We start from the raw sequence: 284,973 nt of genomic DNA on the forward strand, positions 1-284,973 counted from the left end.
TTTTGCCAAAAAAAAGAAAAAACGGGGAAGGGAAACTGTTTGAAAGTATGTCTACACCCTGAGTTGAACCTTGTAGAATTGGTTCACTCCTTGCAAGGATACCAATTCCTTAGTACAGGGAGTAATTGCTTACACCATGCACTAATGCTCTAATAGAAATAAATTCTATCCCACTGCTCTGCCACCAATTTGTCACATACCCGCTTCTCAGCTTGTGACTTGGGGTTGTGCCTGCAAGGGTTAATGTATCTCCTCTCAGTTCAGCCTTTAACCTCTGTCCTATGTTGCAATAAGAGCATAAGTCACACCCCGACACAGACCACGCACTCCCGCTTCATACACGGTGCCACCACTCACCGAACACACGGGTGATGAGTCCAGGGAATACTTTTACTATATGCCAATCACCAGGATCACACACTCTAAGGCTATGGATTCTTTAGAGTATACAAGGTTCAAACTTATTAAAGTTTTAAGCTTTAATAGAAAAGGTACAGTGCTTACAATAAAAGGATATAAAAATATGGAAATAAAATGACATGCAATTAGGCAAAACAATTATAAAAATAAAAGGGGGAAAACTTACAGAAATATTTAAAACCTTGCTGTCTGGTATTCTGTTCCCTGAGGGAGGGAGGAATATGAAATGGATCACATCAGCTTGGCTGCCCTCATTTGTGAACCACTTTCTTTGTGTCATGATCCCAGTGCAGGTTTTTGAGCTGCACGCCAGGGGTTAATGTCTGGAGCTCGGTGCAGGTTTTGACCTGCACACCTTGGGTTAATGATTGTGGCCTCTCTGGTTCTGGGAGAGCTTCTTAAACCCCTGGAAAGCTCCAATCCCTGTCAGTTATACTTTTGTCTTTGGCCTAGTGTGCTGACCTCTGTGTGCCTGTTCGTTGTTATAGCTTGTTTATATGATTCTGACCCAGTTCTGTTTCCCGCTGTGAGTTTGCCTGTTGATTTTGTACTGCGCTATCCTCTCTGTGTATGACTCATTGCCTGTGATCTGACTACTCTCTGCTCGCCCCTCTTGTACCTTGCAGCTATCTCTGTGTGTGACTCATTGGCTACGTCCTGACTATCCTCCCTGTCTATGCCCCCTGATAACTTTGTCTCGCAGTTACCCTGCTAGGAGTTATCTTGCAGCTCCTAGCTCGAGTTTAGGCCACGCCCCTAGCAGTCACGTGCTTCAGGTCCTGCGGCTCTGAAGTACGCATCTACTCGGCTGCTGCCCGCTCCACAGGTATCTTTGACCACAGTTCGCTTTACTCAGGACACGCGCACTGGCTCAGTGAGCAAGTTTAGTGCGGTGTTCCTGACACTTTGTGTATGGGCCTAATTTTTAGGGTTTAGCCTGCAGATCAGATTTCTAGAACAGCCTCTCATGTTAATATTCTAATTCCTGGTTTGTGACTGGACCATGGCTACTTTACCAATGAATACATTCTTTTTCTAAAGGTTCTTGTCTTAGCTTTTCTTTCCCATAGGAAATGGAAATTGTCAGGCTGCAAATAGGTGCCATTTGGCATCTGCCCTCAAGGCATCAGAGGTGTGAAATGTCCCAATTGTGTGTTTGCAGGAAGTCCCCCTGGTGTCAGAGACCAGGAAACTGCCTTTTCTCAGGATAACATATGCTATCACCTCTGTTAGACCTGCCACCTAAAGGGCCTGTCACACTAAGCGATAGCGCTAGCAATATCGCTATAACTTGTGACGTTATAGCGATATTGCTAGCGACATCGCTGTGTCTGATACCTACGACCTGCTCCCCCGCTGGTTATCGTTGATCGCGTGAGAACGTCCTGGACCGCTTCTCGTCAGCTTCCTGCGGCGCTTCCTGTGGAGAGACGAGCGTGGAGCCGGGCGGGAGGACGTCAGGATCGCCTAGTGTGACAGGTAAGTAGCGACCCCATCCCCAGCGATGTCGCTGGTGAGATCTGCCTGTGTGGCAGCTCACTAGCAACCACTTAGCGATGTACCAGCGATCCTGACTGCGTCATATCGCTGGTCGGGATCGCTGGTACATCGCTAAGTGTGACAGTACCTTTATCTACGACCCGCTCCCCCGCTGGTTATCGCTGATCGCGCGAGAACGTTCAGAACCGCTTCTCGTCGTCAGCTTCCTGCGGCTCTTCCTGTGGAGAGACGAGCGTGGAGCCAGGCGGCAGGACGCAGGATCGCCTAGTGTGACAGGTAAGTAGCGACCCCCGTCCCCAGCGATGTCGCTGGTGAGATCTGCCTGTGTGGCAGCTCACTAGCGACCACTTAGCGATGTACCAGCGATCCTGACCGCGTCATATCGCTGGTCGGGATCACTGGTAAATCGCTACGTGTGACAGTACCTTAAGGACAGATGCTAGTTAACTGCTGGCCATAAATTGCCTACAAATACATATTTCTACTACACAAAGTAATTGAGTTCTAACTAGAGTTGAGCGACTTTGGTCGGATCGGGTTTCGTGAAACCCGAATGAAACAAAATAAGTTTCAGATGAAACTCGTCCGACTAGAGCAAAAAAAGTCGGAGTTGCATTGGGGTCGGGTTTCGGACGAAACTCCGACTTTGTTTTGCTCTAGTCGGACGAGTTTCATCTGAAACTTATTTTGTTTCATTCAGGTTTCACGAAACCCGATCCGACCAAAGTCGCTCAACTCTAGCTCTAACTTCTGGAGAAGGTTATTAAGCCATTTTTCAAGCTTTGGGACTCCAGTGAGCCACAGTGAGAGCCATTATCCATAAATGGCAAAAACATGGAACAGTGGTGAACCTTCCCAGAAGTGGCTGGCCGACCAAAATTACCCCAAGAGTGTTGACGAGACAAAAGTTGAACTTTACGGAAGGTGTAAGTTTTTATTACATCTGGCATAGAACTAACATAGCATTTCAGAAAAGGAACATCATACTAACAGTAAAATGTGGTGGTAGGGTGATGGCCTGGGGATACTTTTTGTTTTGCTATTTCTGAAACTTGACTTGCTGTGATAAATGGAATCATGAATTCTGCTTTTTGCCAAAAATCCTGAAGGATGTCTGGCCATCAGTTTGTGACCACAAGCTGAGGCGCACTTTGATTATGCAGCAGGACAATGATCCAAAACACACCAGCAAATACTCCTCTGAATGGCTTAAGAAAAACAAAATTAAGACTTTGGAGTGGCCTTGTCAAAGTTCTGACCTTAATCCTATTGATATGCTTGGAAACCCTCCAATATGGCTGAATTACAATTTTGCTAACATAAGTGAGCAAAAATTCCTCACGTGTTGTAAAAGACTTATTGCCTGTTATCGCAAATGCTTGATTGCAGTTGTTGCTGCTAAGGGTGGCCCAACCATTTATTAGGTTTAGGGGGCAATCACTTTTTCCACACAGGGCCCTGTAGGTTTTGAGTTTTTTTTTCTCTTAATAAAGACGTTCATTTAAAAACTGCATTTTGTGTTTACTTGTGTTATCTTTGTCTAACATTTAAAAAAATTTTGTGAGCTGAAATATTTAAGTGTGACAAACATGCAAAAGAATACGAAATCAGGAAGGGGCAAACACTTATTCACACAACTGAATCTTATGTAATCCCTTCTGACCACTGAGATATCTCGGGCCTGTAAAAAGACCTAAGCGAATAGTATCAGTCAACAAGTGAAAATATAGCAGCTGTGCATTATAGCTGACACCCTACTGCATCAGTTATGATCGGTGTTGGGTACCAACAATGGTCGTTTAACCCCTTAGATTTTGCTGCCAATAGTGAGTACAGCATCAAGATTGCTGTGTGGGGGGCGCTTTTTAACCTCAATGGTTGAAATGGCCAAATAGCCTAAGAGTATGCCAGCTATGGTGATTTGATTAGATGGCAACATTTAAGTGGTGAAAATTACATTTTTCATTCCTGTTATGGCACTTTGCATTAATTCTTGAAAAGCACCGATAGGGTTAATAAACTACCTGACAGCAGTTTTAAATATGTTGAGCTGTGCTGTTTTTAAAATTGGAGAGACAAAAAGCGTAAATGGGGTCTTACCTGGTAACCAAGTGGTATGAAATATTAAAGGTGTGCTACCCTGATAGGGTTGTGACAGTCACAGCTCCTATAGAAGCATGTGAGGGTGGCACAATAGGACCACCAATGAGATATTTTGAAATAAATGAATACGATGGTTGAGTCCACTCTACCCAAGGGTCAAAGGTATTATCACACAAGAAGGTGAAGCATGAATGTGGTCTGTTAGCACGTGTCAAGGTTTTCAAACCTCTTCATCAGATCAAACAAAAACCTTGAAACGCGTTGATGTAAACTGCATTCATGCTTCACCTTCATGTGTGATCGTACCTCTGAACCACCCTAGTCCTCATTTATTGCAACATTTTTAAAATATTACTTGGTGACCTACGTAGTGGGACACTGCCCCCCCCCCCCAAGTCACTTCAAAACTGAATAGGTCCCTAACAAAATAAGTTCTGTAAACTTCCTTGAAAAAAATGTATAATTGTTGCTACACGTTAGCTTCTAACATCTTAAAAAAAATAAAAGAACCTTTTACAAATGCTTCTGATATAAAGGTGAGATGAGGGAAATGTTATTTATAATTTTGTATCTGTCCTGATTTAAGGGATAATCATTCAGAGTTTGAAAGTTACTAACTTTTTGACATTGTCAAATTTCTGATATTTTCATAAATAAATGCAAAACATTTACTTAAGTTTACAGTTAACATAGGTTACAATGTGTCGGGCCAAAACAATCTCAAAATCACTGGGCTGTTGAAACAATCCAGAGTTATTGCTACATCTAATGACATGTCAGATATGAAAAATTTGGCATGGTCACTAATGGGTTAACTTAATCTAACCACTTTTCTGACTAGATCTTCAATCACTGCACCACACTTCTTCTGGCCCTGCCACCTTGATTACTGAAACTAGATGTCAGCAGGGGCCGATGACTGGTGCAGGATGAGTGACCGCTGTGCTGCCCCCTTGATGACTATCCATTTCAGAACAATGACAAAGGCAGGGTGATAGAAGCACTGCTGTCAATCTGTGAATGAGGCAGTGTGGACTGAAAATGTGTGATGGTGTGTTAGGGTACCGTTACACTAAGCGACGCACCAGCGATCCAGACAACGATATGACCTGGTAAGGATCGCTGGTACGTCGTTAAATGGTCGCAAGTAACCTGTCAAACAGGCAGATCTACTCGATGACGCAGCAACGATCCGGCGATCCATATAACGACCTCGGCGGTCGTTGGGACCTTGTCACACAGCAGTGATTCTGACGACTCCCGCCTGCGTCCCTGAGTTCTGAGTCGCCGATGAGGTCGCTCGTTGCCGTCAAACACAGCGGTGCATGCTGGCCAGCGGGACACCAGTGATCAAAAAATGGCCCAAGACATTCGAGCACTATCAGCGACATCGCAGCGGGGGCTCGTTCGCTGCTATGTGTCACACGTAGCGAGATCGCTAGCGAGGTCGCTGTTGCGTCACAAAATCGGTGACATTTCAGCGATCTCGCTAACTATCTCATTATTTGAGACGGGGCCTTTAGAAGCTGCGCTTGCTTCTCATCACTGCTACTGCAGCGGAATGTCCTCAGGAGAAAGAAGAAAAAAAAAAAAAAAGCTATAAATGACCACAGCACCACCCCTTGATGAATCTTCAGCAAAGAGCAGAAAAGGAAGCAGTAGGAGTTACCGCAGCCGCAGTTCCTGGATAATCCATTTTAGAACACCCAGTGTATGCTGGGAGACACAAACAAATCACTGGCTGTAATAAACTGCAATAATCATTTTATAGGTGCTTCTCACAAAGTTGGAATCTCAAAAAGTTAATTTAGTTCAGTTCTTCAATACAAAAAGTGAAACTGATATTATAGAGTCATTACAAACCGTGATCCATTTGAAATGTTTATTTTTGTTAATGTTGATGGTTATGGCTTACAGACAATGAAAACCCAAAAGTCATTATCTCAGTAAATTAGAATAATTAACAAAAAACACCTGCAAAGGCTTCCTAAACATTTAAAAAGGTCCATTAGTCTGTTTCAGCAGGCTCCACAATCATGGGGAAGACTGTTGACCTGACAGATGTCCAGAAGGCAGTCATTGACACCCTCCACAAGAAAGATAAGCCACAAAATGTAATTGCTAAAGAAGCTGGCTGTTCACAGAGTGCTGTATCCAAGCATATTAATGGAAAGTTGAGTGGAAGCAAAAAGTGTGGTAGAAGAAGGTGCACAACCAACCGGGATAACCGCAGTCTTGAAAGAATTGATAAGAAAAGGCCATTCAAAAATTTTGGGGAGAATCACAAGGAGTGGACTGCGGCTGGAGTCATTGCTTCAAGAGCCACCACACAGACGTATCCAGCACATGGGCTACAAGTGTCGCATTCCTTGTGTCAAGTCACTCGTGACTAGTAGACGCCAGAAGCGGCTTAAGCTACTTTCACACTTGCGTTCTTTGGAGCTGCTGAGGAATGCGCACGGACGCCGCTAAGCTCCACCCACGGCCACGCCTACTGTCAGCTCCGCCTATGGGCGCATGACGCTGCATGCGGCCTGCGTACCCTATCTTTATCATTGGGCATGCAGGCCATGTGCAGGTATGCATTTGCCGGCGCATGCGTTTTGTATACGGTGCACCGAGCGCACCAGAATGCAACACGGTGCGTTTGGCGCAGGTCGGCGCACCGTCAGAAGGACACATGTGCCGGCAAATGCATACCTGCGCACGGCCTGCATACCCAATGCTAAAGATAGGGTACGCAGGCCGCATGCAGCGTCATGCGCTCATAGGCGGAGCTGACCGGAGGAGGTGCGACCTTGGGCGGAGCTTAGCGGCAGCCTGACGCAGCTCCAAGGAACGAAAGTGTGAAAGCCTTACCTGGGACAAGGAGAAAAAGAACTGGACTGTTGCGCTGTGGTCCAAGGTATTGATTTCAGATGAAAATAAATTTTGCATTTCATTTGGAAATCAAGGTCCCAGAGTCTGGAGGATGAGTGGAGAGGCACACAATCCAAGCTGCTTGAGGTCTAGTGTGAAGTTTCCACAATCAGTGATGGTTTGGGGAGCCATGTCATCTGCTGGTGTAGGTCCACTGTGTTTTATCAAGACCAAAGTCAGCGCAGCCGTCTACCTGTAAATTTTAGAGCACTTCATGCTTCCCTCTGCCGACAAGCTTTTTGGAGATTGAAATTTTTATCTCCAGCAGGACTTGGCCCCTGGCCACACTGCCAAAAGTACCAATACCTGGTGTAAAAACAACAGTATCACTGTGCTTGATTGGCCAGCAAACTCACCTGACCTTGACCCCATAGATAATCTATGTGGTATTGTAAAGAGGAAGATGAGAGACACCAGACCCAACAATGCAGATGAGCTGAAGACTATCAAAGCAACCTGGGCTTCCATAACACCTCAGCAGTGCCACAGGCTGACTGCCTCCATGCCACGCAGCATTGATGCAAAAGGAGCCCCGACCAAGTACTGAGTGCATTTACTGAACATACATTTCAGTAGACCAACATTTGGGATTTTAAAATCATTTTTCCAGCTGGTGTTATAAAGTATTCCAATTTACTGAGATAATGACTTTTGGGTTTTCATTGGCTGTAAGCCATAATCATCAGCATTAACAGAAATAAACACTTGAAATAGATCACTCTGTGTGTAATGACTCTATATAATAAATGAGTTTCACTTTTTGTATTGAACAAAAATTAACTTTGATATTCTAATTTTGTAGGACACACCTGTATATGGCACAGTATACTTAGAATTGCTCATTTTGCCTTTCTACCCAGCTAATTCTTTTTCTATTAGGTCTATGACATCAATGATTACAAACTGTAGAGCTGAGCCCTCCTAAGTTCTATGTAGAAACAGGAGGTCAATTTTCCATGTATGCGTCATCACTGTAAAAGTCCCTGGCAGGAGGTAGGGGCGGAGCAGCTGAGTCAAGAGTGGAAGAGGGGACTGATAAATGCAGTGACAAGAAACTTCCTATTTTTACATAGAGGAGAGAAAAGAGAAGAATTATCTGGGTAGGAGTGTAAAATGAGCAATTGTAAGTACACAGTGCTATATAATATGATGATTGCAATATATTAAGACGATAACAACTTTTTTAAAGTACAGCTGGGGAACAGTATGGAAGGGGTTAATTAGTCAATTGAATAGACACATGGTATGAGATTCACTGTTAGATTCAGACCACTCCTTAAAGGGCATTCCCTCAAGTTTCATAATGAATGTTTTTTCATTCATGGTGAAGAACATTTCCATATATGAACAAAAATATTGGACAGCTTGGTTTAAGTGACATTGGTCCTGTGTCCATATTCTTTAACCCCCTCATGACTGGTTGATTTTCTATGCTTGCCCTTTAAGGTTTTTCGTCCCCTTCTTCTAAGAGCTACTCCCCCCACCCTTCCCTCTATTAACATAGCCATACGAGGACTTGATTTTTACTGGATAAGTTGAAATTTTGAACTATACCATTCAGTCTACTATATAATGTACTGAAAATGGGGAAACAATCCAAGTAAGATGAAATGGGGGGTGCAAATGTTTTTCTGATTTTATGTTTCAACAATATTCATTTTGAAAATTAAAAGAGAAATTGTCAGTTTTCTGAGACTCGTAACTTTTCTCTCTTCTGTCTGTAAAGCTGCATGAGGGCTTGTTTTTTGTTTCACACTCCAAGCTGATATAACTACGCCCACATTTTATCGCTAAAAAAACCTTATTGCAATGCTGTGAAGAAAGTGTGGCAACCAAAATACTGCAATTTATTATTTTTTTTTTTTTCAGGGGTTTTTTTTTTTGGCTTTTAACAGTTTAAGTACTGTAATTTTTACACTTTGTTAGACATGAGGATATCTAATGTTTAATCTTTTCCTTATTTTTGATCTGGTTAAAATGTGTTAGGTTTTATATATAATATATACATTTGATATCTTCATGTCTGTAAAAGTGCAGACCCTATTTAAATAATTTTGTAGTTTGCTAAAAGCCGAAAAGAGGGATTTCTAAAGCTTAAAAAATGTTTAATATAATACACACACCTCTTTTTCCATCACCTGCCCAAGAACCTTGTCCAGTCGCTCATTTAATCACTTATTGCAAATACTGCCATAGACCAACTATGGGCTCGTCTTTAACGCCTTTCTGACATCAGACCTAATAATCCGTCCCTGTGCCCTTGGCCAAGTTGACCAGGGATGGATTATTACGTCATTTTGATCGCCCGCACACACTTTGGGGTGTGCGGGTGATCGCTGCTTTGTGTCAGCTGATTTTAACAGCTGACACCCGGCACTAAGTGCCAAGAACGGTCTCGCACCGCTCCCGGCACTTTAACCCCTGAAATGTTGCAATCGTACAAGATCACAGCATTCCGGGAGCCGGCAGAAGGCTTTTGGATCGAAGACCCCGCGGCATTATATGGGGTCTCAATCGCCATTGTGATCCGATATCGTCATGACTACATCCAGGTCACCAGAGTTAGGAAACTTGCTGATCATGCGCAGTGCATGATCAGCAACTTTCCCTGTCAGTCAGGGCTGCCAGTTTCTACATCATGGGAATGCTGCTGCATTCCCATGCTGTTGAAGCGATCAGCCTGCAAAAAATGATAGTCCCATAATGGGAAAAAGCAAAAAAAAAATTTAATTGTAAAAATATATTAAACAAATCAAAAATAATAAAGATATAGTATCTGTAAATAAATATTTGAATAAAAAAATATAAATACTACAAGTACACATTTGCTCTCGCCACGCATTAAATGACCCGACCTATAAAATTGTCCCACTAGTTAACCCCGTTCTGCCATATGACGTACTATCCCGTCCATGTGCCCTGGGACTTAATTCCCAACGACGGGATAGTACGTCATAGCGATCAGCTGATTATCACAGCTGACACCTGGCACTATGTGCTAGGGACAGTCACGGACCACTCCCGGCACATTAACCCCTTGCACACTGTGATCAAACATGTTCGCAGTGTACCGGGGACATGGAAGAATCGCACAGGAAGGGGGCTCCCTGCATGCTTCCCTTAGACTGTTGGAGCAGCGCGATGTGCTGGCGCTGCACCGAGGGTCTCCTTGCATCCGCCGAATCCAATATAGGCGCGGGGTCCTGCAGGGAGGCGGCTTCCTCAGTGCCTGCTGAGAGCATGTGCTGAGAAAGCCTCTGCAGCGCCCCTGTGTGGGACATTATTATAAAGTAAAAAAAAAGTGTAAAAATAATTAAAAAAAAAATTCTAAACAAATTTAAAAAACAAATCCCTAATAAATTCTTATTTTTAGTAAATAAAAACAATAAAAAAAACACATTTAGTATCACCGCGTCCGTAACGACCCACCCTATGAAACTGTCCCACTAGTTAACCCCTTAAAAAACTAGGCAAAAAAATGCTTTATCATATCGCCAAACAAAAAGTGCAATAACACGCGATCAAAAAGACGTGTATAAATAAACATGGTACCGCTGAAAACTTCATCTTGTCCCGCAAAAAACGAGCCACCATACAGCATCATCAGCAAAAAAATAAAAAAGTTATAGCTTGCAGAATAAAGCGATGCAAAATTTTTTTTTTATATAAAATTGTTTTTATTGCATAAAAGCTCCAAAACATAAAAAAAGACATAAATGAGGTAACTCTAGGCTCGGACTGGCCCACAGAGTAAGGCCGGGGTCACACTAACCGACGCAAAATACGGTCCGTAGTTTACATGCGTAATTCGGAGAAATGTCCCCTAAATAGTATGTCATCCGTAATCAAGGTGTGGTCGCGTATTTTGCGCATGTAAGCATCCGTATGGCATCCGTATGCTGAGATTTTGTTGCAGGCTTGAAAAATGGACATTTAACGGTTTTGAGGCCTGCAAAATATTTAAATCATTAGCCTACACCCTATTTATTGGCTCTGTAACAGGTGGCTGCCTCCATTCTGTCCATTTGTGACCTTGCCTTGACTAGGTGTGTTGGTGTTGTATGTGCAACTTTGCAGACAGTCTGAGTTTCAACACAACTGAGCAGGTTCTCTTCCACTGGCTTTTGTCACGCTGCTTTGGTCAGCCATAACCAGTGATAGTGGATCCGCGGTGGAGGAGACGCATGGGGGTCCATCCACTTTTGAGGCAACGACTCACAAGAGGTCATTTCCACCGGCTCTATTCTCTGCGGGATCATCCGAAAAAATGTTTCCAATACTGTCACATGAGCCTTGCAACATTTGATCTACTCTTGGAGACAGTGCGCCCTGGGATAACCTTTCAAGACACAAGGATGCGCAAACCTATATCTGCAGAGGAGCGACTTCTACTCACATTACGGTATGTACTACACAACCACATTCTCTATGTTCATGATGTGTTGCCCAAAGTATGTGTATTTTCTTATTTGGGCTAATTTTTTTGGCCTCATCTTAGTCCAAATATATTTAAACTTACAGACCAGAATGTTATGTGTAATATGTACTGAATATCACATAGTCATTATGCTAGAAAAAATGTGTGTTAGTAGATATGAAAAAAGAAAATGTTTGGTATGTATGTAGCTGTTGTTTTTCTCATTTTTGGATTCTAAATGTTACATTTCTGTTGTTCTTCAGCTTCCTGTCCACTGGCCTGTCTTATGCCGCCCTCCACCACGAGTTTCTCATTGGAAGATCTACCATTTCTGGCATAGTCAGGTCGATGTGTAGTGAAATCTGGTCAAGACCACATCAACTAATCATGCCCGATCCCAGGATGGAAGACAGGTTGAGGATCTCAAGGGACTTTGAGGAGGAATGCCAGTTTCCAAATTGTTCTGGGTACCCTTGATAGGAAACATGTCCGGGTGTGTAAGCCGCCGAACTCTGGCTCCCAATTCTTCAATTATAAGCAATACTTTTCTGTTGTATTGTTGGCTCTGGCCAACCCTCAATACAAGTTTATAATTGTCGACATTGGGGCCTATGGAAGGACGGGAGGCTCAAGAGTCTTCAATACTTCCATTATGGGTCGACGACTACGCCCCAACCAGTTGGATCTACCCCCACCACACCAGCTACCAGGCTCCACTCAAGAATGTCCCTTATGTCCTTGTGGCAGATGAGGCGTTTCAGTTAACGCGCAATGTAATGAGGTCATATCCCCGGCGCAACCTGGACCACCGGCGCAGAATTTTTAACTTGCGCCTATCACGTGCTCGGCGACTGGTGGAGTGTTCCTTTGGCATTCTTTGTGCCAAATGGCAGGTCCTCTAGTCTGCCATTCAGCTGAGTGAACAAAATGTGAATGAAGTTATAAAAGCATGTGTCATTCTTCATAACTTCACCAGGATACATGATTTTTCCTTCTCTGCTGGTGTTGTGCGTGGGCCGGACAATGTGCGTAGGGTGAGACCACATGTCAACCCTTAACGTAGACCACTCTCTAGTCTCAAAGTGCATGATATTTTCACAAATTATTTTATGTTACCTGAGGGGGAAACTTCTTGGCAAGAGCATGCTGTGCCTATGTTATAAACTTTAGCTTTTTGTCTGTGTAAATATATATATTTCAACCCCTTATGTTTCTCTCACTTTGTAATTGCCTTGGTAAGCGTATGTTAGTATGTCGTGAACTTTTTGCATAATTGAGACAGAGACGTAAAATTGTATTGACAAATTTTTACTTTTGCTATTTTTTTTTTTCAAACCATATTATTGCCATATGGTAAATGTGGCAATGGCCCAAAATTGCCTTTTTGCAGAATTTGAAAGTTAAAAACAACACATTTGCTGAACAAAAAAAAATAAAAAACAAAAAAATTAGGCAAAAACAATATTCCAACACTTCAAATGGTGGTAGGTCGGGGGAAGAGAAGGCGGAAGACCAGCCTGTGTTTGCTGCTGGCTATTTTGCCCAACTTGGCCATCGTCCGTTGTGGGGGCATACTGTTGCCCATGATGTGGGTAGTGTACTGCCTCCTGTGATTATGGTGGGTACTGGGCAGACTGATACTGGAGAGGGGCCTCCTGTTGGGGCTGGTAGGCCCGTGGTTCATACCCACCAAAATAGCCATGTCATCCCCAACCAGGTTGGGACCAGCCTCCCAACACTGGGTGAGAACAAGTGGCCATATTGGTGAGGTTGGCTAGAGGCAGACATATGTGGCTGCTGTGGGCAGGTTGGGTAGGGGGAGGAAGGGGGTGAGGTGTAGGCCCACGTGTTGGAGGATCCTCAGAGCCTGATTGAGCAAGCATGTGTGTGGGGGGTCTAAGGCGCATCAGATTCCTTGGGGAAAGCTGCCACCTCTCCAGATATTCAAATAACTCATATGGGGTGTGTGCTTGCATCAAGCAGGATCTGAAAGTATCCTCGAATACGTAGCCTCACCTCATGGGGAAGGGACCGAAGATAACGGGCCAGGCTGCGTGTGTACACCTCCTCCCCATCATTATTCACTCTAGCAAGATAGTTGAGTACCCCTGTGTCAACATTGGTACGGCTATCTTGGGCAGGGATCTGGCGCCTTCTTCTTCCTCGCCGGGCTGGTCCAGCAGGCTGTGGGGAGCCCTCTAGCTGGGCAGTTAGGCTGCTGCTGATGTTGCCCTGATCATCCTGTATGGCGGATGGTGCTGCAGCAGACTGTCCTGCTTGTGGATGTGGTCCTGGTGGTGGGGTTTGTGGTGCAGATCCACATGCAAGGGCAGGCGCAGGGTTATCAGAAGAAACTTGACCCATGCTTCTTGGAGGGGGAGAAGATTGGCCAGCCACCTCTTCCCCTACAGCCACAGGATCAATGACGGGCTCTGTATCTGAGCCAGTTTCCCTTTCCGTAAGGTTAGACGGAGTTCTGTTTTGAAATATAAAATAGCCAAAACAAAAAAAAAAATTAGTTTTGGCCCTGTAAAGTATCTGTGTAATGTGGTGTGAGGTATCTACTTATGGTCTCAGATGCAGAATTGGAGCGAGGAAGGAGAGGCGATGATAATACACATTTTCACTTTGTGTGGCCCACATCACCACTCCTGGCCCACCTGCTGACGTTCCCGCCTGTACTGGTCGCGGATGCTGCACCAGCGTCTCATCACATCTTCAACTGCAATGTGACAGGAAATATTCTAAATTTCACATATTTGCTACATAAAATTTGCAAAAAGTTGCATAGTCATGTGGCTTTTTAGGGTGTGCTTTCTATCCAGGGAGGCATATATAATTGGGGCATCAACACAGGGTCACAATAGCTCAGGAATCAAGTAACTACAATTTAATTGTTTGCCTAGGAGGATGAGGAGCTTGTGGACAGGGACCAATTATGTCAGGGCAAAACAATGGGTCAAATAAAAATCTACACAACTCAAGAGGCAAGAAGGCAAAGCACAGGAAGGGGTGGGGGGCCTTATTCCAAATGCCTTTTTTGATGTGAGGTAATTTTAAACCTTTTTTTGGTTGTACTTACTCATTTGCTGCTGCTCCTCATGTGGCCGATCACCAAAATCGTGAAACATCTGGCGACATATGCGCCTCCATGACGCCTCCTTTTTTGCCTGGTTTGCATAATGGGCATCACGTTGGTCCCAGATTTCCGGGCACTCCTGTACTAATACAATCAGCATCTCCACATTGAGGTAGTAGGGTGCCGTGATGCTATACTCCGTAGAGGCGTACTTCCTGGATGTCTGGAGCGTTTTGAGCTAATTAGCATGTCTAAGCTTCCTGATTATTGGTTGGCCCATTTCCTGTCACCTGCCAAAGACCTGCGTATTTCTCGCAAGTCACATCTGGTCCGTGTGTAATGCGTTGTTTTTGCGCACCCATAGACTTGCATTGGCGTACTACGGGCGTAGTACACTGACAATCGCAGCATGCTGCGATTGGCACGGACCTAAAATATGCGCGAGAAATATACGGCAGATGGGAGCTACCCCATAGAGAATCATTGGTCCGTGTGCAATGCGTGGTTTTTACGCCTCTCACTCGTCCGTATTTCTCGCTAGTGTGACCCCGGCCTAACAGCGGAATCCCCTGGAGGGCTCCTGTGCAGATTTGGGCCCCCAACCCCACTATATGGGCAGTACTTGGCATAATTCACTTGATTCACTCTGTACAGAAAAAAAGCAGCATCTCATCATTCATTAACCAAACTACCCAGTTTATTATTATATAGAGATAAAGGTAAATTTGTAAAGGAGGGTAAGTGTAATATTCGTATGCAGGTGAAAAGTGGGCCCCCCAAAGTCAATGTTACTGGTGGGCCCTTGGCACCCCAGTGCTACACTGAGTAACGCTATAATCGTAATGACCCGAAGAATAAAACTGCTTTATCAATTTTACCACACGCGGAACGGTGTAAACGCCTCCCCCCAAAAGAAATTAATTAAATGCTGGTTTTGTTCATTCTGTGTCCCAAAAATCAGAATAAAAAGCTATCAAAAAATGTCACGTGCCCAAAAATTGTACCATTAAAAACGTCAACTCATCCCACAAAAAATAAGACCTCACATGACTCGGTGTGTCAAAATATGGAAAAATTATAGCTCTCAAAATGTGGTGATGCAAAAACTTTTTACAATAAAAAGCATCTTTTAGCGTGTGACAGCTGCCAAACATAAAAACCAACCATCAATAGTAAATCAAACCCCCCCGTTATCACCCCCTTAGTTAGGGAAAAATAATAAAATTAACAAAAAAAAATGTATTTATTTCCATTTTCCCATTAGGGTTAGGGCTGAGATTAGGGTTAGGGGGGTGTTTTGGTTATAGTTGGAGTTAGAATTGGGGGGTTTCCACTGTTTAGGCACATCAGGGGCTTTCCAAACGCAACATGGCATCTGATCTCAATTCCAGCCAATTTTACATTGAAAAAGTCAAACGGTGCTCCTTCCCTTCCAAGCTCTGTCATGAGCCCAGACAGTGGTTTAACCCAAATATGGGTATCAGCGTACTCAGGACAAATTGCACAATAACTTTTGGGGTCCTGTTTCCCTTGGGAAAATAAAAATTGGGGGTGAAAAGATCATTTTTGTGGAAAAAATGATTTTTTTTTTAATTGTACGGCTGTACTTTATAAACTTCTGTGAAGCCCTTGGGGATTCAAAGTTCTCACAACACATCTAGATAAGTTCCTTGGGGGGTCTGGTTTCCAAAATGGGGTCACTTGTGGGGGGTTTCCACTGTTTAGGCACATCAGGGGCTCTCCAAACGTGACATGGTGTCCGATCTCAATTCCAGCCAATTTCGCGTTGAAAAAGTCAAACGGCGCTCCTTCCCTTCCGAGCTCTGCCATGCGCCGAAACAGTGGATCTCCCCCCACATATCAGGTATCAGTTTGCTCAGTACAAATTGCACAATAACTTTTGCAGTCCAATATCTCTTGTTACCCTTGGTAAAATAAAACAAATTGGACCTGAAGTAATTTTTTTGTGAAAAAAAGTTAAATGTTCATTTATTTTTTTTTAAACATTCAAAATATTCCTGTGAAGAACCTGAAGGGTTAATAAACTTCTTGAATGTGGTTTTGAGTACCGTCAGGGGTGCAGTTTTTAGAATGGTGTCACTTTTGGGTATTTTCTATCATATATTCCCCTGAAAGTGACTTCAAACATGATGTGGTCCCTAAAAAAAAAAAATGGTGTTGTAAAAATGAGAAATCGCTGGTCAACTTTTAACCCTTATAACTTCCTAACAAAAAAAATTTTAGTTCCAAAATTGTGCTGATAAGTAAACATGTGGGAAATGTTACTTAAGCTTTTTGTGTGCCGTATCTCTGTGATTTAAGGGCATGAAAATTCAAAGTTGGAAAATTGCGAAATTTTCGCCAAATTTCCAAGTTTTTTTTCACAAATAAACGCAAGTTATATGAATGAAATTTTACCACTAACATGAAGTACAATATGTCACGAGAAAACAATGTCAGAATCACCGGGATCCATGGAAGCGTTCCAGAGTTATTACCTCATAAAGGGACAGTGGTCAAAATTGTAAAAATTGGCCCGGTCATTAACGTGCAAACCACCCTTGGTGGTAAAGAGGTTAGTGAACAACATAAAAAACAAGGCAAAAAATGCTTTATCATCATACCACCGAACAAAAAGTGGAATAAAACACGATCAAAAAGACAGCTATAAATAACATGGTACCGCTGAAAACGTCAACCTGTACTGCAAAAAACGAGAGACCATACAGCTCCCTCAGCAGAAAAATAAAAAAGTTATAGCTCATAGAATAAAGTGATGCAAAATTATTTCGTCTGTAAAATAGTTTTTACTGTATAAAAGTGCCAAAACATAAAAAGACATAAATGAGGTATCGCTGACCCGAAGAATAGAGCTGCCTTATCAATTTTATCACACGCCAAACAGCATAACCCCCCCCCCCCCAAAAAAAAAAGTAAAAATCCTGAATTGCTGGATTTTGTTCTTTCGGCTTCCCAAAAATCGGAATAGAAAGCGATCAAAAAATGTCAAGTGCCCAAAAATGATTCCAATAAAAATGATAACTTGTCCCGCAAAAAAACAAGCCATCACATGACTCTGTGGACCAAAATATGGAAAAAAATTATAGCTCACAAAATGTGGTGATGTAAAAACTATTTTTTGCATTAAAAAGCATCTTTTAGTTTGTGGCAGCAGCCAAACATAAAAACTCGCTATAAATCTAGTATCACTATAATTGCTCTGACCCGAAGAATAAAGTCGCCTAATTACTTATACTACAAGAGGAACTGTGTAAAAAGAAAAAAAAAGACAATTCTTCACATGCTGTTGATTTTTTTTCATTCTCCCTCCCAAAGATCGCACTAAGGCTTGGCACACATTTAGCCTGCGCTGAGCGCTTACACCGGGATCTCCGTGTAAATCTCTGAAATACGTTATTCAGACGGAACCTCTGGCGAAAGTTTCCCTATAAGACCAGGGTCAAACTTGCGAGAAACTCGCACGCCAATACCCGGCACTGCCCCTGGCACGCGGGATCGGAGCGTTCAGCTGCATGTATTTCTATGCAGCTGAACGCTCCGATCCCGAGTGCCGGGTATTAACGTGCGAGACTCTGCGAGTCTCTCGCAAGTCTGACCCCGGCCCAATGAGGAAGATGGAAGCACTGTGTCTGACCTGTGATCTGGCGGTGTCCATCTTTTTAGGATTGAATAAAAGTGCCTTAGGCCACAGTTTTGTGCACTTCTGAAAAGGACACCGCTGAACAGAGGCCAAACGGAGTACAGAATAACTCTGCTGCCTCATTATAGTGAATGGAATCCTCGGCGGGTTTCATCTGAATCACCACTCAGTTGCTCTCAGCGTAGAGCACCAGATAAATGTGATCCAAAACGTGTAAAATGTTCCCAATAAAAGCATCAGTCCACAAAAAAGCAAGTCTCCACTCAGGTCTGTCATCTGTTAACGGAACTATAGGGGGCTTCCATGTTACTGGTAGTACAAAAGCTCTGGAAAAGAGAAATGGCTCCTCGCTTGCCAGAATAAATTCAGCAAATTCTCCGTGCTCAAATCCAAATGCCCCCTCCCTTCTGAGCCCCACACTGTACCTAAACCACATATTGCGCCCACGCTTGGCATTTCTGAGGCGACGAGAGCCCACCTAACTTATGGTGAATGCCTCCAGAAGCATGGGTTGGGCATAATGTACTGGTGACTACAACGTACTGGTCACTAAAATGGCAGTTTGCAATTTTCACTTTGCAATATTCATTGCTGCTTGTTTCTGCAAAATATCCATGGAGTCAAAATCGTCACTACATCTGTAGATAAATTCCCCAAGGGGTATGGTTTCCAGAATGTGGTAATTTGATGGGGGATTCTGCTCTTCTAGCAATTGGGGTCTCTGTATATGGAGTCCGCAAACTGTTCTAGGAAAATCTGTCAGCCGATAGTCATACGGGAAGGAACGGAGCGCTAAGTGGTATTGCGTAGCCACATATGAGATATTGCCACGTTCAGTAGAAATTGTGGAACAAACTTTGGTGCCATTTTTACCCACTTCTTATGTAAAAATGTAGAATCTGGGGCGAACACAAAATTTTGGTGGTAAAAATGAAATGTGCCTGAAAAATATTTCCCAATTACATGTAGGGTATTGACGCACTCAGGAAAAAATGGACCTCAGTTTCTTGAAAAAAAAAATTCCTATTAGTCCTTAGAAAAATTAAAACCTTGGGGCTAAAACATTTTAGTGGCAAAAATGTAATTTATTCTTTCTTCACTGCTCAGTGGTATAAAATTCTGTGAGGCACATGTGGTGTTAATATGATCACTGCACCCCTAGATGAACTCATTTGGGAGGGTAGTTTGTAAAATGAGTTCACACATAGGGGGTTACTGTTCTGGCACCTCAGGGGTTCTGCCATCATAACATGGCACCCTCAAACTATTCCAGCAAAATCTGAACTCTAATATGGCGCCTCTTCCCTTCTGAGCTTTGCACTGTGCCTCAAAAGTAGTATTCCCCCACATATGGGGTATCGGTGTACTCAGAAAAAAATTGCACTACAAACTGTATGTTGCAGTTTCTCCTGTTACCCTTATGAAAATGCAAAATGTGGGAATAAAATATTTTTGTAAGAAAAATGTAATTTTTATTATTTTCACGGCCTCAACGTTATTAGTAGGGTTGATCGAATAGCTTTGGATAATAGCTTATCCGAATAGCTATAGCGCTTAACGAATAGATGCATCAGGAACCTGGATACCTGGAGCGCTCCCGATGATCAGGTGTTTAGCACCGCAACTGTATGTGTCGTGGCTGTGTGACAGTGACAACACATGCATGGAGAGCCTGTCAGGCTTGTCATACATGTGTTGTGACAGTGAAACAGCCGCGACACATGCAGCTGCGGTGCCGAACAGCTGATCATCGGGAGCGCTCCAGGTATCCAGGTTCCTGATGCATCTATTTGGTAAGCGCTATAGCTATTCGGATAAGCTCTTATCCAAAGCTATTCGATCATCCCTAGTTATAAGCTTCTGTGAAGCAACTGAGGGTTCAATGTACTTACCACCATATAGATCAGTTCCCTGAGTTTCCAAAATGGTGTCACTCTGGGGGGATTTTCACTGTTTAGACACATCACAGGCTCTCCAAACGCGACATGGCATCCACCAATTGTTTCAACAAATTTTGTATTCAAAAAGTCAAATGGCGCTCCTTCCCTTCTGAGCGCTGTGCTTTTCTCCCTCACATAGGTTATCGGCATGGTCAAGAGAAATTACACAACAAATTTTGTGGTCCATTTTTGCCTGTAGCCCTTGTCCAAATAAAAAAAAAAATTGGATATGAAGTAAATATTTTGTGAAAAAAAGGTAAAATGTTAATTTATTTTTTTTCCATATTCCAAAAATTCTGGTGAAGCACCTGAAGGGTTAATAAACTTTGTGAATGTTGTTTTGAGCACCTTGAGGGGTACAGTTTTTAGAATGTTTTTAGAATTAACCCTTATAACTTCCTAACAAAAAAAATTGACAATGTAAAGTAGACATGTGGGAAATGTTACTTAAGTATTTTATGTGACATATCTCTGTTGCGATTTAACCCCTTAGTGACGGAGCCAATTTGCTACTTAATGACCGGGCCAATTTTTACAATTCTGACCACTGTCACTTTATGAGGTAATAACTCTAGAACGCTTCAATGGATCCTGATGATTATGAGACTGTTTTTTTGTGACATATTGTACTTCATGTTAGTGGTAAAATTTATTCAATATGACTTGCGTTTATTTATGAAAAAAAAACGGAAATATGGCAAAAAATTTTCAAATTTCACAATTTTTAAACTTTTAATTTTTATGCCCTTAAATCAGAGAGATATGTCACACAAAATTGTTAATAAATAACATTTCCCACATGTCTACTTTACATCAGCACAATTTTGGAAACAATTTTTTTTTTTATTTATTTAGGACGTTATAAGGGTTAAAAGTTGACCAGCAATTTCTCATTTTTACAGCACCATTTTATTTTTAGGGACCACATCACATTTTAAATCACTTTGAAGGGTCTATATGGCAGAAAATACCCAAAAGTGACACCATTCTGAAAACTGCACCCCTCAAGGTGCTCAAAACCACATTCAAGAAGTTAATTAACCCTGTACGTGCTTCATAGGAACTGAAACAATGTGGAAGGAAAAAATGAACATTTAACTTTTTTCACAAACATTTTAATTCAGAACCAAGTGTAAAAAGAGAAAGTGAACCACAAAATTTGTTGTACAATTTCTCCTGAATACGCCGATACTCCATATGTGGGGGTAAACCACTGTTTGGGCGCATGGCAGATCTTGGAAGGGAAGGAGCACCATTTGACTTCTTCAACGCAGAATTGGCTGGAATTGAGATCGGGCGCCATGTTGTTTGGAGAGTCCCTCATGTGCCTAAACAGTGGAAATCCCCCAATTCTAACTCCAACCCTAATCCCAACCCTAACCCTAAACACAACTCTAACCCCAACCCTAATCCCAACCCCAACACACCCCTAACTATAACCGTAACCACAAACTTCACCCTAATCCCAACCGTAATCCAAACCCTAACTCTAGCCCCCACCCTAACTTTAGCCCAACTCCAACCCTAATGGGAAAATGGAAATAAACACTTTTTTTTAAATTTTATTATTTTTACCTAAGGGGGTGATAAAGTGGGGTTTGATTTACTATTTTTTATATTTTGATCAATGCGATGGGGTCTATCACAATGATCAAAATGAACTAATAAGAAAAATTTGTCGCCGGGTGCTGCCCGTCAGATCTCAGCAGGCGCACTGCGCCCGCCATTTTTTTCTTACCGGAAGAAGATGTTGGCCGTGGGGGGAAGCAGGAGGATCCAGGGACACCGAGATGCGATCACATCAGAGGAGAGAGAAATTAAATGTTAAGTCAGACTTTTTTTTTTGCGGTAGCTGTTATACCATTAATAAAGGCGATTGCAACCCCGGGGTCGGTAAAAAACGACCCGAATCATGTTCTCTGGGGTCTCGGCTACCCCAGGCAGCCGAGACGCCGGAGAAATTCTTGGGCGCTATACACTTTTTCCTCAGATTAACAGCTGTGTTTATGTACCCTTAACTGCCGCCATTAAAAGGCGTATCGGCGGTCGTTTACAATTTTAGCCAAATTTCTTTATTTCACAAATGTATGTCATATCAAAGAAATTTTACTACTATCATGAAGTACAATATGTCATGAAGAAACATTTCAGAATCACCAGGATCCATTGAAGCGTTCCAGAGCTATAACCTCATAAAGGGACAGTGGTCAGAATTGTAAATATTGGCCTGGTCATTAACGTGAAAACCACCCTCGGGGGTAAAGGGGGATAACAAAAAGGATCAGTTCATATGACTATGTAAACGTAAAAAAATGACTCTTGGAAGAACGGGATTAAAAAAGTTTACCACCAGGATCTAAATTATTATTATGCATTGCTTATATAGTGCCATCATATTCTGTAGCGCTTTACAGTTTGCACACATTATCATCACTGTCCCCGATGGGGCTGTCTAAATTCCCTATCCGTATGTCTTTAGAGTGTGGGATGAAACAGGAGAACCCCTAGGAAACCCACACAAACACTGGGAGAACATACAAACTCCTTTCAAATGTTGGGATTTGTTTTTTTCTAAGTGGAATTTTGATGCAGGGTTTGTAAAAAGTGACCAACAGTGGTTTCGGCGCACTAAAAATAATTCATTTTTCATATACAAGTAAAAAAAAAATGGATGTGTGAAACCAGCTTAAAGGATAATGTGTTACATTTAAATCCTGGTTTATTTACAGTACAGAAATGTGAAAATGGCCAGATGCAACCTGCCACTACTCTATAGCTCACATATTGATGTTTTCTTCCAAGGGCCATTTGGATATTTATTCCATCCTTCGGGGGCCGTACAAACTCCGCCCACAAAGTACATCCTGACTCTGGCACTGGTTTCATGACTTAGTCTTTCATTGCATGCCCTTCAATGTTCAGTAGTGAACACTGTGTGTGTGCTAACAGAGCAAGAAGAAATTAATGAGCTTGTGGCAATCAAAATACAGCTCCCTGCCCAAGAATGCAGTCCCTGAGAATCTGCCCGGGGGCCTGATAAAATATCATCGAGGGCCGTAAATGGCCCCGGGGGCCTGAGGTTCCCCACCCCTGCTCTATGACGTGCTCTGAAAGTTGTGCATGTGTTTTTGATGCCATAATAAAGCTTTATTTACACAAGATGTGAATGAAGAAGTGGCCTTCAGTACTGGGGTTATAGTTTGCAGACGAATTTCTAGGATACAACACCAGAATTCACAATCCAAACTACATACGGGATTATTAAAGGCTCATACACTGCGGGACCCTACTTGGGTCCGTTCATGCAACGCTGCATGGTTATTCCCAGCTAATTAGGCTCCTGAATTAATTAAGCTAGGTTAGTCCAGTAATGGACAACCCCTTTAACCGGTTAATGAGTAGGCTTGAAACGGTCATCAGGCTGCATTCCCATGCTGTGCTCATGCGGAACCTTTTAAACTGGGAAAACTAGTACATTTGTGCAAAAGTTGTGTGACTTTTTAAAAAGTTGAATGAATTAACCAAAAAATACCTGGAACTTCAAAGCCTACACAAAATAACTAATATTTAAGAAAGAGAAAGCACACAGAAAATAGACTTTAAAAAAAAAAGGTGCAAATGAAAAACCACTAAAACTAGACAAGGGATACAAATGCAATACTGAATCGGGGCCATGGTGGAAAAGGGGAAACAAATGGAGCTAAATTTCAAGGTAAGAATCTGTATAGACCCTGCAAAACCGTCAAGAACAAATTACATGAATAAGGGACATAAATTTGCAATGTACGTGGATCGAAGAAGGCGTCCACATACACTGGAATCATTCATGCTGCCTTGGCTGTGAGCAAAGAGACCGTCCACAGCTTTGTTCAGAAAGGAAATAATAGGGCAGTTATTAGATAGTTTGTGACATTACATACATATACATCACCAGAAGGGAATCTAAACAAATAGGAAACGGGCGGAATACAAAAATAGATTTGTGATAAAATATAACTTTTTAATTCTATTCAGAACCATCTAGAGTTACTTTCTGAAATGTAAATGCACAATTCAGACGCATGAGATAATTGACTATTTGAAGACTGTAAGAAGAATTCATCATATCATAAATCCCTTATTGCTACTAAATTTATGGATAATCACTTAATACCTAATAAGCGTTTACCAAGTCATCAGCAGGCTATCTCCTTATCACTATTTGATTTTTTTCTTATTTGCCTGTCAATTATATCGTATAAGGTATCGAAACCTTTGCACTTTCGTTCCTAGAAGATGCCGTTTCCATTTGGTGAAAGAGCGTTGGACTTAAGGGGGTTTTACACATAGCGATATCGCTAGCAATATCGCTGTAACGTCACTGGTTTTGTGACATTATAGCGATATTGCTAGCGATATCGCTATGTGTGATACTTACCTCCGACCCGCTCCCCATCGCTGATCGCGCGGCTCCATTTCTCGTCGTCTGCTTCCTGCTGTGTGAGACGAGCGACGCTGGACGCGGGCGGGAGGACGTCAGGATCGCTGTGTGTGAATGGTAAGTATCGTGCGCTGCGTCGCTGCTGCATCGATGTGAGATCTTTCTGTGTGAAAGCTCACTAGCGATCATTTAGCGATGCACCAGCGATCCTGACCGGGTCGTATCGCTGGTCAGATCGCTGGTGCATCGCTAAATGTAAAAGGGCCTTTAGTCCAAGAAAATTGGGTAGATATTGTAAGGTAGCGCTGTCATTCAAGGTTGGAAACACTCGCTTGCAGCCAAATAATCACGTCCGGCACGGGTTTTCCATAAAACAATAATCCATGCGGTTTATTCAGGCATCATAAATCCACAGCAGCAACATAAAGTTGATATAAACAGCATAGCGTCCATGACAGAGCTCCACTCTGCTAAGCCTGTACTCACAGGTTATGCAATGTCCATTGCACAGGCTTTCTAGCCTCACAGATATCTCACCCTGTCAGGTTTACCTCATGGCTGCTTCCGCTCACTGCAGATGTTCATTCCCTCTCCCTGGGAACTGTCAGACGCTTGCAGCCATTACTCACAGCATTCACGTGCTGTCAGGCAGGAAGCCCCATCTCCCATCGGGACATTCCACAATGGACTAACTGGGTCCAAGCATTCACTCATGTGACCTACCCTGGCCACCTTATATGGTCTGTAGCTACGCCCACCGGGTCACATGGCTATGACCTTATCACAGGTCCTTCACACTCACATAGTCTTTTATTACCAGCATTTTCAGACACACCCCTGGGTGGATTTGTAGGTAGCTGATTCCACCCGTCTCTCCAGCTACCTGAAGACTTCCCTAAGACATTGACACGGAACCTCAGCAGTATCACTGTTGATGAACACATACACAAGTCTTCATCTCAAGGCCACCCACCTTGAGATACATTACAATCATTCAGCATCGTACTCATATCAGGACACTGGAAATGCTTATACGCCTGTCCTGGACCACCCACACAGCGCCCCCTAGCGGACACAGTGGTCAATACACCTGTTACACCCGGTCCCTGTCCTGGTCCGCTGCTGCCCTCCGTTCTGGGTACTCACCTCGAGCCTCACACGCTGTCCTTAGGCAGCAGCTGGCCTCCTCTGGATCTCATGCTGCTGCTCAGCATTCTGGTCTCCCTCCTTCCTCCACCTCCTGGCGTCCTGTGAGATCTGTAGCTAAGGCTATTAGGGCACGCCCGCCCGCTCTCCTGCCTTCTTAAAGGGGCGGCGTGCATTATTCAAAAAGTGCAAAATCCGAAAAGTTTGATTTTGGCGCGCACGGCGCACCGTCAAAAGTGCGCAGCGCAGGTCAAAGCGCAACTAGCGCACGGCCTGCGCACGATCTGCGCACCCTATGCTAAAGATAGGGTGCGCCGATCGCAGGCGCCGCTGTCCGCTAGTAGGCGGCGCTACAAGCAAGGGGCGGGCACGCTGGGCAGAGAGCTGGCTCGGGGGCGGAGCTACCCCCGGCCGTGCGTGCGCTGAAAAAGCGCTAATGTGAAACCGGCCTTACCTGTCTGCGCTGCGTCTGCAGTACCTGTGCATTTTCTAATGCTCTCTGTCTCCACAGAGTATCAGTATCCTGTGCTTCCTGGTTTTATCTGCAACTATCTGGGCTAAAGCCATCCCGTTCCGCCAACAGCTATCCGTGTCTGGTCTGAGTACTGTGTGAAGGTCACTGGAACCAACTCACCATCTACCTGGATCCAGGACCCGGCTCATTAGACTCTGCTGTAACTACTGTTATCCCTTTTGGTCCCGCTGGGACAGCTGCCATTTGTTCGGGGTCTAACTGGAGGTAGCACCTGTGTCCTCCGGGTATTCCATTCTGGCCCTGTCTGAGGGGCTTTACTACGGGTGCCCGGGGGTCACTAGTCACGCCCCCTTCAGAACCCCCCGGACCGTGGTCCCGAGGTTCCACTTTAAAAATAAAAACGAACGTGAACTTCACCATCTCTGCCTCCGTTTCCATTCGTTACACCACAATATATTGAGGGATATTGGTGGAGAAAGTAGTGGTGACGACACGTGGGAGTGTAATCTACTCCCTGCTATACATCAGCTTTGTTAGTATTGTAGAGACCGTAACGTCGGCGCTCTCGTGGCTCAACGAGCGCTCACTGCTACCATGTGGCTAGTGAGCAGTGATTTCTTTTTCAACAGTTGCACATTACTATACATCGGAGCGCGTAAGTGCTCACCACCTACATACTGGGAAGAAATTAATTATATTATCCACAGGACTATACAATTATGCATCTTTTTTAAAAGGTTCTGATATTGCAACAATTATAACCATGATATATTTCTAGAAGAGCTGGCTACATTCCTATTCCCAATAAAGATACTCTTTTCCTACCACCCATGACAGTACCACCTGTGAGTGGGAATACTCCCTTCAAGGACAGGAAACCTTCAGAATAAAAGGGCGGCACCTCTCCACCACATCAGTTGGTTTCCTGTCCTAGAGTTGTACAGGGGAATGAGTGCCATTGAAGACTTACCCTGGCCTGGCTGGTCGATCGAGGCAGTGGCTCCGTCTCTGCTGCGGACAGTGTAGGGGCCTTGGGCACGCCATATTGGGTCCAAGGGGACTTGACTGGCGTGTGGGCGCAGGTCTGTGAAAGCATGCCCTGATAACGAGCGCGCCTGTAATGTCAGGAGCAATCAGCTGTTGAGTGGACACTGGATAACGGCAACGTGTTGTACCCCCGTGTGCATGCAGCTCTGTGAAAGCACTCCCTGATGACGAGGCAGCGGTGACATTAGTAGCGCCAAAAGTGATGGATCCACTTCCAGGGTATGCTGGGGAGGGCGCCGAATTTGAATGACAGCACTATGTTGGTGGGGTATTGACTGATGGTTGAAAGCTGCAGTCAGTCCAGCAGAGGAGCAGCTAGGTGGCAGCCTGTGAAGACCCTCCTCAGTGTCATCAGGATGGACAAGTCCACAGCCTCCAAAGGAGATAATTCAGAAGAGATGATTCCTCCTGATAAACCTAAATGGCTCCTGAGTGGTGAGTGACCTCTGTGAATGTTCACCTTGTAATTCCTTGTAAGGGAAAACCTATGAAATGTGTGACAGCAAAGTTCGGGGAATGTTCACTGTATAAGGCAAGGTTATCAAATTTAGGGGGTCAATGACCATTCAAAACTGAATGGTCCTGGCCTTGTCAGACTGCAGCTGCTATGAAGCTTGAAGTAGGTAGAGCAACCAGCCTGGGAGTCTGGCTAGGAATCTCTGGTTACATTGATGCAAGGAGAGGTTATGTCAGTTGTCTCTATACAAAGAGTATCTGGAGGAGCAGCGAATCCTTCCTGTAAATGATAAAGTTCTCCCTCTCATATAAGGGAAGTGTTAAAGGGAATCTGTCACCCCTTTTTTTCGAATATGAGCTGCTGGCACGGACATCAGGGGCTTGTCTACAGCATTGTGAAATGCTGTAGATAAGCCCCCGATGTAACCTGAAAGAGAAGAAAAAAGAGTTAATTATACTCACCGGGGGCGGTCTGGGTCCGATGAGTGTCGCCGTCCGATCTGGCGCCTCCCATCTTCTAACGGTGACGTCTTCTTTGCTGCCTGTCGCGGCTCCTGCGCAGGCGCACTGCTCTGCCCTGTTGAGGGCAGAGCAGAGTCCTGCAGTGCTCAGGCGCCAGGAGAGGTCTGGCGCCTGCGCACTGCAGTATTCTGCTCTGCCCTCAGAGACCAATGCGCCTGCGCCGGAGCCACAACAGGAAGGAAAGAAGAGGGGCCTGATGTCTGTGCCAGCAGCTCATATTCGAAAAAAGGGGTGACAGATTCCCTTTAAACAAAAACCTAAAATGAAGGTTTTCATATCATAGCGCAAATATTCAGATTCCTCGGCTATATGAGTCAAGGCTCCTACAGTTGGCCATTTCAAAAGCATCACAATAGGTTATGTTACTTTTTGACAATATGGGAGCTCTACAAGGCCCCCATGATAGAGAGGCGGATAGTCTCCAGAAGAGAGCTTGGGAATCCTCTGTAGGTACTTTTTAAACCAGCCATTTCAGAAAGATGCACAGGTGCATCTCACAAAATTAGAATATCATCAAAAAGTTAATTTCAGTTCTTCAATACAAAAAGTGAATTGATCTATTTCAAGTGTTTATTTCTGTTAATGTTGATGATTATGGCTTACAGCCAATGAAAACCCAAAAGTCATTATCTCAGTAAATTAGAATACTTTATAACACCAGCTTGAAAAATTATTTTAAAATCCAAAATGTTGCTCTACTGAAATGTATGTTTAGTAAATTAGGGCTGGCGGAACGCACCAAATAATAAAAGATGGAAATAAGGTGGGTTCGCAGCCCGGGGTCCACCGTGCATGGGTGGTAAACTGCTGCTCAGTAATGGCGGACGCTATATGGCAGTATAATAGAAGAACACACGCGGGTTAGCATCACCCGGTGTGTACAGGGGCAGACACTGTTACCTCACAGAGCCACACTACCGCAGAACATAAATGCCGGAGCCTGTTAAAGCTCACAGAGCTCGGCAAGGTAAATGGTCACAGAACTCCGCCCCAAGGACACAGGGCCAGAGACCCTCTAGACCTACTAAGCGTTTGGCGTCGCAACTATGGATGCCCCTAATTGACGCTGGCGACCGTGGCGTACAGACCAAGCCACCACTTGGCGTTGATGCCAGTCTGACTCCTACTTGCACCTCAGCCTGCGCACTAGCAGGCTAGGCTACACAACACATGCGTACCAAGGGTAGAGGTTTCATAATGAGTCGTATGTCACTCTCCACAAGGAGAAACCTTACGCCTTAGACCTCAGTCCAGAGCCTCTCACCTAGCCAAATCAGTTCTCATACTTTGCACTGACGAGGGCCAATAGCCCGAAACACCGTGTCTGCAAATTGAGATTCTGATTTGGCTTTTATCCTAAGTCATATTACAAGACTCGTTAAAGGGTTGATTGTGACTTGTAGGATCGCTACTACCAATAGGTGGCACTGTAGAGTAAAAGTCCTCTTTCTCTCTGAAGAGGCAATTTGCATATCACCAGAGACATTCATACATGCATACATTATCTGCCGGCAGTAGTGTCTCTGTCCCGGCTCCGCCATTATCTGCCGGCAGCGGTGCCTCTGTCCCGGCTCCGCCATTATCTGCCGGCAGCGGTGCCTCTGTCCCGGCTCCGCCATTATCTGCCGGCAGCGGTGCCTCTGTCCCGGCTCCGCCATTATCTGCCGGCAGCGGTGCCTCTGTCCCGGCTCCGCCATTATCTGCCGGCAGCGGTGCCTCTGTCCCGGCTCCGCCATTATCTGCCGGCAGCGGTGCCTCTGTCCCGGCTCCGCCATTATCTGGCGGCAGCAGTGCCTCTGTCCCGGCCCCTCCATTATCTGGCGGCAGCAGTGCCTCTGTCCCGGCCCCTCCATTATCTGGCGGCAGCAGTGTCTCTGTCCCTCCTCCTCCATTATCTGGCGGCAGCAGTGTCTCTGTCCCTCCTCCTCCATTATCTGCCGGCAGCAGTGCCTCTGTCCCGGCTCCGCCATTATCTGCCGGCAGCAGTGCCTCTGTCCCGGCCCCTCCATTATCTGGCGGCAGCAGTGTCTCTGTCCCGGCCCCTCCATTATCTGGCGGCAGTAGTGTCTTTGTCCCGGCCCCTCCATTATCTGGCGGCAGCAGTGTCTCTGTCCCGGCCCCTCCATTATCTGGCGGCAGCAGTGTCTCTGTCCCTCCTCCTCCATTATCTGGCGGCAGCAGTGTCTCTGTCCCTCCTCCTCCATTATCTGGCGGCAGCAGTGTCTCTGTCCCTCCTCCTCCATTATCTGGCGGCAGCAGTGTCTCTGTCCCTCCTCCTCCATTATCTGGCGGCAGCAGTGTCTCTGTCCCTCCTCCTCCATTATCTGGCGGCAGCAGTGTCTCTGTCCCTCCTCCTCCATTATCTGCCGGCAGCAGTGCCTCTGTCCCGGCTCCGCCATTATCTGCCGGCAGCAGTGCCTCTGTCCCGGCCCCTCCATTATCTGGCGGCAGCAGTGTCTCTGTCCCGGCCCCTCCATTATCTGGCGGCAGTAGTGTCTCTGTCCCGGCCCCTCCATTATCTGGCGGCAGTAGTGTCTCTGTCCCGGCCCCTCCATTATCTGGCGGCAGCAGTGTCTCTGTCCCTCCTCCTCCATTATCTGGCGGCAGCAGTGTCTCTGTCCCTCCTCCTCCATTATCTGGCGGCAGCAGTGTCTCTGTCCCTCCTCCTCCATTATCTGGCGGCAGCAGTGTCTCTGTCCCTCCTCCTCCATTATCTGGCGGCAGCAGTGTCTCTGTCCCTCCTCCTCCATTATCTGGCGGCAGCAGTGTCTCTGTCCCTCCTCCTCCATTATCTGACGGCAGTAGTGTCTCTGTCCCAGCCTCTCCATTATCTGGCGGCAGTAGTGTCTCTGTCCCAGCCCCTCCATTATCTGGCGGCAGTAGTGTCTCTGTCCCAGCCCCTCCATTATCTGGCGGCAGCAGTGTCTCTGTCCCAGCCCCTCCATTATCTGGCGGCAGCAGTGTCTCTGTCCCAGCCCCTCCATTATCTGGCGGCAGCAGTGTCTCTGTCCCGGCCCCTCCATTATCTGGCGGCAGCAGTGTCTCTGTCCCGGCCCCTCCATTATCTGGCGGCAGCAGTGTCTCTATCCCTCCTCCTCCATTATCTGGCGGCAGCAGTGTCTCTATCCCTCCTCCTCCATTATCTGGCGGCAGCAGTGTCTCTATCCCTCCTCCTCCATTATCTGGCGGCAGCAGTGTCTCTATCCCTCCTCCTCCATTATCTGGCGGCAGCAGTGTCTCTATCCCTCCTCCTCCATTATCTGGCGGCAGCAGTGTCTCTATCCCTCCTCCTCCACTATCTGGCGGCAGCAGTGTCTCTATCCCTCCTCCTCCATTATCTGGCGGCAGCAGTGTCTCTATCCCTCCTCCTCCATTATCTGGCGGCAGCAGTGTCTCTATCCCTCCTCCTCCATTATCTGGCGGCAGCAGTGTCTCTATCCCTCCTCCTCCATTATCTGGCGGCAGCAGTGTCTCTATCCCTCCTCCTCCATTATATGGCGGCAGCAGTGTCTCTGTCCCTCCTCCATTATCTGGCGGCAGCAGTGTCTCTGTCCCGCCTCCTCCATTATCTAGCGGCAGCAGTGTCTCTGTCCCAGCCCCTCCATTATCTGGCGGCAGCAGTGTCTCTGTCCCAGCCCCTCCATTATCTGACGGCAGCAGTGTCTCTGTCCCTCCTCCTCCATTATCTGGCGGCAGCAGTGTCTCTGTCCCGGCCCCTCCATTATCTGGCGGCAGTAGTGTCTCTGTCCCGGCCCCTCCATTATCTGGCGGCAGCAGTGTCTCTATCCCTCCTCCTCCATTATCTGGCGGCAGCAGTGTCTCTATCCCTCCTCCTCCATTATCTGGCGGCAGTAGTGTCTCTGTCCCGGCCCCTCCATTATCTGGCGGCAGTAGTGTCTCTGTCCCTCCTCCTCCATTATCTGGCGGCAGCAGTGTCTCTGTCCCTCCTCCTCCATTATCTGGCGGCAGCAGTGTCTCTGTCCCTCCTCCTCCATTATCTGGCGGCAGCAGTGTCTCTGTCCCTCCTCCTCCATTATCTGGCGGCAGCAGTGTCTCTGTCCCAGCCCCTCCATTATCTGGCGGCAGCAGTGTCTCTGTCCCAGCCCCTCCATTATCTGGCGGCAGCAGTGTCTCTGTCCCTCCTCCTCCATTATCTGGCGGCAGCAGTGTCTCTGTCCCGGCCCCTCCATTATCTGGCGGCAGCAGTGTCTCTATCCCTCCTCCTCCATTATCTGGCGGCAGCAGTGTCTCCATCCCTCCTCCTCCATTATCTGGCGGCAGCAGTGTCTCTATCCCTCCTCCCCCATTATCTGGCGGCAGCAGTGTCTCTATCCCTCCTCCTCCATTATCTGGCGGCAGCAGTGTCTCTACCCCTCCTCCTCCATTATCTGGCGGCAGTAGTGTCTCTGTCCCTCCTCCTCCATTATCTGGCGGCAGCAGTGTCTCTGTCCCGGCCCCTCCATTATCTGGCGGCAGTAGTGTCTCTATCCCTCCTCCTCCATTATCTGGCGGCAGCAGTGTCTCTATCCCTCCTCCTCCATTATCTGGCGGCAGCAGTGTCTCTATCCCTCCTCCTCCATTATCTGGCGGCAGTAGTGTCTCTGTCCCGGCCCCTCCATTATCTGGCGGCAGCAGTGTCTCTATCCCTCCTCCTCCATTATCTGGCGGCAGCAGTGTCTCTATCCCTCCTCCTCCATTATCTGGCGGCAGCAGTGTCTCTGTCCCGGCCCCTCCATTATCTGGCGGCAGCAGTGTCTCTATCCCTCCTCCTCCATTATCTGGCGGCAGCAGTGTCTCTGTCCCTCCTCCTCCATTATCTGGCGGCAGTAGTGTCTCTGTCCCGGCCCCTCCATTATCTGGCGGCAGCAGTGTCTCTATCCCTCCTCCTCCATTATCTGGCGGCAGCAGTGTCTCTGTCCCTCCTCCTCCATTATCTGGCGGCAGCAGTGTCTCTATCCCTCCTCCTCCATTATCTGGCGGCAGCAGTGTCTCTGTCCCTCCTCCTCCATTATCTGGCGGCAGCAGTGTCTCTGTCCCTCCTCCTCCTCCATTATCTGGCGGCAGCAGTGTCTCTGTCCCTCCTCCTCCTCCATTATCTGGCGGCAGCAGTGTCTCTGTCCCTCCTCCTCCTCCATTATCTGGCGGCAGCAGTGTCTCTGTCCCTCCTCCTCCTCCATTATCTGGCGGCAGCAGTGTCTCTATCCCTCCTCCTCCATTATCTGGCGGCAGCAGTGTCTCTGTCCCGGCCCCTCCATTATCTGGCGGCAGCAGTGTCTCTGTCCCTCCTCCTCCATTATCTGGCGGCAGCAGTGTCTCTATCCCTCCTCCTCCATTATCTGGCGGCAGCAGTGTCTCTATCCCTCCTCCTCCATTATCTGGCGGCAGCAGTGTCTCTATCCCTCCTCCTCCATTATCTGGCGGCAGTAGTGTCTCTGTCCCGGCCCCTCCATTATCTGGCGGCAGCAGTGTCTCTATCCCTCCTCCTCCATTATCTGGCGGCAGCAGTGTCTCTGTCCCTCCTCCTCCTCCATTATCTGGCGGCAGCAGTGTCTCTGTCCCTCCTCCTCCTCCATTATCTGGCGGCAGCAGTGTCTCTGTCCCTCCTCCTCCTCCATTATCTGGCGGCAGCAGTGTCTCTGTCCCTCCTCCTCCTCCATTATCTGGCGGCAGCAGTGTCTCTGTCCCTCCTCCTCCTCCATTATCTGGCGGCAGCAGTGTCTCTGTCCCTCCTCCTCCTCCATTATCTGGCGGCAGCAGTGTCTCTGTCCCTCCTCCTCCATTATCTGGCGGCAGTAGTGTCTCTGTCCCGGCCCCTCCATTATCTGGCGGCAGCAGTGTCTCTATCCCTCCTCCTCCATTATCTGGCGGCAGCAGTGTCTCTGTCCCTCCTCCTCCTCCATTATCTGGCGGCAGCAGTGTCTCTGTCCCTCCTCCTCCTCCATTATCTGGCGGCAGCAGTGTCTCTGTCCCTCCTCCTCCTCCATTATCTGGCGGCAGCAGTGTCTCTGTCCCTCCTCCTCCTCCATTATCTGGCGGCAGCAGTGTCTCTGTCCCTCCTCCTCCTCCATTATCTGGCGGCAGCAGTGTCTCTGTCCCTCCTCCTCCTCCATTATCTGGCGGCAGCAGTGTCTCTGTCCCTCCTCCTCCTCCATTATCTGGCGGCAGCAGTGTCTCTGTCCCTCCTCCTCCTCCATTATCTGGCGGCAGCAGTGTCTCTGTCCCTCCTCCTCCTCCATTATCTGGCGGCAGCAGTGTCTCTGTCCCTCCTCCTCCATTATCTGGCGGCAGTAGTGTCTCTGTCCCGGCCCCTCCATTATCTGGCGGCAGCAGTGTCTCTATCCCTCCTCCTCCATTATCTGGCGGCAGCAGTGTCTCTGTCCCTCCTCCTCCTCCATTATCTGGCGGCAGCAGTGTCTCTGTCCCTCCTCCTCCTCCATTATCTGGCGGCAGCAGTGTCTCTGTCCCTCCTCCTCCTCCATTATCTGGCGGCAGCAGTGTCTCTATCCCTCCTCCTCCATTATCTGGCGGCAGCAGTGTCTCTGTCCCTCCTCCTCCTCCATTATCTGGCGGCAGCAGTGTCTCTGTCCCTCCTCCTCCTCCATTATCTGGCGGCAGCAGTGTCTCTGTCCCTCCTCCTCCTCCATTATCTGGCGGCAGCAGTGTCTCTATCCCAGCTCCTACATCAAGTCACAAAATAATGAGCAATTAAGAGCTGACGAAGCCGAGCAGGGAACGTCAAGGCCGGAAGTGACGTAGCGAAGAAAGCCCGCGTCCCATCGGAAGTGACGTCATTGTGAAAATGCTCTATCACCTCCCATTCTCTTGACGTCTCCACTTCCACGTATCTCTTGTGTGTGTGTCCCGGTGTGGTGTGCGGCTTCCCCGTGGGGAAGGAGGAGGATCGGGGTCATGGCGGTGGTGTCCGGAGCGGGGGGCGGTGGAGCTGTGGCTCCTGGTAATGTACGGGAGGGGGCCCGAGTAGCCGTGCTCTGCCTGCTCTGGTACTCGGTGAGCTCTGGCGGCAACGTGGTGAACAAGATCATCCTGAACGGCTTCCCGTACCCTGTGACTGTGTCCCTGTTCCACATCCTGGCGATCTGCTGCTTCCTCCCCCCGATGCTCCGTGCGTGGGGGGTCCCGCACACCCAGCTGCCCGCCCGCTACTATCGCTGGTACATTATTCCGCTGGCGTTCGGGAAGTACTTCGCCTCAGTGTCGGCGCATTTCAGCATCTGGAAAGTGCCCGTGTCCTACGCGCACACTGGTGAGTAGAGTGCCTGCTGCCCCTGATAGTACTGGCTGTGCGACCCTCTAGGACTGCATTACCGCTGCCCCTGCTAGTACTGCCCGTCCTGGCTGTGCGACCCTCTAGGACTGCATTACCGCTGCCCCTGCTAGTACTGCCCGTCCTGGCTGTGCGACCCTCTAGGACTGCATTACCGCTGCCCCTGCTAGTACTGCCCGTCCTGGCTGTGCGACCCTCTAGGACTGCATTACCTGTGCCCCTGATAGTACTGCCGGTCCTGGCTGTGCGACCCTCTAGGACTGCATTACCTGTGCCCCTGATAGTACTGCCCGTCCTGGCTGTGCGACCCTCTAGGACTGCATTACCTCTACCCCTGATAGTACTGCCCGTCCTGGCTGTGCGACCCTCTAGGACTGCATTACCTGTGCCCCTGATAGTACTGCCCGTCCTGGCTGTGCGACCCTCTAGGACTGCATTACCGCTGCCCCTGATAGTACTGCCCGTCCTGGCTGTGCGACCCTCTAGGACTGCATTACCTGTGCCCCTGATGGTACTGCCCGTCCTGGCTGTGCGACCCTCTAGGACTGCATTACCTCTACCCCTGATAGTACTGCCCGTCCTGGCTGTGCGACCCTCTAGGACTGCATTACCTGTGCCCCTGATAGTACTGCCCGTCCTGGCTGTGCGACCCTCTAGGACTGCATTACCGCTGCCCCTGATAGTACTGCCCGTCCTGGCTGTGCGACCCTCTAGGACTGCATTACCTGTGCCCCTGATGGTACTGCCCGTCCTGGCTGTGCGACCCTCTAGGACTGCATTACCGCTGCCCCTGATAGTACTGCCCGTCCTGGCTGTGCGACCCTCTAGGACTGCATTACCTGTGCCGCTGATAGCACTGCCCGTCCTGGCTGTGCGACCCTCTAGGACTGCATTACCTCTGCCCCTGATAGTACTGCCCGTCCTGGCTGTGCGACCCTCTAGGACTGCATTACCTCTGCCCTGATAGTACTGCCCGTCCTGGCTGTGCGACCCTCTAGGACTGCATTACCTGTGCCCCTGATGGTACTGCCCGTCCTGGCTGTGCGACCCTCTAGGACTGCATTACCGCTGCCCCTGATAGTACTGCCCGTCCTGGCTGTGCGACCCTCTAGGACTGCATTACCTGTGCCCCTGATAGTACTGCCTGTCCTGGCTGTGCGACCCTCTAGGACTGCATTACCGCTGCCCCTGATAGTACTGCCTGTCCTGGCTGTGCGACCCTCTAGGACTGCATTACCTGTGCCCCTGATAGTACTGCCTGTCCTGGCTGTGCGACCATCTAGGACTGCATTACCGCTGCCCCTGATAGTACTGCCTGTCCTGGCTGTGCGACCCTCTAGGACTGCATTACCGCTGCCCCTGATAGTACTGCCCGTCCTGGCTGTGCGACCCTCTAGGACTGCATTACCTCTGCCCCTGATAGTACTGCCCGTCCTGGCTGTGCGACCCTCTAGGACTGCATTACCTGTGCCCCTGATAGTACTGCCCATCCTGGCTGTGCGACCCTCTAGGACTGCATTACCTGTGCCCCTGATAGTACTGCCCGTCCTGGCTGTGCGACCCTCTAGGACTGCATTACCTGTGCCGCTGATAGTACTGCCTGTCCTGGCTGTGCGACCCTCTAGGACTGCATTACCGCTGCCCCTGATAGTACTGCCCGTCCTGGCTGTGCGACCCTCTAGGACTGCATTACCTGTGCCCCTGATAGTACTGCCTGTCCTGGCTGTGCGACCCTCTAGGACTGCATTACCTCTGCCCCTGATAGTACTGCCCGTCCTGGCTGTGCGACTCTCTAGGACTGCATTACCTCTGCCCCTGATAGTACTGCCCGTCCTGGCTGTGCGACCCTCTAGGACTGCATTACCTGTGCCCCTGATAGTACTGCCTGTCCTGGCTGTGCGACCCTCTAGGACTGCATTACCGCTGCCCCTGATAGTACTGCCCGTCCTGGCTGTGCGACCCTCTAGGACTGCATTACCTGTGCCCCTGATAGTACTGCCCGTCCTGGCTGTGCGACCCTCTAGGACTGCATTACCTGTGCCCCTGCTAGTACTGCCCGTCCTGGCTATGCGACCCTCTAGGACTGCATTACCGCTGCCCCTGCTAGTACTGCCCGTCCTGGCTGTGCGACCCTCTAGGACTGCATTACCGCTGCCCCTGATAGTACTGCCCGTCCTGGCTGTGCGACCCTCTAGGACTGCATTACCGCTGCCCCTGCTAGTACTGCCCGTCCTGGCTGTGCGACCCTCTAGGACTGCATTACCTGTGCCCCTGATAGTACTGCCTGTCCTGGCTGTGCGACCCTCTAGGACTGCATTACCGCTGCCCCTGATAGTACTGCCCGTCCTGGCTGTGCGACCCTCTAGGACTGCATTACCTCTGCCCCTGATAGTACTGCCCGTCCTGGCTGTGCGACCCTCTAGGACTGCATTACCGCTGCCCCTGCTAGTACTGCCCGTCCTGGCTGTGCGACCCTCTAGGACTGCATTACCTGTGCCCCTGATAGTACTGCCCGTCCTGGCTGTGCGACCCTCTAGGACTGCATTACCTGTGCCCCTGATAGTACTGCCCGTCCTGGCTGTGCCACCCTCTAGGACTGCATTACCTGTGCCGCTGATAGCACTGCCTGTCCTGGCTGTGCGACTCTCTAGGACTGCATTACCGCTGCCCCTGATAGTACTGCCCGTCCTGGCTGTGCGACCCTCTAGGACTGCATTACCTGTGCCCCTGATAGTACTGCCCGTCCTGGCTGTGCGACCCTCTAGGACTGCATTACCTGTGCCCCTGATAGTACTGCCCGTCCTGGCTGTGCCACCCTCTAGGACTGCATTACCTGTGCCGCTGATAGCACTGCCTGTCCTGGCTGTGCGACTCTCTAGGACTGCATTACCGCTGCCCCTGATAGTACTGCCCGTCCTGGCTGTGCGACTCTCTAGGACTGCATTACCGCTGCCCCTGATAGTACTGCCCGTCCTGGCTGTGCGACCCTCTAGGACTGCATTACCTCTGCCCCTGATAGTACTGCCCGTCCTGGCTGTGCGACCCTCTAGGACTGCATTGCCTGTGCCCCTGATAGTACTGCCCGTCCTGGCTGTGCGACCCTCTAGGACTGCATTGCCTGTGCCCCTGATAGTACTGCCCGTCCTGGCTGTGCGACCCTCTAGGACTGCATTACCTGTGCCCCTGATAGTACTGCCTGTCCTGGCTGTGCGACCCTCTAGGACTGCATTACCGCTGCCCCTGATAGTACTGCCCGTCCTGGCTGTGCGACCCTCTAGGACTGCATTACCTCTGCCCCTGATAGTACTGCCCGTCCTGGCTGTGCGACTCTCTAGGACTGCATTACCTCTGCCCCTGATAGTACTGCCCGTCCTGGCTGTGCGACTCTCTAGGACTGCATTACCTCTGCCCCTGATAGTACTGCCCGTCCTGGCTGTGCGACCCTCTAGGACTGCATTACCTGTGCCCCTGATAGTACTGCCTGTCCTGGCTGTGCGACCCTCTAGGACTGCATTACCTGTGCCCCTGATAGTACTGCCCGTCCTGGCTGTGCGACCCTCTAGGACTGCATTACCTGTGCCGCTGATAGTACTGCCTGTCCTGGCTGTGCGACCCTCTAGGACTGCATTACCTCTGCCCCTGATAGTACTGCCCGTCCTGGCTGTGCGACTCTCTAGGACTGCATTACCTCTGCCCCTGATAGTACTGCCCGTCCTGGCTGTGCGACCCTCTAGGACTGCATTACCTGTGCCCCTGATAGTACTGCCTGTCCTGGCTGTGCGACCCTCTAGGACTGCATTACCTGTGCCCCTGATAGTACTGCCCGTCCTGGCTGTGCGACCCTCTAGGACTGCATTACCTGTGCCGCTGATAGTACTGCCTGTCCTGGCTGTGCGACCCTCTAGGACTGCATTACCTCTGCCCCTGATAGTACTGCCCGTCCTGGCTGTGCGACCCTCTAGGACTGCATTACCGCTGCCCCTGATAGTACTGCCCCCGCGACCCTCTAGGACTGCGTTACCGCTGCCCCCGATAGCACTGCCCGTCCTGGCTGTGCGACCCTCTAGGACTGCATTACCTCTGCCCCTGATAGTACTGCCTGTTCTGGCTGTGCGACCCTCTAGGACTGCATTACCTCTGCCCCTGATAGTACTGCCTGTTCTGGCTGTGTGACCCTCTGGGACTGCATTACCTCTGCCCCTGATAGTACTGCCCGTCCTGGCTGTGCGACCCTCTAGGACTGCATTACCTCTGCCCCTGATAGTACTGCCCGTCCTGTCTGTGCGACCCTCTAGGACTGCATTACCTCTGCCCCTGATAGTACTGCCTGTTCTGGCTGTGCGACCCTCTAGGACTGCATTACCGCTGCCCCTGATAGTACTGCCTGTTCTGGCTGTGCGACCCTCTAGGACTGCTTTACCTCTGCCCCTGATAGTACTGGCTGTGCGACCCTCTAGGACTGCATTACCGCTGCCCCTGATAGTACTGCCTGTCCTGGCTGTGCGACCCTCTAGGACTGCATTACCTGTGCCCCTGATAGGACTGCCTGTCCTGGCTGTGCGACCCTCTAGGACTGCATTACCTGTGCCCCTGATAGTACTGCCTGTCCTGGCTGTGCGACCCTCTAGGACTGCATTACCGCTGCCCCTGATAGTACTGCCCGTCCTGGCTGTGCGACTCTCTAGGACTGCATTACCGCTGCCCCTGATAGTACTGCCCGTCCTGGCTGTGCGACCCTCTAGGACTGCATTACCGCTGCCCCTGATAGTACTGCCCGTCCTGGCTGTGCGACCCTCTAGGACTGCATTACCTCTGCCCCTGATAGTACTGCCCGTCCTGGCTGTGCGACCCTCTAGGACTGCATTACCGCTGCCCCTGATAGTACTGCCTGTTCTGGCTGTGCGACCCTCTAGGACTGCATTACCGCTGCCCCTGATAGTACTGCCCGTCCTGGCTGTGCGACCCTCTAGGACTGCATTACCGCTGCCCCTGATAGTACTGCCCGTCCTGGCTGTGCGACCCTCTAGGACTGCATTACCGCTGCCCCTGATAGTACTGCCCGTCCTGGCTGTGCGACCCTCTAGGACTGCATTACTGCTGCCCCTGATAGTACTGCCTGTCCTGGCTGTGTGACCCGCTAGGACTGCATTACCTTTACCCCTGATAGTACTGCCCCCGCGACCCTCTAGGACTGCATTACCGCTGTCCCTGATCGCACAGCCAGGACGGGCAGTGCTACCCTCTAGGACTGCATTACCGCTGCCCCTGATAGTACTGCCCGTCCTGGCTGTGCGACCCTCTAGGACTGCATTACCTGTGCCCCTGATAGTACTGCCTGTCCTGGCTGTGCGACCCTCTAGGACTGCATTACCGCTGCCCCTGATAGTACTGCCTGTCCTGGCTGTGCGACCCTCTAGGACTGCATTACCTGTGCCCCTGATAGTACTGCCTGTCCTGGCTGTGCGACCATCTAGGACTGCATTACCGCTGCCCCTGATAGTACTGCCTGTCCTGGCTGTGCGACCCTCTAGGACTGCATTACCGCTGCCCCTGATAGTACTGCCCGTCCTGGCTGTGCGACCCTCTAGGACTGCATTACCTCTGCCCCTGATAGTACTGCCCGTCCTGGCTGTGCGACCCTCTAGGACTGCATTACCTGTGCCCCTGATAGTACTGCCCGTCCTGGCTGTGCGACCCTCTAGGACTGCATTACCTGTGCCCCTGATAGTACTGCCCGTCCTGGCTGTGCGACCCTCTAGGACTGCATTACCTGTGCCGCTGATAGTACTGCCTGTCCTGGCTGTGCGACCCTCTAGGACTGCATTACCGCTGCCCCTGATAGTACTGCCCGTCCTGGCTGTGCGACCCTCTAGGACTGCATTACCTGTGCCCCTGATAGTACTGCCTGTCCTGGCTGTGCGACCCTCTAGGACTGCATTACCTCTGCCCCTGATAGTACTGCCCGTCCTGGCTGTGCGACTCTCTAGGACTGCATTACCTCTGCCCCTGATAGTACTGCCCGTCCTGGCTGTGCGACCCTCTAGGACTGCATTACCTGTGCCCCTGATAGTACTGCCTGTCCTGGCTGTGCGACCCTCTAGGACTGCATTACCGCTGCCCCTGATAGTACTGCCCGTCCTGGCTGTGCGACCCTCTAGGACTGCATTACCTGTGCCCCTGATAGTACTGCCCGTCCTGGCTGTGCGACCCTCTAGGACTGCATTACCTGTGCCCCTGCTAGTACTGCCCGTCCTGGCTATGCGACCCTCTAGGACTGCATTACCGCTGCCCCTGCTAGTACTGCCCGTCCTGGCTGTGCGACCCTCTAGGACTGCATTACCGCTGCCCCTGATAGTACTGCCCGTCCTGGCTGTGCGACCCTCTAGGACTGCATTACCGCTGCCCCTGCTAGTACTGCCCGTCCTGGCTGTGCGACCCTCTAGGACTGCATTACCTGTGCCCCTGATAGTACTGCCTGTCCTGGCTGTGCGACCCTCTAGGACTGCATTACCGCTGCCCCTGATAGTACTGCCCGTCCTGGCTGTGCGACCCTCTAGGACTGCATTACCTCTGCCCCTGATAGTACTGCCCGTCCTGGCTGTGCGACCCTCTAGGACTGCATTACCGCTGCCCCTGCTAGTACTGCCCGTCCTGGCTGTGCGACCCTCTAGGACTGCATTACCTGTGCCCCTGATAGTACTGCCCGTCCTGGCTGTGCGACCCTCTAGGACTGCATTACCTGTGCCCCTGATAGTACTGCCCGTCCTGGCTGTGCCACCCTCTAGGACTGCATTGCCTGTGCCCCTGATAGTACTGCCCGTCCTGGCTGTGCGACCCTCTAGGACTGCATTACCTGTGCCCCTGATAGTACTGCCTGTCCTGGCTGTGCGACCCTCTAGGACTGCATTACCGCTGCCCCTGATAGTACTGCCCGTCCTGGCTGTGCGACCCTCTAGGACTGCATTACCTCTGCCCCTGATAGTACTGCCCGTCCTGGCTGTGCGACTCTCTAGGACTGCATTACCTCTGCCCCTGATAGTACTGCCCGTCCTGGCTGTGCGACTCTCTAGGACTGCATTACCTCTGCCCCTGATAGTACTGCCCGTCCTGGCTGTGCGACCCTCTAGGACTGCATTACCTGTGCCCCTGATAGTACTGCCTGTCCTGGCTGTGCGACCCTCTAGGACTGCATTACCTGTGCCCCTGATAGTACTGCCCGTCCTGGCTGTGCGACCCTCTAGGACTGCATTACCTGTGCCGCTGATAGTACTGCCTGTCCTGGCTGTGCGACCCTCTAGGACTGCATTACCTCTGCCCCTGATAGTACTGCCCGTCCTGGCTGTGCGACTCTCTAGGACTGCATTACCTCTGCCCCTGATAGTACTGCCCGTCCTGGCTGTGCGACCCTCTAGGACTGCATTACCTGTGCCCCTGATAGTACTGCCTGTCCTGGCTGTGCGACCCTCTAGGACTGCATTACCTGTGCCCCTGATAGTACTGCCCGTCCTGGCTGTGCGACCCTCTAGGACTGCATTACCTGTGCCGCTGATAGTACTGCCTGTCCTGGCTGTGCGACCCTCTAGGACTGCATTACCTCTGCCCCTGATAGTACTGCCCGTCCTGGCTGTGCGACCCTCTAGGACTGCATTACCGCTGCCCCTGATAGTACTGCCCCCGCGACCCTCTAGGACTGCATTACCTCTGCCCCTGATAGTACTGCCTGTTCTGGCTGTGCGACCCTCTAGGACTGCATTACCTCTGCCCCTGATAGTACTGCCTGTTCTGGCTGTGCGACCCTCTAGGACTGCATTACCTCTGCCCCTGATAGTACTGCCTGTTCTGGCTGTGTGACCCTCTGGGACTGCATTACCTCTGCCCCTGATAGTACTGCCCGTCCTGGCTGTGCGACCCTCTAGGACTGCATTACCTCTGCCCCTGATAGTACTGCCCGTCCTGTCTGTGCGACCCTCTAGGACTGCATTACCTCTGCCCCTGATAGTACTGCCTGTTCTGGCTGTGCGACCCTCTAGGACTGCATTACCGCTGCCCCTGATAGTACTGCCTGTTCTGGCTGTGCGACCCTCTAGGACTGCTTTACCTCTGCCCCTGATAGTACTGGCTGTGCGACCCTCTAGGACTGCATTACCGCTGCCCCTGATAGTACTGCCTGTCCTGGCTGTGCGACCCTCTAGGACTGCATTACCTGTGCCCCTGATAGGACTGCCTGTCCTGGCTGTGCGACCCTCTAGGACTGCATTACCTGTGCCCCTGATAGTACTGCCTGTCCTGGCTGTGCGACCCTCTAGGACTGCATTACCGCTGCCCCTGATAGTACTGCCCGTCCTGGCTGTGCGACTCTCTAGGACTGCATTACCGCTGCCCCTGATAGTACTGCCCGTCCTGGCTGTGCGACCCTCTAGGACTGCATTACCGCTGCCCCTGATAGTACTTCCCGTCCTGGCTGTGCGACCCTCTAGGACTGCATTACCTCTGCCCCTGATAGTACTGCCCGTCCTGGCTGTGCGACCCTCTAGGACTGCATTACCGCTGCCCCTGATAGTACTGCCTGTTCTGGCTGTGCGACCCTCTAGGACTGCATTACCGCTGCCCCTGATAGTACTGCCCGTCCTGGCTGTGCGACCCTCTAGGACTGCATTACCGCTGCCCCTGATAGTACTGCCCGTCCTGGCTGTGCGACCCTCTAGGACTGCATTACCGCTGCCCCTGATAGTACTGCCCGTCCTGGCTGTGCGACCCTCTAGGACTGCATTACTGCTGCCCCTGATAGTACTGCCTGTCCTGGCTGTGTGACCCGCTAGGACTGCATTACCTTTACCCCTGATAGTACTGCCCCCGCGACCCTCTAGGACTGCATTACCGCTGTCCCTGATCGCACAGCCAGGACGGGCAGTGCTACCCTCTAGGACTGCATTACCGCTGCCCCTGATAGTACTGCCCGTCCTGGCTGTGGGACCTTCTAGGACTGCATTACCGCTGCCCCTGATAGTACTGCCCGTCCTGGCTGAACGGCCCTCTAGGACTGCATTACCGCTGCCCCTGATAGTACTGCCCGTCCTGGCTATGCGACCCTCTAGGACTGCATTATCTGTGCCCCCGATAGCACTGCCCGTCCTGGCTGTGAGACCTTCTAGGACTGCATTATCTCTGCCCCTGATAGTACTGCCCGTCCTGGCTATGCGACCCTCTAGGACTGCATTATCTCTGCCCCCGATAGTACTGCCCGTCCTGGCTTTGTGACCCTCTAGGACTGCATTACCTCTGCCCCTGATAATACTGCCCGTCCGACCCTCTAGGACTGCATTACCGCTGCCCCTGATAGTACTGCCTGTCCTGGCTGTGCGACCCTCTAGGACTGCGTTACCACTGCCGTCCTGGCTATGCGACCCTCTAGGACTGCATTTCCTCTGCCCCTGAAAGCACTGCCCGTCCTGGCTGTGAGACCTTCTAGGACTGCATTACCTCTGCCCCTGATAGTACTGCCCATCCTGGCTGTGCGACCCTCTAGGACTGCATTACCTCTGCCCCTGATAGTACTGTCCCCGCGACCCTCTAGGACTGCATTACCGCTGTCCCTGATAGTACTGCCCGTCCTGGCTGTGCGACCCTCTAGGACTACATTACCGCTGCCCCTGATAGTACTGCCCGTCCTGGCTGTGTGACCCTCTAGGACTGTATTACCTCTACCCCTGATAGTGCTGCCCCTGATAGTACTGCCCGTCCTGGCTGTGCGACCCTCTAGGACTACATTACCGCTGCCCCTGATAGTACTGCCCGTCCTGGCTGTGTGACCCTCTAGGACTGCATTACCTCTACCCCTGATAGTACTGCCCCCGCGACCCTCTAGGACTGCATTACCGCTGCCCCAGATAGTACTGCCCGTCCTGGCTGTGTGACCCTCTAGGACTGTATTACCTCTACCCCTGATAGTGCTGCCCCTGATAGTACTGCCCGTCCTGGCTGTGCGACCCTCTAGGACTGCATTACCTCTGCCCTTGATAGTACTGCCCGTCCTGGCTGTGCGACCCTCTAGGACTGCATTACCTCTGCCCCTGATAGTACTGCCCCCGCGACCCTCTAGGACTGCATTACCTCTGTCCCTGATCGCACAGCCAGGACGGCAAGTGCTACCCTCTAGGACTGCATTACCGCTGCCCCTGATAGTACTGCCCGTCTTGGCTGTGCGACCCTCTAGGACTGCATTACCGCTGCCCCTGATAGTACTGCCTGTCCTGGCTGTGTGACCCTCTAGGACTGCATTACCTCTACCCCTGATAGTACTGCCCCCCGCGACCCTCTAGGACTGCGTTACCGCTGCCCCTGATAGTACTGCCCGTCCTGGCTGTGCGACCCTCTAGGACTGCATTACCTCTGCCCCTGATAGTACTGCCCGTCCTGGCTGTGCGACCCTCTAGGACTGCATTACCTCTACCCCTGATAGTACTGCCCCCGCGACCCTCTAGGACTGCGTTACCGCTGCCCCCGATAGCACTGCCCGTCCTGGCTGTGCGACCCTCTAGGACTGCATTACCTCTGCCCCTGATAGTACTGCCTGTTCTGGCTGTGTGACCCTCTGGGACTGCATTACCTCTGCCCCTGATAGTACTGCCCGTCCTGGCTGTGCGACCCTCTAGGACTGCATTACCGCTGCCCCTGATAGTACTGCCCGTCCTGTCTGTGCGACCCTCTAGGACTGCATTACCGCTGCCCCTGATAGTACTGCTCGTCCTGGCTATGCGACCCTCTAGGACTGCATTATCTGTGCCCCCGATAGCACTGCCCGTCCTGGCTGTGAGACCTTCTAGGACTGCATTATCTCTGCCCCTGATAGTACTGCCCGTCCTGGCTATGCGACCCTCTAGGACTGCATTTTCTCTGCCCCCGATAGTACTGCCTGTTCTGGCTGTGCGACCCTCTAGGACTGCATTATCTCTGCCCCCGATAGTACTGCCCGTCCTGGCTGTGCGACCCTCTAGGACTGCATTACCGCTGCCCCTGATAGTACTGCCTGTCCTGGCTGTGTGACCCGCTAGGACTGCATTACCTTTACCCCTGATAGTACTGCCCCCGCGACCCTCTAGGACTGCATTACCGCTGTCCCTGATCGCACAGCCAGGACGGGCAGTGCTACCCTCTAGGACTGCATTACCACTGCCCGTCCTGGCTGTGGGACCTTCTAGGACTGCATTACCGCTGCCCCTGATAGTACTGCCCGTCCTGGCTGAACGGCCCTCTAGGACTGCATTACCGCTGCCCCTGATAGTACTGCCCGTCCTGGCTATGCGACCCTCTAGGACTGCATTATCTGTGCCCCCGATAGCACTGCCCGTCCTGGCTGTGCGACCCTCTAGGACTGCATTATCTCTGCCCCCGATAGTACTGCCCGTCCTGGCTTTGTGACCCTCTAGGACTGCATTACCTCTGCCCCTGATAATACTGCCCGTCCGACCCTCTAGGACTGCATTACCGCTGCCCCTGATAGTACTGCCTGTCCTGGCTGTGCGACCCTCTAGGACTGCGTTACCACTGCCGTCCTGGCTATGCGACCCTCTAGGACTGCATTTCCTCTGCCCCTGAAAGCACTGCCCGTCCTGGCTGTGAGACCTTCTAGGACTGCATTACCTCTGCCCCTGATAGTACTGCCGGTCCTGGCTGTGTGACCCTCTGGGACTGCATTACCTCTGCCCCTGATAGTACTGCCGGTCCTGGCTGTGTGACCATCTAGGACTGCAGTACCTCTGCCCCTGCTAGTACTGCCTGTCCTGGCTGTGCGACCATCTAGGACTGTATTACCTCTGCCCCTGCTAGTACTGCCCGTCCTGGCTGTGCGACCCTCTAGGACTGCATTACCTCTGCCCCTGATAGTACTGCCCCCGCGACCCTCTAGTACTGCATTACCTCTGTCCCTGATCGCACAGCCAGGACGGCAAGTGCTACCCTCTAGGACTGCATTACCGCTGCCCCTGATAGTACTGCCCGTCTTGGCTGTGCGACCCTCTAGGACTGCATTACCACTGCCCCTGATAGTACTGCCTGTCCTGGCTGTGTGACCCTCTAGGACTGCATTACCTCTACCCCTGATAGTACTGCCCCCGCGGCCCTCTAGGACTGCGTTACCGCTGCCCCTGATAGTACTGCCCGTCCTGGCTGTGCGACCCTCTAGGACTGCATTACCTCTGCCCCTGATAGTACTGCCCATCCTGGCTGTGCGACCCTCTAGGACTGCATTACCTCTACCCCTGATAGTACTGCCCCCGCGACCCTCTAGGACCGCGTTACCGCTGCCCCCGATAGCACTGCCCGTCCTGGCTGTGCGACCCTCTAGGACTGCATTACCTCTGCCCCTGATAGTACTGCCTGTTCTGGCTGTGTGACCCTCTGGGACTGCATTACCTCTGCCCCTGATAGTACTGCCCGTCCTGGCTGTGCGACCCTCTAGGACTGCATTACCGCTGCCCCTGATAGTACTGCCCGTCCTGTCTGTGCGACCCTCTAGGACTGCATTACCGCTGCCCCTGATAGTACTGCCCGTTCTGGCTATGTGACTTTCTAGGACTGCATTATCTGTGCCCCTGATAGTACTGCCCGTCCTGGCTGTGCGACCCTCTAGGACTGCATTACCTCTGTCACTGATAGTACTGCCCCCGCGACCCTCTAGGACTGCATTACCGCTGCCCCTGATAGTACTGCCCGTCCTGGCTATGCGACCCTCTAGGACTGCATTATCTCTGCCCCTGATAGTACTGCCCGTCCTGGCTGTGCGACCCTCTAGGACTGCATTACCGCTGCCCCTGATAGTACTGCCCGTCCTGGCTGTGCGACCCTCTAGGACTGCATTACCTCTGCCCCTGATAGTACTGCCCGTCCTGGCTGTGCGACCCTCTAGGACTGCATTACCGCTGCCCCTGATAGTACTGCCGGTCCTGGCTGTGCGACCCTCTAGGACTGCATTACCGCTGCCCCTGATAGTACTGCCGGTCCTGGCTGTGCGACCCTCTAGGACTGCATTACCTCTGCCCCTGATAGTACTGCCCGTCCTGGCTGTGGGACCCTCTAGGACTGCATTACCGCTGCCCCTGATAGTACTGCCTGTCCTGGCTGTGGGACCCTCTAGGACTGCATTACCTCTGCCCCTGATAGTACTGCCCGTCCTGGCTGTGGGACCCTCTAGGACTGCATTACCGCTGCCCCTGATAGTACTGCCTGTCCTGGCTGTGCGACCCTCTAGGACTTCATTACCGCTGCCCCTGATAGCACTGCCCTTCCTGGCTGTGCGACCATCTAGGACTGCATTACCGCTGCCCCTGATAGTACTGCCCGTCCTGGCTGTGCGACCCTCTAGGACTTCATTACCGCTGCCCCTGATAGCACTGCCCTTCCTGGCTGTGCGACCCTCTAGGACTGCATTACCGCTGCCCCTGATAGTACTGCCCGTCCTGGCTGTGCGACCCTCTAGGACTTCATTACCGCTGCCCCTGATAGCACTGCCCTTCCTGGCTGTGCGACCATCTAGGACTGCATTACCGCTGCCCCTGATAGTACTGCCCGTCCTGGCTGTGCGACCCTCTAGGACTTCATTACCGCTGCCCCTGATAGCACTGCCCTTCCTGGCTGTGCGACCCTCTAGGACTGCATTACCGCTGCCCCTGATAGTACTGCCCGTCCTGGCTGTGCGACCCTCTAGGACTTCATTACCGCTGCCCCTGATAGCACTGCCCTTCCTGGCTGTGCGACCCTCTAGGACTGCATTACCGCTGCCCCTGATAGTACTGCCCGTCCTGGCTGTGCGACCCTCTAAGACTTCATTACCGCTGCCCCTGATAGCACTGCCCTTCCTGGCTGTGCGACCATCTAGGACTGCATTTCCGCTTCGTTAGCAAGTGAGCAATGATGTGATTGGTTGCTAGGGGCCTGTCTACTGTGTGTCGGGTCTGGGTAGGAATTGAGGGTGCAACGTGACTGTGTCGAGTTGTGATATTTTACAGGACAAATCGTCGTTTTACTATATAATGCAGGAAACTAATAGTCAAAGAATGGTGAAAAGAAAGGTACCACCATTGCTCTTTAGGTTTTACAGTAAAAAGTGACCTGGCAGTGTCATTCTGTAGGCCAGGATAAATAGCAATACCAAACGTCTCTGTAATAGAATCTTATTTCAGTATCGAAAGTAACCTCAAATATGTGTGTGTACATTGGATAAATAGTCTACACACCCCTGATAAAAAGGCAGTTTTTTGTAATGTGACAAAATCCTGCTAAGAAGAACGAATTCAGAACTTTTTCCACCTTCACACCCATAATCTGTACAAATCCATTGGGAAACATACTGAAATTGTTTTGAGGGAAAAATGAAAATAACAAAAGAAAAATAGTGGTTCAATAATTATAAATACCCTCTTTATATTGGGGATATGTTTGTGTTCAGAATTAGCCAATCACATTTAAACTCATGATAAATAGTAGTCAGTACATAGCTGCCATCAATTACAGTGATTCTGAGTAACTTCATATAAAGTTTAATTGATCTAGTAGGATTTTCCCAAAACTTTCTTAGTTGCCTTTTCCAGCAAAGGCCATGGCCCGTAAACAGCTATTACAACACAGCAAAGGGATCTCATTGTTGAAAATAATCAGTCAGGAGAAGGCTACAATAAACTTTCAAGGTATTGGATGTATCATATAACTCTGAAGACGTGACGTAAATTTGAGACAACTTTGGCATTACCTAGAACAGGATGTCACTTAAAAATTGATGAAAATATTAGAAGTTTGGTCCGGAAGGTTACCAAGAAGCTTAAGGCAACATTAAAGAAGCTGCAGGAATTTCTGGCAACTACCGGATGTGACAATGTCTGGCCTGTAGAGGAACAAAAAAAGATTTTCTTAAAAAAAAAGATGTCTGTTTTGCCAAAACCTACATCAATTCTGCCAAAAGCATGTGGGAAAATTTGTTCTGGTGTGCCGAGATCAAGGTTAAACTTCTTGACAATAATTCCAAAAGGTATGCTTGGCACAAAGTCAACACTGCATATCACCAAAAGATCACCATACCCACAGTTAAACATGGTGAAGGCAGTATAATACTTTGGGGATGTTTTCTGCAATTAGAACTGGGGTTTAGTGAACATGGGGAGAAATATGAAGTTCTAAATCTTTCAATATGTCATGAAAATCTTAAGGCCTCTGCTAAAAAGCTGAAGATTAACTTTGCCTTATCAGCATGACACTGACTCCAAGCATAGGTTCAAATCAACAAAATAATTGGTTTGCCAGAAGGTCAGTTTTGCAACGGCCCAAACCTAAATCTAAGGCCGGGGTCACACTAACCGGCGCAAAATACGGTCTGTAGTTTACAGGCGTGATACGGATGAATGACCCCTAAATAGTGCTCCGTAGGTCATCCGTAAGCAAGGTGTGGTTGCGTATTTTGCGCATGTCTGCATCCGTATGCAATCCGTATGGCGAGAATTTCTCGCCGCCTTGCAAAATGGACATATAATGGAGCCCTATGACAGGGTTTATAACAGAAACGAAATAATAGATATAGACACATAGAATGCATATATATATATATATATATATATTGTCATTGAGATAAACATATAGATATATATATATTTACATTTCACAGAGTTCTTCATAGCAGAATAGCCGCTAATTAAATTGCCGGCTTCTATCAAATCCTTCCCCAACCCGACATGAAATGACACATGGTTTACTTTCAGTAAAGCATTTCATTTCATGTTTTTTTTAGATGTCCTTGACTATTAATTAGATGCGGGTTTGTGTGCAAAATTTGGGAGTTGTAGTTATTTAAAGGGGTTAATTAGTTGTTAAATGTGTGGGCTTCCCATTGCCCTGTAGCGGTGGCGAATGGGTTAATCTAACAAAGGGTTAATGTCACTTTACAATCGAATGGTGACATTAACCCTTAGTTAGATTAACCCACTCGCCACCAATATAGGGCAATGGGAAGCCCACGCATTTTTTAACAACGGATTAACTGCTTTAAATAACGTCAGTCAAAATCCGCCAATTTTTTAAAAAAACGGATCCGCCAAAAAAGGGGTGGATCTGATTTTTGCCCATAGACTTACATTAGTGGCGGATCTTGACTGACAGTCGTCCGTCACACTCGTTTTTTGACGGATCCGCTAAGATTTTAGCGTTTCCCAGGCAGATGAGACGGACCCTGCAACGTTTTTTTTACCTGACGGTCCGCTATTTTGCATTGCGCATGCCTGGACCCTTTATTCCCGGAAGCATTTTAACCATAAAATGCTGTTCTGGGAGTCTGGCTCTGTCTCTCTCTGTGTCTCTCTCTCGCATTCTTGGGTGCAAACCAAGTGACTTTGGCGTGCTCGAAAAATAGGTTTGAATCCCTACAATGGCATGCTCATGGCTGTTCAACAGTCTAACAAACAGACAATCCCTGCATGTGTTGTGGCTGTCAAACAGCTGCGATTCATGCAGCTGCGGGGACTCGAACGTATTATTCGAGCACGCCGAAGTCACTCAGGTGGCACACAAGCATGCTCAGGTAACACCTTATCCCAGCATGTTTGCTTATCACTACAGGATTCGCGACTCCGCTGCCTCTATAATTGCTGGGTGAAATCTTTGGAAAATGTAAAAAGTTCATGAAAGTAGAGCATTTAAGAAGCATGTACTGGTGATTTCCTATCTCTAACAAGTTATTGAAACAAAAGCCAATAACAATGGTGTGTATTCCCCAAGAAACACTGTCACTGTCTCAGTAACTTGTCATGTGGCCTTGAGCATCAATTACAGCTTAACAACGATGTCTCCTGCTGTACACAAGTGGAGTTATCGCTGAGGCATGGCTTCCCACTCTTCTTGAAGGGCGGCCCTCGGGTCATTAAGGTTCTGAAGGGAGTTCCGAGCCTTTACAGTGACTCAGCTGATCCCATAGGTTTTCTGATGAAATGTGCCATTAATCTCCTTGTTAGAAAGCTGCATGTTGTGCAAAAAGTACTGAAACTTTGAACAGTTGGACATGTGTATTGAAAAGTTTAGTGTGCATTTTAGATTCATCCTGAAATTTCTCCCCGAACGCCAAATATCCCTAACGGGAAGTTCGTGCCTCTGAGCATAAGAAACCTAGACTTGGTGGCTGGCTCTCAGTAGATTCCCCTACTGTAATTACCTGTTCATGGTAGAAGGTCCTAGTTCAATGGAGGTTGAAGTGTCAGCTCTTTTTCACTTTCCCAGTTATTATTATTCTCATATGTTCAATGCGAGGATGATATGTCCCCTCTCCGGAGATGTCCTCATGGATTTTACAATTTTTCTCTACAACAGTTCATAATTGTGGCCCTCATCTATTCTTTGCTCTGCTATACCATCCATGTTTACTGCATTACCTTATGCCCAAGGCCGGCTATGAAAGAGCAGTTCTGCATGTAACAAACTGGTTTCCTAATTTCTTGTGCACCTGGTAGTCGGTGGTAAGCTTCCCACAAGGTGATCATTGGAAAATGGGATGTTGGTTTAGTGGCTGTGTGTTCACAGGCTGCCGACAGCCCTAAGGCTTTTTGTTTAGTTAAGGAGGCGAAGTCCTATGAAAACTCCGGTTGCACACGCAGGCAGACTTCTCAGGTGAAGCTTGCCCCTATGTATTACCATTGCTGGAGCATTCACACATACATGGCTATGAGGCTTCTTCAGGTTGGGTGGGAGCCCTGCATCTGGGCTGTGAATTACACTGACACATGGATGTGTGACTGGGGCTAAGGCCATATTTTCATGTGGCAGATTTGTTGCAGAAAATTCTCCCTTTTTATAAGTGAACATACCTTGTTGAAATCCATGTGCTTGCCAACTTCCTTTATGTGTATGGAGGGATATTCAGTCCCAGAAATACCTGTAATTCCTGTGTGACTATCGATTTGGGGTCAGAACTACATTTTTGGAAACTTTTCCATATATGTACTATAGTTAGATTACAGGCAGAGGGTATGATGTCTGCCGTGCAACAATCGGCCAAGCCTTGCCCTATTTATTTTTTGCTGAGTGTCAGGATTGCTTTCTGATTACTGATTTCAGGTGGTGTTATGGCTTTTCATGGCTTTCTATACCTCTATTTCTTCATGTATTCAATGCTTTTTTTCCCTGTGTCATTTCTCATTATTACACAATTTATGGACATCTAAGGTTTAATTTCTTAGTCTGTGTGGATTGGATGGGTTGTTACCGACATCTGGTGAGAATTTCATGTCAAGAGCACCTTTAGAAATAGTATTACATAGACATTTGGCGACATATTCAATACTTATTTCATCCCCTGAATGTATACTTGGCCTTTTTAAAGGGGTTGTCTGGTTCAAACTCATAGGCCTGCAGTCACACTATTTGCTGGTTTCAGACCCGGGACTGGTGGGTATGTACAATACAGACCAAAAGTTTGGACACACCTCATTCAAAGAGTTTTCTTTATTTTCATGACAATGAAAATGGTAGATTCGCACTGAAGGCATCAAAACTATGAATTAACACACGTGGAATTATATAATTATCAAAAAAGTGTGAAACAACTGAAAATACTGTGTGTCTTATATTCTTGGTTCTTCAAAGTAGCCACCTTTTGCTTTGATTACTGCTTTGCACACTCTTGGCATTCTCTTGATGAGCTTCAAGAGGTAGTCACTGGAAATGGTCTTCCAACAGTCTTGGCGTTCCCAGGGATACTTAGCACTTGTTGGCCCTTTTGCCTTCACTCTGCGGTCCAGGTCACCCCAAACGATCTCGATTGGGTTCAGGTCTGGTGACTGTGGAGGCCAGGTCATTTGGCGTAGCACCCCATCACTCTCCTTCTTGGTCAAATAGCCCTTACACAGCCTGGAGGTGTGTTTGGGGTCATTGTCCTGGTGAAAAAGAAATGATGGTCCAACTAAACGCAAACTGGATGGAATAGCATGCCGCTGCAAGATGCTGTGGTAGCCATGCTGGTTCAGTATGCCTTCAATTTTGAATAAATCCCCAACAATGTCACGAGCAAAGCACCCCCATACCATCACACCTCCTCCATGCTTCACGGTGGGAACCAGGCATGTAGAGTCCATCTGTTCACCTTTTCTGCGTTGCACAAAGACACGGTGGTTGGAACCAAAGATCTCAAATTTGGACTCATCAGACCAAAGCACAGATTTCCACTGGTCTAATGTCCATTCCTTGTGTTCTCTAGCCCAAACAAGTCTCTTCGGCTTGTTGCCTGTCCTTAGCAGTGGTTTCCTAGCAGCTATTTTACCATGAAGGCCTGCTGCCCAAAGTCTCCCCTTAACAGTTATAGAGATGTGTCTGCTGCTAGAACTCTGTGTGGCATTGACCTGGTCTCTAGTCTAAGCTGCTGTTAACCTGCGATTTCTGAGGCTGGTGACTCAGATGAACTTATCCTCCGCAGCAGAGGTGACTCTTGGTCTTCCTTTCCTGGGGCGGTCCTCATGTGAGCCAGTTTCTTTGTAGCGCTTGATGGTTTTTGCCAATGCACTTGGGGACACTTTCAAAGTTTTCCCAATTTTTCAGACTGACTGACCTTCATTTCTTAAAGTAATGATGGCCACTCGTTTTTCTTTACTCGGCTGCTTTTTTCTTGCTATAATACAAATTCTAACAGTCTATTCAGTAGGACTATCACCTGTATATCCACCAGACTTCAACACAACACAACTGATGGTCCCAACCCCATTTATAAGGCAAGAAATCCCACTTATTAAACCTGACAGGGCACACCTGTGAAGTGAAAACCATTTCCGGTGACTACCTCTTGAAGCTCATCAAGAGAATGCCAAGAGTGTGCAAAGCAGTAATCAAAACAAAAGGTGGCTACTTTGAAGAACCTAGAATATAAGACATATTTCCAGTTTGTTCACACTTTTTTGTTAATTATATAATTCCACATGTGTTCATAGTTTTGATGCCTGCAGAGTGAATCTACAATTCTCATAGTCATGAAAATAAAGGAAACTCTTTGAATGAGAAGGTGTGTCCAAACTTTTGGTCTGTACTGTATGTATTATACATACTCCCAGCCAGTGGGCGCTGCCTCTCTCGCTATACGCTTGTATTGAGCGAGGCTGCACACTCTGGTCGGGTGCGCCTTCTGGTCGGCTGCATCGCTAGTTGGTGTGCAGCCTCGGCTCAATACAAGTGTATGGAAGAAAGGCCGCGCCCTCAGGTAAGCAATAGTCCACTTCACGTGAGATCTGCATCCTGGAACACTAATTTCCACATCCGGCAACCTAATGCTGTGTTTGAACTTCCAGATAAGGCCTTACAGTTTCTTAATTTTCAGGTTGTCTCAGATTTCTTGCGAAGAGGCCTGTGCTACTTCTGATGCGTTAATGCTAAATGGGACTGTATAGTGATATATTAGTTTTAGTTCACTGGCCCGTAAGGCTATGTGCACACACTGCGGAATGGTCTGCGGATTCTTTATCTGCAGAACCGCAGGTAAAACCGCAAGAAAAATGACCTGCGGTTTTACCTGCGGTTTTGCCCTGCAGTTTATCACCTCTACAATGGAGGAGATGGTAAACCGCAGCAGAATCCGCAGAAAAGAAGTGACATGTCATTTCTTCCTGCGGATTCAAAACCGCAGCTTTTCCGCAGTTAAAAATCTGCAGCGTGTGCAGAGCAGATTGTAAATCCCATAGGATAAGATGCTACTGTACACTGTCCGCAGAACTGCTGCAGATCCGCAGCGGCCAAAACCGCAGCGTGTGCACATAGCCTAAAGGGCCTCTCACACTAAGCGATATCGCTAGCAATATCGCTGTAATGTCACTGGTTTTGTGACGTAGCAGCGATATCGCTATGTCTGATACTTACCTCCGACCGGCTCCCCCGCTGGTTATCGCTGATCACACGAGAACGTCCTGGACCGTTTCTCATCGTCAGCTTCCTGTGGCGCCGACAAGCGTGGATGCGGGAGGGAGGACGCAGGATCGCCGCGTCTGACAGGTAAGTAGCGACCACCAATGCCTGCGATGTCACTGGTGAGATCTGCCTGTGTGGCAGCTCACTAGCGACCACTTAGCGATGTACCAGCGATCCTGACAACGTCATATCGCTGGTCGGGATCGCTGGTGCATCGCTAAGTGTGACAGTACCTTTAAGCTGCTTTCTTCCCGATGTTTGCGGAGGTCGTCAAAGGTGTTCATCAGGAGGATTTTCTGACCTTCTCCTAGAGGATGCCACTGTATCGGCACACTATGCCGCTTATAGACTCGCATGGTAGTGAAACATGAACTGTGTAGGTATGCAATCTATAAGATGCTTTACATATTACCAGCCCAACACTTTTGGCCTTAGTCAAGCGAGTGGTGGTCTATGGATATGTTAGGCATGTGTTCTGGGAGCTTTCCTGGGATGTGCAGCACACTCCTCAGTTTCTCTGCAGTCCTGATGATTTCTATTTGCTGTGGCTACCAGGGCTGTGGAGTCAGTAAGCCAAACCTGCAACTCTGACTCCTCAATTTCCCTTACACCGACTCCGACTCCACGTCTGCGACTCCCCCATATATTGCTTATATTTGAGTGAAAAATTTATTGTAGTACAATGTGAACATCAGACATTTAGTCATTTTTATGATACAATAATCAAGATGTTTAGATAGAACATAATATTTATTGGAATACAACTTTAGAACACAAAATACTGTAATTGTAAATATGTAATACACTATGTAATATCGATTACATATATACAGTACAGACCAAAAGTTTGGACACACCTTCTCATTCAAAGAGCTTTCTTTATTTCCATGACTATGAAAATTGTAGATTCACTCTGAAGGCATCAAAACTATGAATTACCACATGTGGAATTATATAATTAACAAAAAAAGTGTGAAACAACTGAAAATATGTCTATATTCTAGGTTCTTCAAAGTAGCCACCTTTTGCTTTGATTACTGCTTTGTACACTCTTGACATTCTCTTGATGAGCTTCAAGAGGTAGTCACCGGAAATGGTTTTCACTTCACAGGTGTGCCCTGTCAGGTTTAATAAGTGGGATTTCTTGCCTTATAAATGGGGTTGGGACCATCAGTTGTGTTGTGCAGAAGTCTGGTGGATACACATCTGATAGTCCTACTGAAGAATAGTCATCTAATCACTTATACCGCACGTGCAACATCGTAAAAAATAAATAAAACCAATTTTTCAACTGCTGATGATTTATTCATTCTGCCTCCCAAAGATCGCAGTAAGGCTCTACTTGCATTTATCCTGCACTCTACACTGAGCGCTTACACCAGGGTTTCCGTGTAAAGCCCCCTTTACATTTAGCGATGCACCAGCGATCCCGACCACGATACGATCCGGTCAGGATCGCTGGTGCATCACTAAATGGTCGCTAGTGAGCTGCCAAACAGGCAGACTCACCAGCGATGTAGCGACGCAGCAGCGGTCGTTACTTACCTTTCAGGCACGGCGATCCTGACGTCCTCCGTCCGCGTCCACACGTCGCTCGTTGGCGCCAGCAGGAAGCCCAGCAGGAAGCGCCCGACGAGAAATGGAGCTGCACGATCAGCAACAGACAGCGGGAGAGCCGGTCGGAGGTAAGTATCACACATTGCGATATCGCTAGCAATATCGCTGCTGCGTCACAAAATTGGTGACGCTTTAGCGATATCGCTATGTGTGAAGCCCCCTTAACTCTGTGAAATATGTGATTCATACATTATCCCCAACAGAAGATTCACTGTAATGAGGCAGATGGAGGCACTGTGGTCGCCGTGTGGCTTGTGATCCGGCGGCGCCTGTCTTTTTTTAATCTTGAATAGAAGCGCACTCCACCAGTTTTGTGAACCCTTTAACAGGACAACACTAAACAGAGGCCAGACAGTCCAGAGTAACTCTTCTGCCATCATTATAGTGAATGCATTGGTCTCGGTCCGGTGTATCATCCTGAGATTTAGATGGAAGCTCCAATGTAAGTGCTCAGCATAGAGCACAGAATAAATATGATCCCAAACATTATGTAAAATGTTTCCAATAAAAGCTTGGGAACGGCGGTGTACGTCTTTGTATGATTTCACAAAGTGCCGTCAGCCATAGTTTTCTGTTCTTCTGAAAAGGACAATGCTGAACAGAGGTCAGAGGGAGTCCATAGTAATTCTGCTGCCTCATTATAGTGAATGGATCCCTTGGGGTTTCATCTGAATCGCGTCACTCAAATTTAGATGGAAACCCCAATGTAAGTGCTCAGTGTAGAGTGCCAGATAAATGTCATCCCAAATGTTATGTAAAATGTTCCCAATAATAGCTTCATGTCAATCCACAAAAAAAAGCAAGACGACACTCAGGTCTGTCATCTGTTAACGGAAATATATGGGGCTTCCACTACTGGTAGCACAAAGGCTCTAGAAATGCACTATTGCTCCTCCCCTTCCCCCTAAAAGAAAGTTAGCAAAGTCTGTGCTGTTAGGGTATGTGTACACGTTGCAGATTCTACTGCGGATCCGCAGCGGATTTAGTTCTGCGGATCCGCAGCAAAATTTGCTGCGCTGTACGGTACCATTAAAATGAAGCTAAAACAAAAAGCGCTGTGCACATGCTGCGGAAAAATCTGCAGAATAAACGCTGCCGGTTCATTTCCGCAGCATGTCAATTCTTTGTGCGAATCCGCAACCTTTTGACACCTGCTCCATTATAGGAATCCACAGGTGTCAAAACGCAGGGGAAATCTGCACTAAATCCGCAGGTAAAACGCAGGTCATTTTACCTGCGGATTTAGTCAAAAACACATGGAAATATCCCCAGGATGATCCGCAACGTGTGCACATACCCTTAAATCCCAATGCCCTCCCCCACTCGCTTCTGAGCCCCACAGTATGCCTAAGGCCAGGTTCACATAGTGTTTGTGAGTCTGTTTAACGGATTGCGTTACCCCGCGGCATTAATGAGCTGTAACGCATCCGTTAACGCTGCCTTACACTGCCATTACCGAGCGCATCGCTAGCGCAAGTCATAATCGGCATGCGTTAGTGATGTGCGGTCTGCAGCGTTCGAGGGTCTATCACTGCTAGCGCAAATGGAGCATCTGCGCTAGCGCAATTACTAAACGCGATCAGAATGTGTAGTGTTAACGCAGTCCATTTAATGCATGCGTTGAACGGACTGCATTAACGCTATGTGAACCTGGCCTAAACCACATTTAGTGTCCACATGTTTGACATCTCTGTTGCGATGAGCTCCTGCCTTATTTACAAGGTGCGTGCCTCCAGAAGAACATACTGGGCACTATAATGTACTGGTCACTACAATAGCAGATTTGCAATTTTCTCTCAGCAACATCCACAGCCGCTTTGTTTTTGGAAAGCATCCCTGGAGTCAAAATCATCACTACACCTGTAGATAAACATGCTCAGCGTTGAAGGGGGGTTAATGAGTAACCGTCAGTTTAGTTTTGTTTATTTTTCATAAATCAATAGTACAGAAGATATATTACAAAGTTTCTTCTTTTATTTTCAAGGAGATCTGCCTCTTTCAGGCTATGTTCCATGAGGTTTTGACGCTGTGGGTTTTTTTTCTTTTTTAAATCCAAGTAACATAATAGGTGCTGAAATTCTGTAACATCAAAAGCTCATTGTGGGAACATAGCCATACATTCTGGAGTGATCACTTATTCAAAATTCTCAACCCTGAATAGAGACCTTCCCATTACTGAGCTAGGAGATGGCCGAGCCCCTCTGCTCTATGTAGTATTTTATCAGTAGTACCTGCCATCTCCTAGCTCAGTAATGTAAATATATGTCTTCACTGATTACAGAGATTACCTGAAAACTGAGAATTTTGAAAATGACTGAGCCTGGCAGGGAAAAAATTAGATTTTCCTGATTGACATCTATTACAAGATTCCATGTTTTCCTGTGTTTTATGAAATAAAAATGGTAACAATGGTTACAGTGTAAATACCTAGGGACGGAAGGAAGGAATACAGTGCCTACAAGTAGTATTCAACCCCCTGCAGATTTAGCAGGTTTGATAAGATGCAAATAAGTTAGAGCCTTCAAACTTCACACAAGAGCAGGATTTATTAACAGATGCATAAATCTTACAAACCAAAAAGTTATGTTGCTCAGTTAAATTTTAATAAATTTTCAACATAAAAGTGTGGGTCAATTATTATTCAACCCCTAGGTTTAATATTTTGTGGAATAACCCTTGTTTTCAATAATCGTCTTTTATAAGACCTGATCAGGCCGGCACAGGTCTCTGGAGTTATCTTGGCCCACTCCTCCATGCAGATCTTCTCCAAGTTATCTAGGTTCTTTGGGTGTCTCATGTGGACTTTAATCTTGAGCTCCTTCCACAAGTTTTCAATTGGGTTAAGGTCAGGAGACTGACTAGGCCACTCCAACACCTTGATTTTTTGCCTCTTGAACCAGGCCTTGGTTTTCTTGGCTGTGTGCTTTGGGTCGTTGTCTTGTTGGAAGATGAAATGACGACCCATCTTAAGATCCTTGATGGAGGAGCGGAGGTTCTTGGCCAAAATCTCCAGGTAGGCCGTGCTATCCATCTTCCCATGGATGCGGACCAGATGGCCAGGCCCCTTGGCTGAGAAACAGCCCCACAGCATGATGCTGCCACCACCATGCTTGACTGTAGGGATGGTATTCTTGGGGTCGTATGCAGTGCCATCCAGTCTCCAAACGTCACGTGTGTGGTTGGCACCAAAGATCTCGATCTTGGTCTCATCAGACCAGAGAACCTTGAACCAGTCTGTCTCAGAGTCCTCCAAGTGATCATGAGCAAACTGTAGACGAGCCTTGACATGACGCTTTGAAAGTAAAGGTACCTTACGGGCTCGTCTGGAACGGAGACCATTGCGGTGGAGTGCGTTACTTATGGTATTGACTGAAACCAATGTCCCCACTGCCATGAGATCTTCCCGGAGCTCCTTCCTTGTTGTCCTCGGGTTAGCCTTGACTCTTCGGACAAGCCTGGCCTCGGCACGGGAGGAAACTTTCAAAGGCGGTCCAGGCCGTGGAAGGCTAACAGTAGTTCCATAAGCCTTCCGCTTCCGGATGATGCTCCCAACTGTGGAGACAGGTAGGCCCAACTCCTTGGAAAGGGTTTTGTACCCCTTGCCAGCCTTGTGACCCTCCACGATCTTGTCTCTGATGGCCTTGGAATGCTCCTTTGTCTTTCCCATGTTGACCATGTATGAGTGCTGTTCACAAGTTTGGGGAGGGTCTTAAATAGTCAGAAAAGGCTGGAAAAAGAGATAATTAATCCAAACATGTGAAGCTCATTGTTCTTTGTGCCTGAAATACTTCTTAATACTTTAGGGGAACCAAACAGAATTCTGGTGGTTTGAGGGGTTGAATAATAAATGACCCTCTGAATAAACTTTTCACAATTTAAAAAAAAAATTAAACAAAGAAATAACATTCTTTTTTGCTGCAGTGCATTTCACACTTCCAGGCTGATCTACAGTCCAAATGTCACAATGCCAAGTTAATTCCGAATGTGTAAACCTGCTAAATCTGCAGGGGGTTGAATACTACTTGTAGGCACTGTATCTTGCCAGTGATCAAAACGGTCTTGGTAAATAGAAAAAAAGTTTTCAACTGTTTCACATTCAGGTAGTCAATCTGCATTCTATGTATAGCTGGCTGTAGGCTGGAGCTACATGGTGACACTTGGTTGTCTGCAGCCTCTGCATTTCCATTTCTCTCAGCAGCGGGGCTCTCCGTACCAGCACATCATGGTCTCCGCTATTGACCTTCACATTATACCCCATATCTCTTCAGGTTGATAGCTTAACCCCTTCATGACCCCTGCCTATTTTGACCTTAATGACCAGGCCATTTTTTGCAATTCTGACCAGTGTCCCTTTATGAGGTAATATCTCAGGAACGCTTCAACGGATCCTAGCGTTTCTGAGATTGTTTTTTCGTGACATATTGGGCTTCATGTTAGTGGTAAATTTAGGTCGATAATTTTTGCATTTATTTGTGAAAAAATCAGAAAATTTCGAAAAATTTTTCTGTTAAACCAGAGTTATGTGACACAAAATAGTTACTAAATAACATTTCCCACATGTCTACTTTACATCAGCACAATTTTGGAAACAAAATATTTTTTTGTTAGGAAGTTATAAGGGTTAAAAGTTGACCAGCGATTTCTCATTTTTACAATAACATTTACAAAACCATTTTTTTTAGGGACCACCTCAGATTTGAAGTCACTTTGAGGGGTCTATATGGCAGAAAATACCCAAAAGTGACACCATTCTAAAAACTGCACCCCTCAAGCTACTCAAAACTACATTCAAGAAGATTATTAACCCTTCAGGTGTTTCACAGGAACTAAAGCAACATGGAAAGAAAAAATGGACATTTTAATTTTTCCAACAAAAAATTTCATTTAGCATCAATTTTTTTCATTTTCACATGGGCAACAGGATAAAATGGATCCTAAAAATTGTTGGGCAATTTCTCCTGAGTACACCGATACCTCATATGTGGTCATAAACCACTGTTTGGGCGCACGGCAGGGCTCAGAAGGGAAGGAGCACCATTTGACTTTTTGAATGGAAAACATGCTGGAATATTTAGCGGTTGTCATGTTTGGAGAGCCCCTGTGTGCATAAACAATGGAGCTCCTCCACAAGTGACCCCTTTTTGGAAATTAGACCCCCCCCAAGGAACTTATCTAGATGCATAGTGATCACTTTGAACCCCCAGGTACTTCACAAATTGATCTGTAAAAAAAAAGTACTTTTTTTTCACACAAATTTTCTTTTAGCCTCAGTTTTTTCATTTTCACATGGGCAACAGGATAAAATGGATCCTAAAATTTGTTAAAAAATTTCTCCTGAATACATCGATACCTCATATGTCGTCATAAACCACTGTTTGGGCGCACGGCAGGGTCCGGAAGGGAAGGAGCACCATTTGACTTTTTGAATGGAAAATTAGCTCCAATTGTTAGCGGACACCATATCGTGTTTGGAGAGCCCCTGTGTGCCTAAACATTGGAGCTCCCCCACAAGTGACCCCATTTTGGAAACTAGACCCCCCAAGGAACTTATCTAGATGTGTAGTGATCACTTTGAACCCCCAAGTGCTTCACAAAAGTTTATCACCACTGTTTGGGTACACGTCGGGGCTCGGAAGGGAAGTAGTGACGTTTTGAAATGCAGACTTTGATGGAATGGTCTGCGGTCGTCGTTACGTTTGCAGAGGAGCCCCTGATGTGCCTAAAGAATAAAAACCCCCCACAAGTGACCCCATTTTGGAAACTAGACCTCCCAAGGAACTTATCTAGATGTCTAGTGAGCACTTTGAACCCCCTAGTGCTTCACAGAAGTTAATAACGCAGAGACGTGAAAATAATAAAAAAAAAAAAATTTTCCACAAAAATATTTTTTTAGCCCTCAATTTTTTATTTTCCCAAGGGTACCAGGAGAAATTAGACCCCCAAAGTTGATGTGCAATTTTTCCTGAGTACACTGATACCCCATATGTTGGGGTAAACCACTGTTTGGGCACAAGTCGGGGCTTAGAAGGGAGGGAGCACCGTTTAACTTTTTGAACGCAAAATTGGCTGGAATCAATGGTTGCACCATGTTGCGTTTGGAGACCCCCTGATGTGCCTAAACAGTGGAAACCCCACAATTCTAACTTTAACCCTAACCCCAACACACCCCTAACCCTAACCACAAGCCTAACCCTAATTCCAACCCTAATTATAATCCTCTTTCAAACCTAACCCTCTTTCCAACCCTAACCCTAATGGAAAAATAAAAATAATTTCTTTATTTTATCAGTTGATCCTGCCTATGGGGGTGATAAACGGGGGGTTTATTTACATTTCATTCTATTTTGATCACTGTGAAAGTAATCAAAACGAATGAATGGAAATTGGAGCCGGCGGGCGCACTGTGCATGCGCCCGCCATTTTCCAATATGGTGGCGCCCATGTTCCGGGACACTGGGAGCCATAACGGCACTCGGTGAGTACCGGGAGGTGGGAGAGGGGGAAATCGGAAGCCGGGGGGGAGCTGAGGGAAGGCGGGGGGGGGAGATGATGACAGCGGCGGCCGCTGTCATACAGTGGCAGGGGGCAGATCGCCCCCGTTAACGGGGGAGGGGGGGTCGGATCGCTGTCATCAGCAATGTCCGATGCTACAACAGCGTCGGACATCGCTGGATTGTAATATTTCATCAATTTTCATTAATGAAATATTGCTATCGGTCTGATTGACTGTTAAAAGTGAAACAGCCAATCCGAGCGATCGTAGTCACGTGGGAGCGAAGCCACGCCCCCTATGCTGAAGAACAAAGCCCCCTGTATCTGTGGGTCGGGTGACCTTTCAGTGACCTAGGTCACCTGACCCGCAGGGGGGCTTTAAAGTCATGACGCCACATAGGCGTCACTGGTCAGATTTGCACCAGTTTTCATGACGCCTACGTGGCGTCATTGGTCGTGAAGGGGTTAATTTTACATGACAGGTTACATTTAAGATGTAAATTAGCTGTTCAAATCTAAGGGCCGGACACTGATCTGCATAAGAATCTGCTGCCAGAGATTATAATATACTAGATGTGGGCCCCATGCTATCACATCAGGAGGGCAGTGACATCACGATGGGGGCAGCTCTGTGGCGCTGGGAGTGGCGGTGTGATGTGTCACGCGGCCACCATCTTTGTATACCTGAGTGTCCTAAGATGGCGTCCCCGTGTGTGTATGGGAGCACGTATGCTTGTATGTATGCCGCATGTGTGCACGTGTATGTATGTGTCTATGTTTGTGCATACGTGTGTATGTGGGTGTGTATGTGCGTGAGTACATGCGTGTTTGTGTATGCATGAGTGTGCGTACTTCTGCGAGTGCACATGCGTGTTTGTGTGTAAGCATGTTTGTGTATGTGTGTATCTGCGTGTGTGTGTGGGGACTACTGTGTGTATGTGTGTATCTGCGTGCATATGTGCATGCTTGTGTGTGTATATGCGTGTTTGTGTGTGTGCACACATTATACTGTGTGTACGCGCGTGCGTATGTGAGTGCATGCTTGCGTTTTTATGTGCGTCTGTGTATCTGCGTGTGTTTTTATGTGCGTCTGTGTATCTGCGTGTGTGTGGGGACATTATACTGTGTGTTTGTATGTTCGTGCTTGCATGTGTGTATGTGTGTGCATGTGTACGTGCGGACATTATACTGTGTGTATATGCGCGTGCATATGCGTGTTTGAGTGCTTGTGTGTGGGTGTATGCACGGGGGCATGTGTGTTTGTGTGTATGGGGATATACTGTGTGTATACATGTGTGTGTGCATATCTGCGTGTGGGTATGCACAGGCGTGTATGTGCTTGCGTGTGTATGTGCGTGATTGCGTGTGTGTAAATGTGCATGCTTGTGCGTGTGTGAGTATGTGGGAACATTATGCTGTGTATGTGCATGTGGGAACATTATACTGTGTGTGCATGCGTGTTTGTAGGTGCGTGTGTATCTTCATGTGAATATCTGTGTGTATGCATGGGCGTGTATGTGGTTTCATTATACTATGTGTGTTTGTATGTGCGTGCTTGCATTGTGTATAACATAGGAAGATTTTAAGTCCATTTAGTTCAACCCATATCTTATCCTAACCTTCCCTAACATGTTGATCCAGAGGAAGGCAAAAAAAACCCATGTGGCAAACAGTAAGCTTCACATTGGGGAAAAAAATTCCTTCCCGACTCCACATACAGCAATCAGACTAGCTCCCTGGATCAACGCGATAGTAAGGAAACTAGTGTTTATACCCTGTAATATTATACTTTTCAAGAAAGGCATCCAGTCCCTTCTTAAATTTTAGTAGGGACTCACTCATTACAACCTCATATCGCAGAGAGTTCCATAGTCTGCTCTTACAGTAAAGAATCCGCGTCTGTGAGTATGCTTAAACCTTCTTTCCTCCAGACGTAGAGGGTGCCCCATTGTCCCCGTCACAGGTCGAAGATTAAAAAGATCATTAGAAAGGTCTTTGTACTGTCCCTGCATATATTTATACATTGTAATAAGATCACCCCTAAGCCTTCGTTTGTCCAAACTAAATAACCCCAAGTGTAATAACCTGTCTTGGTATTGCAGACCCCCCAGTTCTCTAATAACCTTGGTCGCTCTTCTCTGCACCCGCTCCAGTTCAGCTATGTCTTTCTTATACACCGGAGGCCAGAACTGTACACAGTATTCTAAGTGTGGTCGCACTAGTGACTTATATAGAGGTAAAATTATGTTCTCCTCATGAGCATCTATGCCTCTTTGAATGCATCCCATTATTTTATTTGCCTTTGCAGCAGCTGCCTGACACTGGCCACTAAATGTGAGTTTGTCGTCCACCCATACACCCAGGTCTTTTTCAGTGACAGTTTTGCCCAGTGTTTTACAATTAAGCACATAATTATACATCTTGTTCGTTCTACCCAAGTGCATGACCTTACATTTATCCCCATTAAAGCTCATTTGCCATTTATCAGCCCAAGCTTCAAGTTTACATAAATCCTCCTGTAATATAAAATTGTCCTCCTCTGTATTGATTACCCTGCAGAGTTTAGTGTCATCTGCAAATATTGAAATTCTACTCTCTATGCCCCCTACAAGGTCATTAATAAATGTTTAAAAGAAGCGGGCCCAATACTGACCCCTGTGGTACCCCACTGCTAACCGTGACCCAGTCCGAGTGTGCTCCATTAATAACCACCCTTTGTTTCCTATCCCTGAGCCAACTCTTAACCCACTTACACATATTTTCCCCTATCCCCATTGTTCTCATTTTCAACCTTTTGTGTGGCACCGTATCAAAAGCTTTTGAAAAGTCCATGTACACCACGTCCACTGCATTCCCTTGGTCCAGTCCGGAACTTACCGTATATACTCGTGTATAAGCCGACCCCCCCCCTAATTTTGTCACAAAAAAATGGGAAAACTTATTGACTCACGTATAAGCCTAGGGTGGAAAATGCCGAAGCTACTGGTAAATTTCAAAAATAAAACAGGCCCCATAAGATGCTCCATAAAGTTCATGATGGGCCCCATATAATGCTCCATAAAGTTCATGATGGGTTCCATAAGATGCTCCATACAAAAATATGCCTAATGCTGCACAGTGAATAATGGTAGCCCTATAACATGCTCCATAATAACATGCCCCATATAATGCTGCACAGTGATTAGTGGCCCCTTGTAATGCTGCACGGCGATTAGTGGCCCCTTGTAATGCTGCACGGCGATTAGTGGCCCCTTGTAATGCGGCACGGCGATTAGTGGCCCCTTGGAATGCGGCACGGCGATTAGTGGCCCCTTGGAATGCGGCACGGCGATTAGTGGCCCCTTGGAATGCGGCACGGCGATTAGTGGCCCCTTGGAATGCGGCACGGCGATTAGTGGCCCCTTGGAATGCGGCACGGCGATTAGTGGCCCCTTGGAATGCGGCACGGCGATTAGTGGCCCCTTGGAAAGCGGCACGGCGATTAGTGGCCCCTTACAATGCTGGTGCCGCTGCCTCAAAGAAAAAAATCTATATACTCACCTTGTCGCTGCTGCAGCTGCTGCTCCTCAGTGTTGCCGTCTCTGCAGCGACTGTTCAGGCAGAGGGCGCCTGCTAACTATGTCATGGCGCCCTCTGACCTGAACATCACTGCCAGAGGAAGCAAGACGGCAGAGCGACGCGCAGCAGTGGAACGGGGGACAGGTCAATATGGCTCCCTCCGTTATACTCGCCTCTCCTGGCATGTCTCTTGCAGCCCCACAGTGGCACCACGTGACCGCTGAAAGCAGGAAGAACAGCGCTGAGAAGATAGAATAAGCACGCGGGCTGCAAGAGACACGCCAGGAGAGGTGAGTATGATCTCCGATACCCCCGCTCCCCCTCCCCGGCCGACCCCCGGTATATGACTCGTGTATAAGCCGAGAGGGGGACTTTCAGCCCCAAAAAATGGGCTGAACATCTCTGCTTATACACGAGTATATACGGTACCTCTTCATAAAAGCTTATCAGATTAGTCTGACAGGAACGGTCCCTCGTAAACCCATGTTGATATTGGGTCATGAGGTTATTCTTCTCCAGATACTCCAGTATAGTATCTCTTAGAAAACCCTCCAGGATTTTACCCACAGTTGAGGTTAAACTTACTGGCCTATAATTTCCAAGTTCAGTTTTAGTCCCCTTTTTGAATATTGGCACCACATTTGCCAGTCCTGTGGTACAGACCCTGTTATTATGGAATCTTTAAAGATTAAAAATAATGGTCTATCTATGACTGTGCTTAATTCCTGCAATACTCGGGGGTGTATCCCATCTGGGCCCGGGGATTTGTCAATGTTAGTGATTTTTTTAGACGCCGCCGTACTTCTTGCTGAGTTAAGCAGGCGACATTTAATGGAGAATTTTTATCCCTGATCATGTTATGTGTCATGGGATTTTCTTGTGTAAATACTGATGAAAAAAAGTCATTTAGCATATTGGCTTTTTCCTCATCCTCATCCACCATTTCACCCAGACTATTTTTAAGGGGGCCAACACTATCATTTTTTAGCTTCTTACTATTTATGTAGTTAAAGAATATTTTGGGATTATTTTTACTTTCTCTCTGGCAATGAGTCTGTCTCAATCTTTGCTGTCTTGATTTGCTTTTTACAGTATTTATTTAATCTTCTGTATTTAGTTAATGCCTCATCACTACCTACTTGCTTTAATTCTCTAAATGCTTTATTTTTATCTCTTATTGCACCCCTTACAGCTCTATTTAGCCATAGTGGTTTCCTCCTATTTCTAGCATGTTTATTCCCATACGGTATATATTGTGCACAGGTCCTATTCAGGATGCTAATAAACGTCTCCCATTTTCTTTGTGTATTTTTATGTCTCAGGATATCGTCCCAGTTAATTGCACCAAGATCATCTCTCATCCGTTGGAAATTTGCCTTCCTGCAATTTAGTGTCCTTGTAACCCCTCTACTACACATCTTATTAAAGGATACATGAAAACTTATTAATTTGTGATCACTATTACCCAAGTGACCCCCAACCCTTACATTTGATATGCGGTCTGGCCTGTTGGTCAATTTTAGATCTAGCAGTGCCCCCCCCTCTTGTTGGGTCCTGAACCAGTTGTGAAAGGTGTGTATACACGTGAGTGTATGTGCGTGCTTGTGTGTAGGTGGGGACATTATACTTTGTGTATGTCTGTGCATGCGTGTGTTTATGTGTAAGTGAGTGTGGGGACATTATACTGTTTATGTATGCGAGTACGTGTGTGTGTGTGTACATTCATGTCTGTAGTGAGTGTGTGTGTGTGGGGTGTGTCCCACCACTATGTGCAGACACAGCCGGCAGGAAAGACGGTGGTTTGCGGCCTGTGCTGGAGATGGGGTGCGTGAATTCCAATCAGAGTACACCTCATTCTAATTAATGTGCTTCTGATTAGGTGATCACCTGAACCAAATCTTATTTAACAAAAGAAAGTATAAAAAACCCTGCTGCGGCGTTCACAATCCTCTTGCAATAGGACAAGCTGGATGGCAAGACAAGTGCAAGTAATATCCCAAAAGTAATAGAAATGGAAAAATAACTTTTAACCATGCCAAAGGAGTTGAAAAGTCTTGAGTGAGGAAAAGAAGGGCTCAATTCTGGCTTTACTAGCAGAAGGATACAGTGAGCATCATGTTGTCTCCATCATTAAAATTTCTAAGACTGCAGTCCATTACAACAAGGTCAAGCAGCAGACATTGGGGACAACAAAGCTACAGACCAGCAGAGGGTGAAGATGACTCCACTGACTGGGATGACTGTCATCTTATTAGAATGTCACTCAGCAACTGCAGGATGACATCAAGTGACCTACTAAAGGATTGACAAATGTCAGCTGGGGTGAAAGTGCACAGCAAGAAAAGTTCGTAACAGGCTCCTAGAGGCAGGGCTCAAGTCATGTAAAGCTAGAAAAAAGACGTTCATCAATGAAGCAAAGGAGAGCCAGGCTGAAGTTTGCCAAAGACAATAAATATTCAGAATTGAGAGTCCTCAGTGGTTGATACCTTTTAATGGCTAACTGAAAAGATGGTAACACATTGCAAGCTTTCGAGACTACTCAGGTCTCTTCTTCAGGCTAGACTAATACAACACAGAAAAAATGCATTGGATAAGACAAGTGACGTGAAGCAGAACTATCAATATGGGAGAGGGAGAAACATAAATATTGGCTCAGTACATAGATAAGGAGTCCAGATGTTTTATAGTCCTCTGATTGGGGTCTCCTAATGTGTTGTGATGCCCCCACCAGGTCTTGAAAGCAAATTCCTTAATTGATGTAAAAAGACATAAATCCATGTGACACATTCATTCCAGCACAGAGTGTCAAAGGTCATCATAAGTTTATACTCCCAAACACGTCTCTCTCTCTGAGATGTGAAGTTACCTTTCAATACCAGTAATTTCATATCCATGTTGCTGTGATGAGGCGTACAAAAATGCATTTTTTCTGTGTTGTATTGTGCATAAATATGTGACTCTTCAGATTTTGTATTAGTCTAGCCTGAAGAAGAGACCTGAGTAGTCTCGAAAGCTTGCAATGTGTTACCATCTTTTCAGTTAGCCATTAAAAGGTATCAACCACTGAGGACTCTCAATTCTGAATATTTTTCTATCTACTGGCTAACACGGTCCAAAGATATTGTCTTTGGTACAGGAAAGATGTATAAGGATTGGACCCATAGAGAACTGGAGTAAGGTAATCTCTGATGAGTTTAATTTTCAGCTTTGCCCAACACCTGGTCGTCTACTAGTTAGACCGAGACCTGGAGAGGCGTACAAGCCACAGTGTCTTGCTCCCGCTGTGAATTTTGGTGGAGGATCGGTGATGATCTGGGGATGCTTCAGCAAGGCTGGAATTAAGCAGGTTATTCTTTGCGAAGGACGTATGAATCAAGCCGCATACAAGGTTATCCTGGAAAAACAGTTGATTCCTTCTGCTCAGGCAGTGTTCCCCAACTCTAAGGACTGTTTGTTCCAGCAGGACAATGCGCCATGCCACACAGCTAGGTCAATCATTGTGTAGATGAAGGACCACCACATCAGATCCCTGTCATGGCCAGCCCAATCTCCAGACCTGAACCCCATTGAAAACATCTGGAATGTAATCAAGAGGAAGTTGGATAATCACAAGCCATCAAACAAAAAAGAACTGCTTAAATTTTTGTACCAGGAGTGGCATATGGTCACCCAAAAGTAATGTGAAAGACTGGTGGAAAGCATGCCAAGACGCATGAAAGCTGTGATTAAAAATCATGGTAATTCCACAAAATATTGATTTCTGAACTATTTCTGAATTAAAACATGAGTATTGTTGTTTCTAAATGATCATGAACTTGTTTTCTTACCGTTATGAGGTCTGCAAGCATTGCATTTTTTTATTTTGACCATTTCTCATTTTCCGAAAATATAAATTTAGTGCTTGGAAATTCGAAGACATGTCAGTACTTTATAGAATAAAAGCGCAATTTACATTTTACTCAAAAATATACCTATAAAGAGAAAAATTAGACAAACTGAAAATTTTGAATGGTATCTTAATTTTTGCCAGAGCTGTATATCAGTGTGTCATTTTATTCTGCTTCGTATGATCTGAATGCCCATATTGATGGTTTAGGAGGATTGACCTTATAGATATTCTCTGAGCAGTTTTGACCTCCCTGTCAAATGGGTATTTTGGTTTCAGGGGGAAAAAAAAACTGCTTTACTCACCCTCCCTGGGTCTGTTGCTGAATCTCCATCCTTGTTCCTTATGCCCATTATTATCTGCAATGCTGACATCATGTAGACAGCACTTCAGCCAAGTGGTGAGCTCAGGTGCTCTGCCCAACTAGATGGCTCATGATTGGCTGCAGTGCTGTCGATGTGATGGCAATGCTGCCATTAATGTCATGGGAAACAGCGATGGAGATTTGGCACTGGACCCAACGAGGGTGAGTAAGGCAGAGTTTGTGTGTATCTATCCATCTATCCCCATACACTGCTCAAAAAATAAAGAACACTTAAACAACATGATGTAACTCAGTTAATCACACTTCTGTGAAATCATCCTGTGCCGTTATGAAGCAACACCAATTGTGAATCAATTTCTCCTGCTGTTGTGCAAACGGAATAAACAGGTAGAGATGATAGGCAATTAGCAAGAAAAAATAAATGAGTGGTTCTGCAGGGGGTGACCACAGACCATTTCTCTGTTCTCGTCCTTTTTGGCTGATTTGGTCACGTTTACATTTTAACATTGTTCACCCCTAGAGGTACTGTACAGTAGCATGAGGTTTTGTCTACAACCCACAGAAGTTGCTCAGGTAGTGCTGCTCATCCAGGATGGCAATGTGAGTTGTGGCAAGAAGGATAGCTGTGTTTGTCAGCACAATGTCCAGAGCATGGAGCAGATACCAGGAGGCTTAGGAGGGCAACAACCCAGAAGCAGGACCGTTATTTCCTACTTTGTGCAAGGAGGAGCAGTGCCAGCGTCCTGCAAAATGACCTCCAACAAGCCACTAACATCTGTGTAGCTGCTTAAGCTGTTAGAAACTGACTCCATGAGGGTGGTATGAGGGCCCGACGTCCAAAAGTGGGTATTGTGCTTACATCCCAACCCTGTACAGAGCGATTTGGAATTTGCCAGAGAACAGTAAGATTGGCGGATTTGACAATGGCGCCCTGTGCTCTTCACAGATGAGAGCACATGTGACAGAAGTGACAGTCTGGAGATGCCGTGTAGAATGTTCTGCTGTTTGCAAGATACTGCAGCATGACCGGTTTGGCAGTGGGTCAGTAATGGTGTGGGGAGGCATTTCTTTGGCGGGCCTCCATGTGCTAACGAGAGGTACCCTGACTACTGTGAGTTAGCGGGATGAGATCTTTGGACCCATTGTGAGATGATATGCAGGTGCCCTGGGTTCATTATTATGCATGACAATGCTAGTCCTCATGTGGCTGAAGTGTGTCAGCAGTTCCTGCATAATGAAGGTATTGATGCAATGGACTGGCCTGCATGTTCCCCAGACCGGAATCCAATCGATCACATCTGGGACAGTTGATTGATACATTAATCTAGTTCTGGCAGAAGTTCCAGAAGACTAACATGTAAACAAATACCTAAAACTAATCTCTTATTTCAACCATTAAAAAAAAGACCTTTATCAAATGCCCACAGCCAGCAGGTCCATTTAATGGGTATTTCATAAATTTTTTTTTTGTTTTTATGGTTGAAATAAAAGATTAGTTTTAGGTATTTGTTTGCACGTTAGTCATCTGGATTTACTTTTCCTCTTTATCAAATTTCATTTTCCTTTTTCTGGAAGAAGTTCCCTCAGTAGACCATCCGCCAAGCTCATCAGGAGCATGCCCAGGCGTTGTAGGGAGGTCTCACACACTACTGAGCATAATTTCCTTGTCTTGAGGCATTTCCACTGAAGTTGGATCAGCCTGTGATTTTGATTTTCCACTTGATTTTGAGGATCATTTCAAATCAAGACCTCCATGGGATATTAATTTTTATATTGATCCTTATTGTTCATTTATTGTTCTCATCACATAGTGGAATGCGTTATCTAGGATGTGGTATTTGTCTTCCCTATAGTTTAGTTTTTCAGGCAAAGCTAGAATTTACAAGCCACAAAGCCCATTTGTTGGCCAATCTGTTGCTGTTCTCTCAGCTCTCACTGTCTGTATGTTTGTAATAAAATGATCATTTTGATGCCCTCTCATAGGCGTCAGGGGAATTGACATTTTCCTGGATATTGGAGCAGCACACCCGTTTTATCCTCTGGAAGTTAATAGTAGCAGTTCCCATACAAGAGACCCTCCAATGAGTTTATGCAGAAAGTGCATTAGAAAATGCGGATTCTCTCAATTATGATGTATACTTTCTATGTGCTGAAACTGATTATATATATATATATATAATGTTATATATATTTTTTCTTTAGTGCCCCCAATATGTTAATATTTATGGTCCTTAACAAGAGTGTGTTGCTCAGTTTTCTTTAGGGCACGTCTTTTGGCTGCTCTGCATAATTACCCTGTGAGCCAATGCCCAATTTTATATACCATACCAAATAGCAGTAAAGGAAAAGGTCCATAGCTCTGTAGATTAACAAAAAACACAATAAAAAAAAGCACAGAATACGTGGGAGCAGCAGTAATGACATAAGAGAAAAAACTGGCCACTTTTCTCTGGTGACTGGTCAGATTAAAGGAGTTGTCCTGCCCAAATTGATAAGTTTGCAGTCACTCTGCAAAGGAAGTTTACATACTCCAGCAGAATTTTTTGCTTTTTTCGCCTTTTTTTCAGACAATAGGAATGATAGCACCGAAACTTTTTCTCCACTCATGGTTAGTGGTTGGGTGAAGCCATTTATTGTCAAACTACTGTTTTTCTCTTTTTAAATCATAATGACAACCCAAAACATCCAAATAACCCTGATCAAAAGTTCACATACCCGATTTGTTAATACCGTGTATTGCCCCCGCTAACATCAATAACAGCTTGAAGTCTTTTGTAGTAGTTGTGGATGAGGTTATTTTATTTTCTCACATGGTAAAGCTGCCTACTTCCCCTTCAGTTCCTGTAAATTCCTGGGCTGTCTAGTACAAAATGCGCACTTGGGATCCCAGAGTGGCTCAATGATATTGAGGTCAGGAGACTGAGATGGCCGCTCCAGAACCTTCACTTTGTTCTGCTGTAGCCAATGACAGGTCGACTTGGTCTTGTGTTTTGGATTGTTGTCATGTTGGAACGTCCAAGTTTGTCCCATGCTCAGCTGATGACTGCAAATGTGACTCCAGTATTTGCTGATAGCGTGCTGCATTCATCTTTCCTTCAACTTTGACCAGGTTTCCTGTACCTTTGTAGATCACACATCCTCAAACATCAGCGATCCACCTCCGTCCTTTACAGTAGGAATGGTGTTCCATTGATAATAGACCTTGTTGACCTCTCTCCAAATGTAACGTTTATGGTTGTGGCCCAAAAAGTTCAATTTTGGTCTCTTCACTACAAATTACCTTGTTCCAGAAGTTTTGAGGCTTGTCTCTGTGCTGTTTTGCATACTGTAGGCAAAATACTTTGTGGCATTTGCGCAGTAATGGCTTTCTTCTGGCGACTCGACCACACAGCCCATTTTTCTTCAAGTGTTTCCTTATTGTGCATCTTGAAACCGTCACTCCACTAGTTTTCAGAGGGTCCAGTATTTCAGCGGTTGTATATAGGTTTTTCTTTGCATCCCAAACAATTTTCGTGGCAGTTGTGGACAAAATTTTTGTTGGTCTACTTGACTGTGGTTTTGTTTTTACAGAGCCCCTGATTTTCCATTGGTTAATCATAGTTTGAACGCTGCTGACTAGCACTATCAATTCCTTGGAAATATTTTTGTATCCTTTTCCTGTTTTATACAGTTCAACTACCCTTTCCTGTAGATTCGTTGACAATTATTTTGCTTTCCCCATGACTCACAATCCAAAAATGTCAGTGGCTGGATGAAAGATGCAAGAGTCTGTCTGGATCCCAGAAATTCACTCAGCTTTTATGCACACACTGATTACAGGTCACAGTTGAGTATGTTACCTTTAGTAGCCATTCAAACCCATTTTGTCAACTTCTGTGCATGTTACCAGGCCAACATCACCAGGGTATGTGAGCTTTTGATCAGGGTCACTTGGATGTTTTGGGTTGTCATTATGATTTAAAAAAGAGGAAATATAGTAATTTGACAATTAATGGCTTCACCCAACCACTAACCATGAGTGGAGAAATAGCTTTGGTGTTATAAATCATATTCTCTGGGAAAAAAAAAAAAAGGCCAAGAAAGCAAAAATTCTGCTGGGTATGTAAACTTATGGACTCAACTGTATGTATGAGTTGTACATAGTTGTGGCCTTGCTCCATACACTTGTATTAAGCGGACACCGTGCCCCAGCCATTGATGCAGATGGACAGTGGGTGTGTCAGTCTAGAGGGGGTGGCCTTGCTCCATACAAGTGTATGGAGAAGCGCGGCTTTGCCTACTGGCCGGGAGTATGTATGACACATACATACCTCTCAGTACCCGGTCAGAAACTGGTGAATCCCCAGTGTGTGCGCTTGGGGGGGATTCATAAGTCTTGTCCTTTCCAAACAGACTTGTCTGTTTGGAAAGGACAACCCCTTTGAAGCCATCACCAAGAATGCTGTGTTGCAATTACCCATACATATATTTTCTGTGAGGTCTTGGATTTTTGTTCTTATCTCATTGCCAATGTTTGTTCTCTTCAATTTCAGTAAAGGCTACTATGCCTATATGGGTGGTACTTCTTTCACGGATAATAATGAAGGAAAAGCAGACTACGAAGGTGAGACAGATATAACAGTATCACATTGGCTTGTGTTTTTAAACTGATTAGATATGTAATGTGTCTGGTCCTTTGAACTCCTTTGTCTAGGTGTACGTGTCCCTGATTCCAATCATAGGAGGCGTTCTTCTGGCCACGGTCACGGAGATTTCCTTTGACATGTGGGGTCTGATCAGTGCATTGGCTGCCACGCTCTGCTTTTCTCTGCAGAACATTTTCTCCAAGAAGGTTAGTGTCAGTGATTGCTTTACATAGCCTAATACGTTTTACGTATATATTGCGCGCTGTTTTATCCCACATACGACGACAACATATGGAAGGCCAGTTAGCATTTCTCTTGGTCTGTATTAGAATTAAAGAACATGGAGTTTATTTTCCCTACCATGTGCTGCGTGTAAACCCGTGTTAGTTTTAGACTGTTTACACAAAGCGTTGTTTTTCTGGAGCCGCATTTTTTTTTATTTTTTTTTTTGGAACACGTGATTTGTTTACAGTACCTGTTAACATTGGGTTTAGTAACTAAAAACGCAGCAACCTGTTTGCTGCACTTTCTTACTTATTGCTATATATGAATCAAAAAAGACTGCGAAAATAATGAAAAAATTGTCTAACCCCTTCATTACCTATGACGTATATAAACTTCATAGGTCGTGTCCCTGCATTCTGTGTGGGCTCTGGCACTGAGCCCACGTGTTTTCCGGCACTTGACAGCTGATTTCATCAGCTGACATGTTTCCCTAACAGCCGCCGGTAGAACCGCGATCCACCCATGGCTGTTAACGTGTTGAATGCTGCTGTGAATCTCCAACAACGGCATTTAACATGGCCACTGCGGCAGTGTGTCCCTAATCCCGCCCAACAGCACGCCTGTCACATGATCGCAGGGCACCGATGAATTGACATGGGAACCTGGGGTCTGCAGGAGACCCCTTTGGTTGTCATTGCCAAACTGCTTTACGCTTCGCCCCGGGGCTGGCGTTCATAGCATATGATCTAAGTCTGCTACACCTACTGGGGCTATGTGTAGCACAGACGATTGGAGTATCGCAGCTTCGTCTCCTATGGAAGCAAGTAAAAATAGAATTTTTTTTTTAAAATGTTACAAAAAAAATGTAAATAAAATCTTTCAAAACAAAATATCAAAAGTACACATATTTGGTATGTAATCATTATCAGAAACGCCCGGTCTATCAAAATATAACAACTGATCCAATCTGTAAACAGCGTATCAGGAAAAAAAATCAAAACTCCAGAATTCAGTTTTTTTAGTCACCGCAACACTGCAGTAACAGGTGGGGGGGTTGGGGCTGCAGTGGAATGGGGTCACTGCTGCAGGAAGCTGTCCTCTGTAGCGGAGGCAGCAGTGTGGGCCCAGGGCTTTCACAAAATGTCAGCAAAATCCCTGCACTTCCCATTGTTTTCAGTGTGGTGAACCACGGGTAAATGGCTTTCGAAGGCAGCGCATGCGCAAATTGATTTTTCTGCTACCAATCACTGGCTGGACATGCGCCACCTCTGAATTCTCTCTCCTCCCAGCTCTTACCCTGTCTTTAGCATTGGGTATGCAGGCCGTGCGCAGGTATGCTTTTGCCGGCGCATGCGTCCTTTTGATGGTGCGCCGACCTGCGCCAAACACATCGTATTGCATTTTGGTGCGGCCGGCGCACCATCAAAAGGACGCATGTGCCGGCAAACGCATACCTGCGTGCGGCCTGCGTACCCAGTGCTAAAGATGGGGTACGCAGGTCGCATGCAGCATCATGCGCCCATAGGCGGAGCTGATCGGAGGAGGCGCGACAGGGGGTAGAGCTTCACGGCGAACATGCGCTGCGCCTCAAAACGTTAGTGTGAAACTAGCCTAAGACGCACCATCAGTTTATTAAAATTGTTTTTTAATTTCCCTCCCCAAAATTTGGCTGTATTATACACTGTGTTCCAAATTATTATGAAAAAATATTTCCTCATATTTTCTCTAAATTACCTATATGAAGTGCAGTCATTGTTATTTTCCAGTCAGCTAATATTCTAGTATAAATGCAATGTTTTTGAACAAACTGCCTATGAAAACAGTATATTTTTAAAAATAAGAAACACTCAAAATGCATGTTCCAAATTATTATGCACAGCAGAGTTTAACCTTTTTATTGTGAACAAAAGGTCAATTGTGAAATTATAAGCATTATCAGCTTATTACAAAATCAAATCAAACAGTTTTCAAGTCAAAACTTTATTCTAGGTGATGTTACATTTGCACATAGGACCCCTTGTTGGAAAGAAGCTTCTGAACTATCTCGTCCATTGAATTTGTCAGTTTTTGGATGGTTTGTGCTTCAATTGTTTTGCATGTGGACAGAATACCCTCCCAGAGCTGTTGCTTAGATGTGAACTGCCTCACGCCATCATAGACACTCCTTTTGATGATGCTCCAGAGGTTCTCAATGGGGTTGAGGTCAGGGGAAGATGGTGGCCACACCATAAGTTTGTCCTCTTTTATGCCCATAGCAGCCAGAGATGCAGATGTGTTATTTGCAGCATGAGACGGTGCATTATCATGCATGAAAATGATCTTGCTGTGGAAAGCACGGTTCTTCCTCTTGAACCATGGCAGGAAGTGCTGTTTTAGAAACTCCACATAGATTATGGAGTTCATCTTTACCCCTTCAGGGATCCTAAAGGGGCCGACAATCTCTCTCCCCATGATTCCAGCCCAAAACATTACTCCACCTCCTCCTTGTTGGCGCCTTAGCCGTGTTTTCATGGGGTGTCCATCAACCAGCCATCCTCCACTCCATCCATCTGGACCATCGAGCGTTGCACAGCACTCATCGGTGAACAAAACAGTTTGGAAGTCAGTCTTCATGTATCGTTTGGCCCACTGGAGCCGTTTCTGCTTGTGTGCAGTGGATGGAGGTGGTCGACAGGATGGCTTACGCACAGCTGCAAACCTCTGAAGGACCCTGCATCTTGTTGTTCGGGGGACGTTGGAGGCACCAGCAGCTTCAAAAACTTGTCTGCTGCTATGACAAGGCATTTTTGCAGCTGCTCTTTTAACCTGACGCAATTGCCTGTTGGAAAGAGTCCTCAATTTTTCCCTATCAGCACGCACACGTGTGTGCTGGGAATCGGCTACATACTTCTTGATTGTGCGATGATCACGATGAAGTGTCTTGGCAATGTTGATTGTAGTCATGCCTTGACCTAAATACTCCACAATTTGTTGCTTCTCAGCAGCCGACACATCCTTTTTCTTTCCCATTTTGGCTTGATAATGTGGAACAGCCTTCTTAAGTAGTCTTGCCTTTATTTGGACACACCTGCCAAACTAATTTGCACAGGTATCTGCAATTGCTTTCAGTGATATAAAGAGCCCTGACACACATCACCATCAAGGAGTTTATATGTGAAACAAAAAAATTCTAACCTTATCACTCCTAAACTCTTTTTGCATAATAATTTGGAACACAGTTTAGTCTGCAAAATATGGTACGAGATTTCTGAAGTCTCATTGCTTTTGTAGTTACTGTAAAATGCAGATTATTTGCATAAAAAAGATGCTGCATGTGAACAAAGCCCAAGTCTTCTGTTCGCACAAAGTATCAGTCCTGTTGTGGGCTGCTTGGCTGATAGGCATGTGTCTCCACATAGACACAAATGTAACAGTCACACAACTTCATTGGTATATGGGGTTCAGCCCAGCGAACACCACTACTAACACTACTTTATGGACCTGACGACCTAGTAACCACTGCAACGATTTATTGCTGCCGTCTCCTCTTCACTGTTTCTTTTCCTGAAAGTGTGGCCTTGCTATGGTTGGAACTGCAGCTTGTCCGCATTCAGGTGACAGAGGGGACGCTGCGCTCTTCGGGGCTCTGCTGGGCACAGGAAGCTTTCAAGCGGTCACTGAGCTGTGGCCCTGTTATTCTGTAAACCAGTGACAGGCTGAACAGTTAGGCCATGACTTTATGATCATTGGGGGTCTATCAGCAGGTATGGTGTAACTTTATGAGCTGGAAATAAAAAGATCAAGGATGTGAGGTTGGACACATTGATAGGGGTCTGAGTAGGAAAGCTTGTAGGACAAAAGCAATCATTTTACATACCGCATGAAATACATGTGTTTACCGCACTAATTTATTGTTTTTTCCCTTATGTGCAAATCCTATTAATTGTGTGAGCAAATATTTTAAAATTCTCCACATTGTAACATCTGGCTGCTATATTACCATAAGTAAGAAAACAATACATCTGAAGCAACTTTGAATAAAAAAAGCGCAGTCTGCCAGGCTGATAGGTGAGAACGTCAGTGCTGTCTTTGTTCCTATTGACCTGTATGACGAAGGGTGTCTAAAGCCGCTAATCTCTGACTAGGCATAGAATAGTACGGTGTATGTAGCACAGCGTTGTACAGTGCGTGGCGCAGCGAATAGACACCGGCGCATGCACATCGCTAGTGTACGGTGCCCAGCTGATTGGCATGATATACATCATATGCAGAGATGTTGGGTTATTTCTGCTTTGGAGTACATAGAAATGTCATCACTGCTTACATAAGAGGTCCCTTTAATTCTGCAGGTGCTCCGAGATTCTCGTATTCACCATCTCCGCTTACTCAACCTCCTAGGCTGCCATGCGGTCTTCTTCATGATCCCGACATGGGTGTTGTTAGACTTGTCATCCTTTTTAGTGGAGAGTGATCTGGTGAGTTGATTTGCTGTGGATCCTGCTGACTTGTTATAGGATGATTAGCTAATACGTGAAACTGACAAAAATTTGCAGTTTTTTGTTTTTTTTTAATCTATTTTCAACTTGTTACAGTTTGCTTATATGTATTAGCCCGATAAAAAGCAGTAACGTGAGCAAGTTAATATGTTCGTGAATAGGAACATAAACACACTGACACTACAGAAATCGCCTTTCTTCACACAGTGAGTAATAAGAGAGAATATCCTTGGAGGCCAGTGATAAAATTGACAAAAAAAAGCTTCACTTATCAAACTCTATTTAGACTGATTGAATAAATAATCTGAGTACCATGTGATTATTAGGTTACATTGTAAATCTTCCAAATGAAGGCTTCTCGGCACATTTCAGTGGCCTGCCAATTACACATGAGCAATGGATTGGCTTGGTCCGTGCCCTCACATTCTTCCTCATAGACCTACTCAAGCAGAGGCAAAATGCTTAGATTAACATGGAACAAGTTTGGGCACTGATTCTTCATTAAGCCTGTGAGACTGGTGGAGGTAACCCAGCACTGTGCTGTCAACCACCACTCCATTCATATGAAGGGCCCTGGACTTGTAGCTGAATTTACTTGGACCTACTCCTATAGATTTTGTATAGTGTCCGCTCTACTGTAGTTTAAAAAGGTTGTCCACTACTTTATCATTGATAACCTATTCTTAGGTAATGTCTGGTCAGGGTCCGACACCTGGCATCTCCACCAAACAGCTGGTCTGTGTCGGCCCCCAGCAGGAAATACTTGATTGCGGAGCTGGCTCCGTCTTCTGACAGTGGCTGGGTACTGCACATCCGCCTCCTGTTCACATCAATCGAAGGCAGATGTGCAGTACCCAGCCACGACCACTATCGGCTCCGCAATTGAGCATTGGCAGGCGCCGACACCAAACAGCTGATCGGCAGGGTGCCAGGTGTCTGACCCAGATCGATCAGACATTGATGATCTATCCTGAGGATAGGTCATCAATGATAAAGTGGTGGACAATCTCTTTGAAAGCTCTGTACATCAGCACATTCATACATACACTATTTTTCTTTACAGCGACCTTAAAATCCAGGAAGCAAAAATTGTGTTAATGGGAATAATTCTACTGATGTATTTTGGCACTAATTTTCTGTTTCTCCTCTTTAGACTTCTGTTTCCCAATGGTCATGGACTCTCCTCCTCCTTGTGATCAGTGGGACATGTAACTTTGCCCAGAACCTCATTGCATTCAGCATTCTGAACCTTATCAGTCCGCTAAGTTATTCTGTTGCGAATGCCACCAAAAGGATCATGGTTATCACAGTATCTCTGTTTATGCTTCGGAACCCTGTGACCTTCACAAATGTTCTAGGAATGTTGACTGCAATTCTTGGGGTATTTCTTTATAACAAGGTGAGGAGAGAACACTAATGACTTTCAGCATATGGGATTGATACTGGTTATACTGTTTTATGGTTGGGAGTAAATGTGTTCTTGAATTTCTAGTTGCTCCATTTCAAAAACAAACTTTAATGTCAAAGGAGTTTTCCAGGAGCTTTAGGCTATGTGCCCACGTTGCGTGTTAAAACGCACACTAAAAACCGGACTCCTTCCCAGAAATCGCGCGGTTTTTTTCCGCGCGATTTCACCGCGATTTTCGCGTGCGATATTCAAGCACTTTCCAAGCGATTTGAAGCATCGCTTGGAAAGTGATTGACAGGTTGGTCACACTCGTCAAACATAGTGTTTGACAAGTGTGACCAACTTTTTACTATTGAGGCCGCCTATGCGGCCTCAATAGTAAAAGATAGAATGTTAAAATGCTAAAAAAAATTGGGGTATATTTACCTTCCAGCGTCCCGCGCTGCTTTCCCGGGCCTCAGCGTTCTCAGTAATGCCTTGCGAGACCTGTGATAACGTTGGTCTCGCGTTGCTATAGCGATCTCGCGAGACCACGTCATCACAGGACCTTGCCGCAAGGCATTACTGGGAACGCTGAGGCCGGGATGGCAGCGCGTAACGCCGCAAGGTAAATATACCCCGATTTTTTTTTTTATTTTTTTTTACAGGGGTATGGTACCCAGGGCCTGGAGGACAGTCTCCTCTCCACCACACCGTGGGTGCCAACCGCACATGAGACGCTTAACTTCCCGCATGGTGGGCATAGCCACATGTGGGAAGTAAGCGATTCTCATGCATTCCTATGGCTGCGGAATCGCGGCAATTCTTTGCGATTCCGCACAAAAGAATGATCATGCGGCGATTTTTTTCCGCGATGCGATTCCGCCGCGGAAAAAAGCGCAGCATTAGCACAACATGTGCGGAATGCCATAGGAATGCATGGGGAGCGTTCTGTACACGATTTTTAAACGTTTTTGCGTCGAAAATCGCGGCAAAAACGCTTAGAAATCGCATCTTGGGCACACAGCCTTAAGATTCCCTGCCCATCCTGGTACCATTCCTTGCCAATCCTGGTACCATTCCTTGCAGATCCTGGTACCATAGCTCAGTTTATTAAAATGAATAAGTCTGAGCTGTAATATAAAGCACTATAGCTGTGCCTGTTAAACAATCAAGGGGAGTTGTTGCCCCTTCAAAAAGATGATTAGTGGGGCAGTTTGGATTTGGACCCCTAGTAATCTTCTATTGATGGCCTATCCTAAAGATAGGATGAAGATTTAGGCTATGTGCCCACATAGCGATTCTGATACAGAATAAACCTGAGCAGAATCGCACACCCTGCTCCTGGGAAAACGCATGCGGATTTTGCCAAGTGTTTGTCAAGCGTTTTTGCATGCGTTTTCCCAAGCGGTTTTGCCCACATAATTGATGGTATGCGGAATCGCGGGCGATTCCACCAAATTAATGAACATGCTGCGTTTTTTTTACCACTAAGCGATTCTGCAGCGGTAAAAAACGCACCATTGGCACAACATGTGTTTTCTATTAAAAAAAAAGCATTCCATGCATTTTTAAGCGTTTCTGCGGCAGAATCGCGCATTTAAAAACGCTGCAGAAACGCTTAAACGCTACTTGGGCACACAGCCTTACTCTTAAGATCATTTTTGTTTTGTCTGACCCTTTCAGATCCTATGCATCAATTACAAATATATCAAAACACATCAGTTAAGGATGTAAGGTTTTAAAGGGAATCTGTCAAGTTTTTTTTGCTATGTAAACTGCAAGCATCATGATCTAGGGGGCTGTGACTCTGATTTCAGTGATGTCACTAGCCTGTGTGTTGCTCTTTCAATACAATGAGTTTTATCAGCAGGTTATCACTACAGGACTAGGTATCTTGTGCCTCCAAGTCCAATGCTGTGTAACCCCACCCCCACCACTAGCAGCTTTTTGTCACCAGAGTGTACACAGAAAGCCGTCAATCAGTGGTGTGGGCGGAGTTATACAGAGCTCCGTATTCTGAGCACTGGGTTATGTGCAGAAGATAAAACGGTGATTTTATCAAAATGACAGCATGTAAACTAGTAAGTGACACATCCCTGGAATGAGGAACTTGTATCCTGCATCATGTCGCTCGCGGATTACATAGCAAAAACCAGGTGACAGACTCCCTTTAAGTAATTTTGGTAAAATGCAACTACAGTATGTTTAGAAGCATTTATGTTTTAACTGTTGTATTTGTAAGTTTTATGCTTTGGTGTACTATGGTATTGATCAATGTATTCTTATTCCAGGCCAAGTATGATGCAAACCAAGAGGCAAAGAAGCAACTACTTCCTCTTGCAAGTTCAGAAATTCAGGGCCTGGACCACCACCGTGAGGTTCCTGAAAAGCTCCAAAATGGAATGCCCTCCATTACTCCAGGAAGGGACTATCAGTATGGTCGGACCAGTGTACTGACTGATCACTTTCAGTACAGTCGACAGAGTCACCCCAACACACACAACAGATATGACGTCTGAAGCATCTTTCCTAATGAGCATTCCCCTTACTCTTTCCTTCCACACACTGCTCATATTGTGAATGCAACACCGCAAATTGCCTCCCCCGCAGTTTGCCTGCCCACTGATCATTGGCTGGTGCCGATGATGTTTGCTCATTGAAAGCAGAGAAACTCCTGTATGGGCTACGGTCATATCGTAATGACAACCACGCCATGTTTCCATAATAACTGATGGCCTGCAGATGTTCCAGGATATGCTGAGGAAATCGCACCCCAATCGACTATTAAGTTCATTCCAGGTCTTCAGAAGTAATCTCAAAGCTGCTGCATGCAATCCTTTGACCCATCAAGGTGTGGGATAACAACCTGTTTCCTAGTCTGCATTTTTTTTTTTTAACAGCAAATCAAATGTATAAAGGACTCGATGCCAAATAGTGGCTGATTTTTGGATTTTAGAATTGTACACATTGGAGTGTAAAGTAGTTGTGAGTATACATACCCATTTCTATTACAGCTTAGACCAGAAATCAGTTTTAATTATTGTCCTATCAGCCCAAATGAGGGCATTCTCCTTTGGTAATGGAGTAAAGAAGTCGCTCTAAACCCACAGATATATGTATGCAACATATCTTATTAGGAGTTTAAAATGCACATTGGCCCCATTCATCAAAGTGTATGAGGGCTCTCGTACAAGTGGTTTTCACAGATGGCACTCATACCTATGCTATTATATGGGACTGTGCACATGTCCGACATTATATCCCCCCCCATCTCGGACAGAGTGGTCATTGTAAAAATATTGGAGACATGTCTGCTTTTGAGCCAAGGGACGTGCCCTGACATATGATTGCTGTGTGATTTTCACGGACTGACTGGACAAGGCAGAGAATTTTTTTCCCCAAGTACAAGAAAAACTGGTAGTCCGATCAGAATGTGTGTGGAAAAATCAGTTGTGTGAACCTACCCCGAGCCAGAAATCTGGCGTAAAACACTTTGAAAAATAACACAAGGTTGTGTAAATATTTTGCGACTTAACGTTTTATGACCGTTTCGGCCAGCTCTGCCCAAATGGGTGGGGCGTCAGATTCTTACTAGACATGGTACACCTAAGGATGTTTTCACATTGCGTTCAGGCACCCGTTTATTGACCTTGTTGGGGTTTGTCTCTGAATTTCCCCCCTTCCCTCCCCGCAAAATATGATTTGGGCGTATACACTGACGGAGCAATAGACGAGAATAGCCCTGATGGGGCCACTGAACGCTGTGTGAAAGCCCCCTTATGCCAGAATTCTTTCAATCCCAAACTGGAATAAGACTTGTGTTGAGGTGCACTCCACTTTCAAGATGTGTCCGATTTATTAAGAGGCATGGTCTCTTAATGAATCAGGCGTCTGACTCCAGCACACCCAGTCATCAAGACTGGCGTGAACAACGTTGGGTTTGATGAATCGGGGCCATTATTACACATACAAAATTTTGCACATAAGTAAAAAAAAAAAACACAGAACAGCACAATGGTTGCTTTCGAATAAGTGATTAATGAATGTAAGCCTAGAAAGGGCACAACTGTGTTGTGACCTATAATAATGAATGCAATTTTGGCTTCCATTATTTTCCAGCAGTAAGTAGAACATGAAAGCAAGTATCTGATTGCTCAGTGTTACTTGTTCAGATGAGTGTCTGCACGTAAGGTCTGTGTGTGTGTGTGTGTGTGTGTGTGTGTGTGTGGGGGGGGGGGGAACTTGCAGCATGCACCATTTTGACCCAATTTACGGGCCAAAATAGCGTATGCTATATTAGCTCCTGGACACATTCACAATGAGGACATGGAGCATTTTCGACTTGCGAACGTGACTGACTTAGAATTTCATTCTGCTGTCTGCATCTGACCTTATGGTGGTCTTTGCACATTATAAAAGCCTTGTCACCAATATCTCTGCTAAATGATTGCAATAACTACTATGTAGTAAAACAATAGTACAGCATCATAGCAGTCGTGTGACAAGGGTCGCCATGTCTGGAATGACGGCAGGTCTCCTTTAGATATGAAGCCGCTAACACTGGGCCTGTCTTACCTATAAAATCAAATCCGATTTATTCCTTTTGCCTAGCACAGGCTATAGGAATAAGAGGGTGCCGTCTGGTTAGTTACTGTGATGAAATGCTGTGCTATTGTAAATACATGAGGAATATTTCCAAACTTTTTTTTTTTTTATGTTCCTTTGAGAAATATTGTTTAACCTGTTATTTATTAAAACTGGTTGTTACTCTGAGTAAAAGGAAACTGATAGTATGGCTAATCTAAGACAGCATTATCGTCCTCGTGCGACTGAGTATTCATGGAGTGGTCCTCACTGTAAACTATACTCCATAAATATAAACAAGGCTACCCACTGAACTGGACAGACACAGGAATGTTATGGCTTAAAAATACATATTTTATTATTTTTACTCAATGTTTTTGTGACGTGTTGACAAAACCAATTATAATGATGCCTCTAGCCAAACATCACATTTGATTCCAACTCTATATAGGTATAAATCAAAGCTGCACAATATACTAAAGGTACTAATATGGGCTAATCCATATAGATGTAACAAAGTGTTAATACACACATCCAATAAAGCAGCAATTCATAGACTGATGACAAAGTGCTATAGTACCTAAATAAATTAATAGTATACAGCAGCAACAAAATTACCAACTGAATTAACGCTCCCGGAAGAAGATATTGAAACGTACGTTGGGGTGGGTGGCAGATCCAGACGATTCCCCTAATCAGGTAATGAATCTTTATATAGGTATTTAGTTGATTGTAACGGCTAACAATAGTCATGCATTTTGCTAGTGGGATTTGGTCCTTTGAAATAGACAAATATAAAAAATAAAAGTTATTATGCAGACAAGATTCATAGAATATGCGGCACTAGGCACTTTTTTATATAAAATCATGATCTGGTGATTATGTGGTGGCATTTTGATATGTTGTAGCACTTCAATTTAATTCAGTTGGTAATTTTGTTGCTGCTATATACTATTAATTCATTTAGGCACTATAGCACGTCTGCTTTATTGGATGTCTGTATTAACACTTTGTTACATCTATATGGATTAGCCCATATTAGTACCTTAGTATATTGTGCAGCTTTGATTTATACCTATATAGAGTTGGAATCAAATGTGATGTTTGGCTAGAGGCATTATTATAATTGGTTTTGTCAGCACGTCAAAAAACATTATGCAAAAATAATAAAATATGTATTTTTAAACCATAACATTCCTGTGTCTGTCCAGTTCAGTGGGTAGCCTTGTTTATATATTCCATTGAATGGGTTTTTCAATAATTTATATGGACTAATGATGTATATACTCCATAAATGTAAGATATAAAACCTTCCCATACTGTGCACCATGCGGTATATATGTTCATAGTGTGTAAATAAATCTTGGTTTAACCTGGACCCATCATCGACAAAATCCATCATTAAACAGCTATTGCAAATCAATCTTGGCTTAGGTCTCCATTGTTAAATACTGTAAAAGCTTTATAATCCGGCATTTGGCTCAAAGCTGGACATAGAGGAGAAACTTGCTAATGTTCAGTAGTTAGAGGTCCAGTTTAGGACTAAAGCTATTCATCTTGATTTCCTGTGAAAGTAGTGGGTGTTTTTTTTTTTTTCTTGACCCCATCAATGGTAGTTAGGATTTGTTGATGAAAGGTCCACTTTAAACAGAATTACACTTCTGGCTACGCAATAATATACTAAGTCCTTGATGTACAAGAAGTATCTACCTACCTTCTACAGCATTTTTAGACTTTTCATGTGTTCTTTTGATAGGCTTACATAAAGAGCACATGCAAATATTAGGCACCTTTTAAAGGGAAGCTATCAGAAAATGACTTGTTAAATCGGGTTATTGTTACTTAAAAAATCGCCAACCTTTTGGCAACGTTTGCCTGATAACATAGGCTCCACCATCCACAGTAGGCAATGTCATGTCTGGCCCTGTTCCCTCTCCTTTTCACATGATTAATACACCCTTCTATACAAAAGATAGGATGCAACGGTTGTCGCTATGTACATGTGGTGTTTCCTGAAACAAAAGGAAATATGTCTTTAAAAAAAAATTGCAAGTTTTATTATTTTTAATGCAGATTTTGATGCTGAAGTCAAAATACTATCAATCTAATCTGTATGTTAATAGCAATCTAAACCTGCCCAGTGCCGGCACCTAGAGCCCTGCTTCCAGTAGGAAATTAACATTATTCCAGCTAAAAGTGTTCGGGTTCCAGTCTTGCAGGTGGCACCGTCAGTTTGTCACCACTCTGTATAGAGAGCGGTGCTGTAACTGCTGCCCCAGCACTGACCGCTCGCACAGCATTAGGGCCAGCTGTTGATGCACTGAGAGGTGATCGAACCCACGCTGGCACCCACCTTTATGACTAATTCCAATGCTTTCAAGAGGAATAAATAGAAAAATTTGATTTAAACATTAGGTAATTTTTTTGATGATGGCTTACCTTTTAAAGAGGTTGTCCGGTCCAAATCCAGACTTATGACCCCCCCCCTCCCCCCAAACTGTGCGCTGTGCGGTTTTGCGTTCTTCAGACCTGGGACCGGAGAGTATTCAGGTGTCATACATACTCCTAGCCAGTGGGCGTGGCCTTGCTCAATACAAGTGTATCTAGAGTGAGCCTGCGCCCACTGGCCAGGAGTATGTATAACACCTACATACCCTCTGGTCCCGGGTCTGAAACTGTCAAATTCCCCACAGTGCGTGTGCGGAAGGGATTCAGAAGTCTGCAGTCGTACACAGTGATTTCACACTTACCGGTTTGGACCGGATAACTCCTTTTGATTTGCACTTTTTCCTCTATCTTTGTAAGTGAAGAGCTGACTAGAATAATGTAAAGTGGCTTAGCTGCTAATTTACATGTTATAAAGGAACAATTTAATAATGAGGTATGTAACAAACCTAGGATAGTATTTTAAATGGTATTATTCCCTCTAAATTGCATCTTCTCCGTGGCTTATTAGACTATTATGTAATATATGGTGATGTCACCATATTAGGATGCCAATTGAGAAGGCTGCAAAAAGGGGTAGACCGTTTCTGATAGCTGGCTCCAAACCGTGGCAAGAGCTTGTTTTCCAGCAGTTTGATGTAGTTTCTTCAGTTTCTTCCCAGTATGACTCTAGTCATATTGCTGGGTGTTATAATAGATTATTAATAATTGAAAACTGCCCTAGTATACAGCATTCCACCTGAATGCAATGGTTGCTTCTATCGTTTGGCAAAATACCAAGCTACTGGATAGCCACACAGTTATCTACCTCCAATATAATTGTACAGTCAACCCACATAATTGAATAGCTATGGTCTTATTTCTTAGGTACATAGCATCCTATACTGCTGCTGTAAGTCTCTGCTCGCACTTCGTGTGAACAAGAATACAATACAGTGGGGCAAAAAAGTATTTAGTCAGTCAGCAATAGTGCAAGTTCCACCACTTAAAAAGATGAGGCGTCTGTAATTTACATCATAGGTAGACCTCAACTATGGGAGACAAACTGAGAAAAAAAAATCCAGAAAATCACATTGTCTGTTTTTGTTTCATTTTATTTGCATATTATGGTGGAAAATAAGTATTTGGTCAGAAACAAGCAATCAAGATTTCTGGCTCTCACAGACCTGTAACTTCTTCTTTAAGAGTCTCCTCTTTCCACCACTCATTACCTGTAGTAATGGCACCTGTTTAAACTTGTTATCAGTATAAAAAGACACCTGTGCACACCCTCAAACAGTCTGACTCCAAACTCCACTATGGTGAAGACCAAAGCGCTGTCAAAGGACACCAGAAACAAAATTGTAGCCGTGCACCAGGCTGGGAAGACTGAATCTGCAATAGTGGTGGAACTTGCACTATTGCTGACTGACTAAATACTTTTTTGCCCCACTGTATATCAATGCTATTCTTACTGTAAGGAAATAGAGTACATTTCTTGTCAGAAGCAGGGACTTCAAATGGGTGTAAAGTACCCCCCATAGAAGCAATTCAAGCTAAAGCCTCATTCTTGGGGTTCCAAAGCTCCAGGGTTAAGATTGCTTGTGACTGTGCTGTCAGATCCCAAGTCGCATAGGGAATACACACTTAAAAATACAAAAATGATCTAATGTTGTGATGGGGCTTAATTTAACCCCTTATTTTCCACAAGTTGTAATATTTCACATCATGTGACACCCCCCCCCCTCAAAAAAAAAAAAAAAAAAAAGATACTGATGCGATCAACATTGACAAATGAAAAGCATGTTTTATGCCATCTGTAATGTTTGAGCACCCATGACAATTATGGGCATTGTGTAGGTGCAGAAGGCAGACTATCCAAACCATTGGCATGTGCCTAATAGTGTCTTCAGCATGCTCTAGTATTCGCATCTCCGCGGCTGTTCGACAGCTGCAATACATGCAGAGATTGCCTAACAGCCACGAGACATGCAGCAATGGTGACTTGAACATAGTATTTGAGCACGGCGAAGATACTCCATTAGCACATGAGGTTGCCCGTTCATCACTAGTCCCTGCTTCTGGTGGTTCCACACAGAAAACCAGACTACTTACTCCAGTTGCTTTTTGGCAGATTTCAGCCTCCAAGGATTGGCAGCATTGTACCATTTATATGCCTACAATAGTAGGCCTATTTGAGCAAAATGCCTTAAAATGAGCCTCTACATTGCACATGTTTTTGCCCACACCCTGATGTGCTAACCATATGAGAGCATGCCTTTGTTTTTGCTTTTATGGTCCCCCTCTTAACATCCCTGTCCTGCATCTCTATGCCTTTAATACAAAATTAGGAAGAGACCATTGTACTTCTTGAGTAGTTTTGAAGAGCCACAGTAGTGCTTTACACTACCATTTAACCAAAGAATAAAACCTTTAATGTTTGGTAAGATGAAGTATTTCTGTTATAAACCTCCATTGTTACAAAATATAATGAAAAGGCAGCTAATCTCCTAGGATCTGTTCATGTTACGGTCAGAAGCTACATCTGGAGTCTTTGTCGGCAAACTTAGCAGAACCTGATGGACCCAGGTAGAACGACTTGGATATGTATCCAGGTAGATTGAAAAGAAATGCATGTTACAATTGTTAAAGGTTTACAGTAATGTGCTATCAGTTGTTTCTTCGCTGTGGATTTCTCTTGCGGAATTGCTGTGGAAGTTTCCATAGCAATTCCTTACAAGATTATTTTACTCACCAGGATATCTAGCATATCGCAATTAAAATATAGATCTGAATGAAACTTGTAGGGGATGCTGGGACCCTGACCAATGCCAAGAACTGGGCTCTGTAGCTACAGGTGGACTGGAGAGAGTAGCATAGGTGCATATGTTCCACCTCTGCTTTCTCTGGTCGTTCCATCAACAGTGAATGGAGCAGAGTGATGTACTTTGCTTTCTCCATGTTAAACCACTGACCATATGCATAACTATGAGCATTGCTTCTATGTAGCAGAGCCGATCAAGCGAAGGCAGCTTCTAGCCTACCATGGAGGCTATTGAAGCATGCCAAAAGTGAAAAAGTTTTTTAAAATATTAAATATAAAGGTTAAAATCACCCGCCTTTCACCCCATTCAAAATAAAACAAAAAAAATCAAACACATATTTGGTATCACCGCGTTCAGAATCGCCCGATCTATCCATAAAAAAAGATTAACCTGATCGCTAAACGGTATAGCAAGAAAAATCGAAACACCAGAATTACATTTTTTTGGTCGCCGCGACATTGCATTAAAATGCAATAATGGGTGATCAAAATATTGTATCTGCACAAAAATGGTATCAAACGTCAGCTTGGCACGCAAAAGAAAAGCCCTCAACCAACCCGAAATCACAAAAAACGGAGACGTTACAGGTCTCGGAAAATTGAGCAATTTTTTTTTTCAGCAAATTTTAGAATTTTTTTTTTTAACCACTTGGATAAAAAAAAGAACCTAGACATGTTTGGTGTCCATGAACTCATAATGACCTGGAAAATCATAATGGCAGGTCAGTTTTAGCATTTAGTGAAGCTAGCAAAAAAGCCAAACAAAAAAACAAGTGTGGGATTGCAATTTCACCGCACTTGGAATTTTCTTCCTGTTTTCTAGTACACGACATGGTAAAACCAATTGTGTCGTTCAAAAGTACAACTCGTCCTGCAAAAAATAAGCCCTCACATGGCCATATTGACAGAAAAATATAGTTATAGCTCTGGGAAGAAGAGGAGCGAAAAACGCAAAATAAAAAAAACCTCTGATCATTTAGGGGTTAATGCATATGGAAATTTAGGGGATAATTTATTAAGGAGGTTGTCCACTACTCTTACACTGATGGCCTATCTTTAGGATTGGTCATCCATGTCTGTTCGGTTGGGGTCCGACACCCCTGATGATCGGCTATTATCCGTGGCACTGGCCAGAAATACTTAAATCAATAGGAGGCGGATGTGTAGTATCCTGTGGCAGCCACCACAAGTAGACTGCCAGCTCCGCAAGTAAGTACTTTCGGCCAGTGGTGGGGGTGCCGGACGCTGGCCGATCAGACGTTCAAGAACCATTCCCTTCAAAAAATGTTATCCTCTAAACATATTGCAATCATCATATTATTGTGTACCTACAACTGCTCAATTTTCCTTTTTAACTGAACTAACTCTTCTGTTTTCCATTAGGTCTATAACATTAGTGATTAAAAACTGACTAGCTGAACTCTGCTTAGCTCTATATAGAAACAGGAGGTCAATTTTCCCTGTATGACTCATCAGTCACTGCAAAAGACCCTTGAGGAGGGGGCAGCTGGGTCAGGAGGTGGAGGGGAGTGATAAATGCAGGGACAAGAGACTTCCTGTCACTACATAGAGCAGAGAAAAGAGAAGAATTATCTGGGTAGAAAGGCAAAATGAGCAATTGTAAGTACACAGCACTATATAATATAATGATTGCAGTATATTAAGAGGATAAAAACTTTGGTGTGAGGAGTGCTGCTTTCAGTATTTGGTCAGTTTTTTCCCTCAGTATCTGTAAGCCAAAACCAGGAGTGGGTGATAAATACAGAAGTGGTGACGTGTTTCTATTATATATTTCATCTGATTGTTCAAATCCTGGTTTTGGCTTGCAGATACTGATGGAACATACTGACCAAACACTGAACAGAAATGTTACTGACCGGAGTAGCAAAAAATGTGTAAATAAAAAGTGCCAGAGTTTCCAGTAGTTCATGATATTTGATAAATCGGACTTTTTAGACTGTCTAGTCTGTCTGCAGCACCTATTAGTTGAATTGCTTTGTGCCTGAAGTGTGTGCCACAATTTTGACATGTGGTGTTGCACATTAGAAAAAATCACTAAACCAAGCAGAGCAAGTTCACTCTCCTTGTTGGGCAAGGCTACAAAAATAACAAAAACCTGATAAATGTGCTGCAAATCATGTGGCAGAATTTGCAGCAATTAACTGACTCTTTAGTTACACTAATCTCCCCCACTGCTTTAGGCTAGTTTCACATTTGTGGATGGAGGGCTGCGGACTTCCTCCGTGAAGCCCCGCCCCCACCTTGCTTCCTCCGGTTAGCGCCGCCTATTTCTGCATGCGGCAGCCTGCGTACCCCATCTTTAACATTGGGTACGCAGGCCATGCTGCAGTATGCGGATGCCGCATGTGTCGTTTTGACAATGCGGTGCCCGCATAAAATTCCAACATGATGCGTTCTACGCGGGTCGCCGCACCGTCAAAATGACGCATGCGGCGGCATCCGCATACTGCGGCACGGCCTGCGTACCCAATGTTAAAGATGGGGGTACGCAGGCCGCCGCATGCAGAAATAGGTGGAGCTAACAGGAGGAGGCGGGAGTGGGGCTTCACGGAGGAAGTCCGCAGCCCTCCGTCCACAAATGTGAAACCAGCCTAAGTAGGGTGTTGCTGCTTAAGGTTATGAAGGTGTAGCCTATACCTATATTGTATTACTAATAAGTGTGGTTTAGTATGAGATCTAAAGCGGTAAATAAGAAGTTTTCTGTAACTATGGATGAGTAACTGTATAGGCCTAAAAACAAAAAATTGTGCATGGCTTTAGCAGGGACTGTAGTTATTCAGGGTATGCTGGTGCTAACTTCAATGTATATATGCTTTTACGATCATTTCAAACCTAGGAAGAGCTTTTTACCAAGTTATAAAGAAAATAGTTTCCTTTGGTCTTCATTTAAGTAGGAGTTAAAGTACTTGATAAAGAGCTAAGCTGCTCGTGGTCATGTGCGCCACCCTGACCGGCCCTGTTCACATGAGCCGGTATCGTGTGAACATACTTTACTGGATCCCTCTGGATGCACTTACAATAGTAGGCTTATGTGCTGAGCTTGTCTGGGTACAGACGTCTAATTGCACAGCAGGAACTGAAGGAGAACCTGCCATAAATGACTTACATTAATAAGCTATAGGAATACATTTAAAGTTACATTTTGATCCTCTTATGTTTTGTCATCCATATCTCAATAGAAAACAGAGAATCTACTTGGAATTGTTTAAATAAAATGCAGTCTCTTTGTAGGGAAAGAAGAAAAAGATTAAGGCTATGTGCACACGCTGCGGTTTTGGCCGCAGCGGATCTGCAGCAGTTCTGCAGACAGTGTACAGTAGCATGTTATCCTACATGATTTACATTCTGCTGTGCACATGCTGCGGATTTTTAACTGCGGAAAAGCTGCGGTTTTGAATCCGCAGAAAGAAATGACATGTCAATTGTTTCTGCGGATTCTGCTGCGGTTTGCCACCTATTCCATTGTCCAGGTGGCAAACCGCAGGGCAAAACCGAAGGTCATTTTACCTGCGGTTCCGCAGATAAGAATCCGCAGACCAATCCGCAGTGTGTGCACATAGCCTAAAGGTACTGTCACACTTAGCGATGTACCAGCGATATGACGCGGTCAGGATCGCTGGTACATCGCTAAGTGGTCGCTAGTGAGCTGCAACACAGGCAGATCTCACCAGCGACATCGCTGGGGTCGCTACTTACCTGTCAGACTAGGCGATCCTGCGTCCTCCTGCCCGGCGCCACGCTCGTCTCTCCACAGGAAGTGCCGCAGCTGACGACGAGAAACAGTCCAGGACGTTCTTGCGCGATCAGCGATAACCAGCGGGGGAGCGGGTCGTAGGTAAGTATCACACACAGTGATATCGCTAGCAATATCGCTGCTACGTCACAAGTTATAGCGATATTGCTAGCGATATCGCTTAGTGTGACAGGCCCTTAACAGTTGTCAAAAATCGCTTTAACTATTAGTAAACATACAAACTGATAGGATGGTTTCCAGCAGCACCTAGTGCTGCCATGAAGCTGTCTCCATCCATGTGGGCCACCTAGCACGGCTTCTAGGGCACATTATCTCTAGTATGGCCTGTCTGGAACACGCCAAGGGGTTGGGATGGTTTTCTGCAGACTATTATGGAGTGTTACATTGATAAACAAAAGTGTTTTTTGTATATAACCTTTCTGTACAATCCATGGTATTTGTGTGTGTGTGACCTTAGTATTTGCTCATATCTGCTTGTCAATGGTTATTCATACAATACTTTTTAAAAAAAATTGCCACAGATGCAGAAATAATTTAGTAGAAACATATGTCAATCTCCATTTATTGCAAGCAATTCTATAAACTAAACTACTATGGGTTCACAATAATATTTCAATCTTGACAAATATAGGCAATTAGGAGGCACTTAAGGTACATTCCTACAAGGCTCAAACAGTAAACATTACAGTATGCGTTTTCCATGAGTCGTAGAAATGGGCAACATCCGCATTGCAGATTGATTGTCTTGTATTCTATGAGTGTTCTAGCATTATTTTCCCAGTTTACAGTGAAAATTGAGAAATGTACTTATTTTAAGCACTCTCTATCACTTATGCACAGGTTAGGTGATAACTTTCTGAACGGTGGGTATCCCACAGCTGGGACCTACACTGATCATCCGAACAAGGAACTTTTCTCTCCATTCCAAAATGGCACGGCCGGTTGGATGCCTGACTGCACTGTCACTTTATCCAATGGGGAGAAGAGTTCCCCGTTCAGCCAAGTGGTCGGACATACACCGCTTAACAAGTTATCAGATATCCTAAATTGTGCATTTGCCTACCCCAATTCTCTAGTGTGAACCTGGCCTAAGGTGAGAGCAAGACTTATTTCATTAATGTGATGCCCCCAGTGCAGTTCTAGTTGCAGGTCTTTTCGCTCACTGGGCACATGAATTTGTTTTGGACTAATTCACACCTGCAATTTTTATATTTTACATAAGCCAAGAATGTGGAAAGGTACCGTATATGTAGAAATGATTAGAAGTGTGCAACATATTACATGCATTTTTTTTTCTTAAGGGGAATCTGTCCCAAAAGCCTCCCAAACCACCACCATTAAGCTTTGGATTCAAAAGTCTGCAGTCACAGAGAGACTTTAGACTTATTAGTGTTTGGTGTGCGCACGCTGTCAGGATTCTCCGATATTACCGGTAAGAGCGGCGGTCACATGACTGTAAATACGACTCAAACTTCAGGCCACATTCCGACTAGACATGGCCGGCTTCTCTCAACACAAGTGAATTGAGCACATCTAGTCAGAACACGTGACTGCCTGCATTCACCAGCAGTGAATCCTGACAACTTTTGCAGCGCAGGCTGTTGTGATCCAGAAATCTGCAGTCATATAGTGACTGCAGACTTCTCAGATGACTTAAACTCCTTTAATGTCACAGACAAAGCTTCATGTGTGGCAAAACTACCTGTATAGCCAAGATTATTATGACTTCAGATGCTGTACTCTTGACCCCATGGGTATGACTGACTTTTGCACCCTGTTAAACAGCAGTATTATGTCTCCATGGCAAGCGCAGTACACTGATGAAGTTGGGGAGTGCACACCTGAAGCCGCCGTGTATGAAGTATCTAAACAGCTCTGCAGTTCTTGTTATTTGGAGACCCTGCTTACCCTATACACTTCGCTGAACTATGGATTCTGCATGTGCTATGTTTGGTAGAGCTGGGTTCTCATGATTAATAAGTAAATGAGATATGTCTACTAAAACTAAGGGAAAGGATAAAATACATAGCCACTAAAGCTATTTGTTTCCTTATTGGCTTCATTATGGCTAATACATTTACCAGCATTTAATGGGGTGTGATGTAACATCCACTTAAGTACATCCTGCATGCAATACTCGGGACCTTCAATACTGTACCTCTTCTGCTCCTCTAGTCCCTTCCTGGATAAAGTAAAACACTGGCTCTGTATGTGGAATGATCCTATTTATTGGCAGAGTGTGTGTATATATAGAAATGTTACAATTTATGTATATGTGTCCTACGGAAAAGAATGAAGGCTTCTAGTATAACTTTCATGTGTGGTGTGAGGAGAGTGAAAATCTCAAACTGTATATAAAAAGTGTAGTTTATCTTAGTGTATTTTGTGACCTTAATTTTGGGAGAAGTTGACTTTTGTTGGGGTGGGGGTATTTTTATTTACTGTGTTTGATTTGCATCCTGCAAAAGACAATAAAAATACAAACTGATGCACATTTAATTTCGGCTGCAGGACTTTTTTTTTCCCCCCTCTTCCATCATTGTTTGTTTCTTCAGATTGCTTTTCTAATTATGTTATTACAAATTTTATTTTTAATTATTTTAGCATCTCAAAAGCTTCACAGCATGGGCACTTCTAGGAGTAGAACCCAATGCAAATTTTGTGCCATCTGTACATTGGACCTATCCAGATATGTCTCCTGTGTAAAACCTGCCACGCACGTGGGATGGCCTAAAGGCCCCGTCACGCTAAGCGATATCGCTAGCAATATCGCTGTAACGTCACTGGTTTTGTGACGCAGCAGCGATATTGCTAGCGATATCGCTATGTGTGATACTTACCTCCCACCGCTCCACCGCTGGTTATCGCTGATCGCGCGAGAACGTCCTGGACCGTTTCTCGTCGTCAGCTTCCTGTGGCGCCGACGAGCGATGCGTGGACGCGGGCGGGAGGATGTCAGGATCGCCTCGTCTGACACGTAAGTAGCGACCCCCGACCGCTGCTATGTCGCTGGTGAGATGTGCCTGTGTGGCAGCTCACTAGCGACCACTTACCGATGCACCAGCGATCCTGACCGCGTCATATCGCTGGTCGGGATCGCTGGTGCATCGCTAAGTGTGACAGTACCTTAAAGCACCAAAACAACCGATAGTACTACAGAACCAACCAGTGATCAGATACCAGGTCTACGCAGATAGTTTATCACGCTGCAGACCATACAACATAAAACAAAGGCACAATATACATCAGTGATTGTCACCTTTCCTTGGTTTTAGTTTTACGAAACTGACAGCTTAACTTGTATTACCTAAGATTAAAAACAGTGATCTTTTCTTAAAACTTTGCATTGTACTATTCCGCTTGTTGAAAGGCTTTACAAAGAAACTCACAGCTGAATGATCCTACTCTCCTTTTCTGAAAGGCTGACATATTCAGTAGGTGAAGGCTGTTTTAAACAGCGGACTCCCATCTGTAACTGACACCGTGAAAACTAATGTCAGTTACAGCAGTTTAACCCCAGCGCTGAGATCTCATCTCCCGAGATCTTGGTGCCAAGGTTTCCATTTGCGCATGCCCAACAATCATTTTCCCGGAGTCCAAAGCACAGTAAACTATGAAAGTGTGGGGCTCTGGGCTTTCACAAAATGTCGGCAGAGCCCCCACACCACTGAACACCAGCAGCGGTGCACATCAAAAACACCCTCTCATCTCAGCCTGCAGAAACACTCCACTCTTGCCTCTTCCAGCAGCGACCCTAAGACCCTGCTTCACCGCAGCCACCACCCCCGGTAAGCAATAAGATGCATAGATTATAAGAAGCACCACCATTTTATTTAAAAAAAAAAAAAAAATCCCTCTTTTTTTCCCTCCAAATTTGGGGTGCGTCTTACAATCCGCAAAATATGGTAATTACGTTTCTATGAAGCACCTGGGGGTTCAAGGTGCTTACCACACATATAGATTAGTTCCTTGGGGAATCTAGTTTGCAAAATGGGGTCACTTGTGGGGTTTTCCACTGTTTAGGCACATAAGGGGCTCTCCAAACGCGACATGGTCTCCACTCTATTCCAGCCCATTTTGCGTTCAAAGAGTGAAACTGTGCTCCTTCCCTTCCGAGAGGCCAAACAGTGGTTTTCTCCCACATATGGGGTATCAGCATGCTCAAGAGAAATTGCACAACAAATCTTGGGGTCCATTTTTTCCTTTTGCCCTTGTGAAAATAAAAAAAAAAAATTGTGTCTAAGTAAAATTTGTGTGAAAAAAGTTAAATTTTTTTTTTCTTTCAAAATTGCTTTAATTTTGTGAAGCACCTGAGGGTTTAATACACTTCTTGAATGTGATTTTGCGCTCCTTGAGGGATGTAGTTTTTAGAATCAACACTTTTGGGTATTTTCTGTCCTACAGACTCCTCAAAGTCATTTCAAATGTGATGTGGTCCCTAAAAATAATGGATTTGTAAATTTTGTTGGAAAAATGAGAAATCGCTGGACAACCTTTAACTGTTCTAACAAAAAGGAATGTTTCAAAAATTGTGCTGATATAAAGTAGACATGTGGGAAATGTTAACTATTTTGTGTGACATAACTGGTGGTTTAAGGGCATAAAAACAAGTTTGAAAACTACTAAATATTCAACATTTTCGCCAAAATTCCAATTTTTTCATTTATAAATGCTAGTCATATCTGAACAAATTTTACCTCTATTATGAAGCACAATATGTCACGAAGCAACAATGTCAGAATCGGTGGGATACATTGAAGCGTTCCAGACTTATCTCATAAAGTGACACTGGTCAGATTTTAAAAAAAAATTCACTCCGAAGCATGTTTTCACCTTCCTGACCAGGCCAATTTTTAGGCTATGTACCCACGTATGCAGAAAAAAACCCAGACTCCTTCACAGGAAAATCACACGTTTTTTTACAGGAGCATCCTCCTGCTCATAGAATATAGTTAGAAATGCAGATTTTTCCACGAAATTAATGAGCATGCTGCGTTTTTTACCGCGATGCATTTTTTTCATGGAAAAAAATGCATCAATATGCACAAAAAGTGCGGAATTCTTTAAAATGAATAGGATGTTTCTTGTAAGCATTATTTAAGCGTTTTTGCCGGTAAAAACACTTAAACGTAAAAAAAAACCGCTTACGTGGGTACACGCCTTACCATTCTGACCAGTCACTTTATGAGGTTATAACTCTGGAACGCTTCAACGGATCCCTCTGATTCTGAGATTTTCTCGAGACATATTTTACTTTATGATAGTGGTAAAATTTCTTTGATATGACTTCCGTTTGTTTAAAAAAAAAACAAACAGAAATTTGGCGAAAATGTTGCTATTACCTCCGAAAGCGACACTGATCAGAATTGTAAAATGTGACCTGGACATGAAGGTGAACACAAGCTTCAGGGTGTGAAGGGGCTAATTCCCTGAGCCATGACCGGATGGTATATATGTTTTATACATACTCCAGCCCAGAGCGAGGCCGCGGCGCAGCCTTGCTCAACACAAGTGTATGCAGCAAGGCCACGCTTGCCGTCCCAGGAATATGTATCTCTCATACATACCCTCTGGTCTCGAGTCAGAAACCGGCGAATCGCTGCAGTGCACAATGGGAGGATTCAGAAGTCTACATTTCTGATCAATTTCTGCTCCAACAGCTCAGCGTGAACATACGGTACCTTAATAAAACCCCTAATTTCTGTTCGTTTTGTACTCCTATTAAAGGCTTCCATCAGGTAAAAAGTGACCAGGTTTGCTCTTATTTTATTCCTGCTGCTCCCCTGACCATTGGGCCTTCTTATCTAGTGCTAGTTTTTAAGGTCTTTACCAAAAACGGTGTTTCTCACAGCATAATTATGCAGAGAAGCTTAAAGACACGTCCTAGTGGACAGGACTTTGGGTGATTATACTGAGTAGCTTGGGTCATGGCATGGATTCAATTACCCAATGGACATTTGAGTCTTACACCAATTCCACTAATGAATCCTGGTGGAGGAAACACATTGGACCAAGGGAATGAACTAGGCCAAGTTGGTTGAAGGGTCAGAGTGCCAGTCTTTAGGGACATTTCATATACTCCCTACATACTTAATGAACAATAATGGCATCCTTGACTGACCCCCTCCTCTTCAACACCAGCCAAATAGGTGAGATTGTTCCACTTTTGTACATTACCATGGTTTTTGAATAGGTCAGAATGTGAAATTTATCAACTACCATTGCAGCTTTGTTTTTTTACATCACCATTGTGATTTGTCTGCATGAGAACATCTATTCTGTATATCAGTTTTTGAACACGTCTCAGTGGGGTGAGGACCGCATTCCAGTATGTGGGTCCAACCACTGTTGGCTTTCTTGACCATGTGTTCAATTCTGTTTTTGGAATTGTGGTTTTGATCCAACTCTCTCATTGTTTACGATTTATTGCCATGCTTCTTATTTGTGTGGGATATCACATTTAGGTGGGAAAGATACCCATCAAGGTTAACATTGGTCCCCCACAACTGGAATAATTAATATTGCAATCCTATTGTCAATATTAATAGTTCTGTCCACTTCTTGATATCGCTACTCAGGAGAGTGGTAATTATATTAGATGACACCTACACCCCATTAGTTCTTTTCCCATTTTAGATTTTGAATATTGACTAGTCTCAGATCTTAGATTGATATAATAAAGATTAGTTTAACGTAATTCTCACATTGCTATATAGACTAAAGACATGGGCTATGTAAATCCGGTGAGCAATGCCTCCATGGTAAAGACTAAGAAATTAGAATTTGATTTTTTTTTCTTTTCATCTGTAGAACTATATGATGAATTTAAAAAAACAAAAACGGAATGATCAGGACGGCAGCGGGGAAAAAGAAAAGTGAAAAAAACTGGACACTAGATCTGATGACCGGTCCACTTTAATTAAAGCTAGCTTAAAATATAAAACTATGATACCAATGCCACAAATATTTTTTCTATTTCAACATCACTTTTTTAGACCTCTTGAATAACTTCTCACATTCCACCTACCAACCTTAACCCCTCTCTAACCTCTGATGTACTATCCTGTCCATGTGCCCCAGCACAATTAGACCATGGACGGGATAGTACGTCATGGCGATCGGCCACGCTCACAGGGGGGGAATGCGGCCGATCGCGGCCAGGTGTCAGCTGATTCTCACAGCTGACACCCAGGCACTAAGTGCCAGGAGCGGTTACAGACCACTCCTGGTACTTTAACCCCCGAAACACTGTGATCAAACAAGATCACAGCGTTCCGGTGCCTTTGGATCGGTGACCCCGAGGCATGACGATATCCGGGTTACCAGAGCTCAGAAACTTCCTGTCATGCGCAGTGCATGTCAGGAAGAGTCACAGGTTAGTGTTCAGAAAGTGCAACACTGACAGCTTATATGGCAATCAGATTTTCATCTGCATGCCATATAAGTGATCATCCTGCATAAAATGATTGTCCCATAGTGGGACAAAGTGTAAGGGTACGTTTTCCACGTTCAGGATTGCCGGCGCTTTGGATGCTGTGGAAACCCTGCTCCACCCAAAGCAATTGTTAGCATTTTTTCACCCACCTAGCGCAATGAGAGTACCAAAAGGCAACAAACACTTCCTTTTATTCATCAAAACCCAAGTGCACGCTCAGTTTTTTACAGCAGAAGAATCTGTTGCAAGTATGGAAACGTTGGCACAAAAAACGTTGCATAAAATCGGTGCTTTTTCCACTATTGATTTGAACGGGTAAAAAACGCTGGAAATACACCAAGATAATTGACATGCTGCTGCTATGAAACTGCTTCAAATCCGCAAGGAAAAAATAGGCAGCGTGTGGTTTCAGAAATCTACTTCACTTTGCTGGGACTGGAAAACGCTGCATTTCTTTCTTTACTGAAAAGATGCAACGTGAGAACATACCCTTCCTTCATTACGCCTGCACTGTGGACAAAGCGCACGAGTCCGTCGGCAAACAGCGGCCTCGTACATGCTGCGTCTTTACTGGCAACAGGGAAGGAAAAATGCTGCGTGTGAACACAGCCTTAACCCCAATGGGTGACACTACAGCTCCTCTCAGGAGCCCACTGGCTTAGTAATAAGGGAGTAACAAGCGATCTCAGAGACAGCAATGTGGGAACGCAGCCCAAGGCCACATTCACACAATGCTTCCCGGAATGTGAGAAACGCATTGTATAAACACTGGCAGGGAGACACCCACCAGAGTATGCGGCAGCAGGGGCCACATGTGCTGTGAGGGGGCCGCATTTTCCCACAATGCAGCAGTGGCGAGCTCAGGATGTCAGCTGAGGGGAACACTGTCCCTACTGGTGCCAGACGTGGCCCCTTCATGCTGGAGATTGGTGTAGCCAGCCCCCCACCATCCCTGCTGATAGCCACGACCACCTCAGCCTGCGCCATAGTAATAGTGAAACTTCCTCTTCCCTCCGAGCCGAGGGAGACCGTGGGGCTGAGGGACGAGATTATGCGCATGCGCGTCATTACCGCTCCACGTCCTAATATACTGGCTTTCCGGCGCCCTCGTCCACGTCACTAGCCGTAATTCGAACCGCAGTTGCTACCATGGTGATGGGTCGTACGGTGAGTCCTACTTTTGCGACGCTTCCGGCCGCTGTGAACGAGTGGCGGTGCTGTATAGTGAGAAGAGTCGGGTTCTGTGCCCGCCGCAGTCCTCGCCATGGAGATCCCGCTGCCCCCTGAAGGTGAGAGGCGGGATTTCTTCTCTCGGGTTGAGGTGTTTCCCGCCATGTTGGGGAGGAATAAGTTTCTCCGGAGTTAACCCCATAGGTCCCAGTGACCGGGCAGGCCTGGTACATTGCGCATGGCTGTGTGTGTTTTGTAGTTTATTGGGGGCATCTTGTTTTGTTTTTTATTGCATCCTATGAGGAAAGGCTTGAATAACAGTAATTTTTTGCATTTCGATTTTCTGGTTCTGATGTTGCAGTTTTTTCTTTTGACATGTTGGTGGCATTACTAAGTTCTTTATTTCCTGGTGGATAGGTAGGTGATTAGATTTGTACAGAGTGCTGGTCACAGGTTGTAGGTAGATGTCTGAATAATGCGGCACATAGGAATGCTTTGAGAATAGAAGTGTTAGAAGTTTATTTTATCAATTAGCAAAATGCAGAGTGAATGAACAGAAAACAAATCAAAGCCGCATCAATGTGTGGCAGCCTTCACACCAAGCCCAATTCTTCTGGGTCCTCTTACATAGTTATTGGAGGCGCTCAGCAGGGAGGTGGTGGCGGACTCCTGGAGGAGCTAGCCTCAGGTCTTCTGTGCACATCATTCTGCCTGTTCGTGTGATCCCACACAGACGTGGAGACGCTGAGCATATCATTCTTTCCAGGGCTCCGTGTTCTTTTCTCTGAGGTTATTTCTTAGTGACATTGGCTGTGAGTTTGGGGTTGTTATTTGCATTCAAATTTGCTCTTCAGCAGATCCGATTCCTCCCAGGTGGTATTGAGCCTGTACGGATCATCCACCATGCTCCCTGTTGCCTGCAGACTCTCACTACTGTACTGCTCTCCAGCCTTTCGGCGAATAAACTGCTTCTGTTACAGCCAAATACTATGTTTTGCATCCTCGGTCCTGACCACCTGCTCACATTTCTTTTCACCCCAGTTCCTATGCTTCAAGCATAGTTGTGTCAACTTGTTTCCATATTGAAGGTATGGATTTTTGGCCCCAATTTTTCCATGAAAACTTCTGGTGAGACTTCTTAGAGCAGTAGATGGGCACAGCTGGGTCCCACTGGTTGCCCATTTTGAGTTAAAGTTACCGTACTGCTGGACATCTTCGGATTTTCAAGAGAGAAGTAATCATGATGTGTCTTCAAAATTTCAAGACGGAAAACCGTCATCATATATCCATATGGTTTCACATTCAGGTGCTTCTCACAAAATTAGAATAACATCAAAAAGGCCATTTATTTCACTTCTTCAATACAAAAAGTGAAACTCATTATGAAGAGTAATTACAAGCAGATTGATCTATTTCAAGTGTTTATTTCTGTTAATGTTGATGATTATAGCCAATGAATACCCAAACGTCATTATCTCAGTAAATTAGAATACTTTATAACGTGAGCTTGGAAAATGATTTTACAATCCGAAATGTTGCCCTACTGAAATGTATGCTAGGTAAATGCACTCAATACTTGGTCGGGACTCCTTTTGCATCAATTACTGCATCCATGCGATGTGCCATGGAGGCGATCAGCCTGTGGCACTGCTGAGGTGTTATGGAAGAAAACCAGAAAGCACAACACAAAATAACCCCTAAAATATAGCTTTTAATTCAATCACTAAAAACATTAATAGTAAAAATGACTAAATACCTAGGGAGATAGGGGACAGAATCAAAGTGGCAGAACCAATGTTATAATTCTATGTAATGATCACAAACAATGGGGAAAAAAGGCTAAATTGCCCTAATTAAGCCCTTCCTGATTGCGGAGGTTGGCACCCTAGTTGTTGACGACATGGCGCCCCCGCTCAACGTCTGAGTCCCTAGTCAATCCCTAGACCTCCCTACGTATACAAAAAAGGACACAAAATGACAATGACAATTCACTTGTCCAAATCCATGGAGAAGCACTTAGAAAATAATCAGAACACTGCATATTAAATAGCAGAAAAATAAATCCTGCTTTGCGCATGCTGCGGCCATTGTTTGAAAGCAGGGGTTAACAATAGCCCTGTTCCACTAAGAGGCACAATCCAACTCAGAAACAATGTTTGCACATAAGACAAAATGCACACCAGTCGTGATATTTCACACACGTCAAAAACAAAAATTGAGGCTAGCAAATTCACCTCAGTTGCAATTTCTAATGTGGTACAAAAAATATTCAATCTCACAAAAAATGCATGCAATGTATAATGTAGCAGAACATAATTGCTCAACAGAATCGATATCAGTACTCAGTACCACAAAAGGGTCTGCCAGATATAATGTGCAGTGATATACTTATCAGCCATTTGATGCAGATGAAAGTCTGACGCGTTTCCCCCTATTAAATCGATGAGGGTTCATCAGAGGTCAAGAAGTGGGGTCTCATTACCCCTGGCCAAAAGAGCAATGCAGTGTGCAGCTTACTCCAGGCGCGTTCGCCGCCGTCATTTAAAGATTCAGCGTTAGTGTAGAACGCCCACTTCCGGTCTCAAAGAATCCAACATGGTGTTTAAATGGAGCGCATTATGCGTTCCAGAAACCGGAAGGGATTAATATTGAGTTGGGACAGAGGGTGCTGGGTAGTGCTGCTTAGTACAGCTCATGCCTAGATGACGTCACGGCGCGCACCCATCTATTAGACACTACCAGAAACACAGCTATTGTTCAATAGTACGGGAAATCTAATTAGTCCTGAGAATACAATGCGTCCTTACCACTGAAAGACGCTCTCTGGTGTGGATTGCTGTCTACAAGCAATGTGTAAAGACTCTTTTAATCTTCAGGACAAGAGTCCATTATAAGATCTAGTGCTAATTAGGTAAATATAAATTTGCCTATTAATTAAAGATCCAGCATTGTTAGTCTAAGCACCTGGCACATTGCCAAAATATCAGATACACAACTCAATAGCATGGAGTAAACTAGATGTATCCTCAAAGCACAAGTACAAAAACATAAATGATCGTAGCATAAGTCATAATAATAGATATTGACACAGTCATCATTAAACAGCTCAAAAGAAGAGCTAGAAGAGTATACTGGAAATATCTGGGACCACATTGATTATAAATAACTGCTAAAATTTAACTATTCATTTAGGCCTTTCGGGCTGTGTGATTCAAGCCAAGAAATCCAGCGTGTTTCATGCTGTAGGATCCTTTTATCTCAATCTCTCTGTCTTACTGCGGGCTGCACTCTCTCTCTAACACGAAAATTAATCTGTTTATCATCACCTCCATGTACTGTGTTAACATGGCGGGCATGGGGGGTGTCCCTGTTATGTCTAATGTCCCCCAGATGTTCACCTATGCGGACACGTGATTCACGCTTGGTTTTTCCCACATAGTCCAGGGGGCAGGAACAGGTATACAACTCCAGTAGTTTTGCAATTCGCAAAACTTTTTATTTCATAAGTCCTCTTAAATGTGCCAATTGCTCTATTCTGCAACCACGTACCCTCTTCTGAGGTTCCAAATGACTCCTCACCACCCGATCTTTTATTGACCTACCCTTCCCATATGTGACTGACGGCCCCGGGGTAATACAGTCACATATGTCTTTTATCCATTTTAAGAATGTACCAATATCTCTTGAGAATATCCATAACTTTTCCAGATTGGTCATCAAAGGTCCCTATTAGCCTGGTAGTCATATTTGAATCCTCCTTCTCCCTCGAGACCAACAGGGATGTCCTACTCACTTGTTTTGCATGTCTGTAGGCAGGTTCAATAACCCTTAATGGGTACCCCCTTCTTTTAAATCTCCCCCATAGATCTTGACTGTGACTCAAAATCGCCCCAATCAGAGCAGTTCTTCCGAATTCTAAGGAGCTGACCCCTCGGGATACCACGTTTTAAAGGGGGGGGGGGTGGTAGCTCTCCCACCTCAAGAGACTATTGGTCGAAGTCGGTTTTCGGTGTAGACAGGTCTTGAGAGCCATCTGTAAAGATGGATATATTAACGTCCAAGAAGGTAATCTGATCCCCACCCACCTCGTGAGTGAAGAAAATACCCATCTCATTCATATTTAAGGTATCCACAAAGGACCTGAAGGATTCTCCACTCCCCGCCCAGAGGACGAGAATGTCGTCGATATAACGTCCCCAAAATAATATCCTTGGGGACCAGACGGCATCCTCATCTGTTATGAATGGGAAACCGAGGAGGAAAAAAAGACAACAAGCTAAGTCTCAGAAAACCAGAGAAGTTGGTAACTATGCAGATTGCAGATCCCTGATCTTACCCGCACAACTAGCAGCAGTCGTGGAGCGTTCCTACGTTGGTCCTAGACGCCTCGTCACAACCGGAGAACTACATAAGCCTAAAGCAGGAAAAGAGGAAAACTAACTGCCCCAGAGCAGACCCCAAAGGAAAGACAGCCCCCCACATGTATTGACGGTGAAACAAGATGAAAATACAAACAAAGGCAGGAAAATAGGCTGAGCAAACGATGGGGCCCGGCTAACTAAAAAGGACAGTAAAGGAAAGACACTGCAATCTGCCAAAAAAAAACTACAAAAATATTGTCCAACACTTCTGATGGCAAAATTAACCCTGAAGTCACTAGACTTCTAAACCTATATCGGCACTCTGAAATATTCTGAGACAGAGCAAAAAGAGGCCTATCTAATAAGGGACAAAAAGCAGATTGGCAAATACTGATTAATAGGAGTGGAATTACAGCATAGCCCCAGCAGGGGCAGGCTGATTACACAAAAAACTGAATTGACCATCAAGCGCAAGTGTGAACATTAGCAAAAAACAAACTTAACTTGAGAAGACTGGAAGAGAGCTGAAGTCCAGGACCTTAGAAGCTGACTGAATCACCAGCACCCGGATAGGGCGTCAGCTGTCTTATATCCAGTTTGATACTCCAGAGATCCAATCGTTATCTTCCTCATCAGGTGGCAGATCATTACCACTTAAACCAACCGCACTACCTCCTGTCACCACCAGAGGGAGAACGGAAGGGGAACTCTCAACTGGTGGAGCAGAAAATGAGTTCATGACAGTACCCCCCCTTGAGGAGGGGTCACCGAACCCACATCCATGCCACCAGGCCGGTCAGAATGGGCCCAGTGAAAAGCACGAACCAATTTATTGGCATGAATATCAGAGGCAGAGACCCAAGAATTATCCTCCTGGCCATAACCCTTCCATTTGACCAAATACTGGAGTCTCCGTCTAACCAAACGAGAATCCAATATTTTCTCTACCTCATATTCCACTTTGCCTTTAACCAATACAGGATTAGGAAGTGCCGCCACAGGAACTACTGGCTCAACAAACCTCTTCAACAGTGACTTGTGAAATACGTTATGGATTTTGAACGTAACTGGAAGAGCCAATCGGAAAGAAACAGGATTAAGAATCTCCAAAATCTTATAAGGACCAATAAATCTTGGCTTTAATTTTGGAGATTCAACCTTCATAGGAATATTCTTAGACGACAGCCAAACCATATCACCCACTTTAAACCGGGGACCAATGGTCCTACGCCGGTTGGAAAAACACTGGGCCTTTTCCTGAGAGAGTGACAACTTATCCACCACTTGGTCCCATATCTGCTGCATTCTCACAATCACAGTGTCCACACCTGGGCAGGACGAAGATTCCACTTGCCCTGAAGAGAATCCAGGATAAAACCCAAAATTACAGAAAAAGGGTGACATCAGAGTGGCAGAACTAGCTCTATTGTTCAGCGCAAATTCGACCAAGGGCAAAAATAAGACCCAATCATCATGATCAGCAGATATAAAACATCTTAAATAAGACTCCAGGGTCTGGTTTGTTCTCTGTCTGCCCATTGGTCTGGGGATGAAACGCGGAGGAGAAGGATAACTGAATTCCCAGATAGGAACAAAAGGCTTTCCAGAATCTGGAAACAAACTGGACCCCTCTATCGGACACAATGTTCTCAGGAATCCCGTGTAACCGAACCACCTGTTGTAAAAACAAGGGCACCAACTCAGCGGAAGATGGCAACTTTGGGAGTGGTACAAGATGGACCATCTTCGAAAATCTATCACAAGTCACCCAGATAAGTCATTCTCTGAGAGATAGGAAGATCAGAAATAAAATCCATTGAGATATGGGTCCATGGCCTCTTGGGCACCAGCAGGGGTATCAGCAACCCACTAGAATGAGAACACGGTTTAGACCGAGAACAAGTCCCACAGGACTGTACAAAATAACTGACATCACGAGATAAGGCAGGCCACCAAAACGACCGACTCACCAAGTCTCTGGTACCAAAAATACCCGGATGACCAGCCAATGCGGAGCAATGGACTTCAGACATCACTCTCTTTCTCCACTGGTCAGGAACATACAATCTTCCCATAGGGCAACGCTCAGGTTTATCCTCATGAAATTCCTCCAGGGCGCGTCTCAAATCGGGCGAAATGGCAGAAAGAACTACCCCCTCACCTAGGATAGTAGTAAGCTCGGTCACATTAAGAGAATCCGCAAAGAAGCTCCTAGAAAGGGCGTCCGCCTTAACATTCTTAGTGCCTGGAAGAAAAGAGACCACAAAATTAAAACGCATGAAAAACAAGGCCTATCTAGCCTGTCTAGGATTCAAACGTTTGGCCGACTCCAGATAAATCAGATTCTTGTGATCGGTGAGGACCACAAATTGATGTCTAGCTCCCTCCAACCAATGTCTCCACTCCTCAAATTCCTATTTCATGGCCAACAATTCCTGATTCCCCACGTCATAGTTGCGTTCAGATGGGGAAAACTTTCAAGAAAAGAAGGCAGCGGGATTCATCTTAGAAGTCATAGGGTCTTTTTGAGACAACACAGCTCCTGCACCAATCTCAGAAGCGTCCACCTCCACTTGAAATGGAAGTGAGACATCAGGTTGCCGTAAAACTGGAGCTGAAGTAAATCTCCGCTTAAGCTCCTGAAATGCTGAGACGGCCTCAGGAGACCAATTCAGCACATCAGCTCCCTTCTTGGTCAGATCAGTCAGTGGTTTGACAATACTAGAAAAATTACCTATAAATTTACGATAGAAATTAGAAAAACCCAAAAACTTCTGGAGAGTCTTCAAAGAAGTAGGCTGAACCCAATCATAAATGGCCTGTACCTTGGCCGGGTCCATTTCAATAGTCGATGGAGACAAGATAAATCCCAAAAATGAAATCCTCTGTACACCAAAGAGGCACTTCGATCCCTTAACAAACAGGGAATTCTCCCTCAAAATCCGGAACACAGTCCGGACATGTTCCACATGGGAATCCCAATCACTAGAAAAGATCAAAATATCCCGATAGATGATCAAAAACATCCACAAAGTCTCGGAAAATATCATTCATAAAGGATTGGAAGACAGAAGGGGCATTAGATAGCCCAAAAGGCATCACCAGGTACTCAAAATGTCCCTCCGGAGTATTAAACGCCGTCTTCCATTCATCCCCGTGCTTGATGCGAATAAGATTATACGCCCCCCTGAGGTCAAGCTTAGTAAACCAGCAGGCACTCTTAACTCTGGAGAATAAATCAGACATCAGAGGTAACCGGTACTGATATTTAACCGTCATCTTGTTTAGGGAACGATAATCAATACACGGTCTTAATGAACCATCTTTCTTGGCCACAAAAAAAAAAACAGCACCTAAAGGTGACGAAGATGGTCTAATATGACCCTTCTCCAATGACTCCTTAATATAGGATCGCGTAGCATCATGTTCAGGTACAGATAAGTTGAAAAGCCGACCCTTGGGAAATTTACACCCAGGCATCAACTCAATTGCACAGTCATAACTCCTATGAGGAGGCAAAGAAGCAGACTTACTCTCACTAAAAACATCAGAGAAATCAGCGAGATAATCAGAAATATCATGAGACTGAGGAGAGGTGGAGAAAACAGGAGCGTCCCTAAGAACACACTGACAACCCCAACTCACCACAGACACAGATTTCCAATCCAAAACTCTGTTATGAGTTTGCAACCAGGGGAACCCCAGAACAATAGTATCATGCAAATTATGCAGCACCAAAAATTTACAATTTTCTTGGTGGTCTGGGGCAACTCGCATTATCACCTGGGTCCAAAACTGAGGTTTATTCTCTGCCAAAGGAGTGGCATCAATACCCCTCAAAGGAATGGGCGTCTGCAGAGGCGTCATGGACAAACCACAACGTTTAGCAAAGTCCAAATCCATCAGATTCCGAGCTGCTCCTGAATCCACAAAAGCCTTAGTGGAAAATGTGGACAAGGAGCAGATCAGAGTAATTGCCAAAAGGAACTTAGGTTGTATACTGCCCACAGCAAATGTGTGTGCAAAACGTTTCTCTCGTTTAGGGCAGACAGAAATAGTATGAGAGGCGTCTCCACAGAAAAAACACAGCCTATTACGCCTTCTAAACTCCCGACGTTGTGCCATAGACAAAACCCAATCACATTGCATAGGTTCAGACATTTGTTCAAAAGGTGGCAGCACCTCCTGTGTAGTTTTACGTTCACGTAAACGCCGACCATCTTGAATGGCTTATGACATAGAGCCATCCAGACCAGAGGGAACAGGAAATCCCACCATAACATTTTACGGTCTCTGACAAACCTTTCCGAAAGAGAGCTGCCAATGCAGTATCATTCCATGTAGTAAGGACCGCCCACTTTCGGAATTTTTGACAGTACAACTCTGCAGGATCCTGACCCTGGTTTAATGCCAACAGGATTCTCTCAGCTTGATCAACAGCATTAGGCTTATCATACAACCCCCAAGGCCTGAAAAAATGCATCCACATTAGTCAGAATAGGATTTTCAGGTGTCAGGGAAAAAGCCCAATCCTGGGGATCGCTGCGCAGCAAGGAGATGACAATTTTATCCTGCTGCACAGAGCTCCCCGATGAGTTAGGCTTCAAAGCAAGAAATAATTTACAATTTTTCTTAAAACTCAGAAATTTAGACCAATCCTCAGAAAGCACATCAGGAGTAGGAATCTTGGGTTCAGCAGCATGTGACTGACTAAGGTAGGTGGAAATTCCCTGTACTTCAGCAGCAAGCTGCTCCACACGATCAGACAGTTGCTTAATCTCCATTAGGAAAAAAATCCTCCTACGGCCCCAGAGAAAAAGAGGAAAAAATACATAATAAAAAAAAATCTGACACTTTTTTTTCCCTTTCTCTAACAATTCTTTCCTGCTTTTGAGTACCCTAGAATCTGCGGTATGGCTGGTGATTCTGTTATGAATGGGAAACCGGGCAGGAAAAAAAGACAACAAGCTAAGTCTCAGAAATCCAGAGAAGTTGGTAGCTATGCAGATTGCAGATCCCTGATCTTACCCGCACAACTAGCAGCAGTCGTGGAGCGTTCCAACGTTGGTCCTAGACGCCTCGTCACAACCGGAGAACTACATAAGCCTAAAGCAGGAAAAGAGGAAAACTAACTGCCCCAGAGCAGACCCCAAAGGAAAGACAGCCCCCACATGTATTGACGGTGAAACAAGATGAAAATACAAACAAAGGCAGGAAAATAGGCTGAGCAAACGATGGGGCCCCGCTAACTAAAAAGGACAGTAAAGGAAAGACACTGTCTGCAATCTGCCAAAAAATACCTACAAAAATATTGTCCAACACTTCTGATAGCAAAATTAACCCTGAAGTCACTAGACTTCTAAACCTATATCAGCACTCTGAAATATTCTGAGACAGAGCAAAAAGAGGCCAATCTAATAAGGGACAAAAAGCAGATTGGCAAATACTGATTAATAGGAGTGGAATTACAGCATAGCCCCAGCAGGGGCAGGCTGATTACACAAAAAACTGAATTGACCAACAAGCGCAAGTGTGAACATTAGCAAAAAACAAACTTAACTTGAGAAGACTGAAAGAGAGCTGAAGTCCGGACCTGAGAAGCAGACTGAATCACCAGCACCTGGATAGGGCATTGGCTGTCTTATATCCAGTCTGATACTCCAGAGATCCAATCGTTATCTTCCTCATCAGGTGGCAGATCACTACCACTTAAACCAACCGCACTACCTCCTGTCACCACCAGAGGGAGAACGGAAAGGGAACTCTCAACTGGTGGAGCAGAAAATGAGTTCATGACACTCATCCCCAAAGACCTTTATGTCCTCCCACCAGCCCAGGAGCAGGTTAGCATAAGTAGGGGAACAAGGGCTCCCCATCGCTGTGCCCCCGAGTTGGTGGTAATACTTCCCATTGAAGAGGAAATAGTTATGACACAATACAAATTTAAGAAGTTCCAGCAAAAAATTGTGTGCTCCGAAATGAACACCTCTCCCCTTAAGAAAATACTCAACTGCTCTTAGGCCTTCTGTATGCCCAATACTGCTATATAGAGCCTCAACATCAATGGAGTCCAGTATTGTACCTCTATTGAGACAAATATGTTCAAATGTGTTTGACGATTCTATCTGACAGATTGATATATGAAATACTCAGGGGAGATCCCACTAAGGAATATAGCCTTAGGCTGTCGGCGCTGCTCAGAGGCGCTTTGGATTTAAAGCTGATTTCAAAAAGTGAGTTCAGCTTTCTATTACCTAAGTGGCCACTTACGGCTACGTTCTACTACCTGCCCAAGATACATAAGGGCATCGACCCCCTGAAAGGCAGACCAATTGTCTCGGGGATCGATGCCCTTTGTCAGAATTCTAGTGTTTATCTGGATCAACTATTGAGACCTGTTGTGTTATCTCTCGCCTCGTCTCGTATTTGAGGGTCACAATGGACCTTCTTAACAAACTGGCCCAGGTAAGACGCTTCTGGCATTGTCTATTGCTCATTAGTGGCTTGACACAAGGAATGCTACACTTGTAGCTCATGTCCTGGATATGTCTGTGTGTGGTGGTTCTTGAAGCAATGACTCCAGCAGCAGTCCAATCCATGTGAATTTCCCCAAAATTTTTGAATGGCGTTTTCTTATCAATCCTTTAAAGGCTGCGGTTATCCTGGTGGCTTGTGCACCTGCTTCTACCACACTTTTTGCTTCCACTCAACTTTCCATTAATATGCTTGGATATAGCACTCTGAACAACCATCTTCTTTAGTAATGACCTTTTGTGGCTTACCCTCCTTGTGGAGTGTGTCAATGACTGCTTTCTGGACATCTGTCAAGTCAGCAGTCTTCCCCATGATTGTGGAGCCTACCGAAACAGACTAATGGACCTTTTTAAACTCTTTGGAAGCCTTTGCAGGTGTTTATTGTTAACTAGATTATGGCCCGATGCTATCGCATCGGGAGGATGCGATAGCATCACACCTCTTGCCATGTTAACCCTCAACACACACACTCCTCAACACACACTCCTCTCACCTTTCACCATCTCCACTCACTCTTTCACTCCACATACGACCCCTTCTCTCACTCCGTCTCTCATACTCATGCCGTCATCGCCGCTGCTCCACGATCCCCGACATCTTCTTCCGCCGGCGCCATCCTGGATCCAGACGTTGTCCACGCCGGCGACATATTCTTGCGGCGACGCCATCTTGAGTATCGTGAAATCCCGCGATAGTCAAGATAGCGTCGCCGGAAGAACATGTGGACGACGTCGGGATCCAAAATGGCGTCGGCGAAATCTCGCGAGATTTCGCCGACGCCATCTTTTTGGATCCCGAGTCGTCCACGCCAGCAACATGTTCTTGCGGCGACGCCATCTTGAATCTCGCGGGATTTCACGAAATCCAAGATGGCGTCGCCGCAAGAACATGTCGGCGGCCTGGAGAACGTCTGGATCCAGGATCGCGGCGGCGGAGGAAGATGTCGGGGCAGCGACGATGACGGTGTGAGTATGAGAAACGGAGTGAGAGAAAGGAACGTATGTGGAGTGAAAGAGTGAGTGGAGGTGAAAGGTGAGAGGAGTGTGTGTTGAGGCGGTGTGGTGTGTTGAGGGTTAACATGTGCGTGTGTGTGGTGACGTCACCGGTTACAACTGGACGGAAGTTGTTACAACCGGAAGCTGCTTAGGGCATTTATTATTATAGATGATGAGGAAGAAGCCGTCTGTTGTTGGCGGTGATGGCGTGTAGAGGCTTCTTCAGCCAATGTAATAGATTTAGAGTTAGGGGATTCGTGTGTGAGACGACGGCGTTTATAAGCCTTAATCTTGTCAAGTCGATGCTGTTTTTCCTCAGGAGTCTCATTAGCACGGCGTTGTTTTTGTTGTAGTGCTAAAGCTGCTTTCCTTTCACTGGCATTGGCATACTGTGCATCGGTATTGAATGGTGGTATTGATAGGGCAGAAACAGATTGCTGATTAGTTATGTCAGTGAACGGCATATGGGATGAAGTGTAGCAGTAAATTGTTCCACATGCTGATGTGGAAGCATCCTGTTGTGAGTCTAATAATAATGATGAGGAAGAGGCCGTCTGTTGTCGGCGGTGACGGCGTGCAGAGGCTTCTTCAGCCAATCTAATGGATTTAGAGTTAGGGGATTCGTGTGTGAGGCGACGGCGTTTATAAGCCTTAATCTTCTCAAGGCGATGGTGTTTTTCCTCAGGAGTCTCATTAGCACGGCGTTGTTTTTGTCATAGTGCTAAAGCTGCTTTCCTTTCACTGGCATTGGCATACTTTTTGTTATGACTCATGTTGGCACAGGTAAAGGAGTCTATTTGGCAGTTATCTGGCAGTGAAGAAGGCGTCCTGGAGTATTGTAGAGTAAACAGATACTAATTGACTCTGTAATTGCCCAGCAGTAGTTATGAAGTGGTAGTGTCAAATTGGCCCTGTATTTAGACACCGGCAGAGGAGCAAGGCAGCAGTACTTATGGCGGTAGAGGCAAATTGGCCCTGTAATTAGACACCGGCAGAGGAGCAAGGCAGCAGTAGTTATGGCGGTAGAGGCAAATTAGCCCTGTAATTAGACACCGGCAGAGGAGCAAGGCAGCAGTAGTTATGGCGGTATAGGCAAATTAGCCCTGTAATTAGACACCGGCAGAGGAGCAATGCAGCAGTAGTTATGGCGGTATAGGCAAATTGGCCCTGTAATTAGACACCGGCAGAGGAGCAAGGCAGCAGTAGTTATGGCGGTATAGGCAAATTAGCCCTGTAATTAGACACCGGCAGAGGAGCAAGGCAGCAGTAGTTATGGCGGTAGAGGCAAATTAGCCCTGTAATTAGACACCGGCAGAGGAGCAAGGTAGCAATAGTTATGGCGGTAGAGGCAAATTAGCCCTGTAATTAGACACCGGCAGAGGAGCAAGGCAGCAGTAGTTATGGCGGTAGAGGCAAATTAGCCCTGTAATTAGACACCGGCAGAGGAGCAAGGCAGCAGTAGTTATGGCGGTAGAGGCAAATTAGCCCTGTAATTAGACACCGGCAGAGGAGCAAGGTAGCAATAGTTATGGCAGTATAGGCAAATTGGCCCTGTAATTAGACACCGGCAGTAAACAGGCATAGGACCAAGGCAGCAGTAGTTATGGTGGTACAGGCAATGCCAAGCGTCCGCACAGCAAGTTGGCGTGAGGTAAATGACGCAATTTGACGAATGCAAGATGGCGTCGGCGAAATCTCGCGAGATTTCGCCGACGTCGTTAAGGCTGTGTGCACACGCTGCGGATTAGGTGCGGATTCATCCGCGCGGATTTTGTAAAATCCGCAGGTCAAAAGACCTGCGGTTTTACCTGCGGATTGCTCTGCGGTTTTGCCCTGCGGTTTTTCATCTCCTCAATAGAGATGGCAAACCGCAGGAGAATCCGCAGAAAGAATTGACATGTCAATTCTTTCTGCGGATTGAAAACCGCAGATAATCCGCGCGGAAAATTCCGCACCGTCTGCACTGCGGTTTTTGATTCCCATAGGGAATCATGGTACTGTACACCGCAGCAAAAACTGCTGCGGGTCCGCAGCGGCCAAAACCGCTGCGGAACCGCAGCAAAATCCGCAGCAAAATCCGCAGCGTGTGCACACAGCCTCACACCTCTTGCCATGTTAACCCTCAACACACACTCCTCTCACCTTTCACCTCCACTCATGTCCACTCACTCTTTCACTCCACATACGTTCCTTTCTCTCACTCCGTTTCTCATACTCACACCGTCATCGTCGCTGCCCCGACATCTTCCTCCGCCGCCGCGATCCAGGATCCAGACGTTCTCCAGGCCGCCGACATGTTCTTGCGGGACGCCATCTTGGATTTCGTGAAGTCCTGCGATATTCAAGATGGCGTCGCCGTAACAACATGTCGCTGGCATGGGCGACATCGGGATCCAAAATGGCGTCGGCGTAATCTCGCGAGATTTCGCCGACGCCATCTTTTTGGATCCCGATGTCGGCGGCCTGGAGAACGTCTGGATCCTGGATCGCGGCGGCGGAGGAAGATGTCGGGGCAGCGACGATGACGGTGTGAGTATGAGAAACGGAGTGAGAGAAAGGAACGTATGTGGAGTGAAAGAGTGAGTGGAGGTGAAAGGTGAGAGGAGTGTGTGTTGAGGCGGTGTGGTGTGTTGAGGGTTAACGTGCGAGTGTGTGTGGTGACGTCACCGATTACAACTGGACGGAAGTTGTTACAACCGGAAGCTGGTTAGGGCATTTATTATTATAGATTCTAATTTACTGAGATAATGACTTTTGGGTTTTCATTGGCTGTAAGCCACAATCATCAACATAAACAGAAATAAACACTTGAAATAGATCACTCTGTAATAACTATATATAATATACAGTAGGTACAGAAAGTATTCAGACCCCATCAAATTTTTCACTCTGTTTCATTGCAGCCATTTGGTAAATTCATAAAAGTTCATTTTTTTTTCTCATTAATGTACACTGCACTTTGACTGAAAAAAAACAGAAATGTAGAAATTTTTGCAAATTTACACTACACTTCAAAAGTTTGGGGTCACCCAAACAATTGTGTTTTCCATGAAAACTCATACTTTTATTAAAGGGAATCTGTCACCTATTTTTTGCATATAAGATGCGACCACCGCCATCAGGGGCTTATCTACAGCATTCTGTAATGCTGTAGATAAGCCCCCAATGTAACCTGAAAGAAAAGAAAACCGAGTTATATTATACTCACCTGGGGGGCGGTCCGGTCCAGGTCCGATGGGTGTCGCGGTCCGGTGCCTCCCATCTTCTAGCAAAAACGTCCTCTTCTTTGCTTCCCATCGCGGCTCCGGCGCAGGTGTACTGCTCTGCCCCGTTGATGGCAGAGCAGAGTACCGCAGTGCGCAGGCGCCAGACCTCTCCGACATCTTCTCCAGTTCCGTCAGGTTGGATGGTGAACGTTGGTGGACAGCCATTTTCAGGTCTCTCCAGAGATGCTCAATTGGGTTTAGGTCAGGGCTCTGGCTGGGCCAGTCAAGAATGGTCACAGAGTTGTTCTGAAGCCACTCCTTTGTTATTTTAGCTGTGTTCTTAGAGTCATTGTCTTTTTGGAAGGTGAACCTTCGGTCAAGTCTGAGGTCCAGAGCACTCTGGAAGATGTTTACATCCAGGATATCTCTGTACTTGGCTGCATATATGTTTCCTTCAATTGCAACCAGTTGTCCTGTCCCTGCAGCTGAAAAACACCCCCATAGCATAATGCTGACACCACCATGTTTCACTGTTGGGATTGTTATTGGGCAGGTGATGAGCAGTGCCTGGTTTTCTCCACCCCATACCGTTTAGAACTTTTTGGTGATAATTCTATCTTTGTCTCATAAGACCAGAAAATCTAATTTCTCATAGTCTGGGAGTCCTTCATGTGTTTTTTTTTTTTTTTTTTTAGCAAACTGTGTGCGGGCTTTCATATGTCTGGCACTGAGAAGAGGCTTCTGTCGGGCCAATCTGCCATAAAGGCCTGACTGGTGGAGGGCTGCAGTGACAGTTGACTTTGTGGAACTTTCTCCCATCTCCCTACTACTTCATCTGTGGAGCTCAGTCACAGTCACTATCTTGGCATTCTTCTTTGCCTCTCTCACCAAGGCTCTTCTCGTACGAGTGCTCAATTTAGCTGGACGGCCAAGTCTAGGAAGACTACTGGTGGATCCAAACGTCTTCCATTTAAGGATTATGGAGGCCACTGTGCTCTTAGGAACCTTGAGTACTGCAGAAATTCTTTTGTAACCTTGGCCCAATCTGTTCCTTGCCACAATTCTGTCTCTAAGCTCCTTGGCCAGTTCCTTTGACCTCATGATTCTCATTTTGTCTGACATGCACTGTGAGGTCTTATATAGACAGGTGTGTGTCTTTACAAATCCAGTCGTATCAGTTTAATTAAACACAGCTGGACTCTAATGAAAGAGTAGAACCATCTCAAGGAGGATCACAAGGAAATGGACAGCATGTGACTTAAATATGAGTGTCTGAGCAAAGGGTCTGAATACTTATAACCATGTGATATTTCAGTTTTTCCTTTTTAATTTGCAAAAATTTCTACATTTGGTTTTTTTTTCAGTCACGTTTGGGTGCAGAGTGTACATTAATGAGAAAAAAATGAACTTTTTTGTGTTTACCAAATGGCTGCAATGAATCAGAGTGAAAAATGTAAAGGGGTCTGAATACTTTCCGTACCCACTGTATGAGTTTCACTTTTTGTATTGAAGAACTGAAATTAACTTTTTGATATTTTAATTTTGTGAGAAGCACCTGTATATACTAGACCAAATGAGATCGCCAGAATGTGGAGGTCATGGGTGCCCACCAAGGATTAGACCGTGGATATGTATGAAGAGAAGAAAAGGTGGCGCTCACCATCTCTTTAAAAACTGTTCTAATTTTATTGAGACATCACATTGTAAAACTCGTTGCAGGAGGGAATGGTGGGCTGCAGTTTGTTCACCCGATATTTTAGGATTGACCACAGGTTCTCAATTGGATTGAGATCTGGAGTGTTTCTTGGCCTTGGATTCAAAATTGCAATGTTTTGTTCACTGAGCCACTTGGTTATCACTTTTACCTCGTGACATAGTGCTCAATTATGCTGGAAAAAAAAGCATTGTTCATCATCAAATTGCTCCTTCATTGAGAGATGTTGCTTTTGAGGATGGTTTGATACCATTCTTTATTCATGACAGTGTTCTTGGGTAAAATTGCGAGTGACCCCACTGACTAGGGTGAAAAGCGATCCCACACAATAATGGTCTAAGCATGCTTTATGTGCATGACACTGGAGTCATGGTAGTGCTGACATTTCCTTCTTTTCACAATCATTCTTAAGGTACTGTCACACTTAGCGATGCACCAGCGATCTCGACCAGTGATATGACGCGGTCAGGTTCGCTGGTGCATCGCTAAGTGGTCGCTAGTGAAGTGTCACACAGGCAGATCTCCCCAGCGACATCGCAGGGGTCGGGGGTCGCTACTTACCTGTCCGAGGCGATCCTGACATCCTCCCGCCCGCGTCCATGCGTCGCTCGTCTGCGCCACAGGAAGCCCAGCAGGAAGCTGATGACGAGAAGCGGTCCAGGATGTTCTCGCGCGATCAGCGATAACCAGCGGTTGGAGGTAAGTATCAGACATAGCGATATCGCTAGCAATATCGCTATAACGTCACAAAAACCAGTGACGTTACAGCGATATTGCTTAGTGTAACGGGCCCTTTACAGATGTCAGAAACAGTCTGAAGGGGGCTTCATTTATTTTTGAAGATGAACCTGTGGTATATTTTCAAAACCCTGTGCCCGCATTAGACAAGTATGGCTTGCTCTCTGCCAGTATTTGGCTCAGAAGCTGGTATCTAGCATACCAGGGGGAATTGCAGGTATCTTGAAAAATAAAGCTCAACATTGTATTTCAGTATTTGCATAAACTTGAATTTGTTAAAAGTGTAAAACCCTATTCTTATAATTGTACTTCAGTAACCATAGAAACATCAAACTGAAAGATCTAAAGACACTGAAGCAACAAACTATGTGAAAACCATCAATAATTGTCCATGATAGGCTCTGCTTATTTTTTATTATACCTAAAAAACAAACTTTCACCAGTGATATACAAACTTTTTGTCTCAAACTTAACTTCACTGTGTTCTTATATACACATTTTTGTCTTTTTTTATTTTTCTAAATTAAATAAAGAATTAAAATACTTTTTCAATGTGAAAGGTGTCCGGTCATTCCATGGTAACTTGTGTTACATTCACAAATTCACAAGCCAAAAACTGAGTTAATAATGGCTACGGATTGTTCTTTGAAGGCAGGCACAAAAATGAGTGAATGTATATTGTACATTAAACTATTCTCAATAGATTTCAACACAGTTTGATTTTTCAGGAATACTAATTAAATACAAAATACAGTGTTATTACTTGGTAACTTGCGTTACAACACAATGTAGTAACTTACGTTACAAAGCTGATGGTAGCTTACGTTACAATACCATCTATAATAAATGCGCTAAGCAGCTTCCGTCCGGTTGTAACTTGGTGATGTCACATCCACCACACACCTCTTGCCATGTTAACCCTCAACACACATTCCTCCTCAACACACATTCCTCCTCAACACACACTCCTCCTCAACACACACTCCTCTCACCATTCACCATCTCCACTCACGTCCCCCCCTCTTTCACTCCACATACGACCCTTTCTCTCACTCCGTCTCTCATACTCACGCCGTCATCGCCGCTGCTCCACGATCCCCGATATCATCTTCCGCCGGCGCCATCTTGAATCCCGATGTCGTCCACGCGGTGACATGTTCTTGCGGTGACACCATCTTGGAACGGCGAAATCCCGCGATACTCAAGATGGCGTCGCCGCAAGAACATGTCGCCGGAGTGGACGACATCGGGATCCAAGATTGCGTCGGCGAAATCTCGCGAGATTTCGCCGACGCCATCCTGGATCCCAACGTTGTCCTTGCCGGCGGCATGTACTTGGGGCGACGCCATCTTGGATCGGCGAAATCCCGCAATACTCAAGATGGCGTGCCGGCGTGGACGACGTCGGGATCCAGGATGGCGTCGGCGAAATCTCGCGAGATTTCGCCGGCGCCATCTTGGATCCCGCGGAATTTCGTCATTTACCTCACGCCGACTTGCTGTACGGACGTGTTGCCTTGCTCCTCTGCCTGTTCACTGCCAGTGTCTAATTACAGGGCCAATTTACCTCTACCACTTTATAACTACTGCTACCTTGCTCCTCTGCCTGTTCACTGCCGGTGTCTAATTACAGGGCCAATTTACCTCTACCACTTCATAACTACTGCTGGGCAATTACAGGACCAATTTGCTGTTACCACTTCATAACTACTGCTGGGCAATTACAGGACCAATTTGCCGCTACCACTTCATAACTACTGCTGGGCAATTACAGGGCCAATTTGCCGCTACCACATCATAACTACTGCTGGGCAATTACAGGGCCAATTTGCCACTACCACATCATAACTACTGCTGGGCAATTACAGGGCCAATTTGCCGCTAACACTTCATAACTACTGCTGGGCAATTACAGGGCCAATTTGCCGCTACCACTTCATAACTACTGCTGGGCAATTACAGGGCCAATTAGTATCTGTTTACACTAAAATACTCCAGGACGCCTTTTTGACTGCCAGATAGCTGCCAAATAGACTCCTTTACCTGTGCCAACATGAGTCATAACAAAAAGTATGCCAATGCCAGTGAAAGGAAAGCAGCTTTAGCACTACGTCAAAAACAACGCCGTGCTAATGAGACTCCTGAGGAAAAACCGCATCGCCTTGACAAGATTAAGGCTTATAAACGCCGTCGCCTCACACACGAATCCCCTAACTCTAAATCCATTAGATTGGCTGAAGAAGCCTTTGCACGCCGTCACCGCCGAACGCAGACGGCTTCTTCCTCATCATTATTATTAGACTCACAACAGGATGCTTCCACATCAGCATGTGGAACAAGTTACTACCACACTTCATCCTATATGCCGTTCACTGACATAACTAATCAGCAATCTGTTTCTGCCCTATCAATACCACCATTAGTCAATACCGACGCACAGTTTCTTCACATACAAGCTGCAACAGTTAGCCCGCAGAAAGTGCAACCAAGGCAAATATACGTTGGTCTCAAAACTAGGCGCACCCCCCCGGTTGGACATGCACTTCTACTACAACCTCACATTTTCACTAATGATGAAAATAGTATTACTGAACACAGCTGTGGTGACATGACCCATGTATGTGAGCATTGCCAAGCTTTGCATTTTGTAGCAGAGATACCTTCTGATAACAACTTTGCGCTCTGCTGTCAGAAGGGTAAAGTCCATGTACCCATACTACAATATCCTGATGTCTTTACATGTTTGCTGAAAGGGCAAAGTGAATTTAGCAAAAATTTCATGGATAATATTCGAAGTATTAACAGTTCCTTTGCTTTTGCCTCCATGGGTGCAAATATTTCACCACCTCCTGGATTTGGCCCATACTGTTTCCGCATACATGGCAGATCTATCATAGAACTGGAACACTACATCCCTCAGATGACCAACAATGCACATTTGCCCAACTTTACATTCTCGATACTGGCCCCGCAAACGAACAACGCTTACGATGTAAAGAAAATCAAAAATGTCATCCTACATTGATGAACATTATTGCCCTTCAAATCCAAACTATTAATCCTTTTGTGGCAGCTTATCAAATGTTACGTGATGTGGAAGAACAAGAAAAAAGTAAATCTCTACAAAACGGAACTGTCATGCCAAACATCACTATGGCTATTAAACAAGATCGTACTCAAGACCCTCGACGCTACAATAATCCCACTGTCAGTGAAGTAGCAGTCGTGTTTTAAAATGACAATGGTGAGCCACCTTTCAATAGAGACATTAATTCATTTAAAACCTGATCCCCACAACCCTTTAGCTCCAAAAACACAACAAATTAGCATTCTCCATAGCAAGTTGGATGCCCTCCTCTATCCAATATTTTTCCCTTATGGAGACCAAGGATGGCATGATGGACTCAAACAACAAGGCAAAAGTCCGCGGAGGATCACACAACTCCAATACTATTGCTATATGTTATCTGTCAGAAATTACTTTAATCCACTCCTCAATGGTGGTAAGCTAACACAGCAATATTTAGTAGATGCTTATGTCAAAATGGAAGCTAATCGCCTACATTACATCCGCAACCACCAAAAAGATTTAAAAGTGGAGGATTACTGCCTCCTTCAAGAACATCTACTCAAAAAATCGGTTCAAAAGGGCATCCCTATTGGAAAAACCGTCATTTTACTATCTTCTTTTGAAGGCAGTCCAAGAAACGTGCAGCAGCGCTACCAGGATGCTATGGCTATTGTTACGAAGTATGGTCGACCAGATCTATTTATCACCATGACATGTAATCCTAAGTGGAGTGAGATTACTACACATTTAGAACCGTGGCAGCGTGTTGAACACAGACCAGACTTGGTTGCACGCGTCTTTAAAATTAAACTGGAATCCCTCTTAAAAGACATTAGCAGTGGATTATTTGGAAACGTCACTGCAATGGTCCATGTCATTGAATTTCAGAAGCGTGGTCTCCCACACACTCATATTTTAATTATTCTTGACATCCTGTCTAAATTACGGACTGAGGCGGACATAGACAATATAGTCTGGGCTGAAATACCTGATGAAACAATCTACCCTCAGCTCCATAGCATTGTTCTTCAACACATGATTCATGGTCCCTGTGGAGAACACAATCCTAATTCTCCCTGTATGGATCTTGGAAAGTGTAGCAAAGGTTTCCCTAAACAATACCAACCATATACCATCAAAGAAAAGGACGGCTATCCCACTTACCGCAGACCCATTGACAAAACATATGAACACCATTCTAAGGCGATTGACAATTCATGGGCAGTTCCATATATGGCTAGTTTCACACTAGCGCTTTTGTGCGCAGCGACGGCCTGCGCACGGCCGTCGCTAAGCCCCGCCCCCTGCCGCGCCTCCGCCGGTAGCTCCGCCTACCGGCGCATGACGCTACCTGCGTCCCCTATCTTTATCACTGGGGGCGCAGGCCGGGCGCAGTATGCGTTTGGCGACGCATACGTCCTTTTGACGGTGCGCCGACCTGCGCCAAACGCAACCTGCTGCAGTTTGGTTGCGCTCGGCGCACCGTCAAAAAGGCGCATGCGCCGCCAAACGCAGCCTGCGCCCCCAGTGATAAAGATAGGGGACGTATGCAGCGTCATGCACCGGTAGGCGGAGCTACCGACGGAGGCGCTGCAGGGGGCGGGGCTTAGTGGCGGCCGTGCGCAGGCCGTCGCTGCGCACAAAAGCGCTAGTGTGAAACTAGCCAAACCCATTTTTACTCACCAAATACAAGTGCCATATTAATGTAGAAATATGTGCTTCTATACAAAGTGTAAAATATTTATTTAAATACGTTTACAAAGGACATGACAAAGCCAACCTTGAAATTTCCCAAAATAACATCCAACATGATGAAACACACCAATTTACGGATACCAGATATGTTGGTGCACCTGAGGCTGCGTGGCGGATATTTGCTTTTCCTATTCACAAACAATCTCATGCCATCATTTGCCTAGCCGTACATCTGCCTAATTCTCAAACACTCTATTTTCATGAGAATGACTCTGCAGGCAACATCCATCAAAAGTTCAATTCCTATTCTACACTTATGGCGTATTTCAACCTTAATAAGATCGACCACAATGCACATAGCTATTTCTACCGTGAAATTCCAGAACACTACTTTTGGAAACAAGGCACAGCGACTACAGGAATAGCATCTAACTTGATACAAGGAGGCCGAACAATCCACTCTCTATATGACATACCTATTCCGATCAGCGAAACATCCGTTTCCAGGATTAAAAACGATACAAATGCAGGAATACATTTACAGAGTACAAAACTTTTTATTATTGATGAGTGCACTGTGGTCCAAAAACATGCATTGAATGTGATAGACTTCTACGTGACATCATGACAACAAATGTTGCTGAAAAAAATAAAACACCGTTTGGAGGTAAAGTTATTGTTCTTGGAGGAGACTTCAGACAATGTCTTCCCGTCATCGCTCATGGAACAAGAATAGACATTGTAGATTCCTGCATTAAATATTCACAACATTGGCAACATTTTACCAGACTACCGCTAATCAACAACATGTGCTCCACTGATCCTGAATACAGCACTTGGTTGCTTAAACTTGGAAATGGTGAGCTGTCTAATGAACATAACCTTGGAGAGGATGTCATTGAAATTCCTCCAGACATGCTTTGCACTGGCTCTATAGTAACCGAGATCTTTGGAGACCATATTTGCATTGATGATAATGACAAACAAAGCCTCAACACTGCTGCGTCACATGCTATACTATGTCCAAAAAATGATGACGTCGATTTTCTGAACTGTAAAGTAATGGATCGCATCAGTGGTGATTATACTGTATATACAAGCGATGATTCTGTCGATGCTGATGAGGCAGAGGAATGTGAAAACTACCCAGTTGAATTTTTAAACTCTTACACCATCAGGAATGCCATCACATCTCTTAAAACTTAAAATTGGCACCATTGTGATGCTATTAAGAAACCTAAACACCAAGAAAGGTCTCTGCAATGGCACTCGCCTCATTGTCACTGCCTTACTCCGCAACATCATACAGGCTAAAGTGATTACTGGCTCAGCTGAAGGAGACATTGTATTTATTCCACGCATCGATTTATGTCCTTCAGAAACTGGGTTACCTTTTAAATTAAAACGTCGACCGTTTCCTCTAAAGCCTGCTTTTGCTATGACCATTAACAAATCCCAAGGACAGACCCTCAATCGAGTTGGCATTTTTTTGCCCGAACCTGTATTTGCGCATGGACAATTGTATGTTGCATTCTCCCGAGTAAAGCAACGCAGCAACATTAGGGTCAAAGTGGTGGATACACCACTTCAAGGACAATTGCTACCTAATAGTCCAAAAATCTTCACTAGAAATGTCGTTTACAAAAATGTCTTACTTTAAACTATTTAAGTTGGTCCTGGAATGGATAGATATATAAATGATAGTTACATTCTAAATAGATATAGATAGACTCCTAAGACATCTATACATAGCTTGATATATGATATATATATATACACTCACTGGCCACTTTATTAGGTACACCATGCTAGTAAGGGGTTGGACCCCCTTTTGCCTTCAGAACTGCCTCAATTCTTCGTGGCAGAGATTCAACAAGGTGCTGGAAGCATTCCTCAGAGATTTTGGACCATATTGACATGATGGCATCACACAGTTGGCGCAGATTTGTCGGCTGCACATCCCTGATGCGAATCTCCCGTTCCACCACATCCCAAAGATGCTCTATTGGATTGAGATCTGGTGACTGAGGAGGCCATTTGAGTACAGTAAACTCATTGTCATGTTCAAGAAACCAATCTGAGATGATTCGAGCTTTATGACATGGCGCATTATCCTGCTGAAAGTAGCCATCAGATGTTGGGTACATTGTGGTCATAAAGGGATGGACATGGTCAGCAACAATACTCAGGTAGGCTGTGGCGTTGCAACGATGCTCAATTGGTACCAAGGGGCCCAAAGAGTGCCCAGAAAAAATTCCCCACACCATGACACCACCACCACCAGCCTGAACCGTTGATACAAGGCAGGATGGATCCATGCTTTCATGTTGTTTACGCCAAATTCTGACTCTACCATCCGAATGTCGCAGCAGAAATCGAGACTCATCAGACCAGGCAACGTTTTTCCAATCTTCTACTGTCCAATTTCGATGAGCTTGTGCAAATTTTAGCCTCAGTTTCCTGTTCTTAGCTGAGAGGAGTGGTACCCAGTGTGGTCTTCTGCTGCTGTAGCCCATCTGCCTCAAAGTTCGACGCACTGTGCGTTCAGAGATGCTCTTCTGCCTACCTTGGTTGTAACGGGTGGCAATTTGAGTCACTGTTGCCTTTCTATCAGCTCGAACCAGTCTGCCCATTCTCCTCTGACCTCTGGCATCAACATGGCATTTCCGGCCACAGAACTGTCGCTCACTGGATTTTTTTTCTTTTTCGGACCATTCTCTGTAAACCCTAGAGATGGTTGTGCGTGAAAATCCCAGTAGATCAGCAGTTTCTGAAATACTCAGACCAGCCCTTCTGGCACCAACAATCATGCCACGTTCAAAGGCACTCAAATCACCTTTCTTCCCCATACTGATGCTTGGTTTGAACTGCAGGAGATTGTCTTGACCATGTCTACATGCCTAAATGCACTGAGTTGCCGCCATGTGATTGGCTGATTAGAAATTAAGTCTTAACACACAGTTGGACAGGTGTACCTAATAAAGTGGCCAGTGAGTGTGTATATATATATATATATATATATATATATATATATATATATATATATTCTAAGCATATAGATATATCATACACTAATTATCTCTTTCACATATATGTCATAGACATATTTAAATCCATAAAAACATACATAGGTATAGGTGTATATATAGATTAAAAAAATAAAATAAAAATACAAAAACAAAAAAAAATTTAGGCACACATACGTAGATTTCAACTACATAGCTAACACATACCTACATAACTTAGGTAATAATTAATTTTTTATTTATTTAGAGTACTATTATTTCAATAACACTTTACATACGTCAGTAATACTGTCCCTCTTGAGGCTCACTATGTAAATATCCTATCCACATAAAAACATAGGTGTGATACATTTACACATAATTCTCAATATTACTGTAACACACATTAAGTATAAAAGGGGAGATGTGTATCATCAAAATTCTTTCATTTGGTGCCTGGATGTCAAGGTCCAGCATCATATTTGCTGCTGAGATATGTTATTTCCTCTTTTAACAGGGCCGGGTTTTTGTGAACAGCTAAAGAGATGGGAGGGATGGCTGTTTACCACATCTCCTTCTCAAGGTGTGCTGCTCACAGTGCCGCACAACACATGGTCAACGCTACATCACTATCCTCCAGATGCGATAGCATCGGGCCTTAATCTAGTTACTTCATATGAGAAGTAAACTTATTGTAACGTAAGTTACTGTGTTGTAACATAAGTTACCATGGAATGACCCTCCATAGTTTTTTAGAACTTGATACAAGTTGAAAACTGGTTAATGTAAAAAGTACAAAGCATGATTCAGATAAGTGAATTCTACTACTGTGTCTAGTATAAAGATGCTGTTTAGTACATGTCTTATAAAAAATATAATCCGTGTATAGATTTACACTTGTATTCTTTCTTTTTGTAATAGATCAGGAACTCCGTAATGTTATTGACAAGCTTGCACAATTTGTGGCTCGAAATGGGCCTGAGTTTGAGAAGATGACAATGGAGAAGCAGAAAGACAACCCAAAATTTTCATTCCTGTTTGGGGGAGAGTTCTACAGCTACTACAAGTGTAAACTTGCTATGGAACAACAACAGTGTATGTCTAAAACCTGCCAAATAGCCGTCATTATGTAATTGATTAGATTTTGTGCATTTTATTTTATCGCCTGTCATCTTCAATGTTCATTGAATAAACTGTAATATTGATGTGCTATCTGTAGGATAGGTCATTGATATTAGATTGGTAAGGGTGAACACCCATGCTGCAGCAGCTGGATGTATACAGTATGAGAGCTGGAACAGAAAGTCTCTGTACTCTTATGTAGTGGTCGGTCTGTGGCATTGCGGCTAGCTCCCTTTCACTTTACTAGTAGCTTTACTTCAGTACAAGGGATTAGTCACTACACAGTGGGCTGAGTTAAAATGGCTGCAGCTAAGGCTGCTAGCCGATGATTGGTGGAGGTCTGATAGCCCCAATCTGATATTGATGACCTTTCATAAGTCTAGGTAATAGCCATGAGCCATCGTGCTCAGATAAGGTGTTATCAGCTTGCTTGGGTGCTAACCGAGTATCTTCGGCGTGCTCGAAAAAATACGTTTGAGTCCCTGTGGCTGCTGCGCACACCCTGGAGCCTAGATAAAATCATTAGCATAAAACTTTAGAAGTGTGTTTCTCAATATCTAGACTGAAGCTATGAAGCATACAGGTAAGGCTAGTTTAACCAGTCTATTACCTGTATGCCCATAGTAATGGGTTAAAAGCATCCAGAGGGTGAAAGATCCCCTTTAAAAAAAAAAAAAAAAATCTCTAGTATCCTATTCTGTGAAAGTTTTTTTTTTTGCTCCAATTTGATATTGCGCTCAATATGTCAATGCAAGAAAAAGCCCCAAAGCATAAACATGGAGGACCGTGAAATCTGAGAAAACGTACACACAAGAAAATCCTCCAACAAATGTATAAAAATATTTGCCGTATTTTTCGGATTATAAGACGCACTTTTGTTCCCTCAAATTTTGGGGGAAAGTGGGGGGTGCATCTTATAATCCAAATGTGTGCTGTAGAGGAGGGGGGAGGCCGCTCTGGCGTGGTGTCAGGGGGCTGGGGTGGGCTGGCTGCAGGCTGCAGAGACAGCGGGTGGTCAGTGCTCCCGCTCATCAGGCTCATGTAATATTCTCTGCACCCGCTGTCCATCACCTCGGTGCTGAAGCCGCACCTAGTTGGTGGACAGGGGAGCAGCGCATATTACATATGCCTGCACTCTGCCCCCACTGCCCCGTCACTATAGTCACCTTCTGATGATGGCTCTGCTCCCAGCTCTTCCTGTGTCTGTGCGAATAGGACCTGCGATCACGTGACTCCAAGTGTGCAGCACTGCGGTCATGTGATGTAAGGTGCTGCAGCTACAATGAAATGCCTGTATGAGCAGCACCTGGATGTCACCACAGACACAGGAAGAGCCGTGGGGGAGCTGGGAGCACGGAGCCATCATCGGAAGGTGAGTTAACTGTTTGTTATTTTATCATGTGCGTGCCAGCAGCACAGGGGGGCATATCCAGGATAGGATGGGGGGGCCATGTGCGTGCCAGCAGCACAGGGGGGCATATCCAGGATGGGATGGGGGGCCATGTGCATGCCAGCAGCACAGGGGGGCATATCCAGGATGGGATGGGGGCCATGTGCGTGCCAGCAGCACAGGGGGGCATATCCAGGATGGGATGGGGGCCATGTGCATGCCAGCAGCAGAGGGGGGCATATCCAGGATGGGATGGGGGGCCATGTGCATGCCAGCAGCACATGGGGGCATATCCAGGATGGGATGGAGGGCCATGTGCATGCCAGCAGCACAGGGGGGCATATCCAGGATGGGATGGGGGGCCAAGTGCATGCCAGCAGCACAGGGGGGCATATCCAGGATGGGATGGGGTGCCATGTGCATGCCAGCAGCACAGGGGGGGCATATCCAGGATGGGATGGGGGAGCCATGTGCGTGCCAGCAGCACAGAGGGGCATATCCAGGATGGGATGGGGGAGCCATGTGCGTGCCAGCAGCACAGGAGGGCCATGTGCGTGCCAGCAGTACAGTGGGGCCATGTGCGTGCCAGCAGCACAGTGGGGCCATGTGCGTGCCAGCAGCACAGTGGGGCCATGTGCGTGCCAGCAGCACAGTGGGGCCATGTGCGTGCCAGCAGCACAGTGGGGCCATGTGCGTGCCAGCAGCACAGGGGGGCCATGTGCCTGGATGAGGGTTTAATAGATACAAATCATATGTATATCCTTCATCCTGGTAAGACGGACACTGGTATTATAAGACAGACCCCCATTTAACATAAAAAAAATTCTCTTTTTCTTCAACAAATTTGTGGGTGCGTCTTATAATCAGGTGCGTCTTATAAAGCGAAAAATACGGTTAATTTTATTGAACCATGTAAAAAAAATATATAAAAAGGATGTCAACACACAGGATAAAAATTAAAAAAAACTAGCAAACATTGAGCAGAAGGATGAATTATGTCCAGCAATAATAGCAAGTGCATAAGGACTTGCAATACTTTCCTAAATAAATTAACAAAGTGCTTAAATAGACCAGGAAAAATGCAAGTAAATAATGACGTAATTACATCCTACAGGACTGAGCTGGGTTCTTTTTGTCTTAATAACAAGATGCCATAGAGTTTATACAACAAAGTATAGAACATGATGTAATGAAAGCAAGAGCAATTGGGAGCCTAAAAAGTAAAGATATTTCTTTGCACGTCATAGCTGATCAAAAGAAAAAACATATTAGAAGCTACATTGTAATATGGAAATATATATACATACACATACACACACTAGAGGATACACCTAATTACCCAGGGTCCAAACTGCTGTAATGTACCCCTTCTGCTCCATGCTTTCTAGTTTTCTCATTTTTTTCCTGTGTTGTCATCCCTTTTAATATATTTTTAGACGTGGTTCAATAAAATTTATATCTACTATATAATTGTCTAATTCTGTCTGTCTGTAACAGAAATCCAGCGCTGCTGATAGGTCGCGCACGACCAATCAGCGACAGGCGCAGTCCGGCCGTGAATTTGCGCATAATTCGAACGACGCACACCACCGCTACCATCGGGAGATCTACGGCGCTAGCCGCTGATCTCCCGACGGTTGCTGCTGGTCAGCAGTCACGCAGCTGGGAGATGACCGGCGCAGTGCTCAATGTGCGGATGGTACCAAGGGTCCGGAGGAGAGGAGACTCTCCTCCAGGCCCTTGGTACCATAAACCTGTAAAAAATAGAATTAGAATAAAAAATAGTGATATGCTCACCTTCTGACGTCCCCCCAGACACTTTCCCTCCTCTCACCACGCGCCCGGCATCTTCCGGTCCCAGTAATGCTTTGCGCGAAAGACCGCTGATGACGTTGCTCTCTTGTCATCTCCGGTCCTTCGCACTAAGCATTACTGGGACTGGAAGATGCCGGAAGCGTGGAGAGGAGATCGGGGGCCATCGGAAGGTGAGAATAACCTTTCTTTTATTTTTTTACATTTTTTTTTGTCTCCCACTGACCATATTCTAGAATACCCGATGCGTTAGAATCTAGTATTTTTATATTTGCTGGAGGATTTTCTTTTGTGTAGGTTTTCTCAATATGTCAAATCAATAGTTGGACCTGGCTTTAGCATGCCTACTGTAGTTTATGCAAATCGTTTTTCATGACCCGGTCCATCAGCTACCATAGTAATTCTGGACAGCTGACAGAACCACCTCTTACCTGATGGCATCCATAGCTCTTTTATTTAGACAGGCACTACGTCACACACATGACACGCCATCTATTAAAAAATAAAAAAAAAAGTGTCATGTCTAATGACGCTCATCTTACAGACACAGATGACTGTCATAGCTGATAGCCTGAGACAAGCAAATGGATTCACACCAACTCTAGAACCTGCAGCACTTTAGTTTAGGAATTTACATATGGGCTTCAATGTGATATTCTGATATACTGAACACATTTCAATTGAGACTTTTTTGTTTTTATTTGATAGTGATTTGCAAGCAAGCACAGGACATGGAACCCAAGCCTCCCATCACCACCATTCCCCCACCAGCTCTGCCTATGCCCCCTACTTTAGCACCACCACCACCACCACAGGGTGCGCCTGCTATTGAGGATCTTATTCAGCAAAGCCAGTGGAACTTTCAACAACAAGAACAGCAACTTGTCACTATGAGACAGGTATTAGTGTTATTTTCGATCAGTGGGGTTTGTCTGCTCTGTGTTAATAGAACTTTCATGAACTAAAAGCTTCTCTGCCTAAGGGTTCATGCAGAGATCGGTGGCTCTCGGACCGCAAAGCACAGACTATGCCGCTGATTTCTTGACCGGTACATGATTGTTTCATATATGTTAATGAGGCTGTCACTCTTGGGTTGGAAGACCCATGGCATAGTCTGTATACAGTATTGTGGTCTGTGATCGGGCCTAGATGCATGGATGTCTGCGTGAACACTTAGGCAGAGATGATTTTTGTACATAAATGTTCTGAACAAAGTCCCCTGTTGCATGGAGTGGCTGAGGGTCTCCTGACCTGAATTCAGTAACCTCTTATACCTATGAAGCTGCTGAGCTTGGGTGAGGAGACCTTTAACCATTCCGTGCATCACTGTCTGTGCTTGGACTGTGACAAACGGATGAGAGAATCTAGCCTCACATGAATATCCCATCAATCTAAAAAAGGAACCATACAATACTTCATATTCCTGTTGTGGTGCTGTTGGGGAATTAAAAAGCAACAATACTTTTTGCCAGGTTCCACTGCGTATTACAGCTCATAATGGAGGAGCGAGGAAGTTCTCTTTGGAAATGCAATAAAAACTCGTGTTTTTTTTTGTTTTTGTTTTTTTAATCTGTGGATTGTCCTCATCTCATTCAAGTCTGTGTGTAAAATCCACAAATAAAATGCTTATTTAGTGCAAGAGAAATTGTTAATTGTTTTCCATATCGTTAAAACTTACGTACGCCTTTTTTTGTGATTGCCATACATTTCTGCAACTGTATGGTCTGTGTACACGTTGCAGATTTGTTGCTTTTTTCAGTAGAGCATGGAGACAACTCTGCCCCCAGAGATTTTACATGAAGGAGCGTTCCAGTGTGAGACAAGTAACCAACACAGAACAGAAGAAATTACATTTGTCTGCTTGCATTTTTGCTTCTCTCTGAGCTCTATTGTATTACAACAATATTGCAGCCCTGCCTATCTGTGAGATAGAAGCTGAGAGGAACCTGCAGATGTCAGTTATCTGGAGAGCAGAGAGCATCCATTACACATCACACTGGTAACTCCACCTTCATATAAAATAATCTCTGGGGACAGAATTGTCTCCAGGCACATCCACCTTGCAGCCGGAAAGAGGTCACTTATAAAAAGTGATAAAAGATGATTTCTCAGTGACAACACAGCTGATATGAGACACAGCGAGGACTGTTTTCAGCAGTCTATAGCCTGTGTGCGCATAATAATACACTGCTCAAAAAATAAAGGGAACACTTAAACAACAGAATATAACTCCAAGTAAATCAGACTTCTGTGAAATCAAACTGCCAAGCGTCCTGCACGGTGATGGGCTGTGAGCACAACCCCCATCTGTGGACGTCGGGCACTCAGACCATCCTCATAGAGCCCGTTTCTAACCGTTTGTGCAGACACATGCACATTTGTGTTTGTGACCTGCTGAAGGTCATTTTGCAGGGCTCTGGCAGTGCTACTCCTGTTCCTCCTTGCACAAAGGTTGAGGTAGCGGTCCTGCTGCTGGGTTGTTGCCCTCCTACAGCCCCCTCCACGTCTCCTGATGTACTGGCCTGTCTCCTGGTAGCGCCTCCAGCCTCTGGACACTATGCTGACAGACACAGGTAACCTTCTTGCCACAGCTCGCATTGATATGCCACCCTGGATGAGCTGTACTACCTGAGACACTTGTGTGGGTTTAGAGTCCGTCTCATGCTACCACGAGTGTGAAAGCACAACCAACATTCAAAAGGGACCAAAACATCAGCCAGAAAGCATTGGTACTGAGGTGTGTTCTGTGGTCCTCACCTGCAGAACCGCTCCTTTATTGAGGGTGTCTTGATAATTGCCAATAATTTCCATCTGTTGTCTATTCCATTTACACAACAGCCTGTGAAATTGATTGTCAATCAGTGTTGCTTCCTAAGTGAACACTTTGATTTCACAGAAGTTTAATTTACTTGGAGTTATATTCTGTTTTTTAAGTGTTCCCTTTATTTTTTTGAGTAGTGTAGTTTAGATAGGTCAAATGAGGTGACAGATTCCCTCCTTTAATGAAGAGGGCCACATAGCACCTCTCTAATGACTTCTTTTGGAAAACAGTGCTAACAGAAGTGACCTATGTCATGAAAATGTTTGTGTAAACTCCTCCTCAAGATTTAACACTTATGTTTTTTTTTTTTTCCTTCAGGAACAAATAACTGCGGCAGTAGAGCATGCGGTTGAACAGCAAATGCAGAAGCTGCGGGAAGAAACTCAGTTGGATATGAATGAGTTTGACAACTTACTCCAGCCTATCATTGACACTTGTACTAAGGATGCCATATCAGTGAGTTAATCTATTTGTGTACTGTGTTGTTCAGAAAGCTGTTTTTAGTTTTTTATTTTCCTATGAGGACAATAATTGACTCTTATAAAATATGGTTGGCCCCCAGTTTGTTATGGTAAGCTGCAGTTACATTGTTTCCCGTTGTTGACGGTTAGCCTCCTTCTTCTAATTGTTCAGATAAAGCGATTAGTGTTGAAGTTGACATTTCGATGATTTTTCTCCCAAGATCTAAATTATCTTTGTGATCCTGCTGCAGCAGAGTAGCAGCTGTAACTTACTGCCAACACACTCTTTGCATGGCATGGCACAGACTCAGCCCCTTACTTGCAACGTCTACTGTGCCTAGACAATAGACTTCAGAAAGGGGTTACATTTAGAGTACTTGTAGGTTTTTTGTGGTTGGGGCTATTAACACCTATTGAGTTAATCATTCATAGGCAACTTGTTGATGCCCCTGTTTTAAAGTTGATATGTCTGATAAATTATTATATTAGCTGTTACAAAACTAAAATTACAATTTCAAACAGCTCTTAGTCTCCCTCCCAGTCTTTAACAGCTAGATGAAGGCAGATAAGTATGGTGCTATGGGGTACAATGTTAGAATAGTCTCTTCCTTATAAACAGAACAGTTAGAATTGGAGAGGACAGCACTGACTCACGAGTCATGTGTAAGTGTAAGGGAGTCTCTAAACTTTGAGTTACACAAACTTACAAAACCAATAAGTCACTTGGCTAATTTCATAATGCGCAGATGCAAACAAAATTGACTTTAATTGAATAATTAAAATGGCTTATTCAGCAAACTGTCCCACTCAACCATGCTTTTAGACAGGGCCCAATTCTTGCAGCTATGTTAACCCCTTAACAACCATGGGTATCTCAGTTTTTGAATGAACTGACCTGCTATTATGATTCTCCAAGTCATTAGACAACAAACATGTATAGGTTCTTTTTATTTAAGTGGTGAAAAAAATTCCAAAATTTGTTAAAAAAAAATGTGACGCCATTTTCCAAGACCTATAGCGTCTCGATTTTTCAAGATCTGGGGTTAGTTGAGGGCTTTATTTTTTTGCTCTCCAAGCTGACGTTTTTATTGATACCATTTTGATGTAGATACGATCTTTTGATCGTCTGTTATTGCATTTAATTGCATTTCGTCTGTTATTGCATTTAATTCCATTTTTTTTATATATATATTGCTAGATCGGGTGATTCTGAACTCGGCGATATCAAACATGTGTATATTTGATTTTTTTATTGTTTAATTTTGAATATGGCGAAAAGGGGGGTGATTTGAACTTTTTAAAAATATTTTTAAACTTTTTTTGTTTACTTTTTGCATGCTTCAATAGTGAGAGATTAGAAGCTGCAATACTTTGATCCCCTTTGCTACACAGAGGTGATGATCCAACATCTGGTTGTCATGTGGAAACATTGGTGACCCACGATCATGTGATGGGGTCACCGGTGGGTGGGATTAGCGATGCGCTTCCGATAAGCGTGAGTTAAATGCCGCTGTCAGAGATTGACAGCGGAATTTAACTAGTTAACAGCCACAGATGGATCGTGATTCCACTCGTGGCTGTTATGTCCACATGTCAGCTGTATAGATCAGCTGTCATGTCAGCGCCAGAGCCCTCACCAAACACGGGGAGTCCGACATGGGCGTACTATTATGGCCAACGTCAGAAAGAAGTTAATAGCTTTAACCCCTTAGTGGAAAACCCAATGGCTAAATTATGGTCTGGTAACTTGATTAAAAAAAAAACAAAAAAACAGACCTAAAATTAGCTTTTATTTATACCTCTAAAAAAGCTCTATTTAATAATAAGCACAAATCTTGATGAATGGATCAGACATTGGTTCTCATACACCAGGTTAAGAAAATTTTTCATGAAAATAGTCTAGGCTAGGGGAACAGATATTAATACTCCGTTTCCCTACCTGGCAGCGGAGGTTGGCACCCTAGGGGAGACTTTGTGGCGCCCCGCTCAATGTAGGCTCACCTTGTCTGACCATTAAAGGAAATGCCTCATCAAGCCATCACCAACACCCATAAAGTGCTTAAGTGCTATACAAAAAATTGAACCTGACTGTAAATGTTTTATGTATGTGACCAGATTATACATTAACAGAAATTGTAGTATGCTGCTCACTATTTCAGAGTAGTAGGTAAAGAGTGTCTGTGTTGTCTGGCTATAGTATTGTTGATAGATTTTTTTAAATACTCTCAATGTTAGCACATACAACAGCACCCTTAATCATGTATAATTATACCAAATAGAAAACCTCTGAGGTGGTTACATTTATTCACCAAGTAAAGTACTCAACCGTCAATAGGAAAATAAATACATGTGATAGCCAGTAATTAGCTAGGGACACATTATCCTCCAAAATCACCGTAGCCACATAAATGTGTCACTCTTAAGGTACTGTCACACTTAGCGATGTACCAGCGATCCTGACCAGCGATATGACGCTGGTACATCGCTAAGTAGTCGCTAGTGAACTGCCACATAGGCAGATCTCACTAGCGACATCGCTGGGGACGGGGATCGCTACTTACCTGTCACACCAGGCGATCCTGCGTCCTCCCGCCCGGCTCCACGCGTCGCTCGTCTTCACAGCAGGAAGCGCCACAGGAAGCTGACGACGAGAAACAGTCCTGAACGTTCTCGCGCGATCAGCGATAACCAGCGGGGGAGCCGGTCGTAGGTAAGTATCAGACACAGAGATATCGCTATAACGTCACTAGTTATAGCGATATTGCTAGCGATATCTCTTAGTGTGACATGCCCTTTAGTGAGCATAGCAAATAGCAGATGTTGTGAGTTATAATAAACCTTTTACATATATCCATTGAAATTGACTCTTAGCTTAAGATGAAACTGCATCCCATCACGATGCGTTTCCCCCCTTCTTTAATGGATTAAGGGTTTCATCAGGGGATTCAGGAATGAGGGGCTCCAATCAGCTCTCGGTCACTCTCACCGCAAGTGCAGGTTTCTGCCAGTGTGTGGACCCTCATGTGATAGCATTAAGCCTTATATTCAGGCATCGCCGGTAAAACCAGAAGTGGTGTTCCGGTCACATGACTGCTCAAAGCCAAATGTGGTAATATAATATGGTGACACGCATTGCATTTCACGAGGCCGGAAATGATAGGGTGGAACTCTTGGTGCGTTACTCCCAAGAGCGAGTGGCCGATCTGACCACTGGAAACCAGATATGGTAAGGTAGTGGAGCGCATTGCGTACTGTAGTGTAGTGACCACTATGTCCGCTAGGGGGTGCTGTGTGGATGTCACAGGACGGGCCTACAGGCATAGCCATTGTGGTAATGGGTATAGGATGCTGAATGACTGTTATGTATCCCAAGGTAGGTGGCCTTGGGATGGAAGCTTGAATATGTGTGTTGATCAGCAGAGGCACTGCTGAGCTATTGTTACACAGTGTCAGCGAGAGCTACCTACAAACCCACCTAGGGGCGGTGTCTAGAGCGCCTTAATAGAGTGTATGAATGCTTGTAGGACCTGTGATGAGGTCATAGCCATGTGACCCGGTGGGCATGGCTACGGACCATATAAGGTAACCAGAGTAGGTCACATGAGAGTGAGAGCGCATGGATCTGATTGAGCCATGTGGAAGGTCCCGGCAGGCCTATGTGGAGGAAGGTGTTCTACCTTCCTGAAGACCACGTGCTGAGGCTGCTGACCCGGTGAGGCCTGTGTATATTGGCTGTATGTGAGAAGGGATAAGCCTCCTGTGTTTGCCGAGGCTACAGGACTGAGCCTGAAACAATGGACACTTATACTTGCTTTCGCCTAAGCTAAAGGCTATTCCTTATGTTATGTGCTGGTTTATGGGTTATGGAGCAATAAACCCTATGAACTTTTAAAGGAACGTGCCTCCTGATTGACTCCCGTTGCTCCTGAGCGAGTTGAATCCCTACAATTGGTGGAGAATGCGGGCAGCGGTTCCAAGAAGCACATGTTGCCGTACTGGCGGCTCTGAGCCAGGAGAGCAGACGGTCTGGAAAATCGTGAGTAATACTGACCGAGGTCAGAGAAAGTGACTGTATTGATATTTGCGGGATACCTCTGAGGAGAAGAGGCGTCCAGGAACCTGTGTGGCCTTCACCAACAGGTAACAGAGAGGAGTCTATGGTATGCTGACCGGGGTCAGGGAAAGACTTTTTGAGAAGTCGCTATAGGGTGCCACTGTGGTGCCACAGTAATCCGTGTTGCACTGACCAGGGTCAGTGAGAGACTGTGCATGTGTTTTTTTTAATTTTTTTTTTCTCTTTCTCTCTTTATAAGAGCTGAAGGTGTTGCTGTGACTCGGCGGGGTCACAAAGTTTTTCAAGGTAGCTTGCTGTGGCTCAGTGGGGTCATGAAGGTGACAAGCGGCTACCGGTGGATCGGCGGGTCCACGAAGCCGGCGCAGCAGGAGCTGCAGTGACACCAGCAGTGGCTTGTGAGCGACAGCCGGAGGTGCCGGTGATTTGTGACAGCAGGAGCTTTGGCAGCGCCAGAAGGAACTGGTGTGGTGTCGTGCTTAAAGGGCCAGTACCAGCCCAAAAAGACAAACTGTACCGTGTGAACTGTGGCATAAGAAGTTCTGCAGAACGGACATGGGGAAATCCCGAAAGGGGGCGGTGGCCCAACTTGGGGTGGTAGCTCAAAAGGGGTGGAGTCCTAGAGGGGGGTGGTGACCCAAATTGGGGTGGTAACCCAAAAAGGGGTGGAGTCCCAGGAGGGGGCGGCGACCCAAATTGGGGTGGTTCAGGAAATGACAGCACTGGTTGCCTCAGTGGGTATGTCTGGGGAACCGCAGTGTGTGTATGAGTTTTGAGGAATGCGGCATGTATTTTCCTGATAACGATGGGCCACAGGTGTGTACCGTGATGCTGCATCTGGAAGGAGTCCCTGGTAGGCTGGACTCCGAGTCAGGTGACTCTGACAGGAACTCCTCTCGTTTTATCTCTGACTGAGAAAAACGTCAGGGTTCGCTGCGACCATGGGGTCATTGTGAATTGTAAGGTGGACAGAGTTATGATTGAGGTGACAAAGGGGAAGTGTCAAGGTGGTAGTATGCTACCAAGCTTAGTGGATATCTTTGAGAGGGACCAAGACTTTGTCGTGTTTGATGACGTATGGTCGGACGATGAAGACGTTTCAACTGTGAGGCCAGCAGACACTGAGACAGTGACGCCTCCTAAAGTGGACAGGTCAGAGGTAGAACCGACCGGAAGAAAGGTACATCTGCCCAACTTACGGACCTGACGTCTCGTGACATGACGGATGGTGGGCCGGGAGATGAGACTGACGGAACTGACCCAGTGGTACCCTTTGACAATATAATTAAAGAGGAAGTGGTGCGACACGTGCTGGCCAAAAGAGAACAAGATAATGAGATACAGTTAATAAAGGAGACAGTGGAAGAAAATCTCAAACAAGAAAGAGTCCTGAGACAAATGGCCGAGCACAGGGTGGAAGAGCTGGAGAAAGAGGTCTTGGAGCTCAGAGGTCACCTGACAGCGTGGCAAGGTGGGAATGAGACCCTCAGAGAAGATGTGAGAGTGCTCAAAGAAACTGTAGGAGGTCTTCTGCGGGAGAAGAAGTTGATGGGCGAAGACTTACAGCGGCCGTGCCCGACTGATAGCAAGGCAGAACTGCCAAAGCCCATCTTGGAAAAGGGTCCTGAAGACTGTAAATCTCAGGAAGATTGTCAGCCAAGAGCTGAACAAGACAGTCACCCGGTTGTGGCAGATATCTTGAGGGAAGTGTCCGTGGTAAACTAGGAGCCATCTGTCCATGAAGAGAGTGAGGCTTCGCGCTTCAAGTGCATGATGGAGGTACCCGAAGACGTGCGAGAAGCATGTGCCAGCGAGGGTGTGCATGAGACTTTTAAAAAAGCAGTAAAGGCCTATAATGTGAACTGGGCACCAGAGACAAACCAGTTGGTGATACTGGCACAAACTGAAGACACAGAGAGAAGGGTGGCTGTCCTGAAGGAGATGCACCTACAATGTCTCCGCACGAAACAGATGCTTCTGGTGCGTAATAGGAAAGCCTGTCGACGTCTGGAGCTTGCGAGGGAAGCTCAAAGTTGGCTGGGCTTTGTGGAAGACATAATCGCGGTACCCAGAAATCTGGTGGGGAAAGTCGTTGGCAGACTTGGAAAGGTTATGCAGGAGATGGTAAATCGATCCAGTGTGAAGGGAGTGAGGATCCCACCTGCTGGGGAAATCCAAGTAGCTGTTGAAGATGACATGGTTCCAGTCATTGTGGTTGGCTCGATGGAAAGCATTGGGAACCTTCGCATGCTCCTGGAATATCGGGTAGCGTACCTGAAGGAGATTGAGCAGCTAAGACAGGATCGACTGCAGATGAATAAGCAGATACAGATTGTCAGGTGGCATCCACCTCTAATCCAAGGTGTAAGCACCCGAAGGGATCCTCCAAATAATGAAAGGACAGGTAGTCGAAGGCAAGAACGTCGAGAGTCCACAAGTGGCAGTTCTAATCTTAGTAGCATAGGCACGAGACCCGGTGGTGGATGTAGCGACAGAGGGTCAGACTCAGACCAGCCAGTTAGCCCAACTGGACGTGGGACTCGTGACCATACGAACCGGGAGAGCCGACCAGTGAGAGAGAGGTCGGGTGACGGAGCGCACTGCAGACAGGTGGAGACTAAAGAGTGTCTGGTCACGCTGACGGACGTTGATGGGAAGGCCAAAGCCCAAGGCCGAGATACTGACCGCTGGGGGCGGGGAGGCCTAACGTAAATATGATGCAGTATGACTACCGAAACAGACGGAGATGGTCCTCTCGACTTGTAGGGCAAGGTGACATGGGTGCCGGTCTCAAGATCCCTGGGTGATGTCATGTGTTCAACCCCACAAGTTTGAACAGAGGGGGGAGGTATGTGGTGTATTGACCACTATGTCCGCTAGGGGGCGTTGTGTGGGTGTCCCAGGACGGGCCTACAGGCATATCCATTGTGGTAATGGGTATAGGATGCTGAATGACCGTAATGTATCCCAAGGTAGGTGGCCTTGGGATGGAAGCTTGAATATGTGTGTTGATCAGCAGAGGCACTGGTTGTATGTGAGGAGGTATAAAGCCCCCGTTACACATAGCGATATCACTAGCAATATCGCTGTAACGTATGTGACGTAGCAGCGATATTGCTATATCTGATACTTACCTCCGACCTGCTCCCCATCGCTGGTCGCGCGAGAACGTCTTGGACCATTTCTCGTCGGGCGCTTCCTGCTGGGCTTCCTGTGGCGCCAACGAGCGTCGCGTGGACGCGGGCGGGAGGACGTCAGGATCGCCGCGTCTGACAGGTAAGTAGCGACCCCCGCTATGTAGCTGGTGAGATCTGCCTGTGTGGCAGCTCACTAGCGACCACTTAGCGATGCACCAGCGATCCATATCGTTGTCGGGATCGCTGGTGCATCACTACGTGTAACGGTATCCTTAGCCTCCTGTGTTTGCTGAGGCTCCAGGACTGAGCCTGAAACAATGGACACTTATACTTGCTTTCGCCTGAGCTGAAAGGATGTTATGTACTGGTTTATGGGTTATGGAGCAATAAACCCTATGAACCTTTAAAGGAACGTGCCTCCTGATTGACTCCCGTTGCTCCTGAGCGAGTTGAATCCCTGCAGTACCAAGACACCCAGAAGTATTGGGATTGTGGAACTTCTACTTTGTTTTATATTGCGCTCCACTAAAAACCCCTTAGGCTAGTTTCACATTAGCGTTTTTTAGCGCTGCGCTTCGTGCGCAATAGAAACGCATGCAAAAAAGGTATCATGCGTTTTGCATGCGTTTGCGTTTTTTTTAGGCGCATGCGTTTTAACCAGTTTGTAGCCATGTTAACTCGCATGCGATTTCAAACGCAGGCGTGCACATGTCCATGTACACCTGCATTTCCATAGACTGCAATGTGTTATTTTTGCGCATTCCGTGCGCTAGCGTGCGCATGCGTTTTTTTTTTACGGCTTTGAACGGACCCAAAAATGCAACAGGTTTTGTCAGGCGCGTCTAGGTGCACACTACAAAAACGCATGCGCACGAAAAGGCATACGTGCGCGTGCAAACGCTAGACCATGTGCTCGCATGTTAAACATAGGGGCGCATGGACGCGCACAATGCGCTGCGCTAAAAAACGCTAATGTGAAACCAGCCTAAGTGACTGTGCCAAATTTTCAAATCTGAGCAGTGTCACTTTAACTCTAGAACGCTTAAACAAATCTGATTTTGAGATTGTTTTTTTTTTGTGACACATCTACTGTATGTTAACCCCTTTACCCCCGAGGAGTGGTTTGCACGTTCATGACCAGGCCAGTTTTTATAATTCTGACCACTGTCCCTTTATGAGGTAATAACTCTGGAACGGATACCCGTGATTCTGAGACTCTTTTTTTTTCGTGACATATTGTACTTCATGATGGTGGTAAAAAAAATTTGATATGACTTGTTTATTTGTGAAATAAACGAAAATTTTGCAATCTTCCAACTTTGAATTTCCATGCCCTTAAATCACAGAGATATGTCACATACAATACTTAATAAGTAACATTTAGGAAGTTATAAGGGTTAAAAGCTGATCAGCGATTTCTTATTTCCACAACACCAAATACCCAAAAGTGACACCATTCTAAAAACTGCACCCCTCAAGGTTCTGAAAGCCACACTCAAGAAGTTTATTATGTGGAAAAAAATGAACATTTAACTTTTTTAGCCGAAATTCTTTATTTTCACAAGGGTAACAGGAAAAATGGATCCCAAAATTTGTTGTGCAATTTCTCCTGAGTACACGGATACCCCATATGAGGGAGAAAACCACTGTTTGGGAGCACACCAGAACTCTGAAGGGAAGGCGCGCCATTTGAGTTTTTTTAATGCAAAATTTGTTGGAACAATTAGCGGATGCCATGTCTTGTTTGGAGAGCCCCTGATGTGCCTAATCAGTGAAAATCCCCCACAAGTGACACCATTTTGGAATCTAGATCCCTCAGGGGACTGATCTAGATGTGTGGTAAGCACTGAACCCTCAGGTGCTTCACAGAAGTTTATAACGTTGAGCTGTAAAAATAAAAAAATAATTAAATTTCCCCACAAATATGTTTTTAGCACAAAATATTGAATTTTCATAAGGTTAACAGGATAATTGCACCATACAATTTGTTGTTCAATTTCTCTGAGTACACCGATACCCCATATGTAGGGGAATGCTACTTTTGAGGCACAGTTCAAAGCTCAGAAGGGAAGAGGCGCCATATTGGAGTTTAGCTTTTGCTGGAATGGTTTGTGGATGCCCTGTCACTTTGGCCAAGCCCCTGAGGTGCCAGAACAACACAAACCTCCTATATCTCAACTCATTTTACAAACTACACTCCCCAATGAATTCATCTAGGGGTGCAGTGATCATATTGACACCACATGTGCCTCACAGAATTTTATACTACTGAGCGGTGACAAAATAATAAATTACATTTTTACCAGTAAACTGTTGTTTTAGCCCCAAGTGTTTAATTTTTTCTAAGGGCTAATAGGAATTTTTTTTACAGCAAACTGAGGTCCATTTTTTCCTGAGTGTGTCGATACCCTAAATGTAATCAGGAATAGAGAAGAGCGAATATATTCGGAAAACGATTGCCAAACATAAATTCTGCAAGAATATGGTACATTCGGATTCGAGATCGGTAACACAAGCATTTTTCTTAAAATTGGAAAAAGTTGGTAACATTCGGTAAAAGAATAAAAGCCGGCTATTCATGTGCTGCGTTCAGTAAACTCGCAGCGTGACATGTTAGAATAGATATATACACACAGGATAAGAAGATATATAGATGTCTGTGACAGCTACAATTAGTGCAGTGTGTGTGTTCAGCTTACTGTTCATGTATTTAATTATTAAAAGATTGGTTTTCTGGAAAAAAAAAAAAAAAAAAAATGGCGTGGGCTCCCACACCATCTGCCCCAGCTGTCGGCTTTCCCACTGCTGGTTACGAAAATCGCGTGGGAGCCCACGCCATTTTTTTCCGAAAAATCTTTTAATGATTAAATTCATGTCCAGTAATTTGCGCACACACACTGTTCTAATTGTAGTTGTGACTGACTTCTATATATCTACCTATTCTATTTGTATTTACTGTATATAATCCATCTCTTCTATCCTGTCGGCTCCTGCAGTGATTTTACAGAACACGGCAGATGAATTGCCGGCTTTTCTTCTATCTATCTATCTATCTATCTATCTATGTATGTATGTATGTAATATAAATACATACAGTATATATCTGTGTGTGTGTGTGTGTTTGTGACACTGACATCTACAGTGGGGCAAAAAAGTATTTAGTCAGTCAGCAATAGTGCAAGTTCCACCACTTAAAAAGATGAGAGGCGTCTGTAATTTACATCATAGGTAGACCTCAACTATGGGAGACAAACTGAGGAAAAAAAAATCCAGAAAATCACATTGTCTGTTTTTTTTTCATTTTATTTGCATATTATGGTGGAAAATAAGTATTTGGTCAGAAACAAGCAATCAAGATTTCTGGCTCTCACAGACCTGTAACTTCTTCTTTAAGAGTCTCCTCTTTCCTCCACTCATTACCTGTAGTAATGGCACCTGTTTAAACTTGTTATCAGTATAAAAAGACACCTGTGCACACCCTCAAACAGTCTGACTCCAAACTCCACTATGGTGAAGACCAAAGAGCTGTCAAAGGACACCAGAAACAAAATTGTAGCCCTGCACCAGGCTGGGAAGACTGAATCTGCAATAGCCAACCAGCTTGGAGTGAAGAAATCAACTGTGGGAGCAATAATTAGAAAATGGAAGACATACAAGACCACTAATAATCTCCCTCGAGCTGGTGCTCCACGCAAAATCCCACCCCGTGCTGTCAGAATGATCACAAGAACGGTGAGCAAAAATCCCAGAACCACGCGGGGGGACCTAGTGAATGAACTGCAGAGAGCTGGGACCGATGTAACAAGGCCTACCATAAGTAACACACTACGCCACCATGGACTCAGATCCTACAGTGCCAGACGTGTCCCACTGCTTAAGCCTGTACATGTCCGGGCCCGTCTGAAGTTTGCTAGAGAGCATTTGGATGATCCAGAGGAGTTTTGGGAGAATGTCCTATGGTCTGATGAAACCAAACTGGAACTGTTTGGTAGAAACACAACTTGTCGTGTTTGGAGGAAAAAGAATACTGAGTTGCATCCATCAAACACCATACCTACTGTAAAGCATGGTGGTGGAAACATCATGCTTTGGGGCTGTTTCTCTGCAAAGGGGCCAGGACGACTGATCCGGGTACATGAAAGAATGAATGGGGCCATGTATCGTGAGATTTTGAGTGCAAACCTCCTTCCATCAGCAAGGGCATTGAAGATGAAACGTGGCTGGGTCTTTCAACATGACAATGATCCAATGCACACCGCCAGGGCAACGAAGGAGTGGCTTCGTAAGAAGCATTTCAAGGTCCTGGAGTGGCCAAGCCAGTCTCCAGATCTCAACCCTATAGAAAACCTTTGGAGGGAGTTGAAAGTCCGTGTTGCCAAGCGAAAAGCCAAAAACATCACTGCTCTAGAGGAGATCTGCATGGAGGAATGGGCCAACATACCAACAACAGTGTGTGGCAACCTTGTGAAGACTTACAGAAAACGTTTGACCTCTGTCATTGCCAACAAAGGATATATCACAAAGTATTGAGATGAAATTTTGTTTCTGACCAAATACTTATTTTCCACCATAATATGCAAATAAAATGAAAAAAAAACAGACAATGTGATTTTCTGGATTTTTTTTTCTCAGTTTGTCTGCCATAGTTGAGGTCTACCTATGATGTAAATTACAGACGCCTCTCATCTTTTTAAGTAGTGGAACTTGCACTATTGCTGATTGACTAAATACTTTTTTGCCCCACTGTATATATCTTCTATGTTTTCTATGTGTGTATTCTATGTGTGTATATATCTATTCTAACCTGTCAGTGTGATTTTTCTGTATGCGGCACATGAATTTCCGGCTTTTCAAAGGACTCTAGTGCTGCATTACCCGTATATTAATAAGAGTGCTTATGCTCTGTACAGTGTTCATAACCACAAGCAAATATGTATGCTGTACATTACATCCTTTTCTTGTTTCGAAGTTTAATAAACGAATTTTAAAAAAAAAGGACTCTAGTGCATAAAAATCGGACCACACTCGCATGGTCCAAGCGCTGTGAGATTTTTTTTTTTCCCCCGCAACCATTGACTTGCATTGGCGAGTCTCGTTCGAGATACGCAGCAAATCGCAGCATGCTGTGGTTTTTTTCCCAGTACGATTTCAGCTGAGAAAAAAAATCGCATTTGAGATGTAACCCATTGAATAACAAGGGTCAGAGTCCTATCCAATTTTTTTTTTTTTTTTTTTTTTTTTTTTAAATCAGATTGCACGCGTCCATTTTTCTCTGAAATGAGTATGAGCCCATAGATTAACACTAGGTGGAGAGCTATGCAATGTTTTCTTGCATAGCAACTCTACCGTATATGGTAGTGTGACGCCGGCCTTCATCAGCTGCTCCTGCGATGTATATAAATAATTAAAAAATAAAACCTGCGTGGGTTCCCCTGTATATTTCATAACCAATCAGACAAAACTCACATCTGCGGGCTGCTACCCTCAGCTGTCAGCTCAAGGCCGGTTAACAAGAATGGAGGGGTCTCCATGCCGTATTTTTTATTTAAGCAAATAATATATATATAAAAAAAAAACCTTCTGGGTCCCCCCCCCATTTTTGACAGCCAGCCTTGCTAAAGCTCACAGCTGGGGGCTGGTATTCTTAAGGTACTGTCACACTTAGCGATGTACCAGCGATATGACACGGTCAGGATCGCTGGTACATCGCTAAGTGGTCGCTAGCGAGCTGCCACACAGGCAGATCTCACCAGCGACATCGCTGGGGACGGGGGTCGCTACTTACCTGTCACACTAGGCGATCCTGCGTCCTCCCGCCCGGCTCCACGCGTCGCTCGTCTCTCCACAGGAAGCGCTGCAGGAAGCTGACGACGAGAAGCGGTCCAGGACGTTCTCACGCAATTAGCGATAACCAGCGGGGGAGCGGGTCGTAGGTAAGTATCAGACACAGCGATGTCGCTAGCAATATCGCCATAACGTCACAAGATATAGCGATATTGCTAGCGATATTGCTTAGTGTGACAGTACCTTTAGGCTGGTAAGGGGCCATGGATATTGGCACCCCCCCAGCCTAAAAATAGCATCCACCCAGAAAAGGCGCATCTAATGTATGTGTCTGTATTGTCAGGTGACATCAAGCCCTTGGATTAGTAATGGAGAAGTGTCTATAAAGCCAGAATAAAGTCCTTTATTAGAAATAAGACTAAACACAGTTTTCCATTTTATACTCACCTAACACCTAATTCCACCAAAGCCCTCGTTCTCATGTAATAAAACAAAGATTAAAAAAACAATATACCATTCCTGTCCGTCGTTCTGTCCCTCTACATAATCCATGTCTGAGGGATTAATAGTTTTCAACCTGGACGGTGCCAAGATACAGTCGTGAACCACTGGTGAATAAGCTGCTGTGAGCGCAGCCTCATTGACTAGCGGTGACGTCATCGAGGTTATTAACTCCCGTCACTGAGGATGCGTTCCCCACAGGGCTGAACTGCCATTACCTCAGCACCTTTGAAAAAAGTCTGTAATGAGGTTACCGCAGTTCAAGCTGAGTGACTTCACCACATGTCGCGGTTAGAAAGCTCTAAGGTTGTGAATTGCCATGGCAAATATCAGGACCACACAATCAAGATCTCAGGGTGCCGATGGGGTTAGGGTATGTGCACACGTTGCGGATTTGGCCCAGCGGATCCGCAGCAGATTCTGTGTACAGTACCATTGTAATCAATGTAAAATAAAAAACACTGCACATGCTGTGGATTTTTCAGCGCGGAAACGCAGTGGTTTATTTTCCGCAGCATGTCAATTTTTTTGTGCGGATTCCAATGCGTTTTTACCTCTTCCATTATAGGAATCCGCAGGTGTAAAAACGCAGGGGAAATCCGCACAAAAACTGCAGAAAATCTGCAGTAAATCTGCACTAAATCCGCAGGTAAAGCGCAGGTCATTTTACCTGCGGATTTAGCAAAATCTGCAACGTGTGCACATAGCCTTAAAGAGGGAGCCCCCACACTCTCTACAATTTAGATGACATAATCACTACTGACATTAGCATCTAAGGGGTTAAAAAGCCATGATTGGTTTTGGCACCAATCAAGGCTGATACAGCAAAGTGTCAGCTATAGTGTACAGTAGACAGCTGCTGCATTTTCACAAGTTGAAGGATGCTGTTGTCTGATATGTGAGGTCAGTAAAAAGACGTATTGGTGGTCGCCAAGGGGTTAAATTTTACATTTTTCATAATATATTTCTGGGTGTTATGCCAAGAAAGATTATAGTCTCTACCAAGAGAAGTTCTTCACATTATAATAAAAGATGGAGTATAAAAAGGCGACCACTCTAACGATATCATGGCATAAACAGTAAAATATTTTAAAGGGCATGTCACACTAAGAGATATCGCTAGCAATATCGCTATAACTTGTGACAGTACCTTTACAAGTAAAATGCAAGTAATGGACACCTTTTGGGGTGTCATGAGTGATCTGTAATCAGAAAGACAAGCTGTGGGCTGAAAAGCTGCAAGTGCCATATCCACCCACTGCAATTGAGAATCATCCCATACGATTTCAACAATTTTTTTTCAATAAAACTGATTTTTACAAGAAAGGTAAGGATTTACTGAGCATTAAAGCACCTTTACATACATTTTATTAGTTTGCAATATGAACTCCTGATGACAAATTCTCTTTGACTCCTTAATTATCGAGCCAATTTTCACCTTAACCCCTTCCTGACATGCCCCGTACTAGTACTGCCCTGCTGAGTGCCGCTGTGATCGGGTGTAGGTGTCAGCTGTATGTGAAAGGAGACTTCCGGCAGCAGTGTCCACGGAGTTGTCGACTGCCACATTTTGCTCTGGGGTATATGAATTTAGAAATGAATATTGTCGGAGGGAAATTAGGGGTCTCAATTTGTTTAGTTGATCATAGTTGGGGTCAGTTCTTGGGGGGAGGTGGAGTATGGGATTATCACTAAAATTGAGGAATCTCATTAGGGCTTCTTAACAGGCTAGGGACATGACAGCTGCAAATACACAGGTACTGTTGACAAATGTACAAATTTTGTTGGCCAGTAGGATCAGATTGTGTTGTGTGGTGTCTTTTGGTTTTGGTTTGGTGGGCTGCTAAAAAAGGGGGAATTTGAGGAGAAAATGAACTGTCATGATTTGTCCTGCATCTGAAGCCTCAGCAGTGACGGCCAACGGCGCTACTATCGGGCAGTGTGATCCCGTGGAGGAAGAGTCGTCGTCACTTGCTGAAAACTGCTACCTAAAGTACCGTGGTGGTCTCGAGGGACTCAATTTCTCTATCAAAGGAGAGAGAAATGAATTTTAAATTGGACTTGTATATAAAATTCTGTGGTTATGTTTGATCATGTGACGGGATCATAAAAACCGGTCCTGATCATGCTTTCCAGGGTCTCTGGTAAACTAGCCTGATGCAGTCCCTGGCCACCTTATCCCAAACCAGTCTTCAGTTGGTTAACGGGTCTTTGACAGGTCTCACGTGGGAAAGACCTGCTAATGAACTGGAGCAAGTCCGGGAGAAGCTGTCCAGGGACTGCGTCTGACAATTAAGGTCCCTCCCTATAGTCTCTGACCTGCTTTTTCAAAATATGTTTACCCTGAAATGCTGCAACGTTTCTGAATAAAACATGCCTGGCTGCACTCGTTCCGCCAGGCTCTGCTTGTGAGTCTAATGACGAGTTTCTTTTAATATGGATTGGCTGGTGCCGCTCACTCCTGTTGTATGCATGTGACTTATTGTAATGAATTGGTGTGCGATGCCTACCAATCATGGCTTGTGTCCCATCAGGCATGCACAGAGCAAGTCTTATCAGCACCGCTAGTTTCCCAATGTGGAAGGGAGCAGTACTGGAGGACCCCTTTATGCTTAGGGGTTTTTGTTAATTTTTAACTGCGTGTGCAAAATTTAAATGGACATAAATAACGAAAAGGAAAATAGATAATAAGTCACTGAAATTTCTATTCTTTAGGCTGGCAAAAATTGGATGTTCAGCAACGCAAAATCCCCTCAGCACTGTGAGCTCATGGCTGGTCACCTTCGCAATCGCATCACGGCTGAAGGTGCACATTTTGAATTGCGCTTGCACCTCATATATCTGACTAATGACGTGCTACATCATTGGTAAGTAATGTTGTTGATGGTAGAATATAGTATGTATGTATGTATATACATGCAATGTATGTTTCTCCTACGCCTCATTGGGGGACACAGACAGTAGGTGTTATGCTGCTTGCCACTAGGAGGACACTAAGTAAACCAGAAAAAAAGTTAACTCCTCCCCTGCAGTATCCACCCTCTCGCTGGATGAGATTTCTCCAGTTCTTGCTTAGTGTCTGTAGGAGGCACTTGGGTCTGGTTTCAGACCCCACCGTTTTATTTTATTTTTGAATTTTCTGTAAATTTTTATTTTTTAATTAACGGAGTGAAGGGGGCGACGGTTCCTTTCTATGGCCCGCTCTCCCCCGAACCAATAACAGGCAAGCACGCGGAGTATACCTCCCCGTACACTTTCCTGTGACGAACGGGGCTGATTCCTCTGACGATTCCTTACGGTGGACGGATATGAGGGCAAGCGCAACAGAAGAAGCATGGAGTGCATGGAGACTGGCGGAGGTCCAGCTCATTTACCTACAGCGCTCCTGAATGCCCTGAATCAGCCCCATAGCTCTCCATCCCCTTTAAGAACTCCTCCAGCTCTGCTACTTCCAGCCAGGAGGATGAGAAGACTGCATGGATGGCCCCAGACAGCGCGGCCGGCCTGAGCACTGGAGTAGAGGTATTGGGTCGGGTCCTGGTCCCCGGGAGAGGCGCTGATTTAGTCTCTGCAGCGGTGCTCCGGGCTCCCCCCCCAGGCTGTGAGGCGCACTCTGCCGGATACCGGGTGACACTGCTGGGCCACCGCTATTCCTCCCGGGGACACAGCACAGGACCGGGGTAAGCTGCATCTGCCCTGAGAACAAAGCTTAACCCCTTCTCGGCACATTCCCTGCAGCTGTAGACCAGACTCTTGCCTTTAACCCTTTCAGGAGCGCTATGTCTCAATATAAGGAGGCTAAACGGGCTGCTAAGAAGCACACGGCGTTTTTTACTGTGTGTACCACTTGCAAGACTGCCTTGCCCAGTGCCCAGACTAATCCATTATGCACGGACTGCGACCCGGCCTGCGCTCAAACGCCCCTCGCCGCTGCTGCTGCGGGACTTCCTGCGTTTAGTCCCCCTGAGTGGGCTGCATCCCTGTCACGGTGAGTGGAGTCACTGACCCAGGCCATAGACTCCCTCCGGGAAGCCTCTTTAAGTCAGAAAGCGTCTTTACCACCTGAGCAGGGCTCAGGCGACGGCGGGGAACCGTCCAACAGCAGGGGCCGTACTCGCTCAAGGGATGGTCAGGCTAGAAAGCGGACCCATGACGCGTCCCCTAGTCTCGCTTGCGCTTCAGCACTGGCGAGTTCTGTCTCTCACTCTCCCTCCTATTCGCAGCGAACCCGACTCTGAGTTCGAATTTGACACGTCAGCCCCTCAGAATCCTCCAACTGACCAAGAGTCTCTTGATTCTCTTATAGAATCAGTCAATAGGATTCTGGAGTTGTATGAGGAAAATATTCCCGCTCCAGCACACGCTATCTCATTTAAGAGGACCACATGTGTACGAAGGTTATTTGCCAGCCATCCGGAGTTTAAGGACATTGTCCAGAAACATAGGGATCGGCCACATAAGTGGTTCACAGGGCAAAAGTCTACTTGAGACTAAATACCCTTTTGCTCCAGACCTAATGAAGGATTGGTTACAGTACCCCTCGGTGGACCCTCCTGTATCGCGTCTTGCTTCTAAGACACCCTCTTATCCGTTTCTGAGGGCTCCGCAGTCAGAAACCCCTCCGATCGTCAAAGTGACTACCTTGCCTGCTCAGTTTTTGAAGCTTCAGGAGCGGCGCTTTTTCCACCTTTCGCGGCGACTTGGGTCACTAAGGCAATGGCCGCGTGGGCAGAAGTCTTAATTACTGCCTTCCAGGGTACCAATCTTCCTCCGGAGGCAACCAGGGTCACCAGGCAGATAATTCACGCAGCGGACTTTGTAGTGGACGCTTCTTTAGATGCTGCCAATTGCGCTGCTCAAACTGCCGCTAATGCAATCTCCATTAGAAGAGCCCTATGACTCCACGACTGGCGGGCGGATTCCACATCTAAAAGATCGTTGACTTCTCTGCCCTATCAGACTGGTCGTCTTTTTGGAGAGAAACTGGACCAGCTCATTTCTGATACTACCGGAGGAAAGAGTAAATTCCTTCCTCAACAAAAGGCTGATTGGCCGTTTCGGTGCCAACAGCCGACGCGTTTTCGCCTTTTCGCAACAATTACGGTTGGTCCTCCACTACCTTCTCTTCCGGATCAAGGCGGTCCCCGTGCGGAGACAGAGGCTCACAGGTCTCATACAGACCTAACCGCTATTGGAAGCCCAGGCCAAGGGCATCTGGATCTAGGGGAGCCAGATCCCATAGATCTTCTACACAATGACTTGTTGCGGTATCCGACGGACACCGACAAAGTAGACGGTCGTCTACTTTCCTTCAGTCACGCCTGGCTCTCAGTCGTCCACGACAAGTGGGTCAGGGAGCTAGTGTCCTCCGGATACAAGATAGAGTTTTCGTCCGTCTCTCCCCACAGCCCCCCCCCCCCGACACGTTTTTTTTCCGGTCCTCACCCCCCCAAGAAAAAGGCAAGATCTTTCCTTCGGGCTGTTCAGGCTCTGTGAAGGGACGGAGTCATCATTCCGGTCCCTCATCACGAAAGGTTCAGGAGTTTTTATTCAATCCTTTTTGTGGTTCCAAAGAAAGACTGGGCGATGCAGCCCATACTGGATCTCAAACTGCTAAATCAGTTTGTCAAGGTACGGCGATTCCGAATGGAATCTCTGATCAGTTGTCGCTTCCATGGAAAAAGGAGAGTTCCTAGCATCCATCTACATCAAGGACGCTTACCTTCACATTCCGATCTGCCCGTCCCACCAGCACTTACTGCGTTTTGCAATTCACGAGGAACACCTCCAGTTCGTTGCCTTGCCCTTCGGACTTGCCACCGCCCCCCAGGGTCTTTACCAAGGTCATGGCGGCTTTCATGGCCATTCTCCACTCTCGGGGAGTGGTGTTGCTACCGTATCTGGACGACCTGCTCATCAAGGGTCCGTCCCTTCCAGCCTGTGATGAGTCCGTGGATATAACAGTAAATACACTTTCTCGCCTGGGCTGGAAGATAAACTTCGAGTCTTTCCCAAAACTGGCCCAGCAGATTTCCTGTTTAGGAATGATCTTGGACACTTCCCGTGGGTTGGTCATTCTCCCTCCAGAAAAGACCCAAGCCTTACAACAGGCAGCACGGACTCTTTCCCGACTGGTTTCTCCATTCGTTTCAGCATGAGAGTTCTTGGAAAGATGGTGGCAGCGATGGAAGCAGTTCCATTCGCACAGTTCGCACTGAAGTCCTCCCTGAGTCACGGGAGGTCTTTTCTCCGAGTAAGATGGTTGGTAGTAACCACCGACGCAAGTGTTCTGGGCTGGGGTGCGGTCTTTCGTCACCACACGTCACAGGGTCGTTGGTCAACTTGAGAGTCACGTCTCCCCATCAACATCTTGGAGATACATGCAATCAGATTAGCTCTACAGAGTTTCCACCATCTCCTCGCAGGTCACCCCATCAGGATCCAATCCGACAACACTATGGCTGTAGCGTATATCAACCGCCAGGGAGGTAGTCGGAGCAGGATGGCCATGCACGAAGTGAGTCACGTGCTCCATTGGGCATAGACCAACTATTCGCCCATCTCAGCAATCCACATCCCGGGCGTAGAGAATTGGGCGACAGATTTTCTCAGTCGCCAAGGCCTTGCCTCGGGAGAGTGGTCTCTTCATCCGGAAGTCTTTCAGCAGATTTGTCATCATTGGGGGACTCCGGATGTTGATCTCATGGCTTCAAGACTAAAGATTAAACAACAAGGTTCCTCGATTCATTGCGCAATCCATGCACCATCGGAGCGGACGCCCTAGTTCTGTCGTGGCACCGATTACAGCTCCCGTACATCTTCACCCCCCTCTTCCCTTGCTTCCGAGGGTCATCAAGAAGATCAGAACAGAGTGAGTACCAGTGATCCTAGTCGCGCCAGATTGGCCACGCCAGGCATGGTACGCAGAACTGATACAACTGGTCGCCGACGTCCCCTGGCGACTTCCAGATCGCATGGATCTACTCTCTCAGGGCCCGTTTTACCACCAGAACTCCAGGGCCCTGTCTTTGACGGCGTGGTCGTTGAATCCTGGATTTTAGCACAGACTGGGTTCTCTCACGACGTGATTTCCACCATGATTAGTGCTAGGAAACCTGTGTCCATGCGCATCTATCACTACACCTGGAAAACTTTCTTTTCATGGTGCAAGGAGCATGGTCGAACCCCTCTGGTGTTTTTCCATTCCGGACATATTGGAATTCCTTCAATCTGGATTAAAGTCAGGCCTCGTGCTTAGCTCACTCAAGGGCCAGATTTCGGCCTTGTCAGTGCTATGCCAACTCGAAATTGCCACCAAACCTCAGGTCAAGACATTCATTCAGGGAGTCTCCCATGTGGCGCCTCCTTATAGAAGGCAATTGGAGTCATGGGACCTTTTAACCTGGTTTTCGGGGCCTTATAGGAGGCTCCTTTCAAATCGCTGCAGGGCGTGCCACTGACCGTCCTTTCTTGGAAGGTCATCTTTCTAGTGGCTATTACGTCAACCAGACGAGTTCCGGAATTGGCGGCCCTGTCCTGCTGACCTCCGTTCCTAAACTTTCATCAGGGCAAGGCAGTTCTCAGGACGTTCCCGTCCTTCCTGCCCAAAGTCGTATCCTCTTTCCATCTCAATGAGGAAATTGTTTTGCCTTCCTTTTGTCCAGCACCAGTCCATCGCATTGAGAAGGCCCTCCACACCCTGGATGTGGTTAGGGCCTTGAAGACGGTACGTCTCGCGGACGGCTCCCTTCCGCAAGTTAGACGCCCTGTTCATACTTCCAGAGGGGCTTAAGAAGGGTCTAGCCACTTCAAAAGGAACGTTAGCCAGGTAGATTCGCTTGGCGATTCAGGAATCCTTCCTTGTCAGGAACGCGAGTGTCCCAGCAGAGATTAAGGCGCACTCTACCCGCTCAGTGGGCGCCTCTTGGGCCATTCGGCACCAGGCCTCGGCAGAACAGGTCTGCAAGGCTGCGACTTGGTCCAGTCTGCATACTTTTACAAATCATTACCAAATTCATTCTCGGGCCTCTGCGGATGCAGCTCTCGGCAAACGCATCCTGCAATCGGCAGTACCACAGTGTTAAGTCAGTGATACATGCTGTATTAGCAGATGTATGCTCCCCACCCAGGGACTGCTTTAGAACGTCCCACTGTCTGTGACCCCCAATGAGGCGTAGGAGAAATGGGTATTTTTGTGTACTCACCATAAAATCCTTTTCTCCAAGCCAATCATTGGGGGACACAGCACCCACCCTGTTTAGCCTGTTAGCTCACTGTAGCATTCTTAGGTTTTAACATAGTTATGGTTATTGTTGACTGTTTATGCTCATACTGCTTTTTTCACCGAACTTGAGAAATCTCATCCAGCGAGAGGGTGTATACTGCAGGGGAGGAGCTAACTTTTTTTCTGGTTTACTTAGTGTCCTCCGAGTGGCAAGCAGCATAACACCCACTGTCTGTGTCCACCAGTGATTGGCTCGGAGAAAAGGATTGTACGGTGACTACACAAAAATCCTTATTTACCCCTGTGCCCACATACCATTGGTGTGCCCCATTTTGCCCATGTACTTTTTATGGTCATTATCGACTTTGATCTTACTGTTTCCTGTACTTTTGATCTATTTCAATAAAATTACTTTTGTATTTTTGTAAATTTTTGTATTGGACTTTTTTTTAAATATAATCCTGTTTTAACCTTATGACAGAAAGAACAGGACTTGTAACAGGAAAATTTGATTTTAACAATACAATACAAATTTCAGAATCGCACGTTTCGGCCGAATGGCCTTTATCAAGGGGAAACGTGCGTTGGGGAGGGTACACCCTGATGGACCTCTATTACGGACCAGTCAGAAAGGTAATATTATGCAGTAATTTACTTTGTGCTTTTAACATATTCAGCACATATTGTGTGTAGTGATAGGTTCCATCACTGGGGCGAGCGATAATTATACACACCTTGTGTGTTCACTATGACTGGCTATTTACAATATTATGGGATATATGTAGGATTCTGAAATTTTGTATTGTATTGTTAAAATCAAATTTATCCCTGTGTCCACATACCATTGGTGTGCCCCATTTTGCCCATATACTTTTTATGGTCATTATCGACTTTGATCTTACTGTTTCCTGTACTTTTGATCTATTTCAATAAAATGACTTTTGTAAATTTTTGTATTTGACTTTTTGTTCGTTTTTTTCTTTATATATTCTACATATACGTTTGCGATAGTCCCTATCATGTCCATTTATATACCCATTTTTTTTATATCATATAGTCATATATTTGTTACACTAGTATAAATGAGGTTTTCTTCCATGAAACCATTATTTTATCAATTACAGTAGGTGTTGGCAACATATACCCATGGTTTTTGATTTTACGCTCAAAGTTTACTTTATGCAGTTCAACACAACATACCCGTTTCTGACCAGACACTTTTTTTTTCTTAAACTGATTTGTTTTACGTGCCCGTAAAGTCATATGAAGTCATGTTGACCAATTTTCTTTAGATATATTTGGGGAAAGCATTTTAAATTTTGCATAAGCATTGTAGCAGATGTGTATTTGTCCTAAGATTATTTTTTTTTCCTCTTTTTTTTTGTCCCCTAGTCAGAGGAAGCAGGCACGGGATCTTCTAGCTGCCCTTCAAAAAGTAGTTGTCCCAATTTACTGTACCAGTTTTTTAGCAGTGGAAGAGGACAAGCAGCAGAAGATTGCACGTGTAAGTACTGCAGGTAGCGTTTCTGAGATATGACAGAAGCTTATTTCTATGATGGGCAGGTTAAAGATGAATCTGTGGCAGGAAATAAAATACTCATCCTTTTTTTTTTTTTTTTTTTTTTTTATTTTACCCTATCTAATAATTATCACTCACTGATGAGGTGTGACAGCAAAAAGTTGTCCAGTGGGTTTTACATGTATATTAATGAAACGTAATACTAAAATTTTGAAAAATTTACAAATGGCCCAATTTCCCTCCTCAAGGTCTTCCTTTTTCTTTCTGTGAGTCTGTCTGGCATAATTCTTTGGTTACCGGTAAGCTTGTCTACCTAAGTTGTGATGCTCAGTTAGCTAATAAACTGAGCCAGAGATCTAGCTCCTTCACTGATACAAGGATGTGGAGAAGGCTCTCTGCCACTGTTGCTTGTTATGGAATATAAATTCTTACAGCTCAAGTTGCGCCACCAGGACCATGTGACAGAGTGAAATTGGGCCATCTGTAAAGTTCTGGAAATTTAAATCATTTAAAATTAAGTGATGTTTGAATAACTTTTTCTATTGTCAGATCACCTCTAACTTCAGGACATAAAAATGGCTTAACCCCTTCCTGCCATCCGACGTACTATCCTGTCCACGGTACCCGGGCCCGTATGACCGGGGACGGGATAGTACGTCGGCGCGATCAGCGGCGCCCACGTGGTGAGCGCCGCTGATCGCGGCCGGGTGTCAGCTGATTATCACAGCTGACACCCGGCACAATGTGTCAGGGGCGGTCACGGACCGCCCCCGACACGTTAGCCCCTTGCACACCGCGATCAAACACGATCGCGGTGTACCGGGGGTTAAAGGGAAGCATCGGCAGGGAGGGGGCTCCCTCCGTGCTTCCCTGAGCCCCCCACGGCAGCGCAATGTGCAGCGCTGCTACGGGGGACTCCCTTCCTCCAGGCCCCCGAATCCAAGATGGCGACGGGGGCCTTCGGGGGCCTGCGGAAGCTGGCTTCCTCAGTGCCTGCAAAGCGCAGGCATGAGGAAGCCTTCTGCAGTGCCTGTGTCAGATCGCTGATCTGTCACAGTGATCTATGATGTGACAGATCAGCGATCTGTCACAGGACAGTGATGTCCCACCTGGGACTATTTAATAAAGTAAAAAAAAAAAATAAAAAAAAGTGTAAAAATAATTTAAAAAAAATCGCCAAATAAATTAGAAAAAAAAAAAAAATATTCCCCCAATAAATCCATTTTTTGGAAATAATAAAAAAAAAATAAAAATAAAAGTACACATATTGGGTATCGCCGCGTCCGTAACGACCCGCCCTATAAAACTGTCCCATTAGTTAACCCCTTTAGCGAACCCCTTAAAAAATAAAAATAAAAAACGAAGCAAAAAATAATGATTTATTATCATACCGCCAAACAAAAAGTGTAATAACGCGCGATCAAAAAGACGCATATAAATATCCATGGTACCGCTGAAAACGTCATCTTGTCCCGCAAAAAACGAGCTGCCACACAGCATCATCAGCGGAAAAATAAAAAAGTTATAGCTCGCTGAATAAAGCGATGCAAAAATAATTATTTTTTATATAAAATAGTTTTCATTGCATAAAACCGACAAAAACATAAAAAACGACCTAAATGAGGTATCGCTGTAACCGTACTGACCCGAAGAATAAAACCGCTTTATCAATTTTACCGCACGCGGAACGGTGTAAACGCACCCCCCCCAAAAGAAATTCATGAAACGCTGGTTTTTGTTCATTCTGCGTCCCAAAAATCGGAATAAAAAGCGATCAAAAAATTTCACGTGCCCGAAAATGGTACCAATAAAAACGTCAACTTGTCCCGCAAAAAATAAGACCTCACATGACTCGGTGGGTCAAAATACGGAAAAATTATAGCTCTCAATATGTGGTGATGCAAAAACTATTTTTACAATAAAAAGCGTCTTTTAGCGTGCGACAGCCGCCAAACATAAAAACCGCCATAAATAGTAAATCAAACCCCCCGTTTTCACCCCCTTAGTTAGGGAAAAATAATAAAATTAAAAAAATGTATTTATTTCCATATTTCCATTAGGGTAAGGGCTAGGGTTAGGGCTAGGGGTATGTTGGGATAGGGTTAGGGCTAGGGTTAGGGCTAGGGTTAGGGTTAGGGGCGTGTTGGGGTTCGGGTTGGAGTTAGAATTGGGGGTTTCCACTGTTTGGGCACATCAGGGGCTCTCCAAATGCAACATGGCATCTGATCTCAATTCCAGCCAATTCTGAGTTGAAAAAGTCAAATGGTGCTCCTTCCCTTCCAAGCTCTGCTATGCGCCCAAACAGTGTTTTACCCCCACATGTAGGGTATCAGCCTACTCAGGACAAATTGCAAAACAATTTTTGGGGTCCAATTTCTCCTGTTACCCTTAGGAAAATAAAAAATTGGGGGCAAAAATATCATTTTTGTGGAAAAAAAATGATTTTTTTATTTTCACGTCCGAGTGTTATAAACTTCTGTGAAGCACTTGGGGGTTCAAAGTGCTCACCACACATCTAGATAAGTTCCGTGGGGGGTCTAGTGTCCAAAATGGGGTCACTTGTGGGGAGTTTCAATAGTTTAGGTACATCAGGGGCTCTCCAAACGCACATGACACCCGCAGACCATTCCATCAAAGTCTGCATTCCAAAACGTCACTGCTTCCCTTCCGAGCCCCGACGTGTGTCCATACAGTAGTTTTCTCCCACATATGGGGTGTCAGCGTACTCAGGACAAATTGGACAACAACTTTTGGGGTCCAATTTCTCCTGTTACCCTTGGGAAAATGAAAAAATTGGGGAGTAATTGATCATGTTTGTGGAAAAAATACGATTTTTTTATTTTCATGCCCTGGCATTATAAATTTCTGTGAAGCCCTTGGGGGTTCAAAGTGCTCACCTCACATCTAGATACGTTCCTTAGTGGGTCTAGTTTTCAAAATGGTGTCATTTGTGAGGGGTTTCCACTGTTTAGGTACATTAGGGGCTCTCCAAAGGCAACATGACACCCGCAGACCATTCCATCAAAGTCTGCATTCCAAAACGTCACTACTTCCCTTCCGAGCCCCGACGTGTGCCCTTACAGTAGTTTTCTCCCACATATGGGGTATCAGCATACTCAGGACAAATTGGACAACAACTTTTGGGGTCCAATTTCTCCTGGTACCCTTGGGAAAATAAAAAAATGGTGATTAAAAGATCATGTTTGTGGAAAAAATACGAATTTTTTATTTTCACGCCCGGGTGTTATAAACTTCTGTGAAGCACTGGGGGGGTCAAAGTGCTCACCACACATCTAGATAAGTTCCTTAGGGGGTCTAGTTTCCAAAATGGTGTCATTTGTGGGGGGGGTTCCACTGTTTTGGTACATCAGGAGTTTTCCAAACGCGACATGGTGTCCGATCTCAATTCCAGCCCAAAACGTCAAATGGCGCTGCTTCCCTTCCGAGCTCTGCCATGCGCCCAAATAGTGGTTTACCCCCACATGTGGGGTATCAGCGTACTCAGGACAAATTGCACAATAACTTTTAGGGTCCTGTTACCCTTGGAAAAATAAGAATTGAGGGTGAAAAGATCATTTTTGTGGAAAAAATATGATTTTTTAATTGTATGGCTTTATGTTATAAACTTCTGTGAAGCCCATGGGGGTTCAAAGTTCTCACCACATATCTAGATAAGTTCCTTGGGGGGTCTAGTTTCCAAAATGGGGTCACTTGTAGGGGGTTTCCACTGTTTAGGTACATCAGGGACTCTCCAAATGTGACATGGCGTCCAATCTGAATTCCAGCCAATTTTGCATTGAAAAAGTCAAACGGCGCTCCTTCCATTCTGAGCTCTGCCATGCGCAGAAACAGTCGTTCCCCCCCACATATCAGGTATCTGCGTACTCAGGACAAATTGCACAATAACTTTTGCAGTTCAATTTCTCCTGTTACCCTTGGTAAAATAAAAAAAATTGAACCTGAAGTATTTTTTTTTATGAAAAAAAGTTGATCATTTTTTTTTTAAATATTCAAAAAAATTCCTGTGACGCACCTAAAGGGTTAATAAACTTCTTGAATGTGGTTTTGAGCACCTTAAGGGGTGCAGTTTTTAGAATGGTGTCACTTTTGGGTATTTTCTATCATATAGACCCCTCAAAGTGACCTCAAATGTGATGTGGTCCTAAAAATAAAATGGTGTTGTAAAAATGAGAAATCGCTGGTCAACTTTTAACCCTTATAACTTCCTAACAAAAAAAAATTTTGGTTCCAAAATTGTGCTGATGTAAAGTAAACATGTGGGAAATGTTAGTTATCAAGTTTTTTGTGTGCCGTATCTCTGTGATTTAAGGGCATAAAAATTCAAAGTTGGAAAATCGCGAAATTTTCAAAATTTTCGCCAAATTTCCGTTTTTCTCACAAATAAACGCAAGTTATTTGAATGAAATTTTACCACTAACATGAAGTACAATATGTCACGAGAAAACAGTGTCAGAATCACCGGGATCCATGGAAGCGTTCCAGAGTTATGACCTCATAAAGGTACAGTGGTCAGAATTGTAAAAATTGGCCCGGTCATGAACGTGCAAACCACCCTTGGGGGTGAAGGGGTTAAAGAGCGGTCCATTGCTTGTGGACACGTTATTTGAGCCTGATCTCACAGCTGCCAACAAAATGGTGTCTCCCGCAGACTTGAACCTACCATTTTATTTCTGGTCTGCGATTCATTTAAATGCATAGCCTACTGAAATCTTTCGCGGTTACTTTTCTATTTTTGTAAGCTACCGTTGATACATGACCATCTTTTTTTTGCTGCTGTGGCTTCCATCTAATTATGGCATTGCATTGTCTTCACGAGACACCCTTTTTTCTGCAAACTAGCTGTGTTTTAGCTACAGCTGTTTACATAGTCTATCCTAAGGGGCCCTACACTATAGATGGCTATATGCTGAACTATTTGTCTGTCAGCTATCTTTTCTGACTGCTCCCTTTACAGGAGTATTTGCTTTGCCAAGTGCTCCTGTGTTCTCTGAGAGAACTGCTGCCAGACTCTGATGGCAGGGGCTTATCTTACCGAGAACAAAGGACAAGCAGTCCAAAATCTGACATGCCTAATTGCAATCTTCCCCAACATTAATGCCTGGAAATATGGAAAAAAAAATACTCCTTATTCAGGAGGTAAGCAGTAGTGCATCAAACAAAAATGAACTTAAAAATATTCCTTTTCCATTGGTAGTTACTTCAGTTGTGGGAGAAGAATGGCTACTTTGATGAGGCTACTATCCAGCAGCTGCAGAGTCCTGCCCTTGGATTGGGACAACACCAGGTAATGTCTATCATCATAGTCTGTGGTTTGAGATATCAGGAACTCATTATTGGATAAACCTGAATCGTGTTTTCCTTTTAGGCTGCTTTACTGAGCGAATGCTCCAGTGCAGTGCAGCCAGTCCTTGTGGCGTTCCAGCAGCAAATTCAGAACTTAAAGACACAACATGAGGAATTTGTAGCTGGTCTAAAACAGCAGCAGCAACAACAACAACAACAACAACAGCAGCAGCAACAACAACAACAACAACAGCAGCAGCAGCAACAACAACAACAGCAGCAGCAACAACAACAGCAGCAGCAACAACAACAACAACAACAGCAGCAGCAAATTCAGATACCAGTAATGGAGCCTATTCCCGAACCACCAGCTCCTGCCCCTGCGCCTGCTCCAGCTCAGTTACCCCCACCAGGTAATAGCTGTTACTTATCTGCCACTCTATGTTCATTTAAGCTTACATGTTATTATGCCATTATTTCAAACACTTTTCTATCTTGTTCATATTGTCTTTTGTCTCATAGAGGATGTGAAACCTACACTTCCTATCCCACCGGCTGTTGAATTTGAACCTCCTCCTGGGAGCGTACCAGATCCTGGAAATACAGGAAACAGAGGTCCAGCACCCCACGAAACCATGCCTCCTAATAAACCTCCGTGGTTCGACCAGCCACAACCTATGGCACCATGGGGCCAGCAACAGGTATTAGATGTCTATAAAATAATAATTGCAAAAAATCATGGAACTAAGTGTTTAAGCATAAATTCCATCTTAACACATTGTAGGACAACCTCCGCAGACTGCATAAAAGTAGAATTATACTCCTTCTAATGTGCAAAATAGGAAGTGATTTTTATTTATTTCCCCTACATATTTTAGAATTATTTGATATTACACGTGGTGACAATTTTAATTTAAGATATTCGTATTGAGAGAGCCACAGATTGAATGATTGTATTTTACTTTTTTATATTGGTTACCAGCACATCTAAGGTGTGTGGGTGTGGGATTTTGCGCACATTTCAACTTTATGTAAAATGACTATCTTTAAATTCTTGTCATTTTAACTTTATCTTTAGCCCTGTGATCAGCCCCCTTTTCCTCATCATCAGGGCCCCCCTCATTGCCCTCCATGGAATAATAGCCACGAAGGTATGTGGAGCGACAGAGACCCCAACTGGAACAATGAACCTGAACCAGCATGGAACAATCAGCGAGAACCTCCATGGAATAACCAGTTTGATGCTCCTTGGAGTAACCAACATGAGCAACCACCGTGGGGTGGTGGTGCTCAAAGAGACCCACATTTTCGCATGCAACATCCTCCACATTTTCGGGGGCCATTTCCACCTCATCAACAGCACCCTCCACAGTTCAATCAGCCACCTCATCCTCATAATTTCAACAGATTTCCACCACGTTTTATGCAAGACGATTTTCCACCACGCCATCCTTTTGAGAGACCACCCTTTCCTCATCGTTTTGATTATCCTCAAGGAGACTTTCCTGCAGGTAGTATTGATTGTAGTCCATCCTATTAGTGTCCTCTTCTCTATTGAATAGTAGACTAAAGAAAACTAGATGCTTTGTAAATTGTTTCCTTATGATGGGAAAATAGGGACGTTAAACGGTTTGCAGTGATAATTGTGCACCTATTTATGACTTTGCCACTATTTAAATCACCTATGTAGTTTGGTAGAAAATATTGCAAAAACTCTACCTGGTTTAATTGAGAAATCTTTATTACAGGGATCTATCATCAGAGTTGACAATACAAGCTGCATCCATTATTAAATATATCTTAGACCCGATGAGGCTGATGAATTTTATTTACTACGAAATTCAAAGCAAGAATAGCTTTATAATCCTAATAGAAAAGAAACACCAAGGTTACTTACCGGTAGCCGGTTTTTCCGGAGCCCATGACGGCACACATGAGAGAGGGGATCCGCCCAGTCAGGACAGGAACCCTACTGAAGATAAAAGGGCGGTACCTCTCCCTCGCTTCAGTTGGTTTACAGAGCATGAGAGGCCCCCCGGGTTAGTACACATGGTAAAACTATCACCACATTATATCTAACTAGAAAAGCACCCAAACTATAGTGCACACCAAAGGAGTGAAAAAGGAGGGGAATATACAGGTGCCGTCATGGGCTCCGGAAAAACCGGCTACCGGTAAGTAACCTTGGTGTTTTCCCGTCTCCCATGACGGCACACTAGGGTGACCGGATCTCATATGGGGGGGAAAAATGTCAGAATCTTGTTCGTCTGGACCCCACAAAACGATTCCCCTTTCCAGATATTGAGAGAGCCAAAATTTGAGCTCGATCAAACGACGTTAACCCGTGCCGCTCGTCGCTCAAAGTTTGAAAAAATCCAAATTGAGGTATTTTAAGATTTAGGTATTTTGCATAGTCTGTTAGACTATAAAGAATGTGACAACAACATTGCAGAAATAGCCCTGACCAAATTTTCGAACCATTTGTGGTATTTGAATGCAGAGTTGGTGGGATTATCGTTTTTTGATCCCACCATTACAGACAATGAAAAGTTGTTAATGGCTAATAAATTGCTCAGTAGCACAGATGAACCATCAGAGCACGCTAACCTACATGAGTTGATAATTTTACATAGTTATCTAATCTATTCTAGAGCTTTTGTTAAAGTAGTTTTTGAAACGTCAGAATATAATGCTCGGCATTTGCTAACAACTTGCAGGACATATTGCTTTTGTTCTTCATCTTTTGTCAGTCGGTCGTTAAAGTCGGTTACTTCCTACCTCTTTTAATTTTTCTTTCCTAACTTTTGGATTTACAACCCTAGCGTGCTCTGATGGTTCATCTGTGCTACTGAGCAATTTATTAGCCATTAACAACTTTTCATTGTCTGTAATGGTGGGATCAAAAAACGATAATCCCACCAACTCTGCATTCAAATACCACAAATGGTTCGAAAATTTGGTCAGGCCTATTTCTGCAATGTTGTTGTCACATTCTTTATAGTCTAACAGACTATGCAAAATACCTAAATCTTAAAATACCTCAATTTGGATTTTTTCAAACTTTGAGCGACGAGCGGCACGGGTTAACGTCGTTTGATCGAGCTCAAATTTTGGCTATCTCAATATCTGGAAAGGGGAATCGTTTTGTGGGGTCCAGACGGACAAAATTCCGACATCGATTTTTTGCGGTCACCCTACGGCACACATGAGAGACTTTTGTAGAATAAGACACCTTAGGGAGGGACCACTGCTTGCAGCACCCTTCTACCACCCTTCTAGATCAGTAGAGGAAGACAGATCAAGTCGGTAGTGCTTAAAAAAGGTGGAAGGTGAGGACCAAGTAGCAGCTTTACAAATTTGTTCAATTGATACCTCAGCCTTCTCTGCCCAGGAGGTAGCCACGGCTCTGGTGGAGTGAGCCTTGATGCCTTCTGGAACCGGAGCGCCACTTGCGGAGTAGGATAACATAATGGCCTCCCTGATCCATCTGGCAATGGTACTCTTAGCTACCCCGTGCCCTTTTCTACTACCCTGAAAGGCTACAAAAAGGGACCGATCTTTCCTCCACTGACTAGTTACTGACATATATTGTAATATGGCTCTTCTTACATCTAATGTATGGAACTTTTGCTCCCCAGGGTTTCTAGGATTGTTACAGAACGATGGCAAGGAGATCTCCTGAGTCCTATGAAACTTTTGGACTACCTTGGGGAGATAGGCCGGGTCTGGTCTTAGAACCACTCGGTCATCCAAGATCTGTGTATATGGAGGACATATAGACAGAGCTTGAAGGTCGCTGACTCTTCGGGCTGATGTTAAGGCTACCAGTAAGACAGTTTTAAGTGTAAGTAGCTTTGGTGACAGTTCTAGTAGTGGTTCAAAGGGGTCTTTGGTTAAGGCCTCTAAGACTAGGTTGAGGTCCCAGGGTGGTATCTTTGGGATAATGACCGGCCTTGACCTGCCACAGGACTTTATGAATCGGGACACCCACCTATTGGCTGCTAAGTTGCAGTTATATAGGGCCCCCAAAGCTGAGACTTGAACTTTGAGTGTGTTAGTGGCTAACCCCAGTTGTAGCCCCGACTGTAAGAACTCTAGGATAGGTCCCACTGGCACTACATCCCCAAGGGTTCCCCCAGGAAGTCTAGGAACTTTTTCCACGTTCTACCGTAGATTTGGGATGTTATAGGTTTCCTACTTTTCAACAGGGTGGAGACTAACCCTGGAGAGAATCCCTGGCGACTCAGTAGCGCCCTCTCAAATTCCAGGCTGCTAGATGGAAGCCCTTCACCTGAGAGTGGACCACTGGTCCCTGGGAGAGCAGGTCTGGAATCTCCGGTAGTATCCATGGATCTGTCACTGACATAAGCCTCAGAAGAGAGAACCAAGGCCTTCTCGGCCAAAACGGAGCTATAAGAATTATTCTCGCTCGATCCTCCCTGATTTTCCTGACCACTACTGGGATCATTGTTTTTGGGGGAAATGCATAGGCCAGGATGAACTTCCAGGGTATTTGTAGGGCATCTACTGTGAAGGGGTTTTCCCTTGGGTTTAGTGAGCAGAACTTCCTGACCTTCCGGTTGTGTGCGGTAGCGAACAGGTCTATTTCTGGTTTGCCCCAGGCCTGAACTATTTGTTGGAAGACTTGGGGGTTTAGGGACCATTCCCCTTGTCTTAGGTGCCTGCGACTCTGGAAGTCTGCCTGTATATTTTCTGCCCCCTTTATGTGCAGTGCGGTGATGGATAACAGATGATGTTCTGCTAGCTGGAAGAGTAGATCTGATATTTGCATGAGGCCCCGAGATCTCGTTCCCCTCTGGTGATTGATGTAGGCTACTACTGCTTGATTGTCCGTCATGACCCTGGTGTGGCGGCCCCGAAGTAAGGGAAGGAAATGTTTCACGGCTTTTTCCACTGCCCATAGTTCTTTTACATTTGAACAGTGATCCCTTTCTAGCGAGGACCAGGTCCCCTGTATTGAGTGGGATCTCAGGTGTGCTCCCCATCCTGTGGCACTCGCGTCTGTCGTAATGATGTCTTCGACTGGTTTTTGCCACGGGACCCCGGCTGTTAGATTCTTTTCTACAGTCCACCAGAGCAGGGAATCTCTTACAGCCACTGAGAGACATAGTTTGCCTTCTAAATGCCCTTTTAATTGTTTCTGTGCTGACAGAACTTCCCACTGTAGTTGACTTAAGTGGTACTGCGCCCATGCTACTGCGGGTATGCATGATGTCAACGAGCCTAAAAGGGACATTGCGTTCCTCAGTGTCATATTTGGCCTTTTGTATTGCTGTGCGAGCTAGGCCCCTTATCTTGGTCACTTTGCTCTCTGGTAGGAGGCAGCGTTGTTGCTCGGAGTCCAATATCAACCCTAGGAAGGATTGCTCTTTTACTGGGGTTATCCTTGACTTGGGGATGTTTACTATCCATCCTAGTCCTACTAGAATTGCTATCACTTCCTTCACTTGATGTGGCAGTGGGACTCCGACCTCCCTATTACCAGAAAGTCGTCTAGGTATGGGACGATCACTATGTCCCGGGAACGAAGAAAAGACATTACTTCGGCCATCACTTTGGTGAATACTCTGGGGGCTGTAGACAGGCCAAATGGAAGGGCTGCGTACTGGTAGTGTTTCACCTGCCCCTGGACATAGAGCGCTACTCTCAAATATTTTTGATACTCCCGATGAATTGGGATGTGATAGTAGGCATCTTTTAAGTCTATCACTGCCATGAGGCAATGCTGGAACAGGATCTTTGTGGCCGTGTTGATTGACTCCATTTTGAAGGAGCAATTGTCTACCCACTGATTGAGTCTCCTCAGGTTGACAATGGTTCTCCAAGAGCCGTCTGTTTTTTGTATTAAGAAGAGGGGGGAGTAGAACCCCCTTTCTTCTTCTTGCACTGGGACTTCCCGTAGGACTTGTTTTTTCACTAGTCCCAAGACTTCCGTCTCCAGGGCCAGCTGTTGCTCTTGGGCTTTCCTTCTGGGTGTCACTATGAAGGTATGCCTGGGCGAACGGATGAATTTTATTTTTAAGCCGTCCTTGATTATATTTAGGACCCATGTACTGGGGGAGATATTTGCCCAGGCGGAAAGGAAGAGAGAAAGCCTTCCCCCTACCTCCGGCCCAATGTCATTGGGGAGATTTTTTGGAGGAAGTGGAGGGCCCTTTAAACATATAGCCCGATCCTCTTCTTTCTTTAAAGTCCCAGCTTTTTCTATCTCCCGGGGGACGACCCCTGTTAAATCTCCTCCTCTGAAAGGGCTGCTTTTTAGGTTCTCCCGGAAATCGGGGAAAGCTTTTCTTCCTATCCCCCGCATGTTCCAAAATCTCTTCTTGTTTTTTCCCGAAGAGGAATTGGCCATCGCATGGAATGGAACATAACCTATGCTTTGATGGTAAATCTCCGGGACACCCTTTAAGCCACAGGGCTCGTCTTGCCGCGTTTGACAGGCTTGCTGCCCTAGCTGTCAATCTTGCGGAGTCTGCAGAGGAATCTGCTAGGAAAGCCGCTGCTCCGTGCACCAGTGTCAAATTAGCCAGAATTTCGTCCCTAGGAACTCTATCCTTGATCTGGTCCTCTATTTGTTGCAGCCAGACCATGAGGGCACGAGCGGTACAGGTACCAGCTATCGCTGGTTTCAATCCACCTGCTGAAGCTTCCCAGATGTGCTTCAGGAAACCGTCTGCTTTTTTGTCAAGCGGGTCTTTCAACACGCCAGAGTCCTCTAATGGTAGGGATACCTTTTTTGAGGATCTGGCTACGGCCCCATCAATTTTTGGGACTTTTTCCCAGGCTTCAGAATCCTTCTGCTCAAAAGGGTACCTCCTCTTTGATGCGGAAGGTAAGCCCCCTGACCTCTCCGGTTTTTTCCATTCCCTATCAATTAGCGCTTTTATTTTATCATTTACAGGGAAGGTACGTTTTCGTTTTTCCTCCAGTCCTCCAAACATTACATCCTCTAATGATTTGGGAGCTTTTTCCTCTTTAAGGCCCATTGTAGCCCTAATCGCTCTGACCAGTTTTTCCACATCCTCTGTTGGGAAACATGGACGGCCGCCTATATTGCTGTCCGAGGAGGATTCTGAGGACTGAGTAGAGGAGGTGGAGGGGGACAAGGATCTATCCCGCCCCTTCTGCCTTGGCGAGGCCTCTGAATCGGAGCTTCTTTTACGATCTCTTTTATCTTTCTTTTTAAGGGCTGCCTTTAGGGAACCTTTCACCTGTTGAATTAACTGTTTAAGGCTAGTCACCAAATCAGGGGTCTCCTCCTGTATAGTTTTATTTATACAGTCAGCGCAGAGGTCTTTCTGCCACTGATCTGCCAGCGGGTGTTTACATAGAGCGCATTCTCTATTTTTGGTTTTGCTGCTGGCCTTCCTCGACCCCTAGTGATCAAACAGAGAAAATGGAACCCCGTTACCATAAGGGTGACATTCACGTAGATCACTCACCACCGCTGTCAATCAGGGGTACCGATCTCGGAGGCTCCTCAGATGCACTCGTGACGTTCCTCCTGGACGTCTCAGAGTCATGCCGGTCGCGTTTACGACTGCCGCTCCCACCACTCGAGCGACTGCTCCTGGTATGTTGGCGGCTCGGCCTGGCATCTGGCGAGAGGTATTGCTGCTGTCGCTGCTGGTGACGCTGCTGACGCTGCTCGTCTTGCCCCACTTCCATCATGAAGTCTTGGGCATGAGTGCGTCTTCTGTGATCCACTGCACTCTCCGCCTCCTCCGGTTACCCCACAGCCCCTCTCAAACCCCCCCCACCCCCACCCCCCGCCATGCCGCCGGGATCTCCTTTCGCCGGCCGGTGTTATTTGCTATGGGCGCCGCCATCTTGGATTACCGGCGCCGCCTCCCGACGTCACGCAGGCACGCCCCCTCCCAGCGTGCCCTGCGTGTGACGTCAGGGGAGCGCGACCCGGAAGTGGCCGTTCCCTAACGCTCCTGGATGCGGCAGAGGGGGAGAGGGCGGCGCGGCAGCCACGGCAGAGCCCCAGGCTGTGCTGCTCCTGCGCCCGCTCGGACGCTGAGCCCCCGGGGGACCCGCGGACGGCGCTTCCCGACGCACGGCGCCCAGGACCCTGCCTGATCCACGCCGGCACGAGAGAGGGGCAGGTACGTCTTCAGTACACGGGTCCCTGTCAGGACAGGAAACCCAACTGAAGCGAGGGAGAGGTACCGCCCTTTTATCTTCAGTAGGGTTCCTGTCCTGACTGGGCGGATCCCCTCTCTCATGTGTGCCGTCATGGGAGACGGGAAAAAACAGCCAACAGCACACGAACTGAATGGAATGCACGCTCCAAAGATCCCAGGACCCAATGGGTTCAAAAAGGCAACCAAATAGCATGATGCTTAATAAAGACCTTTTTGGTCGAAACGTTGTATCTCTGATTGGCAAAATAAAGCTATTTTTCACCCGGAACGGATGCTGCTCCCTTTTTGCTATTTGGTTAGCTTTATAATCCTTTCTATAAAGTTCACCCAATCTTTGCCCACCTATCCTATTTGTCATTTCCTCAGCATCGTCAATATTTTACAGCCAGTCTATTTTCACAGTATGTGCATCAGTCTCATCCAGTCTAAGAATTTAATATGTGACGTTTGTATTTATATTGTAAAACTGACTGACAGATCAGCTCTCTACTACTCCATAAAATGGCATATTGCACAATTCAAGGTCCTGATTTGGAATCGACTTGCATGTTAGAATTGCTTATATATTGATGATATGCTGTAATATTGTAAGGTTATATTTAACCCCTTTCCGACCTTAAACGTATAGGTGAGCCCACAACTTTTCTGGCACATGTTCGCTGATTTCATTAGCTGCCATGTGCCCTTAACAGCCACGGGTGGAATCACAATCCACCCACAGCTGTTAACCTATTAAACGCCACAGTCAATCTCGACAGCGGCACTTAACATGGTCACGCCGGAAGCCCGCCACAAGCCCCACCTAGCGGCACCTGTGTCACTTGACCACGGTTTGCCGTTGGGTTGGCATGACAACCCGGGGTCTGTGAGACCCCTGTAGTTGTCATTGCCGGATAGCTATGAGTGCTGCCCCAGCGGTCGTCGCTCACTGCAAGTGATCATTTTAGCTACACACAGCAGGGCTGAATATCGAAGCTTCTAGTCTCCCATGGAGACTCTTGAAGCAAGTGCAAGTGGGAAAAATTTTTTTTTAAAAAACAAAAGTTTAAATCACCCCCCCATTCACCCTATTCAAAATAAAACAAAAAATATTTATATATTTGGTATCGCCATGTTCATAATCATCCAATCTATCAATATAGAAAAAGAATTAGTCTGGTGAACGGCATAATGAGAACAGAAATCAAAACATCACAATTAGGTTTTTTTTTTTGTTTTTTTTTTTGGTCGCTGCAACATTGCATTAAAATGCAATAACGGGCGATCAAAAGATTTGTATCTGCACCAAAATAATAGAAATAAAAACGTCCACACGGCACGCAAAAAATAAGCCCTCACCCAGCCCTAGGTCCCGAAAAGCGGAGATGCTACAGGTCTCGGAAAATGGGGACTTTTTTTTTTTAAGAAACTTAAGATTTTTCTTCACCACTTAAAGCCGAACCCAGACATGTTTGGTATCTGCGAACTCATAATGACCTGGAGAATCATATTGCAGGTCAGTTTTAGCATTTAGTGAACATGGTATATATAAAAAAAAAAAAAAAAATTGTGGAATTGCACTTTATTTTGCAATTTCACGGCACTTAGAATTTTTTTCTCGTTTCCAGTACACGATATGGCAAAACCAATGGTGGTGTTCAAAAGTACAACTAGTCCCACAAAGAATAAGCCTTCACATGGCCATATTGCCAGAAAAAGAAAAAATGTTTCGCTGTGGGAAGGTGTGAAGCAAAAAAACTCAAACAGAAAAACCCAAACTGGTGAAGGTGTTAATCATATTACTACAGCTTTAAATTCTTCTAAGTTTTTCGTAATTAGTAAAAAAAAACAAAAACTCTTACAATAAAATAACTTGTGTTTACGTGGCAAGATTGATTAGGAGTTAAATGTTGGGGCAGTGAAGAGGCTCATTATCTGTATTTTTTCCCACAACTAAGAGTGGAAATGAATGAATGACTGATTTGTTTTCATTTTATTTCAATATAATCACTTAACTTCATCTCAACTGCTTTAGAAATGGGACCTCCACACCATCACCAAGGCCACAGGATGCCACACCCTGGCATGAACGAACATCCTCCATGGGGAGGTCCCCAACACCAAGAATTTGGCCCTCCACCACATGGTTTTAATGGGCAGCCACCTCACATACGTAGACAAGGACCTCCTCATGTTAATCATGATGACCCAAGCCTTGTTCCAAATGTTCCTTATTTTGATCTGCCAGCAGGCCTAATGGCTCCATTGGTTAAGGTAATTACTCCTGTCTGTACAGCAGATGGATAATCCGACATCATAAAATATAGTTACAAAGCACTATTTTTAATAAAATCTTCTTGTTCTCTTCTACCCATGTGATATTGCTTCTCTGCAGTTGGAAGATCATGAGTACAAACCTCTTGACCCCAAGGATATCCGTCTCCCTCCTCCAATGCCTCCAAGTGAAAGACTTTTGGCTGCTGTTGAAGCTTTTTACAGCCCTCCATCACATGATCGACCTCGGAACAGGTATACCTAATATCCTGGAGATGTTTTAGTCATAAGGAGGCATCACGTACTTAATGTACCCAGTATTTTTTATTTTTTTTTATTCTGTTGAATTTCTTGGTGCATGTCTGTTGGTCATAGATAAGCATGTTTAACATTAAATATAATTAGTCAAACATTGTATTTCCAGGACGTCCCCCTGACAGCACCATGGAGGACGTCCTCCTCCTCCTTACAGGGACAGGGAAAGCACACGAGAGGTTAAAAGGTTCCGTCCCACCCTCTCTCCCTCAGTGTTTTTCCTGTCCCTGCATGGAGGGACACACGAGAGGAAGCGCAGCATTGCTTACCGGGCTCAGGGGGTATCGTGCGCCTGGTCCAATCCTTCCCCCTGTGAAGACGCCCAGGGCCGAAACTCTCCGGTGGGGAGTCCCTCTGCCCCAAAGGCCAGGAGCAGGACGTCTCTTCTGGAGTGAGCCGCTCCTCCCGGTGGGGGGGCTCTCGGCTCCAAGCATGGCCGCCTGGGTGGTGAAGGCCGGTCCCCCGCAGGCAGCTGGTCGGGCGGGTGCCGGCATCAGGAGGCGGGGAGCGTAGGAGGAAGTGGCCGGAGAGTTTCCCGGCCTATCGCAGAGAACATGCGTCACTTCCGGTGACGTCACGCGCCGGGTTTGAATGTCGGCGCGCGCTCCAGGAGCTTGGCGTCTCTCTGGAAGCGCAAGGAGGATGGACACAGAGCAGACGAACGGAGGGGTAAGTGCGCTTGGCGCAGAAATCCCTCCCCATACCATCCACTGCGTTCCAGGGCAATAGCCTGGTTACCCTATCCTCTGTCAGTAGGATAAGGGAACCCCAGCAGCCCCCTCGACAGTGGCCAAGGCCGCATCCAAATCTGTCAGATGCCCTGTATGCAGGGTAAAGCTGCCAGACACCTATACCAAAACCCTCTGCGGGCCCTGCACGTCAAGGGTAATAGGAGAAGAGCAGCCATCCCTCCTAGCCGAGATGAGATCCCTGATTCGGGAGGAGGTCCAGGCCTCCAGAGGCAGCCTTACACAGCGGCGATCCCCCAGCCCCGGGCCAAGCCGAAAGCATCCTAGGTGGGAGGCGGAGGTGTCCGAGCCAAGCACCGAGGAGAGGTCTGACTTCCGGGACTCAGATCCAGAGGAGGAAGGAGAGATCCCGGCGGACAAGTAGGACCAGGGCAGGAAATACCTGTTCAGACTTGAGGACACGGACGATTTGGTCCAGGCGGTGAGGAACACCATGCAAATAGAGGAAGTTCCTAAACCGCAATCCAGACAGGACCTAATGTTTGGAGGTCTCGTGTCTCGAACCAAGATAGGGTTCCCCGTAAGCGAATACATCAAGACAGTGATTCGCGAGGAGTGGAAGGAGGCGGAAAGACGTCTGGTGCTATCCCGGGACTTTAAAGGTCGACTGCCGTTTGATCCTGAGGAAACACGGTCATGGGAGGAGGTTCCGAAGATCGATGTTCCGGTAGCCAAGGTCACCAAGAAAACCGCCTAGCCAAGGTCACCAAGAAAACCGCCATCCCGTTCGAGGATTCATCAAGTCTCCGGGACCCGATGGACAGGAAGGCGGACGTTCTATTAAAAAGAACTTGGGAGACCTCGGGGGCCCTTATTAGGGCTAACATAGCAGCCACCTCGGTGGCCAGATCTATGTTTCTGTGGTTGGAGCAGTTGGAGGATCATCTTACCAACAAGACCCCCTAGGTCAGAGATCCTAGCTTCCCTTCCCCTCATGAAGTCGGCCATAGCGTTCCTATCAGATACGTCGGCCGAATCAGTAAGATTTGCAGCCAGAAATAGCTCCCTCTCTAATGCCGCCCGAAGAGCGGTCTGGCTTAAATCTTGGTCAGGAGATAATGCTTCTAAAGCAAACCTCTGCTCCCTTCCCTTCTCAGGTCTAAGAGTATTCGGACCAGCCCTGGATAATATCTTGGAGCTGGTGTCCGACAAAAATAAAGGTTTCCCAGAAGATAAGCCTAAGCGGCCCCAGCCTTTTCAGAGAGTGCCCTTCTATAGGAGACAAACCGACTCCAGGACCCAGATTAGGTCTAATAGAGGCTCGTACAGAAGCCCCCACGGCCAAGGTGGGAGAAGTAAGGGCTCCCTTTTTCCGTCAACCTCCAGATCTAGTAGGCAATGACGCCATAGGTATCGGGGGAAGACTTCACCACTTCGCGACAAATTGGTCCGGAGTTACCCAAAATCAGTGGGTCCTCAACCATTATGGAGGGCTACAGTATAGAGCTCTACTCCCCCCCGACAGATATATTACCTCTACTGTAGTCCAGGTGGACTCCAGTGTGGGCAGACATGCAGGACATGATCAGGTCAGAGGTTATAGTGCCAGTTCCCCTGACAGAAAGGGGAAAGGGAAACTACTCCTCCCTGTTCTCCATTGAAAAGCCATCCGGCGAGGCCCGGACTATAATAAATTTAAAGTCTCTAAATACCTGGGTCAGGTACAAGAGATTCCGGATGGAATCTATTCGGTCCGCAATACAGTTAATAGACAGGGACGCGGTCATGTGCACTCTCGACCTGAAGAGTGCGTACTATCAGGTCCCTATCCACCTCTCATCCCAGAATTTACTAAGATTCGCAGTCAAATTTCCAACCCGGAACTGCCACTTCCAGTTCCAATGCCTTCCATTCGGCCTGGCCTCGGCCCCCCGAATCTTCATAAAGTTGGTAGCAGAAGTAGTGGCCTTCTGAGGAGCCAGGATATCGTCATCATCCCGTACTTAGATGATTTCCTCCTGGTGGCAGTATCCGAAGAAGCGCTCATCCGAAACATGGACCGAGCAACAACTCTAATGGAATTCCTCGGCTGGAAGATCAACTGACAAAAATCAGACCTTATACCAGAGTGCAGGAAGGTCTTCCTTGGAGTGCTCTTGGACTCACAAGACAGGATATCCCTGCTACCCAAGTGCAGGCAGAAGACCGTTCAGGACAGAGCCAGGGACCTCTTAAAGCATCGCTCCTCCATAAGAGAAGCAATGGAGGTTCTGGGCCTAATGACGGCCTGCATCCCGTGTGTCAGGTGGGCCCAGTCCCATTCGAGACCGTTACAGAAGGAGATCCTCGCAGTATAGAACAGGAGTCAGACTTCGCTCGACGGACCCATAATACTGTCAGGGCCAACTACAGGGAGCTCTACGCGGTCTGGGAAGCTCTGCAGCGAATCGGTCCAATCCTAAGAAACCGACACGTCTTGGTACTGTCTGACAACATAACAGCAGTGTCATTCCTGAAACATCAGGGAGGACCCAGGCACCAACCGCTACAGGCCTTAGCAGGAAGAATATTCTCTTGGGCAGAGAGATCAGTGCTCTCGGTAACAGCAGTCCACTTAGAGGGTTCCCAGAACGTGGTGGCAGACTACCTGAGCAGACAACAGGTCTACCCGACAGAATGGGAGCTGAACGAAGAAATGTTTCGTCAACTGTGTCAACGTTGGGGAACCCCCAGTATAGACCTGTTCGAAAAATCGAAGAAACTCAAAGGTCTCCAGATTTTATTCCCTGAACCCGGCAGACCACCCAGAAGGCGTGGACGCCCTAAGCCAGACCTGGGAAGAACCCCTCTCGTACGCATTCCCACCACTGGCACTCATACCAGCAGTGTTAAGGAATATCCGCGAGGACCGCGCAAAAGTAATAATGGTGGTTCCATACTGGCCAAAGAGAAGCTGGTTTTCCCTACTGGGAGCTATGGCAGTGGGAAACCCGGTCGAGCTACCTCCGTGGAAAGACCTCATCCACCAAGGCCCGATCTGCCACCAGAATCCAGAAAGACTTCACCTCTCGGCTTGGATCCTGAAAGGAACATCTTAAAGGCAAAGGGCTTATCAGATCAGGTCATATCTACCCTACAGGCCAGCAGGAAGCCGGTTACATCCGCAATATACCGGAAGATCTGGAAGAGGTTTTGTCTGGACGGTGGCAGGTCTGACCTCGTGGGGGGTACCCCTGACCTCCCTAGTATTTTAAATTTCCTACAGTTAGGGTTTAATAAAGGTCTTAAGCCCAGCACTTTAAAGGTTCAGATTTCGGCCTTACGCTCCTACTTTGATTACCCGTTAGCATCTCATCCATGGGTAGTAAGATTTGTAAAGGCCACGCAGCGGCTTCGCCCCACGATTAGGCAGCTCACCCCACCTTGGGACCTTGGCCTGGTACTCAGATTCCTATGTAGGGATCCCTACATTTCCAGTAAGGAGATGCCTATCTCAACTCTCACCCGCAGAACGGCCTTCCTTGTAGCCATTACCACGGCCAAGAAAATTGGAGAAATCCAGGCCCTATCCATTAGAGACCCATATCTCCAGATCAGAGAGGACTGTATAATCTTGAGATTAGACCCGGCATTTATCCCAAAAGTAGCCTCCCGTCAAAATGTAAACCAGGAGATAGTGTTACCATCATTCTGTGACAATCCCCATAATGAGAAGAAGCAGCGTCTTCACTCACTGGACGTGAGACGCGCGGTTATTAACTATTTAGAAGTCACAAGTAGCTGGCGTATTGACCCAAATCTGTTCGTCCTCTTTAGGGGTAAAAATAAGGGGAAAAAAAGCCTCTAAGGCAACTATCGCCAGATTACCTCCATAATCTCAGACGCCTACCAGGCGGAAGGTGCGAACCCGCCGGATAGATTAACGGCCTACTCTACCAGAGCAGTTTCAGCCTCATGGGCTGAACAGGTGGACGCGTCGGTTGATCAGATCTGTACAGCAGCAACCTGGGCCAGACTTAATACTTTCTGCAAGCACTACAAGCTTGATGTGATGGCTAATCAGCAAACCGCATTTGGGAGAAAGGTTCAATAGGCGGTAGTCCCACCCTAGGGGAGGTGCTTTGGTACTCTACATGGTGCTGTCAGGGGGACGTCCTGGAAAATGGGTATTAGACCTACAGGTAATGATGTTTCCAGGAGTCCATCCTGACAGCACGGGTAGTTCCCTCCCTGTTATGTTATGGTATGCTATATTATGTTATGTCACATGCAGTAATATGATTTTATCATTTAAAATTTTACGTGCATTATCCACACTGTGGTTCTTGTCAAATCACTGAGGGAGAGAGGGTTGGACGGATCCTTTTAACCTCTCGTGTACTTTTCCTGTCCCTGTAAGGAGGAGGAGGACGTCCTCCATGGTGCTGTCAGGATGGACTCCTGGAAACATTACCGGTAGGTCTAATACCCATTTTCCACTATATATGCAGAAGGGTGTGATTTTCTCCACAGCCTTTCAAGCATTTAGAAGTAGCTCGTAGAAAGATGCATGGCGTATGTAAGAATGAGGTACCAAATCACACTTTGAATTGACTGAAACAGCCTACAGTCGTCAGCAATTCAGCAGTAACTTCCACCATTCATGGAAACTTAGTTTCTCTTAAGAGTTTTAAAAATTTCCCTGATGACAAGTGTTATACATTTACGAAAATTACCAGAGTATACCTTACTTGCTATGAACCCATTCTACACCCGGGTGGCGAGCATTTTTATTGGTATATGGTCTCCCATCCTGGTATGTGCTGCCCCCCTCCTATCCTATCCTCCTCACCCCCCAATCCTGGTATGCATGGTCCCCTCACCCCCCAATCCTGGTATGCATGGTCCCCTCACCCCCCTTTCGTGGTATGCATGGTCCCCTCACCCCCCTTTCGTGGTATGCATGGTCCCCTCACCCCCCTTTCGTGGTATGCATGGTCCCCTCACCCCTCTTTCGTGGTATGCATGGTCCCCTCACCCCCCTTTCGTGGTATGCATGCTACCCCTCACCCCCCTTTCGTGGTATGCATGCTACCCCTCACCCCCCTTTCGTGGTATGCATGCTACCCCTCACCCCCCTTTCGTGGTATGCATGCTACCCCTCACCCCCCTTTCGTGGTATGCATGCTACCCCTCACCCCCCTTTCGTGGTATGCATGCTACCCCTCACCCCCCTTTCGTGGTATGCATGCTACCCCTCACCCCCCTTTCGTGGTATGCATGCTACCCCTCACCCCCCTTTCGTGGTATGCATGCTACCCCTCACCCCCCTTTCGTGGTATGCATGCTACCCCTCACCCCCCTTTCGTGGTATGCATGCTACCCCTCACCCCCCTTTCGTGGTATGCGTGGTTCCCTCACTCCCCTTTCGTGGTATGCATGGTTCCCTCACTCCCCTTATCCTGATATGTATCATCCCCCCTCACCCCTATTAAACTACACACATACAAAAAAAAAAAAAACATTTATACTCACCCTTCCTTCCTGTGCTCCAGCGCTGTCACGTTCTGCTGGAGGGGGGGAGGAGTGTGGCGCCGGCATACACTCATTCCCATAGCTCTGTATGGCGCCATATTGCTGAAGACACACTGCAAATGTGTCTTCAGTAAAATGGTGCCGGATCGCGCTATGCGCATGTGCGATTCCGGCCGAACTCCTTCCCCAGTCTCCGGCTGAAGAGAAGCGTTGCAGCAGCGCTCCTCCTGGTCAGGTAAGAATGTAAGTATGGCGCCGGCAATAGCGGTAAGCAGTGTGTACACATACCGCCATTTCCGGCGGCATACACACTCCTCACCGATGGATGCCTCATTCTGTCTGGAGCCAGACTGCGCAGGCGCGTCTATAAAGGCTTCGGACAGAGTGACGCTTGGCGCATTATATTATAGATAACCTCTTAGTGACTCTGCTAATTTTTTTTAAATATGACCAGTGTAGTAATAACGCTGAAATGTTTCAACACATCCCATTTTTTTTTCTCGTGCTACATTATACTTTATGATAATGGTGAATTTAAGTTGATATGTTTTGCTTTCATTTATAAAAATATCAGAAATTTGACAAAAATGTAAAAAAAAAATTTGCAATTTTCTAACTGAGTGATTATCCCTTTAATCCAAACAGTCAGACCACACAAAAACATTAATAAATAACATTTCCCACATGCCTGCTTTACATCAGCACCATTTGTAAAATGTTAATTTATTTTGTTAGCATTTTAGAAAATTTTAAAATGTAGTAATTTTTCATTTTTTTTCAAGAAAATTTACAAAACTTATTTTTATAGGGACCTGTTTATTTTTTTAAGTGACTTTAGGGGTTCTACATATTGGAAACCCAAATGTGATACAATTTTAAAAACAGCGCCCCCTAGCTTATTCAAAATTGCTTTAAGGTACTTCATTAACCCTTCAGGTGATTTTCAGGAATTAAATTCAGTGTGGCATCATACCAGGAATGAAAAAGTGTATTTTTACCACCTAAATTTTGATGACTTCTGAACAGGCCGTTATAGCAGGCAGACTCTAGGCCGTTATTTGGCCATAAATTGCCATGGCAAACATCAGGACCACAAGATGAAGATCTCAAGGTGCCAATGGTGTTAAAGAGGGAGCACCTGTACTCTCTTAACTATTTATATGATGTAGTCAATTTTGACAGCAGCATCTAAGGGGTTAAACAGATATGGTCGGTGTCAACACTGATCATGGCTGAAGCAGAAAGTTGTCAGATATAGTGTACAGCCGACAGCTACTGGATTGTCACCGGTATGGGGAGGCTAGTCTCTCATCTCAGGTCAGTAAAAAGACGTATTGGTCACAAAGAGGTTTAATCCTACACATTTTCAGTACTGCCATGCTGTTGTTTTCTGCAGGTTTGTAATTGTCCTGCAGTGATGATGTGTATTCTCTGTCAAGCACTAACTTAAGTGGTCTGGTGCTGAAAATGCAGGCATCACTATTGAAGCACAATAATTGACTGCAATGGTCACAAGCAAATTGATGTCATGACTGCGGGAAGTAATCGCAGACCAGCAAAGACCACTGGACCATCCAAGCTGAGTAGCAGCGGACTTTAAAGATATGTATTGCATTTGATGCTGTTAGAGAACGTTTCAAAAATCTTGGACATCCCCTTTTAAGCCATCAAAGAAATACAAATTCTAAACTGATAATCTGCACAGGTTCTGCCAGGAATTGACCTGTTTCTTTAGTCAAAGGTAGCTTCATAGAACCTTTTCTAAAGCTGCTAATATGTTGGATGGAACTAATGGCTATGGTGTGCAGCACATTGTATGCATTCCTGTGTACTGCAGCTGTCCAGTGTGAAACCCTGTCCCAGCATCTGGATTTCAACTGAATACTGGGGGGTGGGAATCATTAATGGAAAAGCTTTATGCTAGCCATCAGCAGTATATGCCAAGTACTTAAACCTCTCCCCAACCCATTTGTTATCTTCTCGTTCTCCAGTGAAGGATGGGAGCAGAACGGGCTTTATGAGTTCTTCAGAGCAAAAATGAGAGCTCGTCGCAGGAAAGGCCAAGATAAAAGGAGCAGGTATGTACAAACTTTTGGTTACCGTATATACTCGAGTATAAGCCGACCCCCCCCCCCCTTTTAATAAAAGTAAAATTAATTGAGACATCAGTAGGTTAAATGTTTTTGAATATCCATATTGAATCAGGAGCCCCACATAATGCTCCATACAGTTCATGATAGCCCCATAAGATGCTCCATACAAAATACACCCCATATAATGCTCCATACAGTTCATGGTGGGCCACATAAGTTGCTCCATAGAATAATATGCCCCATATGCTGCTCCAAAAGGCTATGGCCCCATAAGATGCTCCATAGATTATGCCCCCATATGCTGCCCCCATAAGATGCTCCATAGATCAGGGTTCCCCAACTCAAGGCCCACCAACAGGTCATGTTTTCAGGATTTCCTTTGTTATGCACGGATGAAGCAATTTATCACCTGAGCAATACAAAGGAAATCCTGAAAACATGATCTGTTGGTGGGCCTTGAGGACTGGAGTTGGGGGAACCCTGCCATAGATTATGCCCCTATATGCTGCCCCCATAAGATGCTCCGTAGATTATGCCCCCATATGCTGCCCCCATAAGATGCTCCATAGATTATGCCCCAATATGATGCCCCTATAAGATGCTCCATAGATTATGCCCCCATAAGATGCTCCATAGATTATGCCCCCATATGCTGCTCCATAGATTATGCCCCTATATGCTGCCCCCATAAGATTCTCCATAGATTATGCCCCCATATGCTGTCCCCATAAGATGCTCCATAGATTATGCCCCCATAAGATGCTCCATAGATTATGCCCCCATAAGATGCTCCATAGATTATGCCCCCATAAGATGCTCCATAGATTATGCCCCCCATATGCTGCCCCATAAGATGCTCCATAGATTATGCCCCGAAATGCTCCCCCTATAAGATGCTCCATAGATTATGCCCCAATATGCTGCCCCTATAAGATGCTCCATAGATTATGCCCCCATATGCTGCCCCCATAAGATTCTCCATAGATTATGCCCCCATATGCTGCCCCCATAAGATGCTCCATAGATTATGCCCCCATGTGCTGCCGCTGCTGCTGCATTTAGAAATAAAAAAATGACATACTCACCTCTCCGTCGCTGGGGGCCAGGTGCCGGTGTCACTGCTGGCACCTGAGATATTCACCTGTCTGGGGTCCATCGCTGCTTGCTGCTGTCTGGGACATCATCTGTCAGTGACGTTCAGACTGCAGGGGGCGCGGCGCGCACTAACCACGTCACAGTGCCCTCTGCTGTCTTAGCGTCACTGACAGATGACGTGCCAGACAGCAGCAAGCAGCAATGGAACGGGGACAGGTGAATAGCGCTATACTTACCCGTCCTGGCACTGTCTCTGCGTTCTCCCACGGTCTCCCTTCCTGCCATGAGCGGTACCATGTGACCGCTGAAGGAGGGAAGGGAGATTGCGGAGAAGCTGGGGGCTGCAGAGACTGCGCCAGGACGGGTAAGTATGACCTGACACCCCCGCCCCCCCCTCCGACACCGTGGTGTATATGACTTGAATATAAGCCGAGAGGGGGGATTTTCAGCCCAAAAAAATGGGCTAAAAATCTTGGCTTATATTCGAGTATATACAGTATTTATATTTTCAAACAATTAAGTTACCCATAATGTGTAGGAACACAGCCAGTTCACCATAACAATAATGCTTACAAAAGCAATAATGTAATAAGGCCATAAGTAGAATCAAAACTTCTAATAGTGACAGGAGCGTGATATTGGAATGCATGTCCTGTTGACAGAGCAGCCCGGAAAAGGAAGAGCTGCTCTCTTCACGTTCATCAGCTGAATCAATGGCAGGAGCAGTTAATGACTGTTTTTAGTTTGTTTTTTTACATTTTATACAGTATTTTTCTGTTTAAAGCAGAAAATAAGGAAAAAATGTCAGTTATTAACTTTTTTTTATACTTTTGGTATAAGAAATTGAAGGGATAACTATCACTAATTGGTCTAGTCATTTATTACTAATAATATAATTTTCAGTGGAAAAAGCCAGCAGCGTCCTTGTTTATAGGGCAGATACCTAGGGTAGAGGATAGCGTGACGTTTATCAAACATTATTATGGGTAGTACTGGTTATTTCAATGGAGGTTCATAATTGTTACAGGGATTACCTAAGTTATCGGCTATATACACTTAGTATATTGTAACCCAGAGTGCCTCAGGAGTAAGCTCTTGATGAGAAACAACAAGTATCGTTTTATTTTTGGTTCCCAGGAGAATTAGATGCTGTGGGAATATGATCTCCACTTCATCTTTTCCATTCCCGCCAGAGATTGGTGACCATAGTTCTGCTGTTTGAACCAATTCCCCTTCTACCCTCCAGGGTTAATCGAAGTATAGAGAAGGTCACAGTAGTCAACACTTGGAGGTTACACTGCCTCCTTAATCTCCAGCTAGTGGTGAGGATGGTAAGCACCTGTAAGATGCTGGCAGCGGTAGTGTGTTCAATTTGCTGCCCAGTATGAAGGCTAAAGGCACTGGCTCTTTGCATGTACCTGTTATTACAGAAGTAAGAGACTTCAGGGCACTGCAGGCTCTGGGAGGGCAAATGGGAGCATAATTTGCACAAGCTCTTTGCCTTCTAGCTTCCAATACATTAAATCACTCTTTCAGTGCTATCACATAAGCGGGACCATGCCCCATGTAAAGTCTATAGAGCAGCCATTCTGTACACTGCAGACTCTTGTAAATCTCAGTGTTTAAAGTGATTGTTCACCTTTCCAATTGAAATCCCCACATGAGAACTGCTTTCTATTGATTTTTAGCCTAAATTGCATGCATTCAAGTAAGAAAAAGAATTGACCCAGGGACAAAAGTGGAAAACCCCTTTAATGCCTACTTACTCCCTGAGATAATGGCACTGCTCCCTGCATACTCCATGTCTGGGCTGATTCCACAGTACTAATACTTAGGATACTCTAAGCACTAACAATAATCATGCATCTGTTATTAGTACATTAGAATCAACTCTGACATGGAGCAGGCAAAGGGAGAAGAACAGAGAGCAAAGCAGCAGGAGGAAGCCACTATGATGAAGAGCGTGAATACAGGGATCTGGCTAGCAGTTTTTGAAAGTTTTGTCTAATCAATAAACACACAGTGAAGATCTGACACCACTAGGTCCATATGTCTGCAGACTATAAGATGTGGGCAAAAAAAAGTGTTTATAGTCAAAAATGTTATATATGAACGTGGATTTGACCGTACAGAACTACCTTTTAAATAAGTCAAGTCATTGCACTGATACAGGAAAGATGTATATCTTTGTACCGTGTTAGCCAGTGGATAGAAAAATATTCAGGATTGAGAGTCCGCAGTAGTTGATACGTTTTAATGGCTAACTGAAAAGATGGTAACACATTGCAAGCTTTCGAGACTACTCAGGTCTCTTCATCAGGCTAGACTAATACAAAATCTGAAGTCACATATTTATGCACAATACAGCCTAGAAAAAATGCAATAGATAAGACAAGTGACGTGAAGCAGAACTATCAATATGGACAATAGATGACCAACATGAATATTACCGCAGTATGGTCAGTGGTAAATACCAGTCCTACTAAACATATGTGATTACTGCACAGGTATAATTGGTGTCTTACCGCTGACGTTCTTTCTGATGGAATCGGTAACTTTTCACGTCTTTTCCATCTGGCCCAGACTGACATAACTCCTCCAGCCAGGACTCGGCTACAGAGAATACAACAACGACACGTTTCACTTCTCATATTCCAGCCCCATCACCATGTATCCCCAACCTGCACAAACCCATCATCCTGCTGATACCCCAATGCTGAGCCGCTGCTGCCGTATGTGTCCTTATTACAGCACCTGATACCCCAATGCTGAGCCGCTCCTGCCGTATGTGTCCCTATTACTGCACCTGATACCCCAATGCTGAGCCGCTGCTGCCGTATGTGTCCCTATTACTGCACCTGATACCCCAATGCTGAGCCACTGCTGCTGCCGTATGTGTCCCTATTACTGCACCTGATACCCCAATACTGAGCCTCTGCTGCAGTATGTGTCCTTATTACTGCACCTGATACCCCAATACTGAGCCGCTGCTGCCGTATGTGCCCCTATTACTGCACCTGATACCCCAATACTGAGCCTCTGCTGCCGTATGTGTCCTTATTACTGCACCTGATACCCCAATACTGAGCCACTGCTGCCGTATGCGTCCCTATTACGGCACCTGATACACCCTAAACACACGGCTCTGCTCCACACCCCCTATACACACACGGCTCTGCTCTGTACACGCTGTACACATGCGGCTCCGCTCCGTACACCTTGTACACACCTGGCTCTGCTCTGTACACCTTGTACACGCACGGCTCTGCTCCGCACACCCCGTACACACGCGGCTCCGCACCATACACCTCGTACACGTACGGATTTGAGCCGTACATCTTGCACACACAGCTCCACTCCGTACACGCCGTCACATACACGGCTCTGCTCTGTACACCCCATACACACACGGCTCTGCTCTGGACACCCCGTACACACTTGGCTCCGCTCCGTACACAAACAGCTCTGCTCACCCCATATACACGCGGCTCCACTCCTCTGTACACCTCATACATGCATATCTCTGCTCCGTACACCTTCTACACACACGGCTCCGCTCTGTATACCTCATACACACACAGCTCTGCTACATCCACCCTGTAAACCAATCCTGAGCCCACACAGAAACTTACTTCACCTCATCCACCAGCACCATGACAACCAGCACAGCAGAGCCCTGTGCTAAAGCCCCTGATCATGTGACTCCGTGCCTCCTGTGACCTCATCACAGGTCCTGTGCGCACAGAAAAGCTCATAACGACGTTGCTGGCTGTGAGGTGGGGGGCCCACTGCTGGCACCCGGGGCCCCCCACCGCCTTCTCAGGGGCCCATAGCGGCTGGGCGGCAGAGTAGGGAAATCGATTCTCCCTGCTCTGCTGCAGAATGTAACTGTATGGGCGCGCTGTGCACGCCGATACAGTTACAGTAGCGTAGCTTAGTGGGCCCCTCAGGACCCGGGGCGACCGCCCCCTCTGCCCCCCCCGGGAGCTACGCTACTGCCCTTGAATGATCTGTTTTCACACCCGTCAATCATTTAATAGTCTTCTGTGTCTGTACTTTAACACATACTGGTTGGTTACCAGTTCATGTAGCATTGTTTGAACACCCCATTTATTACATTGATGGCTGGACCGCACAATGAGCGAATTGTTGCCATCCACCTTTCGTGTCTCCCCTATTTCCTCATAGATTGTAAGCTTTCGAACAGGGCCCTCATTCCTCTTGGTATCTATTGATTTATGTGATTGTTATTCTGGAAATGACTTTTATTGTCTGTACAAGTCCCCTCTAAAATGTAAAGTGCTGCGGAATATGTTGGTGCTATAGAAATAGCATTATTACTATTTATGGATCTCCATAAACAACATTACTCTTTTGTTTAGGCCATCAAGATCCAACAGTCGATCAGAAAGTCGTGGTCGATCTTCTTCACGATCCAATTCCCAATCTTCAAAGTCCTCTCGCTCATACTCTAGGTCTCGTTCTAGATCTCGATCAAGATCCCGGTCTTATTCCCGATCCAGATCAAGGTTAGGCATGTAACCCCCATCCAGCTGTTGGAATTTTGATTCACTATGCCCATGTTTGTGTTTTTAGTGCTTTATCATTTATGTAATGTGTTTTATATAATTGTGAAAATTTGATCTGTACACATTTTTTTTTTTTTTTCTTTTTTTTTTTTAGGAGCCGAAGTCAGTCTAGGTCATCCCAAAGTCGCTCAAGGTCTCGCTCTAGGTCAAAATCATTTTCGCCTGGAAGAAATCGGAGATCTCGGTCTCGCAGTGCGACCCCACCGTAAGTAAAAAGCAAGCATACTACTAAAGTACTGTGAGACTTGTGACCTTTCTTTGTCTTTTTTTGGAATTCAAAATATGTCTTAGATTTCGAAATCTTCAAACTTTGCCGCTCTAGCTGCTATGAAACTATAATGCACAACATGCGTTTAACAGCTGAAGTTCTAAAGGTGTCCAATTCCTGTTCTAGACATTAACCTAATGCAGGGGTCTCAAACCCACAAGCCATGGGTGCAGAAAGGATGCCAAGGGAATGGAGAGAAGGATCCTTAGCTACAATAGGGGTGCCTGGATGGGGACATAACTACAAATACGCGGGCCAAAATAGAGCAGCATTGCAAGATGAAGACGAGGTTACATTAGTACAAGAAGGGTACCACAATGGTTCATTGGTACAGGAAGTGGACCACGATGGTTCATTGGTACAGGAAGGGGAGCACGATGGTTCATTGGTACAGGAAGGGCAGCACGATGGTTCATTGGTACAAGGTGAGCACCAGGATGGGGGACATTACTACAAGATGAGGACATTGCTACAACATGTTTGCCAGAATTACTAAAATTGTATGACACTATTACTGTATGTGGCCAATTGGGGGAAACCATTAAAAACAAAAAATTCAAAATAAAGCATGAAAAAATTTTTTGCCTCTAAAAATGCTGTTTTATATATAAACTAAAGTAAACAAAAAAAAGTGCACGTTATCGCCACGTCCATAACAACCCAAACTATAAAATAAAACCTGCAAAAATGTTCAAAAGGTGTATAGAAAAAAATGATATCGCTAAAAATGTCACTTTGTCCTGCAAAGAATGCAGCCCCCACCCCCCAAATTCATATTTTTTTCTCTGTGTGGCCCCTGACCTAAAAGGTCAACAGGTAAGTAATGAGATTTTGGATACGCTCCATCAAAACTTCCTTGTTGCCTTCGTTTGCGGACACAGAAGCTATGGGTGTATGCTGCTGCCACTAGGAGGGTTACCTTTAACAATTACAAAGACTGCTTCTCGCCTGCAGACTACTCACCTGCTGACACTAGACTATACCAATATAGTGAAAAGCAGTAAGAGAAGCTTATATAATAATGTACAGTACAGGAAGAAGTCAGACGACCATGAACTCCAAGACCCTGACAGGGTCATAAGAGTGGGAGCTATGTCCCCCAGTTAAGGCTACAAGAAAGTTTTCAAGGTGAGTAAAATGTCAGTCATTTTATTGGGCGCACGGAAACCATGGAATTTCCTAAAACAGTCCTTTTGAATTTGATAATAAGATGTATATGGTAAAAAGAAAAACAGGCTCTATAGGCAGTTGTGGTTCTGCCTGCTGTCTCATTGCCTATCAGCTAAGAATTGTACCTGTGGATGCAAAAAAACATGCTCCATTAAGACTGAGAATGTGTGAAGGAATACCAAGTAGCGGACTAGAATGTTTGGCTGAATTGGATTATTCCCTTGGATTGGATAGAGAGAAGCAAGAGGTAGTTAATTGAACCTCTACATTAAAGGCGATCTGTCACCCTTTTTATCCCCTATTAGCTGCCAGCATAGACATCTGGGGCTTATCTACAGCATTCTGTAATGCTGTAGATAAGCCTCCGATGTAACCTGAAAGAGAAGAAAAACACGTTATATTATACTCACCGAGGTGGGCGGTCCGGTCCGATGGGTGTTGCGGTCCGGCGCCTCCCTTCTTCATGCGATGACGTCCTCTTCTCCCTTCCTGAAATGGCTCCGGCGCAGGCGCATTGCTCTGCCCTGTTGAGGGCAGAGCAGTATTCTGCAGTGCGCAGGCGCCAGACCTCTCCCGACACCTGCGCACTGCAGGACTCTGCTCTGCCCTCAATAGGGCAGAGCAGTGTGCCGGAGCCATTACAGGATGGGAGAAGAGGACGTCATCGCATGAAGAAGGGAGGCGCTGGACGGGACGGCGACACCCATCGGACCGGACCGCCCACCTCGGTGAGTATAATATAACGTGTTTTTCTTCTCTTTCAGGTTACATCGGAGGCTTATCTACAGCATTACAGAATGCTGTAGATAAGCCCCCAATGTCTATGCCAGCAGCTGCAAAGCCAAAAAGGGTGACAGATTCCCTTTAAGGGGAGAAAGACCACCTGAGAAAAATGAAAGGCAAGTGAACAGAAACCTACTTGTCCACAAGAATAAGAAGGGAATGATGCTAAGAGACAACCACCAGTCCAGAAGCCTTTTTGATTGGACAGGACCACGACAAGGCTATATTTTCAGGAGTTGATAGTAAAGACTAGAGTTGAGCGACTTTGGTCGGATCGGGTTTCGTGAAACCCGAATGAAACAAAATAAGTTTCAGATGAAACTCGTCCGACTAGAGCAAAACAAAGTCGGAGTTTCGTCCGAAACCCGACCCCAATGCAAGTCAATGGGAAATAAAAGTCGGACGAAACTCCGACTTTGTTTTGCTCTAGCCGGACGAGTTTCATCTGAAACTTATTTTGTTTCATTCGGGTTTCACGAAACCCGATCCGACCAAAGTCGCTCAACTCTAGTAAAGACTGTAAGGCACCTAGTACCAAGGTAAACTAGTAAGGTGGACTTTAAGAAGGTAAAGGGCCCCTTAGAGATGAAATAACCTGAGAACTTGAGGTTGACTGGTCCACTTATACGATATGACGTTTACAGAGGTCTCTGTCAGTGGGTCTGACTCACTCTGGAAAGTGGTGTTATCTGAATATTCTGGTTCACAAGCAGGTTCGCCCAGCTTTGAGGTCTTTTGTGGGTCTGACTCGCCCTGGGAAGTGGTCAGAGTACCAGGGGCGGTATAGGTGATTTTGAGATGCTCTGGGACATCTTGATTAGCTCAGCCACAGACTGGGAACTACAGCCTACTCTGAGGGGTGTGCTGTAATCACAGAGCATGTATTGGCCGCATGCAGGCATAGGCAGAGTGACAGGTTGTCCGAAAGAAAATTTACACTTACATTAGGTGCGTGACTAGGGAATGCTGTGCAGGCTGGTGTGCGTGGTTCTCTCTGAAACACAGAAGTATTGGAGGGGAGTGTTACTGAGTGAGCAACCTTTTTTGGTCCATAGGTCAGGCAGGCTTACCCGATCCTGGAATCAGCTGGTGCCTGGATGGTGGTGAGGATAGACGTCATTCACTGGAGCAGAGCAGTAAAGTCTTCCCTAGCATAAAATGAGCTTTGGCAGCATTCTCTTACTGTGGTGTAGGAATAGCAATGTCTTGATAGAAGAAAGGGCGTTTCCTCCTCTGCAGCGAGGAAGAAGTTAAATGGTGCCTTTCAGACGAACAGGGTAATCGGCAGATCTGGGAAATCTTATGAGAATCTGGTTGACTGGAGGGTGGTGGTCATCATGTCCTTCCTGGAGCTGGCTAGGCTGCAATAAAAATGGGGAACTAAATTTTGTCTTGACCCCTCTGGAGGGCTGGAAGCACCACGGGTCTTGTCAGAGGTTGTGCAACGAGGGCTAGAAATCAAGAATCTACTAAAAAGTAAGGGGGCCAATGCATGCCAGGAGCTGCTTGAGAGCAGGGATATATTTTTCTATCCCGACAAGACAAATACTTGGACTCCCTGTATCCATCTGTGCTGGGACCCTAAAGGGCCTTTTACACAACAGTGATATCGGTAGCAATCTCGCTACATGTGACACTTACCTCCGACCGCCCCCTCCGCTGGATATCGCTGATCGCGCAAGAACGTCCTGGGCCATTTTCTTCTAGCTGGAGTCCCGCTGGTGACGCATGAATGCAGGCGGAAGATGTCGTCATCGCTGCGTGGGACAGGTAAGTAACGACCGCCAAGCATCGCTGCGTCGCTGGTGAGAATCTGCCTGTTTGGCAGCTCACTAGCAACCATTTAGCGATGTACCAGCGATACTGATCGGGTCTTATCGTTGTCGGGATTGCTGGTGCATCGCTAAATGTAACGGGACCTTCAGAGTCGTCTCTGCCCCATGCAGTGCTGTGGAGGTCGTGCTGGAGACCAGGGCAAGAACTGTCTGCCTGATCATGGACGGTGTCAGGGAAAGGGGTCCTGCCATCTAGACCAGAAAGACTGCGGTGTAACCCTTTCAGCACTGTGCTCACCATCTATTGTGAGGTGACAAGTCCATTTTGCTCTGTTTCCCAACTTAAAGGAGAAAAAAAAGTGATAAAACAGTCTCAGCCTCAGAGCTGTGTTGGCCTTCTATGTGCCACTAAGCAAAACACTTTGTTTAGTCCATTGTGTAAGTGGGTAGAGCTGACTCTAGTAATTCTTACCGCGAATCTCCTTATTGCAGCAGCATACAACCATGTCTTCTGTGTCTCCAATTACCGTATTTTCTTTATCGCCTTATTGGGGGACACAGATAACCATGGGTGTATGCTGCTGCTGCTAGGAGGCTGGCACTTTGCAAAACAAGAAAATTAGCTCCTCCCTGGCAGTATACACCCACCAACAGGCACCAAGCACCTCAGTTTGTGCTTAGTGTCTGTAGGAGGCGGACCGGGATCTCCCCAGATCCGCATTTAATCGTTTTCTTTTCAGGTTTTTTAGTTGTGTTTATTAATGTTTTCCCTTTATTTTTCAGATACAGCATCAGGAAACAGGATGTGAGTTCATCCTGCTTTTCCAATTCATGCGGCTGAGCGAGCAATGTGGTATTGCCCACATCGCAAATCTCAGGCCCGCAGGCAGGACCTTCCCCTATCACCCTCGGGTGCTATGGGCCATGGATGGGTGGCCGGTCCTAGCCGATTCCCCTCCTCACCCCTCTCCCAGGACAGGGCTGAGAGGAAGACGGCGGTCGCCAGCGGTGACGTTTCCCCTGACAATGGGATTGGAGCCATCTTCTGCACCATACGGACTTGGTTCGGGTACTGAGGATCGCCTTTCCCAGCAGCCTGCGCTCTATCGTGGGCCCCTACGGTCATCCTCTTTAGGGACATCAGGTAAGCTGATCTGAATGTTCCCTTCAGCCCCGCTCTCAAAGATCTATCACAAGAACCCACTCAACCCTGTCAGTACCTGCAGCTATCATAGCCAGTACAGCGCTGTTCCTAATATCCGAGTCGGTACCTCTCTTCTCCTTTTGAATTCCCCGCTCTTTTGGCCCAGCGCTCTGGCAGGCGCGCGCTCCTTCTATCACCGGGGGGGTCAGGCGGTGGCTTTCACGGGCAGCATTCCCGGTGCCCCCTTCTCCAGCCCATCATTTAATCTGCGGTGGTATGCACTTAAGCGGTTTCTTGGCTCCGGGCGCGCCGTCACTTGTGAAAGCAGAGGGAGTGCTTTCACTTTAATTTTCAAAAGCTGTCTTCCCTTTCGATGCGCGTGCTTTCTTTGCGCGCTTCTTCAGCCTATCTCAGGGCTGCTTTCGCTTCAGCCTTGTCAGCATGACATTAACCGCACCACCCCTCGGGTCTCAGCCAATGGCGCGGCGGCTAAGCCCCGCCCACCGCCAGCGTCCTTTTCCTGTCTTTGCTGAACATCTTCCTCCCTCTTCTCCGGATCTTTTCCTGGGGGACACAACGCTGCTCTGTCTGCTTCTGAACCTCGGTAGGCTCGACGCTGACTCACCCTGACGCTTGAATTAGCTCCCCCCCCGCAGTTTCATTCAGGTAGTATTTCTACCACAGAGACATATGCCCAACCCTGCAAGGGCCTTCTGTTCTAGACCCACCGCTATTCACTACGTCTGCGCGCGCTGTAAAAAGAAGTGGGCATCAGGTCAGTTGTCTCCCCTCTGCCCGTCCTGCAGCCCTTCCTCCATGTCTGCCCCTCAGGAGCACTCCGAGCCCTGGGTGGAGACCGCCCCACCCCCTGAGTGGGCCGTGGCGATGTCTCAGTCGGTTTCTGATCTGATAAGTGTCTCAATCTCTGGTCCAGGTCTTAGAGCGGTTACCCCAGCTATCTGCAGCCACCTGTGCGCCGACCGCCTCTCACGGTGAGTCGCCAGCACCTGACCACGACCCTCAGACGGTCAAGCCGGGTAGGGGCTCTAGTAAGCGGGTCCTGTCTGGCTCTTCATCCAGTTTGCAGGGTCCCTCCGCTTCTCCCAGGCTACGCTCTTCGTCTCCATCCTCAGCAGACGATCCTAGGTCAGACGATGATTCCCAATCTGGATCTGACTTAGAGGCGGACAACATAGCTAGAACTCGGGATATGGTAGATAGTCTCATATCGGCTATATTCCAAACACTCAAGATAAAGGAGGATAAGGCACCCCCTCAGGAATGCTCTGTTTCCTTTAAGAAAGCGAGGCCTCCATCTCGAACCTTTCCTAATCACAAAGAGTTCGACACTTCCTTAGCCAATCACTAGCAACATCCTGAGAAACGTTTTTCAGGCCGCAAGTACTTAGATGTACTATATCCCTTCGATGCGGATCTAGTCACGAAATGAACCAAAGCTCCTGAGGTAGATCCACCAGTTTCTCGTATTTCCTCTAAGACGGTTCTTTCCCTTCCGGACGGAGCTTCTCTTAAAGACCCAACAGACAGACAAATAGAGTCGTTGGCTAAGTCAATTTTTGAGGCATCTGGCGCCTCCCTCTGTCCTATCTTCGCCTCCGCTTGGGTGGCGAAGGTCATTTCGGCTTGGGCAAAAATTCTGCGCAAGGGCATTTCAGCGGCAGCTCCTCAGGACGAGCCGGCAGATTTAGCAGACCAAATTAATCATGTGGGCAAATACCTTTTGGCCGCCTCCTTGGACGCAGCTGGGTGCGTAGCAAGAGCTAACAGCAACATAGTAGCCATACGCCGCATTCTTTGGTTGAAGTCGTGGAATGCGGACACCACCTCAAAAAAGTCGCTCACCAACCTGGCATTTCACGGCTCTTTGGCGCCAAGCTGGATCAGATAATCTTGGATGCCACTGGTGGAAAGAGCACTTCCCTTCCCCAGTCCCGCCCTAAGAGGTTCTTTAACTGGAAGGCTTCTCGGCCATTTAGGTCCTTTCGCCCCTTCTCTCCCGCAGAAGTTTCATCCCAGCAGGACCGGCACCCTGCTTCCAGAGACCGGAGAAAGCCTTCTTATAAGCCCGCTCCCCGCTGGAGATCTAGAGGTCAGCCCTCCAGGTCCTCAGGTTCCCGATCCGGCAGGTTTTCGTCTAAGTGACGGGTCACCCCCACCTGGAAATCTTTCCAGGGTGGGAGGCAGACTTTCCTCTTTCAAGGACGCATGGCTATCCGTTATCGACGACGCTTGAGTCAGGGAAATCATCACATCCGGATACAAAATCGAGTTTTCTTCCCCCAAACAGTCGCTTCTTTCTGTCTCGATCCCCAAGACAGCGGTCACAGATTCCAGAGTTCCTTCAGGCCGTCTCCTCCCTCCTTTCCGCCGGGGTCATCGTTCCCGTTCCTACAAACGAACGGTTTTCAGGGTTCTACTCGAATCTCTTCGTAGTCTCGAAAAAGGACGGCTCTCTTCGTCCAATTTTGGACCTCAAGTTGCTCAATCGCCACATGAAAATACGCCACTTCAAGATGGAGTCTCTGCGTTCGGTAATAGCCTCGATGGAACCCGGAGCGTTTCTCCGCTCTGTGGACATACAGGATGCCTACCTCCACATCCCCATTTCTTTGAGGCATCAGAGATACCTCCGGTTTGCGATTCAGGACAATCACTATCCGTTTACGGCCCTCCCCTTCGACCTAGCCTCCGCTCCCTGTGTCTTTACGAAGGTGATGGCAACAGTCATGGCCATCCTTCGATCCAGAGGCATTCTTATCATTCCTAACCTGGACGAACTCCTGATCAAGGGCTCGTCCCGCCAAGACTGTCTTCACAGTCTTCAGATAACCTTGGATGCCCTCAGCCGCCTCGGATGGATAGTCAACAAGCAGAAGTCCATCCTGCACCCTACCCAGCGTCTGACCTTTTTGGGCATGGAATTCGACACGAATCTAGCCCGGGTGTTTCTACCGAGGGACAAGTTTTCAACCCTTTGCAAGGGGATCCAGTCCCTACAACGCTCGAGGATCATGTCCCTTCGGTCCTGCATGAGTGTCCTGGGGAAGATGATGGCTTCCATGGAAGCAGTGCCCTTCACACAATTCCACTCTCACCCTTTCCAACTGTTCCTCCTGTCAGTCTGGGACAAGACCTCGTTTTCTCTGGACCGCCCCATTCTTCTTCCGCTCAGAGTCAGACAATCGCTGACTTGGTGGACATTGCCGGCGTCAGTTCTCCACGGAAGGTCTTTTTTTCCTCCTCAGTGGCAGGTCATCACCACCGATGCCAGTCTCCTAGGATGGGGGGTGGTTTACCATCAGAAAATGGCCCAAGGGCGCTGGAACGCCCAGGAGACTCTTCTGCCCATCAACCTTCTGGAGATCAGAGCAATCTTCCTTGTTCTCCTTCGTTGGCAGCATCTCCTCGTAGGCAAACCAGTCCGCATTCAGTCAGACAACGCCACGGCCGTGGCGTACATAAACCACCAGGGCGGTACTCACAGCAGGCAGGTGATGTTAGAAGTGGCAAGTATACTGTGTTGGGCAGAGCGTCACGTTCCGGCGATCTCCGCCGTTCACATTCCAGGGGTGGAAAATTGGGTAGCCGACTTCGAGTCGCGAGGGTCTAGCATCAGGCGAATGGTCCCTTCATCCCACAGTCTTCAGTCAGATATGCCAGCTTTGGGGCACCCCGGACGTCGATCTCATGGCATCTCAGATGAACAACAAAGTTCCTCACTTTGTAGCCAGGTCCAGGGATCCTCTAGCCGTCGGTTGCGACGCCCTAGTAATTCCGTGGTCCCAGTTTCAACTGCCTTACCTATTTCCCCCCCTTGCCCTAATCCCAAGAGTGGTCAAAAAGAAAAAGTCAGAGGGCATCCCAGTCATCCTAGTGGCTCCAGACTGGCCGAGACGTCCTTGGTACGTGGAGTTGGTGAACATGCTCGCGGACGTCCCCTGGAGGCTTCCAGACCGTCCAGATCTTCTCTCACAAGGCCCCCTTTACAATCAGAATTCTCAGTCTCTGAGTTTAACGGCATGGACGTTGAGGCCACAATTCTAAGAGAATCAGGGTTCTCCAGCTGGGTCATTCAAACAATGATCAAGGCTAGGAAGCCAGCCTCCTCCCGTATTTACCATAGGTACTGGAAGGCATTTTTCCGTTGGTGCGATAACAACGAGGTTTTTCCATTGTCATTCTCCTTTCCAGCCATACTTGGGTTCCTCTAATCCGGTTTGGATGCGGGCCTGTCTCTCAGTACTCTCAAAGGCCAGGTGTCTGCCCTAGCAATCCTTTTCCAGAAGGATCTAGCTTCCTTCCACAGGTGAAGACTTTTCTCCAAGGAGTCGCCCATGTGGCTCCTCCTCATCATTCTCCGATAGATCCATAGGATCTCAATCTTGTTCTTGGCGCTCTCCAGAAGGCGCCGTTCCAACCAATCCAGGACATCCCTCTGTCTTTTCTTTCATGGAAGATGGCTTTTCTAATCGCCATCACATCCATCAGGAGAGTTTCTGAGCTGGTGGCCTTATCCTGTCGTTCCCCGTACCTTATCCTCCACCAAGATAAGGTTGTTCTCAGGCCAGTTCCTTCCTTCCTTCCAAAAGTGGTATCTCCCTTTCACATTAACAAAGATATCGTCCTTCCATCGTTTTGTCCTGCGCCTGCTCATCCTCTGGAAAAGTCGTTCCACAAACTGGATGTAGTGAGAGCCTTGCGTGTTTACCTTGCCAGGACCGCTTCTTTTCGCCAATCTGATTCCCTGCTTGTCATTTCTGAAGGTCGCCGGAAAGGTCTTCCGGCCTCCAAATCCACAATTGCTCGCTGGATTCGGTCTACCATCCTGGAAGCCTACCGACTTAAGGAGAAACGGACCCCTCCGGGAGTGAAAGCCCACTCCACCCGGGCTGTAGGGGCTTCTTGGGCTGTGCGACACCAGGCTTCGGCCTTACAACTTTGCAGAGCCGCGACCTGGTCGTCTTTGCACACCTTTGCGAGGTTCTACAGGGTTCATACCCAGGCCTCGTCTGATGCAGCTCTTGGTAGGAAGGTTCTGCAGGCGGCGGTCGCGCATCGGCCGACGCACAACGGCCGACCTAAGCTCTTCCTTCTGTCGTTCTTTTATTGCTGTTCCCACCCTCGGGACTGCTTTGGAACGTCCCATGGTTATCTGTGTCCCCCAATAAGGCGATAAAGAATGAGGGATTTGGGGTTCTTACCGTAAAATCTCTTTCTTGGAGCCTTCATTGGGGGACACAGCACCCTCCCTGTTTAAGTTGTACCGTGTTGGGTCTTCGAGTTCCTTGTTGGGTTGGTACATACGTTCATGGTTTTTGGTTGCTTCTCCTACTGCTTTTTCACCAACTGAGGTGCTTGGTGCCTGTCGGTGGGTGTATACTGCCGGGGAGGAGCTAATTTTCTTGTTTTGCATAGTGTCAGCCTCCTAGCAGCAGCAGCATACACCCATGGTTATCTATGTCCCCAAATGAAGGCTCCAAGAAAGATTTTACGGTAAGAACCCCAAATCCCTCTTTGCTGACCATAAGACGCACCTAGGTTTTAGAGGAGGAAAACAGAAAAAAAAAATTGCAGCAAAAAATTATGGTCCCGAGGCACTGTTGTGGGGGGAATCTGCTGCTGACACTGTTATGAGGGTAATGTCCCCCAATTCTGTACTAATCAGGGCTGTGGAGTTGGTAAGCCAAACCTCCAGCTCCTCAATTACCCTGACTTCCGACTCCACAGCATGGCCTCACTACTGAGAATGTACATAAAGTGCAGGACAGATTCATCTCACCTAAAAGTACAGATCATTAGATCAGGAACAGAACAGACATTTATAGGACATTTCCCTAACTCCTGACCCCACAGAACTGCCTCACTACTGAGCCTGTACATAAAGTGCAGCACAGATTCATCTCGGCTGAAAGCCCAGATCAATAGATCAGGAACAGGACAGACATTTATAGGACATTTCCCTGACTCCTGACCCCACAGCACTGCCTCACTACTGAGCCTGTACATAAAGTGCAGCACAGATTCATCTCACCTAAAAGCCCAGATCATTAGATCAGGAACAGGACAGACATTTATAGGACATTTCCCTGACTCCTGATCCCACAGCCCTGCCTCACTACTGAGCCTGTACATAAAGTGCAGCACAGATTCATCTCACCTAAAAGCCCAGATCATTAGATCAGGAACAGGACAGACATTTATAGGACATTTCCCTGACTCCTGACCCCACAGCACTGGTCACTACTGAGCATGTACATAAAGTGCAGCACAGATTCATCTCACCTAAAAGCCCAGATCATTAGATCAGGAACAGAACAGACATTTATAGGACATTTCCCTAACTCCTGATCCCACAGCACTGCCTCACTACTGAGCATGTGCATAAAGTGCAGCACAGATTCATCTCACCTAAAAGCCCAGATCATTAGATCAGGAACAGAACAGACATTTATAGGACATTTCCCTGACTCCTGACCACACAGCACTGCCTCACTACTGAGCATGTACATAAAGTGCAGCACAGATTCATCTCACCTAAAAGCCCAGATCATTAGATCAGGAACAGAACAGACATTTATAGGACATTTCCCTGACTCCTGACCACACAGCACTGCCTCACTCCTGAGCATGTACATAAAGTGCAGCACAGATTCATCTCACCTAAAAGCCCAGATCATTAGATCAGGAACAGAACAGACATCTATAGGACATTTCCCTGACTCCTGATCCCACAGCACTGATCACTACTGAGCCTGTACATAACGTGCAGCACAGATTTATTACAGCATGTACTTAATTGAATTACTGTACCCAATTTATTATATATTTTCAGAGTCAGTTTCTTTTATTCTGACTCCAGCAGTATGGACACAGACGACGCCAGGACTTCCAACTCCACAACCCTGGTATTAATGTCCCCCATCCTTGTCTCATCCTGGTGTATATATATTCCTCATCCTTGTATATATGGTCCCCATTCTGGTATACAGTAAATGACCCCCATCCTGGTATTCCTCATCATACCATAAACACCAGAACCAAAATTGTTTTACAGACTTTCCATGCTCTGCCTCAGAGTGGCGTCCTGTTCGGATGCCGTCAACCGACTTTGGTTTGTAAGCATCGCAGCACGACGTCCCTGCCATGCGTTCCCACACGCCGACGTCAGCTGCCTGTATATTCACTGCTCCGCACGCCCGGGCTTATGGGTGTGAGGAGTAGTGAATATTCATTTTCCTTCATAAGTGGACACGTGATCACCCAGCTGCTGCAGGGAGCCAGCAGTTGCAGCTAACACGTGTGCCCGCTGTTAAAGAAAATGGCCATAGTTCCACCCACCTCTCAGTGCTGGCTTCAGTTTAGACAGGTGGGCAGGAGTATGGAAGCAGTGAATATTAACTTTATTTAACGGCAGGCACACGTGTTAGCCCCAGTGCCGGCTCCTGCCTCCCATGACACTCTCTCCCCCGCCACAGCCAGGTACATCGGGACTATAAGCTGCATCCCCCACTTTCTTCCAAAAATTTTTGGGAAAAAAAGTGCTTGCTACATTCTTCAACATACAGTAAGTGACCGCAAAACTGTGGTTTCGGTTAATGATCCCATATGAAACTTTTTTCCCTATAAGGTAATACGCAGAGTTTGTTAGATAAACTGTAAGTGTTTTTACTGTACTTATTTCATGTGTATTGTATTGCATGGTTTGAAAGTAACTCAACAGTTACTTACCAGCAATGCCTCTCCACTGTCTGTTTCGTCAGTTTTTGTGGACAGTCTGCAGTAGTTTTGTGGACTGTAATCACCATGTCTTCAGCTTGTGCATCGACGTATGCGTCACCGTTGAGACCAGTGATTGACTGCAGCAGCCATATACACTTGATGTGTGCAGGCTCCACGTCAAACAGGCAGCGCTGGAACAGAGAATTTTGTGGCATTATTATTATAGCTAGGGTTATATGACTGCCTACTACTAAAAGTGAGTGATAAATATTCATGTTTTTGTAGTTCTTCTTCAGGCTTGGGTTCAGGGCCAGGAGGCAGTGTGCCCAATGTGCGCCTAGGGGAAGAAAACAAGGGACATCAGATGCTGGTGAAAATGGGTGAGACATTTACTATTTGATTGTGGAAGATTTTCATGGGTAGAAGTTATGTGCAATGCTGTAACCAATTGTATTGTTCACTGTGTTGCCATATGCATCTTATAGCATTATTTTTATTGATTTGCCCACAGATCTTGTAAAATAGCTAAAAACTTTTGTAAACTTGCTGACCCCATCATGAAGATATAGTATGTCCTCTTAAGCTTTGCCCAATATTTTAGTGAGTGGAGTGCACAGGCAGCACAGAAATTAAAGGGAGTCTGTCACTAGGCATTTACTACACTATCTGAGAGCAGCATAATGTAGAGGCAGAGACACTGATTCCAGTGATGTCACTTACTGGTCTTCATGCTGCTTTGTTTTTTTAATAAAATCATTGTTTTATCTGCTGCAGACATAGCAGTTCTCTGTGTGGAGCTGTGTATACCCCTTCACCCACCACTGATTGGCAGCTTTGTGCCCAGTACAGACAGAAAGCTGTGGGGTTATAGAGAGATCATGAATATGCTTGACTACCTGGCAGCAGGTTTACTAGTCTGCTACTAATACAAAATCAACTTTTGTTTGTGGGAAGAAACCAATAACTTGTTTTCACTGGACAACCACTTTATCGCCTATCTATAGAATACATGATAACTTATTGATTAGTGGGTGTCTGATTGCTTGGACAATCCCAACAGCACACCCTTGTCTATGTTTATAATAAAGTGGCAGTACATACGCTCGGTCACCGCTCCATTCCTTAGGGGGCTTGATTGTTGTGCTTGATTATTATTTTTCTAAAGCCACCCCATAGAGCAGGGGTGGGGAATCTGTTTTCTGCCAAGGGTCATATGGATATTTATACCATCCTTCGGGGGCCGTACAAACTCCGCCCACAAAGTACATCCTGACTCTGGCACTGGTTTCATGACTTAGTCTTTCATTACATGCCCTTCAATGTTCAGTAGTGAACACTGTGTGTGAGTGCTAACAGAGCAAGAAGAAATTAATGAGCTTGTGGCAATCAAAATACAGCTCCCTGCCCAAGAATGCTGTCCCTGAGAATCTGCTCGGGGCCTGATAAAAGGTCATCGAGGGCCGTAAATGGCCCTGGGGCCTGAGGTTCCCCACCCCTGCCATAGAGAATGAATAGTGGTCAGACATATGCGATTCAGTCAGACATGAATAAAAGTTCCCTAATTTGCTGATCGTTGGTGGTCGCAGCAGTTGGACCCTCACCACTCAGTGGGTTATTGCCTATCATTTCAATGTCTGATTACTTGTTTTCAGCCCATAAAAGGGTTTGTTGTTGGTAGTTAGCATGTGAGAGCCACAAAACACATTTTACATGGTTTATCTATTTTTTTTGTCTGTCCTGTATTAAGGATGGAGTGGAGCTGGGGGTTTAGGTGCCAATGAGCAGGGAATTCAAGACCCAATTAAAGGAGGGGATGTACGAGACAAATGGGACCAGTATAAAGGTGTTGGAGTTTCTCTTGATGACCCTTACGAAAATTATCGTAGGAACAAAAGCTATTCCTTCATTGCTCGCATGAAAGCTAGAGATGAAGGTAAGTGATGGAAAGCTGAAGGATTTTTTTAATACCATGCTCTATTAAAAATATGTATTTGAAACTTGATGTAAGCAGCTAGCGAGTCAGGGAATACACAACACAAACATTACATTTCTGGGGAAAAGCTTTTTACAATTAACCCCCTTAGTGACAGAGCCAATTTGGTACTTAATGACCAGGCCAGATTTTACAATTCTGACCACTGTCACTTTATGTGGTTATAACTCTCCGCTTCCATGGATCCCACTGATTCCAAGATTTGTTTGTGGTTGTTTGACATATTGTACTCATATTGTATTCATGTTAGTGGTAAAATTTCTTCAATATGACTTGCGTTTATTTATGGAAAAAAAGGAAATTTGCCAAAAAGTTGAAATTTTTGTAAATTTTAAAGCTTAATTTTTGTCCCCTTAAATCAGAGAGATGTGTCACACAAAATACTTAATAAATAACATTTCCCACATGCCAACTTTACATCAGCACAATTTTGGAAACATAATTTTTTTTTTTTTGTTGTTAGGAAGTTATAAGGGTTAAAAGTTGATCAGCGATTTCTCGTTTTTACAACAAAATTTACAAAACCATTTTTTTTTTAGGGACCACCTCACATTTGAAGTGAGTTTGGGGGTCAGTATAACAGAAAATACAGAAAAGTGACACCATTCTAAAAAGTGCACCTCTCAAGGTGCACAAAACCACATTCAAGACGTTTATTAACCCTTCAGTTGCTTCACAAGAACTAGAGCAATGTGGAAGGAAAAAATGAACATTTTAGTTTTTTCACCCAAAAATTACTTTGGAACCATTTTTTTTATTTTCACAAGGGTATCAGGAGAAAATGGACCATAAAATTTGTTGTGCAATTTCTCCTGAGTACACCGATACCCCATATGTGGGGAACAGCCACTGTTCGTGTGCATGGCGGGGCTCAGAAGGGAGGGAGCACCATTTGACTTTTTGAATGCGAATTTGGCTGGAATCAATGGTGGCATGTCGTGTTTGGAGAGCCGCTGATGTACCTAAACAGTGAACCCCCCCATTCTAACTCCAACCCTAACTGCAAACCTAACCCTGATCCCAACCCTAACTTTGAACCAACTCACTTTAGACCAACTCTAACACTAATGGGAAAATGGAAATAATTTTTTTTATTATTTTTACCTAACTAAGGGGGTGATAAAGGGGGGTTTGATTTACTTTTTTTTTTTTTTTTTTTTTTTCTAATTTTGATCACTGTGATAGACCCTATCACAGTGATCAAAATGAACCAATAGGAGAAATTTCCTATTGTTGCTGGCTGGCAGATCTTGGCGGGCGCACTGCGCATGTGCCCATCATTTTCTCCCGGAAGAAGGATTTCACGGGGGGTTGCAGGGACAACGGGGGGATCGGGGGACCCTATTTCTCTCTCTGGTGTGCGATCACATCAGAGGAGAGAGAAGTTAAATGGAAAATCAGACTTTTTTCATTTGTTTTTTTGTTGCATTTTTTTGCGGTCGCTGTTAATAACGGCGCACGTAACACCAGGGTTGGTAAAAACCGACCCAAATCATGTTCTCTGTGGTCTCGGCTACCCAAGACCCCGGATAAATTCCAACTCTGGGGGGCGCTATACCCTTACTCCTCAGTGCCGTTAAAAAGCGGCGCTGTGGTTTAAATACCCTTCACTGCCATTGTTAAAAGGCGTATCGGCGGTCGTTAAGGGGTTAATATTGTTTGAAAGCTTTCCTTCTTGTTGAGTTGCTTGTGGATGTTTTTCTTATTCCTTTAATTTGCATAAGACGAGTAATTTCAAATTATTTGTATATCTGGTGCATGTTTATGTGCGACAATTTTATAATGTGCTAATTATCTTTTTCCTCCTCCCTGTTTTTCAGTAAAGCGTGAAGGCCAAGATCCTCCAGCACAAGAGTAATGTAGCAGACAGACTTCTTAGATTCAGCAGGAACATTTGTCGTAACATGGACACTTACAAATTTAGACTGGGAGCAAAACTATTATTTCCATCTGAAATAAAATCTAGGAAGGAATTTTTGCAGCTCAGACTATAGTTACCATTCCCTTTGCTTGGTTACATTATTCTTTTTAAATCACTTTCATACCAGTAATAAAAAAAATGCATAAGTGGATTGGTGGCTAATAGCTGTGTTTTCCACCATAAAAATCCTGGTTTCACATAGGAAATAGTAGGTTGAGCAAAGAGATTCACAGGACCTTGGTCCAGCAGCCATGGCAGTAGTTTGTTGCTGTCAGACCATAACCCTACGAACCTCTTCCTACTTGCTGGCATCCCCAGCACCTCTTGTGATTGATGGGCCCAGAGGGACAGGAGGCAGCAATTGGCACTGTCAGGAAGGTCACAGGTTTCTGCTTTGTCACCATGGCCTACCAATGCTGCCACTTGCCTAGGCTCCTTCAAATAGTTCTGCTCATCTTTAATAGGTTTGCATCATGCAATGTCTGTGGCTAGTTTCACAGAATGCTCACCAGCAGTATCTTCATCTTAACTTCATAAATTAATTTGTCCCTTCAACTCTAAATGTAAGCAGCACAATCCACGACACTTACCTCTGAGGCTTTTCCAGACAAAGAAGTATTATATTACATTTTACTGCTGTGTTGCCTTGTAGGATGTTAACAGAGTGTCTCAAGTCCTCCGTACGCATTAGACTGTAATAAAGATTCATTTGACCGACTGTGTACAAGGGCCCCAAACAATTGATTGTCATGGAAGCTAAGAATCCAGCTTGTCTGTTTGCACTTCTAGTCCTTTTGTTTTTCCCTGACATAAGTCACTGCCAGACATATTTGGCAGCGGCTTTTTCATAGAAAACGTATATGAGCACTCGGCTGAACAAACATTGTATGGGAGTGATGACTGCTGGACGTTTGTTATATTTTGACTTTGCATTGTTTTATTTGTATGTGAACATCTTTTACAATTTATTTTGTAAAATAAACTATTGAAGCAGATACTATTTTTGGAGAAATTGTTTTTAATGTGGTGGTGGCCCCTACTGAAAGTCTGGTAAAAATGATAGAACAATAATTATAACTATGATTGTGTAACAACTCCAGGAATCTGCTGCATGTACTGTTTTTTTTTTGTTTTTTTGTTTTTTTTTTTTCATGCGACTAAATCTGGTGAATAATCAAATCTCGATGCTATAATGCATGGCATCCAGTACAAAAGAGTAAAGGCATCAAAAGTGAAACCTATAGATCCCAAAAGCCTGGAATAAATTGTGTCTATACACAGGTATTAAAAAAAAGTTTTTGAAAAAAAATGTAATGCCAATATTCACTGATCTTAACATTAAAACCTCCTCCCTTGGATTGTGTAAATCCCCCTTACGCTCGCTCGTCTGATTTTTTTTTTTTTTTTTTTTTTTTTTTATGCATGGGATTTGTTCATTGTAGGTGCTTTTGTTGGTAGACTGGGGGGTGAACATTAGAACTTTAACCTGTCCACACCTTCATACACAGCCAACAATGACTTTTCAGCAATTATGTGCTATAGTAGCTCTTCTGATGAAATCATTTAGTGTAGACTTTGCCCCATGCATAGAAAGAACACAAAAATTGAGCTTGGTTTCAGTTGGTACACAAGCAGCACGTAAATGCATGTTCACATTGGCCATAAAGTATACAAAACCTACAAGAAGCAAAATGAACATAAACCCTGCTGTAACTAGGTAAAAAGCAAAAGTGCATTTAAATTACACAGGGTTCTTAATAGTACTGACTTTGCCCAAAAATAACATAAAAGCCTTTTCAAAAACAGTTCTACTATGAACACTTACCGTATATAATCGAGTATAAGCCGAGGCACCTAATTTTTCCATGGAAAACTGGGTAACCTTATTGACTCAAGTATAAGCTGGTATGCATTGTCCCCTCATCCCTGTCCCCTCAGAAGGGGCATTTTTTTATGTCAATAAAAAAGTCCAGCTCACCAGAAAAAGCATCCTGGGCATCAGAGCACGAGACCGCCGTGTCAAGGCGCTTGATTAGCACAATGAAGAAATAAATTGTCCGGCTCCACGATGTGAAAAAATAGTATTCCTTTTATTCACTTCATTCATGAAGCGATGGAGAAATGGGTGTTTCAACAATTTGTCATCATTTTTTCATGTTAAATTGTTAGATAAAATATGTTCTGTTCAGGAAACACCCATTTCTCCATCGCTTCATTGGGGGACACAGGAACCATGGTTTGGGTGGCCTCAGCACTGCTTCGCAGAACCTTTGGTGAAGAGAGGGTGTTTTGGCACACAGAGGCTTCCTGTTCTTTGTGCCCTCTTGCAGCCTGTCTAAGTGGCGTCATGGCGCTTTGTTTGCGCCACCTTTAGCACCCTGGCACCACTGTGGGGATCCGTTTGGCGCTGTTTTATGACCTCCGCGGGGCCCCCCCGCTCCGGCGGCCGCCAGCTGTAATCTAGGTCCCGGCTTCATCTTGGGCCTAGTTTCAGCACTGCCTCCGCCCCCTTCCTCTGCTCCGAGCGGGCTTTTTTCCCGCCCGTGTCTCTCCTCTTCCTGTCTGGCATCAGGCTCCGCCCACTACCCTCACCACTGTGGGCTGGAGCCGCCGCCGTATTGCTCCTCCAGGCCCACGTTTAGCTGAGAGCAGGCTTCCCGGTTTCTGGCCGCCCTCCCTCACAGCGCGCACATTCTGCCCTGCGTCTCCTGGCAGATGCCATTTTCCGGCTGGTGTACAGGGGAGCCGAATCCATCACTGGGACCTGCATGTCCTTCTCTACAGCCGGGAAGTCTCCTACAGGACATGTGCCATGAGTAGCTGCACTGCAGACTGACACCCTCCTCTGCTCTCCTGTCCCCTAACCTTCTGGCAGCGCTTAGTGGGATTGTTCATCATGTCTAATTCTAAGTCATCGTTCTCCATCTTCCTCTTCCTCCACTGTGGTCCTCTCCCACCGTCCAGGAGTCACCAGTTGACCCACGTGAGAGCATGGCCCCTATCCCAGGGTGGGCTTCCTCTCACAATCTGTGGCAGATTTTCATCAGGGTGTCTCAGACCCTGGTGTCTGTGCTTGATAAGTTGTCCCTGCAGACTTCCACAGGAACCAGCAGACCACAGGAAGCTCCATCGGAGCCTAGCAACTTTAGCCGCAAAAGATCCAGGCAGGCGCACCGGTCTAATTCCTCTTCCCGTTCCATCTCGCCCCACAGTCCGTCCCTACGACCTCCTTCGTTTCTCATCCCCAAGTCAGGTGAGGTGTTCTCGGATGCGCCCTATGAGGAAGTTTTGGAGCTACATTTGGACCATATCGCTAACATGAGGGATATGGTTCAGAGCCTCAATGGAGCAATCAGCCAGACATTTGGCATCAAAGACTTCTGCAGAACCCGCAGATTAGGCGGCCATGACGCCGCTTAGACAGGCTGCAAGAGGGCACAAAGAACAGGAAGCCTCTGTGTGCCAACACACCCTCTCTTTCCCAAAGGTTCTGCAAAGCAGTGCTGAGGCCCCTCCCAATCCATGTTTCCTGCGTCCCCCAATGAAGGCTCCGCGAAACAGATTTTACGGTAAGCAACCAAAAATCCTGTTTAAAAAGGCATATCCTCTTCAAGTATTTTAATATCTGCAAACTGGTCCATGATCCCTGGTATGCGGTAAATAAGTCCGGCACCATAGGAAGAGAAACATGGGGGTAGTCTGATGAACTGTCTGCGGCCCTTAAACCTAAAAGAACAATTTTACCTTCATCAGTCCACAAAATGTTTCTCCATTTCTCTTTAGGCCAGTTCTTTGGCAAAATATCCACCTTAGAACAGGTTTTTGTTATTTTTTTTATTCAGTATGTGATGGTATTCATTATGCAAACTATGGGGCAGGTCAGTGAGGGATCCAGTAACCTGTCTGCAGTATGAATATCTAATCAGAGCACCACATACACCAACCCCGCCTTAGGGCATGAGAATCTCAACACAAAACTGAAAATAAAATCCATCTTGTGGTTGCTTTTTTATCAACCAAGGTATCATTGTAAGGGCTCATACTAGCATACTCGGACGAGTCTTGCACATCAATACCCAGCACTGCTGCCGCCACTCGGAGCGTTCAGCTGCATAGAAATGCATGCAGCTGAACGCTCCGATCCAAGTGCTGGTGGTAGTGCCGGGTATTGACGTGCGAGACTTGTCAGAGTTTCTCGCATGTGAGTATGAGCCCTAATCAGTATAACGGCGCCGACATGACACTGTCCGTAGGGTACTGTGCACAATCCTGCTGACAGGATCCCTTTAAATCCACCTTCCCACCTGCTTGTTTCCCCTCTCCCTCCCCCTTCATCTTTGAAAGCTCGGGCTTCAAAGAGAAAGAAGAATGAAGGAAAACAAGCAGGTGGGAAGGTGAGTTTAACCCCTTCACTACCAAGGGTGGTTTGCACGTTAACTACCGGGCCAATTTTTACAATTCTGACCACTGTCTCTTTATGAGGTCATTACTCTGGAACGCTTCAACGGATCTAGGCGATTCTGACGTTGTTTTCTCGTGACATATTGTACTTCACTTTAGTGATAAAATTTCTTCGCTATAACTTGCGTTTATTTATGAAAAAAACGGAAATATGGCGAAAATTTAGAATATTTTGCGATTTTCAAACTTTGAATTTTTATGAAATTAAATCAGAGAGTTACATGACAGAAAATAGTTAATAAATAACATTTCCCACATGTCTACTTTACATCAGCACAAGTTTGGAAACAAAATTTTTTTTTGTTAGGAAGTTATAAGGGTTAAAAGTTGACCAACGATTTCTCATTTTTACAACAAAATTTACAAAACCATTTTTTTTAGGGACCACCTCACATTTGAAGTCACTTTGAGGGGTCTATATGGCAGAAAATACCCAAAAGTGACACCATTCTAAAAACTGAACCCCTCAAGCTACTCAAAACTACATTCTAGAAGATTATTAACCATTCAAGTGCTTCACAGGAGCAGAAGCAACATGGAAGGAAAAAAATAAAATTTAACTTTTTAGTCACAAAAATGATCTGTTAGCAACAATTTTTTAATTTTCCCAAGGGTAACAGGAGAAATTGGACCCCAAAAGTTGTTGTCCAATTTGTCCTGAGTACGCTGATACTCTATATGTGGGGGGGACCACTGTTTGGGCGCACGGCAGGGCTCGGAAGGGAAGCAGCGCCGCTTGACTTTTTCAACCTAAAATTGGCTGGAATTGAGATTGGACGCCATGTTGCGTTTGACGAGCCCCTAATGTGCCCAAACAGTGGAAACCCCCCACAAGTGACCCCATTTTGGAAACTAGACCCCCTAAGGAACTTATCTAGATGTGTGGTGAGCACCTTGAACCCCCTGGGGCTTCACAGGAGTTTATAACGCCCGGGCGTGAAAATAAAAAATCATATTTTTTCCCACAAACATGATCGTTTAGTCCCCAATTTTTTATTTTCCCAAAGGTAGCAGGAGAAATTGGACCCCAAAAGTTGTTGTCCAATTTGTCCTGAGTACGCTGATACTCTATATGTGGGGGGGACCACTGTTTGTGCGCACGGCAGGGCTCGGAAGGGAAGCAGCGCCGCTTGACTTTTTCAACCTAAAATTGGCTGGAATTGAGATTGGACGCCATGTTGCGTTTGACGAGCCCCTAATGTGCCCAAACAGTGGAAACCCCCCACAAGTGACCCCATTTTGGAAACTAGACCCCCTAAGGAACTTATCTAGATGTGTGGTGAGCACCTTGAACCCCCTGGGGCTTCACAGGAGTTTATAACGCCCGGGCGTGAAAATAAAAAATCATATTTTTTCCACAAACATGATCGTTTAGTCCCCAATTTTTTATTTTCCCAAAGGTAGCAGGAGAAATTGGACCCCAAAAGTTGTCCAATTTGTCCTGAGTACGCTGATACTCTATATGTGGGGGGACCACTGTTTGGGCGCACGGCAGGGCTCGGAAGGGAAGCAGCGCCGCTTGACTTTTTCAACCTAAAATTGGCTGGAATTGAGATTGGACGCCATGTTGCGTTTGATGAGCCCCCAATGTGCCCAAACAGTGGAAACTCCCCACAAGTGTCCCCATTTTGGAAACTAGACCCCCTAAGGAACTTATCTAGATGTGTGGTGAGCACCTTGAACCCCCTAGGGCTTTACAGGAGTTTATAACGCCCGGGCGTGAAAATAAAAAATCATATTTTTTCCACAAACATGATCGTTTAGTCCCCAATTTTTTATATTCCCAAAGGTAGCAGGAGCAATTGGACCTCAAAAGTTGTTGTCCAATTTGTCCTGAGTACGCTGATACTCTATATGTGGGGGGGACCACTGTTTGGGCGCACGGCAGGGCTCGGAAGGGAAGCAGCGCCGCTTGACTTTTTCAACCTAAAATTGGCTGGAATTGAGATTGGACGCCATGTTGCGTTTGACGAGCCCCCAATGTGCCCAAACAGTGGAAACCCCCCACAAGTGACCCCATTTTGGAAACTAGACCCCCTAAGGAACTTATCTAGATATGTGGTGAGAACTTTGAACCCCCAAGTGTTTCACTAAAGTTTATACTGCCCAGGCGTGAAAATAAAAAATCCTATTTTGTGCCCACAAAAATGATCGTTTAGTCCCCAATTTTCAATTTTCCCAAGCGTAACAGGAGAAATTGGACCCCAAAAGTTGTTTTCCAATTTGTCCTGAGTACGCTGGTGCCCCATATGTGGGGGAAAACTACTGTTTGGGCACACGTCGGGGCTCAGAAGGGAAGAAGTGACGCTTTGGAATGCAGACTTTGATGGAATGGTCTGCGGGCGTCATGTTCCGTTTGCAGAGCCCCTGATGTGGTTAAACAGTAGAAACCCCCCACGAGTGACCCCATTTTGGAAACTAGACCCCCTAAGGAACTTATCTAGATATGTGGTGAGAACTTTGAACCCCCAAGTGTTTCACTAAAGTTTATACTGCCCAGGCGTGAAAATAAAAAATCCTATTTTGTGCCCACAAAAATGATCGTTTAGTCCCCAATTTTCAATTTTCCCAAGCATAACAGGAGAAATTGGACCCCAAAAGTTGTTGTCCAATTTGTCCTGAGTACGCTGGTACCCCATATGTGGGAAAAAACTGTTTAGGCACACGGCAGGGTCGGAAGGAAGTGACGTTTTGAAATGCAGACTTAGGTGGAATGGTCTGTGGGCGTTATTTTCCATTTGCAGAGCCCCTGATGTGCCTAAACAGTAAAAAAAAAACCACAAGTGACATTGATTTGGAAACTAGACCCCCAAGGAACTTATCTAGATGTGCCCCAACTAATCTAATGTTTCCGGTAACGAAATTTAGTAGTGCATTGAGGTGTGGTACAATTTGAAGCAATCCTTCATACACAGGCCAGGTTTTTCGGGGCAGGTGTCGCATTGATAAATGGTGTCCTTGCGTATTCCGTTTTTGTAACACACTCGGCACCTTTTTTGCGATTTACCTCTTTTTCCAGTTTGCGGGACCTCCCCCGGGAAATGCTGACCTGGTACAATACGAGCACCTTCAGTTCCGGAAGTTCTGGGGCCCGCTCCTTCCAGAGTGTCAAACATCAGGGCCTTAACCACTACCTCCTGAAACTGAAGGTACGACGTATCGCTGGGGCATGCACATTGTGACAATAGGAATGCGTTGAGCATTGCCAATTGGACGATGTGCACGACCAGCTTTTTGTACCACGCCTTGGCCTTTCTCAAAGCATTGTACAGTTGGAGCTATTGATCGGAGCGATCAACGCCCCCCATGTTTTTATTGTACCCCAGCACACATTCAGGCTTGCTGACCTGTGCCGAGGTACCCCGTACAGTGCTGAGGGCGCTGCCATCACCGTGTATGGTGGTCAAGAGAAAGACATCCCTCTTGTCCTTGTACTTGACCACCAGCAGGTGGTCGCTACATTGGGCCCTGCTCTCACCTTTTCGGAGCATCTGCCCAAGTAGCGTCTTCGGGAGGCCTCTCTGATTTTTGCGGACAGTACCGCAAGCTGCGGTACCTCGCGCAAAGAGGGCTTTGTAGAGTGGGACACTGGTATAAAAGTTATCAGTGTAGAGGTGATAACCTTTATCCAGCAGTGGGTGCACCAAATCCCACACAATTTTCCCACTCACTCCCAGGTCAGGAGGACACTCAGGGGGTTCAATCCTGGTGTCCTTTCCTTCGTACACTCTAAACCTGTGGGTGTACCCTGAGGTACTCTCACACAGCTTATAGAGTTTGATTCCGTACCTGGCCCTCTTACTGGGCAGGTATTGACGGAATCCGAGCCTGCCCTTAAAATGGACCAAGGACTCGTCCACGCAGATGTTCCTTTGGAGCACGTACACTTCAGCAAACTTTTTGTTGAAGTGTTCGATGACCGGCCGAACTTTGAACAGACGGTCAAAGTTGGGGTCATCTCGTGCGAGACACTGCATTATCGTTATAATGCAGAAACTTGAGGATGGCCTGAAAACGCGTCCGGGCCATGACCATTCGGAACACTGGAGTGTTGTATAAAACCTCAACACTCCAATATTGTGAAATTTCAGGCTTCTTCAGGATACCCATGTGGAGGACCAGGCCCCAAAACTTCGTCATTTCAACTGCGTCCACAGGAGACCAGTTAGTATAGGATGAAAGCGGGTTTTGCTCCAAAAATTGCCGAGCGTACAAATTAGTTTGCTCCACCATGTGGTTAACAAAATCCTCAGAGAAAAAGACTTTGAAAAAGTCAATTTCTGTGAGGCCGGTGGTGTCAAACTTGATTCCTGATTCTGCCACAAAATCAGGAATCAGTGGCTCGTAATTTTCGGGGGGCGAGGTCCACACAGGGTCTGCTGAATCAGCTGCGGGCATGGTGGGCGCTGCCTCATCTTCTGTCCTGGAGCGTCTGCGTGGCGGTTCCGCAGGACCCGAGGAGGAAGATGAGGAGGGGGAAGAGGAAGAAGATGATGAAGAATCCGAAAAATAAAGAAAAGTCGGATCGTCATCCTCGCTATCAGTGTCGGAGGCAAGGTAAGAATATGCCTCCTCCATTGAATAGCGCTGTTGGGAGGAACGTGATGGGCGGGACATTTTTTTGTGTAAATATGGTGCTTGGGTGTACTTTATTTATAACTGTGTATGTGGTGGGAGGCTAGTGATTGGTGCACACTATCCTGTAAGAAAAAGCTAAAAGGAAATGTGGAAAAAAAAGTCTAAAACAGCAGGACCTAGATATGGTAAGTGAACGGCGTCACTTACCAAAATTTAGTGGCTGCTGGATGTGTGCACAGGGGTGGCTCAAAGGGGGGGGGGGAGGTGAAAAAGAAAAATGGAAAACAGCCGGCACGAACTTTTATAAGTGAATTGTGTCACTTATCAAAATTCAGCGGCTGCTAAATGTGCACACGGAAACGGCGCAAAGGGGGGTAAAAAGAGGGGGCTGGGGGGATTGGGGTGGATGAATAGAGATCGGACAGGGATCAACAGTTAGGGTTGTAGTTAGGTGGCACAAAAAGGGGAGAAAAAAATTTAAAACGGCAGGCAGGTGGCGCAAAAGTGGGGTGGTGGGGGATGGGGGGATTGGGGTGGATGAAGAGAGATTGGGCAGGGGTCAGTTAGGGTTGTTAGGTGGCACAAGGGGGGGAGAAAAAAAAAGAAAAACGGGATGTGTGTGCGAAGGAAAAAAGCGAGCACGAGTGTTGATCGGTGAACTGCGTCACCGATCAACGCTCGGTGGCTGCGCACGGAGGTGGCGCAAAAGTGGGGTGGAGGGGGGTAAAAATAGGGGGAAGGGGGGATTGGGGTGGATGAAGAAAGATTGGGCAGGGGTCAGTTAGGGTTGTAGTTAGGTGGCACAAGGGGGGGAGAAAAAAATGAAAAACGGGATGTGTTTGCGGAGTAAAAAAAAGCGAGCACAAGTGTTGATCGGTGAACTGCGTCACCGATCAACGCTTGGCGGCTGCACACGGAGGCGGGCCAAAAGGGGGGGTGAGGGGGGTAAAAGGGGGGTGAGGGGGGTAAAAGGGGGGACGGGGGGGATGAAGATAGGTGGGGGGGTGAAGATAGATTGGGCAGGGGATCAGGGATCAATTAGCACTTACAGTTGTAGTTTTCTTTCTTCTTCTTTCTTCTGCAGGGATTGTGATGCTACAAGCTGTGGCACCACAATACCCAGCACAGGAGATCTTGCTGCGTCCGACCTCTCTGCAGGAATCCTCAGCTAGAGTGAGGACCCCTGCAGACAGGTCAGACAGGTCAGGGGGCAGGTCACAGAGCGGTCACATCGCTGCTATGACCTGTCATTGGGATAGAATGATTACATCGATCCCAACAATCCCTGATCTGCCTGGTGACCATGGTAACTGCCTAGGATCGGAGCTCACAGCTCCGATTCCTAGGCAGGTCATGGCCAGGTCATCAGCAGGGCACAGAGCGGTCACATGGTGACCGCAGCTGTGCCCTGTAGCTGGCGCGATCGCCGATCTAATCGATCGCGCCAACCACTTCCTGCAGGCCCTGCTGGGCCTGTCCTAGGCTCTGGCCTAGGACAGGCCCTGCTGGGCCTGTCCTAGGCTCTGGCCTAGGATCGGTGCTATTACAGATCCGGGCCGGTACCGGCAGGGCACAGCGGCGATATTGCGCCGCTGTGTGCTGCGATTGGCGCGATCGATTAGATCGGAGATCGCGCTAATCTGGGGGCTTTTCTCCGGTGCCTGGCGTTGCCAGGCACCGGTCCTAGGATCGATTACATCGGTACTCGATCCTAGCCTAGATTCCTGTTGTTTCAGCCAATCTGATTGGCTGAAACAAAGAGAATTGCTGTGATTGGTTGTTCTGAATTGAACAGCCAATCACAGCTCAGAGAGGGGCGGGCCAGGGCGGAGACTGCCCGGGATGCCGAGGCCATCTATCCTGAGGTAAGATGGCATCGGCATTTTAATGCGATCACCGCGACTTAAGTCGCGATGTCGCATTAAAGGGCATGACGTAATATTCCGTCCATGGTAATTAGGTCCATGGTCACATGGACGGAGTATTACGTCAATTGTAGGTAAGGGGTTAAAGGGATTCAGTTTGAACAGTCATTCTGTGCTAATAAAGTCCTGCTGCTCGGTTCATCATGGCAGGGCCAAATATTTAAGTACACCTTCCCACAATCTTCATCCCCCCCCTTCTTTCATTTGACAGTTCTGGCATCATATAGCCATATAAGGGGTGACGATAGAAAGAAACCAAGCAAGTGCAAAGGTTTATTTAAATGACCCCGCGGTGAAGCACTGAGCACCTGTACTTGCTCTGAACAGTCGTTCTGCGCTGACAAAGTATCTAAAGTTTGGTTGAGTCCTTCTGATTGTGAGACAGACCCTGCAGTGACATTAGATGAGCTCTCAGAAGTACAGGTGTCAGGATTGGGGAGACATTGTCTACATTTGCAGAACTGCTTTGTAAATAGGGAATTTTGAGTCCACAGCTATTTTGTGGGGTCCTTGAAAATTGCAGACTGCTAAGGGTACGTTTCCATGTACCGTAATGTCTACGCTTTGGATAGAGCGGAAAGCTTGCTCCGCCCAAAGCCCTGCCCCCTTCTATACACGTGGTGATTCCGAATGTCCTCATTGAACACATCCAGAATCGCCGCAGCGTATACATAGAGTAGGCTGTTTACCTTGCGGAGACTGAGCGTCTCCGCAAGGTAAACAGACATGCTGCTGTCTAAAAAGAAGTGCCACATGTCCGGTTTAGCAGGTGCGTCACCCACGTATTCGGACGCATAGTGGAGACGGGATTTCATAAAATCCCCTCCACTATGCTGTAACATCTGGATGCTGCCGATTAAACGCTGCGACTGTACGCAGCGTTCAATCCGCAGCAAATACTGAATGTTTCCGCTACGTGGAAACATACCCTAGCATTGTTATTAGAAAAAAAAAATATCTCTACAACTGAAGTGACACTGCCACCTACTGGTGGAAAAAAGTTTCATTTTGGTTTGCAAAAAATCTCTATACTGGAGTATGCAACCATCCAGAAATTACAGGGCAATCTGTAAAAATGGGGCATTTTTTTGAGGTGGCTGTTTGTTTGTTTTTTGTTTGTTTTTTTTTAAGCTGAAGAACCTTGGTTTACAATAAATGCAGCTGATGTTTCCATGTCTGAATTATGGTCTCTACACATGTATCACTGATGTTTCCATAAAAGTATTGTCTGTCCATGGCTTTTTGATAACCTGTCGGAGGGGTAAAGTGTGTTTGGAGTCAAAGTTGGCAACCCTGCTCTACATCCGAAATAAATAAGAATGCACACTGTGCAGTGGTGGGGGGAAGGCAAAGAAACCGCTAAAATGTTGCTTGTGATTCAAAGCGATGCAACATTCTCTCCTGCAATTGCTGTTCAGGGAAGATACCACCCTCGCCATGTATTGCTATCAACTCAGCACTGATCCGAATAACAAACAATGCACAAAGAATCGCAAAATTAGAAACAAGGCTCCAAAGTGACCATGGAAGTGATGCTCCAGTACAACCAAATCCTTGAAGCACAACTATGGGATAAAATAGAAAGACACCAGCTAAATACCGGAATCTGTAACAATCAGCTTGTTGACTGGCTAAAGACTTACAATGAGAACTGCTGTTAGACACACCAGTGAACTCCTACACCATTGAACAGCCTCACAGAATTAGGCCGATTTCACACGTCAGTGTCTCCGATACGTGTGGTGACAGTTTTCTCATGTACCGGAGACATTGACACACGTAGACCCATTCAAATGAATGGGTCTATATACATTACAGCGTGTTTTCACGGACCGTGTGCAAAACATGCTGACATGTCCATTTTTGAGCGACAGCACACAGACCATACAAGTCAATGCGTCTATGTAAATACGTACTGCACACGGATGCCGTCCGTGTGCGTTTTAAAAGTCATAGCTAACATTGAAACAAATTGCTTCACTACATGGACATGTACACACGGATGCCACACGAATGTGACAAATTGGCACACGTATATCTCCGGTACCGTTTTTTACGGTACCGGAAATATCAGGACATGTGAAACCGGCCTTTGACTATCGGGAAACGACCATGAAGCCAACAGAAGAAGACCATGAGCAGTGATCACCAAAATACGCAAACTGGGCAGTTACGGGTAAAGAAAGAAAAAAAGACCTACATACAAAGGGGGGAAGTGGTGGTGAATGGAGCCAAGATTAATCTTGCAAGATTTTTCAGCCACAGTTACACAAAAGCACAAGACATTTACACCAATATGCCAAAAATCAGTAGACTGATAAATGAAATTCCAGCTGCTGTACCTGGCTAATTTCAGAGTCTAATACGGCAATAGAACCCTACGGTTTGAGGATCCACTAGAAGCTCCTCCTTGGAGGGTCCACAGGTGTAATCAGTTTATCCAATGAGCTCACTGGGATCAGTAGGGGTGGCAACCAATGCAAATATCTGGCAGACATATACACCACACCGTTAACATGAGTACCCTAGAAAACATGAAACGCAACAATTACAATATTCCTTGTCTTGGAATGTAGCAGGGCTGAAGACCCACTCTAAAATTAAAAACATTTTAGCTTGTTTTTTTCTATATTGATTTATAAAAGAAAAAGCTTATTTGTTTATTGACCAGCTATATATCTCCAAGAAACACACAAACTGGCTCTTGGGGAGAACTAAAAGCACCATGCACAAATTCATGCAACACATTATGAACTTTGGCACCTGAAGGAGTAGTAATAGAGTCAGGAATGGACAGAGATCCACAAGGTAGATATTTAGGGCTGTAGGCAAAAATCAAATCAAGGACCTATTTTCCATACTAATTAGCATATAGAACCAACTAAGATCAGTCAGTTTTGTACCAAAACTTTACCCAAATTTTACTAGGCCTGACCCCTGATAACATCTTTCTGGTAGGCGATTCCAATGTAGTACAAGGTGTAAACTTAGACTAAATGGGAAGTAGTCACTGAGTGATATCCATCGCAAATGCCATATTAAGTTTGAAAGAACAATTAAACTTATGTTAAGGTCCCGTTACATTTAGCGATGCACCAGCGATCCCGTCAACGATACGACCCGGTCAGGATCGCTGGTGCATCACTAAATGGTTGCTAGTGAGCTGCCAAACAGGCAGATCTCACCAGCGATGCTCGGCGGTCGTTACTTACCTGTCAGACGTCAGCGATGATGACGTCTTCCGCCTGCGTCCATGCGTCGCTCTTCGGCGCCAGCAGGACTCCAGCGAGAAGAAAACGACCCAGGATGTTCTCGCGTGATCAGCGATATCCAGCGGGGGGCCAGGTCGCAGGTATGTGTCACATGTAGCGAGATCACAAAATCGGTGACGCTTTAGCGATATTGCTAGCGATATCGGTGTGTAAAAGGCTCTTTAACATAGTAACATAGTTTTGAAGGCTGAAGGAAGACCTTATGTCCATCTAGTTCAGCCTATTTTTAGTGCAGCTGTTCTGCATTGTTGATCCTGGGGAAGGCAAAAAAAAACAGAGTAGAAACTTGGTACAAACAGTTCATTGGAGAGATCTCTATTGCCCTCTGATATACTTGTACATATATATTAAGTCTCCCCTAAGTCTTCTCTTTTCTAGAGTAAATAAACCTAATTTTGATAACCTTTCTGGGTATTGTAGTGAACCAACTCCATTTATCATTTTAGTAGCCCGCCTTTGAACCCTTTCAAGTTCAGTAATGTCTTTCTTGAGCACCGGCATCCAAAATTGCACACAATACTCCAAGTGTGATCTGACGAGTGATTTGTACAGAGGGAGAATTATGTTTTCATCTCGTGTCCCCAGACCTCTTCTAATGCATCCCATGACCCTATTTGCTTTGGTGGCAGCTGCCTGACACTGGGCACTCCAACTTAGCTTCTTATTGACTAAGATGCCTAAGTCTTTTTCCATGTCTGATTTCCCCAGCAGTTTCCCATTTAGTAAGTAATTATAGCATCTGTTTCTCCTTCCCATGTGCATAACCTTACACTTATCTGTGTTAAACCTCATTTGCCATTTTTCTGCCCAATTCTCCAATTTACTCAAATCTGTCTGTAGTTGCAAACTGTCCTCCTTTGGGTTAACTACCTTACATAGTTTTGCATCATCTGCAAATACTGATATTTTACTGTGTAAGCCATCCACTAGATCATTAATAAATACATTAAATAGTAGGGGGCCCAATACAGAACCCTGTGGTACCCCACTAGTAACCCTGGCCCAATCTGAGTATGCACCATTAATAACCACTCTTTGTTTTCTATCACTAAGCCAGCTACCTACCCATCTACACACATTTTCCCCTAGCCCAAGCTTTCTCATCTTACTTACCAATCTTTTATGTGGGACAGTGTCAAATGCTTTATAGAAGTAGAGATAAATGACATCCAATGATTCTCCTTGGTCCATTTGAGAGCTTACATCCTCATAGAAGCTGATCAGGTTAGTTTGACAGGAGCGATCCTTCATAAATCCATGTTGATATGGCGTTAAACATTTATTAACATTGAGATATTCCATAATGGTATCCCTTAGAAACCCTTCAAAAATTTTACCCACAAAAGATGTTAAGCGTACCGGCCTATAGTTTCCAGGTTCCCTTTTACACCCCTTTTTGAATATTGGTACCACATTTGCTTGCCGCCAATCAAAAGGAACAGACCCTGTTTCTATAGAGTCTTTAAATATAAGGAATAGAGGCCTGTCTATCACATTACTCATAATGTAATGCGTGGCCTCAATAATAAAGGGGTTTTCCTGTAAACAAAGTTAATTTTAAAGTTGATTTTAATCAAAAGAGCTTGGAATAATAACTTTCACAATTAGATATGTTTTAAAAAATGTTCCTGAGATAATCCTAGAAATGTGCACCTATTGTGTAATGGCTGTGTCTGAGCATGCTGGGACATGGTCTGGTCACACCACAGCTCCTGGGCGGGGGTGGGGAAAAATCAAAAAAAGTATATTGATATTACAGTATGGGATCAAAGATTATTATTTTTGTGCGCTAAAACATTTCCAAGCCTGTTTTTAAAAATTGTTTTACCTCAAATTATTTGTGATCTCAGGTTGTACTTTCTGTACACTTTTTTTTTCCTCCCCCCCCCTTGCCCAGGAGCTGTGGTGTGATTAGGGTACCGTTACATTTAGCGATGCACCAGCGATCCCGACAACGATACGACCCGGTCAGGATCGCTGGTGCATTGCTAAGTGGTCGCTAGTGAGCTGCCAAACAGGCAGATCTCACCAGCGACATAGCAGCGGCCGGCGGTCGCTACTTACCCGTCAGACAAGGCGATGAAGACGTCCTCCCGCCCGCGTCCACACGTCGCTCGTCACCACAGCAGGAAGCTGACGACGAGAAATGGCCCAGGACGTTCTCGCGCGATCAGCGATAATCATCTGGAGGATTTATATAGAGCAAATCCAGCGAATACCCAAAGAATACAAAACTTCTCATAAGAATCCAAATACCTAGGAGCAGAGACTCCTTATGGAAGGAAAAGTACAGTAAGAAGAATGAACGCTGTGTAATACTGTCTACAGCAACTGGAAGAAAAACCCAGGCCTGATGGCTTTTCTGGCGAATATTATAAGATACTAATGATAATACATTCTGGCGCCGCTGGAGTGGCAGCCTGTTACAGTAGCTGCTGCTGCTTTGCTGTTGGAGGGTGCTCGGCAACATGAAGAGGCACAGATGCAAGAGAGGCGGTCCAAAAGAAAGCGGTGCATGTGGACCAGAGAATGGCTGGCGAAGAGTTGCAAATTCTCACACATGCAGCTCGTAAGAGAACTTCAGGAGAAGAATCCTCAGGATTTCAGGAACTATCTGCGGATGTCTGAGGAATCTTTCAAATTTTTACTTGCCAGGGTGACGCCATTAATTGAAAGGAAAAATACAGCAATGCGAGCTGCTGTGCCGGTAGACGAAAGACTGGCCGTGACGCTGAGATTCCTGGCCACCGGACGATCACTCCAAGATTTGCAATTTTCTTCTGCCGTTTCTTTGTCACTGCTCAGCACTTTGATTCCAGAAACATGCAATGCCATTGTAGAAAAAGTCTACGAAGCTACATTCAGTTTCCAAAAACGGAGGCTGACTGGAAAAGTATTGCCTCTGATTTTGAGCGGCTTTGGCAGTTCCCAAACTGTGGTGGGGCTTTGGATGGTAAACATGTGAGGATCACCCAACCACCGAAAAGCGGATCCTATTATTTCAATTATAAGGGCTATTTCAGTGTAATCCTGATGGCCCTTGTTAATGCAAACTACAAGTTCATAAATGTTGATGTTGGCATGAACGGCAGGGTTTCAGATGGGGGAGTTTTAGAACACACACTTTTTGGAGAGCGATAAAACAACTGTGACCTGAACTTGCCTCCCAACTCAGAGACAACCGGCAACCTTAACTTTGCTTTTGTCGGTGATGAAGCCTTCCCGCTTTATGCCAACCTGCTCAAACCGTTCCCCCCAAAAAGTGTTACGGAACAAACACTGATATTTAATTACTGTTTGTCGAGGGCACGAAGGGTTGTGGAGAATGCATTTGGCATCATGGCCAGCCGCTTCCAAATTTTCCACACACCCATCAACCTAAAGTTGGAATCCATAGACTCGGTCGTTATGGCCTGTTGTGTGCTGCACAATTTCCTGCGGCGGCGCGATGCTATCGATTACAGTCCGCCTAGCTTTGTGGACTGTGTTGACCAGACAAATGGTCAAGTACTTCTAGGTGGGTGGCGTGATAATGATGCCGCAATACCAGGACTTCAAGCACTGACCAATGGAAAAAACAGGGATGATGCGAAGGCCTGCAGGGAGAAATACAGTGAATATTCTAATGGGCCTGGTGCAGTTACTTGGCAGCATCAAATCTAGTCTGCAAATGTGTATATTTAAACATTTTTCTGTTCTTAATTTGTTTGAAATACTCCAATAAATTCATTATTTTATTACTTTACAACGTGTTTGTGGTTTTTAAAAAACTTAACGTGCCGATATGCTATGTGCATGCATTTGTCTGTATATACAGGCCAGCCCCGCGCAGTATATACTGCCCAGCCCCGCTCAGTATATACAGCCCACACGGTACATACAGCCCAGCCGCACACGGTACATACAGCCCAGCCCCGCACGGTATATACAGCCCAGCCACGCACGGTACATACAGCCCTGCCACACATGGTATATACAGCCCCGCCACACATGGTATATACAGCCCCGCACGGTATATACAGCCCAGCCCCACACAGTACATACAACCCAGCCCCAGACGGTATATACAGCCCAGCCCCGGACGGTATATACATCCCATACCCGCACGGTATATAACGCCCAGCCCCACATGATACATACAACCCAGCCCCACACGGTATATACAGCCCAGCCCCTCACAGTACATACAACCCAGCCCCGCACGGTATAAACAGCCCAGACCCGCACGGTATATACAGCCCAACCCCACATGATACATATAACCCAGCCCCACACGGTATATACAGCCCAGCCCCGCATGGTATATACAGCCCAGACCCGCACGGTATATACAACCCAGCCCCACACGGTATATACAGCCCAGCCCCACACAGTATATACAGCCCAGACCCACACGGTAAATACAGCCCAGCACCGCATGGTATATACAGCCCAGCCCCGCACGGTATATATAGCCCAGACCCGCACGGTATATACAGCCCAGCACCACACAGTACATACAACCCTGCCCCACACGGTATATACAGCCCAGCCCCGCACGGTATACACAGCCCAGCCCCGCACGGTATACACAGCCCAGCCCCGCACGGTATACACAGCCCAGCCCCGTATGGTATATACAGCCCAGACCCGCACGGTATATACAGCCCAGCTCCACACAGTACATACAACCCAGCCCCACAAGGTACATACAGCCCAGCGACACATTTACAACGCTGTTGCGTCGGCGTGAAGCCTCCATGTTGTATTCGCCCTTTGAGGACGCTAAAGCGTCACCGTCAAGCGCACTTGTTGCTGATTCCCTTCGTTGACGCTGTAGCGTCACCAACTGGGGGGCGTTGAAAAGGAAACGCTGAAGCACGGCCACCGAGGTCGGAATCTGTTACAATTATGTAGTGTGAAAAGGACTCAACGACCGACGAGGTCGTTATGCAGATAGCTGATCTGTCTTGCGTCGTTGAGGAGATCAGACAGTTTGAAACCTAACTAGCGATCATGTAACAACGCGCCAGCGATCTTTGCCAGGTCGGATCGTTACCGTGATTGCTGGTGCGTCGCTATGTGTGAAGGGGCCTTAAGATACAATATTGTTACGCTCCAGGAAGACATCCAGGCCTCTCTTGAACCCTTCAACTGAGTTCGCCATCACCACCTCCTCAGGCAGGGAATTCCAGATTCTCAGTGCCCTAACAGTAAAGAATCCTCTTCTATGTTGGTGGAAAAACCTTTTCTCCTCCAGACGCAGAGAATGCCCCCTTGTGACCGTCACCTTCCTTGGTATCAACAGATCCTCGGAGAGATATTTGTATTGTCCCCTTATATACTTATACATGGTTATTAGATCGCCCCTCAGTCGTCTTTTTTCTAGACTAAATAATCCTAATTTTGCTAATCTCTCTGGGTATTGTAGTTCCCCCATCCCCTTTATTAATTTTGTTGCCCTCCTTTGTACCCGCTCTAGTTCCATTATATCCTTCCTGAGCACCGGTGCCCAAAACGGTACACAGTACTCCATGTGCGGTCTAACCAGAGATTTGTACAGAGGCAGTATAATGCTCTCATCATGTGTATCCAGACCTCTTTTAATGCACCCCATGATCCTGTTTGCCTTGGCAGCCGCTGCCTGGCACTGGCTGCTCCAGGTAAGTTTATCATTAACTAGGATACCCAAGTCCTTCTCCATGTCAGATTTACCCAGTGGTTTACCGTTCAGTGTGTAATGGTGATATTGATTCCTTCTTCCCATGTGTATAACCTTACATTTATTATTGTTAAACTGCATCTGCCACCTTTCGGCCCAAGTTCCCAACTTATCCAGATCCATCTGTAGCAGAATACTATCTTCTCTTGTATTGACTGCTTTACATAGTTTTGTATCATCTGCAAATACCGATATTTTACTGTGCAAACCTTCTACCAGATCGTTAATAAATTTGTTGAAGAGAATAGGTCCCAACACCGACCCCTGCGGTACCCCACTGGTCACAGCGACCCAGTTAGAGAATATACTATTTTTAACCACCCTCTGTTTTCTATCACTAAGCCAGTTACTTACTCATTTACACACATTTTCCCCCAGACCCAGCATCTGGGTGACACCAGCACCACCAAACAGCTTCTAGTACCACCCTCAAGCAAACCATCAGGGGTATGTTATAGACGCTGTGTGACACTAATGCTTCCTGATGACCATTCATTTGAGGATGGTGCAAGAGGCTGTGAGGTGGCACTGGTGTCACTTACTGCGCTCATCAGCGTTTCAGAGTCAAAACAAACCTGTCTGAGTTCATACAGCCAGTGCCCGATACATGCTGCCCACGGATTGGGCAACATGCATTCGGTGTCAGATTCTCTTTAAGTGTAACACAATGGAAGCAAATCTACAGTCTATGGGACTGCACACCAATGAAGAGTTATTAGGAAAAGAGCGCATACTATATACAACAACATATCTTCTCAATTTGACTCCCCAAGTTTTGGACATTTAGATCTTGATATAATTGACCTTTTACAGTTCTCCCTTACACATAATTTTTTTTGTTTTTAAAGATCGGTATTTCCTACAGCTCCGGGAACGGCTATGGGGGCGACTTGCACGCCCTCATATGCTAATCTTTTCCTGGGGCTGTGGGAAAGGGAGGTAGTTCAGAATTTGGAGGGTATTGATGCTGTGGTCTGGCAGGGATCTGAATCCTCTATCAACTAATTTCTTAATAGTCTCAACAACAACCAGCTCAATATCTGTCTGATGCGGAAATTTAGAAAAGACAGAGTGGATTTTCTTGATGTGAGTGTGGAAAGAGATGTTGAAGGTGTTAGGTGTCGAGTTTCCCCCGCTGCACATGGGGAATCTCAAGCCATGTCCTCTGCGGTCTCCCATTCCTCTGCAGCCGCAGAGATTCCTGCTCAGCAGAGACGTCGGTCCAGGCGTCTTGCCCAGGCTGATGCTAGGCACCTGGTTGCTCATTCTGGCTCTGCTATACCTCCATGCTTGAGTCAGCAGCAAGTAGACACTTCTGGGACTAAGTCCTGTCTTTTGCATACTGAGTATGCCCGTGGGACGACCTCTCATTGGAGGTCGGAGGTGACATGCGCAGGTCCCGTTCCTGCTCGGATTGGTCCACTACTGGGAAGGTCCCGGAAGGACGCCGCTATAAAAGAGTCGCATGGCCGCTCAGCCATGCGCTAGTATAGGCTCTTATGCTTAAGGTGTGTATGATGATGGATGCATGTATCTGGTGACTGGCTCATTTGAAACCCCTACCCTTGTTTGTGTCTGTTGTTAGGATCTTGTGGTTAGAGTCAGCGCCTGTCAGTGGCTAGGCTTTATGGCACAGTTCTTCCAGGTCACCATCTGACTTAGTGCCATATTGTGCCATTCAGCACAAGGCACATAAGTACCGCATCTACTGCAGCGCCTGTCAGAGCAGCGCCGTGTGCAATTCTGTAGTGTAAAAGTGCTCTTTCCACACCTAAGTCTAGGCTGGTTAGTGGCGTCCGCCAGTGCGGCACTGTATGCACTTTAGCGCGGTATTTCCTACCTAGTCCTCCCTGGCACCGCAGCTGCGGAGCCGAGTGCTGGTGAGCCTAGAGGGACTCCGACCCTGTGTCTTAGGGCAGAGTTCTGTGACTTTACACCAGCGCTCACTTCGCCGAGCTCTGTGAGCTTAACAGGTTTCGGCATTTATATTCAGCGGTAGTGTGGCTTTGTGAGGCAACAGAGTCCACCTCGTACACACCGGGTGATGTTAACCCGCGTGCGTTCACTTATTATACAGCCATATAGTGTCTGCCATTACCGAGCAGCAGTTACCATCTCTGCACAGTGGACCCGGGGCTGCGAACGCACCTAAATACCTTCTATATTATTTGGTGCGTTCTGCCAGCCCCTAACAGGAGGTTTCATTAAAACCAATGTATTCCGTAAATCTACCACCACAAATACATTGTTGCATGCTGAATCGTCACACCATCCCCAAACCTTTAAATCTGTACCCCTCAGCCAGTTTTTGCATTTAAAATGCATTTGTTCTGATGACTTGCTTTTTGAAAAACAGCAAGATAAGATAACCTTCAAAAGAGAGGATATAACCATAAGGTTATCAGAGCAGGTTATAGAAGGGCAAAATTTACATTGAGAACTCAGCTGTTGTGTCAGTCAAGAAGTAGGGTCCCTTCAGATAAACAACCTGTTAGGTTGGTTACTTTCAACTCAGAATGGAGGGCAATTATGGCTAGTCTTGTCAAACATTGGTCAGTGTTACTGGCGGATGAGGACTTGAAAAAGTATATCCCTAATCACCCGATAGTAACATGGAGAAGGTCAAAAATCTAGAGGACCTTCTCACACGTAGCCACTATGTGGCACCACAAAAAAACTTTTCTTCAATGAGAATGCTGGCCCAAGATGGGGTTCATTTCAATGTGGTGACTGTTCGGCATGCAAGTTTGTTGAAAGAACCACTCATTTTGTAAATAGTTGCGGCAGTAAAACTTTTTCAATTACCCACAATATAAATTGTAAAACTGAAAACATTGTCTACTATGCACTCTGTCCTTGTAATCTTATTTATATTGGAATGACCACTCGGAGATGCACACACGCATCCTTGAACATGTTCATGACATCAAAAATGCAAAGCTGGAAAAAGCTATTGAGAGCCTGAAAACCATCCCCAAACACTTTAGGATTTACCATAACAGCAATCCTCAATCCTAACCATTTGAAAGTTAGGGGTATAGATAGAGTACAGTTGGGTGCTAGGGGAGGTGATTATAAAAGGGAGTTGTTGAAAAAAATAAACAAAGTGGATGGTGGTTTTGGATACCGTGGCCCCCAAGGGTTTCAATGAATTTTTGAGCTTCAAATCCTTTTTAGAGTAGCACGAATTTTAGAGTTTAAAGGGTTGGGTGTTTTTGGGTATTTGTTTATTTGTTATGTTTATGTATTCTTGTATTTATTTGTTATTATTTCCTTTTAGTAGTCTATTTTATGGCTCTATGCTGGGGGTACTGGTATGTGATGTACTGTACTGCAGGGATGAAGTGCCTGATCTTTTGGAAGGCGACATTAAGAACTACTATAAATATCACTACAAGGATCTTCACATTAATATTATTTTTGGTTACACTGTTTCAGCTTATGCTGATATTCACTTTAATTATTTTGAGCGGTGATGTGCTTTTTGAGGCAGGATCATTATTCATATATCACTATTTTTTAGTGAAAATAAAAAAAAAAATATTTTTTCCACAAACATAATCGTTTAGTCCCCAATTTTTAATTTTCCCAAGAGTAACGGGAGAAATTGGACCCCAAAAGTTGTCCAATTTGTCCTGAGTAGGCTGATACCCCATATGTGAGGGAAGAACCACTGTTTGGGCGCATGGCAGGGCTCGGAAGGGCAGGAGCGCCATTTGACTTTTTCAAACTAAAATTGGCTGGAATTGAGATCAGATGCCATGTCACGTTTGGCGAGCCCCTGATGTGCCTAAACAGTGGAAACCCCCAAGTGACCCTATTTTGGAAAAAAATATTTTTGGAAAAAACGTTAGGAACTTATCTAGATGTGTGATGAGCACTTTGAACCCCCAAGTGTTTCACTAAAGCTTATAACGCCTCGGCGTGAAAATAAAAAATCCTGTTTTTTGCCCACAAAATTAATATTTTAGTCCCCAATTTTTTATTTTCCCAAGGGTAACAGGAGAAATTGGACCCCAAAAGTTGTCCAATTTGCCCTGAGTACGCTGGTACCCCATATGTGGGGGGAACCACTGTTTGGGCACACGTCGGGGCTCAGAAGAAAAGTAGTGACATTTTGAAATGCAGACTTTGATGGAATGGTCTGCTGGCATCATGTTCTGTTTGCAGAGCCCCTGATGTGTCTAAACAGTAGAAACCTTCCACATGTGACCCTATTTTGGAAACTAGACCACTAAGGAACTTATCTAGATGTGTGGTGAGAACTTTGAACCCCCAAGTATTTCACTAAAGCTTATAATGCCTGGGCATGAAAATAAAAAGTCCTATTTTTTGCCCACAAAAATGATCTTTTAGTCCTCAATTTTTTTATTTTCCCAAGGGTAACAGGAGAAATTGGACCCCAAACGTTGCTGTCCAACTTGTCCTGAGTACGCTGGTTTCCCATATGTGTGAAAAAACTGTTTGGGCACACGTCGGGGCTCGAAAGGGAAGTAGTGATGTTTTGGAATGCAGGCTTTGATGGAATGGTCTGCAGGTGTCATGTTCCATTTGCAGAGGCCCTGATATGCCTAAACAGTAAAAAAAAAAAAAAAACACAAGTGACCCAATTTTGGAAACTAGACCCCCAAGGAACTTATCTAGATGTGCCCCCTTTTTGGAACTAATCTACTGTTTCCTGTAAATCTAAGTAAATTAGTAGAGCTTGGAGGTGTGGTATAATCTGAAGCAATCTTTCATGCACAGGCCAGGTTTGTTGGGTCAGGTGTCGCATTGATAAATTGTGTCCTTGTGTATTCCCCTTTTGTAACACACTCGGTACCTATTTTGCGGCTTACCTTTTTTTTCAGTTGTGGGACCACCCCCAGGAAATACTGATCTGGTACTATACGAACACCTTCAGTTCCGAAAGTACTGGGGCTCGCTTGTTCCTGAGTGCCAAATATCAAGGCCTTAACCACTACCTCCTGGAACTGAAGGTACGATGTGTGGCGTGCACATCGTGACAGCAGGAAAGCGCTGAGCATTGCCATTTGTACGATGTGCATGGACAGCTTTTTGTACCACACCTTTGCCTTTCTCAAAGCATTGTATGGTTGGAGGAGTTGATCGGAGAGAGATCAACACCCCCCATGTTTTTGTTGTACCCCAGTACACAGTCCAGTTTGCTGAACTGTGTAGAGGTACCTCGTACAGTGCTGAGGGTGCTGCCATTACCGTGTATGGTGGTCAAGAGAAGGACATCCCTCTTGTCCTTGTACTTGACCACCAGCAGGTGGTCACTACATTGGGCTCTGCTGTCACCCCTTCTGAGCATCTGCCCAAGTAGCATTTTCGGAAGGCCTCTCTGAATTTAGCGGACAGTACCGCAGGCTGCGGTACCTCACGCAGAGAGGGATTTGAAGAGTGGGATGCTGGTATAAAAGTTATTGGTGTAGAGGTGATAACCTTTATCCAGCAGTGGGTGCACCAAATCCCACACAATTTTCCCACTCACTCCCAGGTCAGGAGGACACTCAGGGGGTTCAATACTGGTGTCTTTTCCTTTGTAAACTCTAAAGCTGTGGGTGTACCCTGAGGTACTCTCACACAGCTTATAGAGTTTGATTCTGTACCTGGCTCTCTTGCTGGGCAGGTACTGACGGAATCTGAGCCTTCCCTTAAAATGAACTAAGGACTCATCCACGCAGATGTCCCTTTGAGGCACGTACACTTCAGCAAACTTTTTGTTGAAGTGTTTGATGACCGGCCGAACTTTGAACAGACGGTCAAAGTTGGGGTCATCTAGTGAGGGACACTGTGCATTATTGGTATAATGCAGGAATTTGTGGATGGCCTCAAAACGCGTCCGGGCCATGACCATTCGGAACACTGGAGTGTTATATAAAATATCACCACTCCAATATTGCTGAACTTCTGGCTTCTTCAGGATCCCCATGTAAAGGACCAGGCCTCAAAACTGCATAATTTCAACTGCGTCTATAGGAGACTAGTTAGAAAATGATGAACCAGGGTTTTGTGCCAAAAATTGTCGAGCATATAAATTAGTTTGCTCCACCATGAGGTTAATAAAATCCTCAGAGAAAACTTTGAAAAAGTCTATTTCTGTGACGCTGGTGGTGTCAAACTTGATTCCTGATTCTGCCACAAAATCAGGAATCCGTGGCTCATAATTTTTGGGAGCCAAGGTCCATACTGGGTTCACAGTGGGGTGCGCTGGTTCATCTTCAAGAGTGGGCGCTACCTCATCTTCTGTCCTGGGACGTCTGCGTGGCCTTTCCACAGGACCCGAGGAGGAAGATGAGGAGGAGGAAGAGGATGAGGATTAAGAATCTGAAAAGTAAAGAAATGTGGGATGCTCTCCCTTGCTATCAGTGTCGGAGGCAAGAAAAGCATATGCATCCTCCAATGAATTGCGCTGTTGGAACGAACTTGACGAGCGGGACTTTTTTTGTGAATATGGTGCTTTGTGTGTACTTTATTTATAACTCTATGTGTGTGTGGGGAGGGATAGTGATTGGTGCAACCTTGTCTGAAAAGAAAAAGCTAAAAGAAAAAAAGCAAATATGGAGAAAAAAATGCCTGTGAAAAGAAAAGTGTAAAACAGCAGGCACACACTCTGATAAGTGAACTGTGTCACTTATCAAAGTTAGGCGTCTGCTGGATGTGCGCACGGAGGGGGGTAAAAAAGAAAAGCGGGCACGAGTGTTGATCGTGAACTGCATCACCGATCAACACTTGGTGGCGCAAAGGGGGGTGAAAATGAAAAGCGAGCACGAGTGTTGATCGTGAACTGCATCACTGATCAACACTCGGCGTCGCATAGGGGGATGAAAAAGAAAAGCGAGCATGAGTGTTGATCGGTGAACTGTGTCACTAATCAACGCTCGTCGGCTGCTAAATGTTAACACAGAAGCCGCGCAAAGGGGGAGTGGATAAAAAGAGGGGGAAACTGAATGGGGGATGGGGGGATTGGGGTGGATGAAGAGAGATCAGGCAGGGATCAGAGATCAACACTTATGGTTGTAGTCTCTCTTCTTTCTTTTGTCTTCTTTCATCAGCAGGCTCAGGAGGAGATTTGGCAGTGTGACTGCTCTGCAGGAATCCTCAGCTAGTGTGAGGACCTGCAGAGCAGTCACACACAGGTCAGGGACAGGTGATAGACAGGTCACAGAGTGATCACACCGCTGCTGTGACCTGTCATCGGTGGGATCGATGATCACATCGATCCCACCAATCAGAGGTGGCCCTGGTGATGCCGGTGTTGCTAGGCACTGGCTTACAGCTCCGATCCTAGGCAGGTCACCGGCAGGTCACTGGCAGGGCACAGCGCTGTCACACCGCAGCACTGCCCTGTGATTGGCGCGATCGAAGATGACATTGATCGCAGGACAGTTTGAATTTCTTTGGTACTTGATTGGGGCTGCTTATCCACCATCCAGACTATCCTGCGCTTCATCAATTTTTCTCCCCTTTTTTTGAACTAATTTCAGCTGTTATTTTTATATTGCGCACACCTGTTACTTGCCACAGGTCAGTATGAACGAGCATCACATCCTTGAAACAAAGTTGTTTACCCACAATTTTGGAAAGATGCCAACAATTTCTTCATCCCATTTTGGTTTTTTTGTGTGAAATTATGCTTAATTTGCATGTTTTTGTGTTGTTCCAATACACACAAAGAAAAAGCACATGTATATACAGTGGGGGGAAATAAGTATTTGATGCCTTGCTGATTTTGTAAGTTTGCCCACTGACAAATACATGAACAGTCTATAATTTTAAGGGTAGGTTAATTTTAACATTAAGAGATAGAATATCAAAAATAAAATCCAGAAAATCACATTGTATAAATTATATAAATGTATTTGCATTTTCCAGTGGGAAGTAAGTATTTGATTCCTCTGGCAAACAAGACCTAATACGAGGTTGTAAAACCCTAGTTGGCAAGCAAAGCATTCAGACATTTTTTATAGTTGATGATGAGGTATGCGCACTTGTCAGGAGGAATTTTGGTCCACTCCTCTTTGCAGATCATCTCTAAATCATTAAGATTTTGAGGCCCTCGCTTGGCAACTCGGAGCTTCAACTCCCTCCATAAGTTTTCTATGGGATTAAGCTCTTGAGACTGGCTAGACCACGCCATGACCTTAATGTGCTTCTTTTTGAGCCACTCCTTTGTTACCTTAGCTGTATGTTTTGGGTCATTGTCTTGTTGAAAGACCCAGCCATGTCCCTCTTTTAATGTCTTGGCGGAGGGAAAGAGGTTTTCACTCAGGATTTCACGGTACATGGCTCCATTCATTCTCCCATTGATGCGGTGAAATAGTCCTGTGCCCTTAGCAGAGAAACACCCCAAAACATAATGTTTCCACCTCCATGCTTGACAGTGGGGACGGTATTATTTGGGTCATAAGCATTTATCTTCCTCCAAACAGGGTGAGTTGAGTTAATGGCAAAGAGCTAATTTTTTGCCTCATCTGACCACAGCACCTTCTCCCAATCACTCATAGAATCATCCATGTGTTCACTGGCAAACTTCAGATGGGTGTAACGTCCATCTGTTGCGAGTCTGAGCTGCAAGTAATACAGCACCCCGAGAAACCCCGAGACCCTTTACCCCCATACAGGGATCTGGAATTACAGCGGAGCCCAAAGGGTAGCTGCCTATGAGAGCAGTGGACCGCAGCAGGACGGTCGCTAGGAAGGGACTATTAAATGGAACCGAACGCGTAGTCAGGAGTCTAAGTCAAAACTGCAGAGGTACAAAATCCTCAGGCTGTAAAAGTGTCGAGAAATCCAAGCTAAGGTCAGAGTCAAAATAGTAATTCACACTAGATCACTGGGGAAACCAAGACTATATCTGGCGGCCTGCAGGACAGGCTCTAAAGTATTTGAAGGACACAGCTACCTCTCATAGGCTCACAGCCTGATGACCTAATCTGGACCGCTCCCAGAACCAGGCCAGATGGCGATGCACGACTGGCACCAACCACTTCACTTCTGACAGAAGAGCGAAGCCTGCGCCCACCAGACGCCTGCGCAGGGACCCCTTCTCTGTCACCACCGTCACCCACAGGAGAAACATGGCGATGCCCAATGACAGAGGCATGCGTCAAAGGAGCGGAACCATATGACAATATAGCCCTCCTATCACCAGCACCACCAGTCGAAGGAGTGCGGCGCCTCCCAGCGGCTGAGGCCGTAGCACCAGCCACTGAGTCCAACGGCGACGTGACAGGAGTCCGGCACCTCCCAGCGGCCGAGACCGGTGCACCAGCCACCGAGTCCAACGGGGGATGTGACAGGAGTCTGGCTCCTCCCAGCGGCTGAGGCCGGAGCACCAGCCACCGAGTCCAACGGCGACGTGACAACGGGCTTGCACATATGCCTTCTTGAGCAGTGGGACCTTGCGGGCACTGATCATTAACAAGTTCCCCTGTGTAGTTTTAGGCTGATCACTCACTTTCCTCATGATTAAGTATACCCCACGAGGTTAGATTTTGATTGGTGCCCCAGATCGATGTCCAATGACAGTCAGTTTGTATTTCTTCCATTTTCTTACTATTGCACCAAAAGTTGTCTCCTTCTCACCCACCATCTTACTTATGATTTTGTAGCCCATTCCAGCTTTGTGAAGGTCTATGATCTTGTCCCTGACATCCTTATAAAACTCCTTCTAAAGGTCTTTGGTGTAGCCCATGTTGTAGAGGTTAGAGTCTGACTGATTAATGGAATCTGTGGACAGGAGTCTTTCATAAAGGTGATTATGTAAGACATTATGTATTTAATGCGGGTAACGAGTTGATTAGGAGAGTCTAACAAGTCAGTAAGTGCCAGAACTCAACGGTTGATAGGGGATCAAATACTTATTTCCCACTGCAAATTGCAAATAAATTTATATAATTTATACAATGTGATTTTCTGGATTTTATTTTTGATATTCTATCACTCAATGCTAAAATTAATCTACCCTTAAAATTATAGACTGTTCATGTCTTTGTCAGTGGGCAAACTTACAGTGGGTATGGAAAGTATTAAAATCCCATTAAGTTTTTCACTCTTTTTTTCATTGCAGCCATTTGGTAAATACAAAAAAGTTCATTTTTTTCCAATTAATGTATGCTCTGCACCCCATCTTGACAGAAAAAAAAGAAATGTAGACATTTTTGCAAATTTATTATAAAAGAAAAACTGAAATATTACATGGTCATAATTCAATAATTAGACCCTTTGCTCAGACACTCATATTTAAGTCACATACTGTCCATTTCCTTGTGATCCTCCTTGAGATGGTTCTACTCCTTCATTGGAGTCCAGCTGTGTTTAATTAAACTGATAGGACTTGATTTGGAAAGGCACACACCTGTCTATATAAGACCTCACAGTGCATGTCAGACCAAAATGAGAATAATGAGGTCAAAGGAACTGGCCAAGGAGCTCAGAGACAGAATTGTGGCACGGCCCACATCTGGTCAAGGATACAAAAGGTTCCTAAGAGCACAGTGGGTTCCATAATCCTTAAATGGAAGAAGTTTGGGACCACCAAAAGTCTTCCTAGACCTGGCTGTCCAACCAAACTGAGCAATCGTGGGAGAAGAGCCTTGGTGAGAGAGGTAAAGAAGAACCCCAAGATCACTGTGACTGAGCTCCAGGGATGTAGTAGGGAGATGGGAGAAAGTTCCACAAAGTCAGCTATCACTGCAGCCCTACACCAGTCGGGCCTTTATGGCAGAGTGGTGGGACGGAAGCCTCTCCTCAGTGCCAGACATATGAAAACACATGAAGGACTCCCAGACTATGAGAAATAAGATTCGCTGGTCTGATGAGATGAGGATAGACCTTTTTGGTGATAATTCTAAGCGGTATGTGTGGAGAAAACCAAGCACTGCTCATCACCTGCCCAATACAATCCCAACAATAAAACATTGTGGTGGCAGCATCATGCTATGGGAGTGATTTTCGGCTGCAGGGACAGGACGACTGGTCGCAATTGAAGGAAACATGAATGTGGCCAAGTACAGAGATATCCTGGATAAAAACCTCTTCCAGAGTGCTCTGGACCGAAGACTTAGCAGAAGGTTCACCTTCCAACAAGACAATGATCCTAAGCACACAGCTGAAATAACAAAGTAGTGGCTTCAGAACTACTCTGTGACCATTCTTGACTGACCCAGCCAGAGCCGTGACATAAACCCAATTGAACATCTTTGGAGACACCTGAAAATGGCTGTCCACCAACGTTCACCATCCAACCTGACGGAACTGGAGAGGATCTGCAAAGAAGAATTGCAGATGATCCCCAAATCCAGGTGTGAAAAATGTGTTGCATCATTCCCAAGAAGACTCATGGCTGTACTAGCTCCAAAGGGAGCTTCTACTCAATACCATGCAAAGGGTCGGAATACTTATGACCATGTCATATTTCAGTTTGTATTTTTTATTAAATTTTCAAGAATTTCTACATTTCTGTTTTTTTTTTTTCAGTCAAGATGGGGTGCAGAGTGTACATTAATGAGAAAAAAAATGAACTTTTTTTGAATTTACTAAATGTCTACAATGAAACAAAGAGTGAAAAATTTAAAGGGGTCTGAATACTTTCCGCACCCACTGTACAAAATCAGCAAGGGATCAAATTCCTATTTTCCCCACTGTAACAAAACATGTGTAATTGCAATATTTTCTGGGAGAAATACTCAGTTTTCTGGAACAATGTCAAGAGTGCCAACACTTTCGGCCATGATAGTAAATATATAGCTCAGTGCGGTCACTGCCAACCTCCACAATAACCAAAAGGAACTACCTGCTGTTAGGGTTGCGGATCGCACTAAATATAAAATAAAAGAATGTGCAATTGCAACCCGGGGTTCACCGTGCAGGGATGGTAAACTGCTGCTCAGTAATGGCGGAGTGCTAGCAAAACACCAGCGGATTAACCGCTGACTCGGTGTATACGGAAACGAACTCTGTTACTTCACAAAGCCGCTGTAACAAATGCCGGAGCCTGTTAACGTCACAGGACTCGGCGGAGTGAGCGCTAGTGTACAGTCTCAGGACTCAGCCCCATATACGCTGGGTTAGAGTCCTTCTACACCACTAGCACTCTGTGCCGGAACTGTGGTGCCAGAAAGAAACTAAACAGAAACTGCACTAAAATGCATACAGTGCCGTACTGGCAGACGCCACTAACCAGCCTAAACTCAGGTCTGGAAATCGCACTCTAATAGTACGGAAGTGCGCACGGCGCCGCTCTGACAGGCGCTGCAGTAGATGAGGAACAGTGGTGCCTTAAGCTTGGCACACACTGGCGCTAACATGTGAGAGGAGCTGGGAGCACTGCGGCGCTAGGCAGTGCCACTACTCGGCGCTGACTCTAAACTCTAAACCCTACTAACATGCGTATCAAAGGGAAGGGGTTTCATGATGAGTCAGTCAGCGATTCACAAGCATCCATCACCACACACACCACTACAAATTACTGTCTATACAAGTGCATGGCCGTGCGGCCATGCGACTCTTTTATAGCAGCGTCCTTCCGGGACCTTCCTAGTGGTCCAATGGAAGTAGCAATAGGACCTGTTCATGTGACCTCAGACCGACAATGAAAGGACTTCCCATGGGCACGCTCAGTGGGCCAAAAGAAGGTCCCAAGAGCTGCTTGCCGCTGGCTGTTGCAGGTTACTATAGCTGAACCCTGATCGGCAGCAGTAACCAAGCCAACAGTAGTAGACTGAGCAAGATGCCGGGAGCAAAGTCTTTGATGAGCAGGCTCCTCTGCGGCCAGAGACGAATGGGAGACTGTAGAAGACAAGGGTTGGGATTCTGCCTGCGCAGAGGCAGGAACCCGACGCCTAACATTACCCCCCCCCCGTGCCTCGCTATGCTCAAAGGCCGTAATGAGCAAGGGAGCATGAATTTTCAGTTCCCAGGTCCTATCCTCTTAGCCATGACACTTCCAATCCACTAGATATTTTTTGCCCTGTACCACCTTACACCCCACGATGGCGTTCACTTCGTACTCGTCCGAGGACAAGCTTGATGTCCCGGTAGGTAACTCCAAAAACCAGGACATGTGAATGGGCTTAAGGAGGGACACGTGGAAGGTGTCAGTGACACCCAGGTGTGGAAGAAGAGCCAGACGGTAGACCACAGGGTTAACCTGCTCAAGGACCTTGAAGGGACCAATGATGCGTGGCGCGAACTTAGTGGACTCAACCCGTAGCCTGATATTACGAGCAGAGAGCCACACCAAGTCGCCGGAAGCAAAGGTGGGAGCGGGGTGCCGGTGTGCATCAGCGGAGGACCTCATTCTCTCCTTGGTGGCCCGGATGGCACCCTAGAGTCGGTGGATGACACGGGCATGGGCACAGGAACGCGCGAATGCTGGCCGTAATTGAGTAGGAATGGGGTCTGACCGGTGGAGTCGGCCACAGCGTTGTTCAAAGCGAACTCCGCCCACGGCAGCAAGGATACCCAGTCTGCCTGGCCGAGACAAAATGTCGTAGATATGTGACCAGGGTCTGGTTGGCTTTCTCCACCAACCCGTTTGTCTCGGGATGATAGGCCGAGGAGAGATTTACCTCAATGCTGAGCAGACTACAGAGTCTCTCCAGAACCGAGACGCAAACTGGGGACCCCGGTCGCTGACAATCTTGTCCGGCATGCCGTGCAGGCGGAAAACGTGTTTAATGAACAACGCTGCCAGGCCCCGTGCAGAAGGTAACCGGGAGATAGGTACCAGGTGCACCATCTTGGAGAAATGGTCAGTGACAACCCAAATGACCGTTCTGCCACTGGACTTGGGCAGTCCCACCATGAAGTCCATACCGACCATCTCCCAGGGCCTGTCCGCTACCAGCAGGGGGCAAAGTAGTCCAGCTGGCCGCTGCTGAGGGGACCTATTCTGGGCGCAAGGGACGCACGCCCAAATATAGTCCCTGATGTCACGGGCCATATGCGGCCACCAGTACGTCCTCTCTTGAAGCTCAGAGGTCCGTTTTGTCCCGAAATGTCCACCCACCCTGGAGGAGTGAGCCCAAGAGAGGACCTCCGGTCGCAGATGGGCAGGGACAAATGTCTTGCCCGGAGGTACTGACTCAAGGGCGACCGGAGCCACGGTCATCAGGCTCTCGGACGGGACGATCAGCCAAGACTCCTCCTCCTCCGATGACACCATGGAGCGGGAGAAAGCATCGTCCCGGACGTTCTTCTCACCGGAGAGAAAATGGAGGGTGGCGTGGAACAAGGACAATCTGACCTGGCGAGAAATTAGCTGCTGGGCTGTCTGCAAATACACCAAGTTCTTGTGGTCGGTGAACACCTGGAAAGGGTGGCGAGCCCCCTCCAGGAGGTGTCTCCACTCCGAGAAGGCCAACTTCATCGCTAGCAACTCCCTGTCCCCAATGGAATAATTCCTCTCCACCGGTGTGAAGGTCTTAGAGAAAAAGCATGGGTGCTTCAGACTTTTCATGTCCTTCTGGAACAGGACGGCTCCAGCACCGACGGAAGAGGCATCCACCTCCAGAATGAAGGGTTTATCTACATCGGGGCGATGTAGAATGGGAGAGCTAGCGAAATGAGACTTAATGGAGGAGAAGGCCTTGGAGACAGGTTCCGACCACAACTTGGGATTTGGACCCTTCTTGGTGAGGGCCACCAAGGGGGCTACCAAAGTCAAGAGGTGGGGGATGAATTGGCGATAATAATTTATGAACCCCATAAAGCGCTGTACCGCTTTGAGAGAATGGGGCTCCTGCCAATCCATCACCACATGTAGCTTGGCAGGATCCATGGCCAATCCCTGGGCAGAGATGATATAGCCCAGGAAAGGCAAGGACTCCTGCTCAAACACACGTCTCCAACTTGGCATAGAGGGAGTTTGCTCGTAGGTCGAAAACTTTGCAAACATCTCTCTGGTGAGAGTCAATATCTACAGCTCACTACAACTGAGGTGGTGAGCATACCCCGGAAGATGTCGTTCACAAAATCTAGGAAGACGGCTGGGGCATTACAGAGCCCGAAGGGCATCACCACGTATTCATAGTGCACGTCCCTGGTGTTAAAAGCCATCTTCCATTCGTCCCCCTCACGGATGCAAATCAGGTTGTAAGACCCCCGCAGATCAAGTTTAGTATACACTCTCGCTCCCTGTAGCCTATCGAACAGTTCCGATGTCAGGGGCAGAGGATACTTATTCTTAACTGTGAGAGCGTGAAGACCCCTGTAATCGATGCAGGGACGTAGTTCTCCATTCTTCTTCTGGACGAAAAAGAATCCCGCCCCCGCTGGTGACACCGACTTCCTAATGAATCCCCTTGCCAAATTCTCCCTGATATACTGAGACATGGCCTCTGTCTCCAGGAGAGATAGGGGATAGACTAGACCCTGGGGGGGCTCAGCACCAGGCAAGAGGTCAACAGGAAAGTCATAAGGGCGGTGAGGTGGAAGGGTCTCCGCCGCCTTCTTGGAGAACACGTCTGCATACTGTCGATAACATTTAGGGAGAGAGGAGAGATCTGGGGGGACTTCAGTGGAGGCAACCTGAACGCACTCCCTCTGACATCTACCCTCACAGGATTTACTCCACCCGATAATTCTCCCCGAGGACCACTCTATATGGGGAGAGTGATGATGCAACCAGGGGACCCCTAAGAGGAAATGGTCGATATCCTCGGGCATGACAAGGAGAGATAGCATCTCCTGATGGGAAGGAGACAGCTAGAGTATCAGTGGGGCGGTCTGGTGGGTAATCTGAGAGGGTAGTGTTGCTCCATTCACAACTGATGGTGACTGGCTGAGATAGTAAAGCCAGAGGAATTGCGTGCCGTTGGGCGAAGGCAGATGACATGAAATTGCCCTCCTCCCCGGAGTCCATGCAAACCTCCACCGCCAGAGTGGAAGAGCCAAACTCAAGCGTCCCCTCAAAGGACAGCTTGGAGGAAAACGTTGCAGTATCTAGTAGGCCTCCTCCAACGGCCAGTGAAGCCAGTGTCCGGAACTGGATGGCATAATGGCTGACCAGAGACGAACCCTGCGATAATGCCAGCAGCTGGAGCGTGGTGTCATGGGTGACTCGCGGTCCCAGAAAGACCTGCTTCAGAGTGCCCAAGAACTGCGAGGCACTCTGCACCACATGATCACCACACTAATCACCACGCTACCACAGCGATGTGGCTCACTACAGAGCCCTGCCCGACAAGAGGGAAATAACAAATCCCACTTTAGCCTGCTCGGAGGGGAATCGTGCAGCCAGCAGCTCCAGCTGTATGGTACACTGGCGCACGAAACCTCTACAAGAAGCACTATCGCCTGAGAACTTCTCGTGCAATGGTAGGCGGGACAAAGTTGGGGCAGGGATGGCAGGGGACACACGGGACACAGCCTCCGTGGCTGCCTGAACAGCGACCGCGGTAACATCCACAGCTAAGGCTACTTTCACACTTGCGCTTTTTTGCGCTGCGCTTTTGCGCATACATGCGCATGCGTTTTTTTTCCTATATTTAACATGGGTGAGCATTGTCATGCATTTGTATGCGTTTGTATGCGCATGCTTTTTTTGTAGTGTGCGACCGGGCGCACAAAATGCATCCTGTTGCATTTTTTGTGCGTCCGACCTTTCTCATAAAAACGCATGCGCATGCAATGCGCTTGAAATTCACCCAAAACCCGTTAAAGTCTATGGGAGCGCTGACGTGCAAAAAAACAAGAAAACGCATGATGCACTTTTATGCGCGCCTGCACTGCGCGCGCAGCGCAAAAAAACGCAAGTGTGAAAGTAGCCTGAGGCTGAGCGCTCGAGAGCTGCCAGCCTGCCCTCCAGCTACTGGATGTACCACTGCAGTCGCTGTTCGTCTGCCATTACTAGCCAGACCCTGGCGCTAGTGTAATGTTAGGGTTGCGGATAGCAATAAATATAAAATAAGAGAATGCACGATCGCAACCCGGGGTCCACCATGCAGGGATGGTAAACTGCTGCTCAGTAATGATGGAGTACTAACAAAACACCGGGGGGTTAACCGCTGACTCGGTGTATACGGAAACGAACTCTGTTACTTCACAAAGCCGCTGTAACAAATGCCGGAGCCTGTTAACGTCACAGGACTCGGCGGAGTGAGCGCTAGTGTACAGTCTCAGGACTCAGCCCCACAGATGCTGGGTTAGAGTCCTTCTAGATCACTAGCACTTGGCGCCGCAACTGCGGTGCCAGGAAAAAACTAAACTAAACAGAAACTGCACTAAAGTGCATACAGTGCGATACTGGCGGACGCCACTAACCAGCATAGACTCAGGACTGAAAAGCGCACTCTAATAGTACAGAAGTGCACACGGCGCCGCTCTGACAGGCGCTGCAGTAGATGCGGTACAATGGTGCCTTATAGCTTGGCGCACACTGGCTCCTGTGAGAGAAGCTGGGAGCACTGCAGCGCTAGGCAGTGCCACTACTCGGCGCTGACTCTAAACTCTACTAACATGCGTATCAAAGGGAAGGGGTTTCATAATGAGTCAGTCAGTGGTTCACAAGCATCCATCACCACACACGTGCGGCAATGCGACTCTTTTATAGCAGCGTCCTTCCAGGACCTTCCTAGTGGTCCAATGGAAGCAGCAATAGGACTTGGGCATGTGACCTCAGACCTCCAATGAGAGGACTTCCCACGGGCATGCTCAATGGGCCGAAAGAAGGACTTAGTCCCAAGAACTGCTCGCCGCTGGCTATTGCAGGTTACTATAGCTGAACCCTGATGGCAGTAGTAACCAAGCCAACAGTAGTAGACTGAGCAAAATGCGGGGAAAGACGTCTTTGCTGAGCAGGCTCCTCCATGGCCGGAGAGGAATGGGAGACTGCAGAAGGCAAGGGTTGGGATTCCTCCTGTGCAGAGGCAGGAACCCGATACCTGCCACCACCAATAGTTTATACAGACTGATTTGGTATTGCTTCAGGGGTGCGGTTTACACAAAGATATTACAAAATGGATAAAACAAAAAAGTTAAACAGAAGAAATGTACAAAACCTGATGTTGCAGGACTGACTCTGGCTTTTATGAATGGGAGCTCTTCGTTTTTTTGGGGGGAATTGGACAGTACTACAGTAAACTGCATCTCCCAGGACGGACAAATATTATAATTTGGCAATTGCCTTTATTACCCTAAGTTAAACCCATGTACCTCCCTTCCAGTGACTCAAAAAAAGGCTGGTCTTAAAAAAAGCCAAAAACATAGGATGTGGCTCAGTCATAGAGAATTATTGAATTAACAAATTCTACGATATCTTCGCCGCTAGAGGTCTCAGGCTGGAGATACTACTATGATATTACCATCACGTTTCCTTTCTTGATTTTATCTTTACATAGATAGGAAACGTGGCACGGATAGCATCATCCATTTATCTAATATTTAATATGAAGGTGTTTTGGTTACCGCGCAGTAACACAAGACAATGCGTTACGTTTATTACAACTCCGAAAATATTTTTTTCACAAATTTTTTTTACTTCAGATCCAATTTATGTTTATTTTACAAGGGTAACAGGAGAAATTGGACCCCAAAAGTTGTGCAACTTCTTTTGAGTAAGCCGATACCCAATATATAGGGGAATACTACTTTGAGGCACAGTGCAAAGCTCAGAAGGGAAGAGGCGCTATATTGGAGTTCAGATTTTGCTGGAATAGTTTGAGCGTGTCATGTTACATTGGCAGAGCCCCTGAGTTGCCAGAACAACAGAAACCCCCTATATGTGAACTCATTTTACAAACTACACTCCCCAATGAATTCATCTCGGGGTGAGAGGATCATATCGACACATTTGCCTCACAGAATTTTATACCACTGAGCGGTGAACAAAGAATAAATTACATTTTTACCACTAAAATGTTGTTTTAGCCCCAAATTTTTCTAAGGGCCAAGAGGATGTTTTTTACAACAAGCTGAGGTCCATTTTTTCCTGCGTGTGCAAATACCCTACATGTAATAGGGAATATTTTTCAAGCACAGTGCAAAGCTCAGAAGGCAAGGAGCGCCATATTTTACTGTTATGGTTTGCTGGTGCCATGACCCACTGGGAGAGCCCATGAGGTGCCAGAACCCCCCATAACTAACCCCATTTTACGAACCACATTTCTCAATGAATTCATCTAGGGGTGCAGTGATCATATTTACACCATGGGTGTGTCACAGAATTTTATACCATTGGGCAGTGAAGACAAAATAACTGCATTTTTACCACCAAAATTATGTTTTAACCTCAGATTATACATTTTCACCCAAGTGAGTAAAAATGGCACAACATTTGTCCCACAATTTCTACTGAATGTGGCAATACTACATATGTGGCTATACAGTGCTACTTAGCCATACGGAGAGACTTGGAAGGAAAGGAGCGCTATTTGTCTATTCAAGTGAATGGGTCTGTGCAGATGTCAGTGTGTTTCCATGGACCATATTCGTGGGCAAAACATGCTGACATGTTTGTTTTTAATGTCAGCACATGCCACAAAGCGTCCCGCCACATACACACGCATAACACACATGGATGTCATCCGTGTGAGACGCTTCAATGAGATCCCCGCTTGCACCACGATGAGCCATGAGCACTCATGGTGCTAGCGGGGATCTTAACGCAGTTCAGCACGGTTGGGAGCAGAGCCTCAGTGACAGAAGGTAACCTCTATGAAGTCACCGCCGGTCACTGACGCTGCATTCCCAGCAGCTCTTTCACCAGTGGTTCTCAGCCTGGACGGTCGCATTTTGACACTGTCCAGGTTGAAAGCTAATTATCCCCCAGGCATGGATTACGGCACGGGAAAGAACGACAGACAGGTGAGGGATACTGTTGTTTTTTTATTTTTGTTTTATTACAGGAGAACGAGAGCTTCGGTGGAATAGGCGTTAGGTGAGTATAACTGTGTTTGCTATTTTTAAAGAAAAATGTGTTTTCTTTTATTTCTAACAAAAGACTTTATTCTGGCTGTGTCTTTATTTACCATACAATTATAGGATTAGTAACGGATAGGTGTCTTATTGACGCTTCTCCATTACTAATCCATGGGCTTGATGTAACCAGACAATATAGAGGTGACAGAGCAAGTGAAGGGCAAAGCGCCAGAATCGGGCATCTTCTGGGCAGCTTCTGGCTGCTATTTTTAGGCTGGGGGGATCAATATTCATGGTCCCTAGCCTGGCTGTCAAAAATGGGGGGACCCCATGCCGTTTTATTTATTTATTTAAGCAATTTTAAAAAACAGCGTGGTGACCCTTCTATTCTTCATAACCAACCTTGCTGAAACTGACAACTGAGGGTTGCAGCTCCCAGCTGTCAGTTTTGCCTGGCTGGTTATAGAAAATACAGGGGTACACACGCCATTTTTTTCATTTATTTATTTATTGCACAGGCGGCGGCTGATGAATACCCGCATCAGTCGCTCCTGCTGTCACTGTTATTAGCAGCAGCAGGGGTAGGCTGATGAGCAATAGTCCCATCAGCCGACGCCTGCTGTCTCTTTAATCATTTAAATGTAACTCATCATTGTCCCCTGATCGCACCGATTGCCCGCAGAGCAGGGGAAAATGATGAGAGCCGTGTTCAGCTCTGGCGCAGGGGAACAGCATTTACGGTAACACTTCTCTGGCACCGTGTGGAACTGATGCGGCACATGCCACATGTGTGCCGCAAGTATTACACACACTGACACTCCGGTACTGAAAATATCAGGACGTGTGAAAGAGGCCTTAGAGCGGGTTTTTATGTTTGGCTGCTGTCACACACTAAAAGACACTTTTTATTGGAAAAAATGGTTTTTGCAACACCACATTTTGAGAGCTATGATTTTCCCATATTTTGGCCCACAGAGTCATGTGAGGTCTTATTTACTTATTCATTATTTGCAGGACGAGTTTTTATTGGTACCATTTTCTGGTACATGACTTTTTTATGTTGAATCTATTTTTATTGAAAGAAAAATCAAGTAGACAGACATAGTAACAAGGTAAACATACGAAATGGTAAAGATTGTTCATCATCTGAACATTTTCACATTATAACAATCCCTTATAACTTTATCACCTCTGCTGAAGGTAAAGTTTCGCATCTTCCCAATAGAATGCATGTTGAGTATACCCTGATCCACTGTCGCTACCCAAGTTCCACCCGAATGATTGACCTTTAGTATTAGTTAACCCCACCATATGGGTTGCATTAAACATTCTGTTTACATGAAATGGTGCAGTCAGGGGAGTAAACCTTCCTCCCATTATCTTAATTCTTAATACCATAGATGGGCAGGAGCAATGCGGTAGCAGTTGTTCGAAATATCTTTTACGTTTCGCAGCGGGGGTACATTATAGAAAGAAGAAAAGAGAAGGAAAGATAAAAAAAAGAGGGGGAAGAAAGGACACAAAAATTATAATTAGAACGTTTAAGGGTAGTAAAGAAGGGAGAACGTGGGAGGAAGGGGAGAAAGAGGGGAATTGGGCGCTAGACTCCCGAACCGTCCCCTAAGAAGCCTCCTCAACCAGTCGGGGCAGCCCAGCAGTTTCTTTGAACAAGATCCATGGTCGCCAAGTACGAATCAAGCGGGAGTTGTCCCCCTCCATCTCAGCCATCAGCTCTTCCATTCGGAAAATTTCTGCAAATTCTGACACCCATTCTGCCATGGTCGGCGGTGATGTTGCCCTCCAATGGCGTGGGATTACCATACGTGCTGCAGTTATACAAAATCTGAGAATGCTCCATTTCTGAGCTGATATGGAGCCTGGGAGGATCGAGAGGATGGCGACTTGTGGGGGAGGGGGAACATCATCACCAGTAATTGTTTGATAAGCCTGAAACACTCTCTTCCAGAAGGGCTGTATCGCGGAGCACTGCCACCATATATGGTATAGTGTGCCCCTCTCAGTTCCACATCGCCAACAAGTGTCCACCACCGACGGAAAGATAGACTTTAATCTAATGGGGGACAAATACCATCTGGTCAGTATCTTAAAATTTTTCTCCTGTGCGCCCCCGGCCGGAGACATTTTATGTGTAAATAGGTAGGCTTTGTTAAGATCCTCTACCGAGAATCTACATCCCATCTCCTCCTCCCATGCCCGGATATAGCTCGGGATCGTCTCCGAGTTCTCAACATGGAGCTCTCTATACAATAGAGAGATCAAGTGGGAAGGGGGTTCTTGTTGCTGTAATAATTTTTCCAGTCTTGTCTCTAGGAGGCGAGATGTACGACCAGCCTTGTGGCTCTGAACAAACTACCTCAACTGATTATATTCCAACCAAGAGAGTCTCTCAGTGGAAAACTGATCTTGTAGAGATCCCAAGGATGGAATATCTCCTCCCACCAGTACTTGCCCCAAGAGTAAATCAGAACTAATATGCCAGCCCAAGAAGCGGTCCCTGAAACGTCCTGGAGGAAAGGCTGGATTGCCAAAAATTGGCGTCAACGGGTTCAGGGCACTAATTAATCCCTTCTTAATTTTTATGCGATTCCATAGTCGTAATGTCTCCTGTGCCAAAAAACCAGTCGATCCCCCAGAGCCGCTTGTCGTGAAATCGCAGCATCGGATCCAAGGGAGGTGTCTTAAGGGAATATCAAAGGATGTCTGTTCCAGTTGGACCCATTGTTTAGAGCGATGGCTGTATCGCCAGTCAAACAGGCGTACTAATGTGGATGCCCTATGATAAAGTTCTAAGTCAGGGAGACCTGCACCGCCTCTGGACTTTGGAGCCGTCAGACAGGCATATTTTAAACAGGGCCTAGAAGCCTGCCAAACGAATCGGATCAATGCGGATCTGATGGTCTGGAAGAATGCCTTCGGCGGAGTGATCGGGACCGCCTGAAACAAATATAGAAATCTGGGAAGAACATCCATCTTGAAAGAGTTCATCCTCCCAAACCATTATATATTTTTTCGTCCATATTCCCTCAAACGCCTCAGGGTCGATTCTAGAAGGGGTAAATAATTGAGTTTATAAAGGTCGGTCATGTCAGTAGGAATTTGAACTCCCAAATATTGAATAGCCCCGTTCTTCCATCTAAAGGGGAAATTCACCATTATTCTCGTAAGTTCTGCTTGTCCCAAGGATATGTTAAGGGCTTCAGTTTTCTGAAGATTGATTTTAAAATTACTGACTGAACCATATTTTCTAAACTCCATCATTAGCGATGGGAGGGAAATGTGTGGCTGAGATATATACAATAAAAGGTCAGCCGCGTAAAGAGAGACCTTATAATGGACACGGTCCACCCATAGACCGTGCACACTGGGGTTCTTCCTAATTGCTACTGCCAAATGTTCCATGACCACCGTGTATAGGAGGGGTGACAAAGGGCATCCCTGTCGTGTACCGTTTCCGATAACTATAGGGTCTGACAATGCACCATTGACCCTTACTCTCGCCGAAGGGCTGGAATATAGAGCCGCAATTCTTTGTAGAAAGCGGCTCCCCAGGCCCATCTGTCGCAAGGCCGAGAACATGAACCCCCAGTGTACCCGGTCAAAGGCCTTCTCTGCGTCAATCGACAGTAGTGCCATTGGCTTATTTTTTATTTTAGCATGTGCAGTCAGGATAAGGGTCTTGTTTATCCCGTCTCTCGCCTCCCTTCCTCGTACAAACCCCACCTGATCCGAATGTATAGCTAAAGGCAGAAGGGGGGCCAGTCTGTTTGCCAGAATTTTTGCGTAAAGTTTCACGTCCACATTAATGAGTGATATTGGACGGTAATTGGTCACCACCGTAGGGTCCTTTCCCGGTTTCGGTATCACTGTGATGAAAGCCTCTAAAGATTGTGGAACAAATGGGGCCTCGCCGGTAATGGAATTAAAGACCTGTGTCATAGTGGGGCTAAGTTGTTCCTGAAACATTTTGTAAAAATGAGGGGAAAAGCCGTCCGGTCCCGGGCTCTTACCGGCCGGAGTGCTCCAAATAACCTCATCAATCTCCTCCATGGTGAAATCAGTTTCTAATGATTCCGTTAGGTCTGTAGTCAGTGTCAGAAGTGCGGTGTCGTGTATGTAAGACTCAATTTGCGGTTGGGGGTCTAGAGGTGACCGAGAAGGGTCCCCTCCGTTTATGTTGTACAATGCGTGGTAGTATCGTCTCATTATATCTAGGATTTCGGTTGGATTCAACGTCGTCTGTCTTGTTGCTTCTGAAGGGATGGAATATATGAGGTCTGACAACGTGGATGTAGATTTCTAGCCAGCATACGTCCACATTTATTGGCTTGGCCATATAAGAGGCTTTTAAAACGATTTCTATGAATACGAGACTTCTCATTTAACAGGGCCTTCAGGTCGTCTCTACATTTGATCAAGTCACTTTGTGTCTCTGCTCTTAAGTCATTCTTGTGATTCGTCTCCAAAATTAGACTTTTTTCCGTAAGATCCCTAATTTCTTTATTTTTTCATTTGTTTCAGACGGGGAAAGGCTAGTGGGGTGAGGTTAGGGTAAACACAAAGGGTAGACAAGGAGTCAGAAACTAGAAAAGCAAAAAGTAACGGTAAAGTTAACAAGTTAACAATGCGGGTGTGATTAAGCACACGCCCGCCAACAACATGAAACCAGGTGGAGGTATGTGCTAATTGCTGTATGCCTCGATGGCAAGACAGCACCTCCAAGGGGGTGAGTGTACGGCAAGAAGAGAAATGGAGACCCGTCTCCTCCAGTCCCCAACCTTATAATGAAGTAATATTCGCTTGACCCTGAGGCAAGAAGATCAACCCCTTAAACTTATATTGAACATTTTCAACCACCCCCCAAATTGTTGATATATCGCATCTCGCTTTCGCCTTCAAAACCATTAAACTGAGAGTGATGACAGCTTTACAACCAAAAATCTATGTTACCAGAAACTTGCATTAATCATATTTCCCATTAAATGAAACTCTATAAGATGGCGGTTCCACCACGCATCCGTAAATATTTAGCACAAAGACACATCCATCCAGGAACAATGGGAGGGGGGCGAGGGGAGGGCGGGCAAAGAGGAGAGAGGGAAAAGAGGAAAGGAAAAAAGGAAAGGGGGAGACTGGCCACTCACATCATTTTGTGTAGTCCCTTCCCCTTACATTGCCAATAAAGCCCCCTCCTCATCCCATCCCCCGTCCACCCCCGCAGAGAACCCCCCAAAGTCACAAGAACCCGTTATCAGTTATTTTCTCCTCCCAGCTGTGCTTGTCCACGTCTATTGGGCTGTCTTCCGGGTTGGCGCTGTCTCTGGGGAAGTTGTCCTCCTCGAGCGTCGTCCATTCTGTAAAGGGATGGTAGGGGTGGCCAGTCGAGGACGTCCACCTCGTGTAGGTCCAGGGCAGCCGAGAATGCTGGGATTCCGCTGGGGTGGCTCAGACGGTGCACTCTGCCCCTTTTCTGAACTTGAAGGCAGAACGGGAACCCCCAGGTATAGGGAAGATCCTGCTGTCGCAGTTCCTCCAATAGTGGGCGAAGGGTTTTACGTCTCTGCAAGGTCCATCTGGATAAATCTGGTAGGAGCTGTATGTGGGTATCCAAGTACTTAATGGGTCCCGCTCTCCTCGCCGCTCCCATGACTGCGTCTTTAAGCTGGTACTTATGTACCCGACAGATCACATCTCTCGGTGGGTCCTGTGCATTAGGACGCGGGCCCAAGGCCCTATGGGCTCGGTCTAATTCCAGCGGGGTATCCTGGGGTCTATCCAATACCGAATTGAAAATGTCTCTCAAGGTGGTTCTCAGCTCCTGAGGGGGGACTGATTCGGGTAATCCCCGTATTATGTTATTCCTGCGTCCCCTGTTTTCAGAATCGTCCAGCATTTCTGCCAGAGTCTGTAGCTGTCTAGCCTGGGCAGCCATGGCAGCTTCCTGAGCCTCTACTCTTTCATTCAGGGAGGTCAGGAGTTGATTATGAGATTCGACTTTCTCTCCGCATTGCTGGATGTCATCCTTAAGTATAGAAAGCTCTGTTTTATAAGAAGATTCCAAGCGAGCAACGTATTGTTCCATATCTTGTTTTGTCGGGATATCCTTAATCTTATTATACAGTAATGCGAGATCGATTCCAATAGGCAGTATAGGCTGTCCCATCGAGAGGGGGGTCGTAGGCCCGCATTGTGAAGTTATGGGTGTAACTAGCTGAGGAGCAGGTGGGGGAGACATGTCAGACAGTAAGTTCTCCTGATGAGCGTTTGTTGTGGAGTGATTAGGCCGCTCTCCTGTCTTGGGGTCCGCTCTCTCCTGAATTGTCTCATCTCCTATGGTGACAGGATTGCTGCCCGGAGGATTGGAGCCACGTCCCTGGGAGTGTGATGTAGGGTATAACTGGTGGGCCCCTTCTATGCCTATGCTGGCCGCATTGTTGGCGCCAGATCTCTCCTGCCTGTCTGCGGGGTCTCCCTGTGGAGAGCATGGCGACAGGGGCTCAGTGGTGCTTCCCTCGCCATAAGAAGCCTGCCCCGCTCCCTTCACAGCCGCTAAGGCCGCCTTACCAGATCCCGGGGAGAACCCCCCGCTGTCTCTTCTCCCTCCACTCCGCTCCCCCACCTCCGTCACCTTGCTCCCTGCTGTCGGCGGGCCCGTCTGTCCCCTGCGCGCCAGTTCCAACATGGCGCCTGCGCCTGCAGTCCTCCTCTTCCCCGCTCCTGTAAAGTAGAGGGAGATGCTGTGGGGAGCTTTATCAGGTGCCGCGGGGCCTGTAGACACACTCCCCCGGCTTCTCCTTGTGGGCATTGGGGTGCCAAACATCAGGGTGAGTCTCTTTTATGGTTGGTTCTCAGAATAGGAGTGGGAGCTCTCCGGTGTGCGTCCTCACTCCTCGCCCGCCATGCCACGCCCCCGTACATGACTTTTTTTATCGCTTTCTATTCCTATTTTTGGGAGGCAGAATGAACAAAAACCAACAATTCATGAGTTTTTTTTGGAGGGGAGGTTTATGCCGTTCCGTGTGTGGTAAAATTGATAAAGCAGTTTTATTCTTTGGGTCAGTACGATTACAGTGATACCTCATGTGAGGGATCTCACAGGGGAAGGAGGGTGTCGACTTTGCTCACCTCGGGGGAGAGGAAAGAAGGACCAGCAGGGATCAGCTCTCTGGTGCCACCACTTGTGTTATGGAAATTTGGTTAGGATAAATCTATTCCTGTGTGTGCTGCAGCAGTTCCCAATTAAACTGAGTATTTTGAGCGCTCAAAGAAATGACAGCTGTACATGCATAGTAACAGGATAACATTCCTCCAATACTCTGAAGGTTTATTGCACATACATGGTTTTATAATTACGTATAGAAAGGGGTGGTTAGTTAATTAACATAAGGTCAAGCTTCCATGTTATTGGCTGTTTGAGTATATGGAGGATTCTAACAAAAAGGCTGATGTAGCAACATATGATTAACTATGCCTTTTCCTGCTATTCAGCAAAATCGAGACATCAGCTTGGATATCTGGTGTTAGTTCCAGTTTTTGGCTGGCTTGCACTGACTGGTTCATGGGGTTACTAAGTCATTCTGAGCAACTGATTATAGGATACATGTTAGCTATGAGTGTAAATGAGTACATATGCAAGTGAGATCTATATGAGATGTATATATTTCCATCACAATCCCCCCTTAGATATCACTTGCCCTAATCCTAACCTCCTGTCCCAAAGCGCTGCAACTCTTATGCTGCCAGTGGGCTGACACATGCCTAGTGCATACACCCCTCTCCGTACAGACTTTCACAAATGGGCGGTCAGGAGATCTGTCCCTAACGGGGGTTCATTGCAATCAAAGTCTCTTAGTCAGCAGTCTATGTAGTCAGTGGTTTGTATTCTTCATCAGGTAGGTCATTTATTCAGTCAGGTAGGGCATCCACAGTATCATTCTGGCTTGGGTGCATCTTCTGGTATGCGAGCTTTCCTGCAATGCGATGTGTGGATCCAAGTGGGTCTTCCCTCCAGGTTGGTGTCGTAAGCAGCACTTGGAGAAGGGCCATCAAATCTGGGATTGAGCATTCTCCTTACAAACTTTTTTCACCAACACTTAGTCTCCTGGCTTCAGGGAGTGCATACCAGGTACCGATTCTGTTTCTGGCAATGAAGAAAAAACTTGAGAATGGACATTAGCACGTTTCTTGGTGAGTTCAATTACATAAGCAGACAAAGTATCATATTGCATAGTCAGCTGCTGAGGGAAGAATACCCCTAACCTGGGACTAGGCACAAATAAAATTTTATATTGGTGACAGCTTTTCTGGGCCTCTGGGAGTGTGCCTTACACTAAACAGGGTGATTGGGAGTGTCTCATGGGAATGTCTCTTGGGCAATTTTCAACATGCTGTTCTTAGGTGTCCCATTTAGTCTTTCTATTTTCCCGCTACTTTGGGGATGGTGGGAAGTGTGTAGGCCTAAATCTGACCCTACTGCTGACCAAATTTCTCGTGTCAAGTTTGCGGTGAATGTGGGTCCCTGATCACTATCACTTCTGGAACCCCACATCTGCACACTATCTCTAAGAGTTGCTTCTTTGCAGTAGGCTTCACCGACTGGTTCCTCACTGGGATAGCTTCTGGCCAGATGATGTGGGGGAACCTTTTTTCCACTCATCCAGGGTTGCATTTGCCGCAGGTCAAACAGCTGCTAGGAAATTTGGCTGTTAGGGTGGAAATCCCTGGAGCGAAACAGCAAGCATCAATCAGATAATTCATCTGTGTCTTCGATCTGTGTGTGGGCCCATGTGCCCATTGAACCACCATAGGGTACATACTTTGAGGTAGACAGGGTTTGGAGTCCAATGCTTTGAGGTAGACAGGGCTTGGAGTCCAATGCTTTTGCCCTTGTTCCTTCATATGTTGCCCCTTCTGCACCCAGCTTTCCTTCTCCTCCTTTGGAGCCTGGTCCTGCAACTTCTTGAACAGATCCCAGGACGTCATCTTGTCAGGTTTCTTGTCTTCAGTCGTCATGTAGTAGCCGTCCGGCTCTACGACCTCTCCCACTTCTCCATATTGTCTTCCTCTGGCTGCTATGTTATTGCCCCATGCCTTTACTGCGTTGTTTTCTGTGTGCCTTGACCTTTAACCCCTTCCTGACATCTGACGTACTATCCCGTCCACGGGACCAGGCCCCTATGACCGGGGACAGGATAGTACGTCATCGTGTTCAGGGGGGCGCCGCTGATCGCGGTCGGGTGTCAGCTGATTGTCACAGCTGACACCCGGCACTATGTGTCAGGGGCGGTCACGGACCGCCCCGGCACGTTAACCCCTGGCACACTGTGATCTAACATGATCGCAGTGTACCGGGGGATTAGGGAAGCATCGGCAGGGAGGGGGCGCGATGTGCTGCGCTGCACTGGGGGCCTCCGCTGCAGGTCCCCGGATCCAATATAGCCGCGGAGGCCTTTGGGAACCTGCAGGGAGGCAGCTTCCTCAGTGCCTGCAGAGAGCAGGCATGAGGAAGCCTTGTGCAGCACCTGTCAGATCGCTGATCTGACACAGCAGTGTGTGACATGTCAGATCAACGATCTGACACATGACAGTGATGTCCCCCGTGGGACAATGTAATAAAGTAAAAAAAAAAGTGTAAAAATAATTTATAAAAAAATCGCTAAATAAATTAAAAAAAAAATATTCCCTAATAAATTCATTTTTTTAAAATAAAAAAACCCAAAATAAAAGTACACATATTTAGTATCGCCGCGTCCGTAACGACCCGCCCTATAAAACTGTCCCATTAGTTAGCCCCTTTAGCGAACCCCTTAAAAAATAAAAATAAAAAAACAATGCTTTATTATCATACTGCTGAACAAAAAGTGCAATAACGCGCGATCAAAAAGACGGATAGAAATAACCATGGTACCGCTGAAAACATCATCTTGTCTGCAAAATACGAGCTGCCATACAGTGTCATCAGTGAAAAAATTAAAAAGTTATAGCTTACAGAATAAAGCGATGCAAAAATAATTATTTTTTATATAAAATTGTTTTCATTGCATAAAACAGCCAAAACATACAAAAACGCCATCAATGAGGTACCGCTGTAATCGTACTGACCCGAAGAATGAAACCGCTTTATCAATTTTACCACACGTGGAACGGTGTAAACGCCCCCGCAAAAGAAATTCATGAAATGCTGGTTTTTGTTCATTCTGCGTCCCAAAAATCAGAATAAAAAGCGATCAAAAGATGTCACGTGCCCGAAAATGGTACCAATAAAAATGTCAACTCGTCCCACAAAAAATAAGATCTCACATGACTCGGTGGGTCAAAATATGGAAAAATTATAGCTCTCAAAATGTGGTGATGCAAAAACTTTTACAATAAAAAGAGTCTTTTAGCATATGACAGCTGCCAAACATAAAAACCCGCTATAAATAGTAAATCAAACTCCCCATTATCACCCCATTAGTTAGGGAAAAATAATAAAATAAAAAAAATGTATTTATTTCCATTTTCCCAAAAGGGTTAGGGCTAGGGTTAGAGTTAGGGCTGAGGTTAGGGCTAGGGGTGTGTTGGGGATAGGGTTGGAGTTAGAATTGGGGGGTTTCCACTGTTTAGGCACATAAGGTGCTCTCCAAACGCAACATGGCATCTGATCTCAATTCCAGCCAATTATGCGTTGAAAAAGTCAAATGGTGCACCTTCCCTTACAAGCTCTGCCATGCATCCAAACAGTGTTTTACTCCCATATGGGGTATCAGCCTACTCATGAGAAATTGCAAAACAACTTTTCGGGTCCAATTTCTCCTGTTACCCTTAGGAAAATAAAAAATTGAGGGCAAAAATATCATTTTTGTGGAAAAATTTTTTTTTTTTTTATTTTCACACCCGGGTGTTATAAACTTCTGTGAAGCACTTGGGGGTTCAAAGTGCTCACCACACATCTAGATACGTTCCTTGGGGGGTCTAGTTTCCAAAATGGGGTCACTTGTGGGGAGTTTCAACAATTTAGGCACATCAGAGGCTCCCCAAATGTGACATGACACCCACAGACCATTCCATCAAAGTCTGCATTCCAAAACGATACTACTTCCCTTCCAAGCCCCGACGTGTGCCCATACAGTAGTTTTCTCCCACATATGGGGTATCAACATACTCAAGACAATTTGGACAACAACGTCTGGGGTTCAATTTCTCCTGTTACCCTTGAGAAAATAAAAAAAATTGGGGACTAAAAGATCACGTTTGTGGAAAAAATATGATTTTGTTCTTCTCACACACGGGCGTTATAAACTTCTGTGAAGCACAGGGGGGGTTCAAAGTGCTCACCACACATCTAGATACGTTCCTTGGGGAGGTCTAGTTTCCAAAATGGGGTCACTTGTGGAAGGTTTCCGTAGTTTAGGTACATCGGGGGCTCTCCCAAGGCAACATGACACTCAGACCATTCCATCAAAGTCTGCATTCCAAAACGTCAGTACTTCCCTTCCGAGCCCCGACGTGTGCCCATACAGTAGTTTTCTCCCACATATAGGGTATCAGCGTACTCAGGACAAATTGGACAACAGCTTTTTGGGGTCCAGTTTCTCCTGTTACCCTTGGCAAAATAAAAAAATTGGGGACTAAATGTTTGTGGAAAAAATATGATTTTTTTATTTTCATGCCCGGGCGTTATAAACTTCTTTGAAGCCCTTGGGGGTTCAAAGTGCTCACTACACATCTAGATAAGTTCCTTGGGGGGTCTAGTTTCCAAAATGGTGTAATTTGTTGGGGATTTCCACTGTTTAGGCACATCAGGAGCTTTCCAAACGCGGCATGGCATCCGATCCCAATTCCAGCCAAAAAAGTCAAATGGCGCTGCGTCCCTTCTGAGCCATACACCCAAATAGTAGTTTACCCCCACATGTGGGGAATCAGCGTACTTATGACAAATTGCACAATAACTTTTGGGGTCATGTTACCCTTGGGAAAATAAAAATTGGAGGTGAAAAGATCATTTTTGTGGAAAAAATGTGATTTTTTAATTTTACGGCTGTACGTTATAAACCTCTGTAAACCCTGGGAGGTTCAAAGTTCTCACCACACATCTAGATAAGTTCCTTGGGGGGTCTAGTTTCCAAAATGGTGTCATTTGGGGGGGTTTCCACTGTTTTGGCACATCAGGGGCTTTCCAAACGCGACATGGCGTCCGATCTCAATTCCAGCCAAAAAAGTCAAATGGCGCTGTTTCCCTTACGAGCTCTGCCATGCGCCCAAATAGTCGTTTACCCCCACATATGGGTATCAGCATACTCAGGACAAATTGCATAATAACTTGGGGTCCTGTTACCCTTGGAAAAATAAAAATTGGGGGTGAAAAGATCGTTTTTGTGGAAAAAATATGATTTTTTAATTGTACGTCTGTATGTTAAAAAATTCTGTGAAGGCCTTGGGCGGTTAAAAGTCCTCACCACATATCTAGATAAGTTCCTTGGGGGGTCTAGTTTCCAAAACTGGGGTCACTTGTGCTGGGTATCCACTGCTTAGGCACATCAGGGGCTCTCCAAACGTGACATGGCATTAGATCTGAATTCCAGCCAATTTTGCATTGAAAATGTCAAACGGCGCTCCTTCCCTTCTGAGCTCTGCCATGTGCCGAAACAGTGGTTCCCCCCCACATTTCAGGTTTCAGCGTACTCAGGACAAATTGCACAATAACTTTTGCATCCAATTTCTCCTGTTACCCTTGGTAAAATAAAAAAATTGGAACTGAAGTAATTTTTTGTGAAAAAAAGTTAAATGTTCATTTTTTTAAAAACATTCAAAAAATTCCTGTGACGCAACTGAAGGGTTAATAAACCTCTTAAATGTGGTTTTGACCACCTTAAGGGGTGCAGTTTTTAGAATGGTATCACTTTTGGGTATTTTCTATCATATAGACCCCTCAAAGTGACTTCAAATGTGATGTGGTCCGTAAAAATAAAATGGTGTTGCCAAAATGAGAAATCGCTGGTCAGCTTTTAACCCTTATAACTTTCTAACAAAAAAAGTTTTGGTTCCAAAATTGTGCTGATGTAAAGTAAACATATTGGAAATGTTATTTATTAAGTTTTTTGTGTGCCATATCTCTGTGATTTAAGGGCATAAAAATTCAAAGTTGGAAAATTGCGAAATTTTCAAAATTTTTGCCAAATTTCCGTTTTTTCACAAATAAACGCAAGTTATATCAACAAAATTTTACCACTAACATGAAGTACAATATGTCACGAGAAAACAATGTCAGAATCACCGGGATCCATGAAAGTGTTTCAGAGTTATTACCTCATAAAGGGACAGTGGTCAGAATTGTAAAAATTGGCCCGGTCATGAACGTGCAAACCACTCTTGGGGGTAAAAGGGTTAACACTGGCACCACTTTTGGAAGTTGGAGTGCATCCAGCAGGTCCCTGATGGCTCCATGATGCTTCACTGTTGTCCCGCTTGCTGTGATGAAGTCCCTCGCAGTTTTGTCCTTCGAAATCTGGCAGGCCTTTGTCAGCACATCAGTTCCACTTCTTGGGCTGACAAGCTAGGCGGCAGACTTCTGGACCACAAGATTTCTTGATTGCTGGTCACTGCACATCCCGTATGGAATCTTCCTTCATCATCTGTAAATCTGGAGCCAGCTATGTAGAGAATCAACTCTGGGTTGGGTTGTTCAGTGGCTCATTCACCACATTGGGTAATCCTGCTGTTTCCTGTTGCATGATGCTGAACTAATCATGGTCGTCATGCGGATTTTGTTCTGAAGAGTCCATATCCGTATCCCCCCTTGGGAATGGGAGTAGAGCGGCCGGGTTGAGGACCGTGCATCTGGAGATGGTTACATTGTCAGGCAGAGACCACTGGAGGTGTAGATGCCTGGCGGTGGAGAGATGTTTTGGTTGGGTTTGATTGAGAATTGCTGAGATGTCGTGCGGAGCCAGGATCCCCAGTGGATGTTCAAGGATGATGTCAGCAGTCTTGTCCAGGAGGGCGTGCGCTGCAAATACTGCTCTCATGCAGGAGGGCACCCACCTTGCAACTGGATCTAGGTGGGCTGAGAAGTAGCCTAGAGGTCTCGGTTTTCCTCTGTGGATCTGTGTTAGGACGCCAGTAGCATGACCTTCTTTTTCCATCAGGTAAAGACGGAATGGCTTTTCATAGTCAGGGAGGCCTAGTGCTGGCGCGGAGACTATGGAGTTTCAATTTCCTGAACGAGATGAAGGCTGCGTCCGACAGGAGGAGCGAGGTTGCATTGATGCAATCGTACAGAGGCTGCATTAAGACTGAAGCATCAGGGATCCAAGTTCTGCAATACGAAACTAGGCCAAGGAAGGCCTGCAGCATATTTGGAGTTGTTGAGGAAGCCATCTTCTCCACAGTGGCCTTCCGGTCATCTCTCAGGTGTTTCATTTGGTGAGCAATACAGTGTCCCAGGAACTTAACTTGCTTTGGACACCACTGGACTTTGTTTTTAGAGACATTGAATTGCTGCTCCACCAGGTAGAGTAGGAGAGACAAGAAAGGGGCTCTGCAGGTATTGATGTCAGCTGCACACAGGAGGTCATCCACGTACTGTAGAAGAGTGACTTCTGCAGGTTCTGCAATCCAGTTGACGAGGATGGAGGACATTGCTTTGGTGCACTGTGAAGGGCTATTCTGGGCCCCCTGGGGCATCACTGTCCATGTGTTCTGCACCTACCTGGTGCGTGAAGGCAAACAGGAACTGGTCGTCCACGTGAAGGGGAACACTGAAGAAAGCATTGGCAAGAACAATCACTGTGAGCACTGTTGCTGTGGCTGGCATATTTGAGAGCTGAGTTTGGGCATTTGGCACTATTGGGGTTTCAAATACCGAAGCCTCGTTCACGGCCTTCAGGTCATGCACCATTCTGAACCTGGCTAGTTCTCCTTTCACAGTCTTCTTCTTGACAGAGAAAAGCCGGGACTGCATGATGATTCCTATGGACGAGGCGGCCTAGTCTGGCCTTGCCCTTCACTATCTTCTGGCACAGAGCCGGCAGGAAAACAAGCCATTTACTGGGATCCACATCATGAGAGATGATGACCAGCTGGGCTTTCTTTTTCTCCACCAAGGCGGTTACTGTGTAAACTCCTGCTCTGATCACAAGGGGTCTCTTTGGTGGGATGTCTTCTTTACCAGCTTCTTTCTGCTCAGCACGGGCCAGCAGCCGTACCTTTTCTTCCAGCTTGGTCTCAGGTCAGCATTTGTGCGCCAGTTTGAAGAGCTGAGTGGCTGTCTGCCGGTCCAGGGCCTGGATGAACTGGATGATTGCAGGGAGCACCTTCAGAATCTTGTACAAGATGGTCTTCTGGCGCTGGAACAAGGCAAAAGGAAGAACTGGTTCCAGCTGCGTATAAAATCCTTTTCTTCTTTATTGAAAAAACGTATTAAAATGCACAAATAGCTTATGCGCTCTCCACAGGTGCCATAACAGACAGAGGCTACGCGTTTCGACCTTGCCGGTCTTTAACCAAGCCATACTAGTACATATACAGCTTATCTCTATATAGAAAATTGTAACCAATCACAACACAATAGTATATCACATGACGGTTAAGCAGGTCCTATAGAAAATTTAAAAGCATTAACCATGATACTTAAGGTACAAAACAAACAGAAAAATTAATGAATAAAAAAATGAACAAAAAAAAAACCCATGGTAAATTAACAATAATGTAGCATTAAATAATTTCTTTTGTTGAGACCACCAGGGAACACTTTGGTCACCTTCAGCTTCTGCTGTTGGTCTGCTCCCAGCAGATTGAGTGGGCAGGTCCTTGACACCTCAAACTGGGACAGGATGGAGTGTTCTGGCTGTGTCCACACGCTCAGGGGCTTGTAAGCTGGGAATGTCTGACTTGACCATCAATCCCCACGCAAGACACAGAGGATTCTGATAGGCAGGTGGGTTTGGGGAGTTCCACAGTGTCTCATCACACTTCTGGCTGCACCAGTGTCCACAAGAAAAGATCTCACAACGCCATCCATTTTCAGGGTAATTTGAGATATTTGGCACACTGATGGGGTTTCACATGTTAGGAGCGTGGTGTCTTGTAGACCTGGCTTGCCCCTGTCCTATGGACTAGGTTCTTCACTGCTTCCTGTGTTTCTTCCTTGGTCTGTTCCTATGAGCAATGTCCTGGGTTGTGGGGGTGCTCTACACTGGTTCCGGAAATGGCGAAGTCTGCCACAGTTGTAACACGTGACGGTTCTTCTGTTCATATACTGTGGTTGCTCTTCCACATCGGTGGCCACCATAAGGGGGGCTGTCTTCCGCACTCCTGGTTGGGACTCGATCCTTCTGGCTACTGTGAGCAGGGAATCCATTGCTATTGACCTGTACTCAGGTCTGACTACCAGTAGTTTCCTGATTGGTTCTCTAAAGGCCCCATCACACACAGCGATCTCGCTAACGAGATCGCTGATTTTGTGATGCCACAACGATCTCGCCAGCGAGATCGCTGTGTGTGATGGGGATCAGTGATCGGCCCCCCTGCCGGGTATCGCTGATCGCGCTCCGTCCTGAGCCATTTTTTGATCGCTGGTCTCCCGCTGGCATGCTGGTTTCTAGGGTAAACAGCGGGTATCCAAGAGCCGCGCGGCTCTTAGATACCCGATGTTTACATTGGAAACCAGCTTGCTCGCTGGTCCTGATCGCTGGAGGGGCTGTCTATGTGACAGCTCACCAGCGATCAGCCTAACGATGTCCCAGTGATCCCATCCATGTCGGATTGTTAGTGGGATCGCTGGGACATTGTTATGTGTAACGGGGCCTTTAGTCCATGCACAAAGGCCTGTGTCAACATATGTCTGTGTATTTGATCATGAATATTGAAGCCCAAGTCTTGGAATATTTGCATCACTTTGCCATGAAACTTCTCCACAGACTCTGTCCTGTCTTGGCTCATGTCATTTAGGCTGAGAGCTTGCCCCGTCTGTCTGGCTTTGGCCCACTCTCTGAGCTGCTCAATTAGCTTTGATCCTGACTCCCAGGAGTGCACATCTAATCCTGCTGGAAGTTTGAAATGTTCCTTCATGATTGGCCAGAACGCATCACCTGCTTTTATTTCCATTACGACCCAGAGATCAATCCAGGTTGCAGCATATGTTTGTTGGTTCTGCTGCATTCTTCGGTAAAATGGCATCAGGTGCATCTCTGGGTCTGGCAGATTATTCAGAATACTGATCACCTGACTTGGGGTGAAGGGAACATAGTGTGAGGGTGATACCTCTATCTGTTCATGCCTTCTTGGTGTCTGTGGGTTTCTTTCCCTAGTACTGGGCAGCATGTATGATGTTTCCTCTTGATCAGAGGAGAAGCTGTGATATTGTGTTTGGGTCATATACTGGCTGATATTTGGATGTAGAAGTTGTCCTGCTGCATGGGGATGCCCCCCTGTTATCATTGGGTCAACGAGGAGGAGAGCAAGACCAAGCTAAGCCACAGAAAACCAGAGAGGTTGGTAACTAAGCGGATTGCAGACCCCTGATCCTATCCACACAACTAGCAGTAGCCGTGGAGCATACCTACGATGATCCTAGACGCCTCAACACAGCCGGAGAGCTAAATAAGCCTAAAGCAAGAAAGGGGAAATCTAAACTGCCCCAGAGCGGACCCCAAAGGAATAGATAGCCCCCAAACATATATTGCCGGTGAGACAAGATGAAAACACAAACGCAGGTAGAAAAATAGACTGAGCAGACGATGGGGCCCACACTAACTAGACAGGACAGGAAAGGAAAGACACTGTCTGCAATCACGCAAAAAAAAAACTGCCAAAAATGTCCAACACGTCTGATAGAAAAATACTGAAGTCGCACGACTTCGCCCACTATATCAGCACTCTGGTATATTGTGAAAACAGAGCAAAAAGAGGCCAATCTAATAAGGGACAAAAACAAACTGGCACAAGCAGTAACATATGGATGGAGATTCAGCACAGGCCCAAGCCGGAGCTGGCTGACCACACAAAACTGAAATAGACAAAACTAGATCAAATGTGAACAATAGTAAAAGAACACTTAGCTGAGCATGCAGGGACTGAGCTGGAAACTCCAGGAGAGTCACGTTCAAAGTCCAAAGACCCAGTTGGACATCACGAAATCCAAATAATGAAGGAGAACAGCATCTCATCCAGGTGAAAAACATAGATGTTTATTTTGCCATGACAAAATGCAACGTTTCGACCATCACATGGTCTTTTTCAAGCTTGAAAAAGACCATGTGATGGTCAAAACGTTGCATTTTGTCATGGCGAAATAAACGTCTATATGTTTTTCACCTGGATGAGATGCTGTTCTCCATTATTTGAGCTGAAAACTAAGACCTCAGGAGGCAGGAAAAAATCACCAGCAGGGATAGAGGGAGTCGGATGTCTTAAATCCAGTCAGAATCTCCAGATCTCCAATCGTCCTCCTCATTATCAGATGGCAAGCCTCTGTTAATCAGATCAGCTCCATTACCTCCAGTAACCACCAGAGGGAGCCCAGAAAGAGAACTCACGACCCCTCTGTCAATATGACCAGCTCCACTACCTTCACTAGTAACCAGAGGTAGGCCAGAAAGTGAATTCAAAACACCCCCCTTGTTGAAGCTGTGGTTCCTCATCAGTGTCTGCAGCTGCACCTCCACTTCCCCCCCTGCACCCGAGCTGTGGACTCTGCTGGCTGTTGTATCTGGGGGCTACCTGCGATGCTTTGTGTAGGGAGATTTTCACTTTCTTTCTCCCGATATCATAACTGGCACTATTTTAACTGTACTTGGGACAGAGAAGGTGCCCTGTGGTTATAGGGACACCACATTGTCTGGATTGGGCGTTGGCCCATCTGGTAACAAAGAACTGACAGGAGGAAGAGAAAGGGGGCGTGAAGGAGTAGGGTGTGAGCCAGAAGGAGGAGAGGGGAGTGACGGAGAAGGAGAAGGTGGCGGATAAGAGAGAAGTGAGGAAGGGAGAGAGATGACAGAGGAGGAGGGGGAGGAGACAATTCCTTCCCCTTTTCTGCAGCCTGAAAGGGCATGCTTGGACTAGTGGTGCCTTTTCCCTGGAGGCAGGGGCATGGCGTACCACATACTGCAAAGGTTTCCCTATACAACGGATCTGCTGAGAGCAGACTACACATGTCCAATATCTCCCTTCACCATATGGGGGAGGCGCAGATGGCTTAAAATCTTTTCCTATCTTGAACACATAAAAATCCTTTCCTGATCTGTTCACATAACTTTCTGTACCTCCTAAATGCTGTAAGTCTGCTGCTACTTTATAAAACGCAGTCAGCAATCTAGCTGCAACTAACTTCCCTTTTTCCTTTCAATACATCACGCCATTGCCTGTAAATCCACATGCTTAAATCAACTGTCTAAAATTCCTCACATACTTAACGTTCTTATTCACCTACTGTGTATTTCAAAAAACTTCAAAAAAAGGGTGATTAAAAAGACTTCAAAAAAGTTGGTAAAAACTTTGAAAAGAGAAAAAAATCAAAAAGTGGGAAAAAACTTTAAAAAGAAAATCACGGAGTTGTTACAACTTAATAAACTCCGAAAAGAAAATTAAAAGTTGGTAAACTTCCAACACTTCTGTCTGTGCTCAGATGCATGACACACACACTTCCCCTTTTTCCTGCTGGTGTATCTATACTCACTGAAGTCATGTATCTAAAAACAGGTAGCACACTGCACAATGATAGATACAGCTCAGTAGCTCAGTTTCCTCGAAATTCCTACACTGCAGCTAACACTTTCTCAAAATGTAAAGAAAAACACAGGAAACAGAGCACAAAACAGATGTGACAATACAGTCATATGTTAAAGTTTGGGCACCCCTATTAATGTTAACCTTTTTTCTTTATAACAATTTTGGTTTTTGCAACAGCTATTTCAGTTTCATATATCTAATAACTGATGGACTCAGTTATATTTCTGGATTCAAATGAGGTTTATTGTTCTAACCAAAAATGTGCCATCTGCATTTAAACAAAATTTGACCGGTGCAAAAGTATGGGCACCCTTATCATTTTCTTGATTTGAACATTCCTAACTACTTTTTACTGTCTTCCTGAAGCACTAAATTGGTTTTGTAACCTCATTGAGCTTTGAACTTCATAGCCAGGTGTATCAAATCATGAGAAAAGGTATTTAAGGTGGCCACTTGCAAGTAGTTCTCCTATTTGATTCTCCTATGAAAAGAGTGGCATCATGGGCTCCTCAAAACAACTCTCAAATGATCTGACTATACATTCTACTCCTCCCGTCACCGGACATATAGTAGAATAGATTATTTCTTGGCTGACAGTACGACTCTAAATAGATGCAGATCAGCGGATATTGGATTGATTACGTGGTCAGACAATGCTCTGATATTCCTGAGACTAAAGGGGGTTTTACACATAGTGATATTGGTGACGTAGCAGCGATATCGCTATGTGTGATACTTACCTCCGACCGGCTCCCTTGCGGTCGCTGATGGCGCGAGATTGCGCAGCTCCATTTCTCGTCGGACGCTTCCTGCTGGCGCCGACGAGCGACGTGTGGACGCGGGCGGGAGGACGTCAGGATCGCCTCATCTGAAAGGTAAGTAACGACCGCTGTATCGCTGCTGCATCGCTGTGAGATCTGCCTGTGAGGCAGCTCACTAGCGACCATTTAGCGATGCACCAGCGATCCTGACCGGGTCGTATCGTGGTCGGGATCACTGGTGCATCGCTAAATGTAAAGGGGCCTTTACTCTACGTCATCAGTCTAATCCTTCTGCTAGGTGGCAGTTAAATACATCCTTATTGTTACAAAGCAAGGTGGTAGAGAAAGTACAGACTGAGCTCCAACATTACTTCCAGTCGAACGACAATGGAGAAGTCACAGACAAGTCCTTGTGGTCGGCTCATAAAGCCCTAATTAGAGGCATCTTTCTGCAACAATCTTCCTATCTGAAGCGTAAAAGGGAATCCAGCAGGGTTACTTTGTTAGCCCGGCTTCAACAATTAGAGTCTTTAAACAAAACCGCAATCACACCAGCTCTGTCTGAAGAAATCTATAATATCCGATTCAAACGACGAGAAAACCTGAATATAATCTTAAGAAACTTAAAAGTAATTATTATGCAACAGGAGATAGAGCTGGGGCGCTGTTAGCCCATTGAGGTAAAAAAAAAAAAAAGAGAGGGACGAGCTAGAATTGACCATTTGGTAGATCAACAAGGGAAATGTATCCCAAATCCATTAGAAATAGTAAAGGTTTTTGCTAATTACTATAAACATCTCTATAATCTAGTGACTGATCCCACCATTCCGCAGCCCTCCCAAGCTAATATTGATAGACATTTACAATCTATAAACTTACCCCAAATATCACAGGAACAACTGAACATACTAAATGCCCCATTTACAGAGGAGGAAATTCGGAACACCATCAAACTTACAAAATGTCATAAAGCCCCTGGCCCAGATGGGTTATCAAACGAGTACTTTCGCCAATTTCATCAATATTTGACTCCCTACCTCCTTCGTATATTTAATTAATGGCAAAATTCAGAATCTGTATCTGTCACAAATCTAGAGGCCACTATTACTACTCTGCCTAAACCGGGGAAACCTCCAATATGTCTCAGTAATTTTAGGCCCATTGCACTCTTAAACTGCGATGTTAAAATGTTTTCTAAATTGCAATTAGATTACATCATGTGATCCCCTCCTTGGTTTCGTCTGATCAAGTAGGATTTGTAGCAGGTCAGGAAGCGAAGGACGGAACACGCAGGATGAGAAATTTAATCCGGATAGCGAAATTGAGTGGAATCCCCAGTGCATTCCTGTCCCTAGATGTTGAAAAAGCGTTTGACAGGGTGCACTGGGGGTATCTTAAAAGTGTTCTATGAAAATTTGGTCTGACGGGCCCCATTTACTCGGCGATAAGTGCTATGTACTCGAATCCCTCTGCCAAAGTTTTATCATCAGGGTTCCTTTCAGAGTCGTTTTGTATATCGAATGGTACACGTCAAGGCTGCCCATTGTCTCCTATTATTTTTGCCTTGTGCATGGAACCTTTGGCAGAAAAAATAAGGAGTGCCCAGGATATAGCAGGCATTAGAGTTGGACAGGTGTCTCACAAAATTGGAGTATACGCAGATGATGTGATTATCTCTTGTACTAATGTCGAGTCCGCCTTCCGTGCTATTATCCTTGCTTTGGAGGAGTTTGCAAATGTCTCATATTATAAACTAAATGCTGCTAAGACTTTGGTCTTTCCTGTATTGGTTCCACCCATAATTCAAGAATGTTTGGAGCAGGAGTATCCCTTTAAGTGGGTGAGTGATGAACTCCCATATTTAGGCATAGTCGTCACTAATTCTACACAATTGGTGGAAAGAAATTTCTCAAAATTGATACAAGAATCTAGGAGGAGTCTGGACGAATTACGTACAGCTACTAGGTCATGGATAGCAAGGATTAACATTTATAAGATGTTGGTACTTCCCAAGGTTTTATATTATTTTCGTTGCATCCCTGTCCAGATTCCTCTTAGGATAATTAAATCCCTTCAAAAAATAGCTAATGACTTAATTTGGGCATATAAAAAAACAAGAGTGGCTGGTAGGTTACTATATTATCCTTATGAATTTGGCGGGATGGGTGCCCCTAACTTACATGATTATCATAAAGCGGCGGTATTAACGGGTATTAGAGACTGGTGGTTATTGGATAAGACACATAAGTGGCTTCAGATTGAGTCATTTTATTCTAACTCATCGACACGGATTATGTTGGAAATGGAAGCTATTAAATTTAGTAACTACATCCAGTTTGTAAAATGGGGTCACTTACATCCAGCAAAATCTGATCTCCAATATGGGGCCTCTTCCCTCCTGAGGTTTGCACTATGACACAAAAGTAGTTTTCGATCACATATCGGGTATGGGGAGAAATTGCACAGTGATTATTTTCACATGCAACTCTACTTTTGTAGTATATCTGCTTAAATGTCCATGTGGACTTTTACATGTTGGTGAGACCACTCAGCCTATCAAAGACAGAATATCAAAGCACAAGTCAACCATTAGATGCAATAATCTTTTTTTACCCATACCATATTTCATCTCCAAGGGTCATAATATTGCAAAATTGAAATTCCAGCTCTTTGAACACATCCCACCCCTTCGTCGAGGAGGTAACCTCGTTAATATCCTCAAGCACAGGGAAGCTTACTGGATTCACGAACTGAACACCTTGGCCCTGAGGGGCCTAAACAGGGATTACGATTTGCAATCATGCATGCAGTGATATAATTACCTGTTATATGCTTTATACAATTAGGGTCGGAATTTTGCAGACTATCCTTACCCTGCTGCAATCTATGTCATGTAATGTTATTATTTCATTTTCCATATATGGATTACTTTATTATTGTCTCAAAGACTATCCTGCTTCGATCCCTATATGTCTTATGCAGTTAACAATATTAATCTCTTTCACAGAGCCGACTTTATTGAATATTCTGCCTCCATGACCACCTCCCTGGACTTCTTCATCCTTCCCTCCTGCAATTCTTCCATATCCCGGTCATCTACGGACACACAAATAATCTCACAGTGCTAACTATGGGCACTACAGCCACATTTCCATACATGGATCGCAAGCCCCTGAACTCTTGGAACGCATAAGTTTAGTTCCGGTATGGTGGAACGCATAGCTCTAGCACCTCCAGTCACTGACACACACCACGTCACTTCCGGCGCCGCAGCACAGAACTCACTGTGCGACGCCAGGCTCTATAAAATAGACCATGTACCTGTACTGTGAAAGTATGATGTCACGGCTGCGCCTCCTCACCCGTCCGCCCTCTGGCGTGTCCCCGACTTGTGTCCCCACCGCTCCCCGCCTGCCTGCTCGGGGTTGCGGCGCATCTGCGGCCTGCGCAGTCGCACTCCTCTTGCCGCAGGGCCTCCTGGGAGGTCGTGACCCGGTGGTCCTGCCCCATCATGGCGGCGCCCACTGGGTATTTCAGCTCAACGTTGGCGCTGGTAAGACACCTGTTTATCTATTGTGGTGGCGCTAGCTTAGTGTCTCCCTTAATCTCAGGCCCCCCTCTCTTCCAGCCTGTCAGCGTGTCTGCTCTACCTGTCAGCCTTGTGTTCTTCCAGCCTGTCAGCGTGTCTGCCCTGCCTGTCAGCCTTGTGTTCTTCCAGCTTGTTAGCGTGTCTGCGCTGCCTGTCAGCCCCGTGTTCTTCTAGCCTGTCAGCATGTCCGCCCTGCCTGTCAGCCCATGTTCGACCAGCCTGTCAGCCCCGTGTCTCAATCTAGCTTCCCAGCTGTGCCTCTGCCTTGTCCACCAGCTTCGTGTCTCTGCTTCGCCTGCTGGTTCTGTGCCGCCACTTTCCTGCCTTGTGTTTCTACCATACCCATCTGCTCAGTGTCCGTCTCTGTATTTCATTTTACCCTGTGTTCTCTTGCAGCAACAGCCCTGACTGCCCGTAATCCACCTGGTTCATCCAGCCTCCCGTACTCCTTTGTTCCTGGTACCTCTCTTCTTTGTCCACACCCTGGTCTGTCTCGCTGTCTCCCGTGTTGCCCTAAGTCGCCCCTTTGGCTCCGGCCGTTGTGGTTCCATCCCCCTTGGGCCTGCCCCTAACACTCCCTGTATAAGGGGTGGTCTTCACCTGGTCCGCTCGCCCTCGGGGGCTCTGGAGCCGCGACCCAGAAGGTCCACTTTTGGGTTCCTCCCAAGAACCCTTACAGTATAAACAGGCCATGGACCTCGTTGGAGCCTAGGCTGCTCAGAAGGAGCTTGTCTTCCTATGGGAGAATCAGTCGCGCATTATGTCCATGAAATCCATGGACTCGTGATTCTCTGCGCTCCACTTCTCAGCTAGCTGGTCTGCAACAGTAGTTGGCCCAGCAGCGAGACACCCAGGCTCATATTCTCACTTATATGGCCTCAGTGGACGGCTGATTGCTCTCCCTGCAGTCGGCCGCCTCGTCCCCCGCTCCAGCTTCAGCTCCCTACCCTCCTCCCCGTTTGGGGTCACCATTGTATCGAGGTGGTTTTGCCAAACAGTGTCGGGGTTTCCTGAATCAATGTTGTCTCCACTTCGAACTCCTGCCTCTGCAATACCCTACTGATTGAGCCAAGGTGGCCTTCATTGTTTCCCATCTGGAGGGGGATGCTTTGGCTTGGGTTAACCCTCTCTGGGAGCGCGACGACCCCGTGGTCTCTCAGTTATCTACCTTCCTGGAGACCTTTTGTCGAGTGTTCGATGAGTCGGGCCGTCTAGCCTCTACTACGGAGTCTCTGTTTAACCTCCACCAGGGGTCCCTCACTGTCTGTCAGTATGCCAGCCGGTTTCGTACCCTGTCCTCGTAATTGGGCTGGAATAACGAGGCACTGGTGGGAGCCTTCTGGCGGGGCCTTTTGGGACGAATAAAGGACGAGTTAGCGGGTCGCGACACTCCAACAACCTTGGAAGATCTGATATCTCTGGCTACTCGTATTGACCTTCGTGTCCAGGAGCATGCCCGTGAGAGAAGGCTTCCTCTGTTTTTCCCGTTCACCCGAAGACCACCCAGTCCTTGACTCAGGACGTCCACTTCTGCGTCTGCACCTGAGCCGATGCAAGTGGTTCGACTAAAATTATCCCAGCAACGTCGTAGGGAGAGAAGCGCCCAAGGTCTTTGTATTGCAGGAGTGCCACCCATCTGTTTCGAGCCTGTCCAGAATGTCCGGAAAACTCCTCCTCCTAGGTCATGTAAGAGAGGCCTCCCTAGGTGTATGTGATCCCTCTTTTCCCCTCACTCTGTCTGTCTTGCTTCATGTCAGTGATAAACGTTTTTCTTTGGCAGCCTATGCAGATTCGGGCGCAGCAGGGAATTTCATTAGGCTTGAGGTCATTAAATTTTCTGTCCCTGTGAGGACCTTGGAGAACCCTTGGATCCTTGCATCTGTGGATGGCAAACCCTTGCAGGAGACCATTACTCAGGTCACGCAGGAGGTGGAGCTCCAGGTAGGCACCCTGCACAAGGAGAAAATTGCACAATGGCAACATTCTGCGCTGGGGGGAGTCCTGCAGGGCACGGTGTCTGCTGCCGGTGCTTCCCGTAGGTGTTCCCCATTACCTTACAGTTCCCTCCGGGTTGCCCTCCGTTTACAGTTCTTTTTTGGATGTCTTTGACAAGGAGGCCAAGAACCTTCCTCCGCACCGACCTGAGGACTGCCCTATTGACCTCGTCCCTGGTGCCGTCCCTCCCAGAGGAAGAATCTATCCTCTCTCGCCAGCAGAGACTCAAGCCATGACGGATTATGTTCAGGAAAATCTGGCCAGGGGCTTCATTCGGAAATTTCTGCTGGCGCAGGCTTCTTCTTCGTAAAGGATGGCTCCCTTCGCCCATGCAGAGGCCTGAACAACATTACGGTGAAGAACAAATACCCATTGCCACTTATCCCAGAGCTCTTTGACCGCCTGAGGGGAGCGTGAATATTTACCAAGCTTGACCTTCGAGGAGCCTACAACCTGGTTCGAATGCACGCAGGAGATGAGTGGAAGACCACATTTAACAAACGTGACAGTCACTGAGTATTTAGTTATGCCGTTTGGCCTCTGTAACGCTCCTGCGGTATTTCAAAAATTCGTAAATGACATCTTCCGGGATCTTCTCTACTCCAGTGTCGTGGTCTACCTCGACGATATCCTTGTCTTTTTCCAGGACCTATCCGCCCACCGATGAGATGTTCGTCAGGTTTTACAACGGCTGAGAATCATCTTTTTGCTAACTTGGAGCAATGCGCCTTCGAGCAGTCCTCTTTGCCTTTTCTTGGATATATTGCCTCAAAGTCCGGTCTGAAGATGGATCCCGAGAAAGTATCAGCTGTCCTCAACTGGCCACGTCCCCTTGGTGTAAAGGCAATCCAACGTTTTCTTGGCTTTGCCAATTATTATAGGCAATTTATCCCTCATTTCTCCTCCTTGATCAACCCTATTTCGGCCCTTGTTTGCAAGGGGGTCAACCCCAATCAATGGCCCTCGGAGGCTTAGAACGCCTTCCAGACTCTGAAGCAAGAGTTTGCTACGGCTCCTGTGCTCCACCAACCGGACGCCAATAGGCCCTTTATCCTCAAGGTCGACGCATCATCTGTTGGAGCAGGAGCAGTCATCTTGCAAAGATCCGCCTCTGGTCGGTTGGTCACCTGCAGGTTTTTCTCTAAAGCCTTTTCCTCCCCTGAACACAATTATTCCATTGGGAACAGAGACCTTCTAGCTATAAGACTGGCTTTGGAGGAATGGCGTTACCTTCTTGAGGGGGCCGTTCATCCGTTTATCATATTTACGGACCACAAGAATTTGGCCTATGTTCAGTCAGCCCAACGACTCAACCCGCGGCAGGCCAGGTGGTCTTTGCTGTTTGGACGTTTCGACTTCAAACTCCACTTCCGCCCTGGCAATTAGAACATCAAAGCTGATGCCCTATCAAGGTTGTTCCAGAGAGTAGACGTAGAGGAGAAGCCAGCACATATCATCAACCCTGCTAGGATCATCACCGTGGCTCCTCTAAGTTTAACGACTCCACCGCCTGGCAAAACCTTTGTGTCGGCTTGTGACAGGATGAGAGTCTTGCTTTGGGGGCATTCTTCCAGTATCGCCGGACATGTTGGACTCAAGAAGACTCTCTCCCTGATCTCCCGCCATTATTGGTGGCCATCGCTTCACCAAGACATCTTAGAATTCACTGCTTCCTGCTCATCCTGCGCCAGAAACAAGATCCCCAGGCAGCTTCCTTCTGGACTCCTGCATCCGCTGCCTGTGCCTTCAGTTCCTTGGATTCATATTGCTATGGATTTTGTCACTGATTTACCTCTTTCCTCAGGCTGTACCGTTATGTTGGTGGTCGTGGACCGGTTTTCCCAAGATGGACCACTTTATTCCATTGCCTGGACTGCCTTCTGCCCCCGAACTGGCAAAAATCTTCTTACACCATGTTTTCAGGCTGCACTGCTTCCCACAGCATATTGTGTCTGACCGAGGAGTCCAGTTCACCTCCCGTTTCTGGAGAGCCCTCTGCGGACTAATGAAGGTAACCTTGGACTTCTCAGTCTATCATCCGCAGTCCAACGGTCAAGTGGAACGAGTTGAACAAGCTCTAACTTCCTATCTTCAGCACTTCTCCAATGTTCACTAGAATGATTGTGTTTCTCTTCTTCCATGGCCTGAGTTTGCCTACAACAATCATCCCAATGAATCCTCTTCCAAGTCTTTTTTTTGTGGTTTTTGGGCAGCATTCCGGCATCCCTCTTCCCGTTTCCCCCGCCTCGAGTGTACCGGCGGCGGACTCCTTGTCCATGGACTTCTCCAAAATTTGGAAGGAGACTAGAGGCTCTAGAAAAAGCTAGTAGCAGAATGAAGAGATACGCCGACAAAAGACGCCTGGATGCCCCTCCATATCTTCCGGGCGATAAGGTCTGGCTATCCTTGCGTTATATAAGACTTAAGTTCCCCTCTAATAAACTAGGTCCACGCAACATTGGTCCCTTTGAGATCCTAAGTCGCATCAATGATGTGGCTTACAAATTGAAATTGCCTGCCTCGCTACGGATCCACAATGCTTTCCATGTGTCGCTCCTAAAACCTGCAATGTTTAATCGCTTTCATTCGTTTCCTTCTCGCTCCTCCCAACCAAGCACTTCTGATAATGTCTTTGATGTAAAAGATATTCTGGCTAGGAAGACAGTCAGGGGGAGGGCCTTTTTTCTGATTGATTGGAAGGGATTCGGTCCTGAGGAAAGATCATGGGAACCTCGGGAGAACATCAATGCTCCTCATATCATGAAGATTCCTCTCCAGCCTTAAAAAGGAGCGGAGTAGAGGGGGGGTACTGTCACGGCCACACCTCCTCACCCGTCCGCCTTCTGGTGCGTCCCTGACTTGTGTCCCCGCTGTTCCCTGCCAGTCTGCTCGTGTTCACGGCACGTCTGCAGCCTGCGCGGTTGCAGTCCTCTTGCCGCGGGGCCTCCTGGGAGGTCGTGACCCAGTGGTCCCGCCTCATCATGGCGGCGCCCACTGAGTATTTCAGCTCAACGTTGGCGCTGGTAAGACACCTGTTTATCTACTGTGGTGGCGCTAGCTTAGCGTCTCTCTTAATCACAGGCCCCCCTCTTTTCTAGCCTGTCATCGTGTCTGCCCTGCCTGTCAGCCTTGTGTTCTTCCAGCCTATCAGCGTGTCTGCCCTGCCTGTCAGCCTCGTGTTCTTCCAGCTTGTCAGCGTGTCTGCTCTGCCTGTCAGCCCTGTTCTTCCAGCCTGTCAGCGTGTCCACTAGGGTGACCGGATCTCATATGGGGGGAAAAAAATGTCAGAATCTTGTTCGTCTGGACCCCACAAAACGATTCCCCTTTCCAGATATTGAGATAGCCAAAATTTGAGCTCGATCAAACGACGTTAACCCGTGCCGCTCGTCGCTCAAAGTTTGAAAAAAATCCAAATTGAGGTATTTTAAGATTTAGGTATTTTGCATAGTCCGTTAGACTATAAAGAATGTGACAACAACATTGCAGAAATAGCCCTGACCAAATTTTCGAACCATTTGTGGTATTTGAATGCAGAGTTGGTGGGATTATCGTTTTTTGATCCCACCATTACAGACAATGAAAAGTTGTTAATGGCTAATAAATTGCTCAGTAGCACAGATGAACCATCAGAGCACGCTAACCTACATGAGTTGATAATTTTACATAGTTATCTAATCTATTCTAGAGCTTTTGTTAAAGTAGTTTTTGAAACGTCAGAATATAATGCTCGGCATTTGCTTACAACTTGCAGGACATATTGCTTTTGTTCTTCATCTTTTGTTAGAAGGTCGTTAAAGTCGGTTACTTCCTACCTCTTTTAATTTTTCTTTCCTAACTTTTGGATTTACAACCCTAGCGTGCTCTGATGGTTCATCTGTGCTACTGAGCAATTTATTAGCCATTAACAACTTTTCATTGTCTGTAATGGTGGGATCAAAAAACGATAATCCCACCAACTCTGCATTCAAATACCACAAATGGTTCGAAAATTTGGTCAGGGCTATTTCTGCAATGTTGTTGTCACATTCTTTATAGTCTAACAGACTATGCAAAATACCTAAATCTTAAAATACCTCAATTTGGATTTTTTCAAACTTTGAGCGATGAGCGGCACGGGTTAACGTCGTTTGATCGAGCTCAAATTTTGGCTATCTCAATATCTGGAAAGGGGAATCGTTTTGTGGGGTCCAGACGGACAAAATTCCGACATCGATTTTTTGCGGTCACCCTAGTGTCCACCCTGCCTGTCAGCCCGTGTTCTACCAGCCTGTCAGCCCCGGGTCTCAGTCTAGCTTCCCAGCTGTGCCTCTGCCTTGTCCACCAGCTTCGTGTCTCTGCTTCGCCTGCTGGCTCTGTGCCGCCGCTTTCCTGCCTTGTGTTTCTACCATTTCTGTCTGCTCAGTGTCCGTCTCTGTATTTCATTTTACCCTCTGTGTTCTCTTGCAGCAACAGCCCTGACTGCCTGTGATCCACCTGGTTCATCCAGCCTCCCGTACTCCTTTGTTCCTGGTACCTCTCTTCTTTGTCCACACCCTGGTCTGTCTCGCTGTCTCCCCTGTGTTGCCCTAAGTCGCCCCTTTGGCTCCGGCCGTTGTGGTTCCATCCCCCTTGGGCCTGCCCCTAACACTACCTGATAGGGGGTGGTCTTCACCTGGTCCGCTCGCCCTCGGGGGCTCTGGAGCCGCGACCCAGAGGGTCCACTTTTGGGTTCTTCCCGAGAACCCTTACACATGACAAGCAGTGGACACCGCAACCTACTTCCATAAGACCCCACACTGGCTCTTGGTAAGTCTCCTTCACCTAACAGGACCACATCCATTTTTTTATACCATCTATATTGAAATTTGCTCCAAACACTGTGTCTCATAGGTACGCCAGGTCCTAAAATCTGACATCTACCATACCAGATATAACATACAGACTGGTAGGTGTTGTGTTCCTACTCCCATACCCATGAAACAGTCCTTACCAAGCTCTACGGTAGTTTCACACTTTCCTTGCACTTCTTTTTTCCATACAGAGCATTTCAAAGTTTACTATGAGAACCTCACAACTATCTCTTATACCTCATAGGGAAATAACTTAGGAATCAGACCTACCTAACTTTTTCACCACCACTATTTAAGTAAATCTGATCCTCCCCAAGCTATACTGTTGTCTATGACTGCTTGGAATGTACCTGAGCAACCATCTGATGATGTTACTTCTTTTCTAATGATGAAGGATATTCTCTCTGATCAGGTCTAGTGTACTGCCATTCTGACCCTTAATGTATCTTGATTACATTGTATATACTTTGTTTTGTTATATTTTTGTTTGCAGTACATTGAAGGTTTTCATGACCGATTGTTTGCGATTACTGTATGTATTTTGGATCACATTAAAGCTCTTCACCTCAACTATTATCGTGTGCCAAGTTGTTTACACAAGTTTGAAGGGTTTGGGAATTTGCTTGTGTATCTTTCTCACCAGTTGCGCTAACGATTTTCCTCTATTACAGGAAAAAATGGACTCCAAAATTTGTGCAATTTCTCCTGAGCATGCAGATACTCCAAATGTAGAAGAAAACCACTGTTTGGGCACATGCATTTGACTTTTTGAATGTAAAATATGCTGGAATAATTAGTGGACGCCATGTCGAGTTTGAAGAGCCCCTGATGCGCCTAAACAGTGGAAAACCCCCACAAGTGACACCATTTTGGAAACTAGACACCTCAGGGAACTGATCTAGATGTGTGGTGAGCACACTGAACCCTCAGGTGCTTGCACCATACAATTTGTTGTGCAATTACTCCTGAGTACGCCGATACCCCATATGTATGGGAATACTACTTCTGAGGCACAGTGCAAAGCTCAGAAGGGAAGAGGCACCATATTGGAGTTGAGATTTTGCTGGAATGGTTTAAGGGTGCCATGTCACATTGACAAAGCCCCTGAGGTGCCAGAACAACACAAACCCCCTATATTTGAACTCATTTTACAAACTACACTCCCCAATGAATTCATATAGGGGTGCAGTGATCATATTAACTTCACATGTGCCTCACAGAATTTTATACGATTGAGCGGTGAAGAAATAATAAATTACTTTTTTACCACTAAAATGTTGTTTTAGCCCCAAGTTTTTAATTTTTCTAAGGGCTTATAGAAAATATTTTTTTACAACAAACTGAGGTTCATCTCGTCCTCAGTTCGTCATTACCCAACATGTACTAGGGAAATATCTTTCAGGCACAGGGCAAAGCTAAGAATAGAAGGAGTGCCATACTATAGTGCAATATTCAGGATTGAGAGTCCTCAGTAGTTGATACCTTTTAATGGCTAACTGAAAAGATGGTAACACATTGCAAGCTTTCGAGACTACTCAGGTCTCTTCATCAGGCTAGACTAATACAAAATCTGAAGTCACATATTTATGCACAATACAGCCTAGAAAAAATGCAATAGATAAGACAAGTGACGTGAAGCAGAACTATCAATATGGGAGAGGGAGAAACATAAATATAAGCATTGGACCAGTTCATAGATAAGGAGTCCGGATGTTTTATGGTCCTCTGATTGGGGTCTAGTTTTAAAAGGAAATTCCTTAATTGATGTAAAAAGACATAAATCCATGCGACACATTCATTCCAGCACTGAGAGTGTCAAAGTTCGTCATAAATTTGTACTCCCAAACTCGTCTCTCTCTCTGAGAATTGAAGTTACCTTTCAATACCAGTAATTTCATATCCACGCTGCTGTGATCAGGGATACAGAAATGTTTTGCCACAGGTAGATCCATTCTTTTTTCTCTTATTGTGTGACGATGAGCATTCATCCTCAAATCAAATCAAATTTATTATTATCGCCAAGTACATATTACATATATACAAGGAATTCTTTGTGGCAAAGAGGCAACATAATATATAACAACAGATACAACAAGTAACATCTAACAAGACAGATACAGTATATAGTCTACACATGACGATTTAATTGTTGAACAGAGAGTGGATAGAAGCTGTTCATATGGCGGTTGGTACTGCATTTGGGGACTCTGAAGCGACGTCCTGAAGGGAGTAGTTGGAATGAGGAGTGTCCCGGGTGAGAGGGATCGGATGAAATTTTCAATGCGTGGGATCGAATACTCTTATCATAAAGATCCTGGATTTTAGGCAGGGGGAGCCTATAATTCTCTCTGCTGTTCTGAAAGTCCTTTGTAAGTCCTTTGTAATCCTTGTTCTAAGCTTTTGCCCAGTCTCCCCCACATACAGACCCCCAGTTGGACATTTAGTACAAATAATTAAGTACACCACATTAGATGTAATGCAGGTGAAAGCACCTGGGAGTACCTCTCCCATATTGATAGTTCTGCTTCACGTCACTTGTCTTATCTATTGCATTTTTTCTAGGCTGTATTGTGCATAAATATGTGACTTCAGATTTTGTATTAGTCTAGTCTGATGAAGAGACCTGAGTAGTCTCGAAAGCTTGCAATGTGTTACCATCTTTTCAGTTAGCCATTAAAAGGTATCAACTACTGAGGACTCTCAATCCTGAATATTTTTCTATCCACTGGCTAACACGGTACAAAGATATACATCTTTCCTATACTATAGTGCAGATTTTACGGTTATAGTTGCGGGAGCCATGCCCCACTGGGAGAGCCCCTGAGTTGCCAGAACAGCATAAGCCCCCATAATTTACCCCATTTTACAAACTACACCTCTCAATGAATTCATCTAGGGGTGCAGTGATCATATTAACACCACAGGTGTGTCACTTGAATTTTATACCATTGGGCAGTAAAGAAACAATTACATTTTTACCACCAAAATTTTATTTTAGCAACAGATTTTACATTTCTACACATGAAGTGGATAAAAATGGCACCATAATTTGTCCCACAATTTCTACTGAACATGGCAATACCCCATATGTGGCTGTACAGTACTGCTAAGCCATACAGAGAGACTCGGAAAGGATGGAGCGCTATTCGCCTCCTGGAGCGCAGATTTTACTAAAATAGTTGTGGAGTCCATATACAGAGCCTCTAATTGCTAGAAAAGCAGAATCCCCCCTCAAGTGACCCTATTTTGGAAATTATATGCCTTTCGGAAATTATCTACAGGTGTAGTAGCGATTTTGACTCCATGGATGTTTTCCAGGAACAAGCAGCAATGAATGTTGCCAAGAGAAAACTACAAACTGCCATTGTAGTGACCAGTACGCTATGCCCAGCTTATGCTTCTGCAGGCACGCGTTAGGCGGGCTCTCATTGCTTCAGAAATGACAAACATGTGGACGCTATATGTGGTTAAGGTACAATGTAGAGTTCAGAAAGGAGATGGGCTTTTGGAATTGGGAGAGCAGAATTTGCTTAATTTCTTTTGAGGGGCGAGGAGCCATTTCGCTTTTCCAAAGCCATTGTACTACCAAGTAACGGAAGCCCCCTATATTTCTGTTACCTGATGACAGATCTGAGTGGGGACTTGCTTCTTTTGGGGGATTGAGATGAATCTATTATTGAGTACATTTTACATAATGTTTGCGATCACATTTATCCGGCGCTCTACGCTGAGCACTTACATTGAGGTTTCCATCTAAATCTCAGAGTGACGTGATTCAGATGAAACCCCCGAGGGATCCATTCACTATGAGGCAGCAGAATCGCTCTGGACTCCATCTGGCCTCTGCTCAACATTGTCCATCTTTTCAGAAGAGCACAAAACTATGGCCGACGGCACTTTTATGCAATCCTAAAGAGATGGACACCACTGAATCACAGGTCCTATTGCATCCACAGTGCCTCTATCTGCCTCATTATACTATAATTTTCCGCCGGGGGTTCTGTCTGAATCATGTATTTCAGATTTACACAGAAACCCTGCTGCAAGCGCTCAGCGCAGAGAGCAGGATAAATGTGAGCCGATCTTTACTGCGATCTTTGGGAGGCAGAATGGACAAAATCAGCAATTCAGGAATTGTTTGGGAGTGGTGGGGATTAGGTCGTTCCGTGTGTGGTAAAACTGATAAGGCAGCTTCATTCTTCGGGTCAGTACGATTGCAATGATACCCCAGTTATATAGTTTTTTTTAAGTTTTGCCGCTTTTACACAATAAAAAACTATTTTGTAGAAAAAAATAATTATTTTTGCATTGTTTTATTCTGAGAGCTATAACTTTTTAATTTTTTCGCTGATGGAGCTGTATGATGGTTTGTTTTTGCAGGACAAGATTACGTTTTCAGTGGTACCGTGTTTATTTATATTCGTCTTTTTATTCCACTTTTTGTTCAGAAGTATAATGGTAAAGCATTGTTATTTGCCTTGATTTTTTTTATGGTGTTCACAAAAGGGGTTACTTAGTGGGACAGATTCATAGGTTGGGTTGTTCGATGCGGTGTTAACAAATATGTGTACTTTTAGGGTATGCTCACACTGGGCGTTTTTGCTGCCTTTTTTATGCTAATTTTCAGCTGCTTTTTACAGTACCAGCAAAGCCTATGAGATTTCAGAAATCTCATGCACACACATTGGTTTTTTGTGTCATCAGGATTTGCTTTGCTGCTTTTTTGGACATAGAGTATGTCACTTCTTTCAGCATTTTTGCAGCGTTTTTCACCCATTGGCTTAAATAGGTGTTGAAAAAACGCAGGTATCATTATTTGCAGCATTTTTTCTATAGCAAAGTCATGGACATAAGCATGGACAAAGAGACACAAAAAAAAGCACCAAAAAAAAAAAAAAATGCACCTAAACCTGCATTTTTGCCGCAGCTTCTTTCCTGCCAAGAAATCAGGATTTGCTGCAGAAAACAAAAGCAGCAAAGAAACGCCCAGTGTGAACTTACCCTTATTGTTTATATTTTTTTCATAAAAATATTTATTTATGGGTACAATATAATGTTTTTTTTTTTATATATTTTTAAAAAACTTTTTTTTTTTTAAACTTTTTTACTTTATCCCTCACTATGGGACTATCATTTTTTGTAGGCTGATCCCTATGCTATGCAAACTGTGAGGACTGCACGGACAGAGTAAGATGCTGATCATGCTCTGAGCATAATGTAGCAAATTTGCTAGCTCTGGTGACCCAGATGTCATCATGTACGCACAAAATCGCCAGGACGTATCCATAAGTCCCAGGTCAATAAAGGCCCAGGTCACAGGGACATATGGATATGTCTCAGGCAGGAAAGGGGGTTAAGTTAAGGAAAACATCATTTTTGTCCGGGCAAGTTATCTTAGTTTGCATTTTTTATTTTCCTGTTGAACCACAATTCAATAGCAATGTCTGCTTCCCATTAGTTGATATTCAGTAAATTTAAAAAGGGAACCTGTCAGCAGTTTTGGCCGATATAAGATACGGCCATCACCTTTCAGGGCTGATATACAGCATAAAAAACTAAAAACAATTCATTTCATTGTGCATTCAGTGCATATATGGGTGTGACCGCCCTCTTTCTGAGCTGGGAAAGCCATCCAGTCTGGCCTAAGCTGTTACTAGTGGTTCAGCCGCTCGATCCTTATTCACATTCACGTCACTTGGCAAGTGAAAAGGTTTTAAATACTAGAGTAGGGACTGTCCCACAAGGGTTGCCGTGACGTGGCGGGATGGCTTGTACATTATTTTGATCAAAATTATGTTTACTAAATACCCTTATTATTACTACCTTTATGCATTATTTGCAGTATATTTTTTACTTTTTAGCTCAGGATATTTGTGTTTTTTGCTTTTTGTTTTCTCTGGTTAATGGTCATGTGTTAATATGCACTTACATTGTGCATACACATTAACTTACTTTCTCAGTTCAGATTTGTTTTTAATTCATTTCATTGTGCATTCAGTGCATATATGGGTGTGACCGCCCTTTTTCTGAGCTGGGAAAGCCATCCAGTCTGGCCTAAGCTGTTACTAGTGGTTCAGCCGCTCGATCCTTATTCACATTCACGTCACTTGGCAAGTGAAAAGGTTTTAAATACTAGAGTAGGGACTGTCCCACAAGGGTTGCCGTGACGTGGCGGGATGGCT

At 46.0% G+C, this 284,973-nt stretch overlaps 2 protein-coding genes and 1 long non-coding RNA gene across 7 annotated transcripts; all 3 read left to right on the forward strand.

Annotated features, from left to right (window-relative positions):
• The first annotated feature begins 34,789 nt into the window (after positions 1-34,789).
• Positions 34,790-87,323, forward strand: SLC35E1 (solute carrier family 35 member E1). Its single transcript, XM_073559855.1, has 6 exons — positions 34,790-35,369; positions 76,714-76,784; positions 76,875-77,012; positions 81,360-81,485; positions 82,660-82,905; positions 85,188-87,323. The coding sequence occupies exons 1-6, from the start codon at positions 35,015-35,017 to the stop codon at positions 85,413-85,415; spliced, it is 1,164 nt and encodes a 387-aa protein (XP_073415956.1). The 5' UTR covers positions 34,790-35,014; the 3' UTR covers positions 85,416-87,323.
• A 15,268-nt stretch (positions 87,324-102,591) lies between these two features.
• CHERP (calcium homeostasis endoplasmic reticulum protein) lies at positions 102,592-209,081 on the forward strand. 5 transcript variants are annotated; one of them, XM_073559856.1, is made up of 18 exons: positions 102,592-102,652; positions 131,348-131,521; positions 135,459-135,649; positions 137,890-138,027; positions 154,242-154,393; positions 161,143-161,254; positions 166,485-166,574; positions 166,656-166,986; positions 167,096-167,274; positions 167,652-168,084; positions 176,759-176,997; positions 177,119-177,252; positions 185,507-185,593; positions 191,086-191,232; positions 191,387-191,497; positions 204,458-204,552; positions 205,920-206,105; positions 207,986-209,081. In XM_073559856.1, the coding sequence occupies exons 1-18, from the start codon at positions 102,607-102,609 to the stop codon at positions 208,021-208,023; spliced, it is 2,883 nt and encodes a 960-aa protein (XP_073415957.1). In that variant the 5' UTR covers positions 102,592-102,606; the 3' UTR covers positions 208,024-209,081. The 5 variants fall into 5 exon arrangements, with proteins under 5 accessions (XP_073415957.1, XP_073415960.1, XP_073415959.1 ...); XM_073559859.1 differs by having other exon boundaries at positions 167,685-168,084; XM_073559860.1 differs by lacking the exon at positions 102,592-102,652 and adding an exon at positions 104,966-105,105.
• Positions 209,082-276,749: 67,668 nt separating this feature from the next.
• On the forward strand, positions 276,750-280,398 carry LOC141072574 (uncharacterized). Its single transcript, XR_012226704.1, has 3 exons — positions 276,750-276,985; positions 278,409-278,747; positions 279,463-280,398. It is a non-coding gene; the product is annotated as an uncharacterized lncRNA (long non-coding RNA).
• Positions 280,399-284,973: the final 4,575 nt, after the last annotated feature.

Source organism: Dendrobates tinctorius, unplaced genomic scaffold, assembly GCF_039654945.1.
Source record: "Dendrobates tinctorius isolate UK_male_01 unplaced genomic scaffold, ASM3965494v1 ptg000276l, whole genome shotgun sequence".
Taxonomy (NCBI): Eukaryota; Metazoa; Chordata; class Amphibia; order Anura; family Dendrobatidae; genus Dendrobates; species Dendrobates tinctorius.

Coding starts and splice junctions, on each gene's coding strand:
- CHERP (XM_073559856.1), top strand. CDS start 102,607: ATGGCATCCTTGACTGACCCCCTCCTCTTCAACACCAGCCAAATAG. Junction 176,998..177,118: donor TAATGGCTCCATTGGTTAAG/GTAATTACTCCT, acceptor GCTTCTCTGCAG/TTGGAAGATCATGAGTACAA. Junction 204,553..205,919: donor TCAGATGCTGGTGAAAATGG/GTGAGACATTTA, acceptor TCCTGTATTAAG/GATGGAGTGGAGCTGGGGGT.
- SLC35E1 (XM_073559855.1), top strand. CDS start 35,015: ATGGCGGTGGTGTCCGGAGCGGGGGGCGGTGGAGCTGTGGCTCCTGGT. Junction 35,370..76,713: donor CGTGTCCTACGCGCACACTG/GTGAGTAGAGTG, acceptor CTTCAATTTCAG/TAAAGGCTACTATGCCTATA. Junction 82,906..85,187: donor GGGTATTTCTTTATAACAAG/GTGAGGAGAGAA, acceptor TTCTTATTCCAG/GCCAAGTATGATGCAAACCA.